We start from the raw sequence: 288358 nt of genomic DNA, 5'->3' as shown, positions 1-288358 counted from the left end.
GAAATATTTCTGAACCCACTCGATTGTACTGATGTCAGAAATATGGTGGGGATTCCAAACACTTGAACAAATACTCTAATATTGGTCTAGCACACATTAGGACTGGGTTATTTACGAGACCGCCTGCTGCTACCAATAGCCTCCCATCGACCCGTGCACTCCCATAGAGAGGGTCTCCTCAGGGTGCCATCAGTCAAACAATGTAGACTGGCGACCCCCAGGGGGAGAGCCTTCTCTGTGGGGGCTCCTGCCCTCTGGAATGAGCTGCCTCCAAGGATACGTCAACTTCCTGACCTTCGGACCTTCCGCCGCGAGCTATAGACTTTTCTATTTCATCGTGTAGGGCTGGCTTAATGAAGTTTTTATTGGGGTTTTATTATAGTCTTATATTCCTTTAGCCTTTAATTTAAGTAACATAACATAACATAACAACAGAGTTGGAAGGGACCTTGGAGGCCTTCTAGTCCAACCCCCTGCCCAGGCAGGAAACCCTACACCATCTCAGTCAGATAGTTATCCAACATTTTCTTAAAAATTTCCAGTGTTGGAGCATTCACAACTTCTGAAGGCAAGTCGTTCCACTTATTAATTGTTCTAACTGTCAGGAAATTTCTCCTTAGTTCTAAGTTGCTTCTTTCTTTGATCAGTTTCCACCCATTGCTTCTTGTTCTACCCTCAGGTGCTTTGGAGAACAGCCCGACTCCCTCTTCTTTGTGGCAGCCCCTGAAGTTTTTAAATGTTTTTTAACTTTTCTGAGTTGTGCTTTTACCCTGGCTGAGTCCTGAGTTCTTCGGGAGAAGGGCGGTATATAAATTAAATAAATATAAAATATAAATATAAATATATTTTATAAACTCTAATTAGCAATACAATGTTTCCAGAAAAAAACCTGCACAAAATTAAATTTACAACTCTTAATGCTTTTTTTTTTTTTTAGCAATGCTGTTATAGTGAACTTTAGAGCATAGATCATCAGAGATAAATACACCTAGGTCAAGGGGTGAAATCTACTTACCTTCCTTACCAGTTCAGAAGTGCAGGTGCACGTCACATGCGTGCGCAGACCTTCTGCGCATGCACAAAACCTTCTGCACATGGGCAGAAGGTAAAAACACATTACTTCCTGGTTAAAAACAGGAAGTAATGACACCTGGGCGGGTGGATGGAGCTTTGCTACGCAATCGCTACCGGCTCACCGAACTACTGGCCATGATCGCTACCGGATCGCGTGATCCGGTCCAATATGGGAGCATTTCACCCCTGCCTAGGTTCTTGACAAACTGAGGGTCATCAGCTAGTTCAATGCCACCTAGCTTATACTTGACATTCTGATTACGTTTACCAATATGTAAGACAGAGCATTTATTGATCGAAATTTGAAGTTGCCAAATAGATGACTGTTCAGACACGTAGCCGAGATCACTTTGCAAAACAACAGAATTATCTGTAGTATTGAATACCTTTATGTCATCAACAAAAAAAGGGCACAATTGCTTTCAAGTTGATCACATAAATTGTTGATATAGAATAGAATAGAATAGAATAGAATAGAATAGAATAGGATAGGATAGGATAGGATAGGATAGAATAGAATTAATTGGCCAAGTGTAATTGGACCCACAAGGAATTTGTTTTGGTGCATACGCTCTCAGTGTACATAAAAGAAAAAGAAAAAAAATACCTTCATCAAGGTACAACATTTACAACACAAATGATGGACATAGGGTACAATTTAACCCTTAATGATAGCAACAAAAAGTTACAGTCATACAGTCATAAGTGGAAAGAGATTGGCAATGGAAACTATGAGAAGATTAATAGTAGTGCAGATTTAGTAAATAGTTTGACAGTGTTGAGGGAATTATTTGTTTAGCAGAGTGATGGCCTTGGGAAAAACTGTTCTTGTGTCTAGTTGTTCTGGTGTGCAGTGCTCTATAGCGTCGTTTTGAGGTAGGAGTTGTAACAGTTTATGTCCAGGATGTGAGGGATCTGTAAATATTTTCACAGCCCTCTTCTTGATTTGTGCAGTATATAGGTCCTCAATGGAAGGCAGGTTGGTAGCAATTATTTTTCTGCAGTTCTAATTATCCTCTGAAGTCTGTGTCTTTCTTGTTGGGTTGCAAAACCAAACCAGACAGTTATAGAGGTGCAAATGACAGACTCAATAATTCCTCTGTAGAACTGAATCATTAGCTCCTTGGGCAGTTTGAGCTTTCTGAGTTGGCGCAGAAGGAACAGTTTTTGTTGTCCTTTTTTGATGATGTTTTTGATGTTAGCTGTCCATTTGAGATCTTGCGATATGATAGAACCTAGAAATCTGAAGGTTTCTACTGTTGATACTGTGTTGTCAAGTATTGTGAGAGGTGGAAGTATGGAAGGGTTTCTCCGAAAGTCTACCACCATTTCTACAGTTTTGAGTGTGTTCAGTTCGAGATTGTTTCGGTCACACCACAAAGCTAGTCGTTATATAGAGCAAGAAAAGCATGGGAGCTAAGATGCTGCCTGAGGGCAGCTGGCAGAGGGCTGCAGGAGGCCATTGCAGCCAAAAACGGGGCCCAGGAGGGCCACACACAGTTCTCCCAAGTTCCATTTTCGCTGGCAGAGGCGCTGAGAGCCAGTCCTTTGCTGTTTCCAGGGCAGCCCCATGGGCCAGATCTAAGCATCTTGCATAAAGTGACCAGATTTCAGCGATGGCAAAGCGGGACACCATTGACCGGGGGGGAGGGGCTGCGCATGCGCGCTGAGTCTTGCCACCTGCCTGAAGGAGGAGGAGCGGCTGCTGCTTCTCCGCTTGTTGTGTCTCGCCCGCTCCCCCTGCCGCAGCCGGGCCCCTCTTATCTCCTGCCTGATGCTGATAGTTCAGAAGAATGTCCTGGCATGCCTCCAGGCCCCAGCCCTGGCACCATGCCCGGACAGGCCGAGCAAGACGAAGGGCCTGACGTGCCTTCAGCCCCCAGTCCTGGCACCATGCCCAGGCAAACGGAGCAACTAAACCCCTCCCCCACAGCATGTGAGCCTGAAGAATGTGAGGCCAGTCATGAGCTAGGATTGCCAACAGCTGGAGGCTGGAGACCAGGGTAGTGACAACAGCTCTTTAATATAGGGTGAACCCAGCAACAGGCTGGGGAAAAACCTCTCCTTTTATACAGTTCTACTGGTGGCTTCGTCCAATCAACAACGTGCTGATTTCCGCTCAAATATTTAAAGGTACAGACAAGAATACATAACACTCCTCCCTCCCAGAAAACACTTTGCCTCTATTTACATTTTATTTACATGTTATTTTTCGGCGTAGTCACGCAAATAACCTGGGCGTCTCCTAGTTCTTTCAGACCTCGCGGTTCAGTTCTGGGTGGTGTTTTGAGCTGTTCGGAGGGCTGTTTTCTCCTCCCAGCTCTTTCTCTAGGCCATCGGGCCCTGGATTATTACAGATTCTTTTTCTTGGCCATCCGGCCCTGGATTACTTTGTAATTTTCCTGTCGTTTCCCTCGGGAACCTGATGGCGTCGCTGGACCTCCGGGACCTCAGCTAAGTCTTGCGCCTCCCGGGTCATGGTCAGCTGTGGGTTCAAATAAGGAGGGTCATAATTTGTTTCCTGTGGCTTAATTTGTTCAGTTATTCGTTTCCTTATCTGATCTATGTGGCGCCTCCATACTCGGTTGTCTTGTAATCTACCAAGTATGACTTTGGGCGGTTGTTTTATTATTTGCCCTGAGCCAACTGGGCCGTCCCATAGTTCGGGCCCACACTCGATCGCCTATGCCCATTTCCTTGTTTTTCTATTTCCCCTTGTAACCCTCTGGTGTGTAATGGGGATTCAAGCGGTCAAGTGGGCACGGGTTTCCGTCCATCATAATATTCGGCTGGGCTTCTGCCTGTAGCAGTGCTTGGGGTTCTGTGCTGAACGGCCAGAAAGAAGTCTATCTTTGTTTGCCAGTCACCTGGCTTGAGCCTGGACAATGCCTCCTTAGCGCTCGGACGGAGCGCTCTGCAAGGCCATTCGGCGCGGGTGGAAAGGCGCAGAGAGGGCATGTCGGATGCCCTCCTCTGCCAGTATTCTTCAAACTGGGCTGCCGTGGTGCGGCCCGTTGTCGGACACCAGAGTGTCCGGCAACCCGTGGGTTCGAATAGGTGGCGCAGGGCTGCGATTACTGCCTCGGCCGTGGTGGATTTCATGAGTATGATCTCCAACCATTTAGAGAATGCATCGACAACCACTAGGAAAGTTTGGCCATGGAAAGGGCCAGCAAAATCAATGTGGATTCTTGACCAGGGCCCTTGGGGTTTTCCCATTCCTGACTGGGGCCGTTGGGGGTAGAGGTCTGGACTCTTGGCAAGCCTGGCATTTCCCTACCCTCTCAGCAATCTCTGAGTCCATGGTGGCCACCACACATAGCTTCTGCTAGCCCCTTCATCCTTACGATCCCTGGGTGACCCTCGTGGAGGAGGTCCAGTACCTTTCCCTTAATTTATCCGGGATTACCACGATCACCCCATAACAGGCACCCCCTTGGGCCGAGAGCTCATCCGTTTTTAACAAATTCCTTAAACCGTTAAGCCGGCAGCGTGCCACCCTCTTGTACCCAACCGGTACAGTCCTTAACATAATGTCGGTATGATGCCGAGCCACTTCCTTAGATGTGACTGGGCCAGAGTCAAGAGTCAATAAGCAGGATGGGCGTCCCGGGTGGGGTCTTGATGCCCCTGGTAGTGGGCATCTGCTTAGCGTCTGCATGCCCACTTCTTTTCCTGGTCGATGCTGCAGCTTGTAGAATAAGCGGCTAAGAAAATAGTCCATCGGGTCAAGCGTGGCGAAAGTGCCACAGGCGTTGGTGATCGCCAGCCAGTATCCTAACAGCGGTCTGTGGTCAGTCACGATTTCAAAATCCGCCCAAAAACATATTCGTGGAATTTTTCACCCCTGACACAATGGCTAGTGCTTCTTTATCTAATTGGCTGTAGTTCCTCTCTGGGAGGACATCGTTCTAGAGTAAAAGCTATAGGGGCTTCTGTGCCGTTTGGAAGTCTATGGCTGAGTACAGCCCCACCCATAAGGAGGCATAAACCAGCACTAGGGGCAATGAGTTGTGATATTGGATGAGCAGGCTATCACTTGAGAGCAGGTTCTTTACTGCTTCAAAGCCCTATTTTCCGACTTTCCCCAAGACCAAACAGTATTTTTCCTAAGAGCCTATGCAGCGGTTCCAGCAGTCGCTTTGTTTTTTAAAAGACCGCGTAAAATTCACTAGCCCCAGGAATGCCTGCAGCTCTGCTTTGTTTTGGGCGCTGGAGCCTTCTAATTGCCTTGACCTTGCTCTCAGTGGGGTGAATTCCTTTCTTGTCTATCCGGTAGCCCAAGAATTCTGATTCGACCCCTATCTGGCATTTGTTTACCTTGACTTTTAATCCGGCTGTCCGGAAAATGCCCAGAACCTTTCTTCAACGCTCCCCAATTCCTCTAGGTTTTCCCTGAAATCAAGACATCATCAGTAGGGAACTACCCTGGGAGCCCTTGCAGAAGTCGTTCCATTAGGTTTTGGAACAGCCCTGGTGCCACACTCACCCCAAATTGCAATCGGGTGCACTTGAAGGCCCCTGTGCGTTACAATCGTTTGGGCTTGGCTGTGCGGGCGTCTCGGCAGTTGTTGGTAGGCTTGGGCCAAGTCTAACTTTGCAAAGACTTGCCCTTGCCCCAAGAGTGCAGCAAGTGTTGCACCACGGGAACGGGTGGCGCTTTTCTGTAAGGCTTTGTTAGCGTCGCCTTGTAGTCAGCGCAAATTCTAATTGACCCGTCTGGTTTTATTGGGGTGACGATTGGCGTCTCCCACTTTGCGTGATCGACTGGCACCAAAATCCCCTGATTTATGAGCTTATCTAGCTCCTTGTCAATTTTTGGTTTTAGGGCAAAGGACTCTCCTCGCCTTAAGCCTAATGGGAGCTACCTGGGGTCTAAGTTGAAGGAAATAGGGGTCCCCTTGTACTTGCCCAGGCAGTCCTTGAAGACATCTTGAACTCGTTAAAGAGAATGTCTTTCAGGTTACAGTCACTTCTGTGGATGCCAGTCACTCCCATGCCCAGGGCACGAAACCAGTCTAGTCCCAACAGACTGGGCAGGGTCCCTTCGGCGATCGTGGTGGGGAGGGGCTTCTTGTGTGGTCCGTACTCGACTCGGACGGTGGTCCCTCGAACAGGGATGATTCCCTTGGTAGTCGTGGACTCGTGGCCGTTGTGCTTGCAGGTGGCGCTGAGCGACTGGCAGTGACCGCCAAAGTGTCCCAGGACATGATGGTGATCGCTGATCCGTGTCTACTGAGCCGGCACCGTACTCCCTCTATTTTTGGTTTGGTGAAGATCTTCTTCTCCACTCGGGCGCCTATGACCACGGTTGTTTGGTTTGAATCCGCGCCTTTTTGTTTGAGCCAATCGCGGGTCGCCTTGCCGATTCCGCGCCTGATTGGTCGATTTAAATTTTCGGGGAAGGTTGGGCGCTCGACAAACTTGAGCTAGGTGCCCTTTCTTCCCCACGCCGACATGTCGCGTCTTAAACTTGCAGCGTTGGCGCTGGTGTTGACCGCAGCTTCCGTGATTCGTCTCGGTCCCCTTTGTCGCGTTTCTTGGTACGGCAGACCCCTTCCTCATCTTCACCGTCGGATTCGGTCTGGACCTCCTCCTGGTGCACTGGGGTTGGCTTCGCGCCCACCTTTGGTGGGAAAGTAATGGCATTCCGTGCACCTTTGGCATTGAGTCATGCCGGCCACATGACCACGGAGATGTCTTTGGACAGCGCTGGCTCTTCAGCTTTGAAACAGAGATGAGCACCGCCCCCTAGAGTCAGGAACGACTAGCACATATATGCGAGGGGAACCTTTACCTTTACTTTACCTCACTTCTGTGGATTGGTCAAGTTTGGCTAGATAATGCCTTCTTCGTGCCTGAATAGTCAATGTAGTTAGATAATACTTAACAAGCAATTACTTTTCATGAGCATTTAAAGTGGTAAATGCAATTTTGAAAAAAAGCGCTGACTGCTAGAGACCAGCGCCTCACCCAGCCGACCATCCAGCTTTGACAGCTCTTTGTGGTAGCCAGCTTTAGAATTTCAAATGAGTTCTCTGCCATTAATGAGGCAGGCAGGAAGGAATGAGTTTTTATTCATAAGGATCCCTGCCTCTTCCAAGCTCCTTCTCTAGGTTACACTGGAGAAGAGAAGAGGTGAGGACTTTGGAAGTGGTCTTTAAACCTGAGTTGGCTGTTCTGCTTTGAAATGGCTCTATCTTGCATCTTGGTTGAGGTTTTCTGGGTACAAAAATATCCACCTCCTTTGCTCGTAAAGCCATGGAGTTCTAGAGCTCATGGTTGACCTTATCTATTACAGTCTGTCTATTATTCTGTGAAACTCACCTGCCTTTGCCTTAGTTTTATTTGATGTTGTTCTGGCTGTCCTCAGCTGCCTTTTAACCCAGAAAGAACATGATGTGTCGGTTGTAGCCCAGCTTACGAAGAAGGGATCCAGCTGTTGTGAGCCAATGGGTTTCCTACTTCTTTTATGAGGCAGCAGGAACATGCTCAGGGTGGATCTGGCTTTTAAGCAGGTTGGAATCATTCAATAGATGCTACAGTTAGAGAATTGTTTGGTGCAGGGTCAAGAAGTCAAAAGGCCACTGGTCTGGTACATGATCTAAACCAGGGGTGTCAAACTCGATTTCATTGAGGGGCACATTAAGATTTTGTTTGACCTCAGGGGAGGGTCGGAGTGGGGGGCAGCCCTCTGCCAGTAAAAACAGAGGATGGGGCTTCATTTTGGGCTGCGACAGCCTCATGCAGCCCTCTGCCAGCGAAAACAGAGGATGGGGCTTCATTTTGGGCTGCGACAGCCTCATGCAGCCCTCTGCCAGCGAAAACAGAGGATGGGGCTTCATTTTGGGCTGCGACAGCCTCATGCAGCCCTCTGCCAGCGAAAACAGAGGATGGGGCTTCATTTTGGGCTGCGACAGCCTCATGCAGCCCTCTGCCAGCGAAAACAGAGGATGGGGCTTCATTTTGGGCTGCGACAGCCTCATGCAGCCCTCTGCCAGCGAAAACAGAGGATGGGGCTTCATTTTGGGCTGCGACAGCCTCATGCAGCCCTCTGCCAGCGAAAACAGAGGATGGGGCTTCATTTTGGGCTGCGACAGCCTCATGCAGCCCTCTGCCAGCGAAAACAGAGGATGGGGCTTCATTTTGGGCTGCGACAGCCTCATGCAGCCCTCTGCCAGCGAAAACAGAGGATGGGGCTTCATTTTGGGCTGCGACAGCCTCATGCAGCCCTCTGCCAGCGAAAACAGAGGATGGGGCTTCATTTTGGGCTGCGACAGCCTCATGCAGCCCTCTGCCAGCGAAAACAGAGGATGGGGCTTCATTTTGGGCTGCGACAGCCTCATGCAGCCCTCTGCCAGCGAAAACAGAGGATGGGGCTTCATTTTGGGCTGCGACAGCCTCATGCAGCCCTCTGCCAGCGAAAACAGAGGATGGGGCTTCATTTTGGGCTGCGACAGCCTCATGCAGCCCTCTGCCAGCGAAAACAGAGGATGGGGCTTCATTTTGGGCTGCGACAGCCTCATGCAGCCCTCTGCCAGCGAAAACAGAGGATGGGGCTTCATTTTGGGCTGCGACAGCCTCATGCAGCCCTCTGCCAGCGAAAACAGAGGATGGGGCTTCATTTTGGGCTGCGACAGCCTCATGCAGCCCTCTGCCAGCGAAAACAGAGGATGGGGCTTCATTTTGGGCTGCGACAGCCTCATGCAGCCCTCTGCCAGTAAAAACAAAGGTTGAAGGGCCATGCGCGGCACTTAGGCCCCGTTTTCAGCTGTGATGGCCTCCTGCAGCCCTCTGCCAGCGAAAACAGAGGATGGGGCTTCATTTTGGGCTGCGACAGCCTCATGCAGCCCTCTGCTAGCGAAAACAGAGGATGGGGCTTCATTTTGGGCTGCGACAGCCTCATGCAGCCCTCTGCCAGCGAAAACAGAGGATGGGGCTTCATTTTGGGCTGCGACAGCCTCATGCAGCCCTCTGCCAGCGAAAACAGAGGATGGGGCTTCATTTTGGGCTGCGACAGCCTCATGCAGCCCTCTGCCAGCGAAAACAGAGGATGGGGCTTCATTTTGGGCTGCGACAGCCTCATGCAGCCCTCTGCCAGCGAAAACAGAGGATGGGGCTTGACAGTGTTGAGGGAATTATTTGTTTAGCAGAGTGATGGCCTTCGGGGAGAAAACTGTTCTTGTGACTAGTTGTTCTGGGGTGCAGTGCTCTATAGCGTCATTTTGATGGTAGGAATTGAAACAGTTAATGTCCAGGATGTGAGGGATCTGTAAATATTTTCACAGCCCTCTTTTTGATTCGTGCAGTATACAGATCCTCAATGGAAGGCAGGTTGGTAGCAATTATTTTTTCTGCCGTTCTAATTATCCTCTGAAGTCTGTGTCTTTCTTGTTGGGTTGCAGAACCGAACCAGGCAGTTATAGAGGTGCAAATGACAGACTCAATAATTCCTCTGTAGAACTGAATCATTAGCTCCTTGGGCAGTTTGAGCTTTCTGAGTTGGCGCAGAAGGAACAGTTTTTGTTGTCCTTTTTTGATGATGTTTTTGATGTTAGCTGTCCATTTGAGATCTTGCGATATGATAGAACCTAGAAATCTGAAGGTTTCTACTGTTGATACTGTGTTGTGCTTTTACCCTGGCTGTAAACTGCCCTGAGTTCTTCGGGAGAAGGGCGGTATATAAATTAAATAAATATAAAATATAAATATATTTTATAAACTCTAATTAGCAATACAATGTTTCCAGAAAAAAACCTGCACAAAATTAAATTTACAACTCTTAATGCTTTTTTTTTTTTAGCAATGCTGTTATAGTGAACTTTGGAGCATAGATCATCAGAGATAAATACACCTAGGTCAAGGGGTGAAATCTACTTACCTTCCTTACCAGTTTGGAAGTGCAAGTGCACGTCACATCCGTGCGCAGACCTTCTGCGCATGCACAAAACCTTCTGCACATGGGCAGAAGGTAAAAACACATTACTTCCTGGTTAAAAGCAGGAAGTAATGACACCTGGGTGGGTGGATGGAGCTTTGCTCCGCAATCGCTACCGGCTCACCGAACTACTGGCCATGATCGCTACCGGATCGCGTGATCCGGTCCAATATGGGAGCATTTCACCCCTGCCTAGGTTCTTGACAAACTGAGGGTCATCAGCTAGTTCAATGCCAACTAGCTTATACTTGACATTCTGATTACGTTTACCAATATGTAAGACAGAGCATTTATTGATCGAAATTTGAAGTTGTCAAATAGATGACTGTTCAGACACGTAGCCAAGATCACTTTGCAAAACAACAGAATTATCTGTAGTATTGAATATCTTTATGTCATCAACAAAAAAAGGACACAATTGCTTTCAAGTTGATCACATAAATCGTTGATATAGAATAGAATAGAATAGAATAGAATAGAATAGAATAGAATAGAATAGAATAGAATAGAATAGAATAGAATTTATTGGCCAAGTGTAATTGGACCCACAAGGAATTTGTTTTGGTGCATATGCTCTCAGTGTACATAAAAGAAAAAGAAAAAAATACCTTCATCAAGGTACAACATTTACAACACAAATGATGGACATAGGGTACAATTTAACCCTTAATGATAGCAACAAAAAGTTACAGTCATACAGTCATAAGTGGAAAGAGATTGGCGATGGAAACGATGTGAAGATTAATAGTAGTGTAGATTTAGTAAATAGTTTGACAATGTTGAGGGAATTATTTGTTTAGCAGAGTGATGGCCTTCGGGGAGAAAACTGTTCTTGTGTCTAGTTGTTCTGGGGTGCAGTGCTCTATAGCGTCATTTTGATGGTAGGAATTTATGTCCAGGATGTGAGGGATCTGTAAATATTTTCACAGCCCTCTTCTTGATTCGTGCAGTATACAGATCCTCAGTGGAAGGCAGGTTGGTAGCAATTATTTTTTCTGCAGTTCTAATTATCCTCTGAAGTCTGTGTCTTTCTTGTTGGGTTGCAGAACCGAACCAGGCAGTTATAGAGGTGCAAATGACAGACTCAATAATTCCTCCGTAGAACTGAATCATTAGCTCCTTGGGCAGTTTGAACTTTCTGAGTTGGCGCAGAAGGAACAGTTTTTGTTGTCCTTTTTTGATGATGTTTTTGATGTTAACTGTCCATTTTAGATCTTGCGATATGATAGAACCTAGAAATCTGAAGGTTTCTACTGTTGATACGGTGTTGTCAAGTATTGTGAGAGGTGGAAATATGGAAGGGTTTCTCCTAAAGTCTACCACCATTTCTATGGTTTTGAGTGTGTTCAGTTCCAGATTGTTTCGGTCGCACCACAAAGCTAGTCGTTATATAGAGCAAGAAAAGCATGGGAGCTAAGACGCTGCCTGAGGGCAGCTGGCAGAGGGCTGCAGGAGGCCATTGCAGCCAAAAACGGGGCCCAGGAGGGCCACACACAGTTCTCCCAAGTTCCATTTTTGCTAGCAGAGGTGCTGAGAGCCAGTCCTTTGCTGTTTCCAGGGCAGCCCCATGGGCCGGATCTAAGCACCTTGCATAAAGTGATCAGATTTCAGCGATGGCAAAGCGGGACACCATTGACCGGGGGGGAGGGGCTGCGCATGCGCGCTGAGTCTTGCCACCTGCCTGAAGGAGGAGGAGCGGCTGCTGCTTCTCCGCTTGCTGTGTCTCGCCCGCTCCCCTTGCCGCAGCCGGGCCCCTCTTATCTCCTGCCGGACGCTGATAGTTCAGAAGAATGTCCTGGCATGCCTCCAGGCCCCAGCCCTGGCACCATGCCCAGGCAAACGGAGCAACTAAACCCCTCCCCCACAGCATGTGAGCCTGAAGAATGTGAGGCCAGTCATGAGCTAGGATTGCCAACAGCTGGAGGCTGGAGAGATCCTCGCTTCCGGAGAGTTGAGAGGCGACGTCAGCCAAAGGAAGGGAGGGGCAGGCCTGGATAAGTGCTGAGTCATGGAGCCACACCCCATGGCCTATATAAAGGATCTGCTTTCTGGCATTCTCTGAGTCAGGCAAAGTCTAACTTGGATTGCTGAAGTCACTTCCTGGTCTCCTGCCTGCCTTGAGAACTCTGATAGGACTTTGGCAGAGCTGCAGAGGCACGCTTGATACGGACTTCCCTGACCCGGCCGTCAGCGGAGGAGTGGGACACGACACCACTCTTCCAGGCAGGTTCGGCTCTCCTTGGCTCTCCTCTCGGCTCTTCTCTTCCTCTCGGGTGAAGTCAAGCGGCATCTCTCCTCCCTCTTGCCCCTTTCTCCTCCACTCCCCCTTCTCCACCTCCTCCTCTTGCGTTGCCACCTCCCATTTTCAGAATGGGAGTGAAACCCAAAAAAATTCGGGACTTTTTGGAATTGCCGTGGGACGCAGGACAAATTATTAAAAAGTGGGACTGTCCCGCCAAAAGCAGGACGTCTGGTAACTATAACCTTGCAGGCTGGATGCAGCCCACGAGCCTTGAGTTTGGCATGAATTGATGATTTGCCCTCATCTTTGCCAATATGATGTACTCAATAATAAGATGACCAACTTTTTTACAATGAGAAGGAGGACACAAATAAATTGAAGAAAAAAAATATCGTAAATAAAAGAAACATTTTATTCATTGCAACAATAATGCAGAATAGACTACAATATGATAAATGCATAATAAAAATATTTGTAACAATAACATTTTATATTGTAATTATGCTTACATGCGTATTAATTATTATTTAAAAGAGTATTTGAATGAATATTTTTTGTCAATGTATCATCTTCTAACAATATATTGGAAATATCTGAATGAGAAATTACCTTCACATTGAATTTTACAGCAAGTGCTGCAGCTAGAGTATCAACAGTCAATCTCGATTTCTCACTTTTCCAAAAATCATTAGCAATTGAAAAAACCCTTTCAACTGATGCATTAGTTCCAGGGTAGCACAATGTAAATTGAACAAGAATAAATAAATTTTCTCATGGAATATGTTCATTTTTGAAATGGCTGAATATTTCCACCCATCTTTTAACAATTTCAATGTGTTTATTTTCCCATTGGATTAATTTTTCAGAATTTAAAAATTCTGAAAAAATACATCACCTGTGGACGATTGAATATTTACTGAGAAAAAAGTGAATCTAATGCGTGCGTGCGTGCGTGTGTGCCGTGTTGTGTTTCGGTAAAAAGTAAACAAAGCTACATGCCCACGGTGCACTCTTGTGTGCGGTGCACTCTCTCAAAACAATTCTCCTGTGCGAAGTGCATGCATCTCTTAATCGCATCTCGCCTCACTGTACCAAGCCTTGATGAATCGTCATGTCAAATACAAATACGTCACAAGCAACGGATCGGATCGGCAGCGATCGAATACGTAGATTTACAGATTAATCTTCAAATATCGAAAAGGAGGATATGTAGGAGGACACTTTTTGAGAGAGGACAGAACTTACAAAAGAAAGACTGTCCTCCCTAAAGGAGGATGATTGGTCACCTTATCAATAAAGCTTTGCATTAAGAGATTGGATCGTCTCAGCCATGCTTGCTTTGGTTGGGACGTTGACAGCATGGTTTGAAGTTGAGGGCCAATGAAAGTCTTGAGTCACGCTCAACTCCTTGCGATTTCATGGAAGCATCTGGGTGATTGCTTGGCAACGGTATGGAAATGATTTGACTTTGCTTTCATTTGGTGGTGTTGTTTTGACTTCCCAGTTTAGCCTGGGCTTTCCTAATCATCTGCTGTCCCAAAGCCAGGTCCCTTTTCCTTTTTCAAGGCTAGCCAAAGATGTGTAGATAATACCACCTCATTGGTTGTTGTTTTTTCTTATTATTTACATTTATATCCCGCCCTTCTCCGAAGACTCAGGGCGGCTTACAGTGTATAAGGCAATAGTCTCATTCTATTTGTATATTTACAAAGTCAACTTATTGCCCCCACAACAATCTGGGTCCTCATTTTACCTACCTTATAAAGGATGGAAGGCTGAGTCAACCTTGGGCCGGGCTTGAACCTGCAGTAATTGCAGGCTGCTGTGTTTTAATAACAGGCTTCTTACAGCCTGAGCTACCACGGCCCCATTATTATAGCTACCATTATTTGAATTTATATCCCGCCCTTCTCCGAAGACTCATGGCAGCTTACATTGTGTTAAGCAATAGTCTCATCCATTTGTATATTATATACAAAGTCAACTTTTATTGCCCCCAACAATCTGGGTCCTCATTTTACCTACCTTATAAAGGATGGAAGGCTGAGTCAACCTTGGGCCTGGTGGGATTTGAACCTGCAGTAATTGCAGGCAGCTGTGTTAATAACAGACTGCATTAGCCTGTTGAGCCACCAGAGGTTTTGAAGCATCCTTCGAGTCATGCCTAGCAGCTAATGAGTTTGTGTAGCTTTCTTGGAAAAACCACATAAAAATGTCGCGACCTACTTTTTTGAATACTGGCTTTAGTGTGGGCTCTCTTCATTTTTTATGTTTTATTTTTACTGTGTTTCCCACACAGAGCCTACTTGTCTCATCACTGTTTGATCCACATACCCTTATTGCAGGCACCTCAAACACAGGAGGCATGGCCAGGCAAGACGTTCTCCTTTCGTTTATGCCACCATATTTTTTAGTACTGTCCTAGTTTACTTAAGGAGGGACGCAGTGGCGCCCAATATTATATAGTTCTTACTATGTACTTTTGAGCAAGGGACGTGGTGGCTTAGTGGCTAAGACGCTGAGCTTGTTGATCGAAAGGTCGGCAGTTCAGCGGTTCGAATCCCTAGTGCTGTGTAACGGGGTGAGCTCCCGTTATTTGTCCCAGCTTCTGCCAACCTAGCAGTTCGAAAGCACATAAAAAAATGCAAGTAGAAAAATAGGGACCACCTTTGGTGGGAAAGTAATGGCATTCCGTGCACCTTTGGCATTGAGTCATGCCTGCCACATGACTACGGAGATGTCTTTGGACAGCGCTGGCTCTTCAGCTTTGAAACGGAGATGAGCACTGCCCCTAGAGTCGGGAACGACTAGCACATATATGCGAGGGGAACCTTTACCTTTACTTTACCTCACTTCTGTGGATTGGTCAAGTTTGGCTAGATAATGCCTTCTTCGTGCCTGAATAGTCAATGTAGTTAGATAATACTTAACAAGCAATTACTTTTCATGAGCATTTAAAGTGGTAAATGCAATTTTGAAAAAAAGCGCTGACTGCTAGAGACCAGCGCCTCACCCAGCCGACCATCCAGCTTTGACAGCTCTTTGTGGTAGCCAGCTTTAGAATTTCAAATGAGTTCTCTGCCATTAATGAGGCAGGCAGGAAGGAATGAGTTTTTATTCATAAGGATCCCTGCCTCTTCCAAGCTCCTTCTCTAGGTTACACTGGAGAAGAGAAGAGAAGAGAAGAGAAGAGAAGAGAAGAGAAGAGAAGAGAAGAGAAGAGAAGAGAAGAGAAGAGAAGAGAAGAGGTGAGGACTTTGGAAGTGGTCTTTAAACCTGAGTTGGCTGTTCTGTTTTGAAATGGCTCTATCTTGCATCTTGGTTGAGGTTTTCTGGGTACAAAAATATCCACCTTCTTTGCTCGTAAAGCCATGGAGTTCTAGAGCTCATGGTTGACCTTATCTATTACAGTCTGTCTATTATTCTGTGAAACTAACCTGCCTTTGCCTTAGTTTTATTTGATGTTGTTCTGGCTGTCCTCAGCTGCCTTTTAACCCAGAAAGAACACGATGTGTCGGTTGTAGCCCAGCTTACGAAGAAGGGATCCAGCTGTTGTGAGCCAATGGGTTTCCTATTTCTTTTATGAGCCAGCAGGAACATGCTCAGGGTGGATCTGGCTTTTAAGCAGATTGGAATCATTCAATAGATGCTACAGTTAGAGAATTGTTTGGTGCAGGGTCAAGAAGTCAAAAGGCCACTGGTCTGGTACATGATCTAAACCAGGGGTGTCAAACTCAATTTCATTGAGGGGCACATTAAGATTTTGTTTGACCTCAGGGGAGGGTCGGGATGGGGGGCAGCCCTCTGCCAGTAAAAACAAAGGTTGAAGGGCCATGCGCGGCACTTAGGCCCCGTTTTCAGCTGTGATGGCCTCCTGCAGCCCTCTGCCAGCGAAAACAGAGGATGGGGCTTCATTTTGGGCTGCGACAGCCTCATGCAGCCCTCTGCTAGCAAAAATGGAGGGCACCATGGCCAAAAACCATATTTGGCCAAAAACACGCACCCCCTCACCCCCCCCCCCAAATCTTCATTTTTGCTGGCAGAGGGCTGCAGGAGGTCATCATGGCTGAAACTGGAGCCGGGGAGGACCACGCATGGCTGTCCTGAGCTCTGTTTTCACTGGCAGAGGCACCCGCAGGCACCATGGTACCTTTGCCGTTTCCAGGGCAGCCCTGGGGGTCAGATTTAAGCACCCCACAGGTCAGAAGTTGCCCGCGGGCCTTGAGTTTGACACCCCTGATCTAAGCTATAATATTTACAGCCAACTGACCTGACTGACAAATGAAACCTTTTTTTTGTGGGTTTTTTTTGTTGTTGTTTGTTTTTTGGAGCCAACAAACTTTGGAGACCACCCACATCTCACAGCAGAGAATTTCAAATTTGAACTATAGGTTGTGTTAAAAAAAAAAAAACTTGATGCTCTGAGCTCTATGCCCTCCACCATCTGTTGAGGTTGAGTTAGGTCTTCGGAGGGGAAGAGTCTTGCCTTTGGATAAGCCCTGAAGCCCTTGTGAGATCGTATGGGTGCTGATCGTCAGCTGATGATTCCTTCTGCTCACTTTATCGCTGTTTGTGGGACTGTTTCCCAACTTTGCTGGCTTAAAAAAAAACAAAAAAAAAAACAACAACAGCAACAACCAAACTAAATAATAAGGTTGGACCGATTTGTGAAAGCTGTAGGGATTAATGCTTAGCAGTTTTGTATAATGATATGTGGGAATGGCCTTGAGAGGAAAAGAGGAAACACCACAGACTAGGCAATGATCAGAGCTGAGCCTACAAAAGGAATGTGGGCAAGGCAAACATCTCAGAAGGGACTGTCCCTAATTTCTTGAACTGTAAATGTGGGGGTGGTTGGGTGGGGGGAGAGCGAGGTGAACTTTCAAGCTTGCAAGATGCTATTAACATAACCTTACAATACAGAGCTAATGTTTCTGGATGTGCTCTCTAATTCCGACTACGTTGCAAGTTCATAATTGTGTTTTACATTTTAAGCTTGCCCCGAGGGCTGATTGGCATGGATGAATACATACTTGTGATGAGGTACCTTTGAACTGGCAGGAATAAATTTGATTTTCCCCTTCCCTGTTTCGGAAAGCCAATATTAGCTCTTCCACCTTGACCCGAGAATCTTGTTCTGTCTCTCTAGCACAGCGTTTCCGGAACTTGAAGATGGGTGGACTTCAATGCCCAGAATTCTGGAAGTTGAAGTCCACCCGTTTTAGAATTCTTGAGGTTGAGAAACACAGCTATGGCATGACATATATTTTCAAGCCATCTTGTACAAGGGCTCTGTCCTCTGACAGGGGTGTCAAACTCAAGGCTTGCGGGGCTGGATCCGGCCCATGAGGTGTTTAGATCTGGCCTGCGGGGCTGTCCTGGAAAAACGAAGGACTGGCCCATGGTGCCTCTGCCTCTGCCAGTGAAAATGGAGCTTGCAAAGGCCACGCATGGCCCTCCCGGGCTCCGTTTTCGGCTGCAATGGACTCCTGCAGGCCTTGGCCAGTGAAAACGGAGCTCACGTGGCCCTCCCGAGCTCCGTTTTCAGGGGTGAAATGCTACCAGTTCGGAGCTGTTCGCCTGAACCGGTAGTGAAGATGCTACTGATTCGCCCGAGCCGGTAATAAAAAAATGCTTTAAAAAGTTAAAAAAAAAAGTGGCAACGATCATGAGGCACAGGAACTTTTAAAAACCTTTTTAAAGCATTTTTTTTCTACCTGTTCAGGCAATAGGTAGGTAAAAAATGCTTTAAAAGAATAAAATAAAAAAAAGATTCCGACAATCAGCTGTGACAATCAGCTGTGCCGCATGATCCTCAGAAGTTTTATTTTGTTTTACTTTTTAAGGCATTTTTTTTTTTACTACCTATTGCCTGAACCGGTATTTTTGTGTAAAGTGTGATAGTTTGTTTTTGAGCTCTCTGTGACTCTGTGAGGTTCCTGCTTGTTGCAGGGGCCATTTTGTGTGAAGTCCGGCTGCTTTTGCATTGTGTGTGAGTCAGTTGTGTAGCTTTTGTGTTGTTTTTGTGTCAAGTGTGATAGTTTGTTTTTGAGCTCTCTGTGACTCCGTGAGGTTCCTCCTTGTTGCAGGGGCCATTTTGTGTGAAGTCCGGCTGCTTTTGCATTGTGTGTGAGTCAGTTGTGTAGCTTTTGTGTTATTTTTGTGTAAAGTGTGATAGTTTGTTTTTGAGCTCTCTGTGACTCCGTGAGGTTCCTCCTTGTTGCAGGGGCCATTTTGTGTGAAGTCCGGCTGCTTTTGCATTGTGTGTGAGTCAGTTGTGTAGCTTTTGTGTTATTTTTGTGTAAAGTGTGATAGTTTTTTTTTGAGCTCTCTGTGACTCTGTGAGGTTCCTGCTTGTTGCAGGGGCCATTTTGTGTGAAGTCCGGCTGCTTTTGCATTGTGTGTGAGTCAGTTGTGTAGCTTTTGTGTTATTTTTGTGTAAAGTGTGATAGTTTGTTTTTGAGCTTTCTGTGACTCCGTGAGGTTCCTGCTTGTTGCAGGGGCCATTTTGTGTGAAGTTTGGCTGCTTCTGCATTGTGAGTGAATCAGTTGTATAGCTTTATTTTTGTGTAAAGTGTGATACTTGGTTTTCCCGGTCATGTGACCACCAAAGCACGCCCACCCAGTCACACAACCACCAAGCCCCGCCCACAAAACCGGTAGGGAAAATCTTTGAATTTCACCACTGTCTGTTTTTGCTGGCAGAGTGTTACCAGAACAAACTACTAGCAAAAGTGGCACTTGATCACATGAGTGATGTCGAGCTGGCCATGCTCATCCTGGCCATGCCCCCACCCCAGGCCCCTTGAGGTCAAACACAACCCTGATTCTTTATACTTGTTGGAAGAAATATCCATCTGGGTTCAGTTCCAAGTGGGGAAAAAGACACTGGAAACATGGAGACTGCTTGGAAAGATGGTTTAATGGTGGTCACATGTTCAAGGCGTTGGGTGAAGAACCAGAGAGGAAAGGAGAAGATGAGAAGAAGAAGGTAGAAGGGCAGAAGGGATGTGAGTGCATGAGTTTATACTCTCTGTGGCGCCCCACCTTGGTGCTTCCTGTTCCTGTATAAGAAATGTACCCTGACTGATTGTCAAACTCCCAGGTGGTCTAGGGGTCTTAGCTAATGTTGTAGGTTGTCTCTCAAGCTTGCCTGAGCTTTGCCATGTGGTGAGTTTCTGTTGCTAGAAGAGTCCTATTGTGTTGCAAATGATGGCCCATTGACAAAGGTGGGGGGATTGAGTGAGCTTGGCTGAAGCCTTAATTGCCCATTGATAAAGGTATGAGGAGGCAGTAAGCTGCTTTGTCTTTAAAACAGGTTTCTCCGTTTCTCATCTATTCAATATCCTCCAAAATATTTCATTCTTCTAGGAGAGGGATGAGTGCTAACTTCCTACATACTGTAACTGCTATTCTAATAGCAAATTCTTCATAAAAGTTATTGCATTACTGTTGTGTCTGCGCCCCCCAAGCCGGGCCTCCTGCCAGAAAGTGACTTGGAAAGTGAGGGGGAAGGGCCATCAGGACTTACCTCGGGAGCACCGGCTTCCCTGGCTCAGCTCCAGAAGCCAGAGGCAGGCCAGGTGGAAGAGATAACAAGGCCTCCATCCCCTGACTCTTCCCCCCCAGGCCACGCCTCCAGACCCGGCTGATGGCAATCAGGCCTGGCTGGACCCTAGGTTTCGTAGGCAGGAGAGGAGGGAACAACAGAAGCAGGGGTGGGGCAGGCCTAGGAAGTGCTGAGTCATGGAGCCACACCCCACAGGATATAAAGGCAGCAAGAGCTGCTGTGCCTCTTCGTAGCAGGCAAATCAACTGATTAACTAAGAGCTGAAGTTTGTTCCTGGGTGACTCATCGACGTCGAGGGAGATAACGGAGACACTTGGCAGACGCTTGCTATTTTGCTGCCAGAGCTGAGAGTGCCGGCTAATTAAGCCATCACTCGGACGGAGGCGAAGGGGGACAGAACAATTACATTCTTGATTAAATGATCTTTCCATTGATATATAAGTTTATGGTACTACACCTCCCCCCACCCAAAAGTGACGTTATTAGCTAGTTTTAGAAAATACACTTTTCCCAAAAGGTTTCCACAATTCTGGCCACTACTGTGAGTCCATCCACCTTGCTGCTGTTCTTCCTCTCCTTCTTCCAACTTTGCCTTCTGAACACAGTGGACTTTAAAAAAAGAAACACCCGTTCGGAGCTCCTATATTGATTTTTTTACACATGCAAACACGGCAAAAGTATCCTTGAAAAGTGAGGTGAATATCCCTCTGAAGAAAAATATTCCCAATGTTTGCTGGTTTTTCATTGTTACTTCCACGAATACATTATTTCTCAACATTAGACAATGCAGTGCTATCCATCTTCACAACCGGCATTAGTGATGCCTTAACCGTCAGGTATACACACACCTTGGCTCACAATTTCAATTCACAGATTATCCTGCCTTTCCAAATCGCTCAGCAGAAAATAATTCTTCACTGTGGGTAGTTTTTCCTACTGCGTAACCAATTAAGCTTCAGGTTTAGTGAGTGGGAAGGATTATTTTGAGTTACCTGTTTAACACGAAACAGGGATGGTTTTGGACAAAGAGGTTCTGTCACCTGAGGACAGCAAACTGAGGCTTACCATTTTATTGCATGGCTCTCTTCTGACAACTTGTCATTTAGGAATCGGCTTGGAAAGATTGAAAAATTTGCAGTATGACAATCTGTAATATTAAAGGTAAAGGTTCCCCTCGCACATATGTGCTAGTCATTGGCGACTCTACGAGGTGGTGCTCATCTCCGTTTCAAAGCCGAAGAGCCAGCGCTGTCCGAAGACGTCTCCGTGGTCATGTGGCCGGCATGTCTCAACACCAAAGGCGCACGGAACACTGTTACCTTCCCACCAAAGGTGGTCCCTATTTTTCTACTTGCCTTTTTTACGTGCTTTCGAAACTGCTAGGTTGGCAGAAGCTGGGACAAGTAACGGGAGCTCACCCCGTTACGCGGCAGCAGTAGGGATTCGAACCGCTGAGCTGCCAACCTTTCAATCGACAAGCTCAGCGTCTTAACCACTAAGCCACCGCATCCCTTACTGTTTTTGAAATGCCAATATTGTTTTGACCAGATTAGATCTAGAATTTAATTTAAAGAGTTAGACACCTTTTTTTTCCCCAATTTTCCTTAACAAGATGTATTGAGATGGGTGGGATGGGGGTTGTAAAAATTCCAGCCGTTGAATCCTTGTCATGGAACTGATATACACACCCGTGTTTATTAGGAGGCAGACTTTCTGATTTGCTTTGTAGTAACTTTTTTTTTGTTTTAGAAACAAAATGGGTCTTTTCACCAATAAGAGGGAAGTTTGCAATAGGTGTGTACCTAACAGCCTGGGAACCAACTTTTACGTAGCTTTTGGCAGATGGTAATAGGTTTTAACATAGTGACAAAACAGGGCAATATGGAATATGCTTGTGTGCTATCAGATTTAGACAGATCCTTAATCTATAGGCAAAGCGATGTAATTTAAAACAGTCTCAAGCTCAGCCCCTCCAAGATGGAGTGGCTGTGGATGCCCGCATCCCGGTACAGCCAGCTGCAGCTGCAGCTGACTGTTGGGGGCGAATCATTGGCCCCGATGGAGAGGGTGCGCAACTTAGGCATTCTCCTGGATGGGCGGTTGTCCTTTGAAGAACATCTGACGACCATCTCCAGGAGAGCTTTTCATCAGGTACGCCTGATTCGCCAGTTGCGCCCCTTTCTAGACCGGGATTCCCTATGCACAGTCACTCATGCTCTCGTCACTTCTTGCCTGGACTACTGCAATGCTCTCTACATGGGGCTCCCCTTGAAGAGCACCCGAAGGCTCCAGTTGGTCCAGAATGCAGCTGCGCGGGTGATAGAGGGAGCCACTTGTGGCTCCCATGTAACACCACTCCTGCGCAGGCTGCACTGGCTGCCTGTGGTCTTCCGGGTGCACTTCAAGGTGCTGGTTACCACCTTTAAAGTGCTCCATGGCTTAGGACCAGGTTATCTACGGGCTCACCTTCTGCCACCGTTTGCCTCCCACCGACCCATGCGCTTCCATAGGGGGCCTCCTCAGGGTGCCGTCAGCCAGACAATGTCGTCTGGCGACCCCCAGGGGGAGGTCCTTCTCTGTGGGGGCCCCTACCCTCTGGAACGAGCTTCCCCCAGGACTTTGTCAACTTCCAGATCTCCAGACCTTTCGCCGTGAGCTGAAGACGTATTTATTCTTCCGTGCAGGACTGGCATAGAATTAGTATTTGTATTTGTAATTTTAAATGGGGTTTTATGGTTTATGTATTTTAATTTAGGGGCCAAATTTAATAAGTTTTTTTAGCATTGTTTTTATTTGTACTATATCCATGGATTGTTGATTTTATCTGGCTGTGCACCGCCCTGAGTCCTTCGGGAGAAGGGCGGTATAAAAATTAAATAATAATAATAATAATAATAATAATAATAATAATAATAATAATAATAATAATAATAATAATAATAATAATAATAATAATAATAATAATAATAATAATAATAATAAATAATCAGTTTTTCTAAGTTCTAATTGCCCTCTGAGCTTGGTTATTTTCTTACAGACATCTTGCTATCAGGCTAGGCAACCTGATCAGTGCAAGGGAGAGTGGGGATCTCCTGGCTGTTAACAAATGCAAACAATGTAGCTTGCCCTATCAGTCTTGGATAGAGTGGAGTTTCTTTCATGACAAGGGAGGGAGGGAGGAGGAACAAAAGAAGGAAGGATAGAAGGAAAGAGGGAGGGAAGGGAAGGGGGGAGGAGGGAGGGAGGAGGGGAAGGGAGGGAGGAAGAAAGGAAGGAAGGAGGGAGGAGGAACAAAGGAAGGAAGGATGGAAGGAAAGAGGGAGGGAAGGGAAGGGGGAGGAGGGAGGAAGAAAGGAAGGAAGGAAAATGGAGGAAGAAAGGGAGGTCGGGAGGAGGGGAAGGGAGGTCGGGAGGGAGTCTGTGGTGGGTTACCTACCGGTTCTCCTCAGTTCAGGAGAGCCGGTAGCGGAGATCTTGATGTGACAGCCAATCGGTTCGCTTCGACCGTCATCTGGGCCCTCCCGCCCGCCCCTGCGCTATACCTACCTTTATTCCTTCGTTTTTAGCCCAGCTGAAAGGCACGGCAGAGCGGATTGCAATGCCTCAGCTGTTCAGGAAGTTTGCGTGAAGCGCAAGTTTGCTGTGCATGCGAACGAAGCGAGTACTCGTGCGCCGATCACACGCAAAGCGCATACGCAAAACGAACCGGTGGTAACACCAGTTAGAACACACCACTGGAGGGAGGGAGGAAGGAAGAAGAGGAAGAGGAAAGAGGAAGGAGATCCTTCAGTTGTGATACCAAGTTGATTCTGAGCGCATCCTATGTTTTTCCTCAGGCCAAAGGATGGGTTCTTATCTGGAGGCAAATTTTCCCAGCCATCTCCATATTTTACCCTTCTTAACATTAATCTTCTGTCAGTACATGTAGTTTCCTCTTTTTTTTATTTATTTGCATTTATATCCCGCCCTTCTCCGAAGACTCAGGGCGGCTTACACTATGTTAGCAATAGTCTTCATTCTATTTGTATATTTATATACAAAGTCAACTTATTGCCCCCAACAATCTGGGTCCTCATTTTACCTACCTTATAAAGGATGGAAGGCTGAGTCAACCTTGGGCCTGGTGGGACTTGAACCTGCAGTATTTGCAAGCAGCTGTGTTAATAACAGACCGTCTTAGCAGTCTGAGCCACCAGAGGCCCCCATCTCCATCCATTGGTAGTTTCCTTTGTGAGGTGATGTCCCTTGAAACTGGGGACAGGCCCTTTAATAAACATATGAATTAAGTGGGCATGAGGCCGCCGTGTAATTGGGCTGGAGATTCATCTGTCCTTCTTTGCATGACTCAACTTTCAGGAATTACTTCCAACCAGAAGCTCCCAGCGTTCCTGTGATATGTGCCGTCTGCATATTGTGGTATTACTGAATTATTCAGTAGGTAGCAACACATTAAAATAAAATGTAACCATGTCTAAATCTGAACATAACACCAGTGAACTCCTGTTGGGATCACGCCTTACATGGGTATCCCATTTGGGGCGGACATCACACAAACTGGGTTAATCTGGTTTTTGACTGTGGACTTTGAATAGACCATCTTCTAAGTCAGGAGGGGGTCAAACTCGATTTCATCAGGGTTGTGTTTGACTTCGGGGGTGGGGATGGGGGTGGCCAGCTCGATGTCACTCATGTCAGGGCCGCTTGTGGTGGTCCAAGTGCTCTGCCAGTGAAAATGGGCTCCTGAGCTCCGTTTTCAGTTGCGACGGCCTCCTACAACCCTCTGCCAGCGAAAACAGAGCTCGGGAGGCCTGTGGGTACCCTTGCAAGCTCTGTTTTTGGCTGTGACGGCCTCTTGCAACCCTCTGCCGGTGAAAACTCTTTTTGCTGGCAAGGGCGCTGCGAGCCGGTCCTTTGCTGTTTCCAGGGTGACCCCCACGGGCCAGATCTAAGCGACCACCTAGGGGCCAGATCCAGCCTCCCAAACCCCCCACGCATCATGTTTTTGCCCTCCCCAGCCCTAGGAGCACTCTGTACGCTTCCCAAACCCTCTGTGCCTCCTGTTTTTGCAAAAAACGGGCCCGCAGAGGGTTTGGGAGGCCTGCAGAGTGCTCCTGGGGGCTGGGGAGGGCAAAAACCAGACACACGGAGGCCAAAAACTATTTTTTTTTCTTGTTTTCTTCTTCAAAATCTTGATGCGTCTTATACTCTGGTGCTTCTTATAGTCCGAAAACTATGGTATATAACCACTTTGGTGAGTTGAGGAACAGCAGGAAAATAAACAACAGCTCTTCGCAATGCATATTATTTCCTTCTTAATTTCAATTATCCAAATGAAATAAAACATAGCAACCCTCATCTGCATTTTATTCAGGCACTCCTTTGGGTGTCATAATCATAGCAACTGTTTACTAGATTGTCTCGTGCTTTGCCAAATTTAGCTGAATGGGCAAAATTATCCTTTCACTCTGTCATCAGGTTCAGTTTGGGCTACTGTATTTGTAAGGTTTCCATTTTAATTTAGGCCAGTCAAGTTGTGTGTATTTCATTGGTTTCAGGTGGTCTTCGTTCACAAGACCAATAGACTTTCCTAATTCACATCTCTTAGTCAGGGTGGATAAAAATCAATGATTTTTTTTAAAAAATCGAGAAAAATCGGATTTGTTTATTTAAATTAGATTTTTTCGATTTAAATCAGATTTTTCTTTGGTTTTTATCAAATTTATTTTAATAAAATGCTTTTGGAGTAAAAATCTATCTCAGGATAGTTTTCTATTTAAGATACATTAATAATTTAGTTTATTCAGCATTAAATGGAGCTTAGTTGTATAGCATGAACAGTAGGGTACTTACGGGACCGCCTGCTGTTACCGTATGCCTCCCACCGACCCGTACGCTCTCACAGAGAGAGTCTTCTCAGGGAGCCGTCCGCCAAACAATGTCGGCTGGCGGCCCCCAGGGGAAGGGCCTTCTCTGTTGGAGCACCCACCCTCTGGAACGAACTTCCCCCCGGTTTACGCCAATTATCTGACCTTCGGACCTTTCACCGTGAATTGAAAACATACCTGTTCATCCAAGCGGGACTGGCTTGATTTTTTTAAATTTTCAAATTTCTGGTTTTTTAATAATTTTTGATTGGGGTATTTTAGTATAGGTCAATTTGACGGTTTTAATTTTCGGCCATTTTTTGAATATGTATTTTAATTGGTATTTTAATTTTGTATATTATTGTTTTTACTCTGGCTGTACACCGCCCTGAGTCCTTCGGGAGAAGGGCGGTATAAAAATCTAAATAAACTAAACTAAACTAAACTAGGCAGATTCAAATAATTTAACAATAAGCGTGCTGCCCCCCCCATGCCCCATTTTGGGCTTAGTAGGTCTCCCTGCACTTACATGGGAGCCAAAACAGGGTGCATGGGGACTCCTGGAAGGGACAGGAAAGGGAGGGGCCAGCCAGCAATTTAACAACTAGTTCGCCTGAACTGGCCCAAACTGACTGAATTCCACCACTGACATAAGGCTATATATTATGCAATATTGGAACTGTCACAGGGGTGAAATGCTACCGGTTCGCTCCGGTTCGGGCGAACCAGTATTGATAAAATCTACCAATTCGTGCGAACCAGTAGTAAAAAAAAAAAAAAGCTACCTGTTCGGTTGAACCAGCAGTTTAAAAAGCTACCAGTTCATATGAACCGGAAGTTTAAAAAAGTGTCGTGTCCCACTCCTCCTCTGACAGCCGGGTTGGGGAAGTCCGTATCAAGCGGGTCTCTGCAGCTCTGCCAAAGTCCTATCAGAGTCCTCAGGGCAGGCAGGAATCCAAGGTGTGACTTCAGCAATCCAGATTAGACTTTGCCTGACTCAGAGAATGCCAGAAAGCAGATCCTTTATATAGACCATGGGGTGTGGCTCCATGACTCAGCACTTATCCAGGCCTGCCCCTCCCTTCCTTTTGCTGACGTCGCCTCTCCATTCTCCGGAAGCGTGGATCTATCCATTGCATTGTTTCGTCTCCAGCTGTTGGTAATCCCAGCTCGTGGCTGGCTTCAGGCGCACATGCTATCGGAGGGAGGTTTGTTTGTTCGGTTTGTCCGGGCATGGTGCCAGGGCTGGGGGCTGGAGGCATGCCAGGACATTCTTCTGCACTATCAGTGTCCGGCAGGAGATAAGAGGGGCCCGGCTGCGGTGGGGGGAGTGAGCAAGGCACAACAAAAAGCTACTGGTTCCTCTGAACAGGTATTTCCAACGATCAGCTGTGGGGCAGGGTTTAGCTTTGCTAGAAAGCAGGAAATCCTGCTTTCTAGCAAAGCTAAATCACGTGCCACAGTTGATCCTTCCCTCGCTATTCTACTTATCTTCCCAAGATTCCTTTTGGCATATACTGCACATGCACATTCCAAAAAGAGGCTTGGGAAGGTAAGTAAAACAGCGGGGGGAGGGATCAGCTGTGCAGCAGGGTTTAGCTTTGCTAGAAAGCAGGAAATTCTGCTTTCTAGCGAAGCTAAATCGCACGCCACAGCTGATCCCTCCCCTCGCTTCAACTTACCTTACCAAGCCTCCTATTGGTGCACACTGTGCATGCGCGTGCACAGCACATGTTTGGTGCGCACTGTACATGCGCGTGCTGCATGCATTTGGTGTGTGGCATGCATGCGCGGCCAGCGAACCGGTAGCAAACCGGTTCAGACTTCACCACTGGACTGTCAGTAAGTCAACGGCAGGTCAGAGGAGGAGCCACTGTGGGACAGAGAAGACAGTTGCTCTTTAAAAATTATAATTTAAATCAAGTTGATTTAAATCAAGCCTTTTTACTAACAATTTAAATCAACTTGATTTAAATAAATCCACCTTGTCTCTTACTCGCTCCCTTTCATTCTTTTCTAGGCGTGCTTTTATTTCTCCTCCATGAACCCACATGCATTTATTTATTTCTCATCCTTGGTTTTTTTTATAAATAACTCAAGGCTGAGAACATACCCAAAACATACCTTCCTCCTCCTATTTCCCCCACCACAATAACGTTTTTGAGGTGGGCTGGGCTGAGAGGGACCTGTTCTGTTTCTCTCCCCCAATACTCCCAACAAAGAGTCAGTCAAAGGCCTTCTTTTTTAGTTTATTTACATAGATAAATGTTCTGGCCACCTCTACCCACGGGCCTGCCAAGTCTCTGGAGATAACTAGGAAATTATAGATAAGGCCGGAGTTACTTACTAAGATATTCTTCCCTCCATTGAAACAGTTTGCCTGCGCAAATTCACTGCTTTGTCCAAGACAAAAAGCCAGGAAGTCCTGCCTCCTGCTTTTATAGCCTCTGTGGGTGTCACTGCGTGACTCATCATTCTTTGACTTTGTCCCAACGCCTCCTCTGCTGCGCGCGCCGGTCACATCTGTGCAGTCTTGCATCAAGCCAAAATTGTTCTTGGGGCATTGCCAAATCAGAAGAAGGCCCGGGAGAATCAGGCCTTGCCGGCGCATCCTCCTCCCTTTGGGTGGGTGCCAGGGAGGGAGAGGGCCCAGGAGAAGCAGGCCTTGCCAGGTCTTCTTCCTCACTTTCTGAATCATCCGAGTCCAGGAGTCCGAGTCCAGGAACCTAGGTCACAACAGGACCAACCCAAAATCACCCGACTGGTTTTCATGGCTAAGGCGAGACTTGAACTCAAGGTCTCCCAGTTTATAGTGTGACGGTGCCTTAACCGCTAGTCCTAACTGATTATCCTGAAATAATTGGATGTTATTTTTGTTCCTGTGGTAGTGGTGATGGTTTCTCTTTTAATTAGTGTATACGGACGTCAACAATGCAAACATTTCCTCATATTTTATTAATAATAATTGCAACTTTCTGGTTGCAATCCTAATTACATCTGGTATCCTAGGATGGTCAGACATAACCCATTGGATACATGCAGTGGTGGGATTCAAATAATGTAACAACCCGTTCTGTGCCCTAATGACTGGATGGGTAAGTGTGGCTCAATGGTCATGTGACTGGGTGGGCGTGGCTAACTCAGCATCACTCACGTCAATGGGCGCTTTGCCTTAGCTGTTACAATGTAATGAGGGTTAACCCGAGAGGCAGTTTCTGTAAGCAGGGCAATAAAGATGGGGCTAGAAACACCAGAGTGTTTCCTTCCTGCCTTCCTTACAGGATTAGCCCTGTAAAGTGGAAAAAAACAAAATAAGATTTCTTCCAACAACCGGTTCTCCGAACTGCTTAGAAAGTTAACAACCGGTTCTCCCAGATAGGTGCGAACTGGCTGAATCCCACCACTGGATACATGCCTGGAATCTTGGACTGATACAAAAGATATTGGTCAGTTACAGAGTCATGACTGAGGGGGATAAATTGGATTGGAAGTCCACCATAGAGAAGAAGGAATTGAATTCGTTTTCTTCTATCATTTTTTTTTTCCAATCTAAGAGAGAATTTAATGATATAAGCTAACTTTTATGGAAGAGGAGCGGTGAGAAGACAAAGAGAAGAGAAATTATTATTTCTTAACCATCTGGGCATATCTTTTTTAACGGATATCCTTCAAAAATCTGTAACAGTAACAAGAGTTGGAATGGAACTCGGAGGTCATCTAGTCCAACCCCCTGCTCATGCAGGAGACCTATACTAGGGATTCGAACCACCGAACTGCTGACTGTTCTGATTGACAAGCTCAGCGTCTTAGCCACTGAGCCCCCCTCCTCATAGCATCTTGAACACCTGTTGTGACTCCAGCCCCCGAACCTGGCCCCATGCCCAAAAGTGAGAGTGAGGGGGAAGGGCTTACCTCGGGAGCACCAATTCCTTTGGCTCGGGGAGTCAGAACCAGACCAGTCAGAGGACATAATGAGGCTGTCATCCCCTGATTCCTCCCTTCCCCAGGCTACACCTTCAGACCCAGCTGATAATAATAATCAAGCTTGGCTTGACCCGCGTTTCAGAAGATTAGAGAGGCGGCGTCATCAAAAGGAAGGGTGGGGCAGGAGCCCCACCCCACAGGATATATCATATATATCATATATAGCTTTGGGAGTGCTCTCACTCCACGAGAAGCAAAGTTTAGCTGATCCGTTTCAAAAAAAGCTGAAAGTCTTGCTACGTGAGTCATTTGTTTGAACTTTGGCAGGCAGCTGCTATTTCTCTGCCAGAACTGATAAGAGCCGTGAAGGCCAGTTTGTGGGTCTGAAGTGGGGAAGGAGACAGAACAACACCCTTCTCGTTTGAGCTGCCTGATATTTTGTGAACCGAAAGAGGAATCTGGACTAGAAGCTGGGGAAACCCAGGTTGAAACCTAACCACAACAGTCCCCATGTGATCTGGGGCCAGTCCTTCTTTTTTAGCCCACTAGGAAGAAGGAGGCCAAATATTTACCATTCTGAGTTTCTGGAGGAACAGATAAAAAAATGTAAAGGAGTCCCTGCAGATTTTACTCCTCTGGTCATTGCCAACTCTAGTGGGTGTTGCTCATCTCTGTTTCAAGGCCATTGAGCCAGCTCTGACCCAAGATATTTCCACAGTTATGTGGACAGCATGACATCACGGAATGCTGTTACCTTCCCACCAAAGTGGTACCTATTTATCTACTCTCATTTGCATGCTTTCAAGCTGCTAGGTTGGCAGGAACTGGAGCAAGGACGGGAGCTCACCCTGTTGCCTGGCGCCTGGGTCTCAAACCTAGACTGCTGTCTTTTCAGCTGATATGCCCAGCGTTTTATCCGCTGAGCGACCATGCTGCCATTTGGAGGAAAAACAAAATATGAATCTAATGACAGAAACATATCATCCACAGGGTGTGATTATAAAAAAAAATTACCCAAGTTGATAGCTATGGGCATGTCATCAATGCCCCATCACTGGGTAGAGTTTTCAGTCCACCACAGTGGTTGCTCTCTTGGATTTTTGGACCCTAACCCTGTGGCTACCCCGATAGTGAACAAATCTAACAAACAAGTGATATAAAACGGACGTAAATCACAATTCTATCACCTTCTGAAATTTCTGTTTATAAATACTGTATATCCGGAAGCGAACCGTGAGGTTAAATTAGGCAAACATTTCATCAGTTTCACAGGACAATCAATGCCTGACATTCTGAACTAGATAGGACACAATCTAGGCTAAATGTGACATCTGATCCAGGGTGGAGAAAGATCCGTTGGGTGGAGGGGTGAACGTTTCAGCCACCAGCTTGCAGATTTGGTCATGTGGTTGACATTCTTTGCTTGCCCTTGATCAGTAGCAATGGTAAATCGTCCTTAGGAGGATTGAAGTATAAGCAGTCATTATGCAACGAAACTTGAGGGAGCCTTGTTGTTGGCCTCCTGGTTCAACAAGTTACACGGTGTAAAAAGTGAGCCAGCAGGGCATGGACAAAGTGGGATTATTTGGGGGAAAGTTAATTAGGACATGCTGTTCTGACCTAGGCTTCCCAAAAGCACGAAACAGACTCTTTGACCTGACAAAACCTCTCTTTATTAAGCTAATGTGAACTCCTCTTATTCACATCCAGCAAAGTCCCGGCAAACAGTCTTTCAAGGGTGAATTCACAAACACAGACCTCATCAGTCTTGGAGAGATGCCAGGCCGATATCTTCCAAACGCAACGCTGTACAGGAAAATACTTGGCAAGGAGTCTCTGAGAGTGACGGACAGATCCACACACTAATGAAATGAACTAATTGTCTCCTGCAAACTCCATTCCCCTTTCGCCCCACTTTATTCCCTGTGGGAGGGGGCATTTATCATCCACCTGTGCCTTTACTGCCGAGTCGGCCCTTGTTCCTTAACTATTCCCTTCTCCTGGCAGCTTTGCACATTCACACATCAGGAACAGGATCCAGCTGTTCTTCAGCCCAACTTATCTCCGACTCCGAAAGTAGCTGATAACTGTTGGACAGCCCTGGTCCTATCTCTGCCTTGCTTAGCAGCAGAAATTTTGGTCGCAATTATGGTCACACATCGAGAACTATCTATCATTATACTGTAGTTACCGCCAGAATTGTCCACATTACCATTTTTCTTCCCTCAAATATTCAGAAGTTTAGCAACTTCTTTGCAGTTCTTAGGATATGAGGAGTTGAACCTTGGTTCAGTCCCCTGCAACTCTAAAGCAATTTGCAGGTAGTCCTCAAAATACGACCACAATTGAGCCCAACATTTCTGTTGCTATGCGAGAGCATTGTTAATGCTCTCGCATAGCCCTGAGTCCTCCGGGAGAAGGGTGGTATAAAAATCGAAATAAATAAAATAAATAAATAAGTGAGAACCAGTAGTAAAAAAATGCTTAAAAAGTTAAAAAAAAAAAAGTTCTGATAATCAGCTGAGCAACGCGGGATCTTCAGAACTTTTTTTTTTTTACTTTTTAAAGCATTTTTAACTACCAGTTCTGGAGAGCCAGTAGCCCTTTTTACTACTGGTTCTGGCAAACTGGACCAAACTGGGAGCATTTCACCCCTGCCAGTGAGGGAGAGCACAGAAGGACCAGGCAAGGGGGGAGGACAGGGCAGGCATTGGAGCAGAGGAGTGACGGAGCTCTGGCGAGAGCAATTACCTCCCCACTGATCCCCGAGCACAAAGAATGGAGAGGAGGCAGGATCAGCGCACGGCAACCCGACAACTCAGGAGGAGGATGCCCCGCCCTTCTTCACAAGACTCACCTGAGCAAAGAGATTTAAAAATATGCTGTTGGAAGGGGCATTTGTCAGGAACAAGCATTGAATCAGTGGAACCTCACATGCAGTTGCTGAGGTCTGGATTTCACCGTGCTTTGTCTTGTGTGCCTTGCCCGGTTCGCCCGCCTCGCTGGACTTCTTGCCTTGGTTGCCGCCTTGTTAACTTTGCTTACTGGATTACTTGCAGCCATAGGCTATCGAAGGTGCATGTGAGAGCTTTGCTTCAGGACTTGCAGTAAATGTGGGGATGTTTGGGGGACAGATGGAGCAATAAAGGGGAGTTAGAACTGTTCTCTGGCTGTGTTGCTTCCGTGCCTCGCCCCCGGCTCATCATAGCAACCATAAATCAGGCAGAGTTTTGATCACACTGTTACAGCCAGCATCTTGACTTTATCCAGTGGGCCTCCTTCCCACCGCACCCCGCACACTACAGGTAGTCCTTGACTTACGACCACAATCGAGGCCAAAATTTCTTTTGCTGAGACATCTCTTCAGTGACTTTTGCCCCATTTTACGACCTTTCTTGCCACAGTTAAGTGAATCCCTGCAGTTGTTAAATAAGTAACATGGTCGTCCAGTGAATCTGGCTTCCCCATCGATTTTGCTTGTCAGAAGGTCACAAAAGAGGATCACGTGACCCCGGGACACTGCAACCGTCATAAATATGAGTCAGTTGCCAAGAGTCTGAATTTTGATCATGTGACCAGGGGGATGCTGCAATGGTTGTAAGTGTGAAAGATGGTCATAGGTCATTTTTTTCCCCTGTGAAGTTGTAACAGATGAACAGAGTTGGAAGGGACCGTGTAGATCAGGGGTAGTCAACCTTTTTATACCTACTGCTCTCTTTTGTATCTCTGTTAGTAGTAAAATTTTCTAACCGCCCACCGGTTCCACAGCAATGCGCTGTGTATCGTCGTCTGCGCATGCCTCTCGTGCATCATGGATTGGGTTTGGGAGTGGGGGCGCCAGCTACCAGTTCTACTTGTCTGTTACAGCTGGGTGGTGTGGGGGGAGATGCGCAAGCTATTCTGGGACAAGGCTCTTTTGTTTGCAAGCGCACTATAGCGCCATTTAGTTTCACTTACATAACATGAACTAAACTTAGGTGTGGGCGATACAAATAGTATATTTTCTGAAATTTAAATTGTCACGGGGAATTTTATGAAAACCAAATGAAAATGTTTGTAAATAATGCTATGAATTTTTTTTAAAAAGTCAATTAAAGTTAAAAAAAGGAAAGTGCTTCAGTATCGGACAAAACCCCTGCTGCCCACTATGAAAGCTGGAACGCCCACTAGTGGGCAGTAGGGACCAGGTCGACTACCACTGGTGTAGATCATCTACTCCAACCCCACACCCAAGCAGGAAACCCTACACCCATGTTGGCGAACCTATGGCACGCGTGCCACACGTGGCACGTAGCACCTTCTCTGTGGGCGCACGAACTATCGCCTCAGTTCAGCTTTGCCACGCATGCGAGAAAATAAGCCCTAATGTGTCTTTTGGAGCAAAAAAATAATATAAATCCTGGTTGCCAACTTCTAGTGTTGCAGAGGCGGGTTTTACTTACCTTTACTACCGGTTCGCAACGGGAACGCACACACATGCGCAGAAGCTTCTTGATGACATACGGGTCAGTAGGCTGAGCCTCCTGCCGGTTTTACTACCGGTTCTTGCGAACCGGTCCGAACCAGGGGCAACCCACCACTGCAGTATTGCTATTGCTATAGCTATATTGCTGTAGCTGTGTGAAAGATCAGGTTAAGGACAGGTTCTCATAGAGTCGATCTACCTGTGTGATTGCTGATGACTTGATGACACGAAATCAATCAATCCACTCTTATTACTATTTTTTTTTTGTATCCTCTTTGATCATGTTTGTTTCATCAGCAGCTAACATTAGTCATGCACTGTATTTTTCTCCAAGTTGCTTTGAGTTGGATGTCGTAAGTCCCTTGGAGAATGATCTCTGCTCTAAGCCAAAGAAACGTGCAAGCTTATGTCCAGGTTTGTAGTATCAGAACTCCCTGATACTGGTTTCATACTGGTTTCATACTGGTCCACCCACCTGCTCTGGTTTCATTGGACCATCCATCACTCCAAGGCGAGAATGGCATTAGGTTAATGAGCTTAATGAGGAGGGCTAGAGGCGGGGCAGATTAATACTCTATTAAGGAATCAGAACCCTATATTAAGCTCCAGCCAGTCCTTGGCAATTACTCCCCGCTCCAGTCGAGACAGACATCTTGGGAGACCATCCAAGGTCCAGAGTTTTTCTCTGCGATGTTTACATAGGTGAGTGAGTTTGGGGTAGATAAGAAAACAGAACTTTTCAGGAAGAAAGAGCCGGAGGGAAGCCTGGCTGGGAAGCTCTCAGCATGGTTGGTCCATGGAATCTGCAGAATGGGACAACTCACTGTGGCCGAATCACCATTCGCTGCAGGACAATTCAACGCATGGCTTAGGACCCGGGTACTTACGAGACCGCCTGCTGTTACCCTATGCCTCCCACCGACCCGTACGCTCTCATAGAGAGGGTCTCCTCAGGGTGCCGTCCGCCAAACAATGTCGGCTGGCGGCCCCCAGGAGTAGGGCCTTCTCTGTGGGAGCATCGATGCTCTGGAATGAACTCCCCCCTGGCCTACGTCAAGTGCCTGATCTTCGGACCTTCCGTCGTGAGCTAAAAACATACTTATTTATTCAAGCGGGACTGGCATAATAGTTTGATTTTAAATTGGGGTTTTATTAATATTTTAAATATTTTAAATTTTAATTTTAATTATCAGCCGTTTTCGTAATTTTGCTATGTTTTAATTCATTTTTAACTGTACATATCTTGTATTTTATTTCTGGCTGTACACCGCCCTGAGTCCTTCAGGAGAAGGGCGGTATAAAAATTTAATAAATAATAATAATAAATAATAACGCAGCCAAGTCGCTGCGGGACAATTTAACAATTCCATTCCATATTTTTTTTTAAAAAAATTAATTTTTGCCATTCACGTTTCATTCCGTCGTTTAATGATTCTATTCCACCGTTTCTTTGATATTGTCGTAACGCTTTGATATCATCGTAACGTAAGGCTGCAGCGAGCGAAGGAGGTGGTGAAAACCCCAGATGCTCCCTGGTTGCCCTGACCCAATGAGCAACTGTGGGAATGTCTGTAGAGATTCTCAGTCATCCAGGTCATGGTTGCCCCAAAAGTGCTTTTTCAGGATTTTTTTTATTTTTATTTTTTTTTTAATTGAAAAAGTTTTTACAAAAATTTTCACCCCCCCTTTTTTTCCCCTCCCCCCACTCCATCCCCTCCCCCATCCCTCCAAAACCACCTTCCTCCCTCACCCCCCACCCGCGACTTCCCAGAACAAACACAAGGTATAATTCAAAAGAAAAAACAATCATTCGCTAACTTTTCCCTAACACAAATTATAATCCTCCCCTTCTTCTCAAATCCTAACTTCCCCCATACAAATCAAAGATAAATACATCCTAATCATTCAAAAGCAATCTGATATCTCTTAATCTGATATCTTTTTTTGCGTATATTCAATCCATTTTTTCCATTCAGTTAGATGTTTTTCAAAAAGGCTGAGATTTTAGCCATCTCAGCCAAATTAGCAACTTTCAATATCCATTCTTCTATTGTAGGTAACTCTTCTCCCCCACCCTTTTTTTTTCTTTTGAAGACATTTTGCTTCTTATCCAAGAAGCTTCTTCAGCTCTGACAGGATAGAATGGGTAATGGAAGGACAATTATTATTATTTTTTAAAAAAAGAAAGCTAGCCTAAAGCAGAAAGGAGGGTAGAGCAAGGGGCCTTGGAAGGCTCCGCAATTACCTTCCACAAAAGGTGGAGTCAGGTACGCGCAGATGAGATTCACCCATTTCCAGGAAACAGAAAGTGAGCAGCCAAGTCCTTCTCTCCTCCATTCTTCATGATGCTGGGTTTTCCGGAGAAGGGAGGTTGTTTCAGTGGTGAAATTCATTTTTTTTTTTACTATCAGTTCTGTGGGCATGGCTTGGTGAGCGTGGCTTGGTGGGCGTGGCAGGGGAAGGATACTGCAAAATCTCCATTCCCTCCCCACTCCTGGGGGAAGGATATTGCAAAATCTCCATTCCCTCCCCACTCCTGGGGGAAGGATATTGCAAAATTTCCATTCCCTCCCCACTCCTGGGGAAGGATATTGCAAAATCTCCATTCCCTCCCCACTCCTGGGGGAAGGATACTGCAAAATCTCCATTCCCTCCCCACGCCTGGGAGAAGGATATTGCAAAATCTCTATTCCTACCCCACTCTGGGACCATTCAGAGGTGTTTTTTCCTGGTCCTCCGAACTACTCAAAATTTCTGGTACCAGAAATTGAGAGAGATGATAGATAGAGAAACAGACAAGATATAAACCTTACTATATCTTCTACGCAAAGAGATGACAGATAGATGATAGATAGATAGATAGATAGATAGATAGATAGATAGATAGATAGATAGATAGATAGATAGATAGATAAGATGTAGACCTTACTATATCAAAGAGAGAGGGAGGGAGGGAGAAGGAGAGAGAGAGAGAGAGCGCAACTTCTGAAGCAACAATGTGAGCTTTGCAAAACCAGAGCTATTTTTGTATGCTCTCAGGAACAAGTGTTTTCGCCTGTATCAGTGCACGTTTCAAAATTGCCCTTTGGGGATGCTTTGCACACCTGACAACTCCATTTATACGAGTTGTGTGCATGTGTATTGCTGCGGCAGTAAGAAGCTGCTGTATCTGACATACATCAGGAAGACTTGGAGCAGTGGTGGGTTGCTCCCGGTTCTCTCCAGTTCTTGCGAACTGGTAGTAAAAGCAGCAGGAGGCTCCGCCCACCTGCCCAGATGTCATAATGGATGATCTGCGCAAGCGCAGAAGCTTCTGCGCATGTGCCCGTTTCAACCCAATAACAAAGGTAAGTAGAACCCACTTGGAGGCATCCTTGTTGCCAGCAAGCAGGCCTTGCTCCATGGTGGTTGGCAGATGCTGGAACGCAACGTGAGTTGTGTTGTTTTTTTTGTGCTTGCTGGCATTGTGCAAATACCCTTCCCATTTGGATTGCAGGAGCATGTTGTAATTGAATTAGGTTTTAAATATTAATTCTAGCTCTGGGAATTTTAATCCTGGATTTTAGTTGCCTTGAGAATGAGGTTGACCAGAAACCAACAAATAGAAAGGGTGCTTCCTTTATTCAGTTAATATTCTGTTACACCACCTACCATTCCACTTACCTCATAAACCCATTGGATGTTGCAAACTGTCCTAGCAAATATTCACACAGCTTTAAGGGAGATTGCGTGTATTTCAAAATAACATTGGAAAATCCCAATATTTTTTTTTACTTACTTTGTCTTTCCTGCCCTGCCAGCCTCTTCTTTCATTGTTTCCAGTTGGATGACTGACAGCAGTCATGATCCCAGCTCAAACCCAGGAGCTGTTGGCCAACTTGACTGGAGAAACTTATTTTTTTTCAGCACTGTGTAATTTCGGCAGGTAACTAAAATGCCCTAAAGTCATCCAGCCAGCTAAAGTGGGAATAAAACTCACCATTTCTTGCTTTCTAACCCATTATCTTAATCACTTGCTTAATTGTCACAAAGGTGTTTTTTCAAAAGGCCACTGGACCAGGGGTGAAATGCTCCCAGTTCGGACTGGATCGGCTGATCTGGTAGCAATGGTGGCAGGTGGTTTGGAGAACCGGTAGCAAAAATCCCTGCTCCCCACCCCTGCCCATGCCCACCCAATCGCCCGGTCGCCCACTCGCCCATTTGATGCTTCTTTTATAAAATGCTTTTAAAAGGTTACAACAAAAGACTCTGACAATCACAGCTGAGCCGCACGATTGTCAGAGCCTTTTTTTTTTACTTTTAAAAGCATTTTTTTACAACCTATTCAGCCAAATAGGTTGTAAAAAATGCTTTTAAAAAGTAAAAAAAAAAAGTTTGATGATCACAGATGAGCCGCACGATTGTCAGAGCCTTTTTTTTTTACTTTTAAAAGCATTTTTTTACAACCTATTCGGCCAAATAGGTTGTAAAAAAATGCTTTTAAAAAGTAAAAAAAAAGAGCGTTTGATGATCACAGATGAGCCGCACGATTGTCAGAGCCTTTTTTTACTTTTAAAAGCATTTTTTTACAACCTATTAGGTTGTAAAAAAATGCTCTTAAAAGTAAAAAAAAAAGGTCGCGCGCCACAGATGATCACCCACCCACTCCACGTGCTGTTCTACTTACCCCATGCCTCCTTTTGGTGTGCACTGCGTGCGTGCGAACCGGTATTAAACCGGTTCAGATCTCACCACTGCACTGGACTGTGCTTTTTTTTTTTCCTTGAGGAAGAAGAAGACGTTTCACTTCTCATCCAAGAAGCTTCGCCGGGTCCTGACAGGATGATGGTGGTGGGAGAATGGAAGGATTGTATTTCTTTGCAGTCATCACCTGCTTGTTAGCACTTTCTCTGAGAGCCGTTGAGGCCGCTTGAGGGTTTAATCTGTGCCCACATCTCACCGATGGGTTTATACATTTATCTGAAAGCTTTGTGGGAAGATATGTCCATCTGGTTCAGTTCCAAGCCAGGAGAAAGACACTGGAAACATGGTGGCTGATTGGAAAGATGGTTTAATGATGAAGCAGAACCACGTGTGATTCTGGGCAGCTGGATAAAATGGAGTTGAGCGTGGAGGGTTTTTATACCTTCTCTTGGGCTTTGCACTTGAGCTTCCTGTTCCTATGCAAGAACATGTATTCTATTGCAGGGGTCTCCAACCTTGGTCACTTTAAGGCTTGTGGACTTCATCTCCCAGAATTCTGGGAGTTGAAGTCCACAAGTCTTAAAGTGACCAAGGTTGGAGACCCCTGTTCTATTGGCTATTGTCAGACCCTCATGTAGGGGTTATGTAGGGGTCATTAGGAGCAGGGGTGGCTTCCCACGGGTTTACATGGCTGCCTACTTAAGCAACTCTGGGCAGCTCCTAACAATAACACCAATAAATAAAACAATAATCAAGCAGTACAGAACAACAGAGTTGGAAGGGACCTTGGAGGTCTCAAAGTCAGTCATGACTGACAGGGAAACCTTTACCATTTTTTAAAATCACTTGATGATATCACCTAGATTGGTAATGAAACATCTGCAACAAAGCCACCAAGCTCTGAGTGCACCAAGAATTACTCAGAAGATGGATTTCTCTATCCCATTAATGTGTCTTTTATACTGACTATGCCTTCCGGAACCAAGCCTACCTTAATCCTCTCAATGACTTCCCTTGTCAGTGTTTGGTCTTCTACCACTTCAGAGGTGTGGCTTGGCAAACGGAAACAATCAGATTGCTAAAAAAACGTCTTTGACTAATGACATAATGTGGAACTGGCTTTTGTTTACGAAAGCTTGTTGCTACCATTAACAAGCGTGTTTGTTTGGTTTTTTTAAAAAAAAAAAACAAACTCAAGAGATATTTTTAATCCAGAATTATCAGAGTAGTCATGCCAATTATGATTTTGGTTGGCTTAAGCCATTTCATGTTAAGGCAGCATACCTGGTGTAGAGAGGAGGATTTAGAAATTACGATAATCTTTCGGGTTGTGACTTTTTCTTCTCCTTTTATTTGTAAGCCATTGAGCCATTAAGGAATCAGGAGGTCTGAAAATAGAAATAGAATAGAATGGAGGAGAGTAGAGTAGAGTAGAGTAGAGTAGAATAGAATAGAATAGAATAGAATAGAATAGAATAGAATAGAATAGAATAGAATAGAATAGAATAGAATTCTTTATTGGCCAAGTGTGATTGGACAAACAAGGAATTTGTCTTGGTTGGATATGCTCTCAGCGTACATAAAAGCTATAAAAAAAGTGATAAATCATGATCATAGTCATCATCATATTACAGTACATCATAGTGAACATAAAAAAAAAGACACATTCATCAAGAATCATAAGGGACAATACTTAATGGCACTTAATAAGCAATCAAATCATATTAGGAAACAGTCAATATAAATCTTAAGGATTCCAGCAACAAGGGTACAGTCATAAGTGGAAGGAGATGGGTGATGGGAAAGAGGAAAAGATTAATAGTAGTGCAGATTTAGTAAATAGTTTGACAGTGTTGAGGGAATTATTTGTTTAGCAGAGTGATGGCGTTCAGGGAAAAACTGTTCTTGTGTCTAGTTGTTCTGGTGTGCAGTGCTTTGTAGAGTCGTTTTGAGGGTAGGAGTTGAAACAGTTTATGTCCAGGATGTGAGAGGTCTGTAAATATTTTCACAGCCCTCTTTTTGACTTGTGCAGTATACAGGTCCTCAATGGAAGGCAGGTTGGTAGCAATTATTTTTTCTGCAGTTCTAATTATCCTCTGAAGTCTGTGTCTGTCTTGTTGGGTTGCAGAACCAAACCAGACAGTTATGGAGGTGCAGATGACAGACTCAATAATTCCTCTGTAGAACTATATCAGCAGTTCCTTGGGCAGTTTAATAAATGGTTTAATAAACAAACGTGTACGGAATGCTTCCCTGGGAACGGGCTGGCAAGTTTTTCTAACCTGAGTGAGAAGAAGCCCTTCCCCATTTAAGGCTTTCCTCTGTGGTCAAAGAACTTTGCTTGATCTTCAAGGCCAGGTCCATGAGGAAGAATGTGGTGCGCCAATCACATAGGATGGCTTCTCATTGTCCTCTTGATAGGCCGAGGGGTGTAAGTAAGGCACTGAATCTTGGACTTGCTGGGGTGACATTTGAACTCCTAACCAGATATTGGAGGATGGGATGGAGGCAACCTTCTCTCAACCATCATGGCTAGGTTATTTTTTCTAATAACTGAGTAGAAGAAATTGTATGAGTTGTCAAGAGCCTTAACAAGGGTTTATGCTGATGATAGCTTGCTTTCTCTTTGTCGTGAGTTGTCTGACGGAGTGGACATCCTTATCCATAGAATAAGAGAGTTGGAAGGGACCTTGGAGGTCTTTTAGTCCAACCCCCTGCTTAGGCAGACAAATGGTTATCCAATCTCTTCTTAAATACTTCCAGTGTTGGCGCATTTACAATTTCTGGAGGCAAGTTGTTCCGCTGGTTAATTGTTCTAACTGTCAGGAAATTTCTCCTTAGTTCTAGGTTGCTTCTCTCCTTGATTAGTTTCCACCCGTTGCTTCTTGTCCTGCCTTCAGGTGCTTTGGAGAACAGCCCAACTCCCTCTTCTTTGTGGCAGCTGCTGAGATATTGGAACACTGCTATCATGTCTCCCCTAGTCCTTCTTTTTGTCAAACTAGACATACCCAGCAACCGTTCTTTATATGTTTTAGCCTCCAGTCCCCTCATCATCTTCGTTGCTCTTCTCCGCACTCTTTCCAGAGTCTCCACATCTTTTTTTTACATCGTGGCGACCATCACTGGAGGCAGTATTCCAAATGTGGCTTTTCCAAGCAGTGGTGGGATTCACCGGTTGTTACAACCAGTTTGCTGCGCACGCGTGCCAAACTCACACTTCTGGGCATGCTCAATATGATTAAAATTTACCTTCTACTGAATCCAAAGTGAGTAAAACAGATGAGCACGGTAATTTTCTCTGCAGCACCTACCATCTGGATTTAAAACAAAAGAAATATAGGTAGGTTATAGAGCAGGGACAGGTGGGCGGGCATTATAAAATAGTATTAACACTTCACGTGATCTTGATTCTATCCCTCTGTTAATGCAGCCTAGAACTGTGTTGGCTTCTTTGGCAGCTGCAGCAGACGGCTGGCTCATATTTAAATGATTGTCTAGGACTCCAAGTTCCCTTTCACAGTTACTACAATTGAGCGAGGTACAATTGAGCGAAATGTGTGTGATTTCATGTGTCTTCCTTCTAGATCCTGCCACCAAGAGCTTGGAAATGAAGGACACCATGTCTTTGGTTGGTGCTTTCTACGGCGGGAAGTCAATCCTTGTTACAGGAGCCACAGGGTTCATGGGCAAAGTCCTGGTTGAGAAACTTCTCCGGTCTTGCCACGACGTGAAAACCATCTACGTGTGCGTGCGGCCCAAAGGTGGACGTTCCATCCAAACCCGAGTGGAAAATCTGCTGAAATGCAAGGTAAGGAAATTCAAGGGTGGACAGAAATGGGTAGCATCTGGTAGGGTTTTGCCATTGGTTCACTGCTGTGGTGGGGAAGCACATCTGGTCTTAAACCTAGAGAGGCAAATATGGGACTTGTGTATTTTATTTATTAAACGCATTTCTAGCCCACCTTAGATTGTATCTATGATTACATTGAAGTCAGTGGTGGGTTGCTCCCGGTTCGGGCAAACCGGTAGTGGCAGCGATGGGAGGCTCCGCCCACCCACCCAGACATCATCAAAAATGCTCTGCGAGAGCAAACCAGTAACGAAGGTAATTGGAATCCACCGCTGATTGAAGTCTCCAATTCTATAATAAAGTTCCAATTCTATAATTTTCTTATGCAGTTTTCCATAAAACTCTTCTTGTTTATTATTAGGTGCATATATCACTATCAACAACATCTGTTTCTATGATTCATTGTTACCTCCACCATCGATATTCTCCCATCTTCATCTGCAAAAATTTGTCTAGCCTTTATTGTTTCTTTAATATACAGAACCACCGCCACCCCTTTCCTTTTGCTGCGCAAATGAAGAATATAGTTTCCCAATTTTGGGATACTGCTGTGTAACGGGGTGAGCTCCTGTTACTTGTCCCAGCTTCTGCCAACCTAGCAGTTTTGAAAGCAGTAAAAATGCAAGTAGAAAAAATAGGGACCACCTTTGGTGGGAAGGTAACAACGTTCCATGCGCCTTTGGCATTGAGTCATGCCGGCCACATGACCACAGAGACGTCTTCGGACAGCGCTGGCTCTTCGGCTTTGAAATGGAGATAAGCACCGCCCTCTAGAGTCGGGAATGACTAGCACATATGTGTGAGGGGAACCTTTACCTTTACCTTTATATATGTATAAATGTATATGTATATAAATGTATATGTATATAATATATGTATATATGTGTGTGTGCATATATATATATATATGTGTGTGTGTGTGTGTGTATTGGGACCGTATGTATATATACATACATACACATACACATACATTACACACACACACCCCAAAAGTTTGTTTATTCTTGAGTTGATCCGTATTTTTAAAAAGTTTGCTCAGTAGTCGTTTTGGCTCTATCTCCTAGCATTTGATGCTGCTCTTAACAATATTAAAAAAATAATAATAATTCCTGGTGTCTATGGAGATTCTCAGTCATCACGGTCATAGATGTCCCAAAGGTGCTTTTTTCAAGAGGCAACTGGACTTTCTTGCAAGAAAGTCCAATTGCCTCTTGAAAAAGCTCCTTTGGTTCATTCAACCTTAGGAACCTGAGCATTTTCCTTCTTTGTTGTTGTTGCTGTTGTTGTTAGTTGCGAAGTCGTGTCCAATTCACCGCGACCACATGGACGATGTTCCTCCAGGCCTCCCTGTCCTTTACCATCCCCTGGAGTCCATTCAAGCTCACGCTGACTGCTTCAGTGACACCATCCAGCTACCTCATTATCTGCCATCCCCTTCTTCTTTTGCCCTCAATCTTTCCCAGCATTCGGCTCTTCTCCAGTGAGTCCTTCCTTCTCATTAGGTGGCCAATCCTTCTTTGTTAAGTGAATATTGTCTCTTGCACTCCAGTTGTTCGACAGAGTCCGGGAAGAGTGGCCCAATTTCCATGAGAAGATTAAACCCATCAGTGCTGAGTTCACCAAGCCAAACCTGGCCATTGCTTCCGAAGACATGGAGGAGCTGCTCTCTGAGGTCAACGTCATCTTCCATTGTGCTGCAACGGTTCGATTCGACGAGTCCCTGAAGTAAGTTCTCCTTGCTCTCTCCATGGGTTTCTTGCCATCCAGCCCCAAATCATATTTTCTTGAAAGGAGACATGACTAAGTGCAGCAAGCCATTCCCAGGAATTAGGGCTACATCACTTTGAAGAAGACCATGGTGGAGCACAGCCATTATTTTTTTTACAACACAGCTAGTCCTCAACTTACAACCATAATGGAATCTGGAATTTCTGGGGTAAGTCATGATGGTCAAAGTCGAGGTACCCACATGACTGGGCTCACTTTTATGACCTATGCTGTGGTCATGTGCAGTAGTGGGATTCAAATAATTTAACAACCGGTTCTCTGCCCTAATGATTTCTTCCAACAACCAGTTCACCAAACTGCTCAGAAAGTTAACAACTGGTTCTCCCGAAGTGGTACAAACTGGCTGAATCCCACCACTGGTCATGTGACCCTGGATGTGAGTGCATCCATTGGGACTCCAGAACCAGGTTGCAAGTAGCGTTTGGGAAGTCTGTCATAACTTTGGATGTTCACTAAATGACTAAAGGTGCTTTTTCAGGAGGTAACTGGACTTTCATGGTTGTTGTTTTTTTCCTTTGAAGACGTTTCACTTCTCATCCAAGAAGCTTCTTCAGCTCTGACAGGATAGTGTGGAATGGAAGGATTTATACTCCTTGCGGACAGCTGGTTATTTGGATGAGAAGCGAAATGTCTTCGAAAGGAAAAACGAGGAAATCTAGTTGCTTCCTGAAAAAACACCTTTGGGACAACCATGACCTCGTTGACTGAGAATCTCTGCGGACTTTTAGCTATACAATTTGGGATGGTCACCCTTAGAATGGTGTGGGAGTAAGAATGGATTTCCAGAGGAAAAATTGCAGACTACAGGAACCAGGAGCACTAACTGAGGTGACCCTGAGGACACAGATAAAACCTCCAAGGACTTCAACAACTCTGTAAAAGGATGCAAATAACCAGCTGTCTGCAAGGAATATAAATCTTTCCATTCCCCACCATCCAGTCAGAGTTGAAGAAGCTTCTTGGATGAGAAACCAAAGATTTTCAAAGAAAAAAACTAGACAGTCCAGTTGCCCCCTGAAAAAGCACTTTGAGGACAACCATGATTGGATGAGTGAGAATCTCTACAGTCTTCACTAAGGGACTAGTAATAAACCGAGAGCTACGTGTTAAAAGGTTAGAAGAGAATCCATAAAGTTTCTTGTTGACTGCCAAAACCAAAGAACTTTGCTTCTTTAGCAAACCAGGCTTTACATCAGAACCAGAGGTGGGTTTCAGCAAGTTCTGACCAGTTTTGGAGAACTGGTAGTGGGAATTTTGAGTAGTTCGGAGAACTGGTAGTAAAAATTCTGACTGGCCCCGCCCCCATCTATTCTCTGCCTCTGGAGTCCCAGCTGATCAGGAGGAAATGGGGATTTTACAGTATCCTTCCCCAGCCATGCCCACCATGCCACGCCCACCAAGCCATGCCATGCCCACCAAGCCATGCCCATAGAACTGGTAGTAAAAAAAACTGAATCCCATCACTGATCAGCCCTTCCTTTGTCTTCTTCTTGAAGAAGAATAGTTTCCAATTTCAAGAGACCAGTTAGCTAGCTGGTTAATGGAGAAATAATGAATATTTAATACACATTAAATCTTAGAATAATGAAATATTTCTGCAGCTTTTTGGTTTGGTTTGGTTTGGTTTAGTCTGGTTTTGTTGTGGTCTGCCAGAAGCCTGTGGAGCTAGCAATGGAATCAGACAGCGATGAGGCTGAGGTGAGGCCAGGGCCATCGGGAAGTGAGGTGCGGACTCCAGAGCCTCCAGAGACTGACAGTAGTGAGGCAGAGGAACAGGAGGAGCCTGTTCCTAATGCACGCATGAGAAGAGCTGACAGAAGGCAAGAGCAGCTCAAGCAAAAAGGACAACTCGGGAGTAGGGCCAAGAGATGATTGACCCCCCTCCCATAAGATGTCCTCTGGGAGCTGGGACTCTTCAGCCAAAGAGGTTGTAGAAAAAATGCTTTTAAAGGGTTCTCACGATCCCAACTAAGCTGCCTGATTGTCAGAGCCTTTTAAAAGCAATTTACAACCTCTTCAGCCGAAGATATTGTAGAAAAAAAATGCTTTTAAAAAGTTCTCACAATCCCAGCTGAGTTGGGTGATCATCAGAGGCATTTTTTTAATTTTAAAAGCATTTTTTCATCCGAAGAAAAATGCTTTTAAAAGTAAAAAAATAAATAAAACCCTCTGATGATTGCACGGCTCAGCTGGGCATGGGCGGAGGCGGGGAGGGATTTTTGCTACTGGTTCTCCGAACCACCTGATGCCATTGCTACCGGATCGGGCGATCCAGTCCGAACCGGGAGCATTTCATCCCTGATCAAGATGTCCTATAACTCCTTAGGCAAGAGGCCCAAGAGGATTGATTGGACCTGGCATCACACCCGCTGGACCTCAAGCCTAGCTTTTTGTGCTTTCTTGAGCAGGGATGCCCTTCTCCTGAATGTCATGGGGACCCAGCAGCTCCTGAAGCTGGCCCACCAGATGAAGAACCTCGAAGCCCTCATCCACGTTTCAACGGCCTATTCAAACTGTAACCGGAGGCACATAGAGGAAGTCTTCTATCCTGTTCCCGTGGAACCAAAGAAGCTTTTGGACCTGGTGACGTAAGTAATGGAAGCAACCCTTCCTCCTTTGTGATGTATTTGCAGGTACGTTTGAAGGAATTCTTGTATTGTGACCCAGGCCCCAGTAGGTAGTAGGAAATTCAGTCCGTGAAAAAAACGAACAAACTTTATCCGAACAGCTGAGAATTACTTCATTCCCAGCGTAGTTCAATTCAAATTAAAACAAATGCCTCCCAACATAAATTCCTCAGTCCTGTCGCAAACCTTGGTCCAATTAAGCAAACTGCAAAAGGCCTTTCTTGGCAAACGTTCAGAAGTCACAGAAATAAATGCAAGATGTAGACGAAGAAGAAGACGAAGCTACCAATGTTGTTTTCCAACAAAGCCCAAACGCTGTTGCTGGTCTTTTAAGCCTTATGGGAGGAGCTAATCATCTCTTGGCCCTATTCCCGAGTTGTCCTCTTTGCTTGACTGCTCTTGCCTTCTGGCAGCTCTTCTCATGTGTGCATTAGGAACAGGCTCCTCCTGTTCCTCTGCCTTACTACTATCAGTCTCTGGAGACTCTGGAGTCTGCACCTCACTTCCCGATGGCCCTGGCCTCACCTCAGCCTCATCGCTGTCTGACTCAGTTGTCAGCTCCCTAGACTGCTGGCGGACCACAACAAGTTGTTGTCTTCTCCTATACACTTTCTGTCCAAGAAAGAGAGAGATTTGTGGTAGTGGAGTTCCAGAAATGTACAAGATTTATGTAGATACCTCATTTGTGTCAATCACACTTGGCCAATAAAGAATTCTAATCTAATCTAATCTAATCTAATCTAATCTAATCTAATCTAATCTAATCTAATCTAATCTAATCTAATCTAATGCAAAGAGTATTGTTACAACGTAGAATAGAATTCTTTATAGAATAGAATTTTTTATTGGCCAAGTGTGATTGGACATGCAAGGAATTTGTCTCTGGTGCAGAAGCAAGCAACAAGTGATACATCATGATCATAATCATAAATACAATGACTATATATATAATATAATGATCTTTGTCCTTGTAAATGGTAACAGAGAAGGAGGAAACACACATACGAAAGTACACCAACCATCATTGTTCCTGTGCAACTAAAGAAATGTTTGACTTAGTGGGGAAAGTCAATGGCCCCCAACCTTTTGGGTACCAGGGACCAGTTCTGTGGAGAGAGGTTTTTCCATGGACCAGAGCTGGCATGGTTTCCTGTGCTGCCTGCATCCCGAGGATGGGGCTTCAGTTGTTTGCACAGACTGGTTTATGGAATGCTGCGGACTGGTGCCAGTCCACGGACTGGGGGTGGGGGACCCCTGGTGTAAGTAATGAAAGCAATCTTCCCTCTGTTGCGATGAATTTGCAAGAATGTTTAAAGGAATATTTGTTGCCTCTACCTATGCCCTTTCTTCCAAGAGAGAGAGAGAGAGAGGAGGAAAAGTTCCAGAAATGTGCAAGGCTTGTCTAAAGTAGATGTACCTTGGGAAGAATCTATCTTGTGATCCTTTTTGACCCAAGATCTGCCTTCTTTTTAGTGTTCTGACCTAGGCTTTCCAAAAGCACGAAGCAGACTCCTTGAACCAACAAAACCTCTCTTTATTAATTCCTCTCATTCACATCTAGCAAAGTCCCAGCAAACAGTCTTTCAAGGGTGAATTCACAACCACAGACCTTATCAGGCTTGGAGACCTGCCAGGCCATTATCTTCCAAACGCAATCTTGTACAACAAAATACTTGGCGAGGAATCTCTGAGAGTCACCGACAGATCTTCACACTAATGAAATGAACTAATTGTCTCCTGCAAACTCCATTTTTCACCGTCCACCTGTGCCTTTACTCCTGAGTTGGCCTTTGTTCCTTAACTGTTCCCTTCTCCTGGCAGCTCTGCCCATGCGCACATTGGGAACAGGCTCCAGCTGTTCTTCAGCCCCAATTATCTCTGACTCCGAAGGTAGCTGACAACTGTCAGATGGCAGTGGCCCCATCTCTGCCTCTGATGCAGAGCCCTCATCAGATCCTTCGCCAGACTCCAGGACTGGCCCATGTTCCTCCCCAGCATCCTCACTTTCTGAGTCTGCCACCAGCTCTGCTGGCCACTGGCGGGCCACAACACTTAGTAAACAATAATGAGATGAGCAAGACACATGAAGGGAGGGAGGGAGGGAGGGAGGGAGGGAGGAGGAGGGAGGAGGGAAGGAAGGAAGGAAGGAAGGAAGGAAGGAAGGAAGGAAGGAAGGAAGGAAGGAAGGAAGGAAGGATGGATTGAGGACTCAGATTGTTGGGGACAATATACTAACTCTGTAAACCATTTAGAGAGGGCTGTAAAGCGCTGTGAAGCAGTATATAAGTCGAAGTGCTATTGCTATCTTATAAGAAGACCTAGTCCTTAACTTTTCCAAGGACATGCATATGAAAATATGTAAGGACAATGCTTCAAGTTTCATTTTCTCCCATAGATATATTTTATTATTTTAATTTCATTTTATTTTTATTTTATTTTTTTAAAAAAATATCCTGCTAGGTGGATGGATCAGTCCCTCATTGAAGCGATCACCCCCAATTTGATTGAAGGCTGGCCCAACACCTACACCTTCTCCAAAGCTCTGACTGAACATCTGATCCAGCAGGAGAAAGGAGACCTAAATGTTGCCATCGTTAGACCCTCCATCGTGGGAGCTAGTTGGCAGGAGCCCTTCCCGGTAAACATGTGTGCTCTTCCGTTGCTAGGTTTACATGCTACTTCTCGCAAAAAAAGAGAGATTGATTTAGAGCATGGCTCTCCAAACTTGGCAACTTTAAGTTCTGTGGACTTCAACTCCCAGAATTCCCCAGCCAACAATGCTGGCTGAGGGATTTTGGAAGTTGAAGTCGACAACAGTGGTGAAATCCAATTTTTTTTTACTACCGATTCTGTGGGTGAGGCTTGGTGGGCGTGGTGTGGCTTGGTGGGTGTGGCAGGAAAAGGATATTGCAAAATCCCCATTCCTTCACCACTCCCAGGGGAAGGATATTCCAAAATCTCCATTCCCACCCCACTCTGGGGCCAGCCAGAGGTGGTATTTGCCAGTTCTCCGAACTACTCAAAATTTCCACTACCGGTTCTCCGAACTGCTCACAGTTTCCACTACCGGTTCTCCAGAACCTGTCAGAAACTGCTGGATTTCACCCATGGTCCACAAGTGTTAAAACTGCAAGGTTTGGAGACCTCCTGATTTAGAGTCATTCCCTAATGGCTCTAAATAAGAATGTGCTTCTCATGCTTTTGGAAAAGGAGAAAGAAGCCCATTATCAATAACCTTAAAAGCTAATGAGAGTGATCCTGGATTCATGGATGGGATCTATCAGGAAATCTCAGGGTCAGGAGGACACATGTGCCCAGAAGAATGTCAGCAAAGTGGATTTCACTCTCAAGGCTTAATTTTATGGACACAACTGTAACATTGAGAAACAGACAAACAACCCAAAGGGAAATGAGTCTAATCCCCATCCAGAAAACACGATGAAATCCCTTTGTTTAGAGTCAAGCACTCTGTGGCTCAGACTGCTAATGCAGTCTGTTATTAACAGCAGCTGCCTACAATTACTGCAGGTTCTAGTCCCACCAGGCCCAAGGTTGACTCAGCCTTCCATCCTTTATAAGGTAGGTAAAATGAGGACCCAGATTGTTGGAGGCAATAAGTTGACTTTGTATATAAATATACAAATAGGATGAAGACTATTGCTAACATAGTGTAAGCCACCCTGAGTCTTCGGAGAAGGGCGGGATATAAATGCAAATAAATAAATAAAACAAAAAAGCACTGTTTTACAGAAACTCGCATTTGAGGTTGTTGTGGCTCCCGCCCCGAACCTGGCCCCATGCCCGAAAGTGCTTGGAGCTGGGCCTTCTGCCAGAAAGTGAGTCGGAGCCGGGCCTGCTGCCAGAAAGTGATTTGGACAGTGAGGGGGATGGGCCTACAGACCCAGCTGACAGCAATCAGGCTTGGCTGAATCCTAGGTTTCGTAGGCAGAAGAGAAGAGAACAACAGAAGCAAGGGTGGGACAGGCCTAGGAAGTGCTGAGTCATGGAGCCACACCCCGCAGGATATAAAAGGCAGCAAGAGCTGGTGTTTCTCTTTGTATCAGGCAAACCCACTGATTGACTAGAGCTGAAGGTTGTGACTCACCAGCGTCTTGGCAGCTGACGAGGACTCTTGGCAGATGCTGGCTCTTTTGCTGCCAGAGCTGATAAGAGCCGGCTAATTAAGCCATCGTTCGGACGGAGGCGAGGAGGACAGAACAGAGGTTCTGTATTGAGGATCTGGATGTTTTTAAGAAGAGTCTCTAGATCAGGGGTGTCAAACTCAAGGCCCGGGGGCTGGATCCAGCCCACAGGGTATTTTAGACCCTAGAAACAGTGAAGGACCAGCCCACAGTGCCTCTGCCAGAGAAAATGAACTCGGGAGGGCTGCGTGCAGCAATCCCGAGCTCCATTTTCACTGGCAGAGGGTTGCAGGAGGACATCGCAGCCGAAAACGGAGCTCAGGTTTCCGTTTTTGCTGGTAGAACACTTGAGCCACCACAGGCACCCCTTGACATGAGTGATGTTGAGATGGCCGCACCCACCTCAGCCCCCCAAGGTCAAAGAAAACCCTGATGCAGCCCTCAATGAAGTCGAGTTTGACGCCCCTGCTCTAGATGATCACTCATCTAAACTGGCATAGGTTCTCCTGCTTGAGCAAGGGACTGGACTACAAGACCTCCAAGATTCCTTCCAGCTTCTATTCTATTCTATTCTATTCTATTCTATTCTATTCTATTCTATTCTATTCTATTCTATTCTATTCTATTCTATTCTTATCCCTATCCCTATCCCTATCCCTATCCCTATCCCTATCCCTATCCCTATCCCTATCCCTATTCTAGTCTAGTCTAGTCTAGTCTAGTCTAGTCTAGTCTAGTCTAGTCTAGTCTAATATAGTCTAGTCTATTCTATTTCTATCCTACCCTATCATATCCTATCCTATCCTATTCCTATTCCTATTCCTGTTCCTGTTCCTGTTCCTGTTCCTGTTCCTGTTCCTGTTCCTATCCCTATCCTATCCCTATCCCTATCCCTATCCCTATCCCTATCCCTATCCCTATCCTATCCTATCCTATCCTATCCTATCCTATCCTATTCCTATTCCTATTCTATTCCTATCCTATTCCTATTCCTATTCCTATTCCTATTCCTATTCCTACCCTACCCTACCCTACCCTACCCTACCCTACCCTACCCTACCCTACCCTATTCTATTCTATTCTATTCTATTCTATTCTATTCTATTCTATTCTATTCTATTCTATTCTATTCTATTCTATTCTCTTTCAAACTATACTTCCCAAACTATAACAGATTTCTCAGAATGACTATCAACAGCCTCTCAGAACAATTTATGCCGGACAAACAGGACTAATGTCTGAGAAATCCAGATTTTGACTGTCTTTCTCTTCTGCTATGGCTGAGAAACTAGCTGTTCTGACCTAGGCTTCCTGATACAATAAAAGCACACAAAGAGTCCCCAAAACCCTCTTTTTATTTCAAGGGCTGTGAATTCTGCTCATTCAGAGCCTGTTCATTCTCAATCCGTTCATTCACAGAGTATAGTTGTAAAGAGTCTGACAGAAGTCTGCCACAGTTCTTTGGGATAAGACTGATAAACACCCACCTTTATCTCCCTTGACATGCGGCCAAGACTTAATTGGCAATTAGTTTTGCAAGCCCACATGGAACACAGAGTCAACATGGAGCTTCAGAATTTAAACCGACCAGAACGAACAAAGTTGCTTCCTGCAAAGGCTCATGTGCCTTTGCTCCTCCTTTATGTCTTATGGGAGGGGCCAATCATCTCCAAGCCCTACTCCCGAGTCGCCCTTTTTGTTTTAACTGTTCTTGCTTCTGGCAGTTCTGCGCGTGTGCACAGTGGGAACAGGCTCCCCCTGTTCCTCTGCCTTGCTGATATCCAACTCTGGTGGCTCTGGAGTCGGCACATAACTCCCAGATGGCCCTTTCTCTGCCTCCGACACAGAGTCCTTGTCTGGGCCTTCCCCTGACTCCAGGACTGGCCCATGGTCCTCCCCAGCCTCCTCACTGTCCGACTCTGCTGCCAGCTCTGCAGGCCATCGGCAGACCACAATACTAGCTTCAGATTTGTGTCTCTTCATCAAAATTCAAGGAGAAACAAAACTGGTATCCTCCATAAAAGTTTACCACCCTTTTACATTATTTCTTGTTTTCTAGCCCTAGCAAGCATTTAGTACTGTTTGCAACATTTGCTCAACCCACCTGTGAAGAGCAAAATTCTGCAGGAGAGCCTCAATTTTCAGTCCTGAAGGTGCTTGACTTGGTTAGCCAGCTGAAATAAGCTGTGGACAAACTTAATGAACACATGCTGCAGACGCCACAACAATCATTTCTTCTTTCTAATGTTTCATTTTTTTTTAGGGCTGGATCGACAACTTCAACGGTACAAGCGGTCTCCTTGTGGCGGTAAGTAGAGATGAAAATAGGACTTCTAAATCTTAGGAGCAGTGAAACGGGCTCAGAAGAAACCACGAGAACCAAAGCAATGAAGCTTATCTAAAGAGATAAGGGCAGGGGTGAAATCCAGCAGGTTCTGACAGGTTCTGGAGAACCGGTAGCAGAAATTTTGAGTAGTTCAGAAAACCAGCAAATTCCACCTCTGGCTGGTCCCAGAGTGAGGTGGGAATGGAGATTTTTGCAATATCCTTTCCCAGGAGTGCGAAGGGAATGGGAATTTTGCAATATCCTTCCCCTAGAGTGGGGTGGGAATGGAGATTTTGCAATATCCTTCCCCTGCCATGCCCACCAACCCACGCCCACCAAGCCACACCCACAAAACCAGTAGTAAAAAAATTTCACCACTGGATAAGAGCTTAATCTACTGAGTCTGATAATGCATAGCCTAGGCCAGCGGTGTCAAACTGGATTTCTTTGAGGGCCAGATCAGCATTGTAGTTCTCCTCCATGGGCTGGCGTGGGGGGAGGGCGCAGGGAGTGTGGGGGAGACAGGACACAGGCCTCCCGCAACACCCTGCCAGCCAAAAATGGGGTGTGCGGTGGCTGCGCACAGCATCCCGACACCCCATTTGTAGCCTTGACGGCCTCCTGAAGCAATTTGCCAGTCAAAATGGGACATGAGGGGACGCAAACATAGCCCTCCCCTCCCTCCCTCGCACCTCGTTTTCAGCCTCCATGGCCTCCTGCAGCACTCTCCCAGCCATTTTTGGCCATCAGGATGCTGCTGGGAGCAGGGGAGGCTGAAAACGGGCTGTAAAGGGGCCTCACGGGGCCTGTTTTTGGCCAGCAGACTTCTGCTGGAGGCCAAGGAGACTGAAAACGGGCCACACGAGGGCCTCGTGAGACCTCCATGCGGCCCATTTTGGCTGACAGAAGCACCGTGGGGCCAGTTCTTTGATATTTCCAGGCGGGGCCCAGATTTACGCACCCCGCTGACCAGATCCAGCCTGCAGGCCTTGTTTAATACCCCTGGCCTAGGCTGATCAAGAAGGAGGCTCACCAGGCCTGGTGTTTCTGAGCAAGTTCAAGAGCTTTTGGCTTTCCTGACAATTCTGACAGTTAAAGCACCAGAATGATCACACCACAACAGTAGAAGGCCAGATTCTGGGGAGAGCAGAAATGGAAAGCGTTCTACAAATCCCTAAATTTTTCTTCCCAGTTTAGCTCAGGAGAACGTATCCCGTTCCATTGCTACAGAATTCAAATCTCAGACCACCTAAACTCAACGCTAAATAAGGAAGTCGAGTTACATAGGTTAACTAACTTCTTTATTTCTAGGGTGCAAAAGGGATTTTACGGAGTGTAAAATGCAATCCAGCTGCCGTAGCTGACATTATCCCAGTAGACCTCGCTATCAACTTAACCATCACCGCTGGCTGGTATACAGCAGTTCACAGGTGGGGCCTCTTTGTTGATCAAGAGATAGGCCATTGATTTTTTTTTTCAAGGTTGCGGGTAGTCAGGAGCTACCAATGTTGCAATTCCTCATATCATCATCCAGGTCTTTAAAGCTTTCTGAAAGTCCAACAGCGCCTCCTACAGGCAGTAGCCCATAATCCCAAAAGCTTTAACCAAAAACTTTCTACTATTGACCTCACTCCATTCCTAAAAAGACTATAAGGGGCGTGCATAAGAGCACAAACGTGCCTACCGTTCCTGTCCTATTGTTTGCTTGTTTCTTTTTCTTCTTCTTATATATATATATATGCTTATACTTCCTTATATTACCTCATATATATGTTTATATACTATATCATCTTTTTATGTGATGCTTATATATATTGTTGTGACAAAATAAATAAATAAATAAATTCACACGCAATAGCACTTAGACTCATATACCTCTGGTGGCTCAACAGGCTAATGCAGCCTGTTATTAACAGCAACTGCTTGCAATTACTGCAGGTTCAAGTCCCACCAGGCCCAAGGTTGACTCAGCCTTCCATCCTTTATAAGGTAGGTAAAATGAGGACCCAGATTGTTGGGGGCAATAAGTTGACTTTGTATATAAATATACAAATAGGATGAAGACTATTGCTTGACATAGTGTAAGCCGCCCTGAGTCTTCGGAGAAGGGCGGGATATAAATGCAAATAATATATATATATATATATATATATATATATATATATATATATATATATATATATATATGTGTGTGTGTGTGTGTGTGTGTGTGTGTGTGTGTGTGTGTGTGTGTGTGTATGTATGTATGTATGTATGTATGTATGTATGTATGTATGTAGGTAGGTAGGTAGGTAGGTAGGTCTTGGCATATATATATATATATATATATATATATATATATATATATATATATATATATATATATATGCTTATACTTCCTTATATTACCTCATATATATGTTTATATACTATATCATCTTTTTATGTGATGCTTATACATATTGTTGTGACAAAATAAATAAATAAATAAATTCACACGCAATAGCACTTAGACTCATATACCTCTGGTGGCTCAACAGGCTAATGCAGCCTGTTATTAACAGCAACTGCTTGCAATTACTGCAGGTTCAAGTCCCACCAGGCCCAAGGTTGACTCAGCCTTCCATCCTTTATAAGGTAGGTAAAATGAGGACCCAGATTGTTGGGGGCAATAAGTTGACTTTGTATATAAATATACAAATAGGATGAAGACTATTGCTTGACATAGTGTAAGCCGCCCTGAGTCTTCGGAGAAGGGCGAGATATAAATGCAAATAATATATATATATATATATATATATATATATATATATATATATATATATATATATATATATGTGTGTGTGTGTGTGTGTGTGTGTGTGTGTGTGTGTGTGTGTGTGTGTGTGTGTGTGTGTATGTATGTGTGTATGTAGGTAGGTAGGTAGGTAGGTAGGTAGGTAGGTAGGTAGGTAGGTCGGTCTTTGGAATATATATATATATATATATATATATATATATATATATATATATATATATATATATATATATATATAGGCTGAAGCCTGAAGATGACGAATGAGACTTCGAAACGTCGCCAAGACACTTCCAATTTTACAGGAGAAAACCCGAACCAAAGACTGTATCCCGTGAAATATAGAAAACATATATATATATATATATATATATATATATATATATATATATATATATATATATATATATATATATATATATATATATACCGCTTTACAGTGTTTTACAGCCCTCTCTAAGTGGTGTACAGGGTCAGCATATTGCCCTCCCAACAATCTGGCTCCTCATTTTACCCACCTTGGAAGGATGGAAGGCTGAGTCAGCCTTGAGCCGGATGAGTTTTGAACTGCCAAATTGCAGGCAGCCGGCAGTCGGCAGAAGTAGCCCTGCAGTATTGCACTCTAACCACTGCGCCACCATAATAATAATCATGAGTGGCTGAGATAAAAAAACCTGCCCCTTTTTATGAGTATTGAGATTTTCATAGACAGTATAGTGCAGCTTATTGCATCATATTATTGTGCACCAATTGCATAGTGGCAGATGGGACAGCGCTCCAGAGGGTCAGCGTCATTGCCCAGAAGATCACTGGTTGCCCTCTCCCCTCCTTGGAAGATTTTTATAGCTCCCGCTGCCTTAAGAAAGTTCAAAACATTCTTAAAGACCCATCTCATTCGGGGCACCCTTTTTATTTTAACTATTACCATGTGGCAGATGGTACAGGACAACAAAAACAAGGACAAATAGGCTGAAAAACAGCTTCTATCCCAGAGCAGTAACTATATTGAATTCTACTATATAGTGCAAAATTAATGCAATATCAGGGGTTTTCGATTCAATTGTATAATATGCGAAGGATGTGTGTTCGTGTTTTATTTTTTTTAATGTATAATGTACACTGAGGATGGCATTTAAGTTTGTTGCACGAGGTGCAATGACAATAAAATAAACTATTAACTATTAATCAAAAACCTGCCCTTTTTTATGAGTATTTATGAGATTGCCATAGACAATATGGTGCAGCTTCAATCAACAGCCCCATCCTGACCTTTCTGACCTGCTTTTCAAAAACCTCTCATTTTGTTATAAGTTTGTATATCTATCCTCCCATTTATATATCTGTATAATAAACATAAATAATATAAAGCTCAATGGCTAAAACGCTGAATTTGTCGATTGAAAGGTTGGCAGTTCAGCAGTTTGAATCTCCAGTGCCACCTAATGGGGTGAGCTCCCGTTACTTGTCCCAGCTTCTGCCAACCTAGCAATTTGAAAGCATTTAAAAAATGCAAGTAGAAAAATAGGGACCACCTTTGGTGGGAAGGTAACAGTATTCCGTGCACCTTTGGCATTGAGTCATGCCGGCCACATGACCATGGAGACGTCTTCGGACAGCGCTGCCTCTTCGGCTTTGAAACGTAGATGAGCACCACCCCCTAGAGTCGGGAACAAGTAGCACATATGTGCGAGGGGAACTTTTACCTCTTTAATAAATATTATATTCATACGTTTGGTGCATTTTGTGAACTCTTGGCTTTTTATTTCTATTCTTTTCAGGCCCAAATCACCGCTGATCTACAACTGTACCTCAGGTGGCCTCAACCCATTGTCATGGGAAGAATTGCGTGAGTACTTTTTTTTAAGGATTAAGGATTCAGAAAATTGCACCAGACTATTCGGTTGGGAGTCATCCTTAGCGGCTTGCCTTGCCATTGAGATTTCAAAAGCTGCCATTCTCATTGTGGATAAGAGAGCACAGGGTAGGGTTCTTCACAAGATTCGGTTAATGTAACCTTACAATGAAGTCAGAATGTCTGTCTGTGCTTCTTGTGGGGAAATACCTTTGTTCTGTCTCTGTCCTCTCTCTGGAGTAACGAGCTGGCCTTCAGCCAGTGGATACACGACTCCTATCAATCCTGGCTGGGAAAATGCAGCTGCCTGCCAAAAAGTTCAAACAGATTAAGACTTCAGCTCACTTCGACACGGTTCAGCTAATTTGCTTCCCGTGGAACTGAGAGCAGTCCCAAAACTCTTTATATATCCTGTGGGGTGGGGCTCCTGCCCCACCCTTCCCTTTGATGATGCCGCCTCTCTAATCTTCTGAAGCGCGGATCGGTCCAGGCTTGATTGGTATGGTTATCAGCTGCATCTGTAGGCGTAGCCTGAGGAAGGGAGGAATCAGGGGATGTTGGCCTCATTACGTCCTCCGACTGGCCTGGTTCTGGCTCCTGGAGCCAGGCCAAAGGAATCAGTGCTCCTGAGGTAAGCCTTACCAGCCCTTCCCCCTCACTCTCAGAGTCACTTTCGGGCATGGGGCCAGGTTCGGAGGCTGGAGCCACAACAACCTTGCAAGGCAAATAGTAGCCCAATGATTTATTTCATTGTTTTACTAGCTGGGCACCTGTGCTATGCTATGAAACTATGTGTTTGGGTGTGATAAATTGACACTTAAAGCCTGAAACTTAATGTAGAGTGTGTAACTCCGTAGCATCAGAGCATGTTAATTTAAGGCAATTAGCAGTTGGAACAGAGGGGGAGGAGGAGTAGAATGTCCCAGCCCATAGGCCGATGAGTCATGCGTTGGCCATGCCCAGTTTAGCGAAGGGTAGCATCAGAGCGTGTTAATATAAGGCAACTGGCAGTTGGAACAGAGTTCTTTTCAGGTGGGGAGGGGGAGTAGAACGTTTAACTCCTTAGCATCAGAGCATGTGAATATAATACTGTATATAAAATACTAATGATCTGATGGTCATTTTGAAAACTCATTTCTTAGCGAGCACTTAGAAGCCAAGAGGAACATACGTGCCAAATTTCAAGTTTGTAGGCTTTACTGTTCTGGAGATTTCATGATGAGTGAGTGGTATTTGGCTTTTAGATAGATAGACAGACAGACAGACAGACAGATTGATTGATTGATTTGTGAATCTCTCAGGCCACCTTCTTCCTAATAGGAAAGCCATTGACCGAATAGAATAAGGAAGGCAAAAGACTCTTTGTAACATCATAATAAAAATAATAGGGCCGCGGCGTGGCTCAGGCTATAAGAAGCCTGTTATTAAAAACAGCTGCTTGCAATTACTGCAGGCTCGAGTCCCACCAGGCCCAAGGTTGACTCAGCCTTCCATCCTTTATAAGGTAGGTAAAATGAGGACCCAGATTGTTGGGGGGGCAATAAGTTGACTTTGTATATAAATATACAAATAGAATGAGAATATTGCCTGACACAATGTAAGCCGCCCTGAGTCTTCGGATATAAATAATAATAATAATAATAATAATAATAATAATAATAATAATAATAATAATAATAATAATAATAATAATAATAATAATTATTATTATTATTATTACACGTAATAATTACTTACGAGACCACCTGCTGTTACCCTATGTCTCCCACCGACCCGTACGCTCTCATAGAGGGGGTCTCCTCAGGGTGCCGTCCGCCAAACAGTGTCGGCTGGCGGCCCCCAGGAGTAGGGCCTTCTCTGTGGGAGCATCGACGCTCTGGAATGAACTCCCCCCTGGCCTACGTCAAGTGCCTGATCTTCGGACCTTCCGTCATGAGCTAAAAACATACTTATTTATTCAAGCAGGACTGGCATAATAGTTTGATTTTAAATTGGGGTTTTATTAATATTCTTAAATATTTTAAATTTAATTTTAATTATTAGCCGTTTTTGTAATTTTGCTATGTTTTAATTTGTTTTAATTGTACATATTTTGCATTTTATCTCCGGCTGTACACCGCCCTGAGTCCTTCGGGAGAAGGGCGGTATAAAATTTTTAATAATAATAATAATAATAATAATAATAATAATAATAATAATAATAATAATAATAATAATAATAATAATATAATAATAATAATAATAATAATAATAATAATAATAATAATAATAATAATAATAATTATTATTATTATTATTATTATTATTTTTATTATTATTATTATTATTATTACACGTAATAATTACTTACAAGACCGCCTGCTGTTACCCTATGCCTCCCACCGACCCGTATGCTCTCATAGAGGGTCTCCTCAGGGTGCCGTCCGCCAAACAGTGTGGCTGGCGGCCCCAGGGTAGGGCCTTCTCTGTGGGAGCATCGACGCTCTGGAATGAACTCCCCTGGCCTACGTCAAGTGCCTGATCTTGGACCTTCCGTCATGAGCTAAAACATACTTATTTATTCAAGCGGGACTGGCATAATAGTTTGATTTTAAATTGGGGTTTTATTAATATTCTTAAATATTTTAAATTTAATTTTAATTATTAGCCGTTTTTGTAATTTTGCTATGTTTTAATTTGTTTTAATTGTACATATTTTGCATTTTATCTCCGGCTGTACACCGCGCTGAGTCCTTCGGGAGAAGGGCGGTATAAAAATTTAATAATAATAATAATAATAATAATAATAATAATAATAATAATAATAATAATAATATTATTATTATTATTATTATTATTATTATTATTATTATTATTATTATTATTATTACACGTAATAATTACTTACGAGACCGCCTGCTGTTACCCTATGCCTCCCTCCGACCCGTACGCTCTCATAGAGAGGGTCTCCTCAGGGTGCCGTCCGCCAAACAGTGTCGGCTGTTTGGTAGGGCCTTCTCTGTGGGAGCATCGACGCTCTGGAATGAACTCCCCCCTGGCCTACGTCAAGTGCCTGATCTTTGGACCTTCCGTCGTGAGCTAAAAACATACTTATTTATTCAAGCGGGACTGGCATAATAGTTTGATTTTAAATTGGGGTTTTATTAATATTCTTAAATATTTTAAATTTAATTTTAATTATTAGCCGTTTTTGTAATTTTGCTATGTTTTAATTTGTTTTAATTGTACATATTTTGTATTTTATCTCCGGCTGTACACCGCCCTGAGTCCTTCGGGAGAAGGCGGTATAAAATTAATAATAATAATAATAATAATAATAATAATAATAATAATAATAATAATAATAATAATAATTATTGTTGTTGTTGTTGTTGTTGTTGTTGTTGTTGTTGTTATTATTATTATTATTATTATTATAATTATTATTATTATTATTACACGTAATAATTACTTACGAGACCACCTGCTGTTACCCTATGTCTCCCACCGACCCGTACGCTCTCATAGAGAGGGTCTCCTCAGGGTGCCGTCCGCCAAACAGTGTCGGCTGGCGGCCCCCAGGGGTAGGGCCTTCTCTGTGGGAGCATCGACGCTCTGGAATGAACTCCCCCCTGGCCTACGTCAAGTGCCTGATCTTCGGACCTTCCGTCATGAGCTAAAAACATACTTATTTATTCAAGCGGGACTGGCATAATAGTTTGATTTTAAATTGGGGTTTTATTAATATTCTTAAATATTTTAAATTTAATTTTAATTATTAGCCGTTTTTGTAATTTTGCTATGTTTTAATTTGTTTTAATTGTACATATTTTGCATTTTATCTCCGGCTGTACACCGCCCTGAGTCCTTCGGGAGAAGGGCGGTATAAAAATTTAATTAATAATAATAATAATAATAATAATAATAATAATAATAATAATAATATAATATTGTTATTGTTATTGTTGTTATTGTTATTGTTGTTGTTGTTGTTGTTATTATTATTATTATTATTATTATTATTATTAACAGGACCAGTGGCTGGGGGAAGAGCCATTTTCTTTCCTGACAGGGAGTTATTTCTCTTTCATCAACTCATCTACATTGTGTGATTGGAAATCACATCTGCTTTTTCGATGCTCAAAGAGCACTTCGCCTTCCTAAATGGACATATCCAACAATTGTCCCTTTTTTTTCGTGCAAAATCCACAGTGAGTGCAGTATTAAGGTGGCTTGCAAATCCTGTTTATATGTGCAGGTTCAGGGAACAGAACAATGCTGAGGGTCTGAACAAAGTCAGGGACTTTCCAGCACAGATATATATACTTTTTGGTTACGTATAGGTTGCGTATATATTGTTTAGCATGTTACATTCCATATATGGTTATAATTCCAAGAATTATAAGAATTCCAAGAACCTGCGCATATATAATAAACCTTTCCTTCCCAGAAGAGCTGGCTTGTGTCTCCTCATTCTACAACAGTATCTCTTTTCTACCATTCTTGCAGAAATAAATGCGACCAATACATTTGAAAAAAACCCACTGGAAAACCCCTTCGGGATACCGAAGGCCACCATAACCTCAAGCTACCTCGTCCATCAGTACTGGGTGTTTGTACATCACAGAATCCCTGCTTTTCTCTTTGACCTGTATCTGCGGCTGCTAGGAAAGAAGCCACGGTGAGATTGGATCTACATTGTGGGGTGTAGGGATGTGATGGCGAACCTATGGCACGTGTGCCACAGGTGGCACACGTAGCCATATCAGCGGGCATGCCAGCTCAGCTCCGGCACGCATGCACACGCCAGCCAGGTGATTTTTGGGGCTGCATTTGTGATTTTTGGTTCCACTGCATTCTCATCAGAAAGGTGTCTGTAGATGTCTCTGGGAAAGGATATTGATGGGACGCGGTGGCTCAGGGGCTAAGATGTTGAGCTTGTCGATCGAAAGGTCGGCAGCTCGGCGGGTCGAATCCCTAGTGCTGCCGTGTAATGGGGTGAGCTCCCATTACTTGTCCCAGCTTCTGCCAACCTAGCAGTTCGAAAGCAGGTAAAAAATGAGAGTAGAAAAATAGGGACCGCCTTTGATGGGAAGGGAACAGTGTTCTGTGTGCCTTTGGCGTTGAGTCATGCCGGCCACATGACCACGGAGACGTCTTCGGACAGCGCTGGCTCTTCGGCTTTGAAACGGAGATGAGCACCGCCCTCTAGAGTCGGCAACGACTAGCACATATGTGTGAGGGGAACCTTTACCTTTACCACCTTCGATATTTGAACATTGTGGCACCGAGATGCTCTGCAAAGCACCCTTTGCTCAGTCTTTTTGAGGAGAGATGCTACAATCCTATCTATCTATAGACAGATGTGTTTCTATTTGGTCTTTCAGGATGATGAAACTTTTCACTCGCTTGGACAAGACTTTGAACCTTGTTGAATATTTTGCCAACAATTCCTGGGACTGGAGCTACGAAAATACGAACATGTTACTGAAAGAGCTCAATCCGAAAGACAAAAGTGTAAGCATCTTACTGAACCACAGACCCCCATCGATCAAAATTAAATAATTAAAATGTGTATTCAGGCTAGAATTGCAAATGATTTCCAAAAGGACAGGTTCCTTCCTCAGAGCCCCGGATTCAGCCGGTTCGCACCGGTTCAAGCAAACCGTTTGTTAAATTGTGCTGCAATGGAGAAACGGGCAATGGAGTGGCTGGAGTGAGAGAAGGAGAAGGTTGCTTTCCCTCTTTCTTCTCTGTGGTCCTCCTTCCCTCATGCCGGCCACTCCATTGCCCATTTCTCCATTGCAGCGCAGCGCCCGGGATCCACTTTGCCCACAGCTTGTTGGGGACAATAGGCTGACTCTGTAAACCGCTTAGAGAGGGCTGTAAAAGCACTGTGAAGCAGTATAGAAGTCTAAGTGCTATTGCTGTTATTTCCATAGTTCCATATAGTTCTCCTTATCCAATCCCCAAAACAACTTTTCATTTCTTTCGATTTTTCTTACAAAAAAATCCAAAAGTGGTTTCCAAGTAGAAATAAAATTTGTCAAGTTTTTTCTTTTTCTTTTATTAAGACTGTTAATTTCACCATCTCTATTAATTATTTTTTAATTTTGTTTTAGATTTTTTAAATTCCACCTTTATTATTTTTTTTATAAATAACTTGGCAGTGATCAAACCTAGTACTCTTTCCTCTTCCTATTTTCTGCCAATTTCACCATTCGTTCTTCCATCTCTAAATCTTTCCATCTTTGAAGTCTTTGCAGCAATTGTCATAGATGATAGAATAGAATTAGAATTCTTTATTGGCCAAGTGTGATTAGACACACAAGGAATTTGTCTTTGGTGCATAAGCTTTCAGTGTACGTAAAAGCTGTAAGTGATAAATCATAGAATAGAATAGAATAGAATAGAATAGAATAGAATAGAATAGAATAGAATAGAATAGAATTTTTATTGGCCAAGTGTGATTGGACACACAAGGAATTTGTCTTGGTGCATATGCTCTCAGTGTACATAAAAGAAAAGATACGTTCATCAAGGTACAACATTTACAACACAATTGATGGTCAATATATCAATATAAATCATAAGGATTGCCAGCAACAAAGTTAGTCATACAGTCATAAGTGGAAAGAGATTGGTGATGGGAACGATGAGAAGATTAATAGTAGTGCAGATTCAGTAAATAGTTTGACAGGAATTATTTGTTTAGCAGAGTGATGGCCTTCGGGGAAAAACTGTTCTTGTGTCTAGTTGTTCTGGTGTGCAGTGCTCTATAGCGTCGTTTTGAGGGTAGTAGTTGAAACAGTTTATGTCCAGGATGCGAGGGGTCTGTAAATATTTTCACTGCCCTCTTCTTGATTCGTGCAGTATACAGGTCCTCAATGGAAGGCAAGTTGGTAGCAATTATTTTTTCTGCAGTTCTAATGATCCTCTGAAGTCTGTGTCTGTCTTGTTGGGTTGCAGAACCGAACCAGACAGTTATAGAGGTACAGATGACAGACTCAATAATTCATCTGTAGAACTGGATCAGTTTGAGAACTGCATCTTGGGCAGTTTGAGCTTTCTGAGTTGGCACAGAAAGAACATTCTTTGTTGTGCTTTTTTGATGATGTTTTTGATATTAGGTATCCATTTAAATCTTGAGATATTATAGAACCTAAAAACCTGAAGGTCTCTACTGTTCTGTAAGAATATACTGTTATACCAGGGGTGAAATGCTCCCGGTTCAGATTGGATCGCCCGATCCAGTAGCGATCTTGGCTGGTGGTTTGGAGAACTGGTAGCAATCGCGGTGCGAGGCTCCGCCCACCAGCCTGGCTGTTGTTACTTCCTGGTTAAAACTGTTTTTTGTACCCTCTGCGCATGCGCAGAAAGGTTGTGCACATGCGCAGAAGGTATGTGCGGTGCGCACTTCCGAACCGGTAAGGAAGGTAAGTAGATTTCACCCCTGTGTTATACTGAATATACTGTTCTATAAGAATATACTCTTCTATACTGTTCAAAGTTCTATAAGATCTTTCTGTTTGTTTGCTGATCAAGCCCAGAAGCAAAGCCCAGGTTTCAATTATATGTTCCCTTTTAAAATCTTCTGCATTAAAATAAATACCTGAGCCCAACATTTTCTCATTTTGTTGCATGTCTATCAGTGATGAAAAATCTTGGCTTAGTTTGATTACATTTCCAACAAATATTTGAAACCCCCTATATTTTTGACGATTTATCTGTTATTACGTACCAATGATACATCTTTATAGAAATTCTCTTTAAGATTAGAATTCAATGGAAATTTTAATCCTTTCGTCAACATATTCTTCCATTGATACAGTTGTATATTATATCTTTTTAAAAAATGGCCATTTTATAACACAATCATTAACTTGTTTAACAGGTTTCCATTTTCAATAAAAGTTTTTTATAAAATCTTAGCAATTTTATATTCATCATTTGTACACAGCTCTATATCCAATTCAGTTTTACCCTTTTCAAATTTATAATTCTTCTTGATCTACTTAAATATTTCTGTTAGCTGAGCTTAAGGAAAAAAGTCTTATTTAAAACCTTCCAATTCCAAATTTTGTCTTGTTTTTAAGTTAAATCTTGGGAAAGATTTGGCAAATTAGCATTAAATTAACCATTTTTGTTTAACTATCTTTTCTCTTCTTTAAAAAAGCCTTGTTGAGGTGGCAACCAGACAGGAATTTCAGGAGACAATTATGTTGTATACCTATTCCAAATTTTTACTATGATGCACCTAATAAAATGATTTTCAATATCTATATTTCACTGGGAAGGTAAGAAGGACAGCGCGGGGGGTGGGGGTGATCCGCTGCGGCACACATGGGAACCTTTTTAAAACCTTTTTAAAAGCATTTTTTACTACCGGCTCAGGCAAATAGGTAGTAAAAAATGCTTTAAAAAGTTTTTTAAAGAAGGTTCTGATGATTGCACAGCACAGCTGTGATCGCCTGAGCCTCTATTTTTTTTTACCTTTTTTTACTTTTCTACTTTTTTTTTACCTTTTTCTACTTTTTTTTATTTTTGGGGGCATTTTTTTACTACCAGATTGGGTGAATAGGTAGTTTTAAAAAAATGCTTTTAAAAGGTTAAAAAAAGCCTCCGACAATCACAGCTGTGCTGCGTGATCATCGGAGCCTTTTCTTAAAAAAAAAAATAAAGCATTTTTTACTACTTATTCGTCCGAGCCAGTGGTAAAAAAATGCCTAAAAAGTAAAAAAAAAAAAGTTCCGACGATCAGCTGAGCAACGCGTGATCATCAGAACTTTTTTTTTTTTTTTTACATTTTTTACTACCATTTTGGCAAACCAGTAGAATTTTTTACTACCGGTTTGGGCGAACTGGCCCAAACCAGTAGCATTTCACCCACGATTTAAACCCTCTCCTTTTCTTTAGCATCCTGCAGGAGTTTGTGTTTGATTCTAGGTTTCTTCTCTGGCCAAACACATTTAAAAATATCTTTTTTGCTTGAATGGTACAGCACTATATCAAAATAGAAATGAATGTCCAGAAAAAGACATTTCTTATAATGTTGACCATGAAGGCAAGAATGGAATAGTCCTTCCTTTCCATTTTAAGTAGTCTTCTTTCTGCTTGATTTCAGTTGTTTTGCTTTGACGTTTGCCAATTGACTTGGTCAGAATATGTGAAAGATTACTGCTTAGGAACTAAGAAGTATCTGTTGAATGAAGACATGGCTGGAATTCCTGCCGCCCAACAGTATATCAGAAAGTAAGATGCACGCAATCTTTTTTGTTAACTTTTACAACCTGAGAGCAGAATGCTTTCAGTGAATGAAATTGTTTGATCACCACAAATAGGGCTTTGGGCTGAATGCCACATGTAGCTTGGTGTGATATTTTAGGGTGTTATCTCCAAAGGAAGAGTAGTCCAGATCAAAGAAGTAGGTGTTGTGTCCCAGGCCCAAGTAGGTAGTAATAAATTTAGTCCGTGGAAAAACAAACAAACTTTATTCGAACAGCTGGAAATTACTTCACTCCCAATGTCGTTCAACTCAAAGTAAAACAAATGCCTCCCAACACAAATTCCTCAGTTCTCTCTCAAACATTTGTCCAGTTAGAGAAACTGCCAAAGGCCCTTCCTGGCAAATGTCCAGAAGCCACAAAAACAAAGATGTAGACGAAGCAAAGATGATGCAGAAGATGCAGCTACCAGCGTTGTTTTCCGGCAAAGCCGAAACACCGTGCTGGTCTGTTTTAAGCCTTATGGGAGGGGCCAATTATCTCTTGGCCCTACTCCCGAGTTGTGCTTTTTGCTTGAGCTGCTCTTGCCTTCTGGCAGCTCTTCTCATGCGTGCATTAGGAACAGGCTCCTCCTGTTCCTCTGCCTCACTACCATCAGTCTCTGGAGGCTCTGGAGTCTGTACCTTACTTCCCAATGGCCCTGGCCTCACCTCAGCCTCATCGCTGTCCGACTCCTTTGCCAGCTCCGTAGGCTGCTGACGGACCACAACAGTAGGTAGAGCCAGGAAAAGAACTGCATCTGATTGATAGGTATACATAATTAACGTCTCTATATTAAAGTATGCACAATTAAAACTGCCACAAAGAAGAGGAGGTTTCAAATTGTCTCAAATTGTACGGGGTGTCCTGCTTGAGCAGAGGGTTGACTAGAAGACCTCCAAGGTCCCTTCCAGTTCTATTCTGATTGATTGATTCTGGGGTCAAGCTATTCTCCAAAGTACCTGAAAGCGAGACAAGAACCAATGGATGGAAACTAATCAAGGAGAACAACCTAGAACTAAGGAGAAATTTCCTGATCATTAGAACAATTAATCAGTGGAACAACTTGCCTCCAGAAGTTGTGAGTGCCCCATCGTTGGAAGCTTTCAAGAAGAGATTGGACAGCCATTTGTCTGAAAGAGTATAGGGTCTCCTCCTTGAGCAGGGGGTTGGATAGATGACCTCCAAGGTCCCTTCCAACCAGAGGTGGGCTTCACATAATTTAACAACCGGTTCGCCCCAGCGCTGAAAATGTGTGTGTGCGTTCTGTGCCTGCGTGCGACCTTCTGTAAATGCGCTTTGGTCATGCGCACACTTGCACGCATGTGCACGGCTTAAAAAACGTAGCTAAATAGGATGACATAGTGCTGGGGCAGGTAGGCCGGCCCACCTGAAGATCACAACTACCGGTTCGCCCGAACCACTATAACCGGCTGAATCCCACCCCTGCTTCCAAATTTATTCTATGTTATTTTAAAAGTGAAATTAATTCAGTGCTCCTTGGGTGCTATTCTTCTCTGTATTTAAGCATTTCTCATTCCTATCACTAAAAGCATGAAACCTGGAGAAGTTTGCCCAAGAGCTGAATAGGAAGACTATTATAATTATAAACAGTTATTTAGGTTAGGTAGTCCAGGTGCATATCATGTGGGTGGAAATAGACATTGCTGTCTGGAGCTGGATTGCTCAAACCTCCTACCTAAGTTGAATAAGGAAACCCCGTAATAGGAGTCTTTAAGATCTGGATCACGTGGTCTTCTGATCATGTCCTCCCTCCTGTTTTCCTAAATGACTGAATGTAAGGGTTCCAATTAACACCCCCAAAAAATCAAACTCTGAGGCTTGAAGTTCCTCAAAGCTATTTTTCCCCCCTCATTTTCCCTGAGTCTTCGTGCCGCCCAGTGGCGTGGTCCTGAGTCCGGTCGACCCTTGGGGCTTGGGACCACAGACAGCACCCCAAAACTCGGGGGAACTTCTTTAGTTTGAAAGGGGATTTGGGTTAATGCCAGGGTTCCAAGAAACACCCCCAACGAAATCAAACTCTGAGGCTTGAAGTTCCTCAAAGCTAATTTTTATTAGAGATGTCATATCGGCACATCTAGGAAAACCCAAATCTGAAAGCTTCCGGGTTTTCCTTACCCAAAAGAAAGTCCTTGCCCTTCACCAACATGTCCACCACACGAACCAATCAGGTACCCTCCAGAACAGAAGATACCTCCTCATTCTTCTCAGCACAGCTGCAGGGCACAACGGCTTTGACTTTCTGGAAAGAATGTTATTTTGACTACATATCATCTTCACTCTATACAATCCTCCCTCCCATTTTCCCACAGTAGAATTTGTGGCAGGCCTGAAGGCTCAAAGGTAGAAAGATGGCTTCCAGGTCTGACACTGGGCTCATATGGATGGAAATATTATTTTATTTTGGCCCAGGACGGTGCAGAAAGAAATAGTTTTTGATACGATGAGTTCATCTCACTCTACAAAATTCCAGCTGGTGGTTGATCTGGTATCTGTATCGGGCACGGATATGTTCAGTTCTTCTTTTTCTCTTTTCTCTCTCTTGACAGACTAAGGACCATCCAGTGTGCCCTGAAGGCTACTCTGTTCCTGATCATCTGGCGCGGGTTCATTGCAAGGTCGCAGATAGCTCGTAATGTCTGGTATTTTGTACTAAGCCTCTGCTACAAGTTTCTTAGCTACCTTAGAGCTTCCAGCACCCTTAGACCTTGACTGTGTCTTTCTTTCTTGGGATTGTTCCCTACATCCTGGAATACCTTCATGCCCTCAAATCGACTGTCTGCTCCAAGAGTAACAAGATACCTTTCAACTATTTAAGCATTCAACAGGTATCACAAGAGACTTTAATTACAACTACTACTATTAAATTATTGCTGCTTCAGTGGGCACCGACTTCCCCTTTCTACACCCATCGCATCATCTCTATGAAGCTGCATTTTTCACTATGCCATCTACCAGTTTTGTTTCATCCCTGTGCCCCAACTGAAGCATGAAAATCGGCACTAGATATCTTCTACCCAGAAATGCCGAATGGTATAATTTTCAGGCACTTTGTACTGTATATGAATCGATTTGTAGTCCATGTACTTCTACTGCATCAAACCAGCTGAGCTAAGAAATTGTCAGAATGTAGGCAGCGTAACTAGTATTCTGAAATAAACCCAGGAGCTATAACACAGCAAACAGCACATAGAGCCGTTTTAGATTAAATAATAGTGGTTTTTATCTACAGTGAAACTATTTACAAACGTACATGTGTTCTACTACTTGTGTTTGCATAATGTTGAATTCCAGTATTGCGTGATCAGTTGCCCCCAAGGTTCCTGTAGCTTATACGTAGCACATTCATATACCATATTGTTCAGACTATAAGATGCACCAGAGTATAAGACACACCAAGGTTTCAAAGAGGAAAACGAGAGAAAAAAAATGGGCCAGTTTTTCGCAAAAATGGGATGTGCAGAGGGTTTGGAAGGCCTGCAGAGTGCTCCTGGGGGCTGGGGAGGGCAAAAATGCGACGCACGGGGGGTTTGGGAGGCCAAAAATGGGCCCATTTTTCACACAAATGGGATGTGTAGAGGGTTTTGGAGGCCTGCAGAGTGCTCTTGGGTGCTGGAGAGGGCAAAAACACCACCATTTTTGTGAAAAGCAGGCCTGTTTTCGCGAAAAACGGGCCCATTTTTGGCCTCCCAAATCCCCCATGTGTCACGATTTTGCCCTCCTCAGTCCCCAGGAGCACTCTGCAGGCCTCCCAAACCCTCTGAGCATCCCATCTTTGTGAAAAATGGGCCTGTTTTTGGAGAAAATGGGATGTACAGGGCAGGGTTTTAGGAGGCCAAAAATGGCTGTATTTATTCTGTAAGATGCACCAACATTTCCACCCTCTTTTATGGGGGTTGGAGTCTTATACTCCAAAAAGTACGGTAGCTGCCCATCTACCCAGGGAACACTGACAAATGGAAATAAAAACACGAACCAAACTCTCCTATTCCTGGGTCAAGGTCTCTACAATCACATGATCAATGCAATAAACTAAAGCACATCCACACCCAAGCTCCATCAACATCGGTGCTTGGGAGAAGCACTGGTTTTCACAGCCTTCTGAGGGCCACCAAGGTTGAAGCTGGCCACATCTCTTTTACGTGCAGAATCCCTAATGCTGGAAGGACTGTCAAGAACACAAGGGCCAAACTTCTCAGATCCCGTTTGGCCACTGAGTACATTGTGATCCCATTTCGTTGCCTCCAATAACATTTTTTTCTGAGCGGATGTGAATTTTGTTCCTAGAGAAAGGTGCTGAAATGCAAGCTTTGTCACCAAAGCAGGATGAAATGTATCTGAAGTCCACAATGGACAAATAAAATTAGGTTCAGATAGACACCTCTCCAATTCACCAAACGGTTAAGTAGAAGGAGGAGATGCAAATAATCAGTCTTGCAAAATTCTGCTGTTTTACAATAGCAGAATAAAAATAGATTTAGTGCCTCCTTTCAAAACTCAAGAAAGAAAAACCCCAACTCCATAGTTTGTAGAAAAAGGTATCTTTTACTGAGAATGAACTGATTGCACGAAAGTAAAGCAACTTCTGAATAGTAGGAGTGTTTTACACACACATATCCCTCATACATCCCTCCTCCCTCCAAAAGTCAAACAGCCAGGTCCAATCCATTTCTCCTCTGATATCATGTGAAGTTCTTCTTCCAATGGTTTTCAGTTATCTGGTATGCAGAAACCATTGGTATCATCCCGTTTCTTGGATTTTGAATCGTTTCAGGATAAGTCTCCTCCCGTCCTCTCACGGCAGCCGGAGCAGCTTTAAAGGAACATTACCCCATTTCCAATATTTCACACTAAAGATAGCAATATAACAATTACCGTATATACTCGAATATAAGCCGATCCGAGTATAAGCCGAGGTCCCCAATTTTACCCCAAAAACTGGGGTAAACTGGGGACTCGAGTATAAGCCGAGGGTGGGAAATGAGGCACCTACCGGTTGGGGAAACCCTCCCTCCCTCAGCTGAGAAGGCTGGCGGCTCCCCCGCCCCGCCCTCTCACTGCACCGGCAGGGCTTCCCCGCGCTAATGCAAAAGCCCGCCAAGTTTGTGCCGGTAAAATGTGAAAAAAAGAAAAAAAAAAAAACTCGAGTATAAGCCGTATATACTCGAGTATAAGCCGAGGGGCTTAAAAAAAAAAAACCTCGAGTATAAGCCGTATAGACCCGAGTATAAGCCGAGGGGACGTTTTTCAGCACAAAAAACGTGCTGAAAAACTCGGCTTATACTCGAGTATATACGGTAACTAAGCAGTCAAACAATTAACTAAGCAATAAAACAATTAAAGTAGCAATAAAACAATTAAAGTAACATGCACGGAGGCTGACATTTAGCCTGCCTGTGGAGTCCTAGTCTTGGTATACTCTACAATGAGGCTGACAATAATGAATTCCCAAGCTGATTGCGTTGTGTTGTCCTTCCTCATTCCACTGAAGCTCCTGTTTATTAGGGAGATGTTTATATGCACTCTTCCAAATATTATCTGTCTGGGTGTTTGGGACATGGGTGGGATTCAAAAATTTTAGCAACCGGTTGTCTGCCCAGGTTGCTGGATGAGCATGGCCTCCTGTACCAGCTAGTCCTTGCATCTACCAATTCGGTGAACCAGATGAAAAATTAGCACTTCTGGTTATGGACTAACATATGTTTCATTTTTATTGCTTTGATAATACCGATTGCATATTTATGAAAGTCATCTTCTTCACTCTCAATAAAAGATTTTTCAAAACTTATTTCTTAGTGACGTCATCTCAATATTCATTTCATAAAGCGAATGGATTATTGGACACATCCAAACTTCAGGATACCTTCCAGCTGTTTGAGACCATGATGTTCAATATCATTCTTATCTCTACTGTGTGAGTTTTCTTGTCATCACTTATAAACGCTCTTTTTATTAAGAGTGAGACTTCAGCAAAAGATGCAGGCAGGATGCTCTCCTTATATACACACCTGGATCAGTTGGTCACCAATAGAATTCAAATGTTTTCCCACTGGAATTTCCCACCAATGGGATCATACACAACAACAGGGGTCTCCAACCTTGATCCCTTTAAGACTTGTGGACTTCAACTCCCAGAGACCCTCAGCCAGCTTTGCTGGCTGAGGGACTCTGGGAGTTGAAGTCCACAAGTCTTAAAGGAACCAAGGTTGAAGACCCCTGACTTATAAAACCAACAATTGAAAACCTATTGGTGTCTTATGATTGACATTTCTATCGTAGCAAACACTGCATTTGGAAGAAGTCATCTGTAAATATCTAACATTGCAAAATATGGTGGCAATTATAGGTAGTCCTCGACTTACAATACTTCGCTTAGTGACCATTCAAAGTTACAACCACACTGAAAAATGTGACTTCCGACTGTTTTTCACAGTTATGACCTTTGCGGCATTCCCACCATCACATGTTCAATATCTACTAAGGGAAATTAGAGACAATATCTATTCAATATCTATTAAGTCAACGTCTATTAAGAGAAGCTAGCTGAGTTGAAGGTGAGTGTGGCTTTAAAATTACAGGAATCAACCCAGTAACTTGCACTATGCTGATCCCATTACTCTATTGGCTGAAACTGCAAGGATCTGCAAACTCTAGAAATAAAAGTCAAGGAGGGGGAAAAAATGACTAAAATTAAATATAAAGAATGCCAAATTAATGACAACAAGTAGAACAACAGGCCTTGAATTGAAAATGAATAGTAGAAAGACAGAAGTTCTCTGAAGATGGGCTCCAGCATGAGTCCAAAAGCTCGGAAGACAAACTCTCTGGTCTTGGGGACTGACCCAGATTGGATCCTGCTACATTATCCTGGGACATGTGTATCTGCCTTCATTCATGAATAGTAGAAAGCGGCTGTCTTTTAGGATCAACCGACAAAATTAAAGGAACAAGTAGTCAAGAAATAGGCTACAGACTGGTAGTTGATAGTCATGAAGAAAGACAATCTGTCTTGGAAAAGACAATCAAATTTATTTATTTTATTTATTTTTATTTATTTATTTTGTCACAACATTATATACAAGTACGTATAATGAAAGAAAACAATAGGACAGGAACGGTAGGCACTTTTGTGCACTTATGCATGCCCCTTATAGTCCTCTTAGGAATGGGGTGAGGTCAATGGTAAACAGTTTTCGGTTGAAGCTTTTGGGAGTTTGAGAAGAGACCACAGCGTCAGGTAGTGTGTTCCAAGCGTTAACAACTCTGTTACAAAAGTCATATTTTCTGCAATCAAGATTGAAGTGGTTAACATTAAGTTTGAATCTATTGTTTGCTCTTGTATTATTGCGATTGAAGCTGAAGTAGTCTTTAACAGGAAGGACATATATATCAGGATGTGTCTAGTCCTACAATGATCAGAACTGTGAAAGCCATTGTATATGTATACTCTGTGACACTCTATGTGAGAGCAAAAATTGGACATCAAAGGTAGCTGGGTGACCCATGGCCCAGTCAGTCACTTTCAGCCCAACCCAACTCACTGCTTATGGGGAAAATAGGAATAAAATACTGTAGAATGGAATGGAAGTAGGAGTAGGAGTAGGAATAAGGTAGGGTAGGGTAGGGTAGGGTAGGGTAGGGTAGAGTAGGGTAGGGTAGAGTAGAATAATGGAATGGAATGGAATTAGAAATACAAGTAGGAGTAGGAATAGGAGTAGGAGTAGGAGTAGGATAGGGTAGAGTAGAGTAGAGTAGAGTAGAGTAGAGTAGAGTAGAGTAGAATAGAATAATGGAATGGAATGGAATTAGAAATACAAGTAGGAGTAGGAATAGGAGTAGGAGTAGGAGTAGGAATAGGGTAGGGTAGAGTAGAGTAGAGTAGAGTAGAGTAGAGTAGAGTAGAGTAGAATAGAATAATGGAATGGAATGGAATTAGAAATACAAGTAGGAGTAGGAATAGGAGTAGGAGTAGGAGTAGGAATAGGGTAGGGTAGAGTAGAGTAGAGTAGAGTAGAGTAGAGTAGAGTAGAGTAGAGTAGAGTAGAATAATGGAATGGAATGGAATTAGAAATACAAGTAGGAGTAGGAGTAGGAACAGGAGTAGGAGTAGGAACAGGGTAGAGTAGAGTAGAGTAGAGTAGAGTAGAATAGAGTAAAATAAAACTTTATTATCGCTTTAAATGTACACTAATCACGATACATTAAAATGAAATTTCGTTGCATTCAGCTCTCAAAAGATAACCATTTATGCATATATCCCTCCCCACACACACACAATTATGACACAGAGAAACATCAGAGTCCAGTTTGAATGTATAAATATACCAGTACCTGGCGGCGGGGGGGAAAAGGGAATCCTGTGAGTTTACAAGAGAGATGGCATGAAGAACAAAGCTGTTACAGAGTCTAGCAGTCCTGCTCTAGATACTTTGGAGCCTCCTCCCAGAGTCAAAGCGTGTTGACTATGTTCTCTGTCTTGAGTTATTTGTAAAAACAATAAAGGTGAAATACAGATAAATAAATAAATAAATAAATAAATAAATAAATAAATAAATAAATGAATGAATGAATGAATGAATGAATGAATGAATGAATGAATGAATGAGAGACAGAGAGAAAAGGAAGGAAGAATAGAACAGAACAGAACAGAACAGAACACAATAGAATTCTTCATGGGCCAAGTGTGATTGGTCACATGAAGAATTTGTCTTAGGTGGAAATGCTCTCAGTATACATAAGGAGAATAAAATACATTCATCTAGAATAAAAAGACACAACACTTAGTGATAGTCACAGGTGAAATGCTCCCAGTTCAGACCGGTTCGTCCGATCCGGTAGCGATGGCGGTGGGTGGTTTGGAGAACCGGTAGCAAAAATCCCTCCCCCCCCCACATGCCCAGCTGAGCCATGCGATCATCAGAGGTTTTTTATTTTTACTTTTAAAAACATTTTTTCTTTGGCCGAAAAAATGCTTTTAAAAGTAAAAAAAAAAAGCCTTGATGATTGCGTGGCTCAGCTGGGATCATCTGAATCTTTTAAAAGCATTTTTTCTACAACCTCTTCGGCCGAACAGGCTGTAAAAAAATGCTTTTAAAAGGCTCCTCTGGCTATCTCAGCTGAGTTGCCTGATCATCAGAGGCTTTTAAAAGTATTTTTTCTTTTCAGCCGAAGAGGTTGTAGAAAAAATGCTTTTAAAAGTAAAAAATGTTTTTAAAAGTAAAAAAAAAAGTTGGCTACGCCCACCCAGTCACATTACCTCCCCCCCCAGCAAGCCATGCCCACAGAACCAGTAGTAACAAATTTTACATTTCACCCCGGTCAAGGGTACTAATAAGCTATCAAATCATACTAGGAAACAAATAAAAACAGTATAATTGAAAGATACAAGCAACATGGTTATAGTAATAAGTGGTAAGAGATAGATACTTGTAAAGAAGAGAATAATAATAGTCTTAGTAAATCATTTGACAGTATTGTGTCTAGTTGTTTTGGTGTGCAGTGCCCTTTTTGAGGGTAGAAGTTGAAACAATTTAAATCCAAGATGTGAAGAAAGGAAGGAAGGAAAAAATTAAGAAAAAAGAAAGAGAAAAAAGAAAGAGAGAGAGAAAGGAAGGAAAAAGAAAGAAAGAAAGAAAGAAAGAAAGAAAGAAAGAAAGAAAGAAAGAAAGAAAGAGGAGAAGAGTATCAATGCCCTTGAACTTTTGTGTTGGAGAAGAGTCCTGAGAATATTGTGGAGACCAAGAACACCAGCTGATGGAACATCAAACAAATCAATGTACAGTTCTCCCTTGAGGTGTAATAATCAAGCTCAAATGACCCATACTTTGAATACATTAGGTGAAATCTCTTTGGAAAAGGCTTTAATGGTGGAAGGAAAGAGAACATGATGACCACAATCAAGATAGATGGACTCCGTTATGGTGATGATGGGTGCAATGTTAGAAGACTTGAAGTTTCAAGATGAGGAGAAGATTCCAATAATCAAAATGTACCGTATCTATTTAGACCAGTGGTTCTCAACCTTTATAGTGCTGCGACCCCTTTAATACAATTCCCCACGATGTGGCGACCCCTTTAATACAATTCCCCACGATGTGGCGACCCCTTTAATATAATTCCCCACGATGTGGCGACCCCAACCGTACAATTATTTTTGCTTTGAATTTATCGCGCCTGAAGCCGTATTGGCTAGCGATCTGAACTGCTTGCGATTGCCTTGAGGACGGAGGCATTAAAGCGGAGACTCCTCCCCTATTAAGTTTATCGCGCCTGAAGCCAGATTAGGCTAGCGATTGGGAGTGATTGCAGCTGGCTTGAGAGGGAGACATCAGAGCAAAGATTTCTCTCTTTTTTAATTGATCACGCCTGAAGCCGAATTCGGGTAGCGATTTGAAGAGCCTGCAGCTGGCTTGTGAAGTCAACCATTGGAGCACGATTCTTCGACTCACAAGTATATTTCCCATATTTCCGATGGGCGACCCCTGGCAAATCGTCATTCGACCCCCAACGGGGTCGCAACCCACAGGTTGAGAACCGCTGATTTAGATACTGTCCTTCCTTCCTTCCTTCCTTCCTTCTTTTTTTCTTTTTTTCTTTTTCTCTTTCAAGAAAGCCCAGTTGCCTTTTGGAAAAGCACCTTTGAGACTACCCAGTACGCTGATAACGGGCAAATATATATAAATCATACTTGTGTATGTTGGTCTACAGAAGTTGAATCCATATCACATGTACTGCTAAAATGTCCATTCTACGCTCAGTGGCTAATAGATCACGAGGCTCCTTCCTTCCTTCCTTCCATATGAGCCATGGTGGCGCAGTGGTTAGAGTGCAGTACTGCAGGCTACTTCTACTGACTGCCAGCTACCTGCAATTTGGCAGTTCAAATCTCACCGGCTCACAGTTGACTCAGCCTTCCATCCTTCCAAGGTGGGTAAAATGAGGACCCAGATAGTTGGGGGCAATAAGCTGACTCTGTAAACCGCTTAAAGAGGGCTGTAAAGCACTGTGAAGCGGAATATAAGTCTAAGTGCTATTGCTATTGCTATTCCATGAGATAGATCTCCAGAAATCTCCAATAAGATTGCAACATTTTAATCAGTAGCTCTTGCTTAGAGAAGTCTTTAGGATGCCTCTCCAAAATCAAGTGTGTTTTTAATTTTATCAGCCACTTATATACACACAGAGAGACATATATTTTGCTGTATTTGATATATTTTTATGAAAGGTCTCAAACTGTAAACACGCTGAATTGACCTCATTATTGCTTTTAGAGTATTATGCTTTTGAGACCATGACTGCGCTCATCCCTTAAAAGACATCACATTTTTGTTCACCATGATGTAAAAAAGATGTGGACACTCTAGAAAGAGTGCAGAGAAGAACAAAAAAGAGGATTAGGGGACTGGAAGCTAAAATATATGAGGAACGGTTGCAGGAATTGTGGGTATGTCTACTTTAATGAAAAGAAGGACTAGGGATGACATGATAGCAGTTTTCCAGTATCTCAGGGGTTGCCACAAAGAAGGGAGACTCAAGCAATTCTCCAAAGTACCTGAGGGCAGGACAAGAAGCAATGGGTGGAAACTGACCGAGGAGAGAAGCAACCTAGAACCAAGGAGAAATTTCCTGACAGAACGATTAATCAGTGGAACAACTTGCCTCCAGAAGTTGTAAATGCTCTAACACTGGAAGTTTGTGAGAAGAGATTAGACAACTATTTGTCTGAAATGGTATAGGGTTTCCTGCCTGAGCAGGGAGTTGGACTAGAAGATCTCCAAGGTCCCTTCCAAATATTCTATTCTATTCTATTCTATTCTATTCTATTCTATTCTATTCTATTCTATTCTATTCTATTCTATTCTATTCCATTCCATTCCATATTTTCTATTCTACTCTACTCTACTCTACTCTACTCTACTCTACTCTACTCTATTCCGTTCCATTCCATATTTTCTATTCAGTTCTATTCTATTCTATTCTATTCTGTTCTGTTCTGTTCTGTTCTATTCCACTCCACTGCATTCCATTCCATTCCATTCCATTCCATATTTTCTATTCTATTCTATTCTATTCTATTCTATTCTATTCTATTCTATTCTATTCTATTCCATTCCATTCCATTCCATTCCATTCCATTCCATTCCATATTTTCTATTCTACTCTACTCTACTCTACTCTACTCTATTCCATTCCATTCCATTCCATTCCATATTTTCTATTCTATTCTATTCTATTCTATTCTATTCTATTCCATTCCATTCCACTCCATTCCATTCCATTCCATAATTTCTATTCTATTCTATTCTGTTCTGTTCTGTTCTGTTCTGTTCTGTTCTGTTCTGTTCTGTTCTGTTCTGTTCTGTTCTGTTCTGTTCCGTTCCGTTCCGTTCCACTCCACTCCACTCCATTCCATTCCATATTTTTTATTCTATTCTATTCTATTCTATTCTATTCTATTCTATTCTATTCTATTCTATTCTATTCTATTCTATTCTATTCTTGCCACATACTCATCATGTAAGGTCGCAGTAATGTGGCAAGATTCCTTTGACCTACAAACAGCCCTTGTTACGATGATGATGATCTGAAGATCCTTTATGATGTAACCTTCGAGAAAATAGCTGATGAAAGCTTGTGCTATAATTAATTAGCTTATAGCTTTATTTAATGTCTTCTACATTTTGAAATGTCAAAGAGTAAGAATACTAGATTAATAGCGCCCATGATGATCTTTTCTTGGCCACACCTATTATATAAATGAGGACTTAGAAATTGAACTATGGAGAGCACATTACAGATTCTCCCTCAGTCTTGCAAAATATACAGTAATACTATAAGCTTAAGAAGATCTACTTATATCTAGTAAGTAATGTTTGTTGCTTGGGTTTTTTAAAAAATAGTTATTGAGTTAATCTTCCAGTTGGTTGTGATTTTGCAAATGTCTTAGGGTTTTGTTTTGTTTTTTTACCTTTTATCTAAGACACTGAGTCATTAAGGAATCCAGAGGTCTTAAAATGGAAACACTCCAAGAAATAAACAGCCTGGCTAGGTGGCTCAGTGGCTAAGATGCTGAGCTTCTTGATCAGAAAGGTCGGCGGTTCGAATCCCCAATATAGGTCTCCTGCGTGAGCAGGGGGTTTAGATTGATGACCTCCAAGGTCCCTTACAACTCTGTTACTGTTATGAAATGTATGGAACGCTTCTCTGTGAATGGGCTGGGAAGTTTTTCCAACCTGGATGAGAAAAGGCCCGTTCCTGACATAAGGAAAGGCAAGGACCTTTCATTGGTCTTGGAGGCTGGGTAGATGAGGAAGTCCATTAATAAACCAGGATGGCTTAGCGTTGCCCTCTTGATAAGCAGAGGGGTGTAAGAGACTGAGTCATCGGCTTGGTGGGGAGACAGCTGAACTCCTAACCTTTAACTGACAGCAAGAGCATTTGCAGCATATGTCTTAAAAAGATGGCAGTTGCAGTAGTGTGCTTGAACTTTTACCCATGTTTAATCTGTGTGCCATTACATGTTGTCTGTCTGTTTATACAAGCTGGTCTGAGAACTTCCCGCCATGTGCTTGTTTGATTTGGAATTTTTGCCAGCATAACCTCAGATGGCCATTGAATCTGAGCTATCAGCACTACGAATTGCTGGAGATATTTTTTTATTTATTTAATTTATTTAGTTTGCCAAACATGTACGAGAAAACAGGTATAAGTATAAACGTGGACATGAACACAGGAAATGAGTACGAATAAATGGGGACCATAGGACATGGATGGTAGGCACACTGGTGCGCTTATGCACGCCCAGTGGTGGGATTCAGCTAGTTCGCACCACTTCGGGAGAACCGGTTGTTAACTTTCTGAGCAGTTTGGCAAACTGGTTGTTGGAAGAAATCATTGGGGCAGAGAACCGGTTGTTAAATTACTTGAATCCCACCACTGTGCACGCCCCCTTACAGACCTCTTAGAAATGGGGTGAGGTCCATGGTAGACAGTTTAAGGTTAAAGTTTTGGGGGGTTTGAGGATGTAACAACAGAGTCGGGTAGAACATTCCAGGCATTGACCACTCTGTTGCTGAAGTTGTATTTTCTGCAATCAAGTTTGGAGCACTTGACCTTGACTTTGTATCTCTTGTGTGCTCATGTATTATTGTGATTGAAGCTGAAGTAGTCACTGCCAGGTAGGACGTTGTAGCAGACAATTTTGTCTACTACGCTTAGGTCAGACCGTAGGAGGCATAGTTGTAGGTCAGTGATGGCTAATCTTTTTGCCATTGTGGGCTAGGAGGTGGTGGCGGGGGTGGGGGGTGTCGCATGCGCACATGCCCACACCCATAATTCTATGTGCCCTGCCCCCGCCCACACCCACGCAACCCCCCACCCCCCCTGCTCCTGTCCCCAGCCTCCAGAGACTCCTAGAGAGGCTTGTCCTCAAGGGTGGATATTATTGCGGCTTAAATCAATCAGTTTTAATTCTGTTCAACACCAACCTGAGGCTGTAGTTGTAGTGTTCGTGATGTTCTGAGATAATGCTCAGCGTATCTTTAAAGGCAGGCATTTTGAGCGTGAAAGGCAGACTCCATTTTAGCTCCAAGGCCACTTTTGCTGTTGCAACCATTATCGCTTCTCAGCTTGCCAGCGAACCGGGGAAGGGAAGTGGGAGATGGAATGTAGGCTCCAGTCATAAAGAAGACAGTTGTGAGAACCAAGGACACGTTGGCAGGTGTTTGCCAGAGCCAAAGACTTTTTCTCATAACAGTACAGTGAGATTCAATTGGACAAGGTGACCTGTTCTAATAGGAGGAGGGAGAATCTATCCTTTAATTATGTGGGTTTGCATAGGAATTAGCTAGATTCGGCTTTGCCCTCATCAGTGCTGAAATGATGTACTTAGTAAAGTTTGGCATGGAGAGATTGGGACGTCTCGGCTGTGCTTGCTTTGGTTGGGTTCATTAATTGGAACGTTGATACCCTAAGCACTGTATCTTTCTTGATCTGGCTGAATACATTCTTTTTTACCTATGGATTTTTGTTTGATTTTACATTTCATCCTTTCTTTTCAAACCTCGCTCCCTTTCCTATTATGCTATGGATGCTACTCACAGCAACCAGCAGCTTCGGCCAACCTAGCAGTTCGAAAGCACGTAAAAAATGCAAGTAGAAAAAATAGGGCCCACCTTTGGTGGGAAGGTAACAGAGTTCCGTGCGCCTTTGGCGTTGAGTCATGTTGGCCACATGACCACAGAGACATCTTTGAACAGCGCTGGCTCTTCGGCTTTGAAACGGAGATGAGCACCACCCCCTAGAATCGGGAACGACCAGCACATATGTGTGAGGGGAACCTTTACCTTTACCTAAGGAAATCAAGTTATATGTATTCATTAATTTCTTCTCTTTTTCTAGGCTGCCAAAGGGATTTTACAGACTGTAAAATGCAATCCAGCTGCAATAGCCGATATTATCCCAGTAGACCTCGCTATCAACTTAACCATCACCGCTGGCTGGTATACAGCAGTTCACAGGTGAGGCCTCTTCCTCGAGCAAGAGATAAGCCATTGAAGTAGAATAATTTTTTCCCAAGGTCCCAGGTTGTCAGGAGCTGCCAAAGCTGCAATTCCCCATGGCATCATCTAGATTTTTTAAACCTTTCTGAAAGTCCAACAGCGCTTCCTACAGGCAGTGGTGTGTTCACACGCTCCCTATGTTAGCTTCTGCCTCCTGCCTTGGGAGAGAAAACCAGCACACCTACAGCCTTCATTGCTGGGGTTTCTTTCCTGGGAACAGGTGAACGCTGCCATTTTGTACAATGTTATAGGGAGCACCTGAACGGCACTCATAGACAGCATTATCTACAACAACTCAGTAATAATTTCAAGGGCAGAAATCGCCACAAGAAAGAGGAAGGTTAATTCGTCTTTGGCTCAGTTTGTATTTCAAAGCCTGCAAAAAAAACAAAAAAAACTTTTATGGACTCTGATGGCTCTTAAATAATTTTTTTAAGAGTAGAGTAGAATAGAATAGAAAAGCATAGGAAAAATAGGAAAATATAGAATAGAAAAGAAAATGAATAGAATAGAATAGAATAGAATAGAATAGAATAGAATAGAATAGAATAGAATAGAATAGAATAGAATAGAATAGAATAGCATGCGTTGGAAGGGACCATGGAGGTCTTCTAGTCTAACCCCCTGCTCAGGCAGGAAACTATATCATTTCAGACAAATGGTTGTCCAATTTCTTCTTAAATGCTTCAAGTGTTGGAGAATTCACAACTTCTGGAGGAAAGTTGTTTCAGTGATTAATTGTTCTAACTGTCAGGAAATTTCTCCTTAGTTCTAAATTGCTTCTCTCCTTGATTAGTTTCCACCCATTGCTTCGTGTCCTGCCCTTAGATGCTTTGGAGAATAGCTTGACTCCCTCTTCTTTGGGGCAGCCCCTGAGATATTGGAACGCTGCTATCATGTCTCCCCTAGTCCTTTTTTTCATCAAACTAGACATACCCAGTTCCTGTAATTGTTCTTCATATGTTTTAGCCTCCAGCCCCCTAATCCTCTTTGTTGCTCTTCTCTGCACTCTTTCTAGAGTCTCAACTTCTTTTTTACATCGTGGCGACCAGAACTGGATGCTGTATTCCAAATGTGGCCTTCCCAAGGCATTATAAAGTGTTATTAACATTTTAGAGAGAGGCATTGCAAGGAGGGGGGGCTCTGGGTCCAAACCCTCAAGGGAAGAGAACAAGCTTGAGTCAAGCAAAGACTGGATCTCTTGAACATTGGAGCACTTCATGTCTGGGATCAGAATGTGATCTGATCACTCCCTTCGTGGTCCTGCTACAGTCCAAACAGAAAATGATTCCATATAGGAATGCCTGAAAGGGGGAGCGGGTGGGGGGAGGGGCAAAACAAAAACAAGAGCAGCTGGGATGAAAAGCACGTCCCTATGTAACAGCTGACTAAAATTCCATCTACGGGTTGCCTTCAATCTGAAATGTCTCTGCCTCTCTTATCTTCTCCAATTCTGTTTCCCTGGAAGGCTCCAGACCATGGGAGAATTTAGAGTTCTCTTTTGTAGATTCTAATTTGGGATGCATTTCACAAGCCCTTCACACTTTCCCGCCCGCCCCCCATATTTTAATTCGGAAGAATTTTATCCCATTCCATTCATCTGCCACAGAATTCAAATCTTCACTGTGCACTGAAGGTCATTCTATTTGTGATCATCTGGAATATATTCATGGCAAGATCCAAAGTGGCTCATAATTCTTGGTATTATTTATTAAATCTCTGCTACAAGTTTCTTAGCTATATTAGAGCTTCCAGCACCCTTAGACATTGACTGTGCTTTTCTGGGGATTGTTTGCTATGCCTTGGAAAGGCCTTCATGACTTCAGATCAACTCTGGTATCTGTCTGCTTCAAGATATCTTTCAACTGTTTTAAGCATTCAACAGGTATTACAAGAGACTTACTCTAATCACTACTACTACCACCTCTACTACAAAGGACAACAAAGAATGTTCTTTCTGCGCCAACTCAGTAAGCTCAAACTGCCCAAGGAGCTGCTGATTCAGTTCTACAGAGGAATTATTGAGTCTGTCATTTGCACCTCTATAACTGTCTGGTTCGGTTCTGCAACCCAACAAGAAAGACACAGACTTCAGAGGATAATTAGAACTGCAGAAAAAATAATTGCTACCAACCTGCCTTCCATTGAGGACCTGTATACTGCACGAATCAAGAAGAGGGCCGTGAAAATATTTACAGATCCCTCACATCCAGCATATAAACTGTTTCAACTCCTACCCTCAAAACGACGCTATAGAGCACTGCACACCAGAACAACAAGACACAAGAACAGTTTTTTCCTGAAGGCCATCACTCTGCTAAACAAATAATTCCCTCAACACTGTCAAACTATTTACTAAATGTGCACTACTATTAATCTTCTCATCGTTCCCATCACCAATCTCTTTCCACTTATGACTGTATGACTGTAACTTTGTTGCTGGCAATCCTTATGATTTATATTGATATACTGACCATCATTTGTGTTGTAAATGTGGTACCTTGATGAACGTATCTTTTCTTTTATGTACACTGAGAGCATATGCACCAAGACAAATTCCTTGTGTGTCCAATCACACTTGGCCAATAAAAAATTCTATTCTATTCTATTATTGTTGCAATGGGCGCTGACTTTCTGTTTCTACATCCATCACATCATCTCTATGAAGCTGCAATTTTTTTTCACTATGACATCTACCCGTTTTGTTTCATCCCAGTGCCCCAGCTGAAGCATGAAAACTGGCACTGGATATCTTCTACCCAGGAATACTGAATGGTACAATTTTCATACTGTGTATGAATTGATTCCTACTGCACTGCACTAAAGAGGCTAAAGATTTTGTTTCATAACAAGATCTTCACTCAGATTGAACCAGGGGTGAAATGCTCCCAGATCGGACGGGATCGCGCGATCCAGTAGCGATGGTGGCTGCTGGTTTGGAGGACCGGTAGCAAAAATCCCTGGCCCCGTCCCCCTGCCTCTGCTGAGCTGCACCATCTGCAGAGGTGGTTTTTTTTTTACATTTAAAAGCCGGTTTTGCTTCAGCCGAAACAGGCCTTTAAAAGTAAAAAACAGCAGAACCTTACTTGTACTCTTACTTGTAGAAAACATGTTTTCTACAAGTAAGAGTAGAGATTCTAAGGCACTTACCTGATTACTGAGGAAGGCATGGCCACAGCCTGAAAGCAGTTTCAGTTTCAGCCAGACAGCATCAATCGCTCAGCTAATCTATTTCCTCGGTGATCAACTGGCTGGCTTTGCTAGCTGAGGAACTCTGGGATTTGAAGTCCACAATAAAATAAAATAAAATAAAATAAAATATTTGTGCAGCTTTCTGAGATTTGGTGTGTTTCTGTAGTGTTTCACTCTAACTACACAAACACACAAAATCTCAGAAAGCTGTATGTGGCATATTGTGTGTGTGTGTGTGTGTGTTAGTTGTGTGTGTGTAAAGTGTGAAAGTTGGTTTTTGAGCTTTTCGTGGCTGTGTGAAGTGTGAAGTGCAGCTGCTTTTACATTGTGTGTGAGTCAGTTGTGTTGTGTATGTGTAAAGTGTGAAAGTTGGTTTTCGGTACCTCTTATTGTTTTTTTATACTTTGTTTATTATTTTTATTATTTATTGTTATTGGCCACGCCCACCAAGCCATCTGACCACCAAGCCACGCCCACCAATTAAGCCACGCCCACAGAACAGGTAGGGAAAATTTTTAGATTTCACCCCTGGTGAACATATGAACATACAATCGATCAGGGGTGGGCTTCAAAAATTTTAGCAAGGGATTCTCTGCCCGGTTGCTGGGTGGGTGTGGCCATGGTGGGCGTGGCCTAGTCAGCCTGCTGCACCATAGGGGGCGTTTTTATCCTCCCCGGGCTCCAGATGCATTTTCCTGAGTCTCCGGGAGGGTGAAAACGGTCTCCCCTGGCTCCAGAGGCTCTCTGGAAGCCAGAAACAGGCCCATTTCCAATCTTCCCAAACTTTTGGAGGCCCATTCCTCACCACCTCCCTGGGCCTCTGTTTGTGTCCGGCACTTACCTGCATCCAAAATGGGTCATGCCAGAACTCCTGGGAGGGATGGGGCAGGGTGGGCCAGGCTGGGCCAGCCGGGAGTGGGATTTGGAGGTTCTCCAAACTGCACAGAATCTTAGCTAGAGGTTCTCCCGAACCCCTGAGAGCCCACCTCTGCAATTGATTAAGCGATGATGGCTGCATTTCAAAGTGAGATCTCGCCTCTCGTCCATTTTTTCACGATTCAATATTTCTAAAGCCTAGAAATTAAAATGCCAATTTCAATACAATTAATCACATACAAAATGTATCCCTTGCACAGGCTTAAAATGGCTTTATGATCCTGCTGACTGCCGGCTGACTGCAATTTGGCAGATCGAATCTCACCAGGCTAAAGGTTGACTCAGCCCTCCATCCTCCCAAGGTCGGTAAAATGAGGACCCAGATTGTTGGAGACAATAGGCTGACTCTGTAAACTGCTTAGAGAGGGCTGTAAAGAACTGTGAAGTGATACATAAGTCTAAGTGCTGCTGCTGTTGTAGAAAGTTAGCACCCACCCCTCCCCTAGAAGAATGAAATATTTTAAGAAATATTTAAAAAGGCAGAATATTATATTTCCCTGGATGAGAAACTGAGAAACATGCTCTTAGAGACAGAAAGCAGCCCCTACCTTTCCTGATGGCCCTCAGCCAATGGTGGGATTCAAATAATTTAACAACCGGTTCTCTGCCCTAATGATTCCTTCCAACAACCAGTTCACCAAACTGCTCAGAAAGTTAACAACCGGTTCTCCCGAAGTGGTGCGAACTGGCTGAATCCCACCACTGTCCTCAGCAGATGTCAGCACTTAAGAGATAGAGCTTATTGAGATCTAGGTACAGTAGCTCTATTCGTAAGCAAATTCCCTGCAGCAAGGTCTGAACAACAGTAGGATTAGCCCTTCAGCCACAATAGGAATTGCCCGACAGGCTCCTTCATTGCATTAGCAGACCAAGTTTCAACCAAGCTTGGCTCAGACAATCTACAGAGCCAGCTATGACCCCTACAGCAGCCAATAGAATACAGTACATGTGTTCTTGCACAGGATCGGGGAGCTCAAGTTCAAAAACCAATAGAAGGTATAAATACCCCTCACTCTCAACTCCATGTGGTCAGCTGCCCAGAACCTCAAACCCATGTGATTCTGTTCATCAATACATGGACCAAGTGGTGGGATTCAAGTAATTTAACAACCGGTTCTCTGCTCTAAGGATTTCTTCCAACAACCAGTTTGCTAAACTGCTCAGAAAGTTAACAACCGATTCTCCCGAAGTGGTGCGAACTGGCTGAATCCCACCACTGCATGGACCCTGTCAGGAAATTGTTATTTGCCTAACTAGTTGGCCAGGCAATATATAAACTAACTATGTATGTTTCCAGTAAGAAAGGCATGATATTGCTTTAAGGCTGTGCTGCATCATGCAAGCATCCTGATTGGTTGAGCTCTGTAACCAATGTATAAAAGGACTAGTAAATTATGGCTTGTTTGGGGAATCTACAGAGACGCTACAGCATTGTAACCTGATGACATGCTGCAACTGTATATTTGAGCTTTATGATTGTTGCTTGATCATGGCTAGATACTGATTCTTCAAGATACTGACTGTTGTGTATTGAACTGTGTTTTGCTGAACTGAAAGAAGACCTTGCTTGTTTGTTTTGCAAGTCTATGTTTGGTAAGAAGACTAGCTTTATATGTGTATGACCTGGAATTGTTTTTGGACTATGACTTTGCCTTTTCCCTAAAAGTAAAGGTGTCAGGCCTGGAAACCATACTAGGCCTTTTCTGGTTTTCTGGAACCTTGACAAAAGGAATATCAAACCCCAGTTTGTCTACAAGTGACTGTTATTGTATACAACCAGTCTCAGTCGTTTTCATGCGTAGGGTACTCTGCTCGACAGTCCACAACCTTGGTTGTGAACCCAGATTACCCTTAACAGACCCTCTTTCCAATCAGCCTCCATTTTGTCTCCAGTGCCTTTCTCCCTTGGCTTGGAACTGAACCAGATGGATATTTCTCCCAACACTATTTATAGTTTGCACCCTCCATGTGGGGGTCCCTTTGGAGACCTCCTCACTATAAAGGTAAAGGTTCCCCTCGCACATACGTGCTAGTCGTTCCCAACTCTAGGGGGTGGTGCTCATCTCCGTTTCAAAGCCGAAGAGCCAGCACTGTCCAAAGACATCTCCGTGGTCATGTGGCCGGCATGACTCAACGCCAAAGGCGCACGAAACGCTGTTACCTTCCCACCAAAGGTGGTCCCTATTTTTCTACTTTCATTTTTTACGAGCTTTTGAACTCTAGGTTGGCAGAAGCTGGGACAAGTGACGGGAGCTCATCCCGTTACACAGCACTAGGGATTCGAACCGCTGAACTTGCAACCTTTCGATGAACAAGCTCAGCATCTTAGCCACTGAGCCACAGCATCCCTCCTTATTATAGTGGCCCCCCAACTGTTACGGATCCTCTGTCCACAGCATTTCCAAGAAACTCAGGCAGAAGCTGCGACACCTTAAAAGGGATATTATGAAGGCCTTTCCTGCACCCAAAATCACACAGAATGGCACAGTGGCTACTCTTTAGGTGAAAAACAATTTCATTTTCCCTGAACTCAAGTTGCAGTGGGTCGTTTCTGAGGACATGATAATATTTATTTATTTACTTACTTAAGACGTTTATATAACTAGCCCTTTATCCAGGGGACGCTGAGGGAGAAACCAAACGATACAATTACATGACCGACACAGTAAATTAATCCCGTCCACACCCAAGCTCCAGCGAGACCTGTGCCTGGGGGAGGAACAGCTTTTCGCAGCCTTCCAGAAGGTCAACCAGGGTGAAGCTGACTGAAATCTATTTTCTTTGCAGGTGCTTTAATGTTGAAAGGGGTGACCAGAATGTGCGGGCCCAGTCTCTAGATTTGCGTGGCCACTGAGTACACCCTGATCCCATTTTACAGCCTCTAATAACTCTGTTTTTGAATGGGTGTGAAACTTACTTACCGAGCAAGGTGTTGAAATGAAAGGAACGGCCTTGACAGGTGTATGCGAGCTCTCAGCAACAAGATAAGAGCACAAATGTGCCTACCGTTCCTGTCCTATTGTTCCCTTTCGTTATAACAAATTAACATGTTTGTTGCATACTTTTGCTTATATATATATATATTTCTTTTATAATGTGTTGATTTTCTTATGTTGATGTTTGTGTATACTGTTGTGACAAAATGAAATAAAATTTAAAAAAAGTCCACAGCAGATAAATAATATACACAATTATGTTCAAACATAACATCGGAAGAAATGTCATCTGGATTCAGTTCCAAGTGGGGAGAAAGAGACTGGAAACATGGAGACTGCATGAAAAGATGATTTAATGGTGGACAGGACCACATGGTTTTGAGGTCTTGGGCAACAAAGCACATGGGAGAGAGAGAGAGAGAGAGAGAGAGATTTATACCCTCTGTTGGGCTTTGAATTTGAGCTTGTATTCTGACTGGTTGTCAGACTCGCATGGGGCCAAGCAGGGGTAACTTTGTAGTTTGTCTTTTGAGTCCCAGACTTGGTTGAATCTTGCTGGGTGATGCAATTTCCCCAGGTGCCATGTGATGAGTTCTGTTGCTAGATGGGTAGAGGGCTAATCCTATCATGTCTTGAGGCCCATGTCTTAATCCCATCATCCTGGAGCTGAAGGGATGGTCAGGGAGCTGAGGCTCTGAGTTTGTCTTTAGAAACATGTTTCTCCTTTAGGAAAAATATAATATCTGCCAAGAACCTTTAGCTGGTACAATGTAATAAGGGTTAACTGAGAGGCAGTTTCTGTAAGCGGGGCAATAAAGATTAGACTAGAAACAACACCAGAATGCCTTCCTTACAGGATTAGCCATGTGAAATGGAAATATTTCTTCCAACAACCGGTTCGTCGAACTGCTTAGAAAGTTAACTACCAGTTCTAGCAAATAGGCACAAACCAGTTGAATCCCACCTCTGGTGCTATTGCTATATTTTTTAGAAGTTACCTTAATATTTCTCAGGTCCTGATAGATGAGAATGTTTGTAGCTCAAAGCTAAACTGTGATGATGTTATCTAGTTTGGTAATTGAATGTCTGCAATAAAAACAACCAACCAAGCTCAGAGAGCATGATTTATTTATTTATTTATTTATTTATTTATTTATTTATTCGTATTTTTATACCGCCCTATCTCCCTAAGGACTCAGGGCGGTGTACAGCCATGTAAAAACACACAAATATACAAGATAAAAACATTCATCTAAAAAACTTATTATAAAGGCCAAATATTTAAAATAAGATATAAATAATAAAAACCAATTAAAACCAAAGCTAAAATTTAGTCATTTAAAATTTTTAAAACCCTAGTCCAGTCCTGCGCAAATGAATAGATGTGTCTTAAGCTTGCGGTGGAAGGTCCGAAGGTCAGGAAGTTGACGAAGTCCTGGGGGAAGCTCGTTCCAGAGGGTGGGAGCCCCCACAGAAAAGGCCCTTCCCCTGGGCGTCGCCAGTCAGCACTGCCTGGCCGACGGCACCCTGAGGAGTCCCTCTCTGTGAGAGCGCACGGGTCAGTGGGAGGCATTCGGTGGCAGCAGACGGTCCCGTAAGTAACCCGGCCCTATGCCATGGAGCGCCTTATGATGGGCCTTATACTTCTTAGATCCTTGGTTAGGACTTGAATTATTGAGTTCAAGTTACTATATCATATATTCCTCAGTCTATATACAAATTTACATATCTCCTAATTCCTTATATATCAAGTATATACTATATTACAACTCCTCTTACAACTATATACATATTTAATAAATCTATTATACCCTCACAAGTACAATATACATTGATATATACATTTCCAGACACTCAAAAACATTGTTTTTTGCATTTTTCCTCCTCTCAAGCAAGTCGTAGAATTTACTCCAGACCTCATAGTACCTTGATTCGCTTTTATCTTTGAGTTCTAGAGTAAGTCTGTCCATCTCTGCACAGTTGTAGATTTTGTTTATTACTTCTTCTTCTGACGGTATTTCTTTACACTTCCATTTTTGAGCAAATGTTAATCTTGCTGCGGTTAATATATGCAATGTTAAGTAGGTAACATTTTTATCGTATTTGCCATCCGTCATGCCCAATAAGAAAAATTCTGGTTTGACCTCTATAAGATATAAGAAAACTTCTGGTTTGACCTCTATTTTGACCGCTAACATCTCTTCTAACCAGCTTCTTATTTGCTGCCAGAATTGTTTTTGTTTTTTGGCATTCCCACCACATGTGATAAGTAAAGGTAAAGGTTCCCCTCGTACATATGTGCTAGTCGTTGCCAACTCTAGGGGGCGGTGCTCATCTCTGTTTCAAAGCCGAAGAGCCAACGCTGTCTGAAGATGTCTCCGTGGTCATGTGGCCGGCATGACTCAACGCCAAAGGCGCACGGAACACTGTTCCCTTCCCATCAAAGGTGGTCCCTATTTTTTTCTACTTGCATTTTTACGTGTTTTTGAAACTGCTAGGTTGGCAGAAGCTGGGACAAGTAACGGGAGCTCACCCCATTACACGGCAGCACTAGGGATTCGAACCGCTGAGCTGCCAACCTTTTGATCGACAAGCTCAACGTCCTAGCCCCTGAGCCACCGCCTCCCTTGACTTGTGATAATATGATCCTAATTCAGTTTCACATTTCCAACAAATTACATGTTGATGCATTTGATATACTTTTAGGAATGGTGTTGAGCTGTAAACAAAATGAATTGACCTGTGTAGTGCTTTGATTTGCAAACAGACCTTGTAAGGATGATGGACATCTGAAGCAGGGGTGGGTTCTACTTATCTTTACTACCGGTTTGCATTGTGCCCGTGTGTGCGCACTTGCCCCGCTCTCATGCATGTGCCCCCGTTTTAGCACTTGGTGTCGAAAAGGTTCGCCAACGGTGCCTTAGAATAATGATGTCAACTTTAAGAAAATCGCTTGCGCCAGCACCTATTGAAATCTTTTGTCTTCTAAATTTTGAAATGTCAAAGATTGTGAAATCAAGAACACTAGGTTAATATATTGAAAGGAAAACAATAGGACAGGAACGATAGGCACTTTTGTGCACTTATGCACGCCCCTTATAGTCCTCTTAGGAATGGGGTGAGGTCAGTGGTAGGCAGTTTTTGGTTAATATCTACTGTAATGATCTTGTCCTAGTCACACCTATTATATAAACAAGGATTTCAAAATTCAACAGTTGAGAGCACATTACAGATTCTCTGTCATTCTTGGTAGACATAAGATTGTAAAGATCCACATAACTGGTAAGTAATGGCTGTTTTGGGGCTTCATTCTATAGTCATTGAATTAATCTTCTGGTTGGTTGTGACTTTTTCTATCTGCTGTGCTTTTCTCCTTTTATTTGTAAGACACTGGGTCATTAAGGAATCAGGAAATAGTTCAATAAATAAATATGTATGGAATGCTCCCCTGTGAATGGTCTGGGAATTTTTTTCTAACTGGGCAAAAAGAAACCTTCGTCACTTAGCACCTTTGCTGTAGGCAAGGAACTTTCCTTGGTCTTCAAGTCCTGGTCAGTGAGAAAGAACGCTGTGAGCCAATCATAGTGTGAACTATGCAGTGTGGTACCCCCAAGGCTCTGTTTTAGCCCAGTACCCTTCAACATCTTCTTTAAGGATTTGGATGAGGGGATAGCTGAGGAACACATCAAATTTGACCACACCAAGCTGGCAGACCAACAGCCAACACTCCAGAAGATAGGCTCAAGATACAGAAGGATCTTGACAGACTTGAACATTGGGCGCTAACACACACACAATGAAATTCTAAAGAAAGAAGAGAGAGAAGATCGAGCAATGTATTAAGAGTAAAGCAAGAAATGTGGGAGAAATCTTACAACAAATGAAACAATGATATTATGAAATGATTAATATTGGAGGAACAAGAAGAAGACACAAAAGATGTACTCAGATGATACACTGAATGATTGATTATGTACTGTATGTTTGTTTGTCTATAAAATAAAAGAAAAAATGAAAGAAAGAAAAAATAAAATGAAGTGCAAAAATGGTCAGGTTCTAGATTTAGGCAAGAAAAACCAAATGCACAGGTATAGTATAGGTGGTACCTGGCTCAATAGTAGTAACTGAGAGGGATCTTGGAGTCCTAGTGGACAATCACTTAAATACGAGCCAGCTGTGTGCTGTAGCTGCCAAAAAAGCCAACAGTTCTAGGCTACATGAGCAGAGATATAGAATCAAGATCACGTGAAGTGTTAATACCACTTTATAATGCCTTGGTAAGACCACCCTTGGAATACTGCATCCAGTTTTGGTCACCACGATGTAAAAAAAGATGCTGAGACTCTAGAAAGAGTGCAGAGAAGAGCAACCAAGATGATTAGGGGACTGAAGACTCAAACATATAAAGAATGCTTGCTAGAATTGGGTATATTTAGTTTTATGAAAAGAAGGATGTGTGTGATATGATAGTGGTCTTCCAATATCTCGGGGCTGCCACAAAGAAGAGGGAGTCAGGCTATTCTCCAAAGCACCTGAGGGCAGGACAAGAAGCAATGGGTGGAAACTAATCAAGGAAAGAAGCAACTTGGAACTAAGGAGAAATTTCCTGACAGTTAGAACAATTAAGCAGTGGAACTACTTGCCTTCAGAAGTTGTGAATGCTCCAACACTGGAAGTCTTTAAGAAGATGTTGGAGAATCATTTGTCTGAAATGGTATAGGGTTTCCTGCCTAAGCAGGGGGTTGATTATTAAATTATTTCACTTCAAAAGGCTAGACCTTAGTGATTGATTATATATCAGATAAAAAATATCAAATAGCATATGAGTAAAATTAGGAATTGTTTTGTATTAGATATATGTATTAGATATATGTTTAAAGGGCTGTGGTGTGGCTCAGGCTGTAAGACAGTCTGTTATTAAACACAGCTGCTTGCAATTACTGCAGGCTCGAGTCTCACCAGGCCCAAGGTTGACTCAGCCTTCCTTTATAAGGTAGGTAAAATGAGGACCCAGATTGTTGGGGGGGGCAATAAGTTGACTTTGTATATAAATATACAAATAGGATGAGACTATTGCCTTACACAATGTAAGCCACCCTGAGTCTTCGGAGAAGGGTGGGATATAAATGTAAATAAAAAAAAAAGGAGAGGGGAATTGAGAGTGTGATGATGGGTGGAGTGACTAGAGAGTATAATTTAAGATTTATTTTGGATTATGATTGTTAGTTTTGATACCCCACATTTTGTTCTGGGAAGTCTCGGGGGAGGGAGCGGGTGTAAGGGGGAGGGTAATAAAGGGGGGGATGAGGTTAGAAAATGGATTAATGGATTGATGGTTAATGTACAGGGATGATTGAAGATGTATAATTAATGTAAGGTCGGGTCTGCCCAGCTACCATTTCAGAATGGTGGAAAGGGAGAAAGGAGAAGAGAGAAGGAGGTAGGAAAGAGAAGAGGAGGAAGAAAGGATAAGGAGGAGGAAGGGGAAAGAGGAAGGAGGAAAGGAAGAAAGAGAGATAGAAGAGGGAGAAGAAAGGAGTGGGGGGGAGGGAGGAGAGGATGTAGATAAGAGAAGGTGAGGAAGGTTGTGGAAAGTAGAAGAAGATAGAGAGGGGAAGAGAGTTAAAGGAAGGGAGTGGTGATCGGGCAGACCCAATTAATTGTATATGATTGTACATTAAATATGTTGTTGGACATGAATGTAAAAATAAAACTTTTTCATACAAAAAAAAAAGGCTAGACCTTAGTTTTATATTTGAAAGAGGAACACCAATACAAGTTAGCAAACTAATCATACAGAAGTGTGGCACATTGTAGGCAGAGCTGCTATTCAGCTGGTTCTGACCAGTTCTGCAGAACTGGTAGCGGAAATTTTGAGTAGTTTGGAGAACCGGCAAATACCACCTCTGGCTGGCCCCGCCCCCCATCTATTCTCTGCCTCCGAAGTCCCAGCTGATCAGCTGGGTCTTCTTTTGTTGCCCTGCACACAGAACTGAAAAGCAGGTTAGTGGGGTGGGGAGGGAATGGGGATTTTGCAGTATCCTTCCCCTGAAGTGGGATGGAAATGGAGATTTTGCAGTGTCCTTACCCTGGAATGGGGTGGAAATAGAGATTTTGCAGTATCCTTCCCCTGAAGTGGGATGGAAATGGGGATTTTGCAGTATCCTTCCCCTGGAGTGGGGTGGAAATGGAGATTTTGCAGTATCCTTCCCCTGGAGTGGGGTGGAAATGGAGATTTTGCAGTATCCTTCCCCTGGAGTGGGTTGGAAATGGAGATTTTGCAGTATCCTTCCCCTGGAGTGGGGTGGAAATGGAGATTTTGCAGTATCCTTCCCCTGGAGTGGGGTGGAAATGGAGATTTTGCAGTATCCTTCCCCTGAAGTGGGATGGAAATGGGGATTTTGCAGTATCCTTTCCCTGAAGTGGGATGGAAATGGAGATTTTGCAGTTTCCTTCCCCTGGAGTGGGGTGGAAATGGAGATTTTGCAGTATCCTTCCCTTGGAGTGGAGTGGAAATGGAGATTTTGCAGTATCCTTCCCCTGAAGTGGGATGGAAATGGAGATTTTGCAGTATCCTTCCCCTGGAGTGGGGTGGAAATGGGGATTTTGCAGTATCCTTCCCCTGAAGTGGGATGGAAATGGAGATTTTGCAGTGTCCTTCCCCTGGAGTGGGGTGGAAATGGGGATTTTGCAGTATCCTTCCCCTGAAGTGGGATGGGAATGGAGATTTTGCAGTATTCTTCCCCTGGGGTGGGGTGGAAATGGAGATTTTGCAGTATCCTTCCCCTGAAGTGGGATGGAAATGGAGATTTTGCAGTATCCTTCCCCTGGAGTGGGTTGGAAATGGAGATTTTGCAGTATCCTTCCCCTGAAGTGGGATGGGAATGGAGATTTTGCAGTGTCCTTCTCCTGGAGTGGGGTGGAAATGGGGATTTTGCAGTATTTTTCCCCTGAAGTGGGATGGGAATGGAGATTTTGCAGTATCCTTCCCCTGGAGTGGGATGGGAATGGAGATTTTATGATATCCTTCCGCTGGAGTGGGATGGGAATGGAGATTTTGCAGTATCCTTCCCCTGTGGTGGGGTGGGAATGGAGACTTTACAGTATCCTTCCCTTACCATGCCCACCAAGCCACACCCACAGAACCAGTAGTAAAAATAATTTGAATCCCAAATTATTTGTAGGGCTGTTTCAAAGGTTGTTCCGTTAGATTTCAACACTGAGTGGTGTGATTTTATGTACTTTCCTGCCAGATCCTGCCACCAAGAGCTTGGAAATGAAGGACCCGATGTCTTTGGTTGGCACTTACTACAGTGGGAAGTCAGTCCTTGTTACAGGAGCCACTGGGTTTATGGGCAAAGTCCTGGTTGAGAAGCTTCTCCGGTCTTGCAACGATGTGAAAACCATCTACATTTGTGTGCGGCCCAAAGGGGAACATTCCATGCAAACCCGAGTGGAGAATCTGCTGAAATGCAAGGTAAGGAAAAGAAACAGGTAGCAGAAGATAGAGCTTTGCCAAGCTAGCAAGAGTTATTTTCTTCTTATGCATTTGGTGCTATGTCTGTCTTTAGTCCCATAGAGACAAAATGAGGTCTTCTTTAATAAGTTCCATGCAGGGGTGAAATGCTCCCGGTTCTGACCGGATCTCGCGATCCGGTAGCGATCGTAGCCTGTGGTTCGGCGATCCGGTAGCGAATGCCAAACCACTGGTGACACCCGCCGCCCGGGTGTCAATACTTCCTGGTTTTAAACAGGAAATAATGTGGTTTTTACCTTCTGCGCATGTGCAGAATGCGGTATTCCAGTAGCAATGGCGGTGGGTAGTTCAGAGAACTGGTAGCAAACATCTCTGCCCCCCCTCCACCCATGCCCAGCTGAGCCGCACAATCATCAGAGGTTTTGGTTTTTTTACTTTTACTCTTCGGCTGAAAAAATGCTTTTAAAAGTAAAAAAAAAAGCCTCTGGGAGCAAAGCACGAAGCTGAAGCCTGAAGCACGAAGCATGAAGCTGAAGCCTGAAGATGACGAATGAAACTTCGTCGAAACGTCGCCAAGGCACTTCCAATTTTATGCAGGAGAAAACCCGAATAACCAAAGACCTACATACAAACACCCACGAACACCTCAGAAAATATATATATATATATGTGGGGGGGGGGGTGTCTTTGGTTATTCGGGTTTGTCCCGCGTAAAATTGGAAGTGTCTTGGCAACGTTTCAACGAAGTCTCATTCGTCATCTTCAGGCTTCAGCTTCGTGCTTCTGGGAGCAATGTGTGATCGCAGCTGTTTCTTCCTTTTAACTGTTAGTGGGTGGGTGGGATCACCCCTCTCACCTGTCATTGCCAACCTCTAAATGGAACATTTGAAACCCAAGCTCTAGAAAAATCTGATCACAAACCCAAACTCTGGCTCAGATATGTAGATGACACCTTCATAATCTGGCCACATGGGAAAGAAAAACTTGACAACTTCCTCACACACCTCAATAGCCTACACCCCAAAATACAGTTCACCATGGACACAGAAGTTAACAACCAACTTCCCTTCCTGGATGTCTTAGTTTACAAGAAACCCAATGGCTCCCTAGAACACACCATCTACCAGAAGAAAACACACACAAACCGCTATCTGCACGCACTCTCACACCACCACCCAGCACAGATCAACTCCGTAGCCAAGACACTCATCTCCAGAACAAAACGCTTAGCTGACGAACAACACCTAAAAACCGAACTACACACTCTCACTAACGTACTAACATCCAATGGATTCCAAAGAAATAAGATTACCAAGCTAATCCAAAAAGAACCCCCCACTAAAATCCAAGACAGAGAACAAGAAAACAGCACAGCCCTCCTCCCATATATAAAAGGCACCACAGACAGAATCAGCAAGATCCTCCACAAACACAACATCAAGACAGCATTCTGCACAAACCGAAAAATATCCACCATCCTAAGAAACCCCAAAGACAAAATTGAGTTAGAAAATCAAGGAGTATATGAAATCCCATGCACCGCCTGCCCCACCACATACATTGGACAAACCAACAGAAGAATAAGTGCACGCATTGAAGAACACAAGAACTCAGTCAAAAAAGAGGAACCAACTTCTTCCCTGGTCCAACACCTTAAAGCCACAGGACACGATATTGACTTTAAAAAGACCAGAACTATCGCCAAAACTGAACACTTTAACAACAGAATAATCAGAGAAGCCATTGAGATAGAAAAAAACCCACACAGCATGAACAAACGAGATGACACCTCCCGCCTACCAGCCATTTGGAAACCCGCCCTTATTGACAAACGAGTCCCTAACACGAGGAATGATACCAGACTCACACTCACGAGGTCCACACAGGATGTCACCACCACACATCCTCCCAGAAAGCAGACTCAAACCCACACGAATGATGAAGCACGACCAAGGACCAGAAGCCAGACCGCAGCTGCAACATTAGCCATTTCAAACCCCTCCAATCCATACATGCAGCAGACTGACACCCACTATGAAGATGTAGCATGAACAAGAACACGAAGCCAAACAACAATTGCCCAAACAGGGCAATGCAGTTCACCAACTCAAATCCCCCTGCAACTCAGACTAATCTGAGCACAAACAAGCCCCCACCCAAACAGGGCACACCCCCATCCAATCAGAGCACAAAAAAACCCCATCCAATCAGAGCACAGCCAAGCTCCCACCCAATCAGTTCAAACCCCCACTAGCAGTTAAAAGGAAGAAACAGCTGGGATCACACATTGCTCCCAGAAGCACGAAGCTGAAGCCTGAAGATGACGAATGAGACTTTGTCGAAATGTCGCTAAGACACTTCCAATTTTACATGGGAGAAAACCCGAACAACCAAAGACCTACATACAAACACCTGTGAAAACCTCAGAAAACACACACACACACACACACACATATATTTGTAGGTTTTCACGGGTATAGGTATGTAGGTCTTGGCATATTTGGGTCTTTTCCTGTGTAAGGTTGAGAGTATCTTGGCGACGTTTCGACGAGGTCTCACTCATCATCTTCAGGCTGGTGCTTTCGGCTTCGTGCTTGTCCGAGCACACAGACACATCCAAATCTCAGGTATCCTTAAATAGACCCATATCATTGAAACATCTGCTCAGCAGTCGTTTTGGCTCTATCTGCCAGCATCTGATGTTACTATTCATAATGTAAAATAAATTAATTCCTAGTGGATTTCGACTTGAGGAACCTGGAGCATTTTCCTTCTTTGTTAAGTGAATATTACCTTGAACTCTAGGTGTTCGATAGAGTCCGGGAAGAATGTTCTAATTTCCATGAGAAGATTAAGCCCATCAGTGCTGAGTTCACCAAGCCAAACCTGGCCATCGCTCCTGAAGATCAGGAGGAGCTGCTTTCTGAGGTCAACGTGATCTTCCATTGTGCTGCAACAATTCGATTTGTTGAGCCTCTGAAGTAAGTTCTCTTTCCTTTCTTCTTTGTTTTATTGGAAATCACCGCGTTGATATAACAACCTTTAGGCCAGCAGTGAGATTCATTCACCTTCCCTACCGGTTTGCAAATGTGAGCATGCACTTGGAGACCTGCCAGGCCGATATCTTCAAAACTTGGCAAAGAGTCTCGGAGAGTCACAGACCAATTAAGCAAACCAATTGTCTCCTGCAAACGCCACTCCCCTTTCACTCCTCTTTTATTCCCTCTGGGAGGGCCATTCATCGTCCACCTGTGGCCTTACTCCCAAGTCGACCCTTGTTCTTTAGCTGTTTCCTTCATCTGGCAACTCTGCGCATGCGCACCCTTGGAACAGGCTCCAGCTGTTCATCTGCCTCACTGATGTCTGACTCTGAAGGCAGCTGTAACTGGCATTTGGCCCTGGCCCCCTCTCTGCCTCCGACGCAGAGCCCACATCAGAGCCTTCCTCAGACTCCAGGACGGGCCCATGTTCCTCCCCAACCTCCTCACTGTCCAAACCTGCTGCCAGATCTCCTGGCCACTGGCAGGCCACAACAGATATCCTTAAGGAACACAAAAAGAAGTACATTGCTGATATTTTATTCTTGTAATTCTTCTAACATAGGTAGAGGTAGATATTTCTCTCTCTGGGCACAATGAAAATATATCTGCTGAACAAAACTCCGCATTGGGGACAGGAAGGGCATCCGGCCAGTAAACACTCAGCTCCATTCAGTGGCCCAGACTCCACCCAGCAAGGAATTATGGGGTCATTAAAAGAAGATGATAGACTGAGGCAGTTTGCTGCTGTTGCTGCTTGTAAGAATTTCCAATTCTTCTCAGCAGATATTACTTATAAGATGATGCAGATTGCACCTGTGGCTTTCTCCAGTGGAAGCCGACAACTTGGCATGGTTAGCTCAGCATGGCCAGCTCCGCCATTGCCAAGTCGCCTCTGCCAACCCAGTGCCACCGAGTCAACACAGGACAATCCAACATGTCGAATTCACTGTATAGCCAGCTGGGAAGGCAGGGCAGAGTGCTGAGCAGTGGTGATAGTAGTGACAGTTTTTTTTCCCCCATTTTCACACACCCCAACCAAAACTGCCACCAGCCATTCAGCCGCAGTGGTGTTCGGGATGTTTGGCAGCAGCAGTGGGCGGAGATGGATGCGGAGAGGAGGTGAGGCTGGATGCATCCCATTTTCATACACCCGCCACAACTGATGCTGCCCCAGGCCATTTGTTAGTGGTGGCAGTGGGCAGGACTGGTGGCAGGGAGGCAGCAGCAACCAGATGCATCCCATTGTCACAAAGCCTGCTGTTCTGTTCCCCCCCACCACCTCTCCAATGAACACACGCCAGCCGAGGCCATCTGCCAGCAATTAATTTACAATCGGCCGAGTGTCCTTTGGCAGAGAACAATTCTGGCACCGTTTCTTCACGTGCCTGCCAAGCCTCTTATCAAGTAGCAGAGGGCTGACAATCCATTGCCAAAGCAACCAGGAGCCCGCAGAATAATCCAAAAGTTACTCACAAAGAAATCCCAGCCTTCAATCCAAGAGCACGAAGCAGTTCACCCTAGTAGCTTGTAGCTTTGTCCGACATAAGAGCCTACAGAGAAACCCCACTCGCTTTTATCCCCTGTGGGGTGTTGCTCCGTGATTCAGCACTCCCTGGGCCTGCCCCACCTCTTTCTCTGCTGCTCAAGCCTATCTCGATGTCGCTGTCTCGGATTGAGCCAAGACTGATCCTCAGCAGCTGGCTCTTGGGGCGTTGCCAGGGAGGAGGAGGGGTTGGGGGAAAGAGGCCTTGTCAGCTCCTCCTCCTCCTCCTTCTGGCCTGCAGCTGGAACCTGGGACGGTGCCAGGGAGGAGAAGGGTTCGGGGGGGCAAGGAGGCCTTGTCACTCCTCCTCCTCACTCTCCGAGTCATCCGGCTACAGGAGGCCAGGCCCGGGGAGTGGAGCCACAACACCTGCCATTGCCACCACCCCTGGAGCTACACTGAACTCTGGGAGTTTCAGGGGCTCAGTGTGGTGGCAATAGTGGGAGTGTAAAAATGGGAAGCTGCCCACTCCCAGTGCTGTTCTGTGCTCTGCCCACCCAGTCACTCATCTGCCTACTTGCTCCCCTGGCTTTTCTTCCAGATATCCATGGTGAGTTGTCCCTATGGAACATTGGCTGTGTTGAATTGTTCTGTGGCAACTTGGCAGCGTGGAGTTGGCAGAGTCGACTTGGCAGTGGCAAGCTGGCCATGCTGACCTGAATATGTTGGGTGGTCCTAGACCCTTCCTCCAGCTGTGTAAGAAATTACTGAAGTCAGTGCAGTGAGGACCGCTTTCCAAATCCAGCAATGTGTCAACTTTCTAAATGACGTCAGGTGAAGCCCTGCTTACTTGCATTCTGTTTCTTAGTTGCCACGTGTGGGGAGGGGGGAATGGGCCAGCATGAAGGGAGCATGAGGAATGAAAATTGGGGTGGGGGTTAAGGAGAATGGTGGACATAACAGTGACTGGACCCAGCTTGGGGATCAAGGTCATAACGCCGAACAGCTGCTGAGACCAGATCGAGGGAGACGTTACTAATGATTGACCCATGTGACCAAGAACACCTGGAGCAGGCGGGGAGTTTCAAGCCTTTTTATGTCATTGATGTGCGGAAGTCCCATAGAGCAGGGACTTAACTGGTTGTTAAACCGGGAGGATCCCATAGAGCAGGGACTTAACTGGTTGTTAAACCGGGAGGATCCCACCACTGCCAAAGACCCTTTGTTGAATACATAGCATAGGCACTTAGTGAAATGAAGCTAGCTTTATGGCAGGGGTCTCCAACCTTGGTCCCTTCAAGACTTGTGGACTTCAACTCCCAGAGACCCTCAGCCAGCAAAACTGGCTGAGGAACTCTGGGAGTTGAAGTCCACAAGTCTTAAAAGGACCAAGGTTGGAGACCCCTGCCATAAAGCTAGCTTCATTTCACTAAGTGCCTATGCTATGTATTCAACAAAGGGTCTTTGGCAGTGGTGGGATCCTCCCGGTTTAACAACCAGTTTGGTTATTGTACGCTTCGTGAGCGCAGGCACTTCGCGCACATGCACGTGTGGGCACAGTTTGCAGAAATCTTCATTTCCGCGTTTCTTTGGGAAGAAACACAGCTGAGGCGTGGCAATCTGCTTTGCCGCATGAGTCAGCTGAGAAGATAAAGGTAGGAAAATAGCACGGGTGAGTGGGCGGGCTCATCTGATCGTCACGATAAACCGATTCACTCCCAGCTGATCATCAGAGCTGACGGTTTCCACGAACTGGTCTGAACCGGTAAAATCCCACCGTGCAGTGGTAGTCAACCTAGTCCCTACCACCCTCTAGTGGGCGTTCCAGCTTTCATGGTGGGCAGTAGGGGTTTTGTCCGATACTGAAGCACTTTCCTTTTTTTTAATTTAATTGACTTTTTAAAAAAATTTTATAGCAATATTTAAAAACATTTTCATTAGGTTTTCATAAAATTCCCTGTGACAATTTAAATTTCTGAAAATATACTATTTGTATCGCCCGTGCATAAGTTTAGTTCACGTTACTTAAGTGAAACTAAATGGCGCTATGGTGAGACTGCAAACAAAAAAGCCTCATCCCAGAATAGCTCGTGCATCTCCCCCCACATCACCCAGCTGTAACAGACAAGCAGAGCTGGTAGCCGGCGCCCCCCCCCCCCAAACCCCAATCCATGATGCACGAGAGGCATGCGCAGACAATGCTACATGGTGCATTACTGTGGAACCGGTGGGCAGTTAGAAAATTTTACTACTAACAGAGATACAAAAGTAGGCGGTAGTTATAAAAAGGTTGACTATCCCTTATCCCGCCCCTGGTCTTTTGAGTCTGTCTGGTGCATCAAAGTTCTGATTCAATTGGGTGCATTGCTTGGAACCATGACAAAGTGTGGAATTATGTTCCTCTTGAATTCCTGAAGAGATTCTCAGCACAGCCAAAAGGATCAATTTAGACCTGGTCTCACACACACTGGACCTCAATCCTAGCTTTTTGTGCTTTCTTGAACAGAGATGTCCTTCTCCTGAATGTCATGGGGACCCAGCAACTCCTGAGGCTGGCCCACCAGATGAAAAACCTCGAAGCCCTCGTCCACATTTCAACGGCCTATTCAAACTGCAATCGGAGGCACATAGAGGAAGTCTGCTATCCGGTTCCCGTGGAACCAAAGAAGCTTTTGGACCTGGTGACGTAAGTAATGGAAGCAACCCTTCCTCTGTTGTGATGTATTTGCAAGTAGGTTTGAAGGAATACTTGTTGCCTCATCCTACACACTTTCTTCTAAGAAAAAGGTGGTATGGAATAGGGAAGTCCCAGAAACATGCAGTATTTGTGTAGATGCTTCATGAAAAGAATATCTTTATAATATAATTGTCCTTGTCCTGGTTGGTGGAGATGGAGAAAACAGAGAGGCATAGTTTTTTTTTTAATTTGCATTTATATCCCGCCCTTCTCCAAAGACTCAGGGCGGCTTACACTATGTCAAGCAATAGTCTTCATCCATTTGTATATTATATACAAAGTCAACTTATTGCCCCCAACAATCTGGGTCCTCATTTTACCTACCTTATAAAGGATGGATGGCTGAGTCAACCTTGGGCCTGGTGGGGCTTGAACCTGCAGTAATTGCAAGCAGCTGTGTTAATAACAGACTGTCTTACCAGTCTGAGCCACAGAGGCCCTGTTACTGCAGCATTGCAGACATCTCAATGGTCCATTTATAACTTGATAAACGGATTGATATCTTGTTTGTGTGGAAAGCCCTGAAGGTATGTGTGATGTCATCAGCTGTAAGCTGATGGAAGGTTGTAAGCAGAGACAACTAAAAGCTGATGCAATGGGAATGATTCAGCATCTGGCATCTCCAGGTTAAGACTCTGGTGGGATCCATACAAGACCGGCACTTTAAGAAGCTGGTTAAGAAGCTGTCTATATAAGGGAAGCCATTAGAGGCCGTCTCCCTTCTTATTGTGTTCTCTCTCGTCGCGTATCTCATTGCTCTCCTTGTGTCAGTAGCTGTATGATAAGGTATTTACCACATATAAGTCTGTTCTTTCCTCCCTCGCCTTCGTCCGAGTGATGGCTTAATTAGCCGGCACTATCAGCTCTGGCAGCAGAATAGCCAGCGTCTGCCAAGAGCCTCTGTTATCTTCCACAATGCTGGTGAGTCACCCAGAAACAAACTTCAGCTCTTAATCAGTGGATTTGCCTGTTACAAAGAGACACAGCAGCTCTCGCTGCCTTTTATATCCTGTGGGGTGTGGCTCCATGACTCAACACTTCCTAGGCCTGCCCCACCCTTGCTTCTGTTGTTCCTGCCTCTCCTGCCTACGAAACCTAGGGTTCAACCAAGCCTGATTGCCGTCAGCTGGGTCTGCAGGCATGGCCTGGGAGGGGGGAGAATCTGGGGATGGAGGCCTCGTTTTCTCCTCCACCTGGCCTGCTTCTGGCTCCTGGAGCTGAGCCAGGGAAGCCGGTGCTCCCAAGGTAAGTCCTGATGGCCCTTCCCCCTCACTTTCCAAGTCACTTTCTGGCAGCAGGGCCGGCTCAGGGGGCGCAGACACAACAAAGTCTGTATATATTTAGCTGTATATAAACTACCATTATCTAAAGTAAATATTAGTTTGGTGGGTCATATGTAGAGGCAAATAGAAAAACCATTTTTTTATTTAAGGTGATCTTCAGCAAAACAGGAAATGACTCCATTTTTTTAAAGAAGGCATTTAATTTTATTTGACAACACTTAGAGTTGATCTTTTAAAATTTCTCCTTTTAGTATTCATCAATGGACATTAATATTTCAATATAAGTTTCTATGGTGCCTAACAATTGTTCCACTGGGAATAACCACCTTTGTCCATTACCTCAGATTTTCACATCTTCATATTCTTTAGAAATGAATCTCTATCACAAGGTTATTCCTATATACTATATTTTTCGAAGTATAAGACACACTTTTTCCCCCCTAAAAGAGGCTGAAAATTTGGGTGCATCTTATACTCCGAATATAGCTTTTTCAAAGCTTTTTTTTCAGCCCTAACGAGGCGCTAGTGATCTTCCGGGCTTTGCCTGCTCCCTCTGACTCTCAGTTGTTCTTCAGAAGCTTTTTTTCCAGCCCTAATGAGGTACTAGCAAGTGAAGCAATCTCTGCGCTTTGCCTGCTTTTCTCACTGCTTCTCCCTCCAAAGATCAGCTGTGCTTTAGCAGCTGTTTTTTATCTCCAAGCAGGGGATAAAAAACAGCAAACTAATGTGCTAAAGCTGACCAAACTAAGGACGCTAACCAGATGAATACCTGGCAGGCAGATTTTTTTTTCCTATTTTCCTCCCCAAAAACTAAGCTGTGTCTTATACTCAGGTGCATCTTATACTCTGAAAAATACGATAATTTTGTATGTATGTGAGACTAAACATGCATATATGTGATAGTGTGACTATATTCTCCATGGTTTTGTTTCTTTTCGTCAGTTTTCTTTGTTGAGTTTCTTTAGAATGTTGTTGATTCTTTTTCTTCGCTTTCGTGTATAACATTAATAAAAGCAAAATGAAAACAATTTAAAAATGACACGGATAGAAGATTTACTATTTCCCCACCCAAATAATGACATGAGCACCACCCCCTAGAGTCAGCAACGACTAGCACGTATGTGCGAGGGGAACCTTTACCTTTACCTTAGTTACTAAAGGGAAGATTTGCCACATATTACAGAAATTTAGCTTTTCCAGAAAAAAAGGTGTATAAAATGTGGAAGGACGTTTTTCTTCTCATGGATATCTTTTTATTGTTATTATACTTTTATTCATTAAACATGAAACTCAGTCAACGGAACATTTAAAAATGTATCACAAAGATTGTTGACTGGTGCTAATGGTTGATACGGGTTGCTGCCAGCATCCTAAAAGGTAAAGGTTCCCCTCGCACGTACGTGCTAGTCGTTTCCGACTCTAGGGGGCGGTGCTCATCTCCGTTTCAAAGCCGAAGAGCCAGCGCTGTCCGAAGACGTCTCTGTGGTCATGACTCAACACCCAAGGCGCACGGAACGCTGTTACCTTCCCACCAAAGGTGGTCCCTATTTTTTCTACTTGCATTTTTACGTGCTTTCGAAACTGCTAGGTTGGCATCTTCTTAAAAGTATCTTCTTAAAATGTATGATGGTCCCAGTAGTGCAGTTTCCTGGAGTTCCACTGGGGTTATTTCAGGAAGCTACAATTTCTTGATGCATTTTGTAAAATTCTTGAACATGGTGCTAAGTGCCCAGATGACAATGGGTATCACTGTTACATGTTTCATTCATAATCGTGTAGTTTTGATGGCCAGGTCGTGATATTTTGTGATTTTTTTCCAGTTCTTTTTCTTCGACTCTGGCATCTCCTGGTACAGCAATATCGTATCATTATTATTGTTGTTTTTGTTGCCCTTAGGTGTATGGATGAGTCCCTCATTGAAGCGATCACCCCCAATTTGATTGAAGGCTGGCCCAATACCTACACCTTCTCCAAAGCTCTGACTGAATATCTGATCCAACAAGAGAAAGGAGATCTAAACGTTGCCATCGTTCGACCCTCCATCGTGGGAGCTAGTTGGCAGGAGCCCTTCCCAGTAAGTAGGTTTGCTCTACCAGTGCTTGGCTTACATCAGTGATAGTCAACCTTTTTATACCTACCACCCACTATTGTATCTCTGTTAGTAGTAAAATTTTCTAACTGCCCACCGGTTCCACAGTAATGCGCCATGTATCATCATCTGCACATGCTGTCACGCATCGTGGATTGGGTTTTTTTTGCGGGGGGTGCAGGCTACCAGCTCTGATTGTCTGTTACAGCTGGATGGTGTGGGGGGAGATGCACGAGCTATTCTTGGATGAGGCTCTTTTGTTTGCGGTCGCACTATAGCGCCATTTAGTTTCACTTACGTAACATGAACTAAACTTATGCGCGGGCGATACAAATAGTATATTTTCAGAAATTTAAATTATCATGGGGAATTTTATGAAAACTTAATGAAAATGTTTTTAAATAATGCTATGAAATTTTTTTAAAAAGTCAATTAAATTAAAAAAAAAACCTACCGCCCATCATGAAAGCTGGAACACCCACTAGTGGGCAGTAGGGACCAGGTTGACTATCACTGGTTTACATGCTACTTCAGGCCAAAAGATTGTATTAGAGCCATTCCTTGGAAATAAGAATACCCTTCTCATGCTTTTGGAAGAAAAGAAGGAAGCCATGATAAATGAGCTCTTGTTGTGGCCTGCCAGTGACCAGCGGAGCTGGCAGCAGATTCGGACAGTGAGGAGGTTGGGGGGGGGAGAACATGGGCCAGTCCTGGAGTCTGGGGAAGGCTCTGCATCAGAGGCAGAGAGGGGGCCAAGGCCATCAGGGAGTTATGTGCTGCTTTCGGAGTCAGCCATCAGTGAGGCAGAGGAACAGCTGTAGTCTGTTCCCAGTGTATGCATGCACAGAGCTGCCAGAAGATAAGAACAATTAAGAAAGCAAGGTCAACTTGGGAAAGAAGGCCACACCTTGGAGATAATTGCCCCCTCCCATAAGACATAAAAGAGGCGCGAACGGAATGTGGGCTTTTGCAGGAAGCAATTAGTTCATTTGGGCGATTCAAGATTTGAAAGTTCTGTTTGTGACTCGGTGCCAAGTTTTGGAAACTAGCTCTCTGGCAGCATTCCAAGTGAGATAAAGGTGGGTATTGATAACCTTCCTCTGAAAGACTGTTTGTCAAGCCTTGTGAACTGTAAATGAAAGTAATTTACAGTCGTATAAACAAAACAGGTTTTGCAGGACTAAGACTTTGTGTCATGCTCTAGGAAGCCTAGGTCAGAACAGCTCTAGAGCTATGGCTTATCTCCCAAGCGTGAACCTGAGACCCATGGATGGGCTCTATCATGAGATCTCAAGATCAGGAAGCCATGGGATCACAAGATTCCATGAGAACTTCAGTAAGTTTGTTAAACATAGATGGGAAAATGTATAACTACGCTGTTTCCCTGAAAATAAGACCTATCCCAAAAATAAGTCCTAGCGTGTTTTTAATGCATGAACCTAATATAAGCCTATCCCCCAAAATAAGTCCTAATTAAGTACTTATGCAGCCGGCCAGCCACCCATTTTGTCTGGTTGTTCGTGCTGCCGCCACCACAAGGCAGCAGATGGTGGAGCTGCTCCAGACGCCCCACACTGGCTTACCTCAGTGCCCCCGCAGCCAGGCCATCCACGGCATGGTACGTGACTGGGGAGGGGGTTGTACCAGTGGTGAAATGTAAAATTTGTTACTACCGGTTCTGTGGCTGTGGCTTGGTGGTGGTGGGGGGGTAGTGTGACTGGGTGGGCATGGCCAACTTTTTTTTTTACTTTCAAAAGCATTTTTTCCCAGCTGAGTTGCCTGATCGTCAGAACCTTTTAAAAGCATTTTTTAAAACCTCTTCAGCTGATGAGGTTGTAGAAAAAATGCTTTTAAAAAGTTCTGACGATCCCAGCTGAACTGCGCAATCATCAGAGGCTTTTTTTTTTACTTTTAAAAGCATTTTTTCCCAGCTGAGTTGCCTGATCGTCAGAATTTTAAAAGCATTTTTACAACCTCTTCGGCTGATGAGGTTGTAAAAAAATGCTTTTAAAACGTTCTGACGATCCCAGCTGAACTGCGCAATCATCAGAGGCTTTTTTTTTTACTTTTAAAAGCATTTTTTCCCAGCTGAGTTGCCTGATCGTCAGAACCTTTTAAAAGCATTTTTTTACAACCTCTTCGGCTGATGAGGTTGTAGAAAAAATGCTTTTAAAAGGTTCTGACGATCCCAGCTGAGCTGCGCGATCATCAGAGGCTTTTTTTTTTTACTTTTAAAAGCATTTTTTCGGCTGAAGTAAAAATGCTTTTAAAAGTAAAAAAAAAAAACAACCTCTGATGATCGCGCGGCTCAGCTGGGCACGGGTGGGTGGGGGAGGGATTTTTGCTACCGGTTCTCCAAATCACCCGCTCCAATCACTACCGGATTGGGCGATCTGGTCCAAACCGGGAGCATTTTACCCCTGGGTTGTACATGTGATTTTTCTGTCTTCGTGGTTAGTATTAGATGTTTGTAAGTCTGATTGTGTCTCAAACTAAAGTTCCCACATTCAACTGTGCTATGTGGATTTCTAAGAATGATCTACAATATTTGGTTAGGAGCCTCAAAGATTCACTTAAACAGAAAAAAAAGGGCTATAAAGTAAATAATAAACACTGTCAAACTATCAAACAGTTTCAAAAGACAACGTACTTGACTTATGACCACAATTTCTGTTGTTAAGTGAGTTGTAAATTTGGCCCCGTTTTATGATATGACCTTTCTTGCCACAGTTGTTAAGTGAATCACTGCAGTTGTCAGGTTAGTAACGCGGTTGTTAAGTGAAGGTCGCGAAAGGTGATCACATGACCTCAGGACACTGCAACCGTCATAAATATGAGTCGGTTGCCAAGCGTCTGAATTTTGATAATGTGACCAAGGAGGTATTACAATGGTCATAAGTGTGAACCACGATCATAAGTCACTTTTTTTCAGTGTTGTCGTAACTTTGAGCAGTCACTAAATGAACTGTTGTAAATTGGGGATTACCTGTAATTGGAAAACACTTATTTCCACGGTTTATGTTTAGGGCTGCTCAGATTCATAGCCATCCTGACCAATTGCATTTGCCTTTCGTGTACCTTGGCTGAATGCTGAAAGATACATAAAATTCTAATATATTCCCCTCCCCTATGGGTCTACAACAGAGGTGGGTTGCAGCAGGTTCTGACCAGTTCTGGAGAACCGGTAGCGGAAATTTTGAGTAGTTAAGAGAACCAATAAATACTACTTCTGACTGGCCCCACCCTCATCTATTCTCTGCCTCCCGAGTCCCAGCTAATCGGGAAGAAATGGGGATTTTCCAGTAACCTTACCCTGGAATATAGGGACGCGGTGGCTCAGGGGCTAGGACGTTGAGCTTGTCGATCGAAAGGTTGGCAGCTCAGCGGTTCGAATCCCTAGTGCTGCCGTGAAACGGGGTGAGCTCCCATTACTTGTCCCAGCTTTTGCCAACCTAGCAGTTTCGAAAGCACATAAAAATTGATTTTAGTATGGGGGTTTTTGTGGGTTTTAATAGGGTTTTACTAAGGTTTTAGTTTTGATAAATTTTAGCTAATATTTTAAGTATACAGCGATTGAATCAGTTTTTTAAACTTGTTATTTTATTTTAATTTGTTAGGTTTCTTGTCGTTTTATTGGCTGTACACCGCCCTGAGTCTTCGGAGAAGGGCGGTATAAAAAATATTAATAAATAAAAAATGCAAATAGAAAAAATAGGGACCAACTTTGGTGGGAAGGTAACAGCGTTCCGTGCGCCTTTCGTGCTGAGTCATGCCGGCCACATGACCATGGAGATGTCTTCGGACAGCGCTGGCTCTTCGGTTTTGAAACGGAGATGAGCACCCAGAGTTAGGAACAACTAGCACGTATGTGCGAGGGGAACCTTTACCTTCACCTTACCCTGGAATGGGGAGAGAATGGAGATTTTACAATATCCTTTCCCTGGAGTGAGGTAGGAATGGAGATTTTATAATATCCTTCCCCTGCCACGCCCACCAAGTCATGCCCACCAAGCCATGCCACGCCCACAGAAACGGCAGCAAAAAAATTTGAAACCCACCATTGGTCTACAAATACCCCAAAAATGTTTCCCCGTGTTTCCCCAAAAATAAGACCAGGTCTTCCCAAAGTAGGATTCAATTTTTTTTCATAGCCAACACCCTCAAACACTATGTACTGGTTAATTGAAATTAGCATAGAAACCAACAAGAACAGTGGTTAAGCCATTCAGATGTAGCAAACCAATTCCCATGGTAGATGTAAGTGAAAAATCTGCCCACACACTCTTGTGCAAAACCTAACAATGTCATTCATGGAAGCAGGTCAATTAATAATACTCCCATCTTCTCCACAGAAAAGAATACATTGACCCATTTATAAATTGACCCAAATTGACCCATTCCTCAAATGTCTCAGGAAACAACAACTGAATGAAAAACTGCTGGTGTGGAACAATTGCGACCATAAAAATGAACATTTTACCAAAAAAGAAAAGAAAATATAATATAACGAAAAAAATATATATTTAATGTGTAGTAGATAGATATATAGCGTATATATTATATAAAAAAGTACTTAAGTAATAAGAATGCATATGTACACAATTTGTCGAAGGATAATGTTGAAATTACAAAAAATTCCAATAACAGAAAGCTATAAAAGTGTAATTATGTTTTTAAAGGTGAAAAATGTTGAATAAAAAAAATATTTAAAAAAAAAGAAAAGAAAAACTGCTGGTGACCTTCTACCTCTGCACCATAGAGGGTATTTTAACTGACTGCACCTGTGTATGGTTTGCCAATTGCTCCAAAGGGTTAACATCATTGCCCAGAGGATCATTGGTTGCCCCCTCCCCTCTTTGGAAGAGTTTTATAGCTCCCGCTGCCTTAAGAAAGTTCAAAACATTCCTAAAGATCCATCTCATCCTGGGCACCCTTTTTTTTTTTTGAACTATTACCATCTGGCAGATGGTACAGGACAATAAAAACAAGGCCAAATAGGCTTGTATCCCAGAGCAGTAACTGTTGAATTCCACTGTATAGTGTAATATTAATGCACTATCAAGGGTTTTCAGTTCGACTGTATAGAATGTGAAGGATGTGTGTTTTTGTTTTATTTTTATAGTTTTCTTACATATGATGTACACTGAAGATGGCATTTAATTTCGTTGTACAAGGTGCAATGACAATAAAGGAAACTAAAAACATTTACGGCATCAAAAGTGTTCACAATATGAGGAACAGTAGAATATTTTCGTTCTCCCAGGACATTCCTTCATCAAGTTTACTTTCACCTGAAATTAAGGAACTAAAGTTTTAGATTTAACATCATTTTTCCCCACCTTATAATTAGGAACCTGATTTCTTATTGGGCAATGCACTTTATGATGAATATAATCAAAGCATGAATCTGTACATCATAACTAATTATTGGTTGCACTGGTCATTACTTTCTCCTTTCGTTTTTCCTGTTTATGTATGTCCTAACAATGCCTGGGGTTTACTTAATAAATGAATATTAATTAAAAATTATCAAATGTTTTTCCTCAAAATGGCTGGTCTAAAGTATAGTACCAATAATACCATGAACAGCAAAATTCTCAAAATGGCTGGATGAGATTCTGAAAGTAGGGTCTCCCCTATTTTGCACAGCTGAATTACGAGCTGTGCATAACCTTCTATCTATTTTATTTTGTCACAACATTATATACAAGCACATACAATGAAAGGAAACAATAGGACAGGAACGGTAGGTACTTTTGTGCACTTATGCACACCCCTTATAGTCCTCTTAGGAATGGGGTGAGGTCAATGGTAGACAGTTTTTGGTTAAAGCTTTTGGGAGTTTGAGAAGAGACCACAGAGTCAGGTAGTGTATTCCAAGCATTAACAACTCTGCTACAAAAGTCATATTTTTTGCAATCAAGATTGAAGCGGTTAACATTAAGTTTGAATCTATTGTTTCCTCTTGTATTATTGCGATTGAAGCTGAAGTAGTCTTTAACAGGAAGGACATTGCAATAGATGATTCTATGTGTTAAACACAGGTCTTGTCGGAGTCGGTGGAGTTCTAAGTTTTCTAATCCCAGGATTTCAAGTCTGGTGGTATAAGGTATTTTGTTGTTTACAGAGGAGCGGAGAACTCTTCTTGTAAAATATTTCTGGACTCGTTCAATGGTATTAATGTCAGAGACGTGGTATGGGTTCCAGACAGGTGAGCTGTATTCAAGAATAGGTCTAGCAAATGTTTTGTATGCTCTGGTTAGTAGTGTAGAGTTTTTGGAAAAGAAGCTATGCAAAATTAGGTTTACAACTCTTAGAGCCTTTTTTGCTATGTTGTTGCAGTGGACTTTGGCACTTAGATCATTTGATATGAAAACTTCAAGGTCTTTTACAGGGTGGGGGTCATCTGTAAGGTAATGTCCATCAAGCTTGTACTTAGTGTTTGGGTTCTTTTTTCCAATATGTAAGACTGAGCATTTGCTGGTTGAGATTTGGAGTTCCCAAGTTTTAGACTAATTGGATACAAAGTCAAGGTCTTTTTGAAGGGTAGTAGTATTGTTGGTGGTGTTAAATAGTTTGACATCATCAGCAAAGAGAACACAATAACTTGAGATATATGGTCACAGAGATCATTTATGTATAGTATGAAGAGCGTTGGTCCAAGAACACCACCTTGAAGAATGCCACTTTTGACAGGAACAGGATTTGATAGAGCATTGCCAATTTTTACCTTAATATACACTTGCTTTATACCTTAATAAGGTAAAGGTAAAGGTTCCCCTTGCACATATGTGCTAGTCGTTGCCAACTCTAGGGGGCGGTACTCATCTCCGTTTCAAAGCCGAAGAGCCAGCGCTGTCCAAAGATGTCTCCGTGGTCATGTGGCCGGCATGACTCAATGCCAAAGGCGCACAGAACGCTGTTACCTTCCCACCAAAGGTGGTCCCTATTTTTTCTACTTGCATTTTTATGTGCTTTTGAAACTGCTAGGTTGGCAGAAGCTGGGACAAGTAACGGGAGTTCACCCCGTTACATGGCAGCACTAGGGATTCGAACTGCTGAGCTGCCGACCCTTCGATCGACAAGCTCAACGTCCTAGCCCCTGAGCCACCGCGTCCCTATATTCCAGGGTAAGGTTACAGGAAAATCCCCATTTCTTCCTGATTAGCTGGGACTCAGGAGGCAGAGGATAGATGAGGGTGGGGCCAGTCAGAGGTGGTATTTATTGGTTCTCTTAACTACTCAAAATTTCTGCTACCAGATCTCCAGAACTGGTCCCTTTATACCTTAATATACACCTGCTTTATGCTTCACAACAATTGTTTCCCTATGTTTTGTTTTTCAGGGTTGGATCGACAACTTCAACAATGTAAATGGCTTCCTGGTTGCGGTAGGTAGAGATGAAAATCGAACTCGGGACTTCTGAATCTTAGAGGCAGCGAAACGGGCCAAGAAAAAACACTGAGAACCAAAGCACGAAGCTCAGATCAAGAGATCAAGGCGCAGTGGTTAGAGTGCAGTACTGCAGGCTACTTCTGTTGATCACTGGCTGCCAGCAGTTTGGCAGATCAAATCTCACCAGGCTAAATGTTGTTGCCCTTCCTTCCTTCCTTCCTTCCTTCCGTCCTTCCTTCCTTCCTTCCTTCCTTCCTTCCTTCCTTCCTTCCTTCCTTCCTTCCTTCCTTCCTTTCCTTTCCTTTCCTTTCCTTTCCCTTCCCTTCCCTTCCTTCCTTCCTTCCTTCCTTCCCTCCCTCCCTCCCTCCCTCCCTCCCTCATTGTTCTTCCTCATGGCACGGTGGTTAGAATGTGGTATTGCAGGCTAACTCTGCCGACTACCAGCAGTTTGATTTTCACGGTCTCAAGGTTGACTCACCCTTCCATCCTTCCGAGGTCTGTAAAATGAGGATCCAGATTGTTGGGGGCAATAGGCTGACTCTGTAAACTGCTTAGAGAGGGCTGTAAAGCGGTATATAAGTGCTATTGCTATCTGAGCAAGTTCGAAAGCTTATGGCTTTCATGATCATTTTAACAGGAAAGCATCAGAATGAGCAGCTCCCAGAAACAAAAATCACTAAAACATGAGTCAGCAGCGTGTGCAGCAGCCGCCAAAATAGCTAATACAATCCCTTGGTTGTATAAACAGAGGCACAGAATCAAAATCACATGAAGTATTAATACCACTTTATAAAGGTAAGGCCACACCTGGGAATACTGCATCCAGTTTTGGTCACCACATTACAAAAAAAGATGTTGAGACTTTAGAAAAAGTGCAAAGAAGAGCAACTAAGATGATCAAGGGCCTGGAGGCTAAAACATATGAAAAATGTTTGGAGGATTTGGGTTTGGTTAGTCTAGAGCCACGATGGCGAACCTATGGCACGTGTGCCACAGGTGGCACGCGGAGCCATATTGGTAGGCACGTGAGCTCAGCTCTGGCAGGCATGCATGTGCTGGCCAGTTGATTTTCAGGCCTTCTGAGCCCACCAGAAGTAGGGAAACAGGCTGTTTCCTGCCTCCTGAGGGCCTGGTGTGTGTGTGAGGAAGGCATGGTCTTTGCTCTCCCCAGGCTCCAGAGCCTCTCTAGGAGCCTGGGGAAGGGGAAAATGGCCTTCCCTATCCCCTCCGGAGGCCCTCTGGAGGCTGGAAATGGCCCATTTGCTGACTTCCGGTGGGACCGGAAGGCCTGTTTTTTGCTCTCCCCAGGCTCCAGAGCCTCTCTACGAACCTGGGAAGGGTGAAAACAGCCTTCCTTACCCCCCACCCTGGAGACCCTATGGAGGCCGGAAATGGCCCATGCATGGGGGGGGGGCACATAGAATTATGGGTGTGGGCCCGCACCCGCACAACCCCCCGCAGCGCAACCCCCCCAACTTTTTGCACCTGATGGCAAAAAGGTTAGCCATCACTGGTCTAGAAAAAAGAAGGACGGGGAAGGGCTATGATAGCAGTATTCCAGTATTTGAAAGGCTGCCCCAAAGAGGAGGGGGGAAGGTCAATTTATTTTCCGAAGCACCAGAGGGCAGGACAAGAAACAGTGGATGGAAACTAATCAAGGAGAGAAGCAACCTGGAATTGAGGAGAAACTTCCTAACAGAGAGAACAATTAACCAGTGGAACAGTTTGCCTTCAGACTTTGTGGGTGCTTCATCATTGGAGGTTTTTAAGAAGAGCCACTTGTCTGAAAATGAATACGGCAAGAGTGTTAAACTCAAAGAAATATTCTGCCTTTTTAATATTTGCCTTTTTAATATTTCCTAGAATATTTCATTCTTCTAGGAGAGGGGTGGGTGCTAACTTTCTATGGATGGATGGATGGATGGATGGAAGGAAGGAAGGAAGGAAGGAAGGAAGGAAGGAAGGAAGGAAGGAAGGAAGGAAGGAAGGAAGGAAGGAAGATTATAATGAGAATGAAGGAAAATGAGTCCCTAGGGAGATAGGGCGGTATAAAAGTATGAATAAATAAAATAAATAAATAAAATCTGAGGGAAGTCCTGCCTTAGTACTTGGCCACCACAGGTGCTCCCGACAAGAGTGACGTCAAGCTGGCCAGGCCCCCATTGGCCATGCCCACCCACCCACCCTGAGGTCAAACACAACTGATGCAGCCCTCAACGAAATTGGGTTTGACACCCCTGGTATAAGGTCTCCTGCTTGAGCAGGGGGCTGGACTAGAAGACCTCCAAGGTCCCTTCCAACTCTATTCTGATTCAGCAGAGGAAGGGCAGATTCCGGAGAGAGCAGAGGAGGGAAAGTGTTCCGCTGCTTCCCAGGTTAATTCAGGAGAACTCTTGCTGTCCTGCTCAATTCTGTTACAGAATTCAAGTCTCAGAGTTTATAAACTCTATGCCAGTGGTAGTCAACCTGGTCCCTACCACCCACTAGTGGGCGTTCCAGCTTTCATGGTGGGCGGTAGAGTTTTTTTTTTTTTTTTTTTAATTCAAAAAGTTTTACAAAAATTATTTTTTTTCCCCTTTCCCCCCCTGCTCCCCCCTCCCTTCGCAACCCCCCTCCCCCCCCGACTTCCCGGAACGAGCACAAGGTATAGTTAAAAATAAAACAAACATATGCTAAAAAATTTTCGTCCCAACTTACCGTATATACTCGAATATAAGCCGATCCGAGTATAAGCCGAGGTCCCCAATTTTACCCCAAAAACTGGGGTAAACTGGGGACTCGAGTATAAGCCGAGGGTGGGAAATGAGGCACCTACCGGTTGGGGAAACCCTCCCTCCCTCAGCTGAGAAGGCTGGCGGCTCCCCCACCCCGCCCTCTCACTGCACCGGCAGGGCTTCCCCGCGCCGTCCGGTAAAATGTGAAAAAAAGAAAAAAAAACAAACTCGAGTATAAGCCGTATATACTCGAGTATAAGCCGAGGGGCTTAAAAAAAAACAAAACTCGAGTATAAGCCGTATAGACCCGAGTATAAGCCGAGGGGACGTTTTTCAGCACAAAAAACGTGCTGAAAAACTCGGCTTATACTCGAGTATATACGGTAATTATACCCCTACAATCATCAATTCCTAACTTCCCCCAAAAGCAATCAAAAATAATACATCATAATCATTCAAAAACAGTCTGATAACTCTTAGTCTGATATCTACGTTGAATATAGTCAATCCATTTTTTCCATTCCTTTAAGTATCTTTCTTGCGTATTGTCTTTCAAAAAGGCTGATATCTTCGCCATCTCAGCCAAATTGGCAACTTTCAATATCCATTCTTCTATTGTTGGTACTTCTTTTTTCTTCCAATATTGTCCTATTAGTAATCTTGCTGCAGTTATTAGATTTAAAATCAATTTAGTCTCAATTACTGTACAATCCGTAATAATTCCCAACAAGAAAAATTGCGGCAGGAACTTTATCTTCTTTTCAGAACATTTTGTAAAATCCACCAAATTTTTATCCAAAAGGCCTTTATGTCCTTACAAGTCCACCAAATGTGAAAATATGTAGCGTCATCACAATTACATCTCCAACATTTTGCTTGCATTTCTGGATACATACACGATAATTTTTAGGATCTAGATGCCATCTATAAAACATTTTATAAAAATTTTCCTCAGATTCTGTGCCTGCGTGAATTTAACATTTCTAACCCAAATTTTTCCCACGTTTCCAATAATATTGGCTCCTGAAAATTTTGTGCCCACTTTATCATACAGTCCTTTACCAAGTCCCTTTCAGAATCTATTTCAAGTAACACATTATACAATCTCTTTATATGCTCCTGAGACTGATTTCTAATTTGCTTTACCAAATTTCCCTCGTTCTGCTCTATACCAATTTTCTGATCCCCTTCCATCTAGCACGTAGTTGCTCATATTGAAACCAAGTATAATTTTTCCCTTCCTCTCTTAATACTTGCAGAGATTTTAACTGCAAATTACCTCTTTCAGTATACAAAAGATCTTTATATGTAATCATTTCCTGATTCTGTTCTATGTTTATATTTTCTACTGTATGTCTAGGACTTGCCCATATAGGAACCTTATAATTTAGTTTATAAGAGTATTTTTTCCAAACACGCAGAAGGGCATTTCTTAGCACATGATTTTTAAAGGCCTTATCCACTTTTTTGTCATAAATTAAATATGCATGCCATCCATATAGCAAATCATAACCTTCTATATTCAAAATTCTGTCCTCTGTTAAATTAAACCAATCACTTATTGCAGAGAGAGCAGCTGCTTCATAATATAATTTAAAATTAGGCATTTTTAAACCTCCCCTTTCCCGAGAATCTTGAATTATTTTCATTTTAACCCTAGCTTTTTTACCTTCCCATATAAATTTGTTAATTCCCTTCTGCCATTCCTCAAGATTCTTATCTTTCTTAATTATTGGTATCATCTGAAAGAGGAATAAAAATCTAGGTAAAACATTCATTTTAATAGCAGCAATTCTCCCCAGCAAAGATAATTGCAATTTTTTCCAAACAATCAACTCCTTGGGCGGTAGAGGTTTTGTCTGATACTGAAGCACTTTCCTTTTTTTTTTTTTAATTTAATTGACTTTTTTAAAAATTTTCATAGCATTATTTAAAAACATTTCCATTAGGTTTTCATAAAATTTCCCGTGACAATTTAAATTTCTGAAAATATACTATTTGTATCGCCCACGCATAAGTTTAGTTCATGTTACGTAAGTGAAACTAAATGGCGCTATAGTGCGACCGCAAACAAAACAGCCTCATCCCAGATAGCTCGCGCATCTCCCCTCACACCACCCAGCTGTAACAGACAAGCAGAGCTGGTAGCCGGCGCCCCCCACAAACCCAATCCACAATGCGCAAGAGGCATGTGCAGATGACGATACATGCTGCATTACTGTGGAACTGGTGGGCGGTTAGAAAATTTTACTACCAATAGAGATACAAAAGTGGGCGGTAGGCAGTGGTGGGATTCAGCCAGTTCGCACCACTTCGGGAGAACCGGTTGTTAACTGTCTGAACAATTTGGCAAACTGGTTGTTGGAAGAAATCATTAGGGCAGAGAACCGGTTGTTAAATTACTTGAATCCCGTCACTGGCGGTAGGTATAAAAAGGTTGACTACCTCTGCTCTATGCTTAATAAGGAAGTCATATTACTTATGTTAATTAACTTCTTTATTTCTAGGCTGGTAAAGGGGTTATACGGAGCCTAAAATGCAATCCAGCTGCAGTAGCTAATATTATCCCAGTAGATCTTGCTGTCAACTTAACCATCACCGCTGGCTGGTACACTGCAGTCCACAGGTGAGGCTTGTTTTTGGTTGATCAAAAGATATGCCATTGCACAAAATGCTTTTCAAGATACCAGAATGTCAGGAGCTGCCAAAATTGCAATTCTCCATATCATCATTCAGGTCTTTCAAGCCTTCTCGAAGGCCAACAGTTAATTTTCCTTTTTAGAGCTTTCCTAAGCTGGGGGCAGGTAGGGTTTATTAAAGAAGGGGGGTCAAGCGAATTTCCAAGGCACTCAAAAACCAGACAAGGAACAATGGATGGAGAGATTCAACCTGGAAATAAGGAGAGATTTTCTGACAGAGAGAGCAATTAACCAATGGAACAGAAGTTGCCTTTGGGAGTTGTGGGAGCTTCCTCACTGGAGGCCTTCAAGAAGAGATTGGACTGCTCTTTGTCAGAAATGGTGTAGGCCAGGGGTCTGCAACTGTTGTGCCTCGCCCGCCCCCCTCTACGCAGCCAGGTTCTTCTCATCTCCTGTTATCTCAGCCAGGGACTGATAATGCAGACGAAGGGCCTGGCATGCCTCCAGCCCCCAGTCCTGGCACCATGCCTGGACAGACCGAGCAAGACGAATGGCCTGGCATGCCTCCAGCCCCCAGTCCTGGCACCATGCCCGGATAGACCGAGCAAATAAACCCCTCCCCCACAGCATGTGAACATGAGGAGCCTGAAGCCAGTCACGAGCTGGAATTGCCGGCAGCTGGAGGGTGGACGGATCCCCGCTTCCGGAGAATGGAGAGGCGACGTCAGCAAAAGGAAGGGAGGGGCAGGCCTGGATAAGTACTGAGTCATGGAGCCACACCCCATGGCCTATATAAAGGATCTGCTTTCTGGCATTTTTTGAGTCAGGCAAAGTCTAATTTGGATTGCTGAAGTCTCATCTTGGACTCCTGCCTGCCCTGAGAACTCTGACAGAACTTTGGCAGAGCTGCAGAGGCTTTGTGGCCACACTTGATACAGACTTCCCTGACCGGGCCGTCAGAGGAGGAGTGGGACACGACAGCAACCTTAAACACTCAAAGAGCCATTTGGACCCATTTCTCACAGAAAAGAAAACACTGGGAGCCACAAAACTGGGTGGGTGTGGCCAACTCAATGTCACTCCCACCCAGTCACATGACTCCCCCCCCTCAGCCACACCTACCTGGGTTTTGTGGCTCTAGGCGTGCAACTTGCTCTCGCCGGCTCCACAGCCTGCTCACTGCTCTCACAGCGCCTAGTGCAGCACACTTAAGTTTAGCGCATTTCATAATGGGGCATCCCCTCCTCCTCCTGGAGCCCATTACGATGCAAGACATTGGCTGCAGCTGGGCTGGGCCAGTATCTCGGGGTGCAGAGAAAGTCATGCATCTCCCTGAGTGACTGAGATGCACGCAGCACCAAGAAGCGCCAGAAGAAGTGCCCGTGAGATGAGAGGCAAGTACAGGGGCACTTCCCTTCCGCTCTGGAATATGGAATGAGTTTCCATCCATGCTGTCACCCTTACCTTCTCAGGCCAGGCGAGGAGTGACTGGGAGGGGAGGGTGAGTGGTGGGGCCAGCCAGCCAGCAGGGAGCCACAGCAGAGGGACATAAGAGCCACATGCGGCTCGGAGCCACAGGTTGCTGACACCCGGTGTAGAGTCTCCTGCTTTGGTGGAGGGTTGGACTAGATCACCTACAGGGTCCCTTCCAATGCTAATCTGCTGCTGCTGTTGTTGTTGTTGTTATGACAGTATATACAGCAAACGAGATAACTATGCTGGATTTCGTATCACAGATCACTAGTGAATACGTCCCAAGTGTTTAGGACTGCATGGTGTATCGGTGAATAATAATAATAATAATAATAATAATAATAATAATAATAATAATAATAATAATAATAATAATAATAATAATAATAAAGTTAGAGACGCTTTAACTGCAGTGCACAAGACAGCTGCCCCATTAATCCTCAGTGAATCCTCAGTATTAAAAACCATCCTTTTTATGTATGTTGGGGCTGCCACAGACAGTATGTTGGGCTTCAATCAACAGCCGTCATCTTGACTTTTCTTAGCCTGCTTTGCAAACGTCTCTGGTTTTGCTATAATTTTATATGTATAAAATCCCACTTATATACCCCGGTAACGTATCTGTTCTGTTTCCCTCCCCCAATACTCCCAACAAAGAGTCAGTCAAAGGCCTTCTTTTCTAATTTATTTACATAGATAAATGTTCTGGCCACGTCTACCCATGGGCCTGCCAAGTCTCTGGAGATAACTAGGAAATTATAGATAAGGCCAGAATTACTCACGAATATATTCTTCCCTCCATTGATACTGTTTGCCCGCGCAAATTCACTGCTTTGTCCAAGACAAAAAGCCAGGAAGTTCCGCCTCCTTTTATAGCCTCTGTAGATGTCACTGCATGACTCATCATTCTTTGGCTTTGTCCCAACGTTTCCTTTGCTGCACGCGCCGGTCACGTCTGCGCAGTCTTGCATCACTCCAAAACTGTTCTTGGGGCATTGCCAAATCAGAAGAAGGCCCGGGAGAATCAGGCCTTGCCGGCCCCTCCTCCTCCCTTTGAGTGGGTGCCAGGGAGGGAGAGGGCCCAGGAGAAGCAGGCCTTGCCAGGTCTTCTCCCTCACTTTCTGAATCATCCGAGTCCAGGAGTCCGAGTCCAGGAACCTGGGTCACAACAGTATCAATGCATTTGTCGTGTCCCACTCCTCCGCTGACGGCTGGGTCCGGGAAATCCGAATCAGGCGTGCCTCTGCAGCTCTGTCCAAAGTCCTAGCAAAGTCCTCAGAGCAGGCAGGAGACCAGTAAGTGACTTCAGCAAGATAAGTTTGACTTTTTGCCTGACTCAGAGACTGCCAGAAAGTAGCTCCTTTATATAGGCCATGGGGTGTGGCACCATGACTCAGCACTCATTAAGGCCTGCCCCTCCCTTCCTCTGTAGCCTCCGCCTCTCCAATCTTCTGATCACGAGGTCACACCAATCAGCTGTTCTTGAGTAAACCCTCCTCAGGCTCACCTGCTGTGGAGGAGGGGAGGGTCTAGCTGCTCCGTTTGCCTGGGCATGGAGTCAGGGCTGGGGCAGGAGATTCTCCTTCTGCAGTTTGTGTGGGCATGGAGCCAGGACTGGGACGGGAGGCATACATTCCTCAGTGTGCGGGAGCAGGTAAGAAGGCCCGGCTGCTCTGAGGCGGGCAAGACACAACACTATCCTCACCGCAGGGCCCTTCCCCGGGCTGACGATCGGGATGCGGTCGGGCCGGGTTCTGCTCGTGGAAGGCCCGCACCAGGTCCGGGCGTGGGCGTCGGAGGCATTGACCCAGGTGAACTCGGTCCCGCACTTGCCACGCCACCAGGTATTGGAAGCGCCTTCAGCCAGCGGAGTCGCGTATGCTGTGCACCTGTACTCCTCCGCCCGTCCTCGCCGACAGCGACGGGTGGCGCCGGGCGCCGGAGGGGAGACGGCGGGCCTCAGGGACCAGCAGGACCGATGGAAGACGGGATGGATCCGCATGGAGCGGCAGGGTCAATCGGTAGGCCACGGATTGATGACCGCCTCGACGGGAACGGACCGATGAACCGGTGGTCCAGTTTCTTCGCCGGCGGTCGGACGGAAGATGCTGTGGAGAGCCACACGCGGTCTCCGACCACCAGTGGGGTGTTGCCCGTCGGGAACGATCGGCGACCGCTTGTAGTCCTCCTTCGCCCGATTCAGCTGCCGACGCACCATCTGCTGGACCGCTGCAACTCGGAGAGAAAGGACTGTGTCTCGGGAACCGGGAGTCCGGGGCGCCAGAGGAAGAGCCGGATGGTACCCCAAATTGGCCAGGAACGGGTGGTCTGGGTGGAGGTGTGTTGGGAGTTGTTGAATGCAACTCCGCTAGGGACAGGTAATCGCCCAGTTGTCCTGCTGTTGGTTCACGGCACCGGAGGTACTGTTCCAGGACGCCGATGACCTTTTCCGTCCGCCGTCGGTCTCCGGATGGTGCGCCGACGACAGGCACACCTGCACCTCCAATGCGCCATCAGGCTCTTCCAAAAGCGGGCCGTGAACTGCACCCCACGGTCCGACACCACCCTGTCCGCAGGCCGTGGAGGCGGAAGCCATGCTGCAAGAAGAGACGGGCCCTCTTGGTGGCGGTGGGCAGCCCGCGGCACCGGATGAAGTGTGCCATCTTGGTGTGCATGTCCACCACCACCAGCACCGTGGTGAACCCCGAGGACGGCGGCAGGTCCGTCAGGAAGTCCATGGAAATCGCCCCCCAGGGTCTGTCAGGAGTCGGCAAGGGCTGGAGGAGACCAGGAGGGGCCCCCGTGGCGGCCTTGGCTTGCCGGCACGGCACGCAGGACGTCACATAGGCATGGACATCATGCCGCACCCGGGGCCACCAGAAGGTCCGCGTTACCAGGTTGAGAGTCTTGAAAAACCCGAAATGGCCCGCGGCAGGGTTGTCGTGGCACTGGGTCAGGACGAGGACCGAGCGCCCTGCGGCACATACACCCGCCCCCGGAACTTGAGTACGTCGTCTTCCAATGTCCACGGAGACGTGGGGCCCGCCTCCGCTCGCCGCTGCTGAGACCAGGCGTCTTGGCGCTGCGCCTCTCGCACCCGGGCCCGTAAGTCCACCGGTTCCCGGGCGGCGGCCAAGGCTTCCGCCGGCAGTACAGTCCGTGGAGGAAGAGGGTCTTGGGCGCTCAGGTACTCCGGCTTACGGGACAGGGCGTCCGCCCTCCGGTTGTGGCCACTGGGGATATAGGTGACGCGGAAGTTGAACCGGGCAAAGAACAGCGACCACCGGATCTGCCGCTGGTTCAACTTCCGAGCCGTGGTGAGATGTTCGAGGTTCCGATGGTCCGCTCGACCTCCACCTGATGCCGGGCTCCCTCCAGGTGGTGCCGCCACGCCTCGAACGCGGCCTTGATAGCCAGCAACTCCTTTTCCCAGATGGTATAGTTGCGCTCGGAAGGGTTGAGCTTCCGCGAGTAGTACGCGCAGGGAAAAAGAGTGCCGCCATCCGCCGGGGCCTGTAGCAGCACCGCTCCGAGGGCGACGTTGGAGGCGTCCGTCTCCACCACGAAGGGTCGGTGCGGGTCGGGATGTCGCAGGATGGGCTCCGTGACGAAAGCCTTCCTGAGAGCCGTGAAGGCTTCCTCCTGCGGGGGACCCCACCGGAACGGGACCTTCTTCTGAAGGAGCTGGGTGAGCGGAGCCGTCAGCGTGGCGAAGCCCGGGATGAAGGTCCGATAGTAATTGGCGAAGCCCAGCAGCCGCTGGACATCCTTCACCCGACGCGGGGCTTCCCAGCTGCTCAGGGCCTCCACCTTGCGCGGGTCCATGGCGATCCCCTCGGGTGAGAGGATGTGCCCGAGGAACTCAATGGACGACCGGAGGAAAAAACACTTCTCCAGCTTGGCGTAGAGCTGGTGCTCCCGCAGGCGCTGCAGGACCAGGCGGAGGTGCTGGAGGTGACTTTCCCTGGACCGGGAGTAGACCAGGATGTCGTCCAGGTAGATCACCACGAACCGATCCAACATGTCCCGGAACACATCGTTCATAAAATGTTGGAAGACGGCGGGGGCGTTGGTCAGCCCGAACGGCATGACCGTGTACTCGTAGTGTCCATACCGGGTGCCGAACGCCGTCTTCCACTCGTCCCCTTCACGCATCCGCACCAGGTTGTAGGCCCCCCGGAGGTCGAGCTTGGTAAAGATGGAGGCCTCCCGCAGCCGGTCCATCAGCCCGGATGAGCGGCAGGGGTAGCGATTCCGCACCGTGATGGCGTTCAGCCGGCGGTAGTCGCAACACAGGCGCAAATCCCGTCTTCTTTTTACGAAGAGGACCGGGGCCGACAGAGGGACTTGAAGGCGGATGAACCCTCGGGCCAGATTTTTGTCCAGAAAGTCCCTGAGGCGGCCAACTCGGCTCGGACATGGAATACAGGCGCCCGTGGGCAGCGGGCGCCGGGTTGCAGGTCCACGGGCAGTCGAGGGCCGGTGCGGGGTAAGCGGTCCGCCTCCTTTCGCTGAAGACGCCAGCGAAGTCCTGCAGCTCGGGGCACGGCGACGGCCGGGTGAAGACGCCCTGGCCGGGCGAGGTGTGGCGGATGTGGTCGACACACTGCAGGCTGGGAAGCGAGATGGCGTTCGCGACCAGGCCACCTGAGGGTCGTGCGTCCGCAGCCAGGCCAGTCCGAGGATCACTGGGAAGTGGAGGTCCGCCGTCACGTAGAAGCGAATCGCCTCCTCGTGGTCCCCGATGGCGGGCGCAAGGGCTGCGTGGCGGTTAATGGGTCCGCCACCAGCTCCCTCCGTCGATGGTCTCGACGCCATCGGAGGGTCTACCGGAACCAAGGGACACCAAAATGGTCCACGAAGGCCCGGTCCATAAAGTTCGTGGTGGCCCCGAATCTACCAGCGTGTGCGGGATCCTTCCGCCGTCACGTAGAAGCGAATCGCCTCGTGGTCCCCGGCGGCGAGGCGCAAGGGCTGCGTGGCGGTTAATGGGTCCGCCACCAGCTCCCTCCCGCCGATGGTCTCGACGCCATCGGAGGGTCTACCGGAACCAAGGGACACCAAAATGGTCCACGAAGGCCCGGTCCATAAAGTTCGTGGTGGCCCCGAATCTACCAGCGTGTGCCGATCCTTCCGCCGGTCACCCACCCACACCCGGTGTCCAAAATCAGGTGCCGAGGGGCCCGGGTCCACGCCGCCATGTCTGGCGGGGCTTGGTCCGTGCCCGCCTAGGGTTTCTGCCGGGCCTGCCCCGTTTCCCGACTGGCCAGGCCGGGATTCGGGGACGGGCGTACGTGTTCCGCCGCGCTTCCTGGGGCATGCGGCGGCGAAATGGCCGGGCTCCCACAGTACAAGCACAGCCCCCCTTGGCGCCCGCCCGCCTCCTGGCCCGTGAGGCAAGGCCTGGCCGCTCCTAACTCCATGGGCTCCTCGGCGGCGGCCACGAAGCGCGGGGTGGCCCGGGACGGGTCGGCACGGGTCGAGGAGGCGACGGTCTTTGACGGTTGCGGGCGGCGACAGGACGGGCGTTGCTGGAGACGGGTGTCGAGGCGCAGGCAGAGGGGCACCAGGTCAACGAGGGTCCGCGGGCGCCCACCCGAGCCAGCTCGTCCTGGAGCTCTTCCGAAGGCCCCTCTTGAACGCGTCCGCTAGTGCCGTGTCGTTCCAGTCCGAATCATGGCACAGCAACCGGAATTCGCGATGTACTCCCGGGCGGGGCCCTTGTTGGATCTCTCCGAGGCGCCAGGCAGCCGTCTGGGCCCGCACAGGGTCTTCATACATCAGGCGTAGTTGCCCCCAGAACCCCTGGTAGTCCGCCAGCAAGGGGCTGTCCCTGAGCACCAAGGGCGTGGCCCACTGCGCAGCCTGGCCAGACAACAGGTTCATCACGGCCACCCTGGCCCGGTCATCTGAAAGTCCCCGGCCCGCATTGCCATGTAGGTCTGGCACTGGGCCATGAAGGCCGGGAACATCTCCATCCGTCCTGAGAACTTCTCCGGCACCGGTACCGGGCTGTGGCGCTGAGGAGGAGGAGGAGGAGGAGGTTGGACTGCTGGGGCATTCCCAGCAGCCAGTTGAGCAGTCAGCTGGGCGACTTGCTGTTGCAGTTGCTGGTTGTCTGTTTGTAGCTGCTGCACAATCAGCGCCAGCTGTTGCAGATCCATCTTGTAGATGTGTGAGGAGTCAGGCAAGATGTCGTGTCCCACTCCTCCGCTGACGGCTGGGTCCGGGAAATCCGAATCAGGCGTGCCTCTGCAGCTCTGCCCAAAGTCCTAGCAAAGTCCTCAGAGCAGGCAGGAGACCAGTAAGTGACTTCAGCAAGATAAGTTTGACTTTTTGCCTGACTCAGAGACTGCCAGAAAGTAGCTCCTTTATATAGGCCATGGGGTGTGGCACCATGACTCAGCACTCATTAAGGCCTGCCCCTCCCTTCCCTCTGTAGCCTCCGCCTCTCCAATCTTCTGATGCGAGGGTCACACCAATCAGCTGTTCTTGGGAGTAAACCCTCCTCAGGCTCACCTGCTGTGGAGGAGGGGGAGGGGTCTAGCTGCTCCGTTTGCCTGGGCATGGAGTCAGGGCTGGGGCAGGGAGATTCTCCTTCTGCAGTTTGTGTGGGCATGGAGCCAGGACTGGGACCGGGAGGCATACATTCCTCAGTGTGCGGGAGCAGGTAAGAAGGCCCCGGCTGCTCTGAGGGCGGGCAAGACACAACAGCATTTGGTGTATTTGCTGAATTCTGAGTTGTCTCTTATTTGCATTCTTTTCAGACCGAAATCGCTACTGATTTACAACTATACCTCAAGTGGCATCAACCCATTGTATTGGAGATGTATAGGTGAGTTTTCTTGCAAGGCGCTCGTGAAATTCCACCAGATCTTTTGGAGTGACTTTTAGAAGTGGTTTCACCCAGCAAAGGCAGAGACATACTGTCTGCTGTGCAACCTTTACAAACACCAAGGGCTGGGAGTTGGAACAGGAATCATGCTGTTCAGGGGTGGGCTTCAAAAATTTTAGCAAGGGGTTCTCTACCTGGTTGCTGGGTGGGCATGGCCATTATGGGCATGGCCTAGTTGGCCTCCTGCACCATAGCACAGGGGGGTGTTTTTGCCCTCCCCAGGCTCTGGAGGCTTTCCTCGAGTGTCCAGGAGGGCGAAAACAGCCTCCCCAGGCTCCGGAGGCCCTCTGGAATGGGCCCATTTCCAATCTTCCTGAACTTCCGGGAGACCCATTTTTCGCCCTCCCCGAGCCTCCGCCGATGCCCCGTACTTACCTGCATCCAAAACAGGCCTTGTGGGAAGGGGTGGGTGGGGCCAACCAGGAGTGGGATTTGGGGGTTCTCTGAACTGCACAGAATCTTGGCTAGAGGTTCTCCCGAACCCCTGCGAACCCCCAGCAGCCCAGCCCTGATGTTGTTACTTCACAGCTTCTCCTCACTACATAGCAGCTCACTAAAATTCATCTGCAGGTTGCCTTCACTCTGAAATGCTTGTGCCTCTCTCTCCTCTTGTACTCTGCTTCCCTGGATGGTGGACAAATGGTCTCCAGACTATAGAGAATTTAGAGAGGTTTTTTTTTTTCTTTGCAAATTATTTGATAGGAAGAGATGTCCATTTCAGACTCGCGAGATTTGTTTAATACATTAAACAAATTGCGGGGCCCGCAATGTCTCAGGAGCAGAAAAGTTTGAGACCCGAGCATTGCACAGCAGGGCAAGCTCCCGTTACTCACCTAAGCTGCCCACTGTTGTGGTCCATCAGCAGCCTATGAAGCTAGCAATGGAGTTGGACAGCGATGAGGCTGAGGTGAGGCCAGGGCCATCGGGAAGTGAGGTGCGGACTCCAGAGCCTCCAGAGGCTGATAGTAGTGAGGCAGAGGAACAGGAGGAGCCTGTTCCTAATGCACGCATGAGAAGAGCTGCCAGAAGACAAGAGCAGCTCAAGCAAAAAGGACAACTCGGGAGTAGGGCCAAGAGATGATTGGCCCCTCCCATAAGGCTTAAAACTGACCAGCACCGGTGTTTCAGCTTTGCCGGAAAACAATGTTGTAGAAGATGCAGCTCTCTCCATCTTCTGCTTCGTGTTCGTCTCTGTCTTTGCTTCTGGACATTTGCCAGGAAGGGCCTTCGGCAGTTTGACTAATTGGACTAAGGTTTGTTAGATAACTGAGGAATTTGTGTTGGAGGCATTTGTTTTACTTTGAGTTGAACGAAGCTGGGAACGAAGTAATTCCCAGCTGTTCAAATAAAGTTTGTTTTTCCACAGACTAAGTTTATTACTACCTACTTGGGTCTGGGTCACAACACCCAACTAGCAGTTCAAAAGCATGCATATGCGAGTAGATAAATAAGTACCACTTAGGTGGGAAGGTAACAGCCTTTCATGAACCTCAGCATTAGTCATGTTGGCCACATGATCATGGAAGCATCTTAGGACAAGGCTGGCTCCCTCAGCTAAGAAATGGACATGAGCGCCACCTCCAGGTTACCATGGGGGCTGGAAACAACTGGAGAGAGGAAATCTGTTCTGTCCTGGCTCCCAAACACAACAAGCCCTTTGTATTTAACAAAATGTCCCCTTTATTAGGAGCACCAGCAGCCATTCTCTCAGAGCAGGCTAACCAAGTCTTTAAATCCTACGGAAAGTAACACTCACTCCTTCCTCCTGAAATGACCCCAACACAACAGGAGTCTCTCTGTCGCTCTTCCCACACTTGCAAAGGAAGTCGTGGAAGGTGCGCTTACTTTCTTGCAGCAGCACGCGTGTGCACAAACACAAACACACACACCCTCAGAAGTCTCTCCACCCCCTGCCTTTTATTCCCATAACTAAGGTGGGGCTTTGCTAGCAGCGGTCACTTTTCCATCCCAAGGATCGGCCCATAGATTTCTACTGCTCTCCTCTCCTCTGCCTTCTGCACATCTGTGTGTCAGGCACTGGACCCAGCTGTACCTCCTCTTCCTCATCAGCCACCTCCAGACCTGGAGGCTGTTGACTCTCCATTTGAGGGCTGACGGACAGCCCAGGCTCCACCTCTTTTTCTCTCTTTCTCTCTCTCTCTCTCTCTCTCCCTCCCTCCCCGTCTCTCGCCTTCTCTCTCCCTCCCTCCCTCCCTCCCTTTCTCTTCTTCTCTATCTCCTTCTCTCTCTCCTTCTCTCTCTCTCCTTCCCTCCCTCTCTCCTTCTCTCTCTCCCTCTCTCTCTCCTTTTCTCCCTCCCCCTCCCTCTCTCCCTCCCTCCCTCTCTCTCTCCTCCTGTCTCTCTCTCCTTCTCTCTCTCTCTCCTCTTTCTCCTTCCCTCTCTCATTCTCTCTCTCTCCCTCCCTCTCTCCTTCTCTCCCTCTCTCTCTCTCTCTCCCCTCCCTCCCCTCCTCCTCTCTCTCTCCTCTCCTCTCTCTCTCCATTTCTCTCTCCCTCCTCCTCTCTCTCTCTCTCTCTCTCTCCTCTCTCTCTCTCCTTTCTCCTTCTCTCTCTCTCCATTTCTCTCTCCCTCCTCCTCCCTTTCTCTCTCTCTCTCTCTCCTCTCTCTCCCCCAGGTCCATTCCCTTTCCCCCCTCTGAGCTCTGAGATTGCCTTGATGCTGGTCCTGACTCCCACACCTCCTCCTCATCTGATTCAGCTGCTGGAAGGGCAGGTGGCCGACAGGCCACAACAAAACCTTTACCTAGATCTTAGGCAAGGGAGTTCCCTTAGACATTGACCAAATCAAATATGGGAAGCAAAAGACCATTTGTAATATCACCATAACAACACTAATTAACAGGATTATTGCCTGTAGCAAGACTCCTTTTCTTTCCCTACAGGGAGGTCCTCTATTTCTACTTCAGCTTGTCAAATTGTATGTGCTGAAAACCACCCCAGTTTCCCGATCTTCACGTAGCTTTGCCTTCTTAAATTCACACTTCTAATCCTTGTTGCTCTTTCATGCAAATATCTCAATGGGTGCAATGTCTACCACTCTGCAGAAGCAAGTGCGAGAAGGATATATGTTAAAAATCCACTGGAGAAACCCTTTAGACTACCAGAAGCCACCATGACCTCGAGCTATTTGGTCCATAAGTACCGGTCGTTTGTCTATCACACCACACCTGCTTTTCTCTATGACCTGTATCTGCAGCTGATCGGAAAGAAGCCATGGTGAGATTGCATCTACATTGTGGGGTATAGGGGATGGTTCCAAAAAAAGTCCAGATAGCAGTTTTCTGTTTGTTTGTTTGTTTGTTTGTTTGTTTGTTTGTTTAAACTTATTGTCCACTCATCTTACTACAGGGTAACTCTGAGTGGTTTACAATATTAAAAAGATAAAATTATACAAAACCATCATCTTTTAACAACCCCATAATCCTTTGCGGAGTGGAGTCTGGGCAACTGAATGGAACTAACCCTAACCCTAACCCTAACCCTAACCCTAACCCCCCCCCCCAAATTTTTTTATTTAATTTTGTCATAACAGTATACATAAACATTGTCATAAGTAAAAAAACATATCATGAAGAATATATATATATATATATATATATATATATATATATATATATATATATATATATATATATATATATGTAGGTCTTTAGTTGTTCGGGTTTCTCCGTGTAAAATTGGAAATGTCTTGGCAACGTTTGACGAAGTCTCATTCGTCATCTTCAGGCTTCAGCTCGTGCTTCTGGGAGCAAAGCACGAAGCTGAAGCCTGAAGATGACGAATGAGACTTCGTCAAACGCCGCCAAGACACTTCCAATTTTACGTGGGAGAAAACCTGAATAACCAAAGACCTACATACAAACACCGTGAAAACCTCAGAAAACAAATATATATATATATATATATATATATATATATATATATATATATATATATATATATATATATATATATATGTAAAGAATATGCATTAGCTATATTAATTTGATATAATAAAGGGAACAATAGGACAGGAACGGTAGGCACATTTGTGCTCTTATGCACGCCCCTTATAGTCCTCTTAGGAATGGGGTGAGGTCAATAGTAGACAGTTTTTGGTTGAAGATTTTGGGATTTTGAGTAGAGACTATGGAGTCAGGTAATGAGTTCCAAGCATCTTGCATTTTTTACAAGAAGAGTTCTCCACTCCTCTGAATACAACAAAAGATCTTATGCCACCAGACTAGAAATACTGGGTTTAGAACTCTGCCGCCTTCGATATGACCTGAGTTTAACTCATAGAATCATCTGTTACAATGTCCTTCCTGTTGAAGACTACTTTAGCTTCAATCGCAACAATACATGAGCACACAATAGATTTAAGCTTAATGTTAACCGCTCCAATCTTGATTGTAGAAAATATGACTTCAGTAACAGAGTTGTTAATGCCTGGAATGCACTACCTGACTCTGTGGTCTCTTCCCAAAATCCCCAAAGCTTTAACCAAAAACTGTCTACTATTGACCTCACCCCATTCCTAAGAGGTCTGTAAGGGGCGTGCATAAGAGCACCAGCATGCCTACCGTCCCTGTCCCAATGTTCCCTTTGATTGTATCAAATTCATATAGTTTTTTTTATATACTTATGCTTATATATATGCTTATATATCATATAGTTATTTCATGTTTATGCTTACATATACTGTTGTGACAAATAAATAAATAAATAAATAAATACTAGCAGAGTGTGTAATGGCCGGATGCCCTTCCTGTCGCCAATGCGGAGTTGTGTTATATTCAGCAGATATATTCTCATTCTGCCCAGAGAAATACCTGCCTCTACCTAGAATGGAACCCACAGCCTCCTGATTGTGAGGTGAGAGCTCCACCTCTAGGCCACCGTACAAAACCTGTAGATAATATAAATAAAATACTATAAAGATTTATATACTCAGCCCTTACTAGGAGAAGGGTAGGGAGAGAAGAGGATGAGAAGAGGGGGGATGGGATCGGTTATTCATCTGTCAACCTCCCCTATTGTGAAGGCTCCCCCACTCCTGTTGGAGCCCAAGTCAACTACCTGAGCCAGGTCTTTATGCTCTTGTGGAAACTTGGGAGAGTTGGAGGAGGAGGCAAGACAGAGAAGGCCCTTCTCTTGGACCCCACCGGCCAAAATATCCTGGCTGATGGAGCCAAAGCAAGCCTCCTTACCAGCATGAGTGGGGCGGACCAATGCTAGTCCTTTAAGTATCTGGGACCATGCCTTGAAGTGGTTAGAGTGCAGTACTGCAGGCTACTTCTGCTGTCTGCTGTCTACTTGCAATTTGGTAGTTCACATCTCACCAGGCTCAAGGTTGTCTCAGCCTTCCATCTTTCCAAGGGTTGGTAAAATGAGGACCCAGATGGTTGGGGGCAATGTGCTGACTTTGTAAACCGCTTAGAGGGGGCTGTAAAGCACTGTGAAGCAGCATATAAGTCTAAGTGCTTTTGCTAGTGCTATTCAAGGTGATTGACAACACCTTGAGACACTCTGATGACCACGGTCATCCAACCTCCTCTGTCCTTAGGTCCCAGAGAGTGTCTGATGGATAGATGGACACAACTCTGAGAGGGGAACCCCCACATTCCAGAGTCAGCCAGGTCTCAGTGATGCATGTCAGGTTGGCTCACTCCTCCTCGATGAGATCTTGTATCACAGAAGCCTTATTATTGACTGACCTAGCATTTAGCAAAGGTTTCCCTGTCCAGTCATGCCCGGCTCTAGGGTGTGCTGCTCCTCTCTGTTTCTTAGCCAAAGGAGCCAACATTGTCCAGAGACATTTCCCATGGTCATGTGGCCAGCATGGCTACACATCAAAGGCGCACTGGGATGCTATTACCTTCCCACTCAAGTGGTACCTATTTATCTACTCGCATTTGCATGCTTTCAAACTGCTAGGTGGGCAGGAGCTGAGGCAAGGAACGGGAGCTCACCCTGTTGTGAGACGCTCGGGTCTCGAACCTGAGCTGTTGGCTTTCCAGCCGACCAGCTCAGCATCTTTAACCACTGAGCCATCGTGCACCCTTGATACTTAGCAGCAGGAGCAGCCAGACTCCAGGGACGCTGAGTGTATGCTGCCTAGGAACTGAGAATGAGCTCAGGGGTCCAGAAAATGCCACCAACATGCCACATGGGCGGGCATCTTCCCTTATAATGGCCTGTCTCCAGCTCCTGAAGCATCCAATGCCCGTCACCACTCTGATGCATTGTTTTGCTCTAGATCCCTCAAGGTGATCATTTTCCAAGGAGGACCATTTTTTTCTGGCAATTTGAGAGCTTCAGGGATTTAATAGGAAAAATTGTCAGATTGACCTGCAGCTTTGTTCATGGCTGTATATGCATATATCACCGACTCCTCACACCTTTCAGGATGGTAATATCCCAACTGATTACAAGCAACAGAAATCATTGTAAATAAAAATTCAATTAATCCCTAAGAGCCAATGATGGTGGCCTTCAAGAAACAAGGGCTCTGTCAAGTTTGAAGTGCGCTATGCTGCTGTGACTATTATTGCTTCTCAACTTGCCTACAGACATGAGGGGAGGGGAGGGTGAGAATGGAATGCAGGGTCCAGGCTTCAAAAAGAACAACAGAAGAGGAACTGTGGGAAGCAAGGACACCTTTGCAGGGGTTAGCCAAACCCAGAGACTCTTCTCATAGCAATGACACTTAAGGGTTATATACCACTTTACAATGCTTTACAGCCCTCTATAAGTGGTTTTACAGAGTCAGCCTATTGCCTCCAACAATCTGGGTCCTCATTTTACCCACCTCAGAAGGACGGAAGGCTGAGTCAGCCTTGAGCCTGGCGAGACTTGAGCTGCCAAATTGCAGGCAGCCAGCAGTCAGCAGAAGTAACCTGCAGTACTGCACTCTAACCACTGCGCCACCGTAACAATATAACCACACTCAATTGGACAATGTGACTTGCACTAATGTGTGGGGAGGGAAGGGGGAATTCTACATTGCAACTATGTGGGTTTGCGCAAGAATTAGGTAGAGCTGGTTTTGCCTTCAGTGGTGCAGAAATGATACACTCAATAAAATCTTGCTCTGAGACGCTGACTGGTTAGGGTTAGGGTTAGCTTTGTGTTTGCTTTGGTTGGGATCATCAGTCGGGATCTTGACAGCTTCCTTGCCTTCCAGCAGTTCCATCAGAATGGGGTCTGTGTACAGGTATGTCTCTGGGGAAGGCATCCAAGCCTTGGGCAGAGCCTAGTAGAGGAGATACGCTGCCTTAGATCCTAGAGGACTACAGCACCAAGAACTTTTTCAATAACTCTCCACCCAGTCATTTTGAGATGGAACGCTAGAATCCTACCTATTTGAGATGTTTCTATTCTGTCTTTCAGGGTGTTGAAGCGTTTAATTCGCATGGAAAAAGCCATGAGTCTTGTTGACTATTTTACCAGACATTCCTGGGAATGGAGCTCTGGACATACAGACATGTTGATGAAAGAGCTCGATCCAAAAGACAAAAATGTAAGCATTTTATTGAATTAATGTAGCTTTAGGAAAAAGCAAAACTACCGTACTTTTTGAAGTATAAGACGCACCTTCTCCCTCCCCTAAAAGAAGGTGAAAATTTGGCTGTGTCTTATACACTGAATGTAGCCCCACCCAGCCTCTGAAATGGAGGTTTCAGAAGCTGAAAAAAACTCTCTGAAATGGAGGTTTCAGAAGCTGTAAATAACTCTCTTAAAGGGAGGTTTCAGAGGCTGAAAAAAAAGCCTCTGAAATGGAGGTTTCACAGGCTGAAAAAAAGCTTCTGAAATGGACATTTCAGAAGCTGAAAAAAAACTCCTTAAGGGCAGTTTCAGAGGCTGAAAAAAAAGCCTCTGAAATGGAAGTTTCAGAAGCTGAAAAAAAACTCTCTGAAATGGAGGTTTCAGAAGCTGTAAATAACTCTCTTAAAGGGAGGTTTCAGAGGCTGAAAAAAACCTCTTAAAGGGAAGTTTCAGAGGCTGAAAAAAGCCTCTGAAATGGAGGTTTCAGAGGCTGAAAAAAAGCTTCTGAAATGGAGATTTCAGAAGCTGAAAAAAAAACTCCTTAAGGGAGGTTTCAGAGGCTGAAAAAAAAGCCTCTGAAATGGAAGTTTCAGAAGCTGAAAAAAGCTTCTTAAAGGGAGGTTTCAGAGACTGGAAAAAAAAGCAAGGCACAGAGCTCACATCCAAGGAACCTGTTGCTAAAATTCACCTCTGGGAACAACTGATTAGGGGTATTCTGGGAAGCCGATCCACCTGCCAATCAGCTTTTTTCTTATTTTCCTCCCGAAAAACTAAGGTGCGTCTTATACTCCACCAGTGCATCTTATAGTCTGAAAAATATGGTATCTGGTTATGTTTTGCAAAACTATCTGGTTATATTGGCAGAACTCCCAATCTGCCATCAAAGTACAAAGAGATTAATAAAAGCAACTTTCAGGTGAAGTTATCCTGTGCAGGTTTAGTCCCTTTACAGCCAAACTTTCAAGGTGCTCCTGAATTTGTTTCCGACTGCGAAACTCTTTTATCGCTCGCCAGAAATTGGGAATTGGTGATGACACCTTAAGACAGGATTGGCCATTACCTTGATGCTTTGAAAGGCCCAGAAGAGAAAGTTTTGCCAATGGGCCTGTGGACCTCAGGGTAATTTGGAGCCCATCATGTATTTTTTTTTAAAAAAAATATTGTTGTCACCAGAAAAGTGGCGATTTATTGGGTTTTGTTCTTGGGATTTTACTTTTGTAACCTGCCTAGAATCACCTGAGTGAACTAGGTCAGGGGTCTCCAACCTTAGTAACTTTAAGGTTTGTGGACTTCAACTCCCAGAGTTCTGGGAGTTGAAGTCCACAAGCCTTAAAGTTACTAAGGTTGGAGACCCCTGAACTAGGTAGCCATGTAAATGTTTAAAAAATATAGACAGATCAGCTTGAGAAAATGGACAACTATCTATGGCCCCTCCTTCACTGAGAATACAGTTTAGAAAAGAAAAGGAAATAATCAACTGGAACATCTTGGCATCCATCTGACCATTTTTCAGTTGACTAATAATGCATCACAAGTCTCAGATATGAACAAGGAGGGATGTCCAAGGCCTGGAAAACCACTCTGATTGATGGGATCATCTAAACTAATGAGGTATTTCCAGGGGTGGGCTTCAAAGATTTTAGCAAGGGGGTCTCTGCCCAGTTGCTGGGTGAGCATGGCCATGGGGGACGTGGCTAAATAAGCCTCCTGCACCATGGCAGGGGGGGCATTTTTGCCCTCCTCAGGCTCCGGAGGCTTTCCTCAAGCTTCCAGGAGGGCAAAAACGGCCTCCTCAGGCTCCGGAGGCCCTCTAGAGGCCAAAAACTGAAACTGGCCTTCCAAAACTTCCAGTAGGCCCCTTTTTTGCCGTCCCTGAGCCTCCGCGCACATCCTGCACTTACCTGCATCCAAAACGGGCTGCGTGGGGACTCCTGGGAGGGGTGGGCGGGGCCAGCCAGGAGTGGGATTTGGGGGTTCTCCAAACTGCACAGAATCTTAGCTAGAGGTTCTCCCGAACCCCTGAGAACCCCCAGCAGCCCACCCCTGGGTATTTCCTTCCAAAGCTAAATTTATTATTCACATAATATTCAGCATAAATCAAGAATGAAATAGTCCTTTCACTCTTCTTTGCTCGTCTCAGATATGAAAAACGAGTGATGCCCAAGGCCTGGAGTCCTGCTCTGGTTGGTGGGATCAGCGAGATTAATGAGGAATTTTCTTCTCCAAAGTTGAATTTATTATTCAGAAGTCATTTCATGTAATATTCAGCCTAAATCAAGAATGAAATAGTCCTTCCACCTTTCTTTGATATTCTCCTCTCCATTTTATTCCAGTTATTCTCCTTTGACGTTTGTCAAGTGACTTGGTCAGAATACCTAGACAATTACTGCTTAGGAATTAAGAAGTATCTGCTGAAGGAAGACATGGCTGGAGTTCCTGCAGCCAGACAGCATATCAGAAAGTAAGGCACATATACAATCCTTTGTGTTAACTTTCAGTACCGGAGAGCAGGAAGTTTTCAGTGAATGAAATTATTTTTGGTCATCATGAAGTAGGGGTTTGAAATGCTTTGGGCTGAATGCCAAACAACCTGGAGTGATCTATTGAGGTCTTTCTCCCCCCCAAAAAGGGCATACTAGGACGAATCCAGGAAATAGCAAAAGCACTAGCAATAGCGGTTAGACTTATATGCCGTTTCATAGTGCTTTTTGGTCAGCCTTCTCTAAGCAGTTTACAGAGTCAGCCTATTGTCCCCCAACAATCTGGGTCCTCATTTTACCCACCTCGGAAGGGTAGAAGGCTGAGTCAATCTTGAGCAGGTGAGATTTGAACTGCTGAACTGTCGGCTGAAGTAGCCCGCTGTGCTGCACTCTAACCGCTGCGCCACCTCAGCTCCTCACTTCCAAAGCTTAGGAAAACAGCTAAATCTATAGACAGCCACACAGAATTACAAGTAGGTTAAGTCAGTGGTCTTTGGGTGCTTCTCTGTGTTTGAGCATTTCCCCTTTCTATCACTTGGCATGGGTTTGTACCCAGGACTAGCCTGGGGAATTCTCTGGTGCAGAGATAAAGTACACCGAATCTCAGCACTTTTATTTACTTGGGTAATAGCAATAGCACTTAGACTTATATACCGCTTCACAGTGCTTGACAGCCCTCTCTAAGAAGTTAATTTTACTGACCTCGAAAGGATGAAAGGCTGAGTCAAGCCTGGTGAGATTCGAACTGCCAAATTGCAGGCAGCCGGCAGTCAGCAGAAGTAGACTGCAGTACTGCATTCTAACCACTGCACCACCACGGTAAGCAGTAAAACATTTCAAACCAACGAGAAAAATAAATCCAGTTGCTATGACTCAGCTTCCTGGCAATCCTGAAAAATATTGTCACAGATTTCCATCCCATTAGAACACATGGGTTTTATGTTTTTTTTGTTTTGTTTTTTAATTTGCATTTATATCCCGCCCTTCTCTGAAGACTCAGGGTGGCTTACACTATGTCAAGCAATAGTCTTCATCCATTTGTATATTATATACAAAGTCAACTTATTGCCCCCAACAATCTGGGTCTTCATTTTACCTACCTTATAAAGGATGGAAGGCTGAGTCAACCTTGGGCCTGGTGGGACTTGAACCTGCAGTAACTGCAAGCAGCTGCTGTTAATAACAGACTGTTTTAGCAGTCTGAGCCACTTTACAGCTGTATTGTTAACTCGTAAAGCATTCCTGGTCTGCTCTTGAGTTGCCATAGGCAGGAGGGGGGAAAACTGATGGAGCAGCACGGCAGCCACAACCAGCAGCCCATTCCACACATACCTTTCCCAAGGTTTTATCTCAGGTTACCGGAACCAGCCGGAGAGGCGTGATCTCTACAGCCTGTGAAAGTGCTCCCTTGGAGAATGTGATTTATGACACACCCTGGGAGGAGGGGGGAAACAGGGTCATAGTTGGGCTGTAAATTATATAGGGCAGAGCTGACTTCACTTGGGTACGTGCTGACATGTTGCTCCTTGGCTCTAGGCTCATGGTTTAATTAGGGCATCCGTCGGAACCCTGATTGCTGTATCATATATGATTCTTGCACAATAACATATCTGATTTCTATTTTCACAACATTCGGAGAGGTGTATGATGGGGGAAAGTTGAAATTGCCCTCTGGAGATGGATTGCTCAAATGTCCTATTTAGGTTGGATGAGGAAAACCTGTAAGAGAAGTCTTCAAGAACTGGGTCCCCCTTCTAATCGTGTCATCCATGCTATTCCTTTAAATATAATTAATAATATTATTACAATATTATTACAATATTATTATATTAATATAATATTATATAATAATATTATGTAATTATAATTATTATATAATTATTATATATTACATAATATATAATATAATCATAATATAATGATTAGCATTATATGGGGTAGAACATTGCATTTTGTCCTGAGATGGGATAGAAGAAAATAACAATACGACATATATTCCAACTCAAATTTACAAATTCCATTTGGTGGTTGATCCATTTTGTGTTGTGAGCCATCTGGTGCTTATATTTCAGCTTTTCTTCTTTCTCTTCTCTCTTTTGCCAGGCTAAAGATCATTCACTTCACATTGAACGCCACTCTGCTTGTGATCACCTGTTATATATGCAGTATAACATGGCCCATAATGTATGATATTTTATATTAATCCATTGCAACATGTTTCTTAGCGACATTAGAGCTTCCAGCACCCTTAGACCTTGACTGTGCCTTTATGGGGATTGTTCACCATCTCCTAGAATAACCTTCACGTCCTCAAATCGACGCCTGGTATCTGTCTGCTTCAACCATAACAAGATAACTTTCAACTGCTGCAGCATTCAGCAGATATCACAAGAGGCTTACTCTAATTCCTATCACTACTAATATTACTACTAATATTAAAGTACTGTTGCAATGAGCATTGACTGTCTGTCTCCATGTCCATCACATCATATTTTTCACTATAACATCTACTGTATTTCTCCAAAAATAGGACATGACCTGAAAATAAGGCCAAGCCAAGGGCCGTGGTGGCTCAGGCTGTAAGATAGCCTGTTATTAAAACACAGCTGCCTGCAATTACTGCAGGCTCGAATCCCACCAGGTCCAAGGTTGACTCAGCCTTCCATCCTTTATAAGGTAGGTAAAATGAGGACCCAGATTGTTTGGGGGGGCAATAAGTTGACTTTGTAAATATGCAAATAGAATGAGACTATTGCCTTACACACTGTAAGCCACCCTGAGTCTTCGGAGAACGGCGGGATATAAATGTAAATAAATAAATAAATAAAAGCCTGATTTTTGGGGTGGGCCTAAATATACGCCCTCCCCTCAAAATAAGCTCCCCTCTCTCACACACACACATACTCTAACACACAGGTCCTTCACACACCCCAACCCTCCCAAGGCAGCCACATCCCTGCAAATTTCTGCGCCCCCTGCCCCTTTCGCCACCCGCGGCACTAATCATAGACCTCGAGTGCCTGCTCCTGTGCTATGGTGGCAGCCCACCTGCTCTTGCCCCCCGTGCCCAGGTGCCGCGTCTGCATAGCCTGCGCTACCGAGTGTCTGCAACAGCAGCCCCAACGCAAGCATCGCTGCCCCGGGGCTTCCTTTGCAGGGCGGCCACCGGGCGAGGAGCGTTGGCCATGGCTGGGCTGGCCGAGCTGTATCTGTCAGCACTGCCCTTGGTGCGGCTGCCCGGCGTCTCGCTTCCGGGCACCTGGAAAGAGTAAACTGGACCTGCGGGCTCACTGGTGGGTGCTCTGGTCAGTCAGTGCTTGGGCAATTGGAGCGGAGAGGAGCAGAGGGGGAAGGGGAGGCCTCAGGCCACCGTCATCATAGATGGGAAGCACAGTCCCAGAACAGCCACTGCCCTGGCTGGGGTTTGGAAGCCGCAGAGGCAGAGTTTGGGGGAGAGAAAGAAAGACTTCTGCTGTTTTCCTTGCATGCAGCCAAAAGCAGAAGCAGTAGAAGCCTTTTTCTCTCTCTCCCAAACTCTGCCTCTGTGGCTTCCAAATGCCAGCCAGGGCAGTAGCCACTCTGGGAGTGTGCTTCTCTATGGTGACGCCTGGAGCTGGAGCCGGACCCTGTAGAGAGAGGTGGCCCAGGCTGTGGCTTCTGCATGGGTGCCGGCGGTGGGTGCTAGCGGCATTGGCTATGAGCTCAAGGACCTGGTGCTCACCAGCTTCACCGACATTGATGTGGTGAGGCCTGGGAGGTGCACGAGCGGTGCTGGGGACAGGCACTCGCATGGCTTGGTGCCTTCGGGCCGCTCATGTTCTACACACATACCCCACGGGAGGGGAGGGGCTTGATGGCAGCGCATGAAGGGAGCCTGTCTCTGCCGGACTCCTGGCTGTGAGTGCGCAGGCCGCCCGGGCCTCCTGCAACCCTGAAATAATAATACCCCCCAATAACAAGGCCAAGCCCTTGTTTCGGGGTTCAAAAGAAAATAAGATCCTGTCTTATTTTCGGGGAAACATGGTATTAGTTTTGTGTCATCCTAGTGTCCAGTTGAAGCATGAGGATTGGCACTGGATATCTGTTACCAGAAGTGCCGGATGGTATAATTTTCAGACCCTTCATACAGTAGGTGAACCAAATTATATGCCGTATATTCCTAGTACCTTGAGCTAAGAGGCAGGGGTGAAGTGCTTCCGGTTCGGACCGGATCACACGATCTGGTAGTGATGGGGGTGGGTAGTTTGGAGAACCAGTAGCAAAAATCCCTGCCCACCCCCACCCCACTGCTGATGCCCAACTAATCGCCTGGTCCCCACTTGCCTACTTCCTGCTTCTTTTGGGCTCGCTCCTGCCTTTCTTTGCTTTGGCTGCTGCAATCAATTGCATCAGCTAGCAACTCAATCTGCCTGCCTGCAATCCATCTCATCAGTGAGCGACTCAATCTGTGTGCCTTGTCCCTTGGGTAAGTAAGTGGGGAGGGGGAGAACTTTAAAAAAATAGTTAATTGGTTTTTTTTAAAGAGTTTTTTTTTTTTAGACATAGCAATTAACTTTAAATTGCTACATCTAAATTTAAAAGAAAGTTTTAAATTTTACTGCTTTTATCTAAAAATATAAATAAAATAAAGTAATAAAATATTTGTGCATCTTTCTGAGATTTGATGTGTTTCTGTAGTGTTTCACTCTTAACTACACAAACACACAAAATCTCACAAAGCTGTATGTGGCATTTTGTGTGTGTGTGTGAGTCAGTTGTGTTGTGTTGTGTGTGTAAAGTGTGAAAGTTCGTTTTTGAACTTTTTGTGGCTGTGTGAGGTTCCTGCTTGTTGCAGGGGCCATTTTGGGTGAAGTACAGCTGCTTTTACATTGTGTGTGAGTCAGTTGTGTTGTGTTGCATTGTCTGTGTGTAAAGTGTGAAAGTTGGTTTTTGGTACCTCTTATTGTTTTGTATACTTTGTTTATTATTTTTATTATTTATTGTTATTGGCCACGCTCACCCAGTCATCTGACCACCAAGCTACGCCCACCAATTAAGCCACGCCCACAGAACCGGTAGGGAAAATTTTTAGATTTCACCCCTGCTAAGAGGGCTTTTAGGAATAAGGTTCAGGGGTCTCTTTCACTCAGATTGAAGATGGAAACCAACATGAAACGGATTAAACAATCATACGGGTGGGATGATCGTCCATTTTTTTTCCCCATGATTCAGTATTTTCAAAGCCTGAAGATTACATGTTACATCTTTTTTATCTTGCTCAACGGAGTGGAGAGTTGGCCTCCGACAAAAGCCACTTGAAGAGACTAGAAGCCTTTGAAATGTGGATTTACAGGTGGCTGTTACGTATAAACTGGGTTGACAAAATCAGAAATGAGGAGGTAATAAGCCGCCTGGGAAAGCCAAGGGAAATCATCAAAACCATAAAAAAGCGAAAGTCAGAATATTTCAGACATGCGATGTGATACCCAGGAAAAATACAGCATCCTTCAACTTAATCCTCCAAGGAAAGATTGAAGGCAAAGGAGGTCCAGGCAGAAGAAGAACATCATGGCTTCAAAATCTTGGATAAAACTCAGCAGCATTTTTTTATTCGGCTGTTGATAAAAATAGGATCGCCAACATGATCACCAACATCCGATGACGGATAGCGCACAAGAACGAGATTACATGCAGATTTAAATTCAATTCACCACGAAAAAAGCCCATGCCTTGCACAGACTTAATCTGGCTTAATGGGTGCACCCTCTCTGCAGAGACCCTTCAGAGACCTCCTTACTTATAGAGGCTCCCCAGACCCTTAAGGATCCTGTGTCCATAGCATTCCCAGAAACCTTTGTTCCTAAAAGGAGAACTGCAATAAGCAAAGTTATACCTCTGGTACTTAGTTTAGTTTACTAGTTTAGTTTAGCTTACCTTATTGTCATTGCACCTCATACAAGGAAATTTAAATGCCATCTTCAGTGTACATTATAAGTATAAAAATAAAACACAAACACGCAGCCTTCACATTCTATACAACTGAATTGAAAACCCCCGATATTGCATTAGTGTTGCACTATACAGTAGAATTCAATATAGTTACCGCCCTGGGATAGAAGCTGTTTCTCAGCCTATTTGTCCTTGCTTTTATTGACCTGTACCGTCTGCCAGATGGTAATAGTTCAAAAAAAAGGGTGCCCGAGATTTTTTTTTTTAATTTGCATTTATATCCCGCCCTTCTCCGAAGACTCAGGGCGGCTTACACTATGTTAGCAATAGTCTTCATCCTATTTGTATATTTATATACAAAGTCAACTTATTGCCCCCAACAATCTGGGTCCTCATTTTACCAACCTTATAAAGGATGGAAGGCTGAGTCAACCTTGGGCCTGGTGGGACTAGAACCTGCAGTAATTGCAGGCAGCTGTGTTAATAACAGACTGTCTTAGCAGTCTGAGCCACAGAGATGGATCTTTAAGAAAGTGTTGAACTTTCTTAAGGCAGGGGGAGCTATAAAGCTCTTCCAAGGAGAGGAGAGGGCAACCAATGATCCTCTGGGCGATGATGTTGACCCTCTGGAGTGCTGTCCTATCTGCCACTGTGCAATTGGCAAACCATACACAGGTGCAGTAAGTTAAAATACTCTCTATGGTGCAGCGGTAAAAGGCCACCAGCAGTTTTTCATCCAGTTGTTGTTTCCTGAGAAGTCTCAGGTAGTATAATCTCTGCTGGGCCCTTTTGACCAGTGCTGCAATGTGAACGCCCCAGGTCAGGTCCTCTTTTATGATAACACCCAGAAACTTAAAACTGGCCACTTGCTCCACTCGGTCTCCATTAATAAGCAAGGGCTGGATGTCTGATCTATTCCTTCTCTCTTCTTAGAGCTGTACTTTATCCAATCAAAAAAAGTTCCCCCCACGTTTCTGTACCTACCGCCTCCCTCAAAGACAGCTGATGTGTTTGAGATGAGAAAGAAATAAGTCAGAAGCTAAAGAACTGCACATTATTAAGTCAGTATATCATCATGTTTATTTAATTAGTTTGATAATGAACCTGGTTGTCAAACCTAATCAGAAACTTGCACTCTGTTGTTAACAAGGGTAAAAGGCACACAGTAGAAGTTGTGGATAGAATGTCAAAGAAGTTAAGCAATTTTTTTTAAGGGAAAGCAAGTCTTCTCAGTTCTCTGGACAAAAGCTAAAAACACCAAGATTAAAAAAGCAATTTATGTTGGAGTTCTTTCCTGAAGCTCATTCTTTCAAGAGGTCAAAGCCTTGGAAAGCCAGGGCTGAATAAGATTTGACCTATTAAACATAACATTACTCAACTGTACATCTTGAACGGGGGGGAAGGGGGGGGCTGCTGGGGGTTCGGGAGAAACCTCTAGCTAAGATTCTGTGCAGTTCAGAGAACCCCCAAATCCCACTCCTGGCTGGCCCCGTCCTGCCCCTCCTCTCCGAAGAGTCCCCATGTGGCCCATTTTAGATGTAGGTAAGTGCAGGGCACACGTGGAGGTTCAGGGAGGACGAAAAATGGGCCTACCGGAAGTTCAGGAAGGCCTGATGCAGGCCTTTTTCTGGCCTCCAGAGCCTGGGGGGCTGTTTTTGCCCTCCCAGAGGCTCAAAGGAAGCCTCTGGAGCCCAGGGTGGGCAAAAATCCCCCCTCGCCATGGTGCAGGAGGCTGTCTTGGCCACCTCCACCATGGCCACACCCACCCACTCTTCTAGGGAGCCAGTCATCATAAGAGATGTTAAAAATCAGTGAGTATTAACACAGACCAGTCCTGAACATGGATTTAAAAATGAATAGATCTGGTTAGTTGTGTTGTTAAAACAGATCTCTCAGAATTCAATGTTACCGAGTGCTTTTCCACTGATGTAAAGAAATCGAAAACCAGATCTCCCTGTGGTTCAGCTACGAACGCAAAGACAGATGGAACAATCTTATACTAAACTGGGTCTAAATGAAACAAGATAGTCCTATAACGCGAAGGAAACCTACATTAAGACTTGGGAATAGATATACCATGGTTGAATGAGTCAGGCTAATTACATTAAAAAGATATTTGGGCTGGGCTGTAGACATAGCATTTAATTTGTTCAAAAAATGTCTCCAGGAACTGTTTGACGGATTCTAAAAAAAGAAACAAAAAACTGAAGCTCATCAGGAACCCTTGGAGCAGCTCACTTTATATTGGACTAAGAAGATATTTAAGAAGAAAAAGGAGGTGCGCTTTCTGGAAGGAGATTCCTGGGATTGAAGAAGAAAGAGAGAGAGATGGATCTCATTGCTGCGGCCTGCTGACTCAACAGAAGACCAAGGCGGGATATGTTGGAATTGATTAAATCGTTTCCAGGCAGAAGAATATTCAATTGTCTCTGAATTCCCTGCAAAACCTGAAGCTGAGCTTGTTGGTTGAGGATAAGCAGGTCAAAATTCTGCCTCATCTTGGTCACTGTAGAGAAAGAGAACGGTGTCATTTTCCCATCACAACGCAACACAACAATCCAGCTGAATATTTATATCCGTGATGGCAGGGATTGTTGTGCCTCGCCCGCCCTTTTCTCCTCAGCCAGGCCCCTCCCATCTCCTGCTATCTGAGCCAGAGACTGATAGTGAAGAAGAATGGCCTGGCATGCCTCTAGCCCCCAGCCCTGGCACCATGCCCGGACAGAATGAGCAAACAAACCTCCCTCCTACAGCGTGTGAGCACGAAGCCAGCACAAGCTAGAATTGCCGGCAGCTGAGCAGGAGGACGAAAAGTGGACAGATCCCCGCTTCCGGAGAATGGAGAGGCGACGTCAGCAAAAGGAAGGGAGGGGCAGGCCTGGATAAGTGCTGAGTCATGGAGCCACACCCCATGGCCTATATAAAGGATCTGCTTTTTGGCATTCCTTGAGTCAGGCAAAGTCTCATCTGGTTGCTGAAGTCACACCTTGGATTCCTGCCTGCCCTGAGAACTCTGACAGGAATTTGGCAAAGCTGCAGAGGCTTCGTGGCCACGCTTGATACAGACTTCCCAGACCCGGCCGTCAGAGGAGGAGTGGGACACGACAGGGATGGGCTTCAAAATTTTTTAGAAAGGGGTTCTCTGTCCGGTTGCTGGGTGGACATGGCCTAGTTGACCTCCTGCACCACAGTGGTGGTGGGGGGCTTTTTGCCCTTCCTGGCCTCTGGAGGTTTTCTTCAAGCCTCTGGGAGGGCAAAAACAGCCTCCCCAGGCTCTGGAGGCCCTCCGGAGGAAAGAAACGGGCCCATTTCCGGCCTTCCTGAACTTCTGGTAGGCCCATTTTTCACCCTCCCTGAGCCTCTGCGTGTGCCCTGCACTTACCTGCATCCAAAATGGGCTGTGTGGGGATTCCTGGGAGGGGAGGGGTGGGGCTGGGTGGGCGAGGCCAGCCAGGAGTGGGATTTGGGGGTTCTCTGAACTGCACAGAATCTTAGCTAGAGGTTCTCCCGAACCCCTGCGAACCCTCAGCAGCCCAGCCCTGCTTGATGGCAAACCTCTAGCAAACATGCCAGGGCTGGCATGCAGCGCCCTCTCTGATGGTACATGAGCCATCGCCCCAGTTCAGTTCCATCGCGCATGTGCACGCACCTCCTGCCGGCCAGCTAGTTTTCGGGTCTCTGCCACGCATGCGCAGGGGGCAGGGCATGTGTGTGGGGGTGCATGTGCATGAATGGGGGATGGGGTGTGTGTGTGTGCAGGGGGCCACACATGCATGCGTGGGGGTTGTGTGTGCATGTACGGGGGTGGGGCGCAAGCACAGGGGCATTTGGGGAGTTCGGGCGCACATGTGCACACACACAAGCTTTGGCCACTCGGTCCGGAAAAGGTTAGCCATTACTGGTTTATACACTTACATTCCTCAAGCAGGAGTTCAGAATGATCCCTTCCCGCTTCCTCTGGTTTGGCTTTCTGGTCTATCCAAGGATTCCCTAAAAGGACGAAGGGGAAAAGTCTACATGTTAAAGGGTCCCCATGGTTTGAAACTTCAAGAGTTGAGCTTGGAACTTCCCAAACGCTCAAGCTGGCAGTTAATAAAGTTCATTTTCTGCACTGGATGGTGCTGAGTTGTTGTTTTTTTCACCCACAAAATACAACCACAAAAGAGGTTTGCTTGTCTTGAGCTCTTGGCTTAAGAAACAGACCGAAGAGAGTCAGTCATTGTTGTGAATAAAACCCCAAAGTGTTTTTTCCAAGAGGTAGCTGGATTTTCTTTTTTTCTTTTCCTTTGAAAACCTTTCGCTTCTCATCCAAAAAGCTTCCTCAGTTCATAAACTGAGAAGCGAAAGGTTTTCAAAAGGGGGGAAAAAAAAATCCAGTTGCCTTTTGGAAAAAGCACCTCTGAGACAACCATGACCTGAATAATGGAAAATCTTCGTAGACATGAGAATAGAATAGAAAGAGCAGAGCAGAATATAGGAAAGAATTAGAATTAGGGAAAGGGAAAGGGATAATAGAATAGAGAAGAAAGGAGAGGAAATAGAGGCGAAAGAGGAGAGAGGAGAAAAGACAAGAAGAGAGGAGAGAATAAAGGAAAAGAGATGAGAGAGAAGACAAGAGAAGAGAAGAGAGGAGAAAAGAAGAGTGAAGAGGAGAGAATAAAGGAAAAGAGAGGAGAGAGGAGAAGGAAGAGAGGAGAAAAAAAGAGGGAGGAGAGAGGAGAAGAGAATAAAAAAGAGAGGAGAGGAGAGGAAAGGAGAGGAGAGGAGTGGAACGGAACGGAACGGAATAGAACAAAATGGAACAGGACAGAACAGGACAGGACAGAACAGGACAGGACAGAACAGAACAGAACAGAACAGAACAATGCAACCACAGGAATGCCATTACGGTTGTAAGTCTGAAAAACGATCAGTCGCTTTTTTCAGAGTTGTAAGTCTAGGGCTACCTGTTTCACTGCATATAGGTTGTAAAACACCTACAGCAAAAGTGACCACCTTTGCACGTCACACTAAACCATCATACATCTTTGAGGGCTTAGCGCAACTTGCGAACATTCCATTTCTTCATGAAAGTCAAAGGTCAACCATACCTGCTCGAGGTTGGCCCGGCACTGGTGGCAAATGGATTTTCTGATGCTTTATGAAATTCTCGTGGAAAAAAAATATCTTCATGCACTTCCGGCAGCGGTACGTTCCTTCTTCTCTGTGTTTTCTCGGGTGGCTTTTGTCATGGTTGGTTGCCTTCAGCAGACGGGCTGCATTACAGATTGGAAGTTGTGGTCTTTGGCCAACGATTGTCCCATATTCAAGACCTACCAAACCCTTCGAATGTGTGTGGCTCCACTGATGTATTAAGAGGCCTGATTTCTTGCCGAAGCTCTTCTCGCAAATCACGCACTTATAGCTCCTGTACCTGGCATGTCCCTTCAAGTGTTTTGCTAGCCCAGTGTCTCCATGAAAAGTTGTCCTACGCTCCTTGCGCTTGTAAGGCTTTATTAGGGTAGATCTTCTGGAGGACTTCACTGGGCAGGAATCTCCTCCTTTGGGAGGAACTTTAGCCTTGCTTCCTTTTCCAACCGGTTCTTCTGAAGCAGGAAGACCCTCAGGGACCTTCTGTGTCTCATTTGGAGAAGATGTCAAGTCTCCTGGAGTTGCCATAAGAGATTCCTCTTTGGGGATGACTCACGATTCTTCCGGTCCACTCGTGATTTTTCGTACTAGCTGGGGTTAAAAGAAGGTGGTTACCATCATGGATGATGTTAAAAGGTAAAAGAAAAGGTTCCCCTCGTGCATATGTACTAGTCGTTACCGACTCTAGGGGGTGCTGCTCATCTCCGTTTCAAAGCCGAAGAGCCAGCGCTGCCCGAAGATGTCTCAGTGGCCATGTGGCCGGCATGACTCAATGCTAAAGGCGCACGGAATGCCGTTACCTTCCCACCAAAGATGGTCCCTATTTTTCTACTTGCATTTTTTACCTGCTTTCGAACTGCTAATTTGGCAGAAGCTGGGACAAGAAACGGGAGCTCACCCTGTTACACGGCACTAGGGATTCGAACCGCTAAACTGCCGACCTTTTGATCAACAAGCTCAGCGTCTTAGCCACTAAGCCACCACATCCCTAGATGGATGATGTTACCTAGTAATGAAAAGTCTGCAAGAAAACAACCAAGCTCAGCAAGCACCGAGGACCCCTCATTTCAAGCTGAGCTACAGATCTACCCTCCCCTTTACAACCCTGCAATCCCTTACTTCAGGGTAGCTGGAGGGAGCTGAGCATTTACTAGCCAGTTGCCCTTCCTGACACCTATGTCAAGTTCGCAGAAGTTTTTTACTTTGCACCCTAGGAGAGAAACATCAGCTGCTACCTAGGATTGAACTCCCAAGCTTCGGAGTGGGAGGAGAACATTGCCACCATTAGACCACCATGCTGCTCTAACCCTGAGCCACAAATATTCTCCTTTATCGTTACTGTCACTTTCCATAACTACAGTTTCCCCAAAAATACAGCCTACTTGGAAAGTAAGTCCTAGCTTGATTTTTATATGTGTCCAATATAAGCCCCCCAAATAAGCCCTAATTAAGACCCTGCCCACTCCAGGGTGCACGGGTAAAAATTAAGCTAGGGTGGGGAGGGGTGGTGGTGGTGGTGCCCTACTACTTACCTTCGGAGAGTTGTAGCCAGGCCTCACAAACCTCACCCCATTTCTTCTGCAGCTGGCAGGGCTTTCCCGAGGCTTTCCTCTGTAGCCGGATCAATCTGGAACTTTGTTATCAGCTGCAGAGGCCATCAGGAAAGTCTTTCTGGCTGCAGTAGAAATGGGCTGAGGTGTGCGAGGCCTGGCTGCAACTATCCGAAGCCAAAGAAATTCATGAAAGCCTCTGGTAATGAAAAGGAGGCTGGTGTTGTGGTCCGCCAGCAGCCTGCGGACCTGGCAGTGGAGTCGGACAGTGAGGAGGCTGGGGAGGACAATGGGTCAGTCCTAGAGTCAGGGGAAGGGCTGGACAAGGGCTCTGCATCAGAGGCAGAGAAGGGGCCAGAGCCATCTGGGATGCGCAGCCTCCAGAGGCAGACAGCGGAGAGGCAGAGGAGCAGGAGGAGCCTGTCCCTAGTGCACGCATGCGAAGAGCTGCCAGAAGGCAAGAGCAGCTAAAACAAAAAGGACGACTTGGGAGTAAGGCCAAGAGATGATTGGCCCCTCCCATAAGGCTTAAAAGCGCAGCAACGGCTCTTGGGTGCTTTGTAGGAAAGCAACCTTGCTACAATTGTTTCTTGTCTCTTTTTTCTGAACTTTGTGGGGTTCTTGCCAAGAAAAGCCTTTGGCAGGGTACCAAAGAAGACAAAGGTTTGCGATAAGGCCGAAGGACTTTTTCTGAAGGACTTTGTTTTGGACTTAATTTGGATGAAGCTGAGAATAAAATATGTTTGTTTAGGACTGATTGTGTCTGGTAATAACTACTTGGGCATGGGTCACAACAGCTGGGGGCAACACACGTAAGAAAGGTGAGTCAGTGGACGAACATCCCCTCCAAAAAGTAAAACCTGGTGCCTTTTTGGTGGCAAAAAATATATAAGTCAGGTTCTTATTTTGGGGGGAAACACGGTATATCCATCACACAAATGGCATAGTAACATCAACATGCAACTTCATCACAGATGAAGCTTGTCACATGCCAAAAACACACCTGGATATCTTAACCTTCATTTACCTATTAAATCCAGGAGATTTAATCTGGCGGACAGTAACTGAGAAAGGTAACCAGGAACTCATAATAACAGAGTTGGAAAGGACCTTGGAGGTCTTCTAGTCCAACCCCCTGCCCAGGCAGGAAACCCTACACCACTTCAGAAAAATGCTTATCCAACATTTTCTTAAAAATTTCCAGTGTTGGAGCATTCACGACTTCTGGAGACAAGTTGTTCCACTAATTGTTCTAACTGTCAGGAAATTTCTCTGTAGTTCTAAGTTGCTTCTCTCTTTGATTAGTTTCCACTCATTGCTTCTTGTCCTGCTTTCAGGTGCTTTAGCGAATAGCTTGACTCCCTCTTCTTTGTGGCAGCCCCTGAGATATTGGAACACTGCTATCATGTCTCCCCTAGGACAAAGGCTGCCCGACATCTACCTGGACATCCTACCTTTCAGGCGGCTTTGCAAATATACAGGTAGTCCTCAATGTACAACAGTTCATTTAGTGACCGTTCGAAGTTACAACGGCACTGGAAAAAAAGGGACTTAAGACCATTTTTCACACTCATGACCATTGCAGCATCTCCATGGTCATGCCATTTACATTCGGATGCTTGACAACTGAAGCTTGGTAACGTCAGTCGCTCACTAAATGAATGGTTGCAAGTCGAGGACTACCTGTATTGGATGGGCTGGTGTCGTGTCCCACTCCTCCGCTGACGGCCGGGTCAGGGAAATCCGAATCAGGCGTGCCTCTGCAGCTCTGCCAAAGTCCTAGCAAAGTCCTCAGGGCAGGCAGGAGACCAGAAAGTGACTTCAGCAAGATATGTTTAGACTTTGCTTGACTCAGAGAATGCCAGAAAGCAGGTCCTTTATATAGGCCATGGGGTGTGGCTCTATGACTCAGCACTTATCCAGGCCTGCCCCTCCCTTCCTTCTGTTGCCTCCACCTATCAAGTCTTCTGACGCGAGGGTCACTCCAGTCGGCAGCTGTTAGTAATTGACCTCCCTCAGGCTCACATGCTGTGGAGGAGGGGGAGGGGTCTAGTTGCTCCGTTTGCCTGGGCATGGAGCCAGAGCTGGGGGCTGGAGATACTTACTCTTCTTCAGCTGTCTGGGCATGGAGCCAGGGCTGGGGCCGGGAGGCATGCTAGGACATTCTTCAGCGTTCGGAAGCAGATAAGAAGGCCCCGGCTGTGGTGGTGAGATCGGACGAGACACAACAGTTGGTTTGGTGCCGGGCAGGGATCTCCAAACTTGGCAATGTAAGACTTGTGGACTTCAATTCCCCGAATTCCTCAGCCAGCATGGGAGTTCAAATCCACAATTCTGGGAGCTGAAGTCCACAAGTGTTCCAAGTTACCAAGTTCCAAGTGTTCCAAGTGTTCCAAGTTACCAACTTTAAGACTTGTGGACTTGAAGTCCATAAGTCTTAAAGTTGCCAAGATTTGGAGACCTCTGATGTAGGCAACCCTCCTCATTGATAGACAAGGTAGTTATAGCAGGGATGGATGTAAACTAGGCACCACAACTCAACCACTGTTTTTCCACTAGACATAAACTTATCCAGTGGTGGGTTTTCTACCGGTTCACCCCGGTTCAGGCGAACCGGTAGCAGCTGCAGCAGGAGGCTCCGGCCACCCATCTGGACATCATCACGGACGCGCTGCGCATGTGCAGAAGGTTATTGCGCATGTGCAGAAGTGCTGTGGGTGAGTGAAACGAGCACGCGCACATGCACAGTTCCGAACCAGTAGTGAAGGTAAATGAAAACCACTACTGAACTCATCCAAACCCAAGGAGAAATCAGGATGGATTTCCTGCAGCCAATCTGGTAGGTTTTTTGAGTGGTGTGGTGGCCTAGAGGTGGAGCTCTCGCCTCACAGTCAGGAGGCTATGAGTTCAATCCTAGGTAGAGGTAGATATTTTTTTCTCTGGGCACATTGAGAATATATCTGCTGAATAAAACTCCGCATTGGCGACAGGAAGGGCATCGGGCTAGTAAACACTCAGCTCCAGTCAGTTGACCAGACTCCACCATGCAAGGGGATTATGGGGGGGCGGGGTGTCATTAAATGAAGATGATGAATTTGGTAGGTTTTCAAGGAAGGGCGGTAGGTTTCTGCTTCAACTAAGCATAACATATAACATAATAACAGAATTGGAAGGGACCTTGGAGGTCTTCTAGTCCAACCCTCTGCCCAGGCAGGAAACCCTACACCATTTCAGACAAATGGCTATCCAACATTTTCTTAAAAATTTCCAGTGTTGGAGCATTCACAACTTCTGCAGGCAAATTGTTCCACTGATTGATTGTTCTAACGGTCAGGAAATTTCTCTTTAGTTCTAAGTTGCTTCTCTCCTTGATTAGTTTCCACCCATTGCTTCTTGTCCTGACCTCAGGTGCTTTGGAAAATAGTTTGACTCCCTCTTCTTTGGGGCAGCCCCTGAGATATTGGAAGACTGCTATCATGTCTCCCCTAGTCTTTCTTTTCATTAAACTAGACAATAAGCAATAGCTAAGCATCAACAGGGCCGTACCTTTAACTGCTTTTGCAATAAGAAGCATTACCTGGTTTCAAGCACTACCTGGAAGTCCCTTCAAAGCTAGAACCTTCGCAAGAGGTGTAACTGGACCCAAGACTGGAGAAACAACACTTATTCAGGGTTGGAGTTGGAGAAATTCACACCTGAAAGCTCTTCCAGCTCATTTGCCTTGCAAACAGAAACAAAAAACCTGTACAAACCCTGGTCTAATTTAAACAGGTAATTTCCTCCTTTTCAATGGAGCAGAGTTTCTCAAACTTGGTCACTTTAAGATGGATGGACTTCAATTCCCAGAATTCCCTAGCCCAGGGGTTTGCGAACTTGGCTCTTTTAAGACTTGTGGACTTCAACTCCCAGAGTTCCTCAGCCAGCTTTGCTTGGGAATTTTGGGAATTGAAGTCCACTCCTCCCACCTTCTTAAAGCGGGCAAGGTTGAGGACCCTGGGTTATGGAGTCTCCTTTGTGAGCACACACAACGTTGCCGATGCAATTTGCTTCCATTTCTGGACGAGATCCAAATTATTCCTTTTATTTACATTCCGGGCACAGACTTTTCACAAAAATAAAAAAAAGACAAAGTAGATTACATTAGACCAAATAAACTACCAAAACAGCTACAAAGTAATTGTAAGATGCAATCCAGGCAGTGTATCAAAACACAACAACATGGGAAGTAATATCAACACTCTGTGGGAACACATCCATCGAGGTTTATTTTGTAAATTGAAACCCAGTGCGTTGAGTGAACAAAATATCTTGGTTTTTAAAATACAAGAATTAAACAGCTCCTTCCCTAGGCTGCATAAGAGAAACCAAAATATATTTCTTACACGGAACAGAATTCTTGCCATATTTCTCAAACAGCTAAATGAACACAGAAAATATCAAGAGAGAGTTCAGACCTGCCCCAATAGCCAAGCAACATCTAAAGACATCTGCCTGTGTTGGAAAACCTACAAACCCATGTTTATCAAAACAATGGCTTATTCATTTAAGTCAAGTGTGCTGGTACTTAAAGAGACCAAGCCACAAATCACCCTGTTAGAACATGCCCAAGATACTTGGTTAAAATGTGGTTCTTTGATTTGCAGTTCCATGCAGTGTGTGCAGCCACAGCTGTCTAATCAAAAGCTCACAATTTTTTCCCCCTCTCTTGCCAGCTCAGAGGATCCAACTTAGCTTAATATATAGTTGAACCTTCCAGTTTTCCCAAAAAGAATTTGAAGTTGTAGGGTTGCAAAGTAAAGTTTAAAAAACCTCAAGACAAAAATCAAGAGCTGATAAAACAGCCCAACCTGTTACAATTATTGCAGGTTCAAGTCCCACCAGGCCCAAGGTTGACTCAGCCTTTCATCCTTTATAAGGTAGGTAAAATGAGGACCCAGATTGTTGGGGGCAATAAGTTGACTTTGTATATAATATACAAATAGGATGAAGACTATTGCTTAACATAGTGTAAGCCGCCCTGAGTCTTCGGAGAAGGGCGGGGTATAAATGTAAATAAATAAATAAATAAATAAATTACTCCCACAAAACCCCAAACTTTTAAATTCTCTTTCCAAAGTTGAGCAATGAGAGACATCAACATGGGCCAACAGACCTGATGAGAAGTGTCTTAAGACCTTCCTTTGGGATCGTCATAAGAATGGCTGTTCCTCATATCCCACCTCTTTCCAACGGCCGCCAATCAAAAGTAGAGCCTCTTTAAATAGGCTTTGGCTAGAGGGCTGATGGCAATAGATCTTTGTTTTAACTAGAGGGATTTTTTTTAAAAAAGAAACACCTGTAAGAAGGCTAGGACTTCCTCCAAGTTAAGGCTTAGCCTCAGGATAGCTTTCTCAAACTTAGCAACCTTAAGAGATGTGGACTTCAACTCCCAGAATTCCCTCGCCAGCATGCTGCTACCATACTTGGCTGGTAGCCTGCTTAGCCTTGAAATTCAAGGTTGCTAAGCTAAGGTTGAGAGACACTTGCCTGGGGAAGATCCCATCTTAAAAGGAACATCCGAACACTAATTCTTCCTAATTTCCATGTCCGCTTCGGAAGCCAGCAGAATGGGAAATCAGTTCTTATTTCCAGGATAAAGAAGTTGGGGGGGGGAATTAGGATGCTAATCAATTGGTGGAAAGGACACAGCATAATTGTATTTTTCTTCTTTCTAAAAATATTATTCTTCTTTCTATATTTCGTATTTTCTATTTTTTTCCTTGCTTTGAATGGTTTGCTACATTGAAAAATTCTAATTGCTTATGTGTGTGTGTGTGTGGATATGTGTGTGTGTGTGTGTGGATATGTGTTTCCCCAAAAATAAGACCCTATCTTATATTTTTTGATCCCCGAAATAAGCAATTGGCCTTATTTTCGGGGAGGTCTTATTATTTTGGGGTGTGTGGAGGAAACCAGAGGAAATGGTGGGGACCAGCTACCCATGTGTTTAAATATTTTTGGGGAGGGCTTATTTTCAGGTGGGGGGGTGTTTTAGTGCATGCATTCAAAAGCCTGATTGGGCTTATCATCAGGGGGAAATAGTGTGTGTGTGTGTGTGTGTGTGTGTGTGTGTGTGTGTATATATATGTGTGTGTGTGTATATATATATATATTTATATATATATATATATATATATATATATATATATATATATATATATATATATATATATATATATATATATATATTTTCTGAGGTTTTCACGGTGTTTGTATATAGGTCTTTGGTTGTTCGGTTTTCTCCCATGTAAAATTGGAAGTGTCTTGGCGACGTTTCGAAGTCTCATTCGTCATCTTCAGGCTTCAGCTTCGTGCTTCTGGGAGCAATGTGTGATCGCAGCTGTTTCTTCCTTTTAACTGCTAGTGGGGTTTGAACTGATTGGGTGGGAGCTTGGCTGTGCTCTGATTGGATGGGGTTTTCTGTGCTCTGATTGGCTGGGGTGTGTCCTGTGTTGGTGGGGCTTGGTTGTGCTCAGTCTAGTCTGTGCTGCAGGGATTGAAATGGCTAATGTTGCAGCTGCGGTCTGGCTTCTGGTCCTTGGACCAGAAGCCAGACCGCAGCTGCAACATTAGCCATTTCAAACCCTCCAATCCATTCATGCAGCAGACTGACACCCACTATGAAGATGTAGCACCACAAAGCCAAACAACAGCTATGCAGCTCACCAGCTCAAATCCCCTGCAGCACAGACTAGACTGAGCACAACCAAGCCCCACCAACACAGGACACACCCCAGCCAATCAGAGCACAGAAAACCCCATCCAATCAGAGCACAGCCAAGCTCCCACCCAATCAGTTCAAACCCCACTAGCAGTTAAAAGGAAGAAACAGCTGCGATCACACATTGCTCCCAGAAGCACGGTTGAAGCCTGAAGATGACGAATGAGACTTCGTCGAAACGTCGCCAAGACATTTCCAATTTTACACGGGAGAAAACCCGAACAACCAAAGACCTATATATATATATATATATATACACACACACACACACATACATACATACATATACATATATATATATATAGGTCTTTGGTTATTCGGGTTTTCTCCCGCGTAAAATTGGAAGTGTCTTGGCGACGTTTCAACAAAGTCTCATTCGTCATCTTCAGGCTTCAGCTTGGTGCTTCTAGGAGCAACCATTGCTCTTAGAAGCACGAAGCTGAAGCCTGAAGATGACGAATGAGACTTCGTCGAAACGTCGCCAAGACACTTCCAATTTTACATGGGAGAAAACCCGAACAACCAAAGACCTATATATATATATATATACACACACACACACACACACACACACACACACACATATACATATATATATATATATGTAGGTCTTTGGTTGTTCGGGTTTTCTCCGTGTAAAATTGGAAGTGTCTTGGCGACGTTTCAACAAAGTCTCATTCGTCATCTTCAGCTTCGTGCTTCTAGGAGCAACCATTGCTCTTAGAAGCACTGAAGCCTGAAGATGATTTAATGAGACTTTGTCAAACGTCGCCAAAATACTTCCAATTTTACGCGGGAGAAAACCCGAACAACCAAAGACCTACATATAAACACCTGCGAAAACTTCAGAAAACACACACACACACACACATATATACACATACATACTTGTACTCTCTTTGTATACATATACACACATCTACATATATACATACACATAGTGCATATATAAATATATACAATGTACATACATATACTGTATACGTATATATATATATATATATATATATATATATATATATATATATATATATATATATATATACACACACACACAGACACAAAATGTATATATGTGTGTGTGTGTGTATACACATACACAAGTGGGATTCACTTATCTTCCCTAATGTTTCACAAATGTCAGTGATCGTGCCACTGCTGTGCATGTGCACGGTATTCTGCACATGCGCAGTAGTCGTGCATTACATCGGGGTGGGTGGGCGGAGCCTCACGCAGTCGCCACTTCCGGTTCGCGCGATCTGGACAGAACCGGCTGAATCCCACCATTGATATATACTGTGTACATATGTATTACATACAGACATGTACATATATACATGTCTGTGTGTGTATACACATACATACACACATATACATGCATTATACGCACTTGTACAGATACACGCAGCTGCACTTTGAAAGTGATTTGTCAAAAGCCTCACCGGATCATTTCCTGGACATGCTAAGGAAAATTCATTTTTAGTGCATCCATACAGCAACGCATGCAAAACAATGCAAAAGGAAACCGCGCTGCCTTCTGTGAACATGGCTTTGCTCCGGATATGCAAGGAACTGCAGCCTCCATGTTTTATCCAAGATTTCACACGGAAAAGGGAGGCGATGAAGCTCGCACCCTGTAATTTACCAAGCAACCAGTTTTTAAATTGGATTTATCAGGGATGAAAACTGGTTCCCGGCACTTGTGCAACGCAGAAGAGCAGTTGCCCATATAAAAGGTCTAAGAGATTATGTTGGCTTGGAAAGCTTCAGCTGCAAATGAAAAGCTTTGCTGTTTGGCTCCAGGGCATGGAAGAAAAAAACGCTGTCCAACCTTGTGTAGGTAGGGATGTTTTGACTTATTGTTCTCTAAAAGGATGTGTTTCTCTCTCAGGACCTCACAATCGAAGTCTCGAGTCCAGCTGGAAGAAAAATGCACAGAAGTCGTTTTCTTGACAACCGTTATGGGACTCATCCTGGCTTCTCCGTACTGGTTTCCTTTAGGACTGCTAATTTTTCAATTTGGTCTGAGCTCAGCCAAGGTTAGCTAAATCCCGCCACCTCTTGTGCCTTTGAGGAATTACAACTTCAGAGATAGGAGAAGAAGAATTGGAAGGGACCTTGGGAGGTCTTCTAATCCAGCGGTCACCAACTGGTGGTCTGTGGAAACACTGGTGGTCCGTGAGAAAATTTTGGTAGTCCGCAGAAAAATTACTTGCATTTCTTATATTGCACTAAATCAAGGGTCCTCAAACTACGGCCCCTGGATCGGATACGTGCAATGAACCTTTGTGTTGCTGCAGAGAGTCTCCCCCTTCGGGGTCTTTTTGTGTGGGTCGGAGGGGGACAGAAATTTCAGCTTGGGGTCTGCTTCAGCCTCCTGGTGCGGGGCTTTGGGCAGAGGCTGGAGGGAAGTGCTGCTGGTGGCGAAGAGCCTGAGGGCCTCGTTGCAGTGGGACTGCATCATGGCCTGGAACTGGCTGATCATCTCAGCCCACTGAGCCCCCAGGCGCCTGTACCTGGCCTTGCACTCCCGCAGATCTTCCCTCGGCTTGGGAAGCCTATGCTCCTAGTCCTCAGTGAGGTTCTTCTACTGAGCCTCCTTCTTGGTCGGATCCAATTTGAACTGAGCTGCTTTGCCAGCTCTTTCTCGTGGTGGCTGTTTAGCTCCAACAACTGCTTCCTGTTGGGGTTAGGGTTAGGGTTAGAACCGGTAGGGAAAATTTTTAGATTTCACCCCGTATGACCAGGAGTGTATGTGGAACTTATTCTTAGTAGTACAGTTAGTCCTCGACTTATGACAATTGAGCCTCAAATTTTTGTTGCTAAACAAGACAGTTGTCAAAAGTGAGTTTTGCCCCGTTTTATCACCTTTCTTGCCACAGTTGTTAAGTGTATCACTGCAGTTGTTAGTGACCCAGTTGTTAAGTGAATCTGGTTTCCCCATTGTTTGTTAGAAGGTCACAAAAAAGGATCACATGACCCCCAAACAACCCTCATTAATACATGCCAGTTGCCATCCTTCCAAATTTTGACCACATGATCATCATCATCATCATAATAATATCAGAGTTGGAAGGGACCTTGGAGGTCTTCTAGTCCAACCCCCTGCCCAGGCAGGAAGCCCTACACCACTTCAGACAAATGGCTATCCAACATTTTCTTAAAAATTTCCAGTGTTGGAGCATTTACAACTTCTGCAGGCAAGTTGTTCCACGGATTAATTGTTCTAACTGTCAGAGTTAGAAATGACAAATCATGGGAATGCAGCAACGGCCGTAAGTGTGAAAACAGGTCATAAGTCATTTTTCAATGCTATTTGTAACTTTGGTCACTAAATGAATGGTTGTAAGTCAAGGGCTACCTGTATTTGGGTTGGTTTGATGGTTTAAGGCAGGGGTGGGGAACAATAGCCCTTTTACGACTGGTGGACTTCAACTCCCACAATTCCTTGAGCCAGCATGGCTATGGACTTCAACTCCCACAATTCCATGAGCCAGCATGGCTGTGGACTTCAACTCCCACAATTCCTTGAGCCAGCATGGCTGTGGGCTTCAACTCCCACAATTCCTTGAGCCAGCATGGCTGTGGACTTCAACTCCCACAATTCCTTGAGCCAGCATGGCTGTGGACTTCAACTCCCACAATTCCTTGAGCCAGCATGGCTCTGGACTTTTTAGTTCCCACAATTCCTGAGCCAGCCGTGCTGGCTCGTGGAATTCTGGGAGTTGAAGTCCACAAGTCATAAAGAGGCCACCCTTCCCCATCTCTGGCGTCGGGGAGTAGAATAATAATCCTTTTTTTGATCTCCTCAAGATCGGAGGCAAAGCTAAGAACTTGTGACATGAAAGCTGTAAACAAACCAAACTATTTCTGAGTTAGGAAAGGGGGATGAGTCTGAAATAATTGGTGTTGTTGTCATTCCTATAATAAGAGGACATTGTGGGAGGCACAGTTTGGGTACAGACTTTGGCTAAAATACGGCTTCTTCTTGTAATTGCAACACAGCCTCAAAAACACTTGCTTATCTCTGCTTGCGGTACGGTTCAATTAACTCGGCTTGCTGTGTGATTACGCAGTTTGCACAACAGGTACTGATCCATAAGCTAACCCCAAGGGCTGGGTTCATACTTAACATAACAACAGAGTTGGAAGGGACCTTGGAGGCCTTCTAGTCCAACCCCCTGCCCAGGCAATTCAGTGTTGCATCTCACTTCCCCCTTTCCCCCTCAACCCTCCACCCCCCACATTCTCCTTTTCTGCATAGTACAGGTGGTCCTTGACTTATGACCAGGGGTGGGCTTCAAAATTTTTAGCAAGGGGTTCTCTGCCTGGTTGCTAGGTGGGCGTGGCCATGGTGGGCATGGCCTAGTCGGCCTCCTGCACCATGGCAGGGGGAGCGTTTTTGCCCTCCCCGGGCTCCGGAGGCTTTTCTTGAGCCTCCGGGAGGGCGAAAATGGCCTCCCCAGGCTCCTCTGGAGGCCCTTCCCGAACTTCTGATAGGCCCGTTTTTCACCCTCTCTGAGTCACCGAGCGCACCCTGCATTTACCTGCATCCAAAACGGGTCGCATGGGGACTCCTGGGAGGGAAGGGGAGAGGTGGGCAGGGCAGGGCCAGCCACGCGTGGGATTTGGGGATTCTCCGAACCCCATAGAATCTTAGCTAGAGGTTCTCCCGAACCCCTGCGAACCCTCAGCAGCCCAGCCCTGCTTAAGACCACAATTGAGGCCAAAATTCCTGCTGTTAAGTGAGGCATTTGTTCACTGAGTTTGACCCCCATTTTACAAACTTTCTTGCCACAGTTGTTAAGTGAATCATCACAGTTGATAAGTTAGTAACACGGTTTGTTAAGTGAATCTGGATTCCTTGTTGACTTTGCTGATTAGAAGGTGGCTGAAACTGAGCACATGACCTCAGGAGGCTTGAACCGTCATAAATATGAACCATTTGCCCAGCAAATTTTGATCGCATGCAATGGGCCATGTGAAAAACAATCATTTTTTTTCCAGGGATGCTGTAACTTCAAGTGGTCACTAAATGAACTGTTGTATGTCGAGGACTATCTGTAGCTGCTCCGAAGAAAAACCTGGTGCGTTACCTTCCGCATTTGTAGATAACAGCAGCCCAGCTTTTATATCAACAGTGCTGGAGAAACTCTGAGAAATCTACAACAGAGGAATGGTTAATCAAGGCGACAGAACTGCCAACTCAGGTTAAATGAATGAATGGTCTTTGTCAGAGAAAATTCACTGAAGAATTGTATCTATAATTGCAAGCCTTTTGTGAACTTTCTGCAGGAGATTCCCCTCCAACACAAATTTTAAATATTTATTTACCTAACTATATGAGTATAATTACACTATGCCTAGTATGACATGTATAACCATAAAGGTAAAGATTCCCCTCGCACATATGTGCTAGTCGTTTTTAACTCTAGGGGGCAGTGCTCATCTCTGCTTCGAAGCTGAAGAGCCAGCGCTATCCGAAGACGTCTCCGTGGTCATGTGGCCGGCATGACTCAATGCTAAAGGCACACGGAACATTGTTATCTTCCCACCAAAGGTGGTCCCTATTTTTCTACTTGCATTTTTACATGCTTTCGAAACTGCTAGGTTGGCAGAAGCTGGGACAAGTAATGGGAGCTCACCCCGTTACGCGGCACTAGGGATTCGAACCGCTGAACTGCCTATCTTTTGATCGACAAGCTCAGCGTTTTAGCCACTGAGCCACCGCGTCCCCCTATGTATAACCATAGCTATAGACTAAAGGAGAAAAGGACTTTGTTGAAGTAAAATATCACGAAATTTGTACGAGAAGGAAGCATATTGCATTGTTTTATGATTAGCAGAAAGGATTGCCTTTTCCAAAATGTATAAATAATACATATCCTGAATCCAATTTTTGCTATCAGGGAAAGTAAATTCCAATTTCTCCAATATAATTCCTTCGGCAATTTCCTACTCCCAATATTGCTAAAGCCTCTCTCAGAATAGTTGAATTCCTCATTTTTGGAATGTAATTCAACACAATATGCATCTCTTTAATCTCCTGGAGGAGATTTTAAAAAATCATATTACGACATGGATTTTATGATCGTTAACATTTTTAAAAAATATTCTTTTTTTTTGTGGAAAATAGACATCATATCATATTTTTGAACTAAGAGTTGAATGTTGGTATTTCTTATATCCTTAGAAGAAGTCAAAAATTAATTCTTTGTATATTTTTTTCTTTTTTCTTTATATATTTCTGCACCTCTATTTCTCTTTTTCTTCTTTCTTTCTTCCCAATAGTTTTAAGTTTTTATTTCTGCTATAAACAATTTAATAACATTATTACAGCGATTAAGACAAAGACTGCTACATCGGTGCCCTAATATATCGTATTTCTTCTCTGAAAACGTTCCTTTACTTAAAAATTTTCCTGTCGCAACCAGCACAAATTATGACACTCTTCTTTCTCGTGTTTCAAAATAGATAATCCTATTCATGCAATCCAGTATTTATTTTTGAAGCCACATTGTACACTGACTCACAATCTGACTATGACAGCTCCAAGATTCCCCTTTGGTCTGAGGTAAATTTACCATATATGCCTGTGTAATGTGTGTTACGATTTCATTCTGTTGTTTGCAGTCCATTGTTCTAATTAATTCAAAACCGTTCTGGGTTTTATCTTGGTTTTCCAAAGAATTAGCAATCCCATTCCGTAATGGGTCTTTTGCAAATTAAAAAAACAAAACAAAAAACACCACCATATCATTCCCCCAAACCATTAAAAACTTGAAGGCCAAACCATGGAATGCGGTGTTGTTGAGTCAACCGTTTGGTAGAGTTCATCTCTCGGCAATTTTATACGCAAGTTGCCTATAAAATGAATTTGCAAAGCCATTTGTCTGAAATGGTGCAGGGTAGGGGTGTCAAACTCAAGGCCCCGGGGACTGGAACTGGCCTGGAAACAGTGAAGGACCAGCCTGCGGTGCCTCTGCCAGCAAAAACAGAGCTCGCGAGGGCTGCATGCGGCCCTCCTGAGCCGCATGCAGAGGGTTGCCGGCAGAGGGTTGGAGGAGGCCGTCGCACCCCCCTCCCCAGCTCTGTTTTCACTGGCAGAGGGTTGCAGGAGGCCATCACAGCCGAAAATGGAGCCTGGGAGCTTGTTTTTGCTGGCAGAGCCCTCGGGCCACCACAGGCGTTCCCTGACACGACTGACGTCATGCTGACCATCCCCATCCTGGCCATCACCGTTTCAAAGCCGAAGAGCCAGCACTGTCTGAAGACGTCTCCGTGGTCATGTGGCCGGCATGACTCCACGCCAAAGGCGCACAGAATGCTGCTACGTTCCCACCAAAGGTGGTCCCTATTTTTCTACTTGCATTTTTTTTATGTGCTTTCGAACTGCTAGGTTGGCAGAAGCTGGGACAAGTAACGGGAGCTCACCCCGTTACGCGGCATGAGGGATTCGAACGGCTGAACTGCCGACCTTTCGATTGACAAGCTCAGCGTCTTAACCGCTGAGCCACCGCGTCCCATATTTGGAATTGTTACGCCACCCTAAATAAACCCGCTGTCCTTTTGAACTCTATCCTGGCTCCTGATTTCCTGCGCCTGCCAGATTCTTTGACAAAAGCAATGCGTTTCCTCTTAACTGCTTTTCCCTTCTGTTCTTCGTCCTCTTTCTGATGACTTTTTACCACACTGTTGCATCATGCAATTTTACCACAGTCGGAATTTGAAATAATTACCATCACTTCTGAGTGTTGCTTGCTTCCCACAGAGGATGGCCCGCTGGCTGCAAGGAAGGAACAGAGATATCTCACCGAGATTCAGTTCTGTGCTGATAAATTATCATATGCTTAGGGGTAACCTTCCTACTATAACCTCCTGAATTAATTCTTTATTTCTGTACTTGTATCTTGCTGGAAAGAAAAAAAATCCATCTGGTTCAGTTCCAAACTGGGGGAAAGGAGAAAGACAAAATGGAGGCTGAAGGCTGATTGGAAAGGAAGGTTCTCTTTAAAGTTCACTCTGCTAAACAAATAATTCCCTCAACACTGTCAAATTATTTACTAAGTCTGCACTACTATTAATCTTCTCATCATTCCCATCACCCATCTCCTTCCACTTATAACTGTATGACTGTAACTTTGTTGCTTGAATCCTTACAATTTATATTGATATTGTTTCCTGATTGCTTATTTGTACCCTATGACTATCATTAAGTGTTGTACCTTAGAATTCTTGATGAAGGTATCTTTTCTTTTATGTATGCTGAGAGCGTATGCACCGAAGACAAATGCCTTGTGTGTCCAATCATGCTTGGCCAATAAAAAAATTCTATTCTATTCTATTAAATGGACTTCAACTCCCAGAATTCCCTAGTCACCAAGGCAGGCTGGAGAATTCTGGGAGTTGAAGTCCACATGTCAGGGTGGGGGTGGGGGTAAGGGAGGGAATTGGGGGGTTGAGGGTAGAGGATGGAGTGATGGTTAATGTACAGGGATTATAGAAGATGTATAAATATTTATTTATTTATTTATTTATTTATTTATTTATTTATTTATTTATTTATTTATTTATTTATTTATTTATTTATTTGTTCATATTTTTATACCGCCCTATCTCCCTAGGGACTCAGGGCGGTTCACAACCAAATAAAAACATACATATAAATACCATTAAAACATCCATTAAAAAACTTATAACTGGCCGAATAATTAAAATAGTAATAAAAATAATAAAATCCCCATTAAAACCAATTTGAATTTAAAATCTAGTCCAGTCCTGCGCAAATAAATAGATGTGTCTTAAGCTCGCGGCGAAAGGTTCGGAGGTCGGGAAGTTGGCGAAGTCCTGGGGGAAGCTCGTTCCAAAGGGTGGGGGCCCCCACAGAGAAGGCCCTTCCCCTGGGTGTCGCCAGCCGGCACTGTCTGGCCGCCGGCACCCTGAGGAGTCCCTCTCTGTGAGAGTGCACGGGTCGGTGGGAGGTATTCGGTAGCAGCAGACGGTCCTGTAAGTAACCCGGCCCTATGCCATGGAGCGCATAATTAATGTAGGGTCGGGTCTGCCCAACTACCATTTTAGAATGGTGGGGAGGGAGAAAAGAGGAGAGAGTAGGAGGTAGGAAAGAGGAGAAGAGGGGTAGAAGAGGGAGAAGGAAGGTGTAGGGTAGAGGGAGGAGAGGATGTAGATAAGAGAAGGGGAGGAAGGTCTGGAAAGTAGAAGAAGGTAGACGAGGGAAGAGAGTTAAAAGGAGGGAGTGGTGACTGGGCAAGCCCGACTAATTGTATAAGACTGTACACTGGATGAGTTGTTGATCATGAATGTAAAAATAAAACTTTTTTATTAAAAAAAAAGTCACCAAGATTGATAAACAAGTCGTTCTCGACTTATGACCAATTGAGTCTAAAATGTCAACATGCCTACCATTCCTGTCCTATTGTTTTCCTTCGTTATATCCAATTAATATAGTTATTACATACTCATACTCATATATATGCTTATATATTGTATAATTATTTCATGCTTATGCTTATATATACTGTGTGACAAAAATAAATAAATAAAAAATAAATAAATTTGTTAAGTGAGTTTTGCCCCGTTTTACGACTTTCCTTGCCACAGTTGTTAAGCGAATCACTGCAGGTGCTAAGTTAGGAACACGGTTACTTGACGAATCTGGCTTCCCCATTGACTTCGCTTGTCAGAAGTTTGCAAAAGAGGATCATACGATCCCCACTGCAACCGTCATAAACATGAACTGAGCATCTGAATTTTGATCACGTGACTAGGGGCATGCTGCAATGGTCGTAAGTGTGAAAAATGGTCGTAAGTGCGAAAAATGGTTGTAAGTGTGAAAAATGGTCATAAGTCACTTTTTTCGGTGCCATTGTAACTTCAAATGGTCACTAAACAACCTGTTGTAAGTTGAGGACTACTTGTAATCCATACTTAATTATCAACCTGGTCTTGAGTAGGCAAAAGGATTCGAAGCCAAGTGTCAGAATTTGTCAGGAGAAAGCAAATCTCAGGTTTACAGTTAACATAGGGAAGGAAATCATCATCAGAAGCCAGTTTGAATTTGTTATTTACTAGTTTCCTTTTTTTCCCTTCCTCAATGAGGAGCAATCTGTGAAAGCCAAATCAGGTATGACTGCCTCTCTCCTTCACTGTCTGTGTTTAAATTGAAACAAACAAACAAACAAAAAATCCCCTATCCTTCTTCAGCGTTAAAAACGTAGAATAACTTTGTTGCCGCTTTGAATGTAGACGAATCGGCACACGTTAAAATGGAATTTCGTTGCGTACAGCTCCTCTAAGGGTCACCATCACCTCCAATATACACTGCATAAACAGAAGAAAAATAGAAATAAAAGAGAAAAAGAGTAAGAAAGAGAGAGGGAGAAAGAAAGAAAAAGAGTGGGAAAGTAAGAAAAGAGAGAGAAAGAAAGGAAGGAAGGAAGGAAGGAAGGAAGGAAGGAAGGAAGGAAGGAAGAAAAAGAGAGAGAAAGAAAAAGAAAGAAAGAAAAGAGAGAAAGAAAGTAAGGAAGGAAGAAAAAGAGAGACAGAAAAAAAGAAAAAGAAAGAAAGAAAGAAAGAAAAGAGAAAGAAAGGAAGGAAGAAAAAGAGACACAAAGAAAGAGAAAGGGAAAAAAAAGAAAGGAAGGAAGGAAGGAAGAAAAAGAGAGACAGAAAAAAGAAAAAGAAAGAAAGAAAGAAAAGAGGAAGGAAGGAAGGAAGAAAAAGACACAAAGAAAGAGAAAGAGAGAAAAAAAAGAAAGGAAGGAAGGAAGAAAAAGAGAGACAGAAAAAAGAAAAAGAGAAAGAAAGAAAGAAAGAAAAGAGAAAGGAAGGAAGGAAGGAAGAAAAAGAGACACAAAGAAAGAGAAAGAGAGAAAAAAAAGAAAGGAAGGAAGGAAGGAAGAAAAAGAGAGACAGAGAAAAAGAAAGAAAGAAAGAAAGAAAAGAGAAAGGAAGGAAGGAAGAAAAAGAGACACAAAGAAAGAGAAAGAGAGAAAGAAAAAGAAAGGAAGGAAGGAAGGAAAAGAAAGAAAGAAAAGAGAGAAAGGAAGGAAGAAAGAGAAAGAGAAAGAGCAAGAGAAAGAGAAAGAGAAAGAAAGAAAACGATGCATATACCCACATTTATTATATGACCCGTAGAAACAACAGTGTCTAATTCGGATGTATACAGGTACAGTGGCGAGAAAAAAACTACCACGGCTGCTGTAAACCTCGCATCGTTTCCATCCCTAACCACGATTCCTAATCCTTTCTTTTTTAAAAAATAATAATAATTAAAAAAAAAAACTCGCGTGGAGGAAGCCCTCGCGGCCAAGAAAGCGTCCGCCCGTTTGGGGCTGTTTTATCACACACAGCGCTTCCCCGGCCCTTCTTTGTGTGATTGTGTGTGTGGGTTTCCCCCCCCCCCACCTGGAAAGGGAGTCACTATTTCCTTGCTTAGACTTTTGCGCCGGAGAGGCCAATCAGCCCGCAGCTTTCCTGGCTTCCTGTCTCTCGTAGGTGTGTTCCTCCGTGCCTGCTTACCTGAAACAAGCGAAGAGCCCGTTGCGACGGCTCAGCCTCCCCGCGGGGAAGCGAGAAGGAGCAGGCGCCCACGGAGCCACCAAAAGCCTCCCCCGGGGAACCCAATGGACACGCCGGCCTCCCCCTTAAGACCGAGGAAGGGGACCCGCTTCAGGTAAGCTTACCTGGATGGAGCTCTGGACTTTTAAAAAAAAACTAAAAAAAAACTTTTGGCCAAGTTTGTCCCGCCGCCCAGTTACAGGGGGTGAATCAGAGCAAAGAGACGCGCTGGGGCCTCGCGGAGGAATTCCAGGTGAGCTGCGTCGGGTCGAGCCCGGAACCTTATATTTGTGGCAGACAGGCAGTTTACAAGCAAAAAAAAAGGGAACTAAGTAAAAAGAGGGAAAAAATTCATTTTTTTTCCTCTCTCTCTCTCTGCCCCCACCCACCTTCAGCTGCAGAGAAAACCCCCCCCCTCCCTTTTGTAAAGGATTGTGAAGGAAGTGTGTGTTTGTGTCTTGTGTCAGCAATTCTGAGCTGGATCTCTTTTAAGGGATAAAAATTAACAGGAGAGCTTGAGATGCTGGAATTCCCAAATTAAGTGAGAATTGTCTGGGAATAAGAGCTGTTTTCCAAGGCAGAAGCCCTCCTAGGTGGCTCAGTGGCTAAGACACTGAGCTTGTCGATCAGAAAGTTCGACAGTTCGAATCCCTAGTACAGGTTTCCGGCGTGCGCAGGGAGTTGGACTTGATGACCTCCAAGGTCCCTTCCAACTCCGTTACTGTTACTGAAGCTCCTGAAACTTAAGACACCTTTGAATACAGGTAGTCCTCAACTTACAACAGTTCATTTAGTGACTTAAGTTACCGAAGCGGCCCTGAAGGAAGTGACTTGGGACTATTTTTCACATCCTTGTGGTTATGTGATTTACGTTCGGGTGCTTGACAACTGGTTCACATTGATGATGGTTGCCGTGTGTATGTGTGTGTGTGAATCATGTGATCTTTATTTTTATTTATTTATTTATTATTTAGATTTTTATACCGCCCTTCTCCCGAAGGACTCAGGGCGGTGTACAGCCAAATTAAAACAATACAATATACAATTTTAAAACCACAAATTAAAAGAACATATTCTATAACGGCCGAAAAATTTAAAAACCGTCAAATTTGACCCAATAAAACAGAATACCCAATTTAAAATTATTAAAATTCAAAAAGTTCAAAATTTAAAAATTAAGAATTAAGAATTAAGCCAGTCCCGCTTGGATGAACAAGTACGTTTTCAATTCATGGCGAAAGGTCCGAAGGTCAGGTAATTGACGCAAACCAGGGGGAAGTTTGTTCCAGAGGGTAGGTGCTCCAATCTTCTTTTGCGACCTACAGACAAGCAAAGTCAATAGGTAAACCAGATTCACTTAACAACCGTTTAATTACTTTAACTGTTTAACTAATTTGGCTGCTGGGGTCTGCTTAACCAAGGGGGTCAGGAAAGACATAAAATGGAGGCAGAAGCAAAACTCAACCGATTGCCCATTTTAGCAACATCCATTCTGGGCTCGACGGTGGTCGTAAGTCGAGGAGGACGACCTGTCGTCGGCAAGGGTGCTTCCAGGCTCCACATTTTTGGGGCTACACCAGCTCCTAACGGGGGGGGGGGATCAAGTTAGCATCTTAAAAGTCTGTGTGCAGGATCTTTGGAAAGAGGAGATCGTTGTCAGCCCCAAAGTTGAGGCTGCCCATCTCTTGCTCCCTCCAATAAAAGGGGACTTCTCCCCAAGAAATGGTCCTTTTTTAAAAAGTTTTTAAAAAGTTTTTTAAAAAGTTTAAAAAGCATCATTGTGACGTGGGCCAAGGGGCCATTGAGGACAGTCCCCAAGGCCAATGAACCCAGCTGGAATTCCAGACACTTCTGGTTTTTTAACTCTCCTGGCTTGCTGATAGCTGCCAACCTGTGGCTGGCTGTCATTCCAAGATGATTAATAGTTTCAGAGAGAGAGAGAGAGAGAGAGAGAGAGGGAGAGAGAGGGAGAGAGAGGGAGAGAGAGGAAGGCTCCTTCTCACAGCCTCCCAAGAAAGGGGATATTTGCCTTTCCCATTTCCTTCAGAGGCTCCTTTGAAATTATTTTCAGTGCTTGGTTCTGGTGTTTTTTTTTTCCCAACGTGTGAGTCAAGGTTGAAAGGAAAGTGGAAGGTGGATGGTTTTTCACCCCTCTGGTGGTTGATGGTTTCTCCCCCCCCCCACCAGCCCTTGTTGTGTGGACTAGTCCATCACTTAAACCACATTTTGAAGGCATCATGAGTCCAAGACCAGGATTTAAGGTTCATGATATCTGAACCCATCCGTGTGTCTTTAAATCATCCATATTTCTTCTTTGTTTCTTTTACTTGCTCTTCCTGTATACAGTTTAGAACGGAATAGGAATAGGAATAGGAATAGGATAGGATAGGATAGGATAGGATAGGATAGGATAGGATAGGATAGAATAGAACAGAACAGAACAGAACAGAATAGAATAGAATAGAAGTAGAGTAGAGTAGAGTAGAGTAGACGTGGTGGCTCAATGGCTAGGATGCTGAGCTTGTCAATCAAAAGGTCGGCAGTTTAGCGGTTCGAATCCCTAGTGCCACGTAACAGGGTGAGCTCCCGTGACTTGTCCCAGCTTCTGCCAACCTAGCAGTTCGAAAGCACGTAAAAAATGCAAGTAGAAAAATAGGGACCATCTTTGGTGGGAGGGTAACAGCGTTCCGTGTGCCTTTGGTATTTAGTCATGCCGGCCACATGACCATGGAGATGTCTTCGGACAGTGCTGGCTCTTCGGCTTTGAAACAGAGATGACTAGCACATATGTGCAAGGGGAACCTTTACCTTTACTTTACTTTGGAGTAGAGAAGAGTAGAGCAGAGCAGAATAGAACAGAATAGAATAGAATAGAATAGAATAGAATAGAATAGAATAGAATAGAATAGAATAGAATAGAATAGAATTCTTTATTGGCCAAGTGTGATTGGACAAACAAGGAATTTGTCTTTGGTGCATATGCTCTCGGTGTATTTAATTTATTGAACTTCCAGTATTTCTCCCTAATTCTCTAATATTACCCTTCCTCCCAAAAAATAATTTAAAATAATATGTGTTTGGTTGTTTACTGGAGTATTCTAGCTGCAGAGAAGAGCTTTCTATTACAAGTTTTAAAGTACAAGTGTCAAATGCATGTCCTTTTATTTTAATTATCCTTTTTAGTTTTATTCTGATTTTATTGTGTGATTTCAGTAAACTATTTATGTTTCAGGCAGTCAGATAAATTTTAGTTTAAAGCTGAGTTTACTTAAGCATAGAGAAAACCATAAAACATGGAAGACTATAAGTGGGTCTAAATGTAATTAATTTAAGTAAGTTAATTTAAGTAAGGATAAGTTTGAAACATTCTAAGTTTAAGAGATCTTTAAACAGAACTTAAAATACTTCTAGTATTTGTTGGTAACTGGGAAATATCACTTGATAATTGTTACATCTATAAGTATATGCATAAAATAAAATAGAAAATAATATCTTTAGCAATAATCTTAAACCCGTCCATCATTCTGGCTTAATTTGTGCCAAACACCTCTTTATCAGTTTATTCTGAAAGATTGAGAGACACATTTTGTTTTTAAAAAAGTTTTTATTGGTTTTATTACAAGACACAACACAACACAAACATACATAACATAAACACATAGTCTGTGTTCTTTTTACATGATGGTTTCGTTCCTTCAGCTTTCTACTTTTTACATTCCCTTTTTCCCTTCTTTGTTACTATCTTTGACTTTATCGTCCCTTTACATCTAGTTTCATTTATTTACAATATTTTACACATTTGTTATCTTCTCTTCTCCATCCTTTTTTTTTCTATTCAGTTTTCCTATGAGAGAGAGAGAGAGAGAGAGAGAGGGAGAGAGAGGGAGAGAGAGGGAGAGAGAGGAAGGCTCCTTCTCACAGCCTCCCAAGAAAGGGGATATTTGCCTTTCCCATTTCCTTCAGAGGCTCCTTTGAAATTATTTTCAGTGCTTGGTTCTGGTGTTTTTTTTTTCCCAACGTGTGAGTCAAGGTTGAAAGGAAAGTGGAAGGTGGATGGTTTTTCACCCCTCTGGTGGTTGATGGTTTCTCCCCCCCCCCACCAGCCCTTGTTGTGTGGACTAGTCCATCACTTAAACCACATTTTGAAGGCATCATGAGTCCAAGACCAGGATTTAAGGTTCATGATATCTGAACCCATCCGTGTGTCTTTAAATCATCCATATTTCTTCTTTGTTTCTTTTACTTGCTCTTCCTGTATACAGTTTAGAACGGAATAGGAATAGGAATAGGATAGGATAGGATAGGATAGGATAGGATAGGATAGGATAGGATAGAATAGAACAGAACAGAACAGAACAGAACAGAATAGAATAGAATAGAAGTAGAGTAGAGTAGAGTAGAGTAGAGTAGACGTGGTGGCTCAATGGCTAGGATGCTGAGCTTGTCAATCAAAAGGTCGGCAGTTTAGCGGTTCGAATCCCTAGTGCCACGTAACAGGGTGAGCTCCCGTGACTTGTCCCAGCTTCTGCCAACCTAGCAGTTCGAAAGCACGTAAAAAATGCAAGTAGAAAAATAGGGACCATCTTTGGTGGGAGGGTAACAGCGTTCCGTGTGCCTTTGGTATTTAGTCATGCCGGCCACATGACCATGGAGATGTCTTCGGACAGTGCTGGCTCTTCGGCTTTGAAACAGAGATGACTAGCACATATGTGCAAGGGGAACCTTTACCTTTACTTTACTTTGGAGTAGAGAAGAGTAGAGCAGAGCAGAATAGAACAGAATAGAATAGAATAGAATAGAATAGAATAGAATAGAATAGAATAGAATAGAATAGAATAGAATAGAATTCTTTATTGGCCAAGTGTGATTGGACAAACAAGGAATTTGTCTTTGGTGCATATGCTCTCGGTGTATTTAATTTATTGAACTTCCAGTATTTCTCCCTAATTCTCTAATATTACCCTTCCTCCCAAAAAATAATTTAAAATAATATGTGTTTGGTTGTTTACTGGAGTATTCTAGCTGCAGAGAAGAGCTTTCTATTACAAGTTTTAAAGTACAAGTGTCAAATGCATGTCCTTTTATTTTAATTATCCTTTTTAGTTTTATTCTGATTTTATTGTGTGATTTCAGTAAACTATTTATGTTTCAGGCAGTCAGATAAATTTTAGTTTAAAGCTGAGTTTACTTAAGCATAGAGAAAACCATAAAACATGGAAGACTATAAGTGGGTCTAAATGTAATTAATTTAAGTAAGTTAATTTAAGTAAGGATAAGTTTGAAACATTCTAAGTTTAAGAGATCTTTTAAACAGAACTTAAAATACTTCTAGTATTTGTTGGTAACTGGGAAATATCACTTGATAATTGTTACATCTATAAGTATATGCATAAAATAAAATAGAAAATAATATCTTTAGCAATAATCTTAAACCCGTCCATCATTCTGGCTTAATTTGTGCCAAACACCTCTTTATCAGTTTATTCTGAAAGATTGAGAGACACATTTTGTTTTTAAAGTTTTTATTGATTTTATTACAATGACACAACACAACACAAACATACATAACATAAACACATAGTCTGTGTTTTCTTTTTACATGACGGTTTCGTTCCTTCAGCTTTCTGCTTTATACATTCCCTTTTTCTCTTCTTTTTACTAACTTTGACTTTATCATCCCTTTACATCTAGCTTAATTTATTTACAATATTTTACACATTTGTTATCTTCTCTTCTCCATCCTTTTTTTTTCTATTCAGTTTTCCTATGAGAGAGAGAGAGAGGGAGAGGGAGAGGGAGAGAGGGAGAGGGAGACATTTTTGACCAATCAAAATTTGAACGATTTTTCTTTCCTTGGTCTAGTCCAGGGGTCTGCAAACTTGGCTCTTTTAAGACTTGTGGACTTCAACTCCCAGAGTTCCTCAGCCAGCTTTGCTCTCTCTCCTTTGACCTCTCTTTGCTTTGCTGGAACTCTAGGAGTTGAAGTCCACAAGTCTTAAAAGAGCCAAGTTTGCAGACCCCTGGACTAGACCAATTGTCCCCCTGTTTACTCTTTCCTCCTGCTTTTATGTATTCTTTGGGCGTTATCCAGAATAAAAGAATGATGCATATAGATAGGCTGATTCTGTTTGTGAGTTGCAGGAGTTGATAACTATATTTTAATGAAGAGGTAGTCATGCTGCCAGAGGCCTTCCTTCAACCACTGAAGAAAGGGGAGCGCGCACATTTCTCATAGAAAAAGAGTCTTTCTGCTGCTGGTTGGTGCTTTATGGCTCTTGAAACAGTTCCGACACGTCATCAATGATTTGGGTGGTCCGTGCCAAAGATGAGCCAGAAGCCTCGGTCAGGCCTTGGAGATGGTAGGGGAGTGATGGCGAATCTTTTCGGCAAACGCACATGCGTGCATGTCATGTGCGCATGCCAGAATGCCAGAAACATGAAAACCAGCTGGCTGGCGTGCACATACCTGTTTTTTTGGTCATTTTTGGCTGTTTTCAGGACTGTTTTCAGGCGTTTTTGGTCCAAAAAGTGGCCCGAAAACGGTCCCCCCCCAAATAATCTGTTTTTCAGGCCATTTTTAGGCTGTTTGTCAGCCTCCGCTTCTATATTGATTGATTGCTATGGCTGCCATTGTAACAGGGGGAGGGAGGAGCTGTCTTGGTTGTTGGGTTTTGTGGGGAAAGTGAGCTGGTGGAGACGACTTGTAACAGGGAGTGAATTGGAGAAACTTTCCCTCTGCGTTTTCTCTGCAGCTGGGAGGCTTGTTGATAACCAGTCAAGGCCCAACCGTCCGGGCATACCAGAAGGATGGGGGCCATCTGAAGCTGCACCCCACATGACCCCCTGGGGGAATGTGGATTGGATGTGCAAGGCCAGGTACCGGTACCTGGAGGCTCAGCAGGCTGAGATGGTACAAGACCCTCTGCTTCTTCGCCACCAGTGGCACCTCCCTCCAACCGTCACCCTAAGCCCCGCACCAGGAGGCTGAAGCAGACCTCAAGTCAGAATTTCTGCCCTCTCCGACCCCCCACAAAAAGACCCAGAAGGGGGAGACTCTCTGCAGCAACACATACTTTCATTGCATGTATCCGGCCCAGGGGCCTTAGTTTGAGGGCCCCTGATTTAGTGCAACATAAAAAATGCAAATAATTTTTCCGCGGACCAGCAAAATTTTCTCACGGACCACCAGTTGGTCCACGGACCACCAGTTGGTGACCTCTGGTCTAGAGAAAAGAAGGACTAGGGACAAGGACTTGTCTGAAATGGGATAGGGCCGTGATGGCGAACCTACGGCATGAGTTCCAGAGGTGGCATGCAGAGCTCTCTCTGCTGGCACATGTGCCATTGCCCCAGGTCAGATCTCTGTGGCGTTTCTTTCGTGAGCTTCTGTTTCCCTGCAAACAACGAAACAAAAGCTCCCCCCCCCAAAAGATCTTACCTCTTGCCGCACTGCCAGTGTTGGGATGCCCCGCCTCCTGCAGGCCAACTGGTCTTCGCCTCTCTGCTGCGCATGCGCCCATGTCTGCGCATGCATATGTTCGTGCACGTCTGTGCATGCACATGTTCGCAGTTTGGGCACTCGGTGTCTGAAAGGTTCGCCATCACTGATATAGGGTCTCCTGCTTGAGCAGGGGGCTGGACTAGAAGACCTCCAAGGTCCCTTCCAGCTGGATTCTGATTCGGTTTCAGTTTATGAGTTGGTCAAGAAGGGTCTACTAGTTTTAACTCCTACCATACTGTTGTGGTCTGCCGGTAGCTTGTGGAACTGCAACAGAGTCAGACAGCGATGAGGCTGAGGAAGAGCATGGGCCAGTCCTGGAAGCTGGGGAAGGCCCGGATGCGGGCTCTGCGTCAGAGGCAGAGATGGGGCTAGGGCCATCGGGAAGTGTTGTGCGGACTCTGGAGTCTCCAGAGGCTGACAGTAGTGACGCAGAGGAGCAGGAGGAGCCTGTTCCTAATGCACGCATGAGAAGAGCTGACAGAAGGCAAGAGCAGCTAAAGCAAAGAGGACGACTCAGGAGTAGGGGCAAGAGATGATTGGCCCCTCCCATAAGGCTTAAAAGACCAGCAACGGCATTTGGGCTCTTTGCTGGAAAACAACGTTGATAGCTTTGTCTTGCTGCATTTGTTTCTTATCAGAGTCTTCTGCTTTTGAACTTTTGCCAAGAAAGGCCTTTGGCAGTTTGCCTAATTAAGACCAAGGTTGGTGATAAGACTGTGGAATGGTGTTGGGAAGAATTTGCTTTGATTTAGTTTGGATGACGCTGAGAATGAGTTACTTCTCATCTATTCTAATAAAGTTTGTTTGTTTTTAAATGGACTGAATTTTCTACTACCTACTTGGGCCTGGGTTACAACACAGACTGGTGTTCTTCCTAGGTAGCTGCGTCTCCAGCTAAATTGCTGGACCTCATGATGGAATTGCTAAAGGAAGATTTGGGTCTGGAGAAATTTCAGATTGCCTTCATTGTGGAGGGGAGGTACAGCTCAGGGCTACAGCGCCGGGGACCTGCCCCACCTAGGTGGCTATGTACAGGTAGCCCTTGACTTACAGCAGTTTGATAATGATCAGAGTTACGACAGCACTGAAAAAAGTGACTTTATGACCATTTTTCGCACTTACAACCGTTGCAGCATCCCCAGGGTCATGTGATCAAAATTTGGGCACTTGGCAGTTGGCTCAAATTTAGGTCACTTGCACCGTTCCAGAGCTCCTGTGATCTTCAAGTCAATGGGGGAAGCCAGATGGGTTACTAACTTAACACCTGCAGTGATTCACTTAACAACCGCGGCAAGAAAGGTTGTAAAAAGGGGGAAAGCCTCAGCAAATGTCTCACTTAGCAGCATAAATTTTGGGCTCAATTGGTGGTCATGTCAAGGACTAGGTATATCTGAGTTGTTGTTTTTTTTTTGGTCTCAGAACAGCTGAGACATAATCTGAGGGTGAGTGGCATCTCCAGTTATAAGAATGCTCTTATTCATTTTTATAATTCCAGCACCATTACCGTATAAGCTGCTCAGCAGCTTCTGCAGGCATTTCAAAGTTTTTGGCTGAGGAAAGCAAGTTTGCAGGAAGCCCTCAGGCTAATAAAGCATCTGAAAGAAGCCAATGAGATCAGATACATCATGAGGAGGGTGCATCTTTCTCCTTCTGCCTTGGCCACTTTCTGCAGAGGTATGATTGAGAGCATTTTAACAAACTGCATTGCTGTTTGGTTTGGTGGCAGCAGACCCTCAGATAGAAAGCCCATACAGAGAGTGGTGAGGACAATGGAGAAAATTATAGGAAACTCACTTCCTGTCATTTAGAATATTCAAGGAAGGGAGGGAGGAAAGGGAGGGAGGGAGGGAGGGAAGGAAGGAAGGAAGGAAGAAAGGAAGGAAGGAAAGGGAAGGGAGAGAGGGAGGGAGGGAGGGAGGGAGGGGAGGAAAGAAGGGAACGGAAGGAAAGAAGGAGTTAACAATTGCAATAATTTGCTTACCAACCATGGCAAAAAAAAAAAAGTTATAAAATCAGGCACTAATCACTTAACAATGCTTAGCAATGGAAATTCTAGTCCCAATGGTATTCCTAAGTCAAGGACTACCTGAATACTAGTAATTTGGTCTGGGATGAGAAGGTGGCAGTGAGGCTATCAATTTCACCTTTTCTAAAACAAAAAATAACAACCAGGTTTTTTCATTCCATTACTTTTTGTGTTTTACTGTTGTTGTTTTTTTAAAAAGCCCAGTCTTTCCCTTGTCCAGCAGGCAAGGCTAAAATGGCAGTTGTGGTGGGGCAGAGGCCAGCGAGAGGTTCTGCCGCAGCACATGGGAGAACCCAATGGATGGAGGGGTTTGCTTGTGATGACATGAAGGGCAAAAGAGGAACCAGACCGGTCAGCCCCACATGAGTGGGGGGGAAACATTCCTTTTGCGTGGATGAGTGAAGTTAGGTGGAGGTTACGTTTCTAGCAGACTGGAGACAGGGAGAGGTGGACGTTGTATGTTCCTGCCCTTAAAAAAATGGCTAGTATATTGGAGCAAATCTGGTCACGTACATCAGACCCGAGCAAACCACATCATGCTAGGGCAGCTGTGATTTTGCTGCAGGGTTTAGTTCTCTCTCTTCCCCTATTCAACTTTAAACGGGGCCGTTGGGTGAGTTCATCCATGACCATGGGGTGTTTATCATCAGTATGCCAACGATACCTAATTGTATATTTCTGGCGCCTGGCAAATTAAAACTATGTGACAGATGTCTTCTCCTTGTGTTTGGAGGCTCCGAGGGTCTATAAAATGGCTCTAAATGGCTTCACTCTAAATACAGGTAGTCCTCGACTTACAACAGTTTGCTTAGTGACCGTTCGAAGTTACAATGGCCCTGAAAAACGTGAGGTGTTAATACCACTTGTTAAGGCCACACTTGGAATCCTGCATCCAGGTTTGGTTGCCACGATGTAAAAAGGATGTGGAGACTCTAGAAAGAGTGCAGAGAAGAGCAATGAAGATGATTAGGGGACTGGAGGCTAAAATATAGGAAGAACGGTTGCTGGAACTGGGTATGTCTAGTTTAATGAAAAGAAGGACTAAGGGAGACATGATAGCGGTCTTCCAATATCTTAGGGGCTGCCACAAAGAAGAGGGAGTCAAGCTATTCTCCAAAGCACCTGAGGGTAGAACAAGAAGCAATGGGTGGAAACTAATCAAGGAGAGAAGCAATTTAGAACTAAGGAGAAACTTCCCTGACAGTGAGAACAATTAATCAGTGGAACAACTTGCCTCCAGAAGTTGTGAATGCTCCAACACTGGAAGTTTTTAAAAAGAGATTGGATAACCATTTGTCTGGTGTAGGGTTTCCTGCCTGGGCAGTGGGTTGGACTAGAAGACCTCCAAGGTCCCTTCCAACTCTGTTATTCTATTCTACTTGTGACCATTTTTTCACACTTATGACCGTTACCGCATCCCCGTGCTCATGGGATTCACCTTCGGAATGCTTGACAACTGATTCATATTTATGACCGGTTCATTGTAGTGCCCCGGGGGGGCGGGGGGGTCACGCGATCCCCTTTTGCGACCTCCTGACAAGCCAAGTCAAGGGGGAAGCCAAATTCACCGAAGAATTGGGTTGCTAATTCAACAGTTGCAGGGATTCACTGAACAACCATGGCAGGAGAAGTCATAAAATGGGGGCAGAGCTCGCTTAACAAATCGCTCACTTAGCCACGTAAATGTGGGTCGTAAGTCGAGGACTAGCTGTTAAAACTTCCAGGGGTGTCACTCTTGAGTTCGGGTGAGGGACTAGCCAAGGAGAGGACCAGGTGCACAAAACTTGTCAATGTTCCAGCTGAACCCTACTGTGTGTCCCCGAATATAAGACATCCCCTGATAATAAACCCAATCAGGCTTTTGAGCACATGCGCTAAAATAAGCATATAAGATATGGGATTTATTTTAGCAATGGCTAGATAAAATAATAGGTTGAAGCTTGACAGAGATATTTATAATGCAAGAATTGTTGAAACAAACAAAATATAACGTAATTTCATTGGTTTGAATTAAGAAAAGGTAAATGAATGATACAAATATAATTAATGTAAAATTTAATAATAATAATAATAATAATAATATCAGAGTTGGAAGGGACCTTGGAGGTCTTCTAGTCCAACCCCCTGCCCAGGCAGGAAACCCTACACCATTTCAGACAAATGGCTATCCAACATTTTCTTAAAAATTTCCAGTGTTGGAGCATTTACAACTTCTGCAGGCAAGTCGTTCCACTGATTAATTGTTCTAACTGTCAGGAAATCTTTCCTTAGTTCTAGATTGCTTCTCTCCTTGATTAGTTTCCACCCATTGCTTCTTGTTCTACCCTCAGGTGCTTTGGAGAATAGCTTGACTCCCTCTTCTTTGTGGCAACCCCTGAGATATTGGAACACTGCTATCATGTCTCCCCTAGTCCTTCTTTTCATTAAACTAGGCATACCGAGTTCCTGCAACCGTTCTTCATACGTTTTAGCCTCCAGTCCCCTAATCTAATTTAGTACAATCTATATAAGGCAAGGGAAGAAACATTTAGAGTTATACAAAAGATCAATTGATTAGAATATTTGGGTGTATATTAGATTGGTGAAATGCAAAATAAGATAAATTACATGTTATGAATATGGTGAAATTGCACAAAAGCTTTGTAAACAACCAACCGACACACTGTCTGTATTTTGATTAAGATGTTTTTATGTCTGTCTGTCTAGAAAAATTAAAAAATAATAATTCCAAAAAAAAATAAGCACTCCCGAAAAAAAGGCCTCCCTTAAAATAAGTATATGGATAGTGATCACTTGATTGCAAGGTTTGCTGTTAAGAGTCTGTGGCTCTCTCACATACACACACACACACACACACACACACACACACACACACCCCGCAGAGATCACACCCCTGTCCTTGATTACTTGAAAAACACCAGAGTTTCAGCCAATCACTGTCTTTCGTCTTCCTAAAAAACAAACAAACGACTTTTTAAAGGCCCGTGCTACTTTTTCAGGAAGATAACCCATTCTTATCCATTTTCTGCAGTACATCTGACCACTGTTTGTTTATTTTAGCACGGGGGTCTCCAAGCTTGGTCCCTTTAAGACTTGTGGACTTCAACTCCCAGAGTCCCTCAGCCAGCAAAGCTGGCTGAGGAACTTTGGGAGTTGAAGTCCACAAGTCTTAAAGGGACCAAGCTTGGAGACCCCTGTTTTAGCATATGGCATACCATTCGTGGACTAGCAATGTATATTAACATTTCACCTAGATTTACGGTAATAAAACACAATAAAACGGTTACAGCATCGCTGGGTCACATAATAGCAATAGCACTTAGACTTATATACCGCTTCACAGGGCTTTTACAGCCCTCTCTAAGTGGTTTTACAGAGTCAGCCTATTGCCCCCAATAATCTGGGTCATCATTTTTAACGACCTCGGAAGAATGAAAGGCTGAGTCAACCTTGAGACAGTGAGAATCAAACTGCTGGCAGTCGGCAGAGTTACCCTGCAATACCACATTCTAACCACTGTGCCACAAGCAAGAACAATGAGAAAGGGATGGAGGGAGGGAGGGAAGAAGGAAGGAAGGAAGGAAGGAAGGAAGGAAGGAAGGAAGGAAGGAAGGAAGGAAGGAAGGAAGGAAGGAATAGCAATAGCACTTAGACTTATATACTGCTTCACAGTGCTTCACAGCCCACTCTAAGCGGTTTTACAGAGTCAGCCTATTGCCCCCAACAATCTGGGTCCTTATTTTAACGACCTCAGAAGGACGGAAGGCTGAGTCAACCTTGAGCCTGGTGAGATTCAATCTGCCAAATTACAGGCAGCCGGCAGTCAGCAGAAGTGGCCATTTGCAATCTTCCCAGTCAGCTCCCAGAATCAACGGAGGAGGTTGGGTTTGCTTAATGACCGTGTGATTCGCTTAACGGCAGTGATTCACTTAAGCAGGGCCAAAAAAAAAAAAAAAAGTCGTACATCCAGACATGGCTCCATTAAGAACCTCTTCGCTGGACCATATTGAAGGCGAAAGGGGACATCAGAGGATGAGTTGGTTAGATAGTGTCATGGATGCAATGAACTTGCATTTGGCCAAACTCTGGGAGACGGGAGGACGAGAAGCAGGGGTGAAATCTAAATTTCTTTCTTACCGGTTCTATGGGTGTGGCTTGGTGGGTGTGGCTTGGTGGGAGGGTCATGTGATTGGGTGGGCGTGGCTATATAGCCATGTGACTGAGGGATCAAAAGACAAAAACTCACTAACAATGTCCTGCTGGAGCATTGTTGGACTAGATAAAATCCAGGTCCCTTCCAGTCCTAGATTATCCTCTGAAGCTGCGTCTAGTGCCAGGTTTGTAATCCTTCCTTCCTCTCCTCTTTCCTCCCTCCCTCCCTCTTTCTTTCTTTCTTTCTTTCTTTCTTTCTTTCTTTCTTTCTTTCCTTCCTTCCTTCCTTCCTTCCTTCCTTCCTTCCTCCCTCCCTCCCTCCCTCCCTCCCTCCCTCCCTCCCTCCCTTCCTTCCTTTCCTTTCTCTCTCTCTCTCTCTCTCTCTCAAATGAACCCGTCACCTCCCATTTTTTGCCTAGCAGGCTTCAGCTTTTTTACCTTTTAAAAATGCTTTTAAAAGTAAAAAAATAAGCCTCTGACAATCAGGCACCTCAGCTGGGATCGTCAGACCCTTGTTTTAACTCTTTAAAAGCATTTTTTACAACCTCTTTGGGCGAAGAGGTTGTTAAAAAATATTTTTAAAAGTAAAAAAAAAGGCTCTGACGATCGCGTGGCTCAGCTGGGCATGGGGGTGGGGCAGGGATTTTTGCTACCAGTTCTCTGAACCACCCACCGCCATCGCTACCGGATTGGCCGATCCGGTCTGAACCGGGAGCATTTCACCCCTGATGAGGAGGCTTGGCATGCTGTGGTCCATGGGTTCATGAAGAGCCGGACACAACTTAGTGACTGAACAACAACAACAACAAATTGCTTAAGAATGGAAATTCTGTTCCCCAATATGGTCGTAAGTCGAGGTCTCCTGTGTTTTTGGCTTGAGATATTCTGGGGTGAACAGGTTTTTCTGGGTTCCAATTGAGCAGACTGATTCATTGCTAAGCAGGGTGTGTGGGTGTGCATTGGGGAGAAAGGGGTTGAACACAATAAATCACCTTTATTACTAAGGAAGAAAATGAATGGCAGGGCAGTTTTGGCCACCATGATATAAACAAAGGATGTGGAGACTCTAGAAAGAGTGCAGAGAAGAGCAACAAAGATGATGAGGGGACTGGAGGCGAAAATTTATGAAGAATGGTTGCAGGAATTGTGGGTTTGTCTAATCTAGTGAAAAGAGGGACTAGGGCAGTGATGGCTAACCTTTTTGCCACCCCGTGCCAGGAGGGGGGGGTTGCATGTGTGCCCACATCCAAAACTCTGCGCCCCACCCCCACGCATTCGTGCATGACCCCCCCAGCTCCTGGCACACGATGGCCCGGTAGACCCATTTTTTCTCTCTCACCTGGTTCCAGAGCCTTTCTAGGAGTCTGGGGAGGGAAAAACGGCCTTCCCCACCCACCTGGAGGCCCATTTGCCAACTTCGGGTTCCACCGGAAGTTGGCAAATGGACCATTTCTGGCCTGGGGGGTGGGAGGCCATTTTTGTCCTCCCCAGACTCCTAGAAAGGCTTGGGAGGCTGGGGACAGCAAAAAAAATGGGCCTTCTGGTCCCACCGGCAGTTGGCAAACAAGCTGTTTCTGGCCTCTGGAGGGTCTCTGGGGCAGCGGGGAAGGCCATTTTTGCCCTCCCCAGACTCCTAGAGAGGCTCTGGAGACCGGGGACAGCAAAAAAGCAGTCCTTCTCCACCACCACCACCCCAAGGCCCTGTGGAGACAGGAAACACCCTATTTCTGGGTGGGCCCAGAAGGCTGACACGCACATGTGCACTGGAGCTGAGCTCGCATGCCCACTGATATGGCGACGTGTGCCATCTGTGGCACGCGTGCCATAGGTTCGCCATCACGGGACTAGGAGGTGATATGATAGAAGTGTTCCAATATCTCAGGGGCTGCCACAAAGAAGAGGGAGTCAAGCTATTCTCCAAAGCACCTGAGGGCAGGACAAGACGCAACGGATGGAAACCAATGAAGGAGAGAAGCAACCTAAAACTTAAGGAGAAATTTCCCGACAATAAGAACAATCAATCAGTGGAACGGCTCCGCCTCCAGAAATTAACAAATGCTCCAACACTGGAAGAGTTTTTAAGAAGAGTTTGGGCAAAGAGTTTGTCTGAGGTGGTATAGGTGTTTCCTACCTGAGCAGGGGGTTGGACTAGAAGATCTCCAAAATCCCTTCCAACTCTGGTATTCTGCAGTTTTTACAATCCGAATCATGCGCTCTAATTTTTAGGCAGCCAGGGAGTGAGAAGAGGGTTAAAGAAAGTCGTAGGTTTCCCGAGGAATGACTTGATGACTCGGGATTAGGAAATGGAAAGAGGCATGCCCTGACTGGTTAGAAAAACACATCTGCTTGCTAGCTTCTCGGTCAGCTTGACTGAAGGCAGCTGCTGAAGACAAAATGCTTGCGGATGCAAAAGAAGAATCTCCTGAGGAAAGCCGCTTCGCAGGTTATCCTCGACTTACAATCAGGTGGTTAGTGACCCTTCTGAAAGATAACAGCGCTCAAGGGATTTATGGACCGGTCCTTGGACTTACGCCCATTACAACCATCTCCATTATCATGTGATCAAAATCCGGCCGCTTGACAAACCAGTATGCCTTTACAACAATGGCAGAGTCCCAGAATCTTGTGATCCCAAAGAGCTGTGGTGGCGCAGTGGTAAGAATGTGGTATTGCAGGCTAATTCTGCCGACTGCCAGTAATTCGATCCTTGACCGGCTCAAGGTTGACTCAGCCTTCCGTCCTTCAGAGGTCAGTAAAATAAGGACCCCAGATCGTTGGAGGCAATAGGCTGACTCTTAAACCACTTAGAGAGGGCTGTAAAGCACTGTGAAGTGGTATATAAGTGTAAATGCTGTTGCTATTTCTTCCTTCCTCCCTCCCTCCCTTATTCCCTTTCTCATTGTTATTCCTTGTGGCACAGTGGTTAGAATGTGGTATTGCAGGCTAACTCTGCCAACTGCCAGCATTTTGATTCTCACCGTCTCAAGGTTGACTCACCCTTCCATCCTTCCGAGGTCGGTAAAATGAGGACTCAGATTGTTGGGGGCATGAGGATGACTCTTTTCTGAATCTCTGTTTGGAGGCTGTTTTTCTGAAGCTCTATTTGGGGGCTTCTTTTCTGAAGCTCTGTTTGGGGGCTTCTTTTCTGAAGCTCTGTTTGGGGGCTTCTTTTCTGAAGCTCCGTTTCTGATGCTTTTTTCAGCCTCTGAAACCTCCCTTTGAAAAGCTGGGCAGGGCTACATTCGGAGTATCAGACGCACCCAGATTTTCACCCTCTTTTTTTGGGGAAAAAGGTGTGTCTTATACTCTGAAAAATACGGTATTTTATGGGTGCCTTGATTTTCCCAAGTAAAATGGAATCTCATTTCGGGTGAGGGCAAGCCAATGAAAGGCACCAAAAATTCATGAGAACGGGCGGACCAAACTCTGTTATGTGTTTAAAAAAAACAGCTTTAAATGTGCAAGAAAAATATATATATTTCCATGTTTTTTGTTTCTAAACCGAAGTACACTTTTGCACAAAGCTGTACCTTTAGCTTTCCTCTTGCTTTGCTAATCATGAGGCTGCCAGCTGCCCATGGGAAAAAAAAAAAAGATTGTCCCACAATTGCCAAGTGTGACTTTTATTTAAATAATTGGAGTCGGAAGCAGACTAGTGTATCGCTGAGCTGCTGAAAATAGCTAATTAGAGGGGATGAATCCAACCAGCAAAGCTAGTTTGAAACTAGTCCTACGTTTGCGGGAGGTGCACAAATTCCGGATACAGTTACTCAACGCGAACCTCATTAAGGAAGAAGGTTCAATCCCTTTACTTTTAATTTAGGTTGTTGGGAAGAAATGGTATAGAAGACTTTGGAGGCCCAGGGGTAAATAAATGAATCATTGAATCATAGGGCTGGAAGGAACCTCAGAGGTCTTCTAGTTCAACCCCCTGCTCAAGGCAGGAACCTTAGATTATCCCAGCCAGATGGTTGTCCTGTCTGCATTTGAAAACCTCCAGTGATCAAGCATCCATAACTCCAGGAGACAAGCTTTTCCATCGATTAATTGTTTATTTTTTGTTTTGACAAACATACATAAAAATCATCTTCAGTACAAATGCAAACTGTGGGTCGGTTGGTTGGTTACAAATCTTTTGTGCAATTTCACCATCTTCATAACGTATGATTTATCTAATTTTACATTTTACCAATCTAATGTATATCCAGTGGTGGGATTCAAGTAATTTAACAACCGGTTCTCTGCCATAATGATTTCTTCCAACAACCAATTTGCCAGACTGCTCAGAAAGTTAACAACCGGTTCTCCCGAAGGGGTGCGAAGTGGCTGAATCCCACCACTGTGTATATATCCCTGTGTTTTGGTCAATTAATCATTTATTTGACTATAAATATTTCTTCCTTCTTTTCATATAAAATGTTCTAAATTTATGTTAATTGTGTTACATCATTCATTTCATCATCTTAAATCAGTATGTATTTCGACAGTTCTTACTTTATAGAAACCTCTATCAAACTTCATTAACATATTTTTTTATCTAACCATTGATAAAATAAATCCCATATCTTATAATATTGTTTATCTTCCTGTTCTCTAATTTCAAATGTCAATTTACTCATTTCAGCACATTCCATTATTTTCTTAATAACTTCATCTTCCATTGGTATTTTCTCATTTTTCCAATTTTTAGCAAACACAATTCTAGCCGCTGTTACTACATTCACAATCAAATATCTCAATTCTCTGTTATAAGTTTCAGGTATGATACCCAGTAGAAAAACGTCTGGTTTCAAGTCTATGTGTTTTTTTTATCATTTTTTCCAACCACGTGTGGATTTTAGTTCAGTATCTTCTAGCTTCTACGCACGTTCACCACATATGATAGTATGAGCCGAGTATCTGATGACATTTCCAACATTTTTGTCAGCTAAATCCGCGGCTGACCATCGGTGGCGAGTCATTGGCCCCGATGGAAAGGGTCCGCAACTTAGGCGTCCTCCTGGATGAACGGCTGTCTCTAGAAGATCATCTGACGGCCGTCTCCAGGAGAGCGTTCTACCAGGTTCGCCTGGTACGCCAGTTGCGCCCCTTTCTGGACCGGGATGCCCTATGCACGGTCACTCACGCACTCGTGACGTCTCGCCTGGATTACTGCAATGCTCTCTACATGGGGCTCCCCTTGAAGGGCATCCGGAGGCTGCAGTTAGTCCAGAATGCGGCTGCGCGGGTGATAGATGGAGCCCCCCGTGGCTCCCGTATAACACCCATCCTGCGCAGGCTGCACTGGCTACCTGTGGCTTTCCGGGTGCGCTTCAAGGTTCTGGTGACCACCTTTAAAGCGCTCCATGGCATTGGGCCGGGTTACTTACGGGACCGCCTACTGCTACCGAATATCTCTCACCGACCCGTGCGCTCTCACAGAGAGGGTCTCCTCAGGGTGCCGTCAGCGCGGCAATGTCGTCTGGCGACACCCAGGGGAAGGGCCTTCTCTGTGGGGGCCCCCACCCTCTGGAATGAACTACCCCCCGGACTTCGTCAGCTTTCGGACCTCCGGACCTTCCGCCGCGGGCTTAAAACATATTTATTTAACTGTGCAGGAATGGGCTAGATTTTAAATTATCGGTTTTAAATTGGGTTTTATTCTATATTTTTAATTCTAAATTAACGGGCTTTTTAGAATAAGTTTTTTAATTGTTTTTTATATTGTATTTATGTGTTTTTAAATGCCTGTACACCGCCCTGAGTCCTTCGGGAGATAGGGCGGTATATAAATTTGATTAAATAAATAATAATAATAATAATAATTTTTCGGATTTATTCTTGAACATTCTGGCTATTCTCGTCGGGGGTAAATGCCACCTATGCTGTCTTTCTTCTTGAGATGTCATTATACTGAAATGATCTGGAAACCAAAAAGAAAGCAAAGGAAGATCCAGATAAATATCCAGGAATGAGAGTTTATTGGCTAATTGAACTGCATGGGTACTTTATTGTACACGTAGTCCTCCATTTGCAACAGTTCATTTAGTGACCATTCAAAGTCACAACACCACTGGAAAAAAGCGACTTATGACCAGTTTTCACACTTACGACGGTTGCCGCATCCCCCACGGTTACGTGATCAAAATTCAGATGCTTGGCAATTGACTCATATTTATGACAGTTGCAGTATCCTGGGGCTATGTGGTCCCTGTTTGCAACCTTCAACAAGCAAAATCCATGGGTTCACTTAATAGCCGTGTTGCTAACTTAACAGCTGCAGTGATTCACTTAACAACTTTGGCCCAAAAAATGGTGTAAAGTGGAGGAAAAACTCGCTTAACAAATGTTTCCCTTAGCAAGAGAAATTTTGGCCTCAATTACGGTCGTAAGTCGAGGACTACCTGTTGGACTATTCCAGGGGTCTGCAAACTTGGCTCTTTTAAGACTTGTGGACTTCAACTCCCAGAGCTTTGCTGCCTGAGGAACTCTGGGAGTTGAAGTCCACAAGTCTTAAAAGAGCCAAGTTTGCAGACCTCTGGACTATTCTAACAGAAAACTCCCTTTTCTTCGTTCTCAGGATCTGAACTAATTTATGGGTTAAATGCAGTTTCCTTGTTCTCTAAAATCAAGGGTGGAGAATTTGTGGCCCTACCGGTATGGCTGAATTACACTTCCTAACAACCACCAACCAAGCCAGAGTGTGGAATTGTTATGAATTTATTTCAGCCAGCAAGTATAAACCGGAAATTCTGTATCCTTGTTTAAAGTAGGATGTTCCAGGAAGTTTCTAGACAGTGAATGCACACAAACTCCTTTTAAATCTCATTTCCTTTTCTCTATTAATGTTCAGATAGCATTTTAAAAAACTCATTTGCATTTGCATTTAAATATATAAATATATATATATTTAATTTATTACATTAGCCCAGCCTTCACCTCAAGCAGAATTGGATGTTTTCATATATATATAGACTTCAGAGGATAATTAGAACTGCAGAAAAAATAATTGCTACCAACCTGCCTTCCATTGAGGACCTGTATACTGCACGAATCAAGAAGAGGGCCGTGAAAATATTTGTAGATCCCTCGCATCCTGGACATAAACTGTTTCAACTCCTACCCTCAAAACGACGCTATAGAGCACTGCACACCAGAACAACTAGACACAAGAACAGTTTTTTCCCGAAGGCCATCACTCTGCTAAACAAATAATTCCCTCAACACTGTCAGACTATTTACTGAATCTGCACTACTATTAATCGTTTCATAGTTCCCATCACCAATCTCTTTCCACTTATGACTGTATGACTATAACTTGTTGCTGGCAATCCTTATGATTTATATTGATATATTGACCATCAATTGTGTTGTAAATGTTGTACCTTGATGAACGTATTTTTTCTTTTATGTACACTGAGAGCATATGCACCAAGACAAATTCCTTGTGTGTCCAATCACACTTGGCCAGTAAAAAAATTCTATTCTATTCTATTCTCTATATATGTATTTCACTAGATTATAGTTACAGAGCTGGTATAGCTCTGCAGTGAATAGGAGTTTCTCCTTGCTGTTGTGGAAAAAGTGTGTGTTGACAGTTTTCTTGGCAATGCTTTGGAAATGGTTTGCTGGTAGCCGAGAAAGGGCCTGGCCCAATAGTCGCTCAGCTGGCTTTCAGGCCTAAGGCAAAACTGGAACTCCCAGTGTCCCAGCCTCTAAGTGCTTTTAACCATTGTGCCAAATGGGCTCGCCGATTAGTAAGGAACGTGGTGGCTCAGTGGCTAAGACGCTGAGCTTGTTGATCGTTATTCTTGATGGTGATATAACAGTTCTCTCCTTTCCTGAGGTGAAGGTTGCCTTTGATGCTGTTCCAAATTTGGAAAGTCTGGGTTTATTGTGTCTGCTTGTCCATGGATCATTGTTGCTTTTATCTGGTTGACGTTGTCAGCCTCCCAGAGTCTTTAGAAATGGGCGTTATACAAATGATCCTATACAAAACATTGGCTGTTGCCTACAAAAGAAACAAACCCAAACAAACCCAAAATGAAACAACAATACTGGAGAACTATCACTTCATGGATAGTTAATGCAATTCTGATTTTTAAAAATGCTATACGGGTAGTAGTCCTTGGCTTACGACCACAGCTGCGCCCGAAATCTTCATTGCTCAGCAAGGCAGTCGTTAGTGAGTTTTGCCCCAAGTTGTTAAGTGAATCCCTGCAGTTCTTATGTGAATCGTGAGGTTGTATAAACAAATCTAGCTTTCTCCTTTGACTTTGCTTGTTGGAAGCCAACTTGGAAAGTTACAATTGGTTTTCACAGACCCCGCCCCCCACCCCCGGGAAAGTGCAACTGTCATAAATATATTCCAGTGCCAAGTGCCCGAATTTTGATCACCTGACCATGGGGATGCTGCGGTGGTTGTAAGTGTGAATACAGCTGCTCCTTAGCTGTTTTCCTTGCTCTCAGCAACACGGAAGTTCAATTTTCTGCACACTGCGCACACACATGCATGAAGCAAGAGCGCATGCTCGAAGCATGCTCTCAGTGAACCGGTTATTAAACCGGTAGGATCCCACCCCTGGCTGGAAGGGACCTTGGAGGTCTTCTAGTCTAAAGTGACCAGATTTCAGTGATGGCAAAGCGGGATACCATTGACCGGGGGGGGGGGGGGGGCTGCGCATGTGCGCTGAGTCTTGCCACCTGCCTGAAGGAGGAGGAGAGGCTGCTGCTTCTCCGCTCTTCCAGGCAGGCTCGGCTCTCCTCTCGGCTCTTCCAGGCAGGCTCGGCTCTCCTCGGCTCTCCTCTTGGCTCTTCTCTTCCTCTCGGGTGAAGTCAAGCGGCATCTCTCCTCCCTCTCGCGCCCCCTTCTCCGCCACTCCCCCTTCTCCACCTCCTCCTCCTCTTGCGTTGCCGCCTCCCATTTTCAGAATGGGAGTGAAACAAAAAAAAAATCGGGACTTTTTGGAATTGCCGCGGGACGCGGGACAAATTATTAAAAAGCAGGACTGTCCCGCCAAAAGCGGGACGTCTGGTCACTATATTCTAGTCCAAACCCGTGCTCAAGCAGGAGACCCTATACCAGTGATGGCTAACCTTTTTGCCATCGAGTGCCAGGAGCAGGGGTGGGAGGTGGGTCACCCATGCGTGTTCCCACATCCATAATTCTATGCACTCTGCCCAGTGGTGGGATTCAGGTAATTTAACAACTGGTTCTCTACCCTAATGATTTCTTCCAACAACCAGTTTGCCAAACTGCTCACAAAGTTAACAACCGGTTCTCCCGAAGTGGTACGAACTGGCTGAATCCCACCATTGACTCCGCCCCTGCACATATTCCCGCAATCTCCCCTGCTTCCCCCACTCCTGGCATGCAAAGGCCCGGTAGGCCCATGTTTCCTCTCTCATCTGGCTCCAGAGCCTTTCTAGGAGTCTGGGGAGGGCAAAACAGCCTTCCCCACCACCCCCCGAGGCCCTCCGGAGGCAGGAAACAGCCTGTTTCCCTACATCTGGTGTTCCCAGAAGGCCTGAAAATCAGCTGAGCTGAGCTCGCGTGCCCACTGATATGGCTTCACGTGCCACAAGTTAGCTATCACGGCCCTATACCATTTAAGATAGGTGGCTGTCTAGTCTTTTTTTAAAAACCTCCAGTGATGAAGCACCTACCACTTCTAAAGATGAGCAATGAGCAATGAATAATTGAATAGTTGTAAATCAAGGACTACCTATATTTATTTTAGGACAGATAATAGAATAGAATAGAATAGAATAGAATAGAATAGAATAGAATAGAATAGAATAGAATAGAATAGAATAGAATTTTTATTGGTCAAGTGTGATTGGACACACAAGGAATTTGTCTTGGTGCATATGCTCTCAGTGTACACAAAAGGAAAGATACCTTCATTAAGGTACACTTACAACACTTAATGATAGTCATAGGCAGTGGTGGGATTCAAGTAATTTAACAACCAGTTCTCTGCCCCAATGATTTATTCCAACAACCAGTTTGCCAAACTGCTCAGAAAATTAACAACCAGTTCTCCTGAAGTAGTGCGAACTGGCTGAATCCCACCACTGGTCATAGGGTACAAATTTAACACTTAATGATACAACATTTAATGATAGACATAGGCTACAAATAAGCAATCGGGAAACAATATCAGTATAAATCGTAAGGATACAAGCAACAAAGTTACAGTCATAAGTGGGAGGAGATGGGTAATGGGAACGACGAGAAGATTAATAATAGTGCAGATTTAGTAAATAGTTTGACAGTGTTGAGGGAATTATTTGTTTAGCAGAGTGATGGCTTTCGGGGAAAAACTGTTCTTGTGTCTAGTTACTCTGGTGTGCAGTGCTCTATAGTGTCGTTTTGAGGGTAGGAATTGAAACGGTTTACGTCCAGGATGTGAGTGGTCTGTAAATATTTTCACAGCCCTCTTTTTGACTCGTGCAGTATACAGGTCCTCAATGGAAGGCAGGTTGGTAGCCGTTGTTGTTTTTTTTTGCAGTTCTAATTATCCTCTGAAGTCTGTGTCTGTCTTGTGTGAGTAACCCACAGAGATAATTCCTCTGTCTTTCCCTCTGAGGATTCCCTGCTTTTTGTCCTACTAGGTGTTCCTACAACCTCCTAACTTTGATTCTTCCATTTCCTAGGCTTAATGACAGTTCAATGTCATACTTAAGGCCTCAGGCTAGAAAACAGGAGACTGTGAATTCTAGTCCCGTCCGTGGGCATAAAGCCAACTGGATGACCTTGAGCTCTCTGCCCCAGGAAGAAGGAAGTAAGAGCAAAATCACTTCAGAAACGTTGGCAAGAAATCCACATGAACTAGTCCAGGCGGTTACCAGGAGTGAAAACTCAAAAGGCAAAAAAAAAAAAAAAAGAGAGGTCCACAGAAGGAATTTTTAGACGGCAGTTTTATCACTATGTCTGGTAGAATGAGAAGTGGGGCCCACACTGCTGAAACGCATTTCTCAATTTTTTTTTATTTGCATTTATATCCCGCCCTTCTCCGAAGACTCAGGGCGGCTTACACTATGTTAGCAATAGTCTTCATCCTATTTGTATATTTATATACAAAGTCAACTTATTGCCCCCAACAATCTGGGTCCTCATTTTGCCTACCTTATAAAGGATGGAAGGCTGAGTCAACCTTGGGCCTGGTGGGGCTTGAACCTGCAGTAATTGCAGGCAGCTGCTGTTAATAACAGATTGTCTTACCAGTCTGAGCCACTAGAGGCCCCTCTGAATTTTTGTGAGGTAGTTCAGAAAAAAACTAAAATCGGATGAATGTTTATTTTTCCTGAGATTCTCCCTTTCTTAAATTTTAGCTTTCAGGCCTGTAATAACTCAATTCTGTCACTAGATGGCTGCAGTTACATGTTTTCCCCCCCACCTCTGGAAAAAAGCTGTCAGTCATTAATGGATTAATATATAATTTTAAAATCGATTGGTGCTTCAACATTAAAAAAAAAGACTCTTGTTGTGTCCCTTAAAGCAGGGGTCTCCAACCTTGGCAACTTGAAGACTTGTGGACTTCAACTCCCAGAATCCCTCAGCCAGTAAAGCTGGCTGAGGAATTCTGGGAGTTGAAGTCCACAAGTCTTCAAGTTACCAAGGTTGGAGACCCCTGCCTTAAAAGAACTGACCAAAATGTCAGTTACTGACTTGTTCAGTCTGGAGTTCATCAACCCATGCAGCTCAATGGTGGGTTTCAAATTTTTTTACTACTGGTTCCATGGGTGTGACTTGGTGGGCGTGGCATGGCTGGGTGGGCGTGACTTGGTGGGCATGGCAAGGGAAGGATACTGCAAAATCCCCATTTCCTCCCGATCAGCTGGGACTCGGGAGGCAGAGAATAGATGGGGGGCATGGCCAGTCAGAATTTTTACTACCAGTTTCCCGAACTACTCAAACTTTCCGCTACGGGTTCTCCAGATCTGGTCAGAACCTGCTGAAACCCGCCTCTGATGCAGCTGGATTTTCACGAAAGTGAATTTACTCAGATTTTTATCCTCTGCTGTTCTCTTGAATGACACTTAATTCCACCTTTGCCGTTTCAGAGGAGGGTATTTAAAGGTCCTCCTGCACATGACTTTGCAGGATGTCCAATCTTTCACGACCGAAGGCATCAACACCCCAACCAACAACTAAAAAGCCACACACAACCAGGCACCACGTGAATACCATGGATAGAGGAGCCCTTCTTTTCATAAGACTGAACATATCCAGTTCCAGCAACCGTTCTTTATCTGTTTTAGCCTCCAGTCCCCTAATCATCTTTGTTGCTCTTCTCTGCACTCTTTCTAGAGTCTCAACACCTTTTTTTTACATCGTGGAGACCAAAGTTGGATGCAGTATTCCAAGGGTGGCCTTACCAAGGCATTATAAAGTGGTATTAACACTTCACTTGATCTTGATTCTCTATCCCTCTATTAATGCAGCCTAGAATACCCTATCCCACCAGACTTGAAATCCTAGGCTTAGAAAACTTGGAACTCCGTCGCCTTCGACAAGACCTAAGCTTAAGTCACAGAATCATCTATTGTAATGTCCTTCCTGTTAAAGACTACTTCAGCTTTAATTGCAATAATACTAGAGCAACTAGTAGATTTAAACTTAATGTCAACCGCTTTAATCTAGATTGCAGAAAATATGACTTCTGTACTTGCTTGGAATACTTTACCTGACTCTGTGGTCTCTTCTCATAATCCTAAAAGCTTTAACCAAAAACTTTCTACTATTGACCTCACCCCATTCCTAAGAGGACCATAAGGGGCGTGCATAAGCGCACAAACGTGCCTACCGTTCCTGTCCTATTGTTTTTCTTTTCTTCTTCCTATATAGATGCTTATACCTCCTTATATTTACCCATATATGTGTTTATTTACTATATAATCTTTTTGTATGATACCTACATATATTGTTGTGACAAAATAAAATAAATTAAAAAAAAATAAAAAAATAAAATAAATAAAATAAATAAATAAATAAATAAATAAATAAATAAATAAATAAAAAATAGAACTGTGTTGGCTTTTTTGGCAGCTGCTGCACACAGCTGGCTCATATTTAAGTGATTTTCCACTAGGACTCCAAGATCCCTTTCACAGTGACTACTATTGAGCAAGGTACCACCTATACTAGGGGTCTCCAACCTTGGCAACTTTAAGACTTGTGGACTTTAACTCCCAGAGTTCCTCAGCCAGCTTTGCTTTGAGGAACTCTGGGAGTTGAAGTCCACAAGTCTTAAAGTTGCCAAGGTTGGAGACCCCTGACCTATACTATACCTGTTCATTTGGTTTTTCTTGCCTAAATGTAGAAGCTTATTTTTTTCATAACTGAATTTCATTCTGTTAGATAGCAACCAATGTGCTGTCAGTACTATAAACAGTACTACTATCCCTTCACATGATCTATTACAGGGGTCTCCAACCTTGGCAACTTTAAGACTTGTGGACTTCAACTCCCAGAGTTTATTACATGCCATCCCTGTTGAGACAGCCAAGGACTGCACTGGCTTTTTTTTAAAGAGTCTTTTCTTACACCCAAGCAGACAATGGGCCTGACTGAACAATGGGCGCTATTCAACAAGATGAAATTTAATGTGGAGAAAAGCAAAGTTTTTACACCTGGGCAGGAAAAAAACCCCCAAAGGTACAAGTACAGATTAGGTGAAACCTGGCTCCAAAACTGTGAGAGGGACCTGGGAGGCTAAAGTACTGAGCTTGTTGATCAGAAAGTTCGGCAGTTCGGTGGTTTGAATTCCTAGTACAGACTCCTGTGTGAGCAAGGGGTGACCTTCAAGGTCCCTTCTGACTCTGTTACTGTTATTATTATGTTTTCGTGGACAATCACTTAAATATGAGTCAGCAGTGTGCGGCAGCAGCCAAAAAAGCTAATAAAATCCTTGGTTGTATAAACAGAGGCATAGAGTCACAATCATGTGAAGTATTAGTAGTGTTTGGCTCAGTGGCTAAGACGCTGAGTTTGTCGGTCGAAAGGTCGGCAGTTCAGTGGTTCGAATCCCTAGTGCTGCGTAACGGGGTGAGCTCCCGTGACTTGTCCCAGCTTCTGCCAACCTAGCAGTTTGAAAGCAGGTAAAAATGCAAGTAGAAAAATAGGGACCACCTTTGGTGGGAAGGGAACAGCGTTCTGTGCACCTTTGGCGTTTAGTCATGCCGGCCACATGACCATGGAGACGTCTTCGGACAGCGCTGGCTCTTCGGCTTTGAAATGGAGATGAGCACCGTCCCCTAGAGTCAGGAACGACTAGCACATATGTGCGAGGGGAACCTTTACCTTGACCTAAGACCATATCTGGAATACTGCATCCAGTTTTAGTCACCACATTACAAAAAAAAAAAAGAAGTTGAGACCTTGGGGAAAAAAGTGCAGAGAAGAGCAACTAAGATGATTAAAGGCCTGGAGACTAAAACATATGAAGAACGGCTGCAGGATTGGGGGCTGGCTAGTCTAGAGAAAAAAAGACGGGGGAGTGGGGGACGACATGATAGCAGTATTCCAGTATTTGAGAGGCTGCCACAAAGAGGAGTGGGGGGGTCAATTTATTTTCCAAAGCGCCAGAAGGCAAGACAAGAAACAATGGATGGAAACTTATCAAGGAGAGAAGCAACCTGGAATCGAGGAGAAACTTCCTAACAATGATGACAATTAACCAGTGGAACCGCTTGCCTCCAGAAGTTGTGGTTGCTCCATCACTGAAGGTTTTTAAGAAGAGGCTGGACAGTCCCTTGCCTGAAATGGTATAGGATCTCCTGCTTGAGCAGGGGGCTGGACTAGAAGGCCTCCAAGGTCCCCTTCCAGCTCGATTCTGATTCTGATTCAGACTTCACAAACAGCAGAGGCTCCCACCCCCCTCTGCTCACCCCTATCCCTCCCTCCCCTGCTATTTTATTTATAACAATAAGAGGGGAGGGAGGCAAAGCTTCCTGCCATTCAGCTTCCGAGGCTGCAGGAAAAGGAATCGATGCAATCTGCAGTTTGCATTCGTGCAGACTAAATGCTCATTAGCCCAAAGCGCTTTCTTTTGCACCAAAGAATTACCTGATACACGCAACTCCAAACACTGCTATGAATTATTTCTGTCCCCCCGGGGGGGGGATGAGTGACCCTTTAGCGTCCAACCTGATCCTTAAAGGTTCTTAATAGACATTTTGTGTCTGTTGCCAGAGCTGAGAAATGAATAACAGCATTGGAAGGGAACTCCAGAGGTCTTCTAGTCGAACCCCCTTTTCTCAAGCAAGAGATCCTATAATATCCATTCCAGACAAACGGCTGTTCAATCTCATCTTAAAAACCTCCAACGATGGAGCAACCACAACCTCTGGAGGGAAACCGTTCCACTGATTAATTGTTCTCATTGTCGGGAAATTTCCTCTTAGTTCTAGGTTGCATCTCTAATGATCTTCCATTATTTCTTGTCCTCAAGTGCTTTGGAGAATAGATTGCCCCCCTCTTTGGGGGGGGCAATCTACAATCTAATACAAATATTAGAACACTGCTATCATGTCACCCCTAGTCCTTCTTTTCTCCAGACTAGGTAAAGGTAAAGGTTCCTCTCGTACATATATGCTAGTCGTTCCCAACTCTAGGGGGCAGTGCTCATCTCCATTTCAAAGCCAAAAAGCCAGCGCTGTCCGAAGACGTCTCTATGGTCATGTGGCCGGCATGACTCAATGCCAAAGGTGCACGAAATGCTGTTACCTTCCACCAAGGTGGTACCTATTTTTCTACTTGCATTTTTTACGTGCTTTCGAACTGCTAGGTTGGCAGAAGCTGGAACAAGTAACGGGAGCTCACCCCGTTACGCGGCGCTAGGGATTCGAACCACTGAACTGCCGACCTTTCTGATCGACAAGCTCAGCATCTTAGCCACTGAGCCACTGCGTCCCTTTCCCCCGACAAGCCAAACCCAAATCCTGCAACCATTCTTCATACGTTTTAGTCTCCATTCCCCCCCCAGTCATCTTTGTTGCTCTTCTTTAACTTTTGTATACCACTTTTCTTGCCAGTTTGGGTTCCCCAGTGGCAGGTGTGGTCCGAAAAGACCGATCGGCAGTCACAATTGGGCAATTGCAGCATGAAGTGCATATAAAAAGCAAGCAGAGCTTTTGAATTTTTTTCAACCACAGGTGTTGATACCCTGCCCTGGTGGCAGCAGGGGTGAAATGCTCCCGGTTCAGACCGGATCGCCCGATCCGGTAGCGATGGCGGTGGGTGGTTTGGAGAACCGGTAGCAAACCCCCACCCCCACCCATGGCCAGCTGAGCCACACGATCATCAGAGGGTTTTTTATTTTTATTATTTTTAAAAGCATTTTTTCTACAACCTCTTTGGCCGAAGAGGTTGCAAAAAAAAAAATGCTTTTAAAAGGTTCTGACGATCAGGCAACTCAGCTGGGATTGTCAGAACCTCTTAAAACCATTTTGGCTGAAGAGGTTGTAGAAAAAATGCTTTAAAAAGTTAAAAAAAAAACAACCTTTGGCCACGCCCACCCAGTCACATTACCCCCCACCAAGCCACGTCCACAGAACTTGGTAGTAACAAATTTTACATTTCACCACTGCCTGGTGGTCTCTGACCCTATTTAGCCTACCTGTGGCTGATAACTTCTCAGGACTGAAAAATATGGACTGCAGCATGCCTACTTTACAGACGAATGCAGATAGGTTTGTATTTTTCTAATTTACTAAAGCTGTAGTTTTCTTTCATCTTCACACGCACAGCATAGTTTTTCTTTTGTGCAGATTGTGTCTCGCCCTAGTAGAAAAAGAGAAGTTTACAATCATTTTTATAAACACTGTGTTGGAAGAAATATCATCTGGTTTAATTCCAAGTAGGGGGAAAGACACTGGAAACATGGAGGTTGATTGGAAAGATGGTTTAATGGAGCATCTGATTCTAGGTAGGTGACACATGGAGTGGAGAGTGAGGGTTATTTATATCCTCTCTTGGGTCTTGCCCTTGAGCTTCCTGTTCCTGTGGTCGGGGCATGTATTTTATTGGTTGCTGTCAGACTCCCATGGGCTATGCAGGGGTCATAGCTGATTTTGTAGGTTATCTGAGTCAAGCTTGGTTGAAGCTTGGGCTGATGCAATGAAGTGGCTTTGTTCAGTGGTGAAATTCAAAAAATTTTTACTTACCGGTTCTGTGGACGTGGCCTGGTGGGCGTGGTGTGGCTTGGTGGGCGTGACAGGGGAAGGATACTGCAAAATCCCCATTCCCTCCCCACTCCTTGAGGAAGGATTTTGCAAAATCTCCATTCCCACCCCACTCTGGGGCCAGCCAGAGCTGGCATTTGCTGGTTCTCCGAACTAGTCAAAAATTCCGCTACCAGTTCTCCAGAACCTGTCAGAACTTGCCGGATTTCACCGCTGGCTTTGTTGTGCATTTTCTATTGTGGCTGCATGGCTTTGCCCTGAAGGATAATTATATCATCCTGGAGCTGAAGGTCTTTTGTTTTGTAGTTAGGCTGGCCCAGTCTTTCTCAATGGGCACCAAGTATCTGCTGGGGGCAGGAAGCTGAAGCTCTGAGTTTCTGTCTCCTTTAAGATTTCTTTTTTCTCCTTTAGGGGAATTATAATATTCTGCTTTTTAAATATTTCCTAAAATGTTTCATTCTTCTAGGAGAGGGGTGGATGCTAACTTTCTACAACTGTTTATAAACAGCCTTGGGACACAAGGACAAATAATTCAACCAGCTATTTTTCCCTTGACCAAACAAATATTTCTCCAAAGGGCTACAGCCTAGAACTCCCAAAACCAGCTTGCTAAACAAGCAAGAGACTTTAATGACCGGATTAATTCCATGCCAGTGAAAGCTTCAAGCCACGAGTCCTTTTTTCCATTAAAAGATCTAGTACATTTGTTTCTGAGAACTGGCCAACTTGTTTATAGAGGCAACGGCTAGGAAAAAAAATACCAGCGGAGTATATATGAAATTAATCAGCCGATTGGCCGTAAGAACCTCTGCTCTGACAGGCAGTTCCCACTCATTCTTAGAAATTGCAAAGAGATGAGGCTGTCCCTCTGGATGAGAAAAACTTTTATTCCTTAAATCTGACATAAAAAAAATTGGATTTTTCTACTTTGCCGTACTGAACATAGAATAATAAGGTTGGAAGGGACCTTGGAGGTCTTCTAGTCCAACCCCCTGCCTATGACAGAAGATCCTATACTACTTTGGACAGATGGTTGTCCAACTTCTTCTTTAAAACTTCCAGTGTTGGAGCATTCACAACTTCTGGAGGCAAGAGTCCTTGAGTGGCTCAGACTGCTAAGACAGTCTATTATTAACAGCAGCTGCTTGCAATTACTGCAGGTTCAAGCCCCACCAGGCCCAAGGTTGACTCAGCCTTCCATCCTTTATAAGGTAGGTAAAATGAGGACCCAGATTGTTGGGGGCAATAAGTTGACTTTGTATATAATATACAAATGGATGAAGACTATTGCTTGACACAGTGTAAGCCGCCCTGAGTCTTCGGAGAAGGGCGGGATATAAATGCAAATAATAATTTAAAAAAAAGCTGTTCCACTGATTAAGTGTTCTCACTGTCAGGAAATTTCTCCTTAGTTCTAAGTTGCTTCTCTCTTTAATGATCTTCCATCTATTACCGTACTTCTTGTTCAGATGATGAATTACATTTTTTAAAAGCAAAAAAAGTACTTTTAATTAAGGTGTGTACAGTGCCTTTTTTTTTAGCAGGGATGCAGTGGCTCAGGGGCTAAGACGCTGAGCTTGTCGGTCGAAAGGTCGGCAGTTCAGCGGTTCGAATCCCTAGTGCCGTGTAACGGGGGGAGCTCCCGTGACTTGTCCCAGCTTCTGCCAACCTAGCAGTTCGAAAGCACATAAAAAATGCAAGTAGAAAAATAAGGACCACCTTTGGTGGGAAGGGAACAGTGTTCCATGCGCCTCTGGTGTTTAGTCATGCCGGCCACATGACCATGGAGACGTCTTCAGACAGTACTGGCTCTTCGGCTTTGAAACGGAGATGAGCACCACCCCCTAGAGTCAGGAACGACTAGCACATACATGCGAGGGGAACCTTGTCTTTTTAGACCTAATGCTATTGCACACACTTAATAACTATAATATAGTACAAACGTAAGCTTTATTTGCATTGGGAAACCAAAAATTTTTTTTGTGATTCACTTTATTGCAAAATTCCCTTTATTGTGGTGGTCTGGAACTAAACCCACAACGTCTCCAAAGTATGCCAGTATTCTTATCCAGATAAATCGGCCCGCTTGCAAGAGACACAGATACATATCCTTACTCACTGGTGCAAACTCTTTCAAGCCATATGTCACACAAATATTCAATATTAAAAAACAGATACAAAAACCAGAAGTATCCCAGCTATTGTATTGCTGTTTTTCTCCTGTTGGAGATTACAGCTCCGGGCTCACCCTGTCTTCTTTCTATATTGCTACATATTGTCGAAGATTGTTGTTTGGCTGTTGATCGAATACGAACTTATTCAGCCACCAAATATGTAGGGTTTAGGCAGGTGTGGGCTTCAAAAATTTTAGCAAGAGGTTCTCCGCCCAGTTGCTGGGTGGGCGTGGGCATGGTGGGCGTGGCCTAGCTGCACATGCACAGATCATCCGTGATGACGTTAGGGCGGGTGGACGGAGCCTCCCACTGCTTTTACTACCAGTTCGCAAGAACCGGACCGAACCAGGAGCAACACACCATTGGAGCTCACCCCATTACGCAGCACTAGGGATTCAAACCGCTGAACTGCCGACTGAACGGTTGACATGGTTGGAGACCCCTGGTCTAGGAAATGCTACTATTCGGACAGCCGATTGTCTTTCTCTTATTTATTTATTTATACTTACGAGACCGCCTGCTGCTTACAAATGCCTCCCATCGACCAGTGCGCTCCCATAGGGAGGGCCTCCTCAGGGTGCCGTCGGCCAGACAATGTAGACTAGCGACCCCCAGGGGGAGAGCCTTCTCTGTGGGGGCTCCTGCCCTCTGGAACGAGCTGCCTCCAGGGATACGTCAACTCCCTGACCTCCGGACCTTTAGACGCGAGCTAAAGACATTCTTGTTCCGTCGCGCAGGGCTGGCCTAATAGTTTTAACGGGGTTTTTAATGGAGTTTAACTTAAGTTTTTAGTTTTTTATTGAATTTTAGCTGTTAGCCAAACTGAATAAGTCTTTTAATAATGTTCTTAATTTTTATATTCTTGTTTTATTCGGCTGTAAACCGTCCTGAGTCCTTCGGGAGAAGGGCGGTATATAAATTAAAACAATAAATAAATAAATAAATAAATTTGTCAAGCATGTATAAGAATACACATGATTATGAATACAGGATAAGGATACGAATAAATGGAGACATTAGGACTGGGATGGTAGGCACACTGGTGCACTTATGCACTCCCCTTACAGAGTTCTTAGGAATGGGGTGAGGTCTACAGGAGAGAGTCTAAGGTTAAAGTTTTGGGGGTTTGGGGAAGAAACCACAGAGTCAGGTAGTGCATTCCAGGCATTGACCACTCTGTTACTGAAGTCGTATTTTCAGCAATCGAGTCTTGGAGCGGTTTACCTTGAGTTTGTATCTATTATTTGCTCGTGTATTGTTGCGGTTGAAGCCGAAGTAGTCAGTGACAGGTAGGATGTGTTGTGGCAGATAATTTTGTGTACTACGCTTAGGTCAGACCGTAGGTGGTATAGTTCCAGGTTGTCCAAGCCCAAAATTTCAAGCCTGAAATTCTACTGTGAGCAGAGGAATGGAGGATTCTTCTCATGAAATACTTCTGGGCTCGCTCTCTGCCTCTGCCTTCTGCAGCCTCTAATGTTAGACTAAGTATGATGAAACTTCCTGACAGTGCTTGTGTATCTGTGTTTGTGTGTGTGTGTGTGTGTGTGTGTTTGCGTGCGTGCACCCGGGTAGGGAGCAACCTCTAATTAAACGGGACATTTGCTTTTAGCTTCACTTAGTCACTGGTGTGTGTGTGTGTTTAGACTAAACCTTCAGCAGTTGCTCAATGTGCCGACTTCCGTTGAGGCACAATGAAGAAGTGGCTCATCCAACAGCTTTCGGCAAACAGAGTTGGATTCCTTTAACTTCACAGTCCTCCCGTTGTGGGTCCAGGAAGCAGGGGCGGAGTGCGGGGGGGGGGGAGGAGGAGAACCCACAGCAACAATGGCTTTGGGACATCCTGCGGGCTCTTGACACGCAGGTTTGCTGCTCTCGGAAAGCGCTTTCCCACCAGCCAGCAACCAGCTTGGTGGCTCCTTGGACCTCCTGCTCTTTTCTCCAAGTAAGGGAAGGGATGGAAGAAGATCCCACCGAGGCAGGCCTGGTCACCTAACCTGGGCTTCCAGCAGAGGCTGGGGAGGTGGGGGGTAGGCCTCCCCCTTGTGTGATTGGCATATGCTTGTTCCTGGATCAGAACAAATGGGATACAGCGGAAGCAAGGAGAGAATGCGACGCTATCTCAGAAAGTTGAGAAAGGTAACGTCTTAATTTTTTTTATATTTCTCAGCTAGAGACTTTGCCCGGTCAGTAGACTTTTGTATTGTACAGGAGTTTTAACTTGCTCGCTTGGTCATCCGTGGAAGGTGGCTGTCCTTCTGGCGAAGCCTCCCCAGTCCGGGGCAGCACGGACTGGGTAATCCCCCAAGGATGGGTAACAATAACAAAGGAAGTCTAGGATCTTCATGGGTTTCCTATTTGGCTGTTGGTGCAGACACAAAGAGTTGTCTGGAAGGATCTTTGGCTGGTCCAGCAAAAGCCAGTTAGACCTGAAAATAGAATAGACTAGAATAACAGCGTTGGAAGGGGACCTTGGAGGTCTTCTAGTCCAACCCCCTGCTTTGGCAGGAAACCCTACATCACTTCAGACAAATTGTTATCCAACCTCTTCTTAAAAACTTCCAGTGTTGGAGCATTCACAACTTCTGGAGGCAAGTTGTTCCACTGATTAATTATTCTAACTGTCAGGAAATTTCTCCTTAGTTCTAGGTTGCTTCTCTCCTTGATTAGTTTCCACCCATTGCTTCTTGTCCTGCCCTTAGGTGCTTTGCAGAATAGCTTGACTCCCTCTTCTTTATGGCAGCCCCTAAGACAGTGGAAGACTGCTATCATGTCTCCTCTAGTCCTTCTTTTCATTAAACTAGGCATATCCAATTTCTGCAACCGTTCTTCATATGTTTTAGCCTCCAGGCCCCTAATCATCTTTGTTGCTCTTCTCTGCCTTCTGTGTCTACACCACTAAACAATGGCTAATGGAATAGCAGAGTTGAAAGGGACCTTGGAGGCAGGACAAGGGATTCAAGTAATTTAACAACCGGTTCTCTGCCCTAATGATTTCTTCAAACAACCAGTTTGCCAAGCTCTCAGAAAGTTAACAACCGGTTCTCCCGAAGCGGTGCGAACTGGCTGAATCCCACCACTGCTTGGAGGTCTTCTAATCCAACCCGCTGCTGAAGCAGGAGACCCTATACTATTCGGGTCAAATGGTTGTCCTGTCTCTTCTTGTAAACCTTGTAAACAATTCCGTTCCACCAATTAATTTGTTCTCACTGTCGGGAAATTTCTCCTTAGTTCTACATTGGTTCTCTCTTTGATTGCTTTCCATCCATTGCTTCTTTGTCCTGCCTTCAGAGAATAAGTTGTCCCCCCTTCTTGTTTGTAGCAGGATATTGCAACACTGCTGTCATGTCACCCCTTTCTTTTCATTCAACTAGAAATGAACAAGGCCATCTTGCTCACAAAGAAATGCAGAAAGGGCCTCTGGTGGCTCAGACGGGTAAGACAGTCTGTTATTAACAGCAGCTGCTTGCAATTACTGCAGGTTCTAGTCCCACCAGGCCCAAGGTTGACTCAGCCTTCTATTCTTTATAAGGTAGGTAAAATGAGGACCCAGATTGTTGGGGACAATAAGTTGACTTTGTATATAAATATACAAATAGGATGAAGACTATTGCTAACATAGTGTAAGCCGCCCTGAGTCTTCGGAGAAGGGCAGGATATAAATGCAAATTAAAAAAAATGCAGCTTTAGCTCATTTGGCTCATCGGACTAACGCAAATGGAGCAAAACCCAAAATCAATATTAGAATGCTATTTAATTTTTTTTTTAGGAAGTGTAGAATGGCAATCTCGGATAGTCTAAATCTCAGATTATAGAGAAGTGATTCTGTAACAAAGGTGTGGGTTTCCAGACCCCCACGAAGCCAAAGTAGATTTTTGGTCCAGAAAAAAATTCCTAGTCTTTCCCTTCTGGTGGACCACATCTTCACCATCAAAAGCTTTTGAGGACCACAAGAATGTTCTGTTTGTGAGTGTCATCACACCTGGATCAGGGGTGAAATCCAGCAGGTTCTGACAGGTTCTGGAGAACCAGTAGTGCAAATTCTGAGTAGTTCGGAGAAGCGGCAAATACCATCTCTGGCTGGCCCCAGAGTGGGCTGGGAATGGGGATTTTGCAGTATCCTTCCCCCTGGAGTGGGGTGAGAATGGAGATTTTGCAATATCCTTCTCCCTGGAGTGGGGAGGGAATGGAGATTTTGTAGTATCCTTCTCCCTGGAGTGGGGAGGGAATGGAGATTTTGTAGTATCCTTCCCCCTGGAGTGGAGAGGGAATGGAGATTTTGCAGTGTCCTTCCCCCTGGAGTGGGGTGAGAATGGAGATTTTGCAATAGCCTTCTCCCTGGAGTGTGGAGGGAATGGAGATTTTGTAGTATCCTTCCCCCTGGAGTGGGGAGGGAATGGGGATTTTGCAGTATCCTTCCCCCTGGAGTAGGGTGGGAATGGAGATTTTGCAGTATCCTTCCCCCTGGAGTGGGGTGAGAATGGAGATTTTGCAATATCCTTCCCCCTGGAGTGGGGAGGGAATGGGGATTTTGCAGTATCCTTCCCCCTGGAGTGGGAGAGAATGGGGATTTTGTAGTATCCTTCCCCCTGGAGTGGGGAAGGAATGGGGATTTTGCAGTATCCTTCCCCCTAGAGTGGGGTGAGAATGGAGATTTTGCAATATCCTTCTCCCTGGAGTGGGGAGGGAATGGAGATTTTGAAGTGTCCTTCCCCCTGGAGTGGGGAGGGAATGGGGATTTTGCAGTATCCTTCCCCCTGGAGTAGGGTGGGAATGGAGATTTTGCAGTATCCTTCCCCCTGGAGTGGGGTGGGAATGGGGATTTTGCAGTGTCCTTCCCCCTGGAGTGGGGTGAGAATGGAGATTTTGCAATATCATTCCCCCTGGAGTGGGGAGGGAATGGGGATTTTGCATTATCCTTCCCCCTGGAGTGGGGTGGGAATGGGGATTTTGCAGTGTCCTTCCCCCTGGAGTGGGGTGGGAATGGGGATTTTGCAGTGTCCTTCCCCTGCTACGCCCACCAAGCCACACCACGCCCACAGAACTGGTAGTAAAAAAGGTGGATTTCACCAGTGCCCTGTGTGTGTGTTTGTGCGTGCGTGTGTGCGTGTGTGTATGTGTGTGTGTGCACATACATACATATATACATACATACAGAAATATATATAATTATATATTTGTTTTGTTTGGGGGAAAAAAGTTGAAAACCTGTGAGAGTCCTTAATCTTTTCCCTGGATCTGGCAAAGATTTGGTGATGTTGCTTCGTGCGTGGGGACAGATGGAAGGGACTATCTTAAGTCTCCAACGTAACAGCACAGTTGAGTCCAAAATTTCCATCGCTAAGCGAGACAGTTGTGAGTTTTGCCCCATTTCATGGCCTTCCTTGCCACCGTTAAGTGAATCATGCAGTTGTTAAGCTAGTAACAGGATCATGAAGTGAATGTGGTTTCTGTTGTGGTCCGTCCGCCAGCAGCCTGTGGAGCTGGCAATGGAGTTGGACAGTGAGGAGGCTGAGGAAGGAGATGGGCCAGTCCTGGAGTCTGGGGAAGGCCCAGATGAAGACTCTGCATCGGAGGCTGAGGTGAGGCCAGGGCGGACTCCGGAGCCTCCAGAGGCTGATAGTAGTGAGGTAGAGGAACAGGAGGAGCCTGTTCCTAATGCACGAATGAGAAGAGCTGCCAAAAGGCAAGAGCAGCTAAAGCAAAGAGAACGACTCGGGAGTAAGGCCAAGAGATGATTGGCCCCTCCCATAAGGCTTAAAAGACCAGCAACGGCGTTTGGGCTCTTTATCGGAAAACAACGCCGATAGCCTTGCTCCTTGTCTTGCTGTATTTATTTCTTGTCGGCATCTTCTGCTTTTGAACTTTTGCCAAGAAAAGCCTTTGGCAGTTTGCCTCATTAGACCAAGGTTGGTGATAAGACTGAAGAATTGTGTTGTGAAGAATTTGCTTTGATTTCGTTTGGACGACGCTGAGAATGAGTTAATTCTCAGCTGCTCTAATAAAGTCTGTCTGTTTTGGGACTGATTGCGTCTACTACTACCTACTTGGCCGTGGGTCACAAGAGTTTCCCTGTTGACTTGGCTCATCAGACGGTCACAAAAGTTGATCTCGTGACCCCGGGACACTGCAACCGTCAAAAGATATGAGTCAGTTCCCAAGCATCTGATTACATGACCGTGGGGATACTGCAACAGTTCATGTGTATGGAAAACACTCATCCTATGTCATTTTTTTAAAGACATTTATAACTTTGAATGGTCTCTAGATGAATGGTTGTAAGCTGAGGCCTATTTGTATATGACAAGGCAACCTTGCCCACTTTAAGCCTAGTGGACTTCAACTCCAAATCCCCAAATCCCTGTGAAATGCTCCTGGTTCAGACTGGATTGCCTGATCCAGTAGCGATGGCGGTGGGTGGTTCGGAGAACCAGTAGCAAAAATCCCTACCCCCCTCATGCCCAGCTGAGCCATGCAATCATCAGAAGTGTGTTTTTTAAAAAACTTTTAAAAGCATTTTTCTTCGGCTGAAAAAAAAAAAGCGGCTCAGCTGGGATTGTCAGAGCCTTTTAAAAGCAATTTCTTCTACAACCTCTTCAGCCGAGGTTGTAAAAAATGCTTTTAAAAGTCTCCTCTGGCGATCCCAGCTGGGTTGCCTGATTGTCAGAGGCTTTTTTTTTTCTTTTAAAGGCAAAAAAAATGCTTTTAAAAGAAAAGAAAAGCCTCTGACGATCAGGCAACTCAGCTGGGATCGCCAGAGGAGACTTTTAAAAGCATTTATTACAACCTCTTCAGCCGAAGAGGTTGTAGAACAGGGGTGTCCAAACTTGGTCCCTTTAAGACTTGTGGACTTGTGGACTTCAATTCCCAGAGTTCCTCAGCCAGCTTTGCTCTGGGAGTTGAAGTCCACAAGTCTTAAAGGGACCAAGTTTGGACACCCCTGTTGTAGAAAAATACTTTTAAAAGTTTAAAAAAAAAAAAGTTGGCCACGCCCACCCAGACACATTAGTCAACCACCCAGCCACGCCCACAGAACCGGTAGTAACAATTTTTACAGTTCACCACTGCTGTAGATCATCTTCTGTTTTGTACTTGTGCTCCATCTGATATTGTCCATCTGACAATATCTACAGGCATTGCCCAAGACTCCATCAGTATGCGTGTGTCTTTGTGTGTGTGTGTGGGCGTGTGAACGTAGGTACCCACCCACTCATCCACGGGTATAAAGCATGAACCCGTTTGAGCTGCCAAGTTAGGCAACAAGACTGCTTGCTTTCATAAGATCTCATCCTGAAGGTCTCCTTGTGTCTCCTTGAGACTTTCTGCAGCCGTTGAATGAACGTATCTTCTTCTTGAGCTCCAGAAGAGACCTCTGGAGAACTCCAGTTCATGGCCAAGTTGTTTAAAGACCCCCCTTTTTTTTTCAGGAGATGGGTCTGAATGTGGTCTGTGGGTGAGTCTGCATTTCCATCTTGGGTCCATGTCTCTGTGGCCCCCAACCGTGGGAATTCTCTTAGAAATAAGTTTTGTGGCTACAGGTCTGAACTTCTCCGTTCTTTTCTGATACAGCTGTCAAGGGTATCTTGGCCCCCATCCCTCAGCCCTTAAAACGGTTCCACAGAACTCAGCACAGCCCCAAATGGGAGTCCTCTCTTCCTTTTAAACACTTCAGGGGGTGATGAAATAACAAGATAGACCTGGCTGGCATAGATCTATCCATATTGTCTAGCCTGATTGGAGGTGCATTATTATGCTTATGTTCCAACTTGAAAAGTTACTGCACATGGAGGAAGGAAGGGAGGAAGGGAGGAAGGAAGGGAGGGAGGGAGGGAAGGAAGGAAAAGAAGGAAAGGAAAAGAAGGGGAGGGGAGGAGAGGAGAGGAAAGGAGAGGAGAGGAAAGGAAAGGAAAGGAAAGGAAAGGAAAGGAAAGGAAAGGAAAAAAGGAAGGGAGGGAGGGAGGAAGGAAAAGAAGAAAGGCAAGGAAGGAAAAGAAGGAAGGAAGGAAGGGAGGGAGGGAGGGAGGAGAGGAAAGGAAAGGAAAGGAAAGGAGGAAAGAAAGAAGGAAAGGAAGGAAGGAGGGAGGGAGGGAGGGAGGGAGGGAAGGAAGGAAGGAAGGAAGGAAGGAAGGAAGGAAGGAAGGAAGGAAGGAAGGAAGGAAGGAAGGAAGGAATTCCACCAATATTTCCAAAATAAGACCTGCCAGATGATTGACTTTGTAGACCAAATCCATCTCCAGCTTGGGGAATGGATGTCTAAGATGCATCAGGACAAGGGTCCCTGAAACAGGCAGCTTCTCAGTCTGGTGTCTCCCCATTGTGATTTTGGCAGTGAGTCTCCTTTGGACTTGTGATCCATTGCCCCCACCCCTACTAAGTGATTTCTCTGACTGAGTCACTCAGGCCCTAGTCATCTCATGATTGGACTGTTGCAATGCGCTCTACAGAGGGCTGCTTAGGGCAATCAGCATTAACACAAGTCAGCCAGTTGCATAGGGGTCTACAAGGGGTATCAAAACAACAACAACAACACACCTCCAAATGGGCAATTGTGCACATAAAAAGGGAGTGAAGCGTTGATCGTATGGCCACCGAGGCCATCTTGATGTTTGTTGTGACTCGTCCTCCCTCCTCTCCTCAGCTGGGCCCCTCCCATCTCCAGCCGGGCCTTTTATCAGACTCCGATAATGAAGATGAACGGCCTGTCATGCCTCCAGCCCCCGGCCCTGGCCCCATGCCCGGAGAGGATTCCAGGAGTGAAAGGACAAGCCCGATAAACCTCACTCACACAGCGTGTGTTCCTTTGGCTCAGCCTTAGAGCAGGAAGCCAGCCAGGTGCTGGAATTACTCGGCCCTACTCCCTCTGACCCCTCCCTTTCCCAGATGCTGACAGCAGATCCAGCCGAAGACAATTCAGGGTGGGAGGACCCTCGCTTCCAGAGATCTGAGAGGCGATGCCAGCAGAAGGAGGGGTGGGGCAGGCCTGGATAAATGCTGAGTCATGGAACCACACCCCACGGCCTATATAAAGGATCCGCTTTTGGCATTCCAACCTTGAGTCAAGCAAAGTCTTATCTAGTTTGCTGATATCGGACCCTATTGCTGAAGTCACAACTTGGACTCCTGCCTGCCCTGATACATCTCGAAGGAACTTGGCAAGCTGCAGAGGCTTTGTTGCCAAGTTTGTTACGGACTTCCTTGACTTGTTCGTCGGAGTTGGGGGGTGGGACACGACAATGTTGATAGAACCCCACACGGATATTCCTGCCTTTTCAGAAACGCAGAAGGTCTGCTAGCAAAAGTAGTAGGCCCACTAAAGGAGGAGAATGACAAAGCATGCCCAACCTCCCTTGGCAGGAAGCAAATGTTTTAACCACCAGTTTCCTTAACTCTCTTTCCTCCGTAACTTTCCCGTAATACGCAGCCTCAGGAGAACCGAGTCTTTTCTGCTGACATTTCTGTATTTTGGCTTCAGGAGGCCACCCATCTCCCATCCTTCCTCAGCTCCCTTTAAAAAGCTCCCCTCTAAATGGAAGCCGTTGGCTTGACCGGCATTCAGGTATGGAGGAGTAGCCAGGAATTCATGCATAAAATAAACTAATCAAGGAGAGAAGCAACCTAGAACTAAGGAGGAACTTCCTAACAGTGAGGACAATTAACCAGTGGAACAATTTGCTTTCAGAAGTTCTGGGTGCTCCAACACTGGAGGCATTTTAAGAAGAGACTGGACAGCCATCTTTCTGAAAGGATGTAGGATCTCCTGCTTGAACGTGGGGTTGGAGTAGAAGACCTCCAAGGTCCCATCCAACTCTATTCTGATTGAATAATTGAATGATAATAATGCACAGTATGGAAAATGTGCACCTACAGAATTTTTCTCCACTGCCATGTCATTCGGATCTGGAATTACCTGTTGACGTGTCCTTCAAGGAGGTTCAGGACCAGTAAAAGAACAGCTTTAACAGCTTCTTGGGTGCTTCCTCACCACAGCTTCTTCTTACCATGTTGAGGTCAGCAGAAACTGATATCAGTGTTAGGAGATGGACCGGGATGATAATGGTGAGGGACATGATGCTGTAAGAGCGGGTGTTATAGACGTGACCTTAAGGAAGTATGGAATTCATTGACAACAGATGGTCACCAGGGTAGACGGGTGCTCCAGGATCTTTGAAAGATATGGTTCAATGGGTTCTGAGATCACATCTGCCAGCTCCTTCAGAACTCTGGGATGTAATTCATCAGGTCCCAATGATTTGAACTCATCTGGAGCAGGACAGCTGTTCTCTTACCTTTTTCCTTGCTTCTTTTAATTTGTATTCCTAGTCTGTCTTTTACGATTATGTTTTTGATAAACTGGGCTGCATCATCTTTTTGGGTGAAGACAGATATAAAGAATGAATTAAGTAACTCTGCTTTCTCTCTACTGCCTGTTACTTCCTTGCCAACTTCTCTCATTAGTGCACCGACTGTTTCCTTGACTTTTTTTCTTGTTTTTTATATGTTGAAAGCAACTTTTTTTTTTTTAGTATTTTTGACATTTGTTGCAAGTCTTACTTCATTATGAGCCTTAACTTTCCTGACTTCATCTTTGCAAGTTCGGGCTGTTTGTTAGTATTCTGCCTTAGTTCTGTGTCCTTCTCTCCATTTTATTTTTATCTTTGTCTGTTCTTTCAGTTTATCAGAGAGCTCTTTGTGTAACCAGTATGGTTGGATTTCTTGTTTTTCTTTTTCAGTGGTATTGAGCTGGACTGAGCTTTTATAATCATATTTTTCAGTGTTTCCCAAGCTTCTTGAGTTGTTTTCTCCTTTAAGATCTTCATCCATCAAATCTTTCCAAAGCTCTCTCTTGGTTTGTTAAAAATCAGCTTTTTTAAAACTATAAGACACTGGTTTGATTATGTTCTAATGTTCATATTTGCATTGTATTGAATTCCAATATGACATGGTCACTCTCCCTCAAAATTCCACCAACTTCAATACCCTCTATCACTTCTTCTCTGTTAGTAAGAGTAAGGTCCAGTATAGCTGTCCTTCTAGTTCAATCCATTTGGATGACAAAGTTGTCAGGTGGGTTGGTTAGAAACATGTCTCCTACTTGATGCAGAGTTTTTCTCCCAGTTGATGTTAGGGTAAAGTTCTCACATCAATACTGTGATGTGGTTCCTACATGTATATTTTAACAGACTAGTAAAAAAAAGTTCATCTATTTCTATTATTGGTAGCTGTAGGAAGTATGGTTCTCAGGGGCTAGTAGCCTTCCTGATTCTTTATTACTTCCAGAATCAAAGCTTCTCATCACAAGGACCAGCTGTGGAAGAGAACACGTTGCTCCTCTTCTAGGAGGTATCTAACCAGCCATCCCTTTCCAGAAGGCTCTGGAGAGAAAGGTCTTTGGTTGCTTGACTTGTGTTCTACTCAATAGAGCAGGGGTCTCCAATCTTGGCAATTTTACGGCTTGTGGACTTCAACTCCCAGAATTCCTCAGCCAGCATGCGCTGGCTGAGGAATTCTGGGAGTTGAAGTCCACAAGTCGTAAAGTTGTCAAGGTTGGAGACCCCTGCAATAGAGCGTTCGAGTATACCACGCGATATAAACCTGTGGATCACTGAACCCCTGTTGACATCGCATTGATCTTATGGAAGACCTCTTGCCTCATCTGCTTTGTGTGCAGCTCACAATCAAAGTTCTATGGCTGTGCCTATAGAATTAAGGTCAAAAAGGATTCCTCCTCCATAAACCGTTCTCCCTTCTACAACAGTGATGTTTCCTAGTTTGGCTAATGAAACTTCTGCAAGAAAACAAGCTAGCTCAGAGAGCACCAAGGAGCCTTCACAGTCCTCTTCCTCCTTCTCCTCCTCCTCCATCATCATAAACCCTTCTCCCTTCCAGCACTGATGATGTTTCCTAGATTGGGTAATGAAACATCTGCAAGAAAACAAGCAAGCTCAGAAAACACCAAGGAGCCCATAGTCCTCTTCTTCTTCTTCTTCTTCTTCTTCTTCTTCTTCTTCTTCTTCTTCTTCTTCTTCTTCTTCTTCTTCTTCTTCTTCTTCTTCTTCTTCTTCTTCTTCTTCCTCTTCCTCTTCCTCTTCCTCTTCTTCTTCTTCTTCCTCCATCATCATCATCATAACACTTCTCCCTTCTAGCACTGATTATGTTTCCTCGTTTGGGTAATGAAACATCTGCAAGAAAACATCCAAGCTCAGAGAGCACCAAGGACCCCATAGTCATCTTCCTCTTCCTCCTCCTCCTCCTCCTCCTCCTCCATTATAAACTCTTTTAGCACTGATGATATTTCCTAGTTTGGGTAATGAAACATCTGCAAGAAAACAAGCAAGTTCAGAGAGCACCAAGGACCGCACAGTCCTCCTCCTCCTCCTCCTCTTCCATCATCATCATCATAAACCCTTCTCCCTTCTAGCAGTGATGATGTTACCTAGTTTGGTAATGAAACATCTGCAAGAAAACACCCAAGTTCAGAGAGCACCAAGGACCTCTCGTTTCCACCCTGAGCCTCTTAGTATTCTCTTCCATTGTCTCTTTCAGTGTCCTGCTTTCAGTCCAGAACAGTAGTCGAGGGCGGTAGTAAGATTTAAAAGGCAAGGTGCATTGTGGCTTGTACTGGAAACTGGACACTGCGCCCATCGTAAGTATGAACCAGTTGCCAGGCATCTGAATTTTGATCACGGGGTCACTGCAAAGGTTATAACTGTGCAAAATGCTCATCAGTCGCTCTTTTTCCCCAGTGCTGTTGTAACTTTGAACGGTCGCTAAATGAACTACTGTAAGTCGAGGACAACCAGTGGTGAGATTCAGCCAGTTCGCACCACTTCGGGAGAACCGGTTGTTAACTTTCTGAGCAGTTTGGTGAACTGGTTGTTGGAAGAAATCATTAGGGCAGAGAACTGGTTGTTAAATTATTTGAATCCCACCACGGAGGACAACCTGTCGTGTTGTCGCTGTATCACATCCACTGGTCTGGAACCTTAAAACTTCTGAACATCCTATGGATAATCACGATAATCATGATAGTGTCAGAGAAATCTTTCAAAAATTGTGCTACGGTTGCGGGCAATGGATCACGTTTCCTCTTTTCTTTTCTTTTTTTTTCTCCATGGTATAGCCTAGCTCCCATTCTCTTGCTTCCTCTTTCTCCCTGCCATATCGGAAGGAACAACGCCTTTGCTTAAGTCAGAATTCATTGTTTACAAGAGCCATTTATAACCAGGCAGTCCATGTATGTGGACCACTAAAGGAAAGTTTGATTTAAGGGTTTTCTTAAAGAGGTTGAGAGTCTGGAACAGGGATGGCTAACCTTTTTCTCGCTGAGTGCTGAAAGTGTGCACGTGTGCCAGCACCCATAATGCAATGCGCCCCCCTGCGCATGCACCCACGACCCCCATGCTCCCCACACACACCCAGCGCATGCGCACCCTCACCCCCATCCCACGCAAGTGCGCATGACCCACCGCCACCCGTTTTGGGCCTACTAGGCCTCCCTGCAGCCTCCTGGGCCCAAAAATGGGCCATGGGGGGGGGGTGCCACATCCCCCCATGCCCTGTTTTGCGCCTAATAGGCCTCCCAGGCCCAAAAATGGTCCAGGGGGCACGCGCCACATCCCTCCATGCCCTGTTTGGGCCTAGTAGGCTTCCCTGCAGCCTCCTAGGCCCAAACATGGGCCGTGGGGGGAGGGGCGTGCCACACACACCCCACGCCCTGTTTTGGGCCTAGTAGGTCTCCCTGCAGCCTCCTGGGCCCAAAAATGGGCCATGTGGGGGGTGCACCACATCCCCCACACTCCACCCTGCGCATGCACACACGACACTTGCCCCCCGTGCATGCACACTTTCCCGTATGTCTCCTGCATGAACCCCGCCCCCAGTGCATCCCAAAATACAGCTGGCCAGTGGAAGGCATGTGCGCGCATGCACGGTAGAGCTGTGCTGGACGCGGCTCACATGCCCGCAGAGAGGGCTCTGCGTGCCAGCTGTGGCACACATGCCCTAGGTTCGCCATCATGGGCCTAGAAAGAGTGCAGAGAAGAGCAAGAAAGATGATGAGTGGGCTGGAGGCTAAAACATATGAAGAACGGTTGCAGAAACTGGGTATGTCTAGTTTAATGAAAAGAAGGAATAGGGGAGACATGATAGCAGTCTTCCAGTATTTGAGGGGCTGTTCACAGAGAAGAGGGTGTCAGCCTATTCTCCAAAGGACCTGAGGGCAAGACAAGATATAACAGATGGAAACTAATCAAGGAGAGAAGCAACCTAGAACTAAGGAGAAATTTCCTGGCTGTTAGGACAATTCATCAGTGGAACGGCTTGCCTTCAGACATTGTGGATACTCCATCACTGGAGGTTTTTAAGAAGAGATTAGACAACCGTTTGTCTGGAACAATATAGATTTCCTGCTTGAGTTGGAGGATGGATTAGAAGACTTCTAAGATCCTTTTCAACTGTGTTGTTCTGTTATTGTGTTCACCCATCCATCTCTTGTCTTGCTCCTGCAGGGTTGTTGTTGTTTTTAGTGTTGCAGACACTAAAAATGCTGGAAAATGTTGAAAATGTCAAACTGTTCTTACAGTGGAGTCCTCTCTGAGCTTGCCACTCGCTTTGAAATTTCTCCAAGCAAGCAACCAAGCTCAAAGAGCACCAAGGACTCTGCAGTTCAACCCTGAGGTCCACAGTGTTCCCTTCCATTGGCTCCTTCAGTATCCTGTTTTTCCTGTAGAACAGTAGATGAAGGCCATAAGATTTAAGAGTCAAGGAGTGTTGTGGCTTGTAGTGGACAATTGCTACAAGCGTGGAATGTCCGATCAACGCAGTCTTGCTGTGAAGCAATCTGAGATCACAGCGTCTCATCCGAATTGTTATGGTTTAGTTCCCCAAATCTGGCAAAAACCTGAACGTATTTTATTTTAGAAAAGCTATTTTCTAAAATAACAGACTTGTAAGTGGATCACAAGCTTCCTAACAAACAGGAAGCAGCAGGTGAAGCTAAGCAAGATCACATCGAATACCTGTACAATTAGCACAGGGGCGCCCCAAGGCTGTGTGCTCTCCCCACTTCTCTTCTCTCTGTATACCAATGACTGCATCTCCAATGATCCATTTGTTAAGCTACTGAAGTTCGCAGATGACACAACAGTGATTGGTCTCATTCGAGACAATGACGAATCCGCATATAGACGAGAGGTCGAACGACTAGCCTTGTGGTGCAATCAAAACAATCTGGAACTGAACACACTCAAAACCGTAGAAATGGTGGTAGACTTTAGGAAAAACCCTTCCATACTTCCACCTCTCACAATACTTGACAACACAGTATCAACAGTAGAAACCTTCAAATTTCTGGGTTCTATCATATCGCAAGATCTCAAATGGACAGCTAACATCAAAAACATCATTAAAAAAGGACAACAAAGAATGTTCTTTCTGCGCCAACTCAGTAAGCTCAAACTGCCCAAGGAGCTGCTGATCCAATTCTACAGAGGAATTATTGAGTCTGTCATTTGCATCTCTCTAACTGTCTGGTTCGGTTCTGCAACCCAACAAGAAAAACACAGACTTCAGAGGATAATTAGAACTGCAGAAAAAATAATTGCTACCAACTTGCCTTCCATTGAGGACCTGTATACTGCACGAATCAAGAAGAGGGCCGTGAAAATATTTGCAGATCCCTCGCATCCTGGACATAAACTGTTTCAACTCCTACCCTCAAAACGACGCTATAAAGCACTGCACACCAGAACAACTAGACACAAGAACAGTTTTTTCCCGAAGGCCATCACTCTGCTAAACAAATAATTCCCTCAACACTGTCAGACTATTTACTGAATCTGCACTACTATTAATCGTTTCATAGCTCCCATCACCAATCTCCTTCCACTTATGACTGTATGACTATAACTTGTTGCTGGCAATCCTTATGATTTATATTGATATATTGATCATCAATTGTGTTGTAAATGTTGTACCTTGATGAACGTATCTTTTCTTTTATGTACACTGAGAGCATATGCACCAAGACAAATTCCTTGTGTGTCCAATCACACTTGGCCAATAAAATTCTATTCTATTCTATTCTATTCTATTTGTGGCACTTTCCCCTACCAAGCACTTTCCCTTACCAAGCTACTCAGCATCAAGGAAAGAATGACTGGGTTTTCTAAAAATGTCCCATAAGAAATGTGTAGATGAGACCAAGTAAAAAGCTAAAGTGATCAATTCAGTGTGAACTGAGTGTCTGGTTTACTAAATTTTAACCACTTATCAATTCTTCTCATGCAAGGGACAGATAAGGGGGGTGTTAAAATCTCTACACTCCCCCCCCCCACTTCCTTCTTGATTTTGGGAAGCTGCATGGACTCTGCATCTCAAAACAGAAAACATCAGGCCAATATTAGCAGTGAGAGTGAGCATGAAATATAGGCCCGTGAGGCTGGAGGGCTAAGGATAGGATGTTTGAGCAGGGGTTGGACTAGAAGACCTCCACGGTCCCCTCCAATTTTGTTATTCTTTTATACTGTTGTTCTGTTAAAGGGAGCATCTTGCCCAAGAGAGCTTCATAGCTTCATTCCATCACTGATGTTTCTTATTTTTTTGGTCTCTCCACATGTCTAGCTGATGGTTGTACAGTAGTGGCCAAAATTGTGGAAACCTTTTGGGAAAAGTGCATTTTCTAAAACTAGCTAATAACACCACTTTTTTGCGGGGGGGGGAGTAGTACCATAAAATTATATATCAATGGAAAGATAATTTAATCAAGAATGTAATGCAATAACTTTTAGGAAGGATTTGCTATTTGCTGCGGTATACGGAAGAAAAGTGAAACACGTAGAAAAAATGAGATATACAAAAATTATCACCATGTCAGTGAATATTTAGTTGGGTAACCTTTAGCATGAATTACGGCCTTACAAGGTCTTTCCATGGAGTGAACCAAGTCTTTGAGTTCTGCAGCTGTTATAATGTGAAACCAAGATTGAAGGATTGTTTCTATTAACTGGGTTTTATTGCTGGATTGCTTCTGACTAACAAGTTTCTTTAGTCGGCTCCCTAGATTTTCAATTGGGTTAAGATCTGGGCTATTCCCAGGCCATTCCAGCAGTGGAATAGGATTATCTTGAAACTCCAAAAAGAACTGGTGTTATTAGCCATCAAACCTCAAAAATACACTTTTCCCAAAAGGTTTCCACAATTTTCCTCTATTTGCCACCACTCAGGTAACCCTGATGACACAGATAAACCTCCAGGTAGCCTCAACTTGCTAAAAGAAAGCAAATGTCCAGCTGTCTGCAAGGAGTATACATCCTTCCGTTCCCCCCACCATCCAGTCAGAGCTGAAGAAGCTTCTTGGGTGAGAAGCGAAACGTCTTCAAAGAAAAACCAGAAAGTCCAGTTGCTTCTTGAATAAGCACCTTTGGGACAACCGTGACCTGGATGACGGAGAAGCTCCATAGACAGGAAACCCTATATTATTTCACCACAAAACACTTCAGTAAATTTAAATTTCTCAACAGGACATCGAATAGCCTCTCCCCAGTTCTTCAAGTGACTTCTTTTCAAAACCAGTTAGCATCCCCAAAGCAGAACACCTACAGAAGTGGCCAAAATTGTGGAAACCTTTTGGGAAAAGTCTATTTTCTAAAACTAGCTAATAACACCACTTTTTTTCGGGGGGGGGAGTAGTACATAAAATTATATATCAATGGAAAGATAATTTAATCAAGAATGCAATGCAATAACTTTTATGAAGGATTTGCTATTAGAATAGCGGTTACAGTATAAAGAAGAAAAGTGAAACACATAGAAAAAACGAGATATACAAAAATTATCACCATAGAAAAAACAAGATATACAAAAATTATCACCATGTCAGGTTGTTGTTTTTTTAATTTGAATTTATATCCCGCCCTTCTCCGAAGACTCAGGGTGGCTTACACTGTATTAAGCAATAGTCTTCATCCATTTGTATATTATATACAAAGTCAACTTTTATTGCCCCCTACAATCTGGGTCCTCATTTTACCTACCTTATAAAGGATGGAAAGCTGAGTCAACCTTGGGCCTGGTGGGACTTGAACTTGCAATAATTGCAAGCAGCTGCTGTTAATAACAGACAGACTTAGTCTGCTGAGCCACCAGAGATAATAGTTGGGTAACCTTTAGCATGAATTACGGACTTACAACGTCTTCCCACGGAGTGAACCAAGTCTTTTAGTTCCGCAGCTGTTATCCTGTGAAACCAAGATTGAATGATGGCTTCTATTAACTGGGTTTTATTGCTGGGTCGCTTCTGACTAACAAGTTTCTTTAGTCAGCTCCATAGTTTTTCAATTGGGTGAAGGTCTGGGCTATTCCCAGACCATTCCAGCAGTGGAATAGGATTATCTTGAAACTCCCCCCCAAAAATGTGGTGTTATTAGCCATCAAACCTCAAAAATATACTTTTCCCAAAAGATTTCCACAATTTTGGCCACTACTGTAGGTAGAAGATAGCTAACTCTCCTCTGAGCTAAAAAACAAAAACAAAAACAAAAAATAGGGTCTATTTTAGCAAGGGGAAAGGACCAGAAATGATGCCACCTTCTTCCTTCTGGTTAGGAAGAACTTCCTTTGCATGCCAATCATAACTACCACTTCTATGTCCAGCAGGCATTTATCTGTTCGCTGCTGTCGCTTCCTGCTTCAGGAGCCTCAGGAGAAGTGAAAGCACTGGTCTGTTTTCCCCTCCACAGTATGTGACGGGCAGGGAGGTGTCAATGCAAGACCTCCTCCGAAGGATGGTCCTTCGGGCTTTTGCTCGCCTCATCTTGGCCACAGCACGATGAGGGCCAATAGGTTTTCCCTGAAAAAAGGTTCCTGGATTGGAGGACAAAACTATGCCTTGAGCCAAGGGATGGACAAAAGGATTTAGCAGGAGAGATTGCATTTCCATGCAATTAAGTAGCCAGTCAGTGAATCTGATGCAATAGTGTTTCAAACAACGTGGTTTGTTGGAAAATATGCCACCGGACTCTTTCTGATTACCATTTTTTTTATCCATGCAATCAACATGTGATGCAAACAGTGATCTGAACAGCAAGGAAATAAGGAAGAAGAGTAAATCTCTCTGTCTCTCTTTCTCTCCCTCCCCTCTCTCCCTCCCTCCCTCTCTCCCCCTCTCTCCCCCTCCCTCTCTCTCTCTCCTCTCTCTCTCCCTCTCTCCCTCCCTCCCCCTCCCTCCCTCTCTCTCCTCTCTCTCCCTCTCTCTCCCTCTCTCCCCCATCTCCTTCTCTGCCCTATTTCTAACTAAGGATAGAATCCCTTTTCAGTCTTGGCTTAAGCATTAGGACAGGATGGGGGAAGATTAGATTAAGTGGGGGAAGGGTGTTCAAAACATCAAAATTTTATCTTTGTAATTTTGGAGATTTATGGGGCTACCCAATTCTGGGCAGTGAAAGTTTAAGAAACAAATAATAACATTCCCTGGCACAAAAAACATGGAAGGACAAATGATAGATAGATAGATAGATAGATAGATAGATAGATAGATAGATAGATAGATAGATAGATAGATAGAGATAGACAGACAGGTAGGCAGGCAGGCAGGCAGGCAGGCAGATCAGATTAGACAGATAGATAGACGATAGATAGATAGATAGATAGATAGATAGATAGATAGATAGATAGATAGATAGATAGATAGATAGATAGATAGATGATAGATAGATAGGGAGAGACAGACAGACAGACAGACTAGACAGATAGATAGATGATAGATAGATAGATGATAGACAGACAGACAGACAGACAGATCAGACAGTAGACAGACAGACAGATAGATAGATAGACAGATCAGACAGATCAGACTAGACAGATAGATGATAGCTAGATAGATAATAGATAAAGATGGATAAATGACAGAGATAGATTATTAGATGGATGGATGGACAGACAGACAGACTGACTGACTGACTAGACAGGATAGATAGATAGATAGATAGATAGATAGATAGATAGATAGATAGATAGATAGATAGATAGATAGATAGATAGATGATCGATAGATAATAGATAAATAGACAATGGATAGAATGGATGGATGATTGATAGGTAGATAATGGTACAAACAGACATTCCTTCTTTGGCTTCTGCCAAAACTCACAATTTGGAGGAGTAGATTGGGCTGAGGGACCAGCCACAGGGTTCCATGTCTGAATGCAGCTTCGGTCCTATGTCTGCTCTTAACCACTACATCATATCGGTTCTCAGTGGGCCACCCTTGTCACTGTTCCTAATGTCACTTGGGCTCCTCCTGGCACAGCAATTAATTAATCTCCCACGAGCGTATTTATCTCTCTCTCTGTGTGTGGGCATGTATGTCATGAACATAGCTTTGATTGTTGTGATTTGAAACAACATTAAGGGAACAGGACATAAATATCCTCTGGATTCTTTTAAATTTGGGAGGGAAAGACCTACAGAATTGAGCATGGAATTCTACGTAATGTGAAAGTTGAGTAGAAGGGTATTTTTTCCCCCTCTATTTTTGTTATCTTTGTCCATCTTTTTCCTCTTGCTGTTCTCTTGTTTATATTGATTAGCTATATTTTTGTCCTTCCCACAATAACACCCCGCAGGCAATATGTATGTACAGCTCAATCATGTTGTAATTGTAACCACTGTTTTCTCTCTCTCCCCCCCACCCTTTTTTTTTTTTAGGAAGCTTCACTGATGGAGTCTGAGCAGATCCAGCAGAAAGATCCTTTCCTGAGGCCAACCCATAGAATACACGAAGCCAGCGATCCAGCCTCAGCCAGAAAGTACCATGATATCACAGGCACTTTCATCATGAGTCAAGTTCCTGGAAGTCAGGAGGTGGAAGAGAAGGAAGATCCGTCTCTATCCCATGACTTAGCACTTCTCTTGGTTATGAAAGAACATATGTGGGACGGATCTTCTAACCCTGCGGAGAAGGATACTTCCCAAGAACCGGAAAGAAGGCCGAGAGGTTTAGAGGACTGGGAAGAATTTTCAGATGGAAAACAGAATCTCAACAGAGGACAGCCCAGCTCGAAAGAAAGCAGGGAATCTTCCTTAAATTCCTTCGATGGGCAATTTGCAAGTTATTCTTCAGCCAGTTCCCAGTCAACAACCAGCACTGCTCTTTCCTATCCCAGGAGGGTCAGTCCAGTACAGATGGAGAGCCAAGTCTGTGATGCTAGCTTTGGCCAACCTCCAAGTTTGTGTGACACACACTCTCAGACACGGCGTGGGGACTCAGCAATGACAGACACTCTTCCTTGTCAAGAAGACTCAGTCAATGAATCTCCTTTGGTGATTCATCATATTTCAGATTGCCACAAAAGTGCTGATTTTTCCAATTCCAGACCAGCCGAAGAGCATTCGTGGGAACTGGAGACGCAGCGTGAGAAGAATGGAAGCCCTTGCGAAGGAACGGACGTTGCGATGAGGATCAATGAAATTTCCTCTAAAAGAGAAGAAGCGAGTAAAGGATTGAGCAATCCTTCCTCAGAAGAGGAAGAGTTGAGTTTAGACGGGGCGCAAAGAAAGGCGGAAAATATTTTATTCCAGGTATCTTCCAAAGAAGTGGATGATCGTTCAGATGTTGATGATGAAATAGGAGATTTGGAGGAAAATGTTCTCAACTTCCTTGTTCTCCAGGTCCAGGAAGAGGAAGAGAGCAACGTCGGAATGAGCAACTCTCCATTACTCAAGAAAAACGTCCAAACCAATGATCATATAAACAATATGAATTGTGAGGAATCAGAGTCAGGCCAAAAACGGCTATCAACCACAAGGAAGTCAGAATCTGCAGAATCAGAGGCGCTGGAGTTGGCAGGCAGCGAGGAAGAGGGAGGGAAGGATTTGAATGAGAAAGCAGCAAAGAGCAACACAAAGACAAATCTGGAGGAAGTACAGTGGTCACACAATGACCAAGAACAAGAAGAATGGCCTGTGCAAGCAACAATAGACTCCGTGCCTATCAGATCGAGCCAGGGCACACTGGATTCTTTGGGAAACAGTTTGGCTGTTTCTGGTTTAAACGATAACAGTTCTGAAGAACTTGCTTTCTCTTTGAAGGAGGTGTCCTCAGCAGATCACCCTTCAACATCAGGTTGTGCATTGTCTGAACCTTGTATCCAAACAATGACTATCCCATCCCCTGGAATGACCCCTGCAGGTTTTCTGCCAGATAGCGGAAGCCCAAGGACACAGACTGCCCTATATTACAGTTCTGGACAAGTGGAACACTCCGGGATCGATGAGGAAGCAAACCAAACGTTCTGTTGTGATCCAGGTGGTGCACAATTCACCGTGGGTGTTGGAAAAGAGAATATTGGAAAAGAGGACGTTGGAAAAGAGGAAAATGTAAGGAGTGTAGATGGCGAACAAATAGCACAATTGTTTACAGATGCGGCATTAGGCGTTGACTCCCAAGTTCTTCATGGATCTCAAGCTATGGGCAGTTCTTCTGACACTGAAGAAGATCCTGTCCCATCGTTGAGGACTATAATCACCGCTCTCCTGCAAGAAGATCCTATTAAGGGAGCCATGGATGACACTGTCAGTTCTGAAGGAGATGAATCAGTTTTACATTTCTCTAGTCAACTGGACAGAGCAATAGTTGATGAAGCTTCAGTACCGGACAGTGATGGAGAGGATCATCCTCCCGCTTCTGGTGAGGACTTCCTCGAAGACGCTCAGAGTTCTACTTCCAAAGTCCTCCCAAACCCCTCACTAGAAGAAGGCCTGTCCAATATAGCCAAAGAGATGATAAAGTTAAGTCTTTCTTCCTGGGATTCGGTGGAAGACACTACCGAAAACAGTGTGAAGTCCTATCAACAGCTGAAACCAACAATTAAGAATGCTGTGTTGTCTGGGAATGAAGCAGCAACGGACACACATTGCAGAGAACAAGATATCTTAACCAGTGAGTCACCATGTTTTTCAGTTCTTGGAAAAGAGAGAACAGAATGTGACTGTAATGCTGATAGCCTCCCATCTTGCAGGACTCTTTTTGCAATGACCACCGATGCAGCTCAGCTAACGCAGCCTTTGGCCCCAGCTCTAGTAAGGGACTCTGAGCAGACTTTGGCCCTCAATTCTGCTTCACTTTTATCCTCCAGGCAGCCTCTCCAGTTTGTAATCCCTCCACCCATGGCAAATTTTAACGCCCAGCCAACTCCTCCGGGCCTTAATCCTGACCAACTCTTACAACAACTGTCGTCTTCCAGCCAGGTTAATCCATTAACCCCCAAATCTTCTGCCAGCGAGACTGTTTTAGAGCATTCATCTTTATCCCCTGAAACCAGATTATCTGAGCAGCTTTCCACCTCTGAAAGTGACTTGGATCAGTGTTGCCAAGTTCCACATCCCATACACAACTCTAAGCAGCCTGTACCTGTGTCACACCGTGCCAGTTTACCCATCCTGTCTAGACGTTCCGTGTTTCCTTCACTTACTATCAATGCAGCTTCCCAGCGGACTAACTCTAAACAGATCACACAATCTGTAGCTGCTGGACCGGGCTACAACTTCCAGACACAACCTTCACACATTGCTGTTAGTAGGGGTTCTCACAGTTCCCAATCAGATTCCAATTCCAGGAAGCATCTCCTAGTCAGGGACAATTCCTCTATACAGCAGAGGACCGAGGCATCAGAAAACAACCCCCTTGTCTCTCGTACAGACAACGATGAACCGACACATCCTAGCCCACAGGTTGGCCGTCACAGCTGTTGGAACTCATCCTCTATTTCCAAAAGAGGAGACCTTGTCCTGGTTTCAAGTTTGGACAATAGAACGGAAGAGTTCTCTGGTCTTCTATTGGCCACATGCCCTGAGTTGGATCTTTCTTTGTCGGACTTGCAAGGTGAATTTTTAGGAAATAGTGCCACGGGGGCAGATTCCTTCATCAATGTTCCTGAAACAACGTCCAGGTTTGAAGATACGCCTGATGGGAGGTCTTCTCACTATTCTTTCCATCCCTCGGGAGGTCGTGAGAAAGCGTGTGAAACCAAGTCCGCCAACGTAAGGCATGCTCCTTCTCTTTTAGCTTTCACTAACCCAATCCACTTTCTCCAGCTCGGACCTCCTTCGCCCCCAAGTTTTCCATACCCAGGGGTGCATCAGGATCTACAGTGGCCGGAGCAAGAAACCAGGAATTCAAATGACCCAGTTGCATGTTTCTCTGAAGGCCCAGGAAGGCTCAGAAAAGTCCTTGAAAAATCAGCGGGGGAACCTGTTTGCCTGGCGATTCATAGAAAAGGCCTGGAAGGTAGACATCCGCGCCTGGAGAAGTCCACCAGCTGTCCAGACAAAAACAGCCTTGGGTTGGGTACCAAGGAATCCGCTTTCGGCACAAAGAAGCAGGAGACGGGGGCCAAGCAGCGAGCGAAAAGCAAAGATTGGCATCGACATGGCTTAAGAAAGATTTCGATACCAACGGATGGTGCCGTAGGTGAGCATTTTGTCTGATCCCAAAATTGCCAGAAAAACAATTTGCCATAGGGGAACAAGGAGTCAAAACCTGGTTCTATAATTCTTCTATTCTACCCTGTTTTCCACGAAAATAAGACCTAACCAGAAAATAAGTCCTAACATGATTTTCCAGGATGCTCGTAATATAAGCCCTACCCGCAAAATAAGCCCCAGTTAAGACTGTCAGCCAGATGGATGCATTTAGTACAGTATTTCCCCTCAAATAAGACCTAACCAGAAAATAAGCCCTAATGCATCTTTTGGGGCAAAAATTAATATAAGACCACAGCACTTATTTTCGGGGAAACACGGTAGTAGAAGCTCTCAGTTTAGTAACACCAGTAGCCCTTGTCTTACAATACGGGTAGCCCTCGACTTACAGCAGTTCATTTAGTGACCGTTCAAAGTTACAACATCACTGAAAAAAAGTGACTCAGGGCCATTTTTTTGACACTTATGATCATCCAAGCATTTGGATGCTTGGCAGCTGGTTCATATTTATGACGTTTGTGGGTGTCCCCGTATCGTGTGAACAACTTTTGCGGCCGCCTGACGAGCAAAGTCAGTGGGGTTCACTTAACATCTGGTTTCTCAATTTGACAACGGCAATGATTCACTTAACAGCTGTGGCAAGAAAAGTCGTAAAATGGGGCAAAACTCACTTAACAAACGTCTCACTTAGCAACAAAAAAAATAAAGTTCAATTACGGCCGTAAGTCGAGGACTATCTGTAGTTCATCTGGTGACCTTTCGAAGTTACAACTGATGTATCACCATTTTTCGCATTTACGATCATTGTGGCGTCCCCATGGTCATGCGAAGATCATCTTTTGTGATCTTCTCCCAAGCAAAGCCAACCGGGAAGCCAGATTCCCTCAACAACCATAACTTAACAACTGCAGTGATTCACATAACAACGGTGGGCAAGAACGGTTGCAAAATGGGACGTCTCACTTTGCAGCAGGAATTTAGAGCTCCATTGTGGTCGTAAGTCGAGGGCTATCTGTACATTGATCAGCGGTGTCTGCTGGGTGGGGTCCAAAACGCCCAGATGGCAGTAATAATTCTTTTCTTTTTTTTAAATATACATCTATGGAGATTCTCAGTCTATGGAGATTCTCAGTCATCCAGGTCATAGTTGTCTCAAAGGTAGAATCCTGATCCAGAATGGCCAAAATATTATTAACATACAAACGTGAGTTTGTATGTTAATAATATTTAATATAATATAATATTAAAATATTATTATTATCCCCTTGTTCCCCTTGTTCTTGAAAAGCCTCCAACTCGGGTGTCAATCTCAATTTCATTGAGGGCCACATCAGGGCTATGATTGCCCTTGGAGAGGGGCGGGGGAGCTGGGCATAGCCAACTGAGTGGGCATGGACAACTGAGTGGATGTGGCCAACTAAGTGCGTGTGGCCAACTGAATGGGCATGGACAACTGAGTGGGTGTCGCCAACTGAGTGGGTGTGGCCAACTGGGCATGACCAACTGAGTGGGTATGGCCAACTGAGTGGGCATGGCCAACTGAGTGAATGTAGCCAACTGAGTGGATGTGGCCAACTGGGCATGACCAACTGAGTGCGTGTGGCCAACTGAATGGGCATGGCCAACTGAGTGGGTGTCGCCAACTGAGTGGGTGTGGCCAACTGGGCATGACCAACTGAGTGGGTATGGCCAACTGAATGGGCATGGCCAACTGAGTGAATGTAGCCAACTGAGTGGATGTGGCCAACTGGGCATGACCAACTGAGTGCGTGTGGCCAACTGAATGGGCATGGCCAACTGAGTGAATGTAGCCAACTGAGTGGGTGTGGCCAACTGGGCATGACCAACTGAGTGGGTATGGCCAACTGAATGGGCATGGCCAACTGAGTGAATGTAGCCAACTGAGTGGATGTGGCCAACTGAGTGGGCGTGGCCAGTTTGACGCCACTCCCCAAACTGCTGGCAGGTTTCCTCTTCGCACTGGGTAAACCGGGCAGAAGCCATGCTGGCCCGCTGGTTCCTCTCTGCATTGGGGAGACCAGGCCGGTGTGACATGGGCCCAATGTCCCCTCTGCAGATTGGGGAGACTGGGCTGAAGCGATGTGGCCAGCCCCTTACATATTCCAAGATGGCCCTGTGGGCTGGATCCGACCACATCGCGGGGCCAGATCTAGCTTGCTGGGCCTTGAGTTTGACACCCCTGTTGTAACTGCTTCTCAGATTGCTTTGTTCACGGATGGAGTTCCGTCAAGGACTGAGGCGAGGCAGAGAGTAACGGCTAACATTTACTGAATGAGTGCAACTTCACAGCAACAGTCAGCAACAGAACAGAAGACGCCTGTTCTGTTTCCCTCCCCCAATACTCCCAACAAAGAGTCAGTCAAAGGCCTTCTTTTCTAATTTATTTACATAGATAAATGTTCTGGCCACATCTACCCACGGGCCTGCCAAGTCTCTGGAGATAACTAGGAAATTATAGATAAGGCCAGAGTTACTCACGAATATATTCTTCCCTCCATTGATACAGTTTGCCCGCGCAAATTCACTGCTTTGTCCAAGACAAAAAGCCAGGAAGTTCCGCCTCCTGCTTTTATACCCTCTGTAGATGTCACTGCATGACTCATCATTCTTTGGCTTTGTCCCAACGCCTCCTCTGCTGCGCGCGCCGGTCACGTCTGCACAGTCTTGCATCACGCCAAAATTGTTCTTGGGGCGTTGCCAAATCAGAAGAAGGCCCGAGAGAATCAGGCCTTGCCGGCCCCTCCTCCTCCCTTTGAGTGGGTGCCAGGGAGGGAGAGGGCCCAGGAGAAGCAGGCCTTGCCAGGTCTTCTCCCTCACTTTCTGAATCATCCGAGTCCAGGAGTCCAGGTCCAGGAACCTGGGACACAACAGCGCCTGTTTCACAGCTCTTTTATACGCGGCTGTCGAATGGGCAGCCAATCAGGAAACAGACTGAAAACCATTCATTCTGCTAGGGCAGTGATCGCTAACCTTTTGCTGTTGCGTGCCAAAAGTTAGTGGGAGTGCGGGGGGTTGCACGTGTGTGTGCCCACGCCCATAATTCAATGCGCCCCACCACCATGCGCATGCTCGTGTGACCCCCCCTGCAGTGTCCCCACTTTTGGCACATGATGGCACGGTGGGCCCAGTAGGCCCGTTTTTCACCCTTCCCAGGCTCCAGAGGCTTTCTAGGAGCCTGGGGAAGGCGAAAACGGCCTTCCCCAATCCCCGGAGGCCTTCTGGAGGCCAGAAACAGCCCGTTTCCTGACTTCCAATGGGCCCAGAAGGCCCGAAAGTCAGCTGGCCGGCGCGCGCAAACGAACTGGAGCTGAGCTACGGCAACACTCGCATGCCAACAGATATGGCTCCGCATGCCACCTGAGGCACACGTGCCATAGATTTGCCATCACGGCACTAGGGGGACATGCTGAGAGAGAGGACACAGATCTCTATGGATCTCGGGGCAGCTGTGCCGTCGGTCACCCTCACCACATGGTCAAAAGTGACCTCATCTGAGAGACCTTGACGGAATCGCAGAGATTCAACCCTTTAACTTGTGTCTCTTGCTCTTCCTTTCTGCAGAAGTCTCCATAGCCTCTCTCCATGCGAAAGAGGAAGCCGCCGGACACAAAGACAGAGCCAATCCCTTAGACTTTGTGAAATACGGGTGAGTCCCTTCTCGTCAATGCTTTGCTGTGAAAATCCTCTTTCCCACAGAGGTTGGGCCTGTGCCAAAAAGGAAAACAGGGCAGGGTGGAGAGTTTGGGTGCAAGGCATGTCTCTCCTAAGGGGGGAAAGTCCACAAACCATCCCGACCTTCCGCTGTGAGCTGAAGACATATTTATTTATCCGCGCAGGATTGGCACAGAATTTTAGACATTTTTATTCGGTTTTAATTTTATTTAGTGGGTTTTATTGTTTTAAATATATTTTAACTTGGGCCATATTTTATAAGTTTTTTAATTACTGTTTTATCTTGTATTTATTCATTGTTGTTTTATTTGGCTGTGAACCGCCCTGAGTCCTTCGGGAGAAGGGCGGTATAAAAATCTAATTAAATAAATAAATAACTAAATAAATCTGAATCAGCAGGGAGAACAGAAAAGGGTGGGAAGGAAGCTGAATCTCCATGAATTCAGTGGTCCAGCTAGAAGGCCAAATTAAAGTAGTGGCCAAAATTGTGGAAACCTTTTGGGAAAATTGTATTTTCTAAAACTAGCTAAGACCACTTTTTTTTTTGGAGTAGTACCATAGAAATATATATCAATGGGAAGATAATTTAATCAGGAATGTAATGCAATAACTTTCACGAGGGTTTTGCTATTAGAATAGCAGTTACAGCATAAAAAAGAAAAGTGAAACACGTAGAAAAAAAGAGATATACAAAACTTATCACCATAGAAAAAGATGAGATCACCCTGACAGTTAATGCTTCGTTGGACAACCTTTAGCATGAATTACGGCCTTACAACGTCTTCCCATGGAGTGAAGCAAGTCTTTTAGTTCTGCAGCTGTTCTAATGTGAAACCAAGATTGAATGATGGCTTCTATTAACTGGGTTTTATTGCTGGGTCGCTTCTGACTAACAAGTTTCTTTATTTGGCTCCGTAGATTTTCAATTGGGTTAAGATCAGGGCTATTCCCAGGCCATTCGAGCAGTGGAATAGGATTATCTTTTTTATTATTTTATTTTTGTCACAACAGTATATATAAGCATATGCATGAAATAATTATATAATATATAAGCATATATATAAGCATAAGTATGTAATAACTATATTAATTGGATATAATGAAAGGAAGCAATAGGACAGGAATGGTAGGCATGCTTGTGCTCTTATGCACGCCCCTTACAGACCTCGTAGGAATGGGGTGAGATCAATAGTAGATAGTCTTTGGTTAAAGCTTTTGGGATTTTGGGAAGAGACCACAGAGTTTGGTAGTGTGTTCCAAGCATTAACAACTCTGTTACTGAAGTCATATTTTCTGCAATCAAGATTGGAGCGGTTAACATTAAGTTTGAAACTCTAAAAAAAGAAGAAGTGGTGTTATTAGCCATCAAACCTCAAAAATACACTTTTCCCAAATGGTTTCCACAATTTTGGCCACTACTGTAAGCCTGTAAACCGTTATTTCAACCCTTTTGGGCTTCTCCAGTCAACTCCCAATATAGGTATTCCTCAATTTACAACCGTAACTGAGCCCAGAATTTCTGTTCCTAAGGTGAGGCGCTTGTTCAGCGAGCTTTGCCCCATTTTACGACTTTTCCCGCCACGGTTGTTAAGCGAATCGCTGCCGTTGATAAGTTAGCAATCTGGTTTTTAAGTGAATCCGGCTTCCCCCTTTGACTTTCCTTGTCCAAAGGTCATGAAAGGGGAACCTTTTGGGACACAGCAACGGTCATAAATAGGAGCTGGTGGCCAAGCATCTGAATTTTGATCGCATGATCACAGGGTGGGGGGAACACGGCAAAGGTCGCAACTGTGAAAAACGGTCCTAAGTCGCATTTTTCAGTGCCATTGCAACTGTGGTCAATAACTGAACCATTGTAAGACGAGGGCTACCTGCACTTTCCAAGTCGTTGCCACAAGAGAATTCAGGCAACCTTGCAGCTGTAAATTTGAATTTAAGTGGGTTAAAATCCTGACTCACCTACCAAACTCAGTGAGTGCGATGGATACATTGCTACAACCCAGTGGTGGGTTGCGGCCGGTTCGGACTGGTTCAGGCGAACCGGTAGTTCCAACCAGCGGCTGGGTCCGCCCACCTAGCGGCTCTATCACATCCTATGTACCGTATTTTTCGGACTATAAGAGGCAGCTGAGTATAAGACGCACCAAGATTTCGAAGAGGAAAACAAGAGAAAAAAAATAGTTTTTGGCCTCCATGCATCTGTTTTTTGCCCTCTCCGGTCCCCTGGAGTACTCTGCGGGCCTCCCGAACCTTCTGCGCATCCCACTTTGTGAAAAACAGGCCCATTTTTGGCCTCCCGAGCCCCCCACCCATCCTGTTTTTGCCCTCTCCAGCCTCCAGGAGTACTCTGCAGGCCTCCCAAACCCTCCCAAATGCTCATCCCATTTTTGTGAAAAATGGTCCCGTTTTTTGTAAAGTGACCAGATTTCAGCGATGGCAAAGCGGGACACCATTGACCGGGGGAGGCCTGCGCATGCGCACTGAGTCTCGCCACCTGGTTGAAGGAGGAGGAGCGGCTGCTGCTTCTCGGCTCTTCCAGGCAGGCTTGGCTCTCCTCGGCTCTCCTCTTGGCTCTTCCAGGCAGCGGGCGATCTTGCGCCCTCTTCTCTGCCACTCCCCCTTCTCCGCCTCCTCCTCCTCCTCTTGCATTGCCGCCTCCCATTTTCAGAATGGGAGTGGGGGGGGAAATCGGGACTTTTTTGAAATGCCGCGGGACGCGGGGCAAATTATTAAAAAGCGGGATGTCTGGTCACTATAGCTTTTTTCGCAAAAACAGGAGATGTGGAGTGAGGTTTCGGGAGGCCAACAATGGCCGTATTCGTGTATAAGAAACACCTTTTTGTATTTTTGTAAAAAAATAAGTAAGGCAGGCTATAAAGAAATGAACCAAAGGCTCTGAGGTGAAACTGAGAGTTAGACGACTACATGCAGAAAGAAGGGGAGCTGAATTTCTGAATCGCGTGACTCAGCAAAGCTCATCCTTCTTAGGTCTTAGGCTAAGGCCTGTTGGTGGACAATTCCAGAAGGCCTTTCTTAGTCAGTGAGGAAGCCTGACCATCTATGGCAGAACAACAAAAGTTCAGAGAGTTGACAAGGAAGCCACAAGGCTCGGAAAGGCAGCTTTTTGGCAGGAAGCAGTGAGTACATTATTATAAACAAACAGGGTCGATTCTGGTTAAAAGAAAGTCTCGAGCCAAGTTGTAATAGACAGACAGTATACAGGAGGTAGTCCTTGAGTTACAACACTTTGTTTAGTGACCGTTGCACAATTATCCCATAATTGTGTGATCAAAATTCAGAGGCTTGGCAATTGGTTCATATTTATGACAGTTGCTGTGTCCCAATCTTGACGTGGTGGCTCAGTGGCTAACCCACTGAGCTTGTCGACCGAAAGTTTCGGGAGTTCAGCGGTTCGAATCCCTAGTGTCACGTAACGGGGTGAGCTCCAGTTACTTCTCCCATCTTCTGCCAACCTAGCAGTTCGAAAGCAGGTAAAAAATGCAAGTAGAAAAAATAGGGACCACCTTTGGTGGGAAGGGAACAGCGTTCCCGGTGCCTTTGGCGTTGAGTCGTGCTGGCCACATGACCACGGAAACATCTTCGGACAGCGCTGGCTCTTCGGCTTTGAAACAGAGATGAGCACCGCCCTCTAGAGTCAGGAACAACTAGCACATATGTGCGAGGGGAATCTTTACCTTTAACCTTCTGACCAGCAAAGTCAATGAGGAAATCTGATTTACTTAACAACTGGGTTACTAACTCGTCAATTGCAACGATTCACTTAACAGTCGCGGCACGAAAGCTGAGGCAAAATTCTCTTTAACAAATGTCTCGCCTAACAACAGAAGTGTTCCGTTGTGGCCGTAAGTCGTGGACCACCTGTATTACCTTGATATCAGAGTAGACATAAAATAAGGCTTCTAAACTTTGATCCGGTCACCCACAAGCAACCAAGCAACCTTAGCAACTTTTAAGGTGCATGGACTTCAACTCCCAGAATTCCCCAGCCAGCATGCTGGGAATTGAAGCCCACACATCTTGCAATTTGCTTAGGTTGAGAAAAAACTGCTCCAACTTTTTGCTGCCCTCTAACGATGGTCCGAATTTTGCAGCCCAGATCTGACAGGATTGGGGGTTGAGGGAGTTACTGGGATCTGCGGATCTGCTTAAAGAAGATAGGTGGGGGGGGAGGGGAGAAGGGAGGGGGACAAATTTAGGATAGCTTCCCAATACAGAGACAGCTGTTTTCTGCCTTTTAAAAAAAAATCTGCTTTAAGCGGAGAGAAGTACAGGAAAGGCCGTGGGGGAAACATCAAGCGAAGAACAACGTCATCTGGAGAGCCTCCAGCTGTTGTCGCGTGTCAATTATGAACAAGATTTCATAATAAAGTCCACAGATGGAGACACTCGGAGAATGCCAAGGGGATGATTTTGCATGACTTAATCCTGAATTGCAGACAGCCCTTCTTTGCAAGCGAAATAAATTCGTCAGCCCGTCTTAAACAAAAAGCAATTCCAATTGCTCATTTTTCTAAACTGAAACTTTGTTGTCATCTTAGGGCATTTGAGTGCACGTTGCTCTTGATTCATTGTTGTGCACACTTCCCTAGCACAGCTTTATAGATTGTCTTGTAATATGATACGTGTTTACCAGAGGTGGGTTTCAGCAGGTTCTGACCAGTTCTGGAGAACCGGTAGCAAAAATTTTGAGTAGTTCGGAGAACCGGTAGTAAAAATTCTGACTGGCCCTGCCCCCATCTATTCTCTGCCTTCCGAGTCCCAGCTGATTGGGAGGAAATGGGGATTTTGCAGTAACCTTCCCTTGGAGTGGGGAGGGAATGGAGATTTTGCAGTATCTTTCCCCTGCCACGCCCACCAAGTCATGCCACGCCCACCAAGCCACACCACACCCACCAAGCCACACCCACAGAACCGATAGTAAAAAAAAATTGAATTCCACCACTGATGCCTGGGGGTGTGTGAGTGTGTGTTACGCATAGAAGGAATTTTTGGAAACCTACCACTGGTGTTTACGTCTGCTCCTACCAACTCATGCATTTTCCTGCACATGTTTTCAGCTTGCAAGCTGTCCTAATGTATCCTCGGGGGGGAAAAAAAGAAGTTGTGAAAATATCTACAGACCCCTCACATCCTGGACATAAATTGTTTCAACTTCTACCCTCAAATCGAAGCAATAGAGCACTGCACACCAAAAGAACTAGACACAACAGTTTTTCTCCAAATGCCATCACTCTGCTAAACAACTAATTCCCACAACACTGTCAAATTAACTACTGAGATTGTATTACTATTCTTCTCCACATCCTTACTAGTACCTATCTCTTCCCACTTATGGCAATATCCATGTTGCTTGTATCTTTACAACTTATATTGTTTGTTTGTTTTTTATTGAAAAAGTTTTACAAAATTCCCCCCCCTTTCCGCCCTCCCCCCCCCCCCGACTTCCCGGAACAAACACATGGTATAGTAAAAATAAAACAAACATATACTAAAAAATTTTCCTTCCTAACTAAATTATAATCCTACAATTCTCATCAATTCCTAACCTTCCCCAAAATAATCAAAAATAATACATCCTAATCATTCAAAGGCAGTCTGATAACTCTTTATCTGTTTTGAATATAGTCAATCCATTTTTTCCATTCACTTAAATATCTTTCTTGCGTATTGTCTTTCAAAAAGGCTGAGATTTTTGCCATCTCAGCCAAATTGGCAACTTTCAATATCCATTCTCCTATTGTAGGTACTTCTTTTTCCTTCCAATACTGTCCTATTAGTAATCTTGCCGCTGTTATTAAATTTAAAATCAACTTAATCTCAATTACTGTACAGTCCGTGATAATTCCCAGCAAATTGTATTGTTTCCTAGTATGATTTGATAGTCCTATGACTATCACTAAGTGTTGTATCTTATGATTCTTGATCAATATATTTTATTTTTTCTTTATGTACACTGAGAGCGTATGCACCGAAGACAAATTCCTTGTGTGTCCAATCACACTTGACCAATAAAGAGTTCTACTCTATTCTATTCTGGGGAAAAAAATGCAATATTTCCCCCTCCCTGATCATGTGCATTAGGAATGCAACTAGAATCAATTCATATAACAATCTGAACAGGTGATTTTTTTTTATCCAATGTTTAAGGCAGGGTTGAAATGTAAAATTTGTTACTACCACTTCTGTGGGCGTGGCTTGGTGGTGGGTAATGTGACGGTGGGTGTGGCCAACTTTTTTTTTTTTTTTACTTTTAAAAGCATTTTTTCTACAACCTCTTCGGCCAAAGAGCTAGTAGAAAAAAATGCTTTGAAAGGATTCTGACGATTCCAGGTGAGTTTCCTGATTGCCAGAACCCTTTAAAAGATTTTTTTTTTACAGCCTCTTCGGCCGAAGAGCATGTAGAAAAAATGCTTTGAAAGGGTTCTAACAATCCCAGCTGAGCCGTGCGATCACCAGAGCCTTTTTTTTTAAAAAAAACTTTTAAAAGCATTTTTTTGGCTGAAGAAAAAATGCTTTTAAAAGTAAAAAAAAAACAAAAAACCTCTGATGATCGCACAGCTCAGCTGGGCATGGGGGGGGGAGGGGGGCAGGGATTTTTGCTACTGGTTCTCTGAACCACCTGCCGCCATCGCTACCAGATCGTGCTATCCTGTCCGAATCGGGAGCATTTCTTTTTTTTTTTAATTCACATTTATATCCCGCCCTTCTCCGAAGATTCAGGGCGGCTTACACTATGTTAGCAATAGTCTTCATCCTATTTGTATATTTATATACAAAGTCAACTTATTGCCCCCAACAATCTGGGTCCTCATTTTACCTACCTTATAAAGGATGGAAGGCTGAGTCAACCTTGGGCCTGGTGGGACTAGAACCTGCAGTAATTGTAGGCAGCTGCTGTTAATAACAGACTGCATTAGTCTGTTGAGCCACAAGAGGCCTGGTTTAAGGGTAATTAATGAAAACCAACTCCTTTGGAGTAGACTTCTTAATTTTCCTTTTTTAAATTTTTTTTCTCTTCCTTGAAAGAGAGAAGAAAACACCAGAAACCCTAGAAAATATCAAACGGCGACGTTCCAAACTGATAAATTCATGTAAGTATTGCTTCTCTTGGTAAGTTTGTGGCTTAACTCCTCCCTTAAAAGGGGTTGAATATGTTCCTTTCCTTGGGCTCAATACAGGTCGTCCTTGACTTACGACGGTTGGTTTAGTGACTGTTCAAAGTTACCAGGGCACTGAAAAAAAAAATGTGACTAATGACCCTTTTTCACGCCTAATTTTATTGCTAAGTGAGACACGCGTCAAGTGAATTTTCCAACATTTCTTGCCATAACTGAATCTCCGCCGTTGTTAAGTTAGCAACATGGTTGTTAAGTGAATCTGGCTTCCCCCTTGACTTTGCTTGTCAGGGGCGGGGTCACAAAAGGGGGATCACGTGACCCCGGCACTGCACTGCAACCGTCATAAATATGAGTCGGTTGCCAAGCATCTGGATTTTGATCACATGGACTGTTGACTTACAACAACAGACGTAAGTGTGAAAAAATGGTCAGAGGTCACTTATTTCAGTGCCTGTTGTAACTTCAAATGGTCACTAAACGAACGGTTGTAAGTCAAGGGCTACCTGTAATTGCAACAGGCTTATGATCTCCTATGCCCCTGGTGATGAACCCATGGCACACATGCCAGAGGTGGCACGGAGAGCTCTCTCTGTGGGCACGCGCTCCGTTGTCCCAGCCTAGCTCCATTGGGTTTCTCTGGGGAAAGAGAGAGAGAGAGAGGGAGGGAAAGAGAAAGAGAGGGGGAGAGAGGGGGAGAGAGAGAGGGAGGCCAAGAAAAAGAGAGAGAGAAACAGAGAAAAAAGAGGGGGGACAAGAAAAAGAGAAATAGAGAGAAAGGGGGAGAGAGAGGGAGGGTAGAGAAAGAGAGAAAGAGAGGGGAGAGGGGAAGAAAGAGAAGAGAGAGAAAGAAAGAGAGAGGGGAGAGAGGAGGCCAAGAGAAACAGAGAAACAGGGTGGGAGAAAGAGAGGAGAGAAAGAGAGAGAGAGAATGGGAGAGAAGAGAGAAAGAGAGGGGAGAGGAGGTAAAGAGAAGAGAGAAACAGAGTAACAGAGAGAAAGAGAGGGGAGAGAGGGAGGAAAGAGAAGAGAGAGAAAGAGAGAGAGAGGGGAGAGAGGGAGGGCAAGAGAAAGAGAGAAAGAGAGGAAGAGAGGGGAACAAAGAGAAAGAGAAAGAGAGGAGAGAGGGGGAACAAAAGAGAAAGAGAGAAAGAAAGAGAGAGAAAGAGAGGGAGGGCAAGCGAAAGAAAGAGAAACAGAGAGAAAAAGAGAGGGGGGAGAGAGGGAGGCCAAGAGAAAGAGAAAAACAGAGAAACAGAGACGGGGGAGAAAGAGAGGGAGGGAAAGAGAAAGAGAGAGAGAGAGTGGGGAGAGAAAGAGAGAGAGAAAAAGAGAGGGGAGAGGGAGGTAAAGAAAGAGAGAAACAGAGAGAAAGAGAGGAGAGAGAGAGAGGGAAAGAGAAAGAGAGAGAAGCAGAGAAAGAGAGGCAGGAGAGAAAGGAGGAAGAAGAGAGAAAGAGGGGAGAAAGAGGGGAGAGAGAGAAAGAGGAGAGAAAGAGAAAGAGAGAGAGAAACAGAAACAGAGAGATAAAGAGGGGAGAGAGAGAGGAGGGAGAGAAGAGAGAGAGAGAGGGGAGAGAGAGAGAGAAAAGAGAGGGGAGAGGGAGGTAAAGAGAAGAGAGAAACAGAGAGAAAGAGGGGAGAGAAAGAGAGAGAGGGAAAGAGAAAGAGAGAGAGAGAGAAGCAGAGAGAAAGAGAGGCAGGAGAGAAAGGGAGGGAAAGAGAAAGAGGAACAGAGGGAGAAAGAGGGGAGAGAGAAAGAGAGGGAGGGCAAGAGAAAGAGAGAGAGAAACAGAAACAGAGAGATAAAGAGAGGGGGAGAGAAAGAGAGTGAAACAAAGAAACAGAGAAAGAGGGCGGAGAGAAAGAGAGAGAGAGAGAGATGGGGAGGCAAAGAGAGAGAGAGGGAGGGAAAGAGAAATGATATTACAAAAGTTTTTCTTTTTTATTGCTGCTAAACGTAATGTTTCAAAAGCAGGAAAAAACATGAAGGGGCATAAGAGTGCACTTATCACATTCTTCTTAGAACAGTTAGCTGAACTTGTTTATCGTTATTTCAGGTAGTAAAAACCTCCGTGTTCAGGTTAAATTGCTATGTTGACACGAAGTGCTGTCCCGGTGTCTGGAAGCTGGATGGGTCTGGATGGGGAGAAACAGGCTCAAGCTCAATCCCTCCAAGACAGAGTGGCTGTGGATGCCGGCATCCCGGTACAGTCAGCTGAGTCCACGGCTGACTGTTGGGGGCGAGTCATTGGCCCCGATGGAGAGGGTGCGCAACTTGGGCGTCCTCCTGGATGAACGGCTGTCTTTTGAAGATCATTTGACGGCCGTCTCCAGGAGAGCTTTCTACCAGGTTCGCCTGGTGCACCAGTTGCGCCCCTTTCTAGACCGGGATGCCTTATGCACGGTCACTCACGCCCTCGTGACGTCTCGTCTGGATTACTGCAATGCTCTCTACATGGGGCTCCCCTTGAGGGGCATCCGGAGGCTTCAGTTGGTCCAGAATGCAGCTGCGCGGGTGATAGAGGGAGCCCCTCGTGGCTCCCGTGTGACACCTATCCTGCGCAGACTGCACTGGCTACCTGTGGCCTTCAAGGTTTTGGTGACCATCTTTAAAGCACTCCATGGCATAGGGCCGGGCTACTTACGGGACCGCCTACTGCTATCGAATACCTCTCACCGACCCGTGCGCTCTCACAGAGAGGGACTCCTCAGGGTGCCGTCAGCTAGGCAGTGCCGTCTGGGGCCTTCTCTGTGGGGGCTCCCACCCTCTGGAACGAACTCCCTCCAGGACTTCGTCAACTTCCGGACCTCCGAACCTTCCGTCGTGAGCTTAAAACACATTTATTCATCTGCGCAGGACTGGATTAGATTTTAAATTTATACTGGTTTTAAATGGGTTTTATTATTTATATTGCTTTTTAATAATTTGGCCATGTAGAATAAGTTTTTTAATTGTTATTTTAGTCTGTATTTATATGTGCTTTTTTACCTGCCTGTGAACCGCCCTGAGTCCTTTGGGAGATAGGGCGGTATATAAATGTGAATAATAAATAAATAAAATAAATAAATAAATAAATAAGCGGGTTTTGGGGGTTGAAGTCTGGGCACTTCGGCCTCTCAAAGGTTCGCCATCACAATCCTATGCAATCCGTTGTTTCCTGCAGCCAAACTGCTCTATCAGGAATACAGCGACGAAGCCCTGAACAAAGCGATCCAGAGCCAAAAACAGGCTTCGTTGGCCGAAGAGGTAGAACCGATCTCTCCCAAGCTGCGGAGAAAAGTGCTGAGCTCTCAGGACTCTTACCTGCAACGCCTATCCGTCTCTTCGGGCTCTTCGCTGTGGCAGGACATCCCCATGGTTCGAGGGAGCACCATGTTGCTTAGCATGACCCGTGAGGAGCAGAAGCTGCAAGAGGTAAAGGACAAGGACCGCGGTCAGATCTAGAGGGCTATACAAGCACCGGGGTGGGATGCGGCCATGAATGGCGGTAGCGCTTAGACTTTTGTATCGCTTCAGGGTGTTTTTCACCCCCTCTCTGAGCGGTTTACAAAGTCAGCATTTTGCCCCCGTCCCCCGTCCCAACAATCTGGGTCCTCATTTTACTGAACACAGAAGAATGGAAGGCTGAGTCAACCTTGAGCCGGTCAGAATCGAACTGCTAGCGGTGGGCAGAGTCAGCCTGCAATGCTGCATTCTAACCACTGCACCATCAGGAAGGAGAATGAACAGGGAGGGAGGAGGAAGGAAGGAAGGAAGGAAGGAAGAGAGAGAAAGAAAGAAAGCAATAGCACTTAAACTTATATGCCGCTTCACAGTGCTTTAAAGCCCCTCTCTAAGCAATTTACAAAGAAAGAAAGAAAGAAAGAAAGAAAGAAAGAAAGAAAGAAAGAAAGAAAGAAAGAAAGAAATAGAACTTAAACTTATATGCCGCTTCACAGTGCTTTAAAGCCCATCTCTAAGCAGTTTACAGAGTCAGCCTATTGCCCCCAACAGTCTGGGTCTAGGCTGCATAAACAGAGGGATAGAATCAAGGTCACATGAAGTGCCTCGGTAAGGCCACACTTGGAATACTGCATCCAGTTTTGGTCGCCACAATGTAAAAAAGATGTGGAGACTCTAGAAAGAGTGCAGAGAAGAGCAACAAAGATGATTAGGGGGCTGGAAGAATGGTTGGAGGAACTGGGTATGTCTGATTTGATGAAAAGAAGGACTAGGGGAGACATGATAGCAGTGTTCCCATATCTCAGGGGATGCCACAAAGAAGAGGGAGTCAAGCTATTCTCCAAAGCACCTGAGGGCAGGACAAAGAAGCAATGGGTGGAAACTAATCAAGGAGAGAAGCAACCTAGAATTAAGGAGAAACTTCCTGTTAGTTAGAACAATTAACCAGGGGAACAACTTGAAGTTGTTCAGAAGTTGTAAATGCTCCAACCCTTGAAGTTTTTAAGAAGAGATTGGACAGCCATTTGTCTGAAATGGTTTCCTGCCTAAGCAGGGGATTGGACTAGAAGACCTCCAAGGCCCCTTCCAACTGTTCTGTTCTGTTCTGTTCTGTTCTGTTCTGCTCTGCTCTGCTCTGCTCTGCTCTGCTCTGCTCTGCTTTGCTCCGCTCCGCTCCGCTCCGTTCCGCTCCACTCCACTGCATTGCTATTCTATTCTATTCTATTCTATTCTATTCTATTCTATTCCATTCCATTCCATTCCATTCCATTCCATTCCATTCCACTTCACTCCTTTCCATTCCATTCTTTTTAAAAAATGAAACTAGATTCCTAGACAGAGAGGAACGCAAAAGAGAGGGGCGGCAGTGAACAGCATAAGAAAGAGAGCCGTTACATTGAAATGATCTTAATCTGGGCAGATAGAAGGCAGGGTTGACTGAGCCAATCTAGCAGGTTTTAAAAATTTTCTTCGATTTACTGCAAGGGCTGATCTGATTTCAATGAAACGGATGCCCCATATCTCTTTGGGAAGTCAGAAATGAACTGCTGGTTTCTTCTCTGTCAGGAGGCAGCAAATTTTGGGGCAGTATTCTGATGTTTCGTTTGGAAGGAAGTCTAATTGTGCATCCTGTGGATGCTCGTTTTCTCTTCCCTTAAAACAGGCCAAGTTTGAACTAATCGCATCCGAAGCCTCTTACCTGCGGAGCTTGAATATAGCCGTGGATCACTTTCAGCGTTCCCAAGAACTTCAGGGGGTTTTAACCACGCAGGACAAGCAGTGGCTTTTTTCCCGTCTTCAGGATGTCTGTGACGTTAGTGCCAAGTGAGTTCTGTTTCTCCCACTCCATTGATACACCAAATAGAGAGGTCAGGACAGTGGTGGGATTCAACCGGTTCGGGCGAACCGACTTTCAGCCGTGAGCGAACCGGTTCTCTCTTCCTTTCAAGTGGGCCCGCCCACCCCTGCGTTATACTTACCTATATTTCTGCTTCCGAAGCCCAGCTGATTGGGGGCGGCAGAGTGAATTGCCATTCCTCAGCTGTTTTCCTTGCTCTCAGTTCAATTTTCTGCAAATTGCACACGCTCACGCGCTCAGCGAACCGGTTGTTAAACCGGTAGGATCCCCACCCCTGGCCAGGAAGCTTACCAGAGAGAGAGAGCCAACCTAGAATTAAGGAGAAATTTCCTCTCAATGGGGACAATCCTTAGAATAGCTCACCTCTGGAAATTGTGGATGCTCCATCACTGGAGTATTTTAAGAAGAGATTGGACAGCCATTTGTCCAAAATAGCATAGGATCTCTTGCTTGAGAGGGGATTGGACTAGAAGACTTCCAAGGTCCCTTCCAACCCTGTTATTCTATATTCTAAGTCAGGGGTGTCAAATTCAAGGCCTGCGGGCTGAATCTAGCCTGCAGGGTGTTTAGATCCAGCCCGAGGGCCCGCCCTGAAAACAGCGAAGGACCAATCCGCAGTGCCTCTGCCAGCGAAAACGGAGCTGGGGGAGGCCACACGTGGCTCTTCCAATTTCCAGAACTGCCGCACACAAAAAGGGCAGCTGATTGTCGTGCGCGCATGCACGCCAAAAACCCGGAATAGGAATGGGCGACGCCACGCGTGTCAGGCAACATGGCTCCGCATGCCACTTCGGGCACGCGTGCCGTAGGTTCGCCATCACAGTTTTAGAGCCTGCTTTGTCTCTTATCATGTTTAACCCCTACCACGGTTAGCGGTGAATCTCTCCTATTCAGAACGATTGGTTTCTCAAACTGCCACTTCCCTCACGCCCAAGTAAGTTTGAAAGAAGGATCACAACTCGACAAAACAAAACAAAATAATGATTGTTCTACTTCTCTTCTTCCCATGATAACCTGACGATGCCTGCAGTTTCCTCTTTGAACTGGAAGAGAAGCTTGAGGAGAACATGTTCAACTTCAACGTCTGTGAAGTGGCGCTCAGAAACGCACCCGAATTTCGTCGGGTTTACTTGCCATATGTGACCAACCAGACCTACCAGGACCAGACCTTCCAAAGACTCATGTAAGGACCTGAATAGAATAGAATAGAATAGAATAGAATTTTTTATTGGCCAAGTGTGATTGGACACACAAGGAATTTTTCTTTGGTGCATATGCTCTCAGTGTACATAAGAGAAAAGATACCTTCATCAAGGTACGACATTTACAACACAATTGATGGTCAATATATCAATGTAAATCATAAGGATTGCCAGCAACAAAGTTACAGTCATACAGTCATAAGTGGAAGGAGATGGGAACTATGAGACGATTAATAGTAGTGCAGATTTAGTAAATAGTTTGACAGTGTTGAGGGAATTATTTGTTTAGCAGAGTGATGGCCTTCGGGAAAAAACTGTTCTTGTGTCTGGTTGTTCTGGTGTGCAGTGCTCTTGAGGGTAGGATTGAAACAGTTTATGTGCTGGATGCGAGGGATCTGTAAATATTTTCACAGCCCTCTTCTTGATTCATGCAGTATACAGGTCCTCAATGGAAGGCAGGTTGGTAGCAATTATTTTTTCTGCAGTTCTAATTATCCTCTGAAGTCTGTATCTTTCTTGTTGGGTTGTAGAACCGAACCAGACAGTTATAGAGGTGCAAATGACAGATGCCTTCCAGATGGCTTGTCCTTTTTCTAGTGCTCTGCAAAAGCTTTTTAGGCAAATGCGAAGTCGACTTTCCTCCCCCGAAACTACAGCTTTGTAACTGATGCGTGTTCTTAAGGCAGGGGTGTCAAAGTCAAGGCCCGGGGGCCAGATCCAGCGCACAGGCTGCTTAGATCTGGCCTGTGGGGCTGCCCTGGAAACAGCTAAGGACTTGCAGTGCCTCTGCCAGTAAAAATGGAGCTTGGGAGGGCAAGGGCGGCCATCCCGAGCACTGTTTTCGCCGGCAGAGGGTTGCAGGAGCCCGTCGCAGGTGAAAACGGAGCTTGGGAGCCCATTTTCACTAAAAGAGCACTCGGGCCACCACAGGCGCCTCTGACACGAGTGACATCAAGCTGGCCACGCCCACCCCAGCCCCAAACGCAACACTGATGCAGCCCTCAATGAAATTGAGTTCGACACCCCTGTCTTAAAGCATAACAGAGAACTCCTAATGTCCTCGCTTCTCACCATGCTTTGAAGCATGGTTGTAGCCAAGCCGGTTTAAACGTTGCTTGTCTGAACAGTCCATTAGGCTAGAATCACAAATCAGAGAGAAGCCAAAAGTCAGGTGAACGGTCTTTTGTATCTCGGTAATTGGGGAGACGGTGGCTCAGGTGTTAAGACGTTGAGCTTGTCGATTGAAAGGTTGGCAGCTCAGCGGTTCGAATCCCTAGTGCTGCCGTGTAACGGGGTGAGCTCCCGATACATGTCCCAGCTTCTGCCAACCTAGCAGTTCGAAAGCACGTAAAAAAAAAATGCAAGTAGAAAAAATAGGGACCACCTTTGGTGGGAAGGTAACAGCGTTCCGTGCGCCTTTGGCATTGAGTCATGCCAGCCACATGACCACGGAGACGTCTTCGGACAGCGCTGGCTCTTCGGCTTTGAAACGGAGATGAGCACCGCCCCCCTAGAGTCGGCAACAACTAGCACGTAAGTGCGAGGGGAACCTTTACCTTTACCTTTAATTGGGGAGATGTAGAAGATTTGTTCCTGGAATCATTTCACCAACTTGTTTCGATTTCACTTTTCATCGTATGCAAGATCTAATCTGGGTTCATCCTTGGAAGATTTAGTCTTCCAAGCTTTTGGGCTCATATTGGAGCCCATCCTCAGGGAACTTCTCTCTACCCGGAATTGTCCTTTGGGTTATTCTGTGCATCGTATTTATAGGGCATTGCTATTGGTTGATTGGCGTGTTGATGGCCAGCGATTGGCTGCAGTTTCCTTGTGCTGCCCAGCCCTCAGTTCCTAAGAACCTGATAAACTGGTAATAAATCAGCACTCCCGTTGAGTGACAAAGGGCCCATTTCCCAGGCTGTCTTTGTACCAGCTCGGCCAACAAGCTTAGTAGCTGCGAAATTGAATACATGTCCTTGTTCATTGCAATGTGAGGCTACCGATGAGTTTGCGTCTCCTCGTCTGACCATTCTGCTTGTGTTCTTGCAGTCCAGTGGTTAGCTTCCTCCCCATCTGTCCTACATAGTCACTGGACCAATCCATGCAAGGGATCTGGTCAGGGGTGAAATGTAAAATTTGTTACTATCGGTTCTGTTGGCATGGCTTGGTGGTAGGGGGGCAATGTGACTGGGTGGGCGTGGCCATTTTTTTTTTACTTTTAAAAGCATTTTTTCAGCAGAAGAAAAAATGCTTTAAAAGTTAAAAAAAAAAAACCTCTAATGATTGCGTGGCTCAGCTGGGCATGGGGGAAGGGCAGGGATTTTTGCTACTGGTTCTCCGAACCACTTGCCACCATTGCTAATGGATCAGGCGATCCGGTCCGAACCAGTAGCATTTCACTCCTGGATCCGGTAGATTACATTAGATTACAGATACATCAGTGGTGGGTGGCTACCGGTTTGCCCCAGATTGGGCAAACCGGTAGCGGCGGGAGGCTCCGCCCACCTGCCCGGATGTCTCTGCACATGCACTGGTAACAACGGGATTTGAATCCCACTACTGCTGTAGATCCCAGTCTCCCACTCCTACTTCACAAAATGTCATGTCTGCCTTTTTCTTCTCCTGCCTAGGAACGGGGTTCCTGCTTTCCAACAGGTCTTAGAGAAACTGGAAAGTGACCCGGTGTGTCAGCGCCTCTCCCTCAAATCCTTCCTCATTCTCCCATTCCAGCGTATCACCCGACTGAAGCTCCTTCTCCAGGTAGGAAGATTCGCCTGGCCGCAGTTCAGCCAGGGACCCTGAATGTAGCATCCGATACGGGTAGCATATCTGTCCAGTTTCTTGAGCCTCGAGGCTGTTGCGATGCTGGCTGTGGTGATGCTGGGCAAGGTGGAGCGCGGCAAGACCAGGCGTGGTAGGGCGAGGCGAGGCTGGGGCCCTCCTCATCGAGGCCGCTGCAGGGCAGGAAGATGCTGGGCATGGCATGGTATGGCCCTCGTCATCAAGGCTTGTTTTGCGACTGGTTTTGGTGGGCTGACAGAAACGGACTCATCGATTCCTTCTACAAAAACCCTGGTGTAGTTCTCCTTCCCTCTTACTTCAATTCTCTCTGTTATTCCCCTTGGAGAAAAAGAGAAGAGAGGTTTACCAGGTTCTCTAGCAAAGATCTCTAGATAGAAATGGTAGTGTTGCCCCATTTCCTGTTTTCAAGATGCTGGCGAGAAGTTGTGGCGGCCATGAGATCATTTTGAGTTCAAAACTGATCACTTGTTCCCTCCACCCACCCCGCTGCCCAAAAAACGGTGGGGATTAGAAAACATAGAAGCTTTTCACAGAGAACCGGTTTGGCCTAGTGGTTAAGGCACCAGGCTAGAAAGTGGGAGAATATGAGTTCTAGTCCCATTTTAGGCATGAAAGCCAGCTGGGTGGGCCAGTCAGCAGGAGACTGGGAATTCTAGTCCCGCCTTAGGCATGAAACCCAGCTGGGTGGGCCAGTCATAAAGAGATTGTGAGTTAAAGTCCCACCTTAGGCATGAAAGCCACTGGGTGACTTTGGGCCAGTTACAAGGAGATTGTGAATTCTAGTCCCACCGTAGGCATGAAAGCCACTGGGTGACTTTAGGCCAGTCACAAGGGGATTGTGAGTTCTAGTCCCGCCTTAGGCATGAAAGCCAGGTGGGTGACTCTGCATCAGTTACCAGGAGATGGTGAGTTCTAGTCCCGCCTTAGGCATGAAAGCCACTGGGTGACTTTCAGCCAGTCACTACAAGATTGTGAGTTATAGTCCTGCCTTAAGCGTGAAAGCCAGCAGGGTGATCTTGGTCCAGTCCCTCTTTCTCAGCCCAACTCACTTTACAGGGTTGTTTTGGGGAACGTAAGAAGAGGAAGGTATGTTAGATACAGTATGTTCGCCACCTTGGTTTATTTGTAGAAATAATAAAGGCGGGAAATCCATCCATCCATCCAACCATCTTTCCTTCTGCAGAACATCCTGAAAAGAATCCCACCTGGGGCCGATGAAGAAGTCCAGGCCACACAAGCATATGATGCTCTTGAAAAGGTAAACGCCTCTCAGAGTCTGTTTTTCAGCCGTCCATCATCTCTCCTCACCTCTCCTCACACACACAAAAGATCTCAAAGTGAGATTTTTAGAAGCTGAAATATCCAAGGTTATTAAGGAGTTTTACTTCCAGTTTTGGAACCCAGAGGCATGATAACAACCTGATAATAGAAACCTCACTGTAGAGGAGGGATGGAAAGGAAAGCATTTAGTTTGGGCCCTGAATGCAAATATACTTAATTATTATTATTTGAATAAACCAACAACAGAACACGAAACTGAGGTACTTTTAAAGTTGGATAGCTCTGCAAATTAAAAAAAAAGAAAAGAAATGTAGTAGGATAAATTTTTCTCTGTTTTATCAGTTTGGTGTAACCCTTAAAAAGTTATTGCCAAAAAAGGGGGGAAAATAGATATTGCTTGGTATCTTTCTGCTCTGATGGGCCAAACAATTGTGGGACTCAACTGGGATAAGTCAAGTCAAGAGACTTAAACAGCTTCCCAACTGTTCAACTTCACCCTCTGGAAACCGAAATTAAAATTAGTTGACATATATAAATAACATTTCTAAAGAGCACCTGGAATTGCTGTTCTGTGATGTGCGTAATCCTTGCTCACACGAACCTCCTAAAAATAGTAACAATAATGCAGATTTTTTCTCTCTATATATGCTAAAGGAAAAATGCAACCTCTTTTAAATCCGATTCTTCCATAGTAAAATTGGTCATTTTTCAAATAATTTTTCTCCCTTCGCTTTTTCTATTCTGATGACTCTTTCCCCTCTGCAGCTCATCAAAGATTGCAATGCAAACGTCCAACGTATGAAGAGCACCGAAGAATTGATTCACTTAAGTCAAAATATGGAGTTTGAATGCAAGGTAAATATATATATAATATACATATTAGCAAGGAATCTCTTTTGGATTCACATGTCTTCTATATACTGTATATATAATCTCCCCCGTTCCTCCACCTAAGGGTTTCCAGAACTCAGAAACCCCTGTCCAAGATTGCCAGAATTAACATCCTTTTAACTTTTGTTTCAGCTCATTGTGCAAACAGAATTTAGAATGGAATGGAATGGAATAGAATAGAATAGAATAGAATAGAATAGAATAGAATAGAATAGAATAGAATAGAATAGAATAGAATAGAATAGAATAGAATAGAATAGAATAGAATAGGAGTAAAATGGAATGGAATGGAATGGAATAGGAGTAGAATGGAATAGGAGTAGAATGGAATGGAATAGAATAGAATAGAATAGGAGTAGAATGGAATAGAGTAGGAATAGAATAGTATGGAATGGAATGGAATAGGAGTAGAATGGAATGGAATGGAATAGGAGTAGAATGGAATGGAATAGGAGTAGAATGGAATAGAGTAGGAATAGAATGGAATGGAATGGAATGGAATAGAATGGAATAGGAGTAGAATGGAATGGAACAGGAGTAGAATGGAATAGAGTAGGAATAGAATAGTATGGAATGGAATAGGAGTAGAATGGAATGGAATGGAATAGGAGTAGAATGGAATGGAATGGAATAGGAGTAGAATGGAATAGAGTAGGAATAGAATGGAATGGAATGGAATGGAATGGAATAGGAGTAGAATGGAATGGAATAGGAGTAGAATGGAATAGAGTAGGAATAGAATAGTATGGAATGGAATAGGAGTAGAATGGAATGGAATGGAATAGGAGTAGAATGGAATGGAATAGGAGTAGAATGGAATAGAGTAGGAATAGAATGGAATGGAATGGAATAGAATGGAATAGGAGTAGAATGGAATGGAATAGGAGTAGAATGGAATAGAGTAGGAATAGAATAGTATGGAATGGAATGGAATAGAATAGTATGGAATGGAATGGAATGGAATGGAATAGAATGGAATAGGAGTAGAATGGAATGGAATGGAATAGAATAGAATAGGAGTAGAATTGAATGGAATAGAATGGAATGGAATGGAATGGAATGGAATGGAATAGGAGTAGAATGGAATAGAGTAGGAATAGAATAGTATGGAATGGAATGGAATGGAATGAAATGGGAGTAGAATAGAATGGAATAGGAATAGAATAGAATAGAATAGAATAGAATAGAATAGGAGCAGAATTGAATGGAATAGAATGAAATAGGAGTGGAATGGAATGGAATAGAATAGAATAGCATAGAATAGAATAGAATAGAATAGAATAGAATAGAATAGAATAAATTTAATTGTCACTTTAAATGTACACTAATCGGCATACAATAAAATGAAATTTCGTTGCATTCAGCTCTCAAAGGGTCATCAATTCTCAGGACTACAGTGATAGATAGGAGCTAGATCACTACCTCCAAATATACAGGTAGTCATCACCTTACAACAGTTCATTTAGTGACCTTTCAAAGTTACAACAGCACTGAAAAAAAAAGACTTATGACCGCTTTTCACACTTAACGACTGTTGCAGCATCCCTACGGTCACGGGATTTATATTTGGATGCTTGACAACTGACTCCGATTTACGACGGTTGCAGTATCTCCCAGGGGTCTATGTGATTTCCCACTTTTGCGACCTTTTGTGACCAGCAAAGTCAATGGGGGTGAAAGCCAGATTCGCTTAACAAGCGGGTTACTAACTTACCAACTGGAGAGCTTCACTTAACAGCTGTGGCAAGGAAGGCCATAAAATGGGGCGAAGCTCACTTAAACACACGTCGGTCGCCCTTAGCCGTAGAAAATGTGGGCTCAGCTGGTGATCGTAAGTCGAGGTCTACCGATATAAAAATCATGGTTCTCATGGTTCTCATCAGGGAACGGATGAATTGTTGAGGATACCTGAACTCTGTGGGCCTCTGTGGCTCAGACTGGTAAGACAGTCTGTTATTAACAGCAGCTGCTTGCAATTACTGCAGGTTCAAGCCCCACCAGGCCCAAGGTTGACTCAGCCTTCCATCCTTTATAAGGTAGGTAAAATGAGGACCCAGATTGTTGGGGGCAATAAAAGTTGACTTTGTATATAATATACAAATGGATGAAGACTATTGCTTGACATAGTGTAAGCCGCCCTGAGTCTTCGGAGAAGGGCGGGATATGAATGCAAAAAAAAAAAACCACTTCCCGGTGAAGTCAGCAAAAGTTGAACTCAATTTGCAGGGCAGATTCCAGTAATCTTTGCAAAGCTTCGGGATTTCTTAAAGAGAGGCAGCTAAATCACTCTGTCTCAAGAGGTTAACTTCCTCACTCAAAGAACTATTAATCACTCTAAATCCCTGCAGACTGTTTCCTGCGGCAGAAGCAGTTAGCTATGCTGAGAACAAATGTGGCCTGGCCATCCGATGTCATCCAAACAGTCCGCGTGGAATCGCTTTCAAACGCAGTCACATTAGCCTAAGCTTCCTTAGAAAGCCCATTTCCTAATTCTGCTAGTAGGTAACATGAGATCCGGAGTGTGACTCAGGGGGGGGGAGCACGGAAAGGACATAATATATTTTAGGAAGCTTCCAGGTCATCATTTATTTTGAAAGGAGAATATTTGTAGCTCAGGGTTGACAGGAGGGATCCTTGGGTGCTCTCTGAGCTTGCTGTGTTTTCTTCCAGATGTTTTATTATCCTAACTAGGTAACATCATCAGTGCTAGAAGGGAGTAGGGTTTGAGGAAAAGAGGAGGAGGAGGAGGAGGAGGAGGAGGAGGAGGCGGAGGAGGAGGAGGAGGAGGAAGACTGTGGGGTCCTTGGTGTTCTCTGAGCTTGGGTGTTTTCTTGGAGACATTTCATTACTCAACTAGGTAACATCATCAGTGCTAGAAGGGAGAAGGGTTTATGATGATGATGGAGGAGGGGGAGGAGGAGGAGGAGGAGGAGGAGGAGGACGACTGTGTGGTCCTTGGTACTCTCTGAGCTTGCTTGTTTTCTTGCAGGCGTTTCATTACCAAACTAGGTAACATCATCAGTGCTTGTAAGAAGTGCTGTTCTTCCAACCAACCCAAAAAGAGGAAAAAAAAAACACCATGCACTTCTCCACCAGTAATCAGCACTCAAATCAACATAGTTTAACTCCAAGATTAACTTCAGACCAACAATCAAGTAAACTAATCCCCCAATCAAGAAACTGCCAAAGAGCCAACAGTAAACAGCCCAACCAAAGAATCTCTTAAGACTGCCACCCCACCTCACACAGACAGGCCAGACACCAGACTATAAAATGACAGAAAACCCTACTCCCTTGTAGCACTGATGATGTTACCTAGTTTGGTAATGAAACATCTGCAAGAAAACAACCAAGCTCAGAGAGCACTTTCTTCATTATCATTTATTTATCAAATTCATACGCTGCTCACGTCACAGCATGAGCCGAAGCCCTCAAGCCCTCAAGCCCTCTGTGGCCTCTGTGGCTCAGACTGGTAAGACAGTCTGTTATTAACAGCAGCTGCTTGCAATTACTGCAGGTTCAAGCCCCACCAGGCCCAAGGTTGACTCTGCCTTCCATCCTTTATAAGGTAGGTAAAATGAGGACCCAGATTGTTGGGGGCAATAAGTTGACTTTGTATATAATATACAAATGGATGAAGACTATTGCTTGACATAGTGTAAGCCGCCCTGAGTCTTCGGAGAAGGGCGGGATATAAATGCAAATAAATTTAAAAAAAAAAGAGGCATGAAATCTTAATTCCTCCCCGACAGCTTCCTTCTACACAGGTAGACCTCAACTGACAAACATTTGTTTAGCGACCGTTCAATGACACCGAAAAAAGATGAGATGGGATAAGATAGCTTTTATTGTCATTTTTTTTTTCCTGTGGGCACATGAACACATTAAAAAAAAATGAAATTCCAATGCCCGCCCTCAAAAGAAAATAAGCCAAAATACTGAAAATTCACCCAAGCTAACAGCTCTATGGGGATGTGGTGGCTCAGTGGCTAAGACGCTGAGCTTGTCGATCGAAAGGCCGGCAGTTCAGCGGTTCGAATCCCTAGTACCGCATAACAGGGTGAGCTCCCGTGACTTGTCCCAGCTTCTGCCAACCTAGCAGTTCGAAAGCACGTAAAAAAGGCAAGTAGAAAAAATAGGGACCACCTTTGGTGGGAAGGTCACAGCGTTCCGTGCGCCTTTGGCGTTGAGTCATGCCGGCCACATGACCACGGAGACGTCTTCGGACAGCACTGGCGCTTCGGCTTTGAAACGGAGATGAGCACCGCCCCCTAGAGTCAGGAACGACTAGCACATATGTGCGAGGGGAACCTTTACCTTTACCTTAACAGCTCTATCCAGGATGGAATGCTTTAACCAATTTTCCATTGCAATGATGACACAGTAGTTTCCCACTGTCCGGTTTGTTATTAACTGTAGCTTCATGAAAAAGTGACTTACGACTATTTTTCACACTTACGACCGTTGCAGCCGCTGCGTGAGTCACACGATGTAAATTCAGACCCTTGGCAACGGACCTCACATTTATGACGGTTGCAATGTCCCAAGGTCAAGTGATGCCCTTTTGCGACCTTCTGACAAGCAAAGTCAATGGAGAAACCAGGTTCACTTAACAACCGTGTGACTTAACTTACAGCTGCAGTGATTCACTTAACAACTGTGGCAAGAAAGGGGGTAAAATTCACTTAACCACTATCTTACTTAGCATATGGGAATTCTGGCCTCAACTGTGGTCAGAAGTCAAGGACTTCCTGTACCGAGTCGTCATTCTTGTTCAAGGGAACAACCGATGAAAATGCATGAACAGAAGATAGTTCTGAAAACTAATGCTTTGAAAAAGGAGGCATTCAAGTTTGAGCGTTTAAGTAGATAGAATGAGGACACATTATACATACATAAAGGTTATACACACATTTAAAAACATGAGGTGAGTTTGGCCACCTTGCTTAACAATGTTTGCTAATGGTGGAGATGTTCTAAGATCTGGAAACGGCTGTGGGAACATAGAATAATAGAGTGGGAAGGGACCTCAGAGGTCTTCTAGTCTGACCCTCTGCTCGAGCAGGAGACCCTATACCAGTGGTGGCGAGTGCCCAAACCGGAACGCACATGCCAGAGCGCCGGAAACCCAAAGACCAGCTGGCTGGCACACACACACACATGCTGGTTTTTTTGGTTGTTTTTTGGGGCATTTTCAAGCTGTTTTCTGGACCATTTTCAGCCCATTTTTTCGGGCTGTTTTGAGGCCATTTTGGGGGCAGTTTTCAGGCTGTTTTTGGCCGCCCAAACACCTTGTTTTTTTACCATTTTTGGAGGCATTTTCAGACCTCTTTTGGGATGTTTTCCAGCCATTTTGGGGGCCATTTTCTGGCGTGTTTTTGGCCTGTTTTCAGGATGGTTTGGGGGCTATTTTCTGGCTTTTTTCCGGCCATTTTCCAAGCAGTTTTTCCGCTTTTCTTTAGTCATTTTCAGGCCATTTTTCAGAAACCAGAAGAGCAGCTGGCGACGGTGCACGTACAGAGAGGGTTCTGCGTGCCACTCTGGTACGTGTGTGCCATCACGGCCCTATACTATTCCAGACAAGTGTTCATCCAGTCTCTTCTTTCTATAAATAATTTTTTATTTCCATTTTCCAACATCATATTTATGTACAAACTATTATTCCATCATTAATCATTAATTTTTATTTATTACTAATTCAGGCCTGCCCGATTGCCACTTCCTTTCTTCACAACCTCCCTCTCTACCCTCTACTACTTTCACATCCTTCATCTCCTTCACTTTACTTCTTCCTCTCCTCCTTCTCCACTCCTCCCTTCTTCCACCCTATCTAACCTTCTTATTCCCCTCCTCCTTCTCTACTCTTTCCTACCTACTTTCTTCCCTCCTTCTACTCTCTCCTTTTCTTTCTGAAATGGCAGTCGAGCATCCCCAATATCATTTTAAATTTTAATTTCATATCTTCAAAATTACTGTACATTAATAATCAATCCATGTATCATTTCCCCTTCCCCCTCCTCCCCTTCCCCCAGACTTCCCAGGGCAAATACCGGGTATTATGACCAACAATCACAAGCTAAAGTATACAAAATATACATAACCTCCCACCTTTAAAAATTTAAAACTTTAGATCCCCTCACAATAAAAATAAAAAGATAGTAAAGAATAATAAAAAAAAGAAAAGAAAAGAAGCAATACCAACTTCACATATTACTTCTTCTTACAGTCCATTTTTAAAATTAATCCATCTTCTCAAATTCAATTTTTTTTCCCACTTGTATATTCCTTCAAATTTCATAAGTCCATTTCTCAAATTACAGTCCATCTTCTCAGTTGTCCAGTCTCTTCTTGAAAGCCTCCATGATGGAGCACCCACAACCTCTGAAGGGAAGCCCTTCCGCTGGTTAATGGCTCTCAGTGTTAGGAAGTTTCTCCTTAATTCTAGGTTGTTTCTCTCCTTGGTTAGTTTCCATCCATTGTCCATAGGAAAGGGATATAACAACTTGTCGCCTTTTGAAAAGATCACGCGACTTTGTTATGGGGCAACGAGGCTGGGAAGGTCAGGTTCGAAGTTCAAAGTTAGTCAGAATTCAGTGGTGTAAAGCCAGAAGAGATTAAAACTCCAGAACAAAGGGTTGCTGAGTCAGTGTTGCCTGAATATAAAAACAAAGGGGCAGTAGAAAGGAAACGACTTGGTCGTAGGGAAAGAAAAGTGATTTGACATGAAAGGGAAGACTGAGAAAGTTTCGGCTTTGTTGAGGTCCTAGAAACGAAAGAGGTGAGACCAGGGGTGAAATCCAGCAGGTGCTGACAGGCTCTGGAGAACCGGTAGCGGAAATTATGAGTAGTCCGGAGAACCGGCAAACACCACCTCTGGCTGGCCCCAGAGTGGGGTGGGAATGGGGATTTTGCAGTATCCTTCCCCCAGGAGTAGGGAAGGAATGGGGATTTTGCAATATCCTTTCCCTGGAGTGGGGAGGGAATGGGGATTTTGCAATATCCTTTCCCTGAAGTGGGGAGGGAATGGGGATTTTGCAATATCCTTTCCCTGGAGTGGGGAGGGAATAGGGATTTTGCAATATCCTTTCCCTGGAGTGGGGTGGGAATGGAGATTTTGCAATATCCTTCTCCCAGGAGTGGGGAGGGAATGGGGATTTTGTAGTATCCTTTCCCCAGGAGTGGGGAGGGAATGGGGATTTTGTAGTATCCTTCCCCTGGAGTGGGGAGGGAATGGAGATTTTGTAGTATCCTTTCCCCAAGAGTGGGGAGGGAATGGGGATTTTGCAGTATCCTTCCCCCGGGAGTGGGGAGGGAATGGGGATTTTGCAGTATCCTTCCCGGGAGTGGGAGGAATGGGATTTTGTAGTATCCTTCCCGGAGTGGGGAGGAATGGGATTTTGCAGTATCCTTTCCCCAGGAGTGGGAGGAATGGGATTTTGTAATATCCTTTCCCCGGGAGTGCGGAGGGAATGGGGATTTTGCAGTATCCTTTCCCCGGGAGTGGGGAGGGAATGGGGATTTTGTAGTATCCTTCCCCTGGAGTGCGGAGAGAATGGGGATTTTGCAGTATCCTTCCCCCGGGAGTGGGGTGAGAATGGAGATTTTGCAGTATCCTTTCCCCGGGAGTGGGGAGGGAATGGGGATTTTGCAGTATCCTTTCCCCGGGAGTGCGGAGGGAATGGGGATTTTGCAGTATCCTTTCCCCGGGAGTGGGGAGGGAATGGGGATTTTGCAGTATCCTTTCCCTGGGAGTGGGGAGGGAATGGGGATTTTGCAGTATCCTTCCCCTGGATACTGCACAGTCCAGAATTTTCCTTATCACTTTAATGCATCTTTTTAATGTCTTGTCTGTTTTGTTTTTTGTTGTTGATTGTTTTCATAAAAACAACAACAACACTTTTTTTTTGGAATTTTGTATTTTAACTTTTTTAAAAAAATGAAAACAAACATTACTACAGGTAGTTCTCAACTTAACTACTTAACAGCAGTTCGTTTAGTGATTGTTCAATGTTACAATGGGACTGGAAAAAGCGACTTATCCCCATTTTTCAAACTTTTACCACCATTGCAGCAGCCCCTTGGTCACATGATTAAAACTCGGATGCTTGGCAACAGATTCATATTTAACGACGGTTGCTGGAGGGGGGGTGTCATGTGATCCTCCTTTTGTGACTTTCCGACAAGCAAAGTCAACGGGGAAGCCGGATTCACTGAACAACCGTGTGACTAACTTAACAACCGCCGTGACTTTCCCTTAACGAGAAAGTTTGCAAAATGGAGCGAAACTCACTGAGACAAATGTCTCGTTGAGCAACCGAACGTTTGGGTCAATGATGGTCATAAGTCAAGGACTGTCTCTCTCTCTGTTTGTGTGTGTGTGTGTGTGTGTTTAAAAAAACATGGCTAAAAGGAAAATCCTTCCCTTTCCAGATCTTCCCACTTATCTCACAGTCCCGGCGCCTAGTGAAACATGGAGAACTTACCGCTCTGGAATATAATATCAGCTTGAAGTGGAAACTTACCACGCGACCCATCTACCTCCATCTCTTCAATGATTACTTGCTTCTATCTCGACCCAGGGAGTAAGTTTTTTGGTGTTTTTTTTTATGGGGGGGGGTCTTTGCAGAATTCAGGGCTGTTTTGAACCTATCAAAGAAGAAAGGATTAATGCAGGGCTGGGGGTGCTGGAGGTTCACAGGGGTTCAGGAGAACCTCTATCTAAGGTTCTGTGCAGTTCGGAGAACCCTCAAATCCCACTCCTGGCTGGCCCCGCCAACCCCGCCCCACCCGTCCCAGGAGTCCCCATGCCAGAGGTGGGTTTCAGCAAGTTCTGACCAGTTCTGGAGAACCGGTAGCAGAAATTTTGAGTAGTCTGGAAAACCGGTAGTAAAAATTCTGACTGGCCCCGCCCCCATCTATTCTCTGCCTCCCGAGTTCCAGCTGATCGGGAGGAAATGGGGATTTTGCAGTAGTCTTCCCCTGCCATGCTTACCAAGCCACGCCCACCAAGCCATGCCACGCCCACCAAGCCACACCCACAGAACCGTTAGTAAAACAAATTTGAAACCCACCACTGCCCCACGCGGCCCATTTTGGATGAGGTAAATGCAGGGCGCGCATGAGGGCTCGGGGAGGGCGAAAAACGGGCCTACCGGAAGTTTGGGAAGGCCAGAAATGGTCCCGTTTTCAGCCTCTAGAGGGCCTCCGGAATCTGTGGAGGCCGTTTTCACCCTCCCAGAGGCTCAAGGAATGCCTCCAGAGCCCGGGGAGGGCAACCCCCGCCCCATGGTGCAGGAGGCCGACTAGGCCACGCCCACCATGGCCACGCCCACCCAGCCATCAGGCAGAGAACCCCTTGCTAAAATTTTTGAAGCCCCTCCCCCCCCCGGCGTCTCCGTGGTCTCTTGAAAGAAGAACGTGGTTAGTCTTTACACCTGCCCTCTTCTTGAGGACATGCAAGATTTTTGGCCCGTTGCTTTGTTTTTTCTTACTCATCTGATCTAGGAAGAGAGATTCTGACTGGAAGCAGTTGAATGGGATTGAACAGAATGCTAGCGTCAGGAAGGAACTTGGAGGTCTTCTAGTCCAGGGGTCTCCAACCTTGGCAATTTTAAGACTTGTGGACTTCAACTCCCGGAATTCCTCAACCAGCAAAGTCTTAAAGTTGTCAAGGTTGGAGACCCCTGTTCTAGTCCAACCCCCTGCTGAAGCAGGAGACCCTATACCGTTTCGGACAAATAGTTGTCCAGTCTCTTCTTAAAAGCCTCCAGTGATGGAGCAACCACAACTTCGGAAGGCAAGCTCTATTCAACTGGTTTATTATTCTCGCTGTTAGGAAATTTCTCCTTATTTTCACAACCTGGAACTAAGGAGAAATTTCCTAACAATTATAACAATTAACCAGTGGAACAGCTTGCCTTCAGACGTTGTAGGTGCTCCATCCCTTGAGGCTTTTAAGAAGAGACTGGATAGCCATTTGTCTGGAATGGTACAGCTTTCCTGCTGGAGTAGGGGGTTTGTCGTGTCCCACTCCTCCTCTGACAGCCGGGTCGGGGAAGTCTGTATCAAGCGTGGCCACAAAGCTTCTGCAGCTTTGCCAAAGTTCTGTCAGAGTTCTCAAGGCAGGCAGGAGTCCAAGATGTGACTTCAGCAATCCAAATTAGACTTTGCCTGACTCAAAGAATGCCAGAAAGCAGATCCTTTATATAGGCCATGGGGTGTGGCTCCATGACTCAGCACTTATCCAGGCCTGCCCCTCCCTTCCTTTTGCTGACGTCGCCTCTCCATTCTCCGGAAGCGTGGATCCGTCCACCGTCCAGCTGCCGGCAATTCCAGCTCGTGACTGGCTTCATGCTCATGTTCATATGCTGTGGGGGAGGGGTTTATTTGCTCGGTCTGTCTGGGCATGGTGCCAGGACTGGGGGCTGGAGGCATGCCAGGCCATTCATCTGCACTATCAGTCCCTGGCTGAGAGAACAGGAGATGAGAGGGGCCCGGCTGCGGAGAGAGGGGTGGGCGAGGCACAACAGGGTTGGACTAGAAGACCTCCAAGGTCCCTTCCAACTCCGTTATTCTGTTGTGTTACTCTGTAAAGAGGAAACGAGTACAGTTCTTTCTGTATTCACCTGTAAGAAGAAAAATAGGAATTAAACAATCCTGGCCCAGGGCAGTGAATATTGATCCCTGGTTTTTGTTTTGTTTTTTCTCATCTCTCTCTCTCTCTCTCTCTCTCTCTCTCTCTCTCTCTCTCTCTCTCTCTCCGGCAGGAATGGGCGTTTCATTGTGTTCGATTATGCAGCCTCCTCGGATGTGCGTGGGGAAAAGTGTGAAATGAAACTCCACGGTGACAACAAGAACCTTTTCCGCCTTTTCCTGCTCCAGAACAATCAGGGGAAGAAAGTGGAATTCCTCTTCCGCACAGAAACACAGTAAGACCGGCAGGGAGAAACTTGGCAACCCAACTCAGTCTTACAGGCGTGCAACAGAGGAGCCGGTTTAGGCAACCAGCAACTCAAAACAATGCCAAAGACTTACCGTATTTTATGGAGTATAAGACGCACTCCCCCACCCACCCAAAAGTGTGTGAAAATTTCAGTGCGTCTTATAGACCAAATAGGGGCCTGTTTTTGGCCTCCCGAACCCTCTACACGTCACGTTCTCGCCGGCCCCCAGAAGAATTCTGCATGCCAAAAATGGGTGAAAACGGGACATGTGGAGCACTGCACAATGAAAACAATAAACCGGCTCTCAGGGAAAGCCAGATGCAAATGCTAGCCAGCCCCTCGCTGGCTGGGAAATAAATAGGAGGGGGTTAGGAGGGGCCGGTTGTCCCAGACAACCATTCGTTTCTAGTATACTGCAAGCAATTTGGATTCCTTGGCCAGAACCAGGTTTGTTGGGACTAATTACGTTTGATATTTTATTTATCCCCGTGAATAAAAGACTGTTACTGCCCTGTTATAAAAAGGGGGTTGTGTTTTACTTGTGAGTAAATGGCTTAACATTACTTGCAAAGACTGAGTCAGAACAATAGGTTCCACTTCGGTGGGAAGGTAACAGTGTTCCGCGTGCCTCAGTGAATAGCCACGATGGCCACATGACCTTGGAAATTGCCTTCGGACAACACTAGCTCCCTCAGCTAAGAAACAGAGGTGAGCCCCACTTCCGAGAGTCGGACCCAACTGGACAGGGGAAACCTTTACCTAATTACAGAGGTTGGAATTAGCTTCCCTACCGGTTCGCAAATGTGAGCACACGCGCCTCCCTTCCACGCATACTCGGCCTTCCCACACATGCTTTTTGCTCGCTCGCGCGCCTCCTGAGCATGCGCAAGGCTTCCAAAATGTGGCTAAATGGGACGGCATTATGTCCGGGTGGGTGGGTGGAGCCTATTCCAGTCAGCGCTACCGGTTCGCCCGAACCGGCTGAATCCCACCACTGGCTAGTTAACTGTCAGGCCTGGAAACCATACTAGACTTTAGGGTTCCAGACGCTGCCACATTTTTTCCCCTGAGGGGAAGAAGGGGGGTTGAGGGGTATGGTAACATTCTTCAAGCAGTCAAGGTCGGATGGTGTTCACATCTGTAGGAGGAGTGGCGAGAAGATATTCGAATGAACTGGGAGAATGACCATGTGACCAGCAAAGGGGTTAGGGGGGTGGGACTCTTGGGGTTTGTATAACTGGGAAAAGGATCCGGAAGTTCAGTTTTGGAATTTCACTCATCGTGTGCCAGTTTCCTCATGCTAGTAAAGAACTCTGAAAGACAATGGCTTCTGAGGTTTTTTTTATGCAGAAGAGGTTTTTCTGGAACCTTGACATTATTTGAACTCATGTGGATCTGATTGCTGGTGCCTGACAGCCTCTGACTGATGGGAGTCTCCAACCTTGGCAACTTTAAGCCGGGTGGACTTCAACTCCCAAGAATTCTGGGAGTTGAAATCCACCAGGCTTAAAGTTGCCAAGATTGGAAACCCCTGGTTTAGAGCCTAGCACGACCTGTGAATGCATCCCAATGAGGCTGATAGAACAAGTCATGTTTTAGTGCAGCAAAAGAACCCACAGCCTAGTACGTTTCAAGTGAAGGAGGAAGAGGGTGTGTGAGGTCTTGCCATCTGATCGCATTCTTTGCTTTTCCTAGGAGTGAGAAACTGCGATGGATTTCTGCTCTTATGCCCGAACAGCCAGAACCTGACCTGTTGAATGATTCTGGTAAGAAAGTTCAGGATACAAATAAAACCAATAAAGGAGAATATTTGTAGCTCAGGGTTGATATGACGGGGTCCTTGATGCCCTCTGAGGTTGGTTGTTTTCTTGCAGATGTTTCATTACACATACTAGGTAATGATGATGATACCTAGTTTGGGTAATGGAATATCTGCAAGAAAACAAGGAAGCTCAAACAACACCAAGGACCACACAGTCCTTGTCCTACTGTTCCTCCTCCTCCATCATCATTCCACAAATCCTACTCCCTTCTAGCACTGATGATGTTACCTTGCTTGGCTAATGAAACATCCGCAAGAAAACAAGCAAGCTCAGAGAGCACCAAGGACCCCATAGTCCTCCTTTTCCTCTTCCTCCTCCTCTTCCTCTCTGCAAACCCTATTCCCTTCAAGTACTGATGATGTTACCTCCTGGGGTTTATGACAACTTGCCATGGCCAACTCATCATGCCCAACTTGCCATGGCCAACTCATCACGCCCAACTTGCCATGGCCAACTCATCACGCCCAACTTGCCATGGCCAACTCATCACGCCCAACTTGCCATGGCCAACTCATCACGCCCAACTTGCCATGGCCAACTCATCACGCCCAACTTGCCATGGCCAACTCATCACGCCCAACTTGCCATGGCCAACTTATCACGCCCAACTTGCCATGGCCAACTCACCTCAGGACAAGAGTTACATTAATATCAAAGAAATAGTGGAATAGGACCCTTAAAAGAAAGGATGCAAAAGGAGGGACACAATGAAATGTGAATGGCAAGAATTAAAATGTTTTTTTTAATTTATTTTACAATTAAGTAGTATTCATACTTAATAAATAAATATTAAATAATTAATTATAATTAAATAATTAGAATTGTTAAATTGTCCCGCAGTGAGTTGTCCCAGATTGAGTTGGCCACGGCGAATTGGGCCGCAGTGTGTTGGCTGTGCCAAGCTGTCCCATTCCGTTCCTATGGACAGCACGGTTCTTGAAAACAAACTTCCATTAAAACAAAAGCACAGAGATACAAAATGTTACATACAAAACAGAGTCCAGAAAACCGTGGCCCATCACTGTTGAATCGTAAGGTGTGAAATAGGGCTAAATCTCTTACTTATTATACATATTTTATTCTGTGTCAATCATTTCGACTCCAAGCGTCTTTATTATGTGTGTTTTGTCTGCGCCCACCAAGCTGGGGCCCCTGCCAGAAAGTGACTCGGAAAGGGAGGGGGAAGGGCCATCAGGACTTACCTCTGGAGCACCAGCTTCCCTGGCTCAGCTCCAGGAGCCAGAGGCAGGCCAGGTGGAGATAATGAGGCCTCCATCCCCTGACTCTTTCCCCCCCCAGGCCACGCCTCCAGACCCAGCTCATGGCAGTCAGGCCTGGCTGGACCCTAGGTTTCGTAGGCAGGAGAGGCAGGAACAACAGAAACAAGGGTGGGGCAGACCTAGGAAGTGCTGAGTCATGGAGCCACACCCCACAGGATATAAAGGCAGCAAGAGCTGCTATACCACTTCGTGGCAAGCAAATCAACTGCTTAACTAGAGCTGAAGTACTGTTTGTTCCTGGTTGACTCATCGGCATCAAGCGAGATAACAGAGTCACTTGGCAGACGCTCGCTAGTTTGCTGCCAGAAGCTGATAGTTGCCGGCTAATTAAGTCATCGCTCAGACTGAGGCGAGGAGGACAGAACCATGTGACGTAAAAAGAGTTCGTGACGAGGTGCTTGCGTTAACCAAAAAGCAGTTTTGAATTAGCGAAATTTTCCCGAAATAACCGTCCCTGTTATCCCATCACATTTCCAGATGCCGATCAGGTACAGTGCGTGAAATCTTACAAGGCACGGGAGCACGATGAATTGACTCTGGAGAAAGCAGATATCGTCATGGTCTTGCGGCAAAGCACTGATGGTGAGTTGACCGACATGGGCTTGTGGTAGGACCAAAGGAGGAGATTCCTGGCTTGGCCACTTGGCTTCCTGTTGGAAGAAGGGTCCTTTTCCTTGCAAAATTGGAAGTTTCAGTACAGGCAGTCCTCTACTTACGACCACAACTGAGTCCAAAATTTACGTTGTTAAGTGGCAAATTTCCTAAGTGAGTTTTGCCCCATTTTACGACTTTTCATGCCACATTTGTTTGAGTGAAGCACTGTAGTTGTTGAATTAGTAACACGATGGTTAAGGGTCCTCTTTATGCATCCCTGCGGTGTCTCGGCAAAGAGCAGGAACCTGAACCACCGCTACATTTCTGCTCACATGGCTCATGTAGATACTGGTGGAGCTGCTTAACCAAGAACAAACCATGATTTCCACTTACGATTAACCCCAGAAAAAAAACCTCACCATCTGGCTTCAGATGAAAGAGAAAACTCCTCTGCACATAAAGTGGCGGAAGCAGATGAAATGGTACCATTTTGCCTCTGGGTCGACAGAAACGGTAGTGATAAAAACTACCGGTTCGGGCAAACTGGTAGTAAAAAAAAAAGCTACCGGTTTGGATGAACTGGTATTTCTGACAATCAGCTGTGCAGCGCGGTTTAGCTTCTGTCGTGTCCCACTCCTCCGCTGACGGCCGGGTCAGGGAAATCCGAATCAGGCTTGCCTCTGCAGCTCTGCCCAAAGTCCTAGCAAAGTCCTCAGAGCAGGCAGGAGACCAGTAAGTGACTTCAGCAAGATATGTTTAGACTTTGCCTGACTCAGAGACTGCCAGAAAGCAGATCCTTTATATAGGCCATGGGGTGTGGCTCCATGACTCAGCACTCATTAAGGCCTGCCCCTCCCTTCCTTCTGTTGCCTCCGCCTATCCAGTCTTCTGATGCGAGGGTCACTCCAATCAGCAGCTCTTGGAAGATGCTGTGGAGGAGGGGGAGGGGTCTAGCTGCTCCGTTTGCCTGGGCATGGAGCCAGGGCTGGGGCCGGGGGATGCTCCCTCCTCTGCAGCCTGCTTGGGCATGGAGCCAGGGCTGGGACCGGGAGGTGCCCCCTCCTCTGCAGCTTGTCTGGGCATGGAGCCAGGACTGGGGCCGGGAGGCATACATTCCTCCGTGTTCGGGAGCAGATAAGCAGACCCCGGCTGCGGTGAGAGCGGACAAGACACAACAGCTTCACTAGAAAGCAGGATCTCTTGCTTTCTAGCAAAGCTAAACTGTGCTGCATAGCTGATTCCCACCTTCGCTGTTTTATTTACCTTCCCAACCCTCCTTTTGGCACATACTGCGCATGCGCGTGCACGCATCATGCACCAAAAGGAGACCTGGGAAGGGGGGGGGGAGATCAGCAATTTAAATTGTAACGCAATTTAGCTTTGCTAGAAAGCAGATCTTGCTTTCTAGCGAAGCTAAACCGCGCACCACAGCTGATCCCCCCCACTTGCTTCTACTTACCTTCCCAAGCCTCCTTTTGGCATGTACTGCGCATGCATACATGTGTGCAGAGCACATGTTTGGTGCACACTGCGCATTGCACACACAGCGCACATTTGGTGCACAGCGCACATGTGCGGCCAACGAACCAGTAGCAAACCAGTTTGGATTTCACCACTGGGCAGAAGCAGAACAAAACTCATCCTTGAGTGGGCCATGTTGCGGCCGGTTGGCTGCCGGCCCCTCTAGCAGCTGAATCAGAGGAGGAGGAGGAGGTGGCATGGGAATCAGGGTCAGCATCAGGGCAACCTGAGAGCTCCAAGGGGGGAAGAGGGAATGGAGCTGAGAGAGAGAGAGAGAGAGAGAGAGAGAGAGAGAGAGCCTGGGCTGTCCGTCAACCTTCAGATGGAGACTCAATAGCCCCCAGGTCTGGAGGTGGCTGATGAGGAACAGGAGGAACAGCTGGGTCCAGTGCCTGATGCACGAATGCTCAGAAGGCAGAGGAGAGGAGAGCAGTGGAAATCTATGGGCCGGTCCTTGGGAAGGAAGAACCACCGCGGCTAGTGAGACCCCACCCTAACTCTGGGGATAAAAGGCAGGGGGCGGAGATGAATAGATGTGGCAGACAACTATTCATCTTCCGGCCGGCTGGACTTATTAGCCTGCGAGAGAAACTTTTTGCCAGGGCTCTCCTGGCGCTCCTAATTAACGGAATCTTTTGAATTCACGTCAGAGGGTTTGTCGTGTTTGGGGAGCTGGGTCAGAACAGGCCATCCGAAGCTTGTCTGCAGGTAGAGTCCCAAAGGTCATGCATGACCTTACTTGCATCATTGATGTAGGTCAGTAATGGCGAACCTTTTCGACACCGAGTGCCCAAATTGGAACGCGTGTGCATGTGCACACGCTGACCAACTGGTCTTCAGGTTCCCAGCACGCGCATGCATGCCAGCTGGTCTTCGCACATGCCAGAGCACCGTAAACCTGAGGACCAGCTGGCCGGCACACACATGCCTGGTTTTTGGCTAGTTTTGGCCATTTTTCGGGCCATTTCTGGCCGTTTTCAGGTCGTTTTCCAGCGCTTCAGCACCTGCGAAGTCCAGGTGCGCCAGAAACCGGAAGAGTAGCTGACGACAGCACGCATGCCCCCACAGAGAGGGCTCTGCGTGCCAACTCGGGCACGCGTGCCATAGGTTCACCATCACAAATGTGATTCCTGTGTGTCTTAGGAGTATTGACCAGGTCAAGGGAGCCATCCTTTACATCAGGGGAACGCGCGCGTGAAGGCTTCTTCATTTTTAGGATGACGAGATAAAAGTTGCGATGCGCTAAATTGTTGGCGCGTTCTCCCAAACCGATTTGCTTCTGATCTCTCTTCTGCAGGCTGGGTTAAAGGCGTGAAACTGTCCGACGGAGAAAGCGGCTGGTTTCCTTCCGATCACGTGGAGTTCATCTCCAGCCGGCAAGTCCGACAGATGAACCTGAAGGAGGAGCAGCGGGTGAAAAATGCCAAACGGCAGGTCTTTCGCAAGAGATAAAAGATTCCCCCTCCCCAGAGGACCTCCACCCTGCCTCCTCTCCAACCCTAGGAGGACATTGCGAGGTGTTAAAACTGCCGTGTGAATTACGAGACCGAAGGGGCAAAGCAGAAACTGGCGTCGCTGGCATGGGCTGCACCCAAATCTTTCACCTGTGTTGGAAAAAGCAGGACGAGAGAGCTGCATGATTTTTCTTGAGACGATGGCGGAGAAGAAGAAGCGCCAAGGAAAACGGACTGGGCCCTTCCGGGAACCTGAGCTTTGCTCTGCCACGTTTAAATGCACGAACCGCTGGCCAGGGAGTTCGCTTCAAGCTCTGCAAAAATATAATAATAAAACAATAAAAAGGCTTTCGCCCACCTCACAGAAAGACGTGAGGCTAAAATGTTAATATTTTTGAACGTGCTTTGGACTGTCAAGCAGAACGCAGTAGAGGGGGAAAAAATACACTTTGTGGTATTAGGATGAAATGGCCTTTTCTTTTTTTTCATTTTAGCTCGTGCAAATAATGTTTCCCGCCAAGAGAGAGAGAGACATTGTCAACGTCAAACCCAAGGGTGCTATTCAGCAGGTTCTGACAGGTTCTGGAGAACCGGTAGCAGAAATTTTGAGTAGTTCGGAGAACCGGCAAATACCACCCTCTGGCTGGTTCCAGAGTGGGGTGGGAATGGAGACTTTGCAATAGCCTTCCCCTAGGAGTGGGGTGGGGATGGGGATTTTGCAGTATCCTTCCCCTGGAGTGGGGTGGGAATGGGGATTTTGCAGTATCGTTCCCCTTCCATGCCCACCAAGCCACACCCATAGAACCGGTAGTAAAAAAATTCGAAAAATTTCCTTCCTTCCTTCCTTGCACCTTCCTTCCTTCCTTTCCTCCTTCCACCTTCCTTCCTTCCTTCCTTCCTTCCTTCCTTCCTTTCCTGCTTCCACCTCCCTCCCTTCCTCCTTCCTTCCTTCCTTCCTTCCATCCATCTTCCTTCCTTTTCTTTCTTTTTTATATGGTTTTTATACCCGTAAAAGCCGCCTTGAGTCTCTGTGCACAAGCAGGTGGCAATATAAAATTTCTAAAATCAATAAAATAAATTGTGCCACATTCCTGGGCAGCCTAAAACAGGAAGTCTCCAATCTTGGCAACTTTAAGACTTGTGGGCTTCAACTCCCAGAAGTCCCAGAATTCTGGGACTTCTGGGAGTTGAAGTCCAGAAGTCTTAAAAGTTGCCAAGGTTGGAGACCCCTCGCCTAAAAGGTACTCTGAAGTCAACCCTGCTGAATTCAAGCAGGTTTCCTCTAGTTTTGAAACACAGCATCCTTGATTGCGCATTTGTGTTGAGGACGCTGACCCAATAACTATTTGTCCAGGCTCTCATAACCCCACGCATCGTTGTCTCGGGGATCCAAATCAGAGGTGGGTTTCAGCAGGTTCTGACCAGTTCTGGAGAACCAGTAGCAGACATTTTGAGTAGTTTGGAGAACCAGCAAATACCACCTCTGGCTGGCCCCAGAGTGGGGTGGGAATGGGGATTTTGCAATATCCTTCCCCCTGAAGTGGGGAGGGAATGGAGATTTTGCAGTATCCTTCCCCTGGGGTGGGAGGGAATGGAGATTTTGCAGTATCCTTCCCCTTCCATGCCCACCAAGCCACACCATAGAACCGGTAGTAAAAATTGAAAAATTTCCTTCCTTCCTTCCTTGCACCTTCCTTCCTTTCCTCCTTCCTTCCTTCTTCCTTCCTTCCTTCCTTCCTTCCTTCCTTCCTTCCTTCCTTCCACCTTCCTTCCTTCCTTCCTTCCTTCCTTCCTTCCTTCTTCCTTCCTTCCTTCCTTCCATCCATCTTCCTTCCTTTTCTTTCTTTTATATGGTTTTATACCCGTAAAAGCCGCCTTGAGTCTCTGTGCACAAGCAGGTGGCAATATAAAATTTCTAAAATCAATAAAATAAATTGTGCCACATTCCTGGGCAGCCTAAAACAGGAAGTCTCCAATCTTGGCAACTTTAAGACTTGTGGACTTCAACTCCCAGAAGTCCCAGAATTCTAACGCAGAATTCTGGGACTTCTGGGAGTTGAAGTCCAGAAGTCTAAAAAGTCGCCAAGGTTGGACACCCCTCGCCTAAAAGGTACTCTGAAGTCAACCCTGCTGAATTCAAGCAGGTTTCCTCTAGTTTTGAAACACAGCATCCTTGATTGCGCATTTGTGTTGAGGACGCTGACCCAATAACTATTTGTCCAGGCTCTCATAACCCCACGCATCGTTGTCTCGGGGATCCAAATCAGAGGTGGGTTTCAGCAGGTTCTGACCAGTTCTGGAGAACCGGTAGCAGAAATTTTGAGTAGTTCGGAGAACCGGCAAATACCACCCTCTGGCTGGTCCCAGAGTGGGGTGGGAATGGAGACTTTGCAATAGCCTTCCCCTAGGAGTGGGGTGGGGATGGGGATTTTGCAGTATCGTTCCCCTTCCATGCCCACCAAGCAACACCCATAGAACCGGTAGTAAAAAAATTCGAAAAATTTCCTTCCTTCCTTCCTTGCACCTTCCTTCCTTCCTTTCCTCCTTCCACCTTCCTTCCTTCCTTCCTTCCTTCCTTCCTTCCTTTCCTGCTTCCACCTCCCTCCCTTCCTCCTTCCTTCCTTCCTTCCTTCCATCCATCTTCCTTCCTTTTCTTTCTTTTTTATATGGTTTTTATACCCGTAAAAGCCGCCTTGAGTCTCTGTGCACAAGCAGGTGGCAATATAAAATTTCTAAAATCAATAAAATAAATTGTGCCACATTCCTGGGCAGCCTAAAACAGGAAGTCTCCAATCTTGGCAACTTTAAGACTTGTGGACTTCAACTCCCCGAAGTCCCAGAATTCTGGGACTTCTGCGGACTTCTGGGAGTTGAAGTCCAGAAGTCTTAAAAGTTGCCAAGGTTGGAGACCCCTCGCCTAAAAGGTGCTCTGACGTCAACCTTGCTGAATTCAAGCAGGTTTCCTCTAGTTTTGAAACACAGCATCCTTGATTGCGCATTCGTGTTGAGGACGCTGACCCAATAACTATTTGTCCGGGCTCTCATAACCCCACGCATCATTGTCTCAGGGATCCAAATCAGAGGTGGGTTTCAGCAAATTCTGAACAGTTCTGGAGAACCAGTAGCAGAAATTTTGAGTTGTTCGGCGAACCGGCAAATACCACCTCTGGTTGGCCTCAGAGTGGGGTGGGAATGGAGATTTTGCAGTATCCTTCCCCTGGAGTGGGGAGGGAATAGAGATTTTGCAGTATCCTTCCCATGGAGTGGGGTGGAAATGGAGGTTTTGCAGTATCCTTCCCCTGGGGTGGGGTGAGTATGGAGGTTTTGCAGTATCCTTCCCCTGGAGTGGGGTGGGAATGGAGATTTTGCAGTATCCTTCCCCTGGAGTGGGGAGGGAATGGTGATTTTGCAGTGTCCTTCCCCTGGAATGGGGACGGAATGGAGATTTTGCAGTATCCTTCCCCTGGAGTGGGGACGGAATGGAGATTTTACAGTATCTTTACCCTGCCACGCCCACCAAGTCAGGCCCACAGAACCCGTAGTAAAAAAAATTGAAATCCACCACTGATCCAAACCATTTAAAGCGGCAGAGTGAAATTGTGCCAGAAATCTCTGCAGACCCCGAGGCGGGGTGTGTGTGTGTGAAAATCCGATCCAGAAACGCCGCACGGGTAACCCCTCCCCCCCAGTCCGCTACCCTTTTTTAAAAACTACTTCTGAAACGGACAACACGGGTTTGGCAGCTTCAACGGCGCGCGCGATCAAGAGCTGGAAGCGCGCAGAGACACGCAGTCTCCGGAAAGGGGCGAAACTCAGGCAGTTTTCCAATGGCGGGGAGTCGGCAAAGGTCGCTCTTAACGTCCGTGCATAAGCACACCAGCGTGCCTACCGTCCCTGTCCGAATGTTTTCTTTTATTCGTGCCCTTTACATGTGTTTCTGATTAAGTTTACACTGGTATCTGTCATAAAATACATGCTTGACGAAAATGAAGGAAGGAAGGAAGGAAGGAAGGAAGGAAGGAAAGGAAGGAAGGAAGGAAGGAAGGAAGGAAGGAAGGAAGGAAGGAAGGAAGGAAAGGAAAGAAAGAAGGAAAGGAAGGAAAGGAAGGAGGAAGAAAAAGAAAGGAAGAAAAAGAAAGTAAGGAAAGAAGGAAGGAAGGAAGGACGGAAGGAAGGAAAGGGGAGGAAAGGAGGAAAGGAAGAAGGAAAGGAAGGAAGGAAAGAAAATAGAAGGGAAAAAGGAGGGAAAGAGAAGGAAGGAAGGAAGGAAGGAAGGAGAAAGAAAGAGAAAGGAAGAAAGAGAAAGAGAGAAAGGAAGGAAGGGAAAGATAAGGAAAAAGGAAGGGAAAGAGAAGGAAGGAAGGATTGTAAGGAAGGAGAAAGAAAGAAAGAGAAAGGAAGGAAGGAGAAAGAAAGAGAAAGGAAGGAGAGAGAAAGAAAGAAAAAGGAAGGAAGGAAGGAAGAAAAAGAAAATAAACTAATCAGTACGAGCATCCTTGACCGGTTGCCAAACTCGCCCACCTGTGCCCGGGAACGGGACTGCGAGGAAAAAACCCCGCCGGGCAACCTGTCCCGTTCCGCGCTAGCTGGGAGGAGGACGGCTCTCCCTCCCCCCCACTTTTTTTTTTCCTCCCACTACCGAACATCTGGCCGGCCAGGTGTCTTTAATCAGGACGCCCAGCCCGTCCTCGGGCGCCTCCTGGCTGCGGGGTCGCATCTCGCGGACTTCCCAGAGGCTGCTCCCCGCGCACGCGGAGTCCTGGTTCTGGGAACGGGATGGCGATGGAGAGACGCGCCGCGCAGCAGCTGCTGCTGCAGCAGCAACAGTTCCCCCAAGAAGATGCGGGTAACGCGGAGCCCCCCACCCCCGCTTTGCCTCTCGTTTTCTGCTTCCCGGGACCCCCCCCCCCCACTTTCTTGCGTGGCTGCCCCACGAAAGGGGGGGGGGGGAAAGTTGGGCGAGGGGCGCAGCTGCCTGGCTCCTGGCTGCTGTTTTTTTTTTGGAGGGGGTCCTCCGTCTCCCCAAAGGGTCCTTGAGCCCCCCCCCGCAACCGTCCCGTTAGGAAAGATGCTTTGGCTAAGAACCCCGAATCCCAAGTTTTGTGCCCCATAGCCATAGCGTGGGAAAGGGCTCTGCTTTGCAACGGGGAGGATCCTGGGGGTGGAAGAGCTGAGAGCCAGGCGTGTGGGTTTCACCCCCTCCCCTCCCCGTGGCAAGGACCCGGGTGGGGTTGGCTTGCCTTCTGGGGCTGGGTGGTGGGGGACTAGGTTTCCCTGCCCTAGTGAACCCCCTGCCACGCCTTCCTCGCAAGGCGTAACTTGGGGGCTTCCCGACAGAAGCGCACAAAGTGGTTTGCTGGGGATTAAACCCCGATTAAACCCAGCCACGGGGTGAGGAGGGGGGGAGACAGAGAGCAGCTCTCGGGTAGAGAACGGAGCCCTTGGATAGCCTGGTTGTTTTTGCAAGAACTAAAGAGCTTTTCGTTTCCTTTCCAAGGGGATACAAACCTTTGCAATCGCACTGCAAATCAAAAACTTTGCAAAGTTTATCCAACTTTTATCCTTTCAGAGGGATTCCCAACCCCGGGGTGAGAGCCGATATTACAGGGGGATGCTAAAACTAAGGTTTAGAAGTTTTAAAATTGCAGTGTATCTGTATAATTATAATAAGCATATAATTTATTTATTTTTTTAAAGGGGGGGGTGCCGAGAATACATCGGAAGCGTTCTAGGGGTGCGGGGTATAGAAAAGATTGGGAGCCCCCTGAATTAGAAGGACGAAGAGCCTTTTTCCCCCTTCTCATCTGTGTACAGAGCCAGAGGGAGGAACAGCACTTTAGACTTATATACCGCTGTTTTACAGGGCTTTCTAAGCGGTTTACAGAATCTCCCACCCCGCCCCCAACAATCTGGGTTCTCATCCAAGCCAGGATGTTGGTTGGGCAGAAAAATGTAGCCTTTGTACCAAGTTTTTCTGTCGCATGTGTTCCCTACAGTTGCATTTTCTCAGTTTTCCCCCTTGCGTGGAGTTGCTGCAGTCCTTCTGCAAGATTTAAAGGAGCATAGGCCTCGGCCATTTAGGGCCCCTGAAACCTGCAAGCCAGTGGTGAAATTCAATTTGTCTTTACTACCAGTTCTGTGGGCGTGGCCTGGTGGGCGTGGTGTGGCTTGGTGGGCGTGGCAGCGGAAGGATACTGCAAAATCCCCATTCCCTCCCCACTACTGGCAGAAGGATGTTGCAAAATCTCCATTCCCTCCCCATTCCTGGGGGAAAGATACTGCAAAATCCCCATTCCCACCCCACTCCTGGGGGAAGGATATTGCAAAATCCCCATTTCCTTCCCATTCCTGGGGGAAGGATACTGGAAAATCCCCATTCCCACCCCACTCCAGGGGAAGGATACTGCAAAATCTCCATTCCATCCCCACTCCTGGGGGAAGGATATTGCAAAATCCCCATTCCCACCCCACTCCCAGGGAAGGATACTACAAAATCTCCATTCCATCCCCACTCCTGGGGGAAGGATATTGCAAAATCCCCATTTCCACCCCACTCCAGGGGAAGGATACTGCAAAATCCCCATTCCCTCCCCACTCCTGGGGGAAGGATATTGCAATATCTCCATTCCCACCCCATTCCTGGGGGAAGGATACTGCAATACCCCCATTCCCACCCCCTCCAGGGGAAGGATATTGCAAGATCTCCATTCCCACCCCACTCCTAGGGGAAGGATACTGCAAAACCCTATTCCCAGCCCACTCCAGGGGAAGGATATTGCAAAATCCCCATTCCCACCCACTCTGGGGCCAGCCAGAGCTGGTATTTGCTGGTTCTCTGAACTACTCAAAATTTCCGCTACCGGTTCTCCAGAACCTGCTGGATTTCACCCCTGCTGCAGGCCACGGTGGGTTTTAAGGTTCAGGGTAGCTTTCTAAGAACAAGATGGTGGACAATGTGCATTTCACCCTTTCAAGGTCCAAAAAGAAAGTCAACAAGATGGCTGCATCCAGATAGTCCAAGCTCCCGTTCCTGCTTTAGACGTGAGACCTATATGCAACTTACATAAAAAGGGTGGAGCTTCAGTCATATGGCCCCAGCAGCCATCTTGACTTTTTTGACTGCTCCCACATTTTGTCCCACCCACTGAAAAACAGCAAACCAGCAAAAAATATATATCTGTTCTTATTACATTGAGTAAGGCAGTTTAAATTTAGCAAGTGAGGATGAAATTCATATATTTCATAGATGGACTGTAAATCGAGTGGTGCGGTGGCCTAGAGGTGTAGCTGTCACCTCACAATCAGGAGGGTATGAGTTCGATCCTAGGTAGAGGCAGATATTTCTTTCTCTGGGCACAATGAAAATATATCTGCTGAATTTAACTCCGCATTGGCAACAGGAAGGGCATCTGGCCAGTAAACACTCAGCTCCATTCTGTTGCCCAGACTCCACCCAGCAAGGGATTATGGGATCATGATAGGTGGAATGTAAATCATTACATTGGCACCTGATTTATGTACCCTTCAAAGAAAGAGCGAGAAAGGCTTGGTCGCTTAAGGGCAAGACACTGGTGAAGCGGGCACAGCAGTGCCTGCATTTTCTGCATCGCATGAGAAAAGTACATCTTCCTCCCCCTGTCCTTACCACTTTCTATGGAGGGGCAAATACCATCTCTGGCTGGCCCCAGTGTGGTGTGGGAATGGAGATTTCACAATATCCTTTCCCTGGAGTGGGGTGGTAATTGGGATTTTGCAGTATCCTTCCCCTGCCACGCCCACCAAGCCACGCCCACCAAGCCACGCCCACAGAACCCATAGTAAAAAAAATTGGATTTCACCACTGTCTTCAGGCATCTCCTTACCTATAGACAAAAATCTTGCTAGACTGAAGCAAAATGCAGGGAGTCCTCGGCTTACAACCGTTCATTTAGTGACCATTCAAGGTGACAATAGTACTGATGAAAGAGATTTATGTTTCTTACATGTATGACTGTTGCAACATGCCCATAGATACTGTATTTTTTGGAGTATAAGACGCACCGGAGTATAAGACACACCTTAGTTTTTGGGGAGGGAAATAAGAAAAAAGCTGATTGGCAGGTGGATCGGCCTCCCAGAATACCCCCAATCAGCTGCTCCCAGAGGTGAATTTTAGCAACAGGTTCCTTGGTTGTGATCTCTCTGCCTTGCTTTTTTTGGCTTTTTTTCCCCTGCCTCTGAAACTCTGTTTCAGAAAAAACTTTTTTCTGCCTCTGAAAGCCTCCAAAACAGAACTTCAGAAAAAAAGCCTCTGAAGCTCTGTTTGGCGGCTTCTTTTCTGAAGCTCTGTTTGGAGGCTTCTTTTCTGAAGCTCTGTTTGGCGGCTTCTTTTCTGAAGCTCTGTTTGGCGGCTTTTCTGAAGCTCTGTTTGGCGGCTTCTTTTCTGAAGCTCTGTTTGGAGGCTTCTTTTCTGAAGCTCTGTTTGGCGGCTTCTTTTCTGAAGCTCTGTTTGGGGGCTTCTTTTCTGAAGCTCTGTTTGGCGGCTTCTTTTCTGAAGCTCTGTTTGGAGGCTTCTTTTCTGAAGCTCTGTTTGGCGGCTTCTTTTCTGAAGCTCTGTTTGGAGGCTTCTTTTCTGAAGCTCTGTTTGGCGGCTTTTCTGAAGCTCTGGAGGCTTCTTTTCTGAAGCTCTGTTTGGCGGCTTCTTTTCTGAAGCTCTGTTTGGAGGCTTCTTTTCTGAAGCTCTGTTTGGCTTCTTTTCTGAAGCTCTGTTTGGAGGCTTCTTTTCTGAAGCTCTGTTTGGCTTCTTTTCTGAAGCTCTGTTTGAGGCTTCTTTTCTGAAGCTCTGTTTGGAGGCTTCTTTTCTGAAGCTCTGTTTGGCGGCTTCTTTTCTGAAGCTCTGTTTGGCGGCTTTTCTGAAGCTCTGTTTGGCGGCTTCTTTTCTGAAGCTCTGTTTGGAGGCTTCTTTTCTGAAGCTCTGTTTGGAGGCTTCTTTTCTGAAGCTTCTTTCAGCCTCTGAAACTCTGTTTGGAGGCTTCTTTTCTGAAGCTCTGTTTGGAGGCTTTTCTGAAGCTCTGTTTGGCGGCTTCTTTTCTGAAGCTCTGTTTGGAGGCTTCTTTTCTGAAGCTCTGTTTGGCGGCTTCTTTTCTGAAGCTCTGTTTGGCGGCTTTTCTGAAGCTCTGTTTGGCGGCTTCTTTTCTGAAGCTCTGTTTGGAGGCTTCTTTTCTGAAGCTCTGTTTGGCGGCTTCTTTTCTGAAGCTCTGTTTGGAGGCTTCTTTTCTGGAGCTCTGTTTGGCGGCTTTTCTGAAGCTCTGGAGGCTTCTTTTCTGAAGCTCTGTTTGGCGGCTTCTTTTCTGAAGCTCTGTTTGGAGGCTTCTTTTCTGAAGCTCTGTTTGGCGGCTTCTTTTCTGAAGCTCTGTTTGGAGGCTTCTTTTCTGAAGCTCTGTTTGGCGGCTTCTTTTCTGAAGCTCTGTTTGGAGGCTTCTTTTCTGAAGCTCTGTTTGGAGGCTTCTTTTCTGAAGCTCTGTTTGGCGGCTTCTTTTCTGAAGCTCTGTTTGGCGGCTTTTCTGAAGCTCTGTTTGGCGGCTTCTTTTCTGAAGCTCTGTTTGGAGGCTTCTTTTCTGAAGCTCTGTTTGGAGGCTTCTTTTCTGAAGCTTCTTTCAGCCTCTGAAACCTCCGTTTGAGAAGCTGGGTGGGGCTACATTCAGAGTATAAGACGCACCCAGATTTTCACCCTCTTTTTTGGGGGGGGGAAAGGTGCGACTTATAATATTATTTTATTAGTCTTATTTTATTTTATTAGTCTTAATTTTACTGGGATTTTATGGTTTTAATGTATTTTAACGAGGGGCCAAATTGAATAAGTTTTTTAATATTGGTTTTATTTGTATTGTATCTATTTATTGTTTTTTACTTGGCTGTGAACCGCCCTGAGTCCTTCGGATGGTGGCCCTGTCCCAGGGCCATGTGATCAGTTTTTGTGATCTCGACAAGCAAAGTGAATGGGGAAACCAGATCCACTTGACAGTGGTGTCACTAGCTTAACAACGGCAGTGTTTCATTTACCAACCGTGGCAAGGAAGGTTGTAAAACGGGGTAAAACTCACTTAACAACCATCTTGCTTAGCAACAGAAATTTTGGGCTCAGCGTAAGTCGAGGATTTGCGTCACCAAAGATACTCTTGAAAACATCTAGGGGCCGTGATGGCGAGCCTATGGCACGCGTGCCCGAAGTGGCCCGTGGAGCCATGTCGCCTGGCACACGCTGCCTCACCTGTTTCTCTTCCAGGTTTCTGGTGCGCATGTATGCGCGATGATCAGCTGGCCTTTTTGCATGCCAGAAACCCGGAAGAGTAGCTGGCTGAAACTGGAAGTTCAGTAGCTGAAACCAGAAGTTCATTTCTGGGGGCGCACATGCACCCTAGACAGCTTCTCTTCCGGGTTGCGGCCCAGGTGCACATGCCCCCCCCTTACAGCATTATTCAGTCCCGAAAAAGTTCTCCATCACTGCTCTAGGGAGTAGCTGTCTTAACCCTCTTTCTCGCAACCAAACTATTTAAACTTTGCTGTTTCTTAATCCTCTAGAGCTGGAAATCAGGTAAGATGGCAAGAGTAGCCCTGTCTTGCTCCATGCACCCCAAAATAATAAGACCTCCCCGAAAATAAGGCCAAACACTTATTTCGGGGTTTTAAAAAAAATAAGACACAGTCTTATTTTCGGGGAAACACGGTATCACTTGAGGTTATTTTGACCTTTCCCAGGGTAGAAATCCATAAACCACATTCCCAATCAAACTCCCGATCTCAGTCCATGCGGCTGGGGTTAATTTCCCTGGTCTTCTGTCGTCTTCTACTGTCTGTCCACTTTAGAATTTTAAAATTAAAAACTTTTTTTTGCTTTGTTTGGTTTTCTGGTATTAATGATAACGTGGGCTCTTTTCTTTATTAGTGTACGAGGCCGAATTTGAAGAGCCGGAAGAAAAAGGAGCGAGCGAGTCACTTCTGTGCACAGAACAGTTGGCTCCAAATGAAAACCTCATGAATGAGGTTAGCGCTCAAAGCAGTCTTGGCTCGGTGGATCGCGCTGCGATCCTTGGCGATCCATCTGGAAAGGTCCTGAAAAAAGAAGGGAGCCCTGAAGTTCCAAAGGAGGAAGAGGAAGAAGACGGAGAGTATTACCTAGATCCCAAGCCGGAATCCCATCTTGCTCCGCTGATGTCTGTAGATTCTCATCCACTCGCTTTCTACCAACCTTCCAACCCAACAGGCAACTTTAGTGACATGAAGACGGAACCTCCAATTTCCGAAACTGGACATAACCAAGACTTTGTCCATCTTTCCGAATCAGAAGAAAAAGTAGATTTGGGCAGCTTGAATGTGACCGAAAAGGAGACTATAAAAAAGAAATCCAAGAAGGTCTTGGTGAGGCCTTCCCAAAACGCTTCTTGTGTCGGGCTGGAAAATGAACAAAATCCAAATGTCAACCAAAACCTCAATCCCACACGCAGGTCAGCCAGATGCGCTACAGCAAGTTATGTGGGCCAGCCGTCTTTCAGGCATTGTTCGGTTCTGGTATCCAAAGGCAACGCGGCTAGAATTCAGGATCGGGGAGATTCCGATTTGTTAGAAATCGCCCCAAAACCCGTTCCGCCTCCTCGGAAGAAGACGCGGACTTTCTACAACGCTAGTAAGTTACGAAGAATCGATCATTGACTGGTTTGTATCATTTGGTACCGCACGCAGTCCTTGACTTACGACCGCAATAGCGCCCAAAATTTCGTCTCACTAAGTGAGATGTTTGTTTTGTTGAATTTTGCCCCGTTTTACGACCTTTCTGCCAGCGTTGTTAAGTGGATCCCTGGAATGGATAAATTAGTAACAAAAGCTGTGAAGTTAATCTGGCTTCCCCCACCGACTCTGCTGGTCAGAAGGTCGCAAAAAGGGTTCGCATGACCCCAGGATGTTGCGACCGTCATAAATATGAGCCAGTTTCCAAGCATCTGAATTTTGATCATGGGGAGGCTGCAACGGTCGTAACTGTGAAAAATGGTCATAAGTAACTTTTTTTTCAGTGCCGTCATAATTTTGGTACACTAAATAAACGGTTTTAAGTCGAGGACTAGTAAGCCTGACGAGGTGGCTCAGTGGCTAAGACGCCGAGCTTGTCGATCAGGAAGGTCGGCAGTTCGGCGGTTCGAATCCCTTGTTCAGGTCTCCTGCGTGAGCAGGGGGTTGGACTAGATGACCTCCAAGGTCCCTTCCAACTCTTGTTACTGTTACTGACTATCTGTAATCTCCCATTTAAGCAGAAGATCTGGAAACGAAGCCCCTGTCCCCTGGTTTCCTTGGGCATTTTTTCGTTGTTTTTTTTCTAATTTCCAGATGGGAGTTTGGAGAGCCATTTTCAAACTGCTTGAATTTATTTTGGTTGCAAAACTGATTCATTACCTAAATTCCTGTGTAAAATGATTTCTTCCCAGCCGGGCCTTGACCTTGTAGCTTTTGAGAAACCAGCAATCACTCCCAGCCACACAAATTTTCCACCCAGGTGGTCAGTAAAAAGGATCTATCTAAAGGATAGCTGGAAGACCGAAGGTTATATTTATTTTCCTCTCAGCTGTTTAAATTAGGCAGGTCAGGAAACGGGCCCCTCTAGGATTTCAGAAATACTATTTTATTGTTATAGGGCAGGAGTCTCCAAGCTTGGCAACTTTTAAGACTTGTGGACTTCAACTCCCACAATTCCTCAGCCAGTTTATATTTTCCCCCTCACGCCTTCGTCTTCCCCAAGAATTGTTTAATTTCCCTTAACAATACTTTTAATAAAAAGGCATCCCTGCGAATTTTACTCCGCACGTCGGAGGGGAGGTGCTCATCTCCATTTTACGGCCATTGAATCAGTGCTGTCCGAAGACATTTCTGTCGTCATGTGGCCAGCATGATGTCACGGAGTGCTGTTTCCTTCCCACCGAAGTGGTACCTATTTATCTAATCGCGTTTGCATGCTTTCAGACTGCTAGGTTTGGCAGGAGCTGAGGTGAGGATGGGAGCTCACCCCATCCACGTGGCGCTCGGGTCTCGAACCTGAGCTGCCGGCTTTCCAGCCGACAAGCTTAAAATCTTAACTCTTGCATTATTCCTTTATCAAGGTTATCTTTTCAAGAGCTGCTCTCTTGCCAGCTTCAGTTGCCCCTCATTGTGAGATCTTTGTGCCATGGAGCATGAAGGGAAAGAAAAATATGGCTGTTGGTGAGATAGGGGTGTGTGTTTTAAAAGTAAATGAATATTAACACACATCATTTTCTTACTTATAGCTTAATTGATTAGCCTATAGGCCCATGATGGCGAACCTATGGCACGAGTGCCACAGGTGGCACACAAAGCCATCTCTGTGGGCACATGAGCGTTGCCCTAGCTCAGCCCCAGCAGCATGCGCGCCTGCCAGCTGATTTTTGGGCCTTCCAAAAGTCGGAAATGGGCTGTTTCCAGCCTCCAGGGGGCCTCCCGGGAGTGGGGAAGGCTGTTTTCGCCCTCCCCAGGCTCCAAGAAGGGCTCTGGAGCCTGGGAAGGGCGAAAAACAAGCCTACTGGGCCCACCGTGCTATCGCAGGGAGAGCGTGGGGGGTGGTGTCATGCGCTTATGCATGGGGGGTAAGACACATTAAATTTTGGGTGTGTGCATGTGACCCCCCCATGCTTCCCCCGCTTTTAGCACACGATGGCAAAAAGGTTCGCCGTCACATCAAGGCCATATCAAAGCACAAGATTCAGGCATGTTTATCACCAATAAAATGCTATATAAACAATTTAAAATAAGAGTACGGTAAAATACAGTAGTTATAGGATAAGATACAATATATATGTAAAATAGAGTAAAATGACATAAAATTATATTTCAGTGTCACCCTTACAATCTACCCCAATTAGTCCCACGTATGCAGATCTTAACCGAACCATTTTGTTTAAACACTGTGCTGTGTTAAATGTTATTTTCAGGTTTTGGCTGCACATAAAGTAAGTTGTCTTGATACGGGGATCCCAATGGGTCCTTTGTTTGGTATATAGACCAAAGTACCTGACTCTCATGGGACACGGTGGCTCAGTGGTTTAAGACGCTGAGCTTGTCAATCGAAAGCTTGGCAGTTCAGCGGTTCGAATCCCTAGTGCCGCGTAACGGGGTGAGCTCCGGTTAGTTATCCCAGCTTCTGCCAACCTAGCAGTTTGAAAGCACATAAAAAATGCAAGTAGAAAAATAGGGACCACCTTTGGTGGGAAGGTAACAGTGTTCCGTGCGCCTTTGGTGTTGAGTCATGCCGGCTACATGACCACGGAGACATCTTCGGACAGCGCTGGCTCTTCGGCTTTGAAACGGAGATGAGCACCGCCCCCTAGAGTCAGGAAAGACTAGCACATATGTGCGAGGGGAACCTTTACCTTTACCTTACCTGTCTCTCATCCCCTTATACAAGCAACAGTCAAATAAGATGAGAGCCAGGTCTTCTACCTCTGCCGCACTGCAAATGTAGAGCTTATTGTAGGGTATAGCACTAGTGGCGAACCTTTTACTCACCGAGTGCCAAACAGGTACACCCTTTGTGTGGTTTGTGTGCGTGTGTGCTATCTATGCTAATGTCGTGTCCCACTCCTCCTCTGACGGCCAGGTCTGGGAAGTCTGTATCAAGCGTGGCCACGAAGCCTCTGCAGCTTTGCCAAATTCCTGTCAGAGTTCTCAGGGCAGGCAGGAATCCAAGGTGTGACTTCAGCAACCAGATGAGACTTTGCCTGACTCAAGGAATGCCAAAAAGCAAATCCTTTATATAGGCCATGGGGTGTGGCTCCATGACTCAGCACTTATCCAGGCCTGCCCCTCCCTTCCTTCTGCTGGCGTCGCCTCTCAGATCTCCAGAAGCAGGGATCTGTCTGCTTTTCGTCCTCCTGCTCAGCTGTGGCTGGCTTCGTGCTCATACGCTGTAGGGAGGTTTGTTTGCTCAGTCTGTCCGGGCATGGTACCAGGGCTGGGGGCTGGAGGCATGCCAGGCCATTCTTCTTCACTATCAGTCTCTGGCTCAGATAGCAGGAGATGGGAGGGGCCCGGCTGAGGGCGGGCGAGGCACAACAGCTAATGCGTAACTCCTCCCCTGTGTGCTGCATGTGCAACTGCACCATCTGCGCATGCGCACGGCTTTCATGCCCCCCGTGTGCTGCGCACGCAACCACACCATCTGCGCATGTGCTGTCTATGCAATCGCACCGTCTCCGCGTGCATGCGGGTTTTGCGCAGCTCCCCCTCCCCCTGTGTGCTGCACGCGTGATCACACTATCTGCGCAAATTTACACGCATGCACAGGAGAGCTCCGAAGACCAACTGGGTCCCCTGAATTGCGCATGTGCAAACCGGAGGCACCCGAACATCAGCTGGGGCGTGCGCGCATGCGCAGCTGCAGATGAGTTGGGTGACAGCTTGCATGCCCGGAAAGATGGCTCTGCGTGCCACCTCGGACATGCGTGCCATAGGTTCGCCATCATGGGAGTATAGAATGGAATCTCCCATATCTGACCATTGCATCAAGCTGCTCGAATCTCGCTCGTGTAAATATCTCCCTAAGATGTTTTGGGAGCTGTAACTTCAAATAGTTGTCTACTTGAAAAGTACGTTTGTATTTGCTCAGTCGTTTCAAGTTACCCACCTTACTAAGGTTAGCTACCTGTGTTTTCTTGAAATAAGACCCTGTGTTATATTTTTTGGGAACCCTGAAATAAGCTCTTGGCCTTATTGCCATGCACTCAAAAACCCAATTGGGCTTATTATCAGGGGATGTCTTATTTTGTGGGGAAACAGAGTTATATCATTTTGTGCTTCTATATCCTTAATTCTTTGGGCACCTCTTTTTTTTAAAAAAATGTTCTCCTTTTATGCAAGAGACAGGACGGCCACAGCTGCTCACAAAATTTGTTAGTTTGGTGAGTGAGGAGATTTGTGATTGTAATTTTATTTGCTCCGGTATAATATAACTTGGGGAGTCTCCATTTCATTGACTTTGCGCCAGTAGTTATATGCTCTAATTTTGGATAGTGCATGAATTGTATGAATTCCCATTTTTTTTCAAGCTCAGGAGTCTTTCCCTAACTCTCTGGTTCCGTTTCTCTTCCTGGGTTGCTTTCTGACATAATTTTGTTAATTGATTGACCTCATTTCCAGAACAGCTACAGGAGCTGGAGAAAACGTTCGAAGATGACCATTATCCTGACAACGAGAAGCGCCGAGAAGTTGCTGCTTCGGTTGGCGTGACGCCCCAGCGCGTTATGGTGAGTTGAGTCCCCTGCATTCTGAACAGCAGAAAGATAGAACATTGTTATCCAGAAATGTTGCGTCCAGTATTTCTGGACAATAATCCAGAGTTAATCATTCCTAAAGCAAAGATCTCTTCCCACATTCTTAGAGATATACAAGGTCAGTGGAGGTAGTCCTCAACTTACAATGATTCATTTAGGGACCGTTCAAAGTTACAATGGCACTGAAAAAAAGTGCTTTATGACCATTTTTTCACACTTAACGACTGTTGCAGCATCCCCACAGTCACGTGATCAAAATTTGGATGCTTGGTAAATGGCCCCTACTTATGACAGTTGCAGTAGCCTGGGGGCCAGGGGTGAAATGCTCCTGGTTCAGACCGGATCTCCCGATCCGGTAGCGATGGCGGCAGGTGATTTGGAGAACTGGTAGCAAAAATCCCTGCCCACCCCCCACCCCAGCCGAGCAGCACGATCATCAGAGATTTTTTTTTTTTTACTTTTAAAAGCATTTTTTCTTCGGCTGAAAAAATGCTTTTAAAAGTAAAAAAAAAAGCCTCTGATGATTGCGCGGCTCAGCTGGGATCGTCAGAACCCTTTAAAGGCACTTTTTCTACAACCCCTTCGGCCCAAGAGGTTGTAAAAAAATGCTTTTAAAAGGTTCTGGTGATCAGGCAACTCAGCTGGGATTGTCAGAACCCTTTAAAAGCTTTTTTTCCTCTGGCGATCCCAGCTGAGTTGCCTGATCATCACAGGCTTTTAAAAGCATTTTTTTTACAACCTCTTCAGCCGAAGAGGTTGTAGAAAAAATGCTTTTAAAAGTTAAAAAAAAAAAAAAGTTGGGGACGCCCACCCAGTCACATTACCACCACCACCACCAAGCCATGCCCACAGAACTGGTAGTAACAAATTTTACATTTCACTCCTGCCTGGGGGTCATTTGATCCCCTTTTGTGACCTTCTCACAAGCAAAGTCAATGGGGAAGCCAGTTTCACTTAACAACGGTGTCACAAGTCCCATTGTTCGGTGCTGTTGTAACTTTCAATGGTCACGAAATGAATTGTTCTAAGTTGAGGACCACCTGTACAAATTCCCAGCCAACATAGGAGGTTGGATCAAGGGATCCTCCTGTCTGTCCAAGAACTTTCTTTAATTAAAGACTTCCCCCTTTTTTTCCCCTTAGGTCTGGTTCCAGAATCGCCGAGCAAAGTGGAGAAAAATAGAAAAACTGATGGCGAAAAACAATAAGAAGTACTCTTTCGTTGCGCCAGCTTTACCAGTAGATCGAATGCCACAAGGGTGAGAAAATCCTGCCTCTTACCTTTTAAGGACAGCTGTTGGAGCTTTCTTAGAAGCTTTGAAGAGCTGAGGGGTCCTTGGTGCTGATGTTACCTAGTTGGGTCATGAAACATCTGCAGGAAAACCGCCAAGCTCAGAGAGCACCAAGGACCCCTCGTTTCAACCCTGAGCTACAAATATTCTCCTTTATTAGTCCTAGAGCTGCCCAGCAGTTCAGTATGTTGATAAAGTGCTGAAGAAGTCCTTTTGCTATCTTTAGTATCTTTATATTGGCAATATCCTCATCCCACTGGTCCAATTCTGCTTTATTAATCGCATTGAGCATAACCTGTGCTACAAAGGTGGAATGTAAATCTCACAGTAACTAACTCTGGGATTCTTGGTGCTTGGTACTTTTGTTGTAGACATTTCGTTATCCAAACTACGTAACATCACCAGTGCTAGTCAGTAGCACTGATGATGTTACCTAGTTGGGTCATGAAATGTCTGCAGGAAAACCACCAAGCTCAGAGAGCACCAAGGATCCCACAGTCCTCCTCCTCCTCCTCCTCCTCCTCCTCCTCCTCCTCCTCCTCCTCCTCTTCTTCTTCCTCCTCCTCCTCCTCCTCCTCCTCCTCCTCCTCCTCCTCCTCCTCCTCCCCCTCCTCCTCCTCCTTCTCCTCCTCCTCCTCTTCCCCCTCCTTCTCCTTCTCCTCCTCCTCCTCTTCCCCCTCCTCCTCTTCTTCTTCTTCTTCTTCTTCCTCCTCCTCCTCCTCCTTCTTCTTCCTCCTCCTCCTCCTCCTCCTCCTCCTCCTCCTCCTCCTCCCTCTTCCTCTTCCTCCTCCTCCTCCTCCTCCACCTTCACCATCTCACTTCACAAACTGAACTCTCTTCTAGCACTGATGATGTTACCTGCAGGAAAACCGCCAAGCTCAGAGAGCTACAAGGATCCCACATTTCAACCCTGAGCTACAAATATTTTTCCTTTATTATTAGTACTAGAGCTGCCCAGCGGTTCCATTATTTTGAAGAAGCTCTTTTGCTACCTTTAGTATTTAGTATACATTGCCTCCTTATCCCACTGGCCAAATTCTGATTTAAGTTTTAACATAATCTGTGCTATAAAGCCGGAGCGTAAATCTTACAGTAACTAACTCTGGGGTTCTTGCAGACATTTTATTACCAAACTAGGTAATGTCATCAGTAATTAATTCTGGCTGATGGCATGTTTCTGAAACCTATAATCTCTTCTGAGGTGGTTCTGTTAAATGTCACCAGGACAATAATAATAATAATTATATATCATTAAACCATTAAATCATTAAATTAATTATTTAATTATCCCAATTTAAAAATTGGATGTTAAAGGAAACCACAAAGCGGATGCATTTAAACCTTTCCCGAATGACCAAATAACTTAATTCTGATTTCTTTTATTTTTCATTGATTGTATTGTAATTTTTTTGTTTAATTATTGTGAGCCACCCAGAGTGTTGTGAATCAGAAAGCATATAGGTCAAAATCATCCTCTTTTCATGACCCCATAATCCCTTGCGGGTGGGGGTGGAGCCTGGGCAACTGAATGGAGCTAAGTGTTTACTGGCCAGATGCCCTTCCTGTCGCCAGTGCGGAGTTTTATTTTTCAGCAGATAAATTCTCGTCGTGTCCAGAGAGAGAAATATCTGCCTCTACCTAGGATTGAACTCACAGCCTCCGGATTGTGAGGCGAGAGCTCCACCTCTAGGCCACCGCGCCACTTGTTTGGAACAAAAACTGCTACAGTAAATTAGGGCATTGCTTTTCTGATCGGGCCTGATCAGTGGAGAAGTCATTAAAGAGGAAATATCTTGTTCTGTTTTGGAGTTTCTTCAGGAGGCCCCTTGATAAGAAAGAATTCTGTTTTCCACAGTAGGCAAGAAAGCCCAATTTATCAAATATCTTTAGCCGTTCCTTTCTAGTCGTCATGTTTTCCTTTTCTTACAGGACAACTGTGTTGGCTATGACTCAGCTGTCTGACAATCAACCAAACACAGTCACAATGGGTAGTGCAACTGTGACCTATTCTGGACCATCCATCTCATTGTCCACCACATCAGGTGAGATCTCTTAACACCTCATCAGTGGAAACGCTCATGTTCTCCTTTCTCTATAAACGGCCACTTCGTTTCTCCTCTTTCCCCATTGTAAGACCACTTCACGCCCAGACAAGATGGCTGGAGGAGGAATTCTGGGAGTTGAAGTCCACGAGTCTTAAAGTTGTCCAAGTTTGGAGATCCTTGATTTGAGGTGAATGTGCAGAACACCTTTGGCATGCCCGTAAAAGAATTCTCTATCCTCGCATCCACTATTTTTCCTTGGGTTTCAAAGTAGATCACAGGCGTGTGGATTTAGTTGAAAAATAAAGATAATGACTTGCTGCTAACACCTTGAGTTGCGTAAACATGTGAGATGTGGTTTATTGATGAAATTGTCCGGGTCTTCAGTACGGTTCTTTAGATGAAAATATTACTGCCAGAGTTAATTGCCAATTATTCTAACCCCGTTTCAATGAAGATCTCCCTTCCTTTGGAGCTAGAAAGTGTCTTTATCCATTGTATAGATTGGATATCATCTGAGCAGGTAGATGCCCCCTGGCCAGCTTTATCCAAGCTTAGCATCTAAAGCAGGATTGGGCTTTAATTAATATTGGGATTGAAGGTAACCTGCCTATTCTTTTATTATTATTATTATTTATTAGATTTCTATACCGCCCTTCTCCCGAAGGACTCAGGGCGGTGTACAGCCAGAATAAAAAACCCAAAAACAATACAATATATAATTAAAACAAAATTAAAAAACTTAAAAAACTTATACAATTTGGCCGAAAAACATTAAAACATTTAAAATTCTAAAAACCCATTAAAATTCATATAAAATTTAGAAATATAAAATATAAATTTAAAATACAACAAAATTTAAGCCAGCCCCGCGCGAATAAATAAACACGTTTTCAATTCGTGGCGAAAGGTCCGAAGGTCAGACATTTGACGTAAACCAGGGGGAAGTTCGTTCCAGAGGGTAGGAGCCCCCAGAGAGAAGGATCTTCCCCTGGGGGCCGCCAGCCGACACTGTTTGGCGGACGGCACCCTGAGAAGTCCCTCTCTGTATGAGCGTACAGGTCGGTGGGAGGCATGAGGTAACAGTAGGCGGTCCC

The 288358-nt window shown here is 45.1% G+C and overlaps 4 protein-coding genes and 1 long non-coding RNA gene across 8 annotated transcripts; 4 read left to right on the top strand and 1 right to left on the bottom strand.

The window, feature by feature from the left end:
- Positions 1 to 34722: 34722 nt before the first annotated feature.
- LOC131202037 (fatty acyl-CoA reductase 2-like) lies at positions 34723 to 70775 on the top strand. The gene is made up of 12 exons (XM_058190556.1): positions 34723 to 34779; positions 42345 to 42568; positions 44160 to 44335; positions 46807 to 46986; positions 49486 to 49663; positions 53431 to 53475; positions 54805 to 54923; positions 58045 to 58112; positions 62607 to 62778; positions 63485 to 63614; positions 67222 to 67349; positions 69931 to 70775. The coding sequence occupies exons 2-12, from the start codon at positions 42368 to 42370 to the stop codon at positions 70091 to 70093; spliced, it is 1560 nt and encodes a 519-aa protein (XP_058046539.1). The 5' UTR covers positions 34723 to 34779; positions 42345 to 42367; the 3' UTR covers positions 70094 to 70775.
- A 22380-nt stretch (positions 70776 to 93155) lies between these two features.
- Positions 93156 to 141714, top strand: LOC131202038 (fatty acyl-CoA reductase 2-like). The gene is made up of 12 exons (XM_058190557.1): positions 93156 to 93287; positions 97259 to 97482; positions 100288 to 100463; positions 104513 to 104692; positions 107923 to 108100; positions 115461 to 115505; positions 120732 to 120850; positions 129104 to 129171; positions 132296 to 132467; positions 136623 to 136752; positions 139112 to 139239; positions 141362 to 141714. Exons 2-12 carry the CDS (start codon positions 97282 to 97284, stop codon positions 141459 to 141461), a joined length of 1497 nt encoding a protein of 498 aa, XP_058046540.1. The 5' UTR covers positions 93156 to 93287; positions 97259 to 97281; the 3' UTR covers positions 141462 to 141714.
- A 5056-nt stretch (positions 141715 to 146770) lies between these two features.
- LOC131202039 (zinc finger protein 354A-like) lies at positions 146771 to 152799 on the bottom strand. The gene is made up of 3 exons (XM_058190558.1): positions 150277 to 152799; positions 149102 to 149176; positions 146771 to 147692 (listed from the first exon to the last, which is right to left on the bottom strand). The coding sequence occupies exons 1-3, from the start codon at positions 150842 to 150844 to the stop codon at positions 147448 to 147450; spliced, it is 888 nt and encodes a 295-aa protein (XP_058046541.1). The 5' UTR covers positions 150845 to 152799; the 3' UTR covers positions 146771 to 147447.
- Positions 152800 to 160530: 7731 nt separating this feature from the next.
- Positions 160531 to 166805, top strand: LOC131202186 (uncharacterized). Its single transcript, XR_009156089.1, has 3 exons — positions 160531 to 160665; positions 163634 to 163836; positions 165101 to 166805. It is a non-coding gene; the product is annotated as an uncharacterized LOC131202186 (long non-coding RNA).
- A 3357-nt stretch (positions 166806 to 170162) lies between these two features.
- Positions 170163 to 268089, top strand: LOC131201864 (uncharacterized). Of its 4 annotated transcripts, none has more exons than XM_058190183.1 (15): positions 170163 to 170318; positions 223926 to 227688; positions 231282 to 231366; positions 238440 to 238504; positions 241695 to 241945; positions 243636 to 243796; positions 244861 to 245013; positions 247663 to 247792; positions 249018 to 249092; positions 249881 to 249970; positions 258437 to 258588; positions 260773 to 260934; positions 262645 to 262715; positions 264530 to 264634; positions 267465 to 268089. In XM_058190183.1, the coding sequence occupies exons 2-15, from the start codon at positions 223938 to 223940 to the stop codon at positions 267617 to 267619; spliced, it is 5406 nt and encodes a 1801-aa protein (XP_058046166.1). In that variant the 5' UTR covers positions 170163 to 170318; positions 223926 to 223937; the 3' UTR covers positions 267620 to 268089. The 4 variants fall into 4 exon arrangements, with proteins under 4 accessions (XP_058046166.1, XP_058046164.1, XP_058046167.1 ...); XM_058190181.1 differs by lacking the exon at positions 170163 to 170318 and adding an exon at positions 186318 to 186630; XM_058190184.1 differs by lacking the exon at positions 170163 to 170318 and adding an exon at positions 204972 to 205167.
- The last annotated feature ends 20269 nt before the right edge of the window (positions 268090 to 288358 follow it).

The sequence above is a fragment of the Ahaetulla prasina genome, chromosome 7 (assembly GCF_028640845.1).
Source record: "Ahaetulla prasina isolate Xishuangbanna chromosome 7, ASM2864084v1, whole genome shotgun sequence".
Classification (NCBI taxonomy): domain Eukaryota; kingdom Metazoa; phylum Chordata; class Lepidosauria; order Squamata; family Colubridae; genus Ahaetulla; species Ahaetulla prasina.
Note: the sequence above shows the minus strand (reverse complement) of the source record. Positions and strands in the feature narration are given on the sequence as shown.

Coding starts and splice junctions, on each gene's coding strand:
- LOC131201864 (XM_058190181.1), top strand. CDS start 186,487: ATGGCAGAGTCCCAGAATCTTGTGATCCCAAAGAGCTGTGGTGGCGCA. Junction 231,367..238,439: donor TTAGACTTTGTGAAATACGG/GTGAGTCCCTTC, acceptor CTTCCTTGAAAG/AGAGAAGAAAACACCAGAAA. Junction 241,946..243,635: donor AGGAGCAGAAGCTGCAAGAG/GTAAAGGACAAG, acceptor CCCTTAAAACAG/GCCAAGTTTGAACTAATCGC.
- LOC131202038 (XM_058190557.1), top strand. CDS start 97,282: ATGAAGGACCCGATGTCTTTGGTTGGCACTTACTACAGTGGGAAGTCA. Junction 132,468..136,622: donor CTGATCGGAAAGAAGCCATG/GTGAGATTGCAT, acceptor TCTGTCTTTCAG/GGTGTTGAAGCGTTTAATTC. Junction 139,240..141,361: donor GCCAGACAGCATATCAGAAA/GTAAGGCACATA, acceptor CTCTTTTGCCAG/GCTAAAGATCATTCACTTCA.
- LOC131202037 (XM_058190556.1), top strand. CDS start 42,368: ATGAAGGACACCATGTCTTTGGTTGGTGCTTTCTACGGCGGGAAGTCA. Junction 46,987..49,485: donor AAGCTTTTGGACCTGGTGAC/GTAAGTAATGGA, acceptor ATATCCTGCTAG/GTGGATGGATCAGTCCCTCA. Junction 58,113..62,606: donor ATTGTCATGGGAAGAATTGC/GTGAGTACTTTT, acceptor CCATTCTTGCAG/AAATAAATGCGACCAATACA.
- LOC131202039 (XM_058190558.1), bottom strand. CDS start 150,844: ATGGCAACTCCAGGAGACTTGACATCTTCTCCAAATGAGACACAGAAG. Junction 149,177..150,276: donor GCCGGGCCAACCTCGAGCAG/GTATGGTTGACC, acceptor TCGTCCTTTTAG/GGAATCCTTGGATAGACCAG. Junction 147,693..149,101: donor TGAACTCCTGCTTGAGGAAT/GTAAGTGTATAA, acceptor CTTTCTCTACAG/TGACCAAGATGAGGCAGAAT.